The 288,358-nt window shown below is 37.0% G+C and overlaps 2 protein-coding genes and 1 long non-coding RNA gene across 6 annotated transcripts in view; 1 reads left to right on the top strand and 2 right to left on the bottom strand.

The window, feature by feature from the left end:
- Nucleotides 1–10,970, bottom strand: part of LOC127514903 (uncharacterized) — a 12,595-nt gene extending 1,625 nt beyond the window's left edge. Inside the window, exon 1 of the long non-coding RNA XR_007930733.1 lies at nucleotides 10,379–10,970. This is a non-coding gene — a long non-coding RNA (uncharacterized LOC127514903). The remainder of the gene's footprint in view (nucleotides 1–10,378) is intronic.
- A 7,987-nt stretch (nucleotides 10,971–18,957) lies between these two features.
- Nucleotides 18,958–21,125, bottom strand: ugt5g1 (UDP glucuronosyltransferase 5 family, polypeptide G1). Its single transcript, XM_051897141.1, has one exon. The coding sequence runs from the start codon at nucleotides 21,097–21,099 to the stop codon at nucleotides 19,513–19,515; it is 1,587 nt and encodes a 528-aa protein (XP_051753101.1). The 5' UTR covers nucleotides 21,100–21,125; the 3' UTR covers nucleotides 18,958–19,512.
- A 51,433-nt stretch (nucleotides 21,126–72,558) lies between these two features.
- LOC127514601 (cadherin-22) lies at nucleotides 72,559–283,968 on the top strand. 4 transcript variants are annotated; one of them, XM_051897585.1, is made up of 13 exons: nucleotides 72,559–72,767; nucleotides 135,145–135,222; nucleotides 174,773–175,690; nucleotides 186,573–186,867; nucleotides 205,710–205,829; nucleotides 213,175–213,342; nucleotides 220,222–220,409; nucleotides 220,812–221,068; nucleotides 228,556–228,692; nucleotides 237,021–237,142; nucleotides 254,608–254,725; nucleotides 270,917–271,168; nucleotides 281,654–283,968. In XM_051897585.1, the coding sequence occupies exons 3-13, from the start codon at nucleotides 175,463–175,465 to the stop codon at nucleotides 282,163–282,165; spliced, it is 2,397 nt and encodes a 798-aa protein (XP_051753545.1). In that variant the 5' UTR covers nucleotides 72,559–72,767; nucleotides 135,145–135,222; nucleotides 174,773–175,462; the 3' UTR covers nucleotides 282,166–283,968. The 4 variants fall into 4 exon arrangements, with proteins under 4 accessions (XP_051753545.1, XP_051753546.1, XP_051753547.1 ...); XM_051897586.1 differs by lacking the exon at nucleotides 72,559–72,767 and adding an exon at nucleotides 125,835–125,859; XM_051897587.1 differs by lacking the exons at nucleotides 72,559–72,767; nucleotides 135,145–135,222 and having other exon boundaries at nucleotides 169,838–175,690.
- The last annotated feature ends 4,390 nt before the right edge of the window (nucleotides 283,969–288,358 follow it).

Raw genomic sequence — 288,358 nt, 5'->3', positions numbered from 1 at the left:
TCAGTTTTTTAATAATTAATTTTTAAACTAATAAGTTATTTTAAACTATTTTAAATTATTATTATTTTTATTAATTAGTAAAATATTTTAAGAACTCTATAAAATTTAATAATGATTATTTAAATAAATGTTTAAAATAAATTAATTATTAAATTTGATAAGTTTCTCTCTCTCTCTCTCTCTCTCTCTATAATTTTAAAATATATTTTATCCAATTATTATTATTTTTATTATTATATAAAGGCTTTAAAGTGACATTGAATGCAGATTTTTTTTGTATGCAGTTGAGGTCGTGTGGAGGGTAAAAGCTGAGGGACACCAGAGAATGAGAGGAGAGGACAGGCCTTGTTTTAAGTCTGACTCTCAAACTGAAATAAGACAAACGAGGACAAGAGGGTGGAAATCATTGTAATTTATTTTCTTGGGTTTTCTTTCCGCTTTTATTGGATGGCAGATCCAATTAATCCCCAGGGAGAAGCTACGAGAAAAGCTGCCGCCGACACAAAGATGAAGCTGGTTTTACCTCAGATCATGGCAAACTGAAACATTTGTCTCCTGAGCACTCGTCGTCTTCCCTCGCGTGAAACCTCCTCTCTCGTGTTCTTCTGCCGAGCCGGTTTCATCCTGGGCGACAGAATCTGTTTCGACAGATGAAGGCTTTTAAAAGCTGCTGAAAAATGAGTCGCACGGCAGGTGTTTGCTGTTTGTTTTCAATTCCCATTAGTCACTTCAGGTAAGAGTCCTTTCTCCAGTCGGCGTGGAGAGATGGTTGTACCGTGCTGAAAACTTCTGCATCTGATGTGCAACTCAAATAAAGGCGTTTGAAGGATGTTTTCACCAAAAATAGAAAGTAGTTTTGTGCTTTCCTTCAGATCATAGTCACTTTATTTGGAATTAGATAATAGTTGTTAACAAAACGAGATGCCTCTTAATTAAAAAGTACAGTCAAGGACAGTTGCGTACCAATAAATTATATACCTAGAGAGAGTAATATGCTAGCATTCCTGTTTTTTATTTTATTTTATTATTTTTTATTGTTTTATTTTATTTAATTTAATTTTTAATTTAATAGAATTTTTTATTTAATTATTATTAGATTTTTTTTATTTCATTTTAATTGTAATTTATTTTATTTTTATTTCATTTTTAATTGTATTTTATTTTATTTTTATTTCATTTTAATTGTATAGTATTGTATTTTATTTTTATGTAATTTTTAATTTAATTGTATTCTATTTTATTTTTACATTTTTAATTGTATTTTATTTTATTTATTTTTTATTTCATTTTTAATTTAATTGTAATTTAATTGTCATTTTAAATTAATTATTTAATTTTATGTAAAATTATTTTTGTTTATATGTATATTTTTATTTATCTTTATTTTATGTAGACAGGGAATAATATCAATCTATTTCACTTTTAAGTAGAAAAAGAAAAATTAGTCACTAGTAAAAGTTTTGCAATATTTATTTCGTCACAATGCATAGCTATTATTGAATGGTGTTATGTTGTTGGTGTAGCATGTTATGTATTATTTTTATTCATAATTTTAATTTTTTAATATTATATATATGCCTTATCTTGCAGATGGTGTCATCAATATATTTTGGTTTTGTTTCCTCAAAAAAAGAAAGACTTTGAATTTTTAATGATTTTATCTGCTAAAAATATATATTTTAAGAGTACCATAGTATATACAGGTGCTGGTCATATAATTAGAATATCTTCAAAAAGTTCATTTTTTTATTATAAATTATTTTAAAAAATGAAACTTTCATATATTCTAGATTCCCTACATGTAAAGTAAAACATTTCAAAAGTTTTTTTTTTAAATTTTGATGATTAGAGCGTACAGCTCATGAAAATCCAAAATCCAGTATTTCAAAATATTAGAATATTTCCTAAGATCAATCAAAAAATGGATTTGCAAAACAGAAAAGTTCAAGTTCTTTAAAGTATGTTCTTTTGTGCACTCAATACTTGATCGGCAGGACATATTACAGCAAATGACTTGCTCCTAGCACAAATTACTGCATCAGTGAAGTGTGGCATGGAAGTGATCAGCCTGTGGCACTGCTGAGGCACTATTGAGCCTTCAGATCATCTGTATATTGTTGGATCGACTGTTTCTCATCTTTCTCTTGAAAATATCCCATAGATTCAGGTCAGGCATATTGGCTGGCCAATAAAGCACAGTAATATCATGGTCAGCAAACCACTTGGAAGTGGTTTTTGCACTGTGGGCAGGTGCTAAAGTTCTGCTGGAAAAGGAAATCAGCATCTCCATAAAGCTTGTCAGCAGATGGAAGCATAAAGTGCTCCAAAATCTCCTGGAAGATGGCTGCATTGACTTTGCACTTGATAAAACACAATGGACCAACACCAGCAGACGTCACGGCCCCCCCCAAATCATTATTGACTTCAGAAACTTCACACTAGACTTCAAGCAGCTTGGATTCTGTGCCTCTCCAGTCTTCCTTCAGACTCTGGGACCATGATTTCAACATGAAATGCAAAATTTACTTTTATCTGAAAAGAGGACTTTCGACCACTGTTCACTGTCCAGTTCTTTTTCTCCTTAGCCCAGGTAAGATGCTTCTGACGTTGTCTCTGGTTCAGAAGTGGCTTGGTAGTCCTTTTCCTGAAGATGTCTGAGTGTGGTGACTCTTGATGCGCTGACTCCGGCTTCATTCTACTCATTGTGAAGCTCTCCCAAGTGTTTGAATCGGCTTTACTTGACGGTATTCTCAAGCTTGCGGTCATCCCTGTTGCTTGTGCACCTTTGCCTACCCAATTTCTTCCTTCCAGTCAACTTTGCATTTAATATGCTTTGATACATCACTCTGTAAACAGCCACCCCATTCAGTAATGACCTTCTGTGACTTACTCTCTTTGTGGAGGGTGTCAATGATTGTCTCCTGGACCATTGCCAAGTCAGCAGTCTTCCCCATTAGTGTGGTTTCAAAAAACAAAAGATACCCGGATTTTATACTGTAGGGATGGTCATTTAATGAAACTCAAATGTAAATATTCTAATATTTTGAGATACTGGATTTTGGACTTTCATTAGCTGTACGCTCTAATCAACAAATTTACAAAAAAAAACTTTTGAAATGTTTTACTTTACATGTAGGGAATCTAGAATATATGAAAGTTTCATTTTTTAAAATAATTTACAATAAAAAAATTAACTTTTTCACGATATTCTAATTATATGACCAGCACCTGTAGATGACTTCTGCAGACATGGACTAAAACTTCTTAATCTTAATTTCATGGGATCTTTAATTTATTTATTATGTTAATACATTTTATACATTTAATATACATACAAAAATACAATTGACGCAGTATATATTAGACCAGCAACTTCTCTTTCTTTTCAACTTTCAAAATCTTTTCCTTCCTTCCTTCCTCTCTTGATGATGACGGTCATGAAATCCACTATGAAGAAGATATTCTGAAGACGTTGAAGACATGAATACAACATCAGTTGATTTCAGGAGTCATTCACAATGTGAGCAATTCCATCTGTGTCATTCTGACTCTGATTGTGCGACGGGACCCGTAACGGGCCTGAATTGCTCACGGGTTAAAGAGCATCTACATTCTTTTACCGACCTTGAAAATGCTGCTCGTCTGAAGGAAAGGCCAAGAGTCTGTGGAGTTTCTAGTGCTGCTGAGGACCAGCATATGCAGCAAGGTCCAGCTCTAAAGCAACGGTTTACAAAGACAGGATGAGCGCTTTCCATGCTAAACGCCGCCTCCGCTATCTCTGCTTGCGCATCCCAAGGCCAGGCAATGTAGCCTCTGTATTTGTAGTAAGATCAGAACAAAACTCCTGCTGTTCAGAGAGTGCATGCCACTGAATATTGATTATTCGACAGCTTTAAATCAGTGGGACAGAAACGGGTGTGAAGGGATCGCTGGAGAGCCAGGCAAAGGTAGCTACCAAAAAATGCATACGCAAACCCAGTGCTTTTTTCTATGTTTGTGTCTGTAAAAGCATTAAATATTAACAAATGCATTTCCCTCTACATCTTTCTTGTCACAGACTTCATTTGGCACGCTCCTCTAACCTGGGCCAGGCTAGGCTAAACTGTGTCTAGCCGTTGTCTCGCCGGATTTTTGTTGGAAGCAGGAGGGTCTCCGGGTAAACACGCAGCTCTCAGCGTGTCCCGGCGCTTCGCTTTGAAGCTCTGCTGTGTGATGGCTGGCAGGACTACACACGGGCACCAGACAGGAGTTTATGCTAAACGTGTTTTCCAGCGTAAAATCACTTTGTAGTAGTTGCTGCTGCTGCTTCCCTTGAGTCGAGGTGCGTTTGAGAGCAAATGCTAATGGAAAGTAAGTGATGCAGTAAGTTAGTTGGTTATGTCTCATATAAACATGGATGCAACAAAGAGCATGTTTAAGAGATGTTGCACATCATCTGACTGTTGTATTTTTCTCTTTCAATTAGTTTATTGAAATCAAGTCTAAAATCATCAGAGATGTGGATTGGCGGACAATACACATTGTCTAATAAAGATGCCATTATATTTTTGGCTCTTTGACAGATTGCTTTTGTTGCACCTTAGTAAGTCGCTTTGGATAAAAGCATCAGCTAAATGCAAAAAAGTAAGCCCTCTAGCACAGTCAATGTACACTTTTAAAGGGCACCTATTATGCCTCTTTTCACAAGATGTAATATAAGTCTCTGGTGTCTCCAGAATGTGTCTGTGAGGTTTCAGCTCAAAATACCCCACAGATCATTTATTACAGCTTGTCAAATTTGCCCCTATTTGGGTGTGAGCAAAAACACACCGTTTTTGTGTGTGTCCCTTTAAATGCAAATGAGCATGCTTTTTTCTAGGAGAGGGCGGAGCTTTAACAGCTCGCGCTTCGGTTGGTCAACAACAACAAAGCTGGAGAATCTCACGCAGCCAAAATGAGGATCGTCAGTAACGGTGTTCAGCCTTACATTGTTCAAACAATTTTAAAATGTAAATATAAAGTCAAAGTTATAATAATCAAGACATCATAATGATAATTATGGTAATGATAAAAGCATGGTCGTCTTCCTGTCTGTTTAATCTAATATTACGTGTATAAATTTATGAGTATGAAACTGTTTTTGACATCTGTAGCAAGTGTTTTTTGGATTTGTGCAATAATGGATTTGTCTTAAAATGCCTGTAACCACCATGACTGCTTTACGCTGAATGCATCGAATGGCTCAAAAAATAAAAGTTAATTGCTTCGGCACATTTGTCACACAGCTGCATGTTCACTGTGCCGATAGACATGTTCCCATATGACCTCTGCGCTTGAGTGGAGTGGGGGCATCCGGAAAAGCATTTCTCAGAACTTCTAGATATATTCTGTAAAACATCGATATAGTGCTGAAAAATGCAGTGTTTGAAACGTGCACTTCAGGAGTCTGGTGTTGATCAGCAGCCTTAAATTGAGAATGGAAAGGTTTTCAGAGGGAAGAGTGAAGCTTAATTGAACTGTTTGAAACCCACACGCCTGGGACTGACAGCGAAGGATGAGAGAAGGTCTGAGAAGTGGATGGGAAAATGGAATACTTCATTAAAAAGAGTTCCTAGGTGACTTTCTGTACTTCCTGTAAAAAAAAGTGCAGAACTGAGGCTGGAAATGTATTTTACACAAATTCACAGTCAATCATTGTTTTGCATAGTAGAGTGGGAAAATAAGATTATAAGCAGATTATAAAAAGATTATAAGTCAAGATGTGTGACGCTTAAGTATAAGTTCAGGGGTGTGTGTAACGGCCGTAGGCGTGTAAACCTTACTCCCTTGATCTCAAGAGGCGCTCTAGTGGCTGACGCTAAAAGCTGCAGTTTTCAGCCTCCTTGTTAGCGTGCCTGCCTCCCACGCCAGAGACCCGGGTTCGAAGCCCGCATAGAGTGGGGCAAGAGCGCCCAACTCCCATACCGGTGGACCCGGGGTTCGAGTCCCACTTAGAGCGGGCGGTTCGAACAGGAGGGGTTACATTGGTGCCATGATCCAGATGGTTTAGGTTTAGGGGTGTGAGTGTAACGGACATAGGCTAGTAAGAGCTGTGCATTTAAATCTCACTCCCCTGATCTCAAGAGGTGCTCTAGCGACTCCTGTCATTAGCCTCCTTGTGAGAGCGCCTGACTCCCATGCTGGCGGACCTGGGTTTCAGTCCTGCTTAGAGTGGGCGGTTCGAACAGGAGGGGTTTCATTGGTGCCATGACCCGAATGGGAGTGAGGTTTAAGGGGGTGAGTGTAACGGACATAGGCTAGTGAGAGCTGTGCGTTTAAACCTCACTCCCCTGATCTCAAGAGGCGCTCTAGCGACTGATGCTAGAGACTGTTGTCTTTAGCCTCCTTGTTAGAGCACCCGACTCCCATGCCTGCAGTGGGCGGTTTGAACAGGAGGGGTTACATTGGTGCCGTGACCTGGAGGGAGGTTTAGGGGGGTGAGTAATGTTTTTTGGATCATTTTGGTTTTCAGTGGCATTGCATATGTTGTAATTTTTGTTTTTCTTTGTTTCATTTTTTACATCACACAAATTCAGATTTTCCCACTTGTAATTCTGACATTCCCACATGACTTGAAGGCAACATCGTCACAGTTAGAAATGGTGCTTTGCATTATGGGACACAGAACAAAAAGTGAAAAAAAGTGTTATTTTTGTCATTTTGGCAAATATAGAAGGTCTAGTCTGTGTGAACATAAAATGCATATTTTCTGCTGCACAAATGTAAACATGAGTAGGGACATAGCTATTCTGAACAGTGCTTCTATATTTCTTGTTCGTTCGTTAGTTAGTTCGCTCGTTCGTTCATTCATTCATTCAGTCATTCATTCATTCATTCATTCATTCATTCATTGTGTTTTATTGTTTTCCAATTTTGTTTATTGTTTTGTTCTTGTTTGTTCTTTTTTTTGTTTTTGTTTTAATCTTTATCATTTATAATCATTTTGTTTATTTTCATTTGTTGTTCCCTCTTTTGTTTGTTTTTTTTCCACAAATTTGTTTGTTTTATTTTTGTTCACTCATTTCTTTCTTTCTTTCTTTCTTTCTTTCTTTCTTTCTCTCTCTGTCTCTCTCTCTCTCAGGGTTGATAAGGTATGTCTGATGGCCCGAGGGCCCGTCGGGTCCCTGTCGTGGCTGATAAAGGCTCCAGCGGGCTGCAGGCGTCCACAGATTTCACACGCAGAACTTCCCTCATTCAGCACAGATTACAGCACTATCCCCATGTCCAGGGAAGAGAAAGATTACAGCCATGTGGGAATCCAAGTGAGATTACAGTTCATTTCCAGACAGGTGAAAATGGGTTTATGTTTAGAGAGAGACAGGAAACAATTGACTTCTTCAGTTCCTCTTGTGTGAAACAGCTCCATTAGAGATGTAAGCCTCTATGAAATGCTAATTTACAGCATCTCTCTTTAATTTGTTTCCGAGAATCAAGATGCTTTCTGAATATCTGGGCAGCCTGAAAATATTTGAGCAAACGGATGTGTTTGATTTACTTAAAGTTCACAAATCTGATTGAAAATGTACTTGGTTTAATTCGGTTATGTTTGCAAGGAGCATTTGCTCAAGAGGCCAGCGCTGCATGTAACTCCGATTATAAATTCAAACGAAGTCGAGGGACAAACATTCAATCTTGCGTTCGTCTCTGTTTAAAGTGGGTGTCAGGATCAACTCGTGTCAGTTTGTGACATCTTATGATTTTCTTTTCTTTTGTACATTGTTAGTCCCTGCAGAAAGATGCACTGTTTACTCTGTACACAAATGTATTCATGTCTACAGCGCAGACATAATAACTGGATTTTCTGCAGTAAATGTGATTGGTGGTTGCCTGTGGTTGTCAGGGTGTTGCTAAGGTGTTACTACATTCATTGCATGTTATGCACAACTTTAATAGTTTGAATGTCAGTTATCACAGTTTTTAATTAATTATGATAAATACATTATATTATAATTAGGGGTTCAAGCACATAGTGTTTGAATTAATTATAATTTTTATTCACTCTTGCTCATGGGCACCAAAATGTTTGAACGTTTTAACTAAAATGGCTATAACTCGTGAACAGAATGAAATATTTTCACCAAACTCAGAACACCTGTGTATGGGCTCAATCTTTGGTCACAGTAAAAAAAATATCATGGCGATTGGCCACATGGTGGCACTATAACAACTATAACTACGCAACCGTTAGTTCAATTGACTTGAAAATTGGCATGCAGTTTCTTGGTCAAAAGAGTCATGATTGTCTATAAGGGCATTGGCATATCTCAAAAAGCATGGCCGCCATTGGCCAATGAATTTTGAGCACCTATTAGACAAGGTTAACGGAGGCCAATTGGAACGAAACTCGGTGGACATGTTCAGCATGTCCTAGAGCAGTGGTTCCCAATCCTGGTTCTGGAGGCACCCCAACACTGCACATTTTGCATGTCTCCTTTCTCTGACACACCCTTTTCACACTTTTTGGAGTCTCTACTAATGAGCTGATGACCTGGATCAGGTGTGTTTGATTAAGGAGACATGCAAAATATGCAGTGATGGGGTGCCTCCAGGAACAGGATTGGGAACCACTGTCCTAGAGGTTTGTGAGAATTTTGAAAGAAATCAGCCACTAGGTGGTGCTAACGAGTTTTACGCCTCTGTAATCACATGGTATTTCATGCTTACACAAAATATTCATATCATTTTTTAGAGCTCTTCATACTGAACAAATTTGCCTCAAGAACCAATGCTGTCAATCCAAATCGTTCATTAAATATTCGCGATTATGTAAAAAATCTACTTTTGCAAACTAGTCCTAGGTTTTTTGCTCAATCAGAATAAAACCAATGCAGTATAATTCTCTGGACTCTCTAGGTCAATAATTATCAAAAAAAGTTTAACTTTACCCTTTGGGTAGCTATGACAGGGTAATTTAGAAAAGGGGCTTGGCCAAGAAAGTCTATAACTCCTAAATGAAAACTCGTAACTTCACGAAAATAGGTAAGCACATGCAGCATATGACTCTGAAGAAGCATGCCAACTTTTATGGAGATAGGACCATATATGGTGCTATAACTGGTAAAAAGCTTTAAAACCATATATTTCCTATGGTAAACTGCCTGTATTGGCTGTAAATGGTCTTTTCCATCTATGATTGAGATGGTTAAAGGCTTGCTCATGTGCTTAAAGGCCTCATATATTAATGTTATACATAATTCATTGACAGTGACACGCCTCAGACTCAACTAAAAAATCCACTAATTATATATGAAAGATAATGCATAGCTATTCATGCATCATGCATAGCTATTTTTCATCATCAGTACACAGAATGTGTACTAATATTGTACTGTCAACATTAACAATTATCAGTTATCACAATTTCTAATTCATTAAAGTCGATCAGAATTGAGTACTCTGGCAGAGCATGCAATACTATTATTTATAATTGTGCATCCAACCATGATAAACTAGAGTGCATGAAATTATTCTTAGAATTGGTGAGTGAATTTCATCTATGAAACTGCAGCTGAGCTCTGTGGAGAAGAGGGCAGCGTCCGAGAGTCAAGAGCCAGAGATTGAGCTATCTGACATGATCAAAACAGGCTGAGAGGTGAAGCTTAAGTGCTCAGAAACAGATGAGAAAGAAAAAGAGAGAAATGCCACGGTCAATTGAGTTACATTTTTTTGTTCTCAATGCAGTGAGAGAGGTTTGGTGCAAACGCTGCAGTCCGTTTTTGGATTCTGTTTTATACTTTTATATTGTCTCTCCTCTAAAATGAATGAATAATACACAGAAGTGCATGAAAAAAGAATGAGAAAACTCTCGTGAAACTCAAGTGCAATCTTCCATCCGCTGCCTCGTCGAACAGCCGGCACGTCAACACATGTTCGCCTGCGACGCGCGCTCGGATGTCATCGACCCTTGTGTGTTTTGCTGGACAGCTAAAATGGATGTGAAAATGAATGGTTGCTGCGTTGGTGAAATGCGCTCCTTCCTTGTCATCCATGTAGATTGTGCGGTTTGTTCTTGTCAAAACTCTCAACCAAACCTGGAATTAAGAGACGATCCACAGAGCATCACTCATATCGCTGCTGTGGTTCTTGGAGATTGGCACACAACTGCAAACCTTAAAAGCTGAAATAGGTGTTTTTACTTGAGAGAGAGAGACACTTTGGGAAGTCAGGAAGAGATCACACTGAATGTTTTGTGGCTTTTAGTTCAAGTCTGTAGTTTTCAGACAATAGTGTATTGCTAAAAGTTGACAAAATAACTTTTATCAGATAGCCTACATACTGTACATTTATTTAAAATGTATATTCTTTCTCTTACATGTATGGCAAAAGGCAACAAATATTGATGACATCATCTTGCACTCACTCATTTTGTCCAATCAGATGTTGTGTAGAAGGAGAATATCGCCGCCCCCTCCACTGATAAGATCTTTTTCCTGTTTCAAAAGAAAATATGACAACAACAACACGGTGCTCTTAAATCTATTTCATAGGGTCCGGACTTTCTGCTTATTTTTCTTTCTTCAGGTCTACTTATAATCTTAGTTAAGGTTTCTTGCACCAAAATTGTAATTGTTTTTTTTTTTAATGAACCTTTTCCACACACTCTCTGATTGATTTAGCTGTTGTTGTTTTTTTTTTTTGCTACCATACCTTTAGGACTTCTATGTAAATTCTCTTGGTTATTATGGACTAACCTTTATTTGAAAAGAGCAACAGCGTTTAGTTATCGGTTTTAGGTGTTTTTATCAAGTCCTCCTTCCTTCAATAACAGCCTCTTTTAGTGTGTTTATTGTGTTCAAAGCGTTATGCCAATTTATTGTTGATGATGCCAAGTGCTATTGCTTGTTTTTAGGTTAGTTTAAGTTTACTCTGTTGTCATGACATTTGGATATGTGGTTGAATAGATGCAAGAAAGTAAAGACCAGTTATAATACATTATGCAAATATATGCACAAAACCACACCAGTTGCAGTCAGTTGTTTTTTAGTGTTATTTATACTATTTTGATATAGCTATTTATTCATAGAGCATTGTTTTATACATATAATTTCAGTTTTCAAAAAAATGCTGGGTTAAAAACAACCCAAGTTGGGTTGAAAATGGACAAACCCAGCGGTTGGGTGAAATGTTTGCCCAACATGCTGGGTAGTTTTATTTAACTCAACTATTGTTTAAAAATGACTATATGTCTGACTTAAAATGAACCCAAAATAGGTTACCAGAGGCAACAATAATAATCAAAAGGTCAACATATAAGCAATTTAATAATGTTTATTGTTTAATTATTATTCATTAAACTTATTAATAAATGTTCATTTATTAAACATATCAATATATATTCAATTCCAACATACTTTGGCAAACTTTGACTTTAAGCAAGCAATATAGTAATTTTTAAACAATAGTTGAGTTAAATAAAACTACCCAGCAGGTTGGGCAAACATTTAACCCAACCACTGGGTTAAAACAACCCCAATTGCTGGGTTTGTCCATTTTTAACCCAACATTTTTTAGAGTGTAGTTTAATTTGTTGCTATTTTGTTATGTGCTTTATTAAATATTACTATTTATGTTTAATTTATTTAAGTTTTTATTTATTTCAGTCAACAAAAATGAAAAAAGTTTAGGTAACACTTTACAATAAGGTCCTATTAGTTAACATGCATTAACATTAACTAACAATGGTCAATACGTTTGTTACAGTATAATCTTGGTCATCGTTAGTTAATAAAAATAACTGTTAGTTCATCTCAGCTCAGGTCCATTAAAAAAGATGCAACTTTTGACTTTAATAATGTATTAGTAAATGTTGAAACTAACATTAATTAAGATTAATAAATGTTTTAGAAGTATTTTTATTGTTAATTCATGATAACTAAAGTATTTAACTAATGCTGACAAATGAAACTTTATTGTAAAGTGTTATTTTTATATTTTTAGTTAACAATAATAAGCCTGATTGCAGTTCAGTATGTCAGTGTGACAATGCGGACAGTTAGATTTTGAATTGTGAGCATTTAAAAAACTTAAATTAGTGGGTTTTTCACCTTTTAATGTTCAGTTTCTGAAAACACATGTGAAGACTGAAGTTTAACATGTTAAGAATGAACCTTATTCATAATGTTTGAGTATATGTTGATGTATCCGAGCAGAAAATATTATCTTTACTGTAAATCATGCATTAAACCATTATTTCAAAGCAGCAAGGAAAATGTCATTTTGCACGATAATGACCTCTTTAATGTAAATGCATACGTAATATGTGTTAGTGCACCTGAGACAAACAGATGGACGGCCCACGCACATTCTGGAGACTCATTTGAACTACAATGTGCTTTCTAGCTGATGATAACCAGTTATTATCAGTGTGGTAGGACATCCTTCATAGCCTCAACCCGAGCACTTACACACAGCATAATGACATTTTGTTGAGATTTTGTATGTGGCCAGAAGTGCACATGCCTCTCTGACAGAAACGATCAGGCCCCATTGACAGGGTACCAGCATAAAGCTCTCCACTGACAGGAATCTATAAAAGGTTTTAATGTCACGGGCCGTGATTGCCACCACTTTCATCTCCATTTGGCCCAATCACAGCAGCTCGCATGGGCTGATGGACTTGACAGACGGGGATAGGACAGTAAAAGACACGTGCGCACACCAACCCGCTGGTAATGGCTGCTCACCCTTAGATGGATATTTCTTATCAATACTAATTGCATCGAAGTGACAAAGATAATTGTCCTGTTCTCTGACTCATCCTGCATTTTCTGGCCACAATAATGGGAGAAACTGATTGAGAACAGGTGGAAAAAAGCCAGTAGATGATGCTGTCAGGGTTTTTTCTTTCTTTTTATATATATAAATGCAAATCTAACAGCAAATCAAGTCAAACAATGTTAGACAGGTTGACATTGCTTAAGTTGATTTTCTCAGTTATTATTGTTAACTAAAAAGTAAAACTGAACTAAATCTGAAACAAATATAAATGTAACCTGATATATACGTATATATACGTATATATATATATATATATACGTATATATATATATATATATACAATTTTTTTTTTTACATTTTTTTTTTTTTTGATGATTCTTCTCATGAAACCTATCAAAACACCACACTCTAAAAATTACTGGGTTAAAAACAACACAAGTTGGGTTGAAATTGGACAAACCCAGTGATTGGGTTGTTTTAACCTGGCGGTTGGGTTAAATGTTTGCCCAACCTGCTGGGTAGTTTTATTTAACTCAACTATAGTTTAAAAATTACTGTATTGCTTGCTTAAAATGAACCCAAAGTATGTTGGAAATTAAGATTTATTACCATGTTTAATGAATAATAATTAAGCAATAAATATTTATTAAATTGCTTATTAATAAATGTTCACCTTTTGATTATTATTGTTGCCTCTAGTAATTATGTGTCTGATTTTTAATTTCCAACCTATTTTGGGTTCATTTTAAGTCAGCCATATAGTAATTTTTAAACAATAGTTGAGTTAAATAAAACTGACCAGCATGTTGGGCAAACATTTAACCCAACCGCTGGGTTTGTCCATTTTCAACCCAACTTGGGTTGTTTTTATCCCAACATTTTTTAGAGTGCAATTTTTGAATCTGAACAGGATGTGAATAAGATTTCAGACAGGAATATCAACCTAAATATTGTCTTTTTCTCATGCAAAACACATCATATAACTTCAGAAGTCTTGAAATATAGTGCACAAGTCATGTGTATGACTTTTATAAGTGCTTTATGATGCTTTTTTTGTTCTTTTTGTAGATACACAGACCTGCTCACCCTTTGAACTGATATTACATGGAAAAGTGCTTCGAAAGAGTCTCTTTTGCATTCACCCCAAAAAATATAACAACATACGCATGTGGAACGACATGAGGGTGAGTAAATAACAAAGTTTTTAGTTTTATGTAATCTTTTTCTTTAACTGTATGTGTGTGAGTGTGTGTCCTAATGAAGATGTGTATTACGTGTCTCACTCTGATTTATGATCAAAGCGATGAATCGGCTGTCTGTGGACTTTAGAAGTGAGAAATTATTCAGCTCTACAAATGAGCCATAAGAGACATGCATGTATTTAAATATAAATTCAAATATATGGCACTGAGACGGTGATATATCCCTCTTCACACTTATCAAAAGCCAGCCAAATGTTTTTATGGATGTTTTGCACATGCATAAAACCAATTATTTTTTGCTTAGATGATAACTTGAATTGCATCATTAAAAGAATGCTGATTAGATAAAACAACAACCTTGAGCTTGTTTAATTGCTTTTTTGTTCTTGAAGCACACGCAATTCATATGCCGAAAAGCGTTTCACTGCAGATCTTTGAAGTGCATTTTGTACACGATTTTCCCACCTATGCCAATATGTGAACGCTTTAGATTGAAGGCTGTAAGATTAAAGGTTTTTACTCTCAGAATATTACAGTGGGGTATATTATCGGTTTGTCAATATTTTAAGGGCCCACCGTCATGTCATCCATAGCGGCCTGCAGAATATCTGAACACATCTGAGGAATTCTTAATACACCTCCGAATTCGCCATTCGTCCTTATCACGTACTTCTGCTTTTTCGTTATCATTTAAATTATGCATGTCTACAGCCGCCGCAGACAGCTCTAAACTGTGTTTTCCGTAAAACCCGAATACTTTTAATGAAAAATATATCTTGACCCTTACTTTTTCATATCCCAAAAATGAAGTGGAAATATAAGGGCACATGGTCTGGTCCAGCTAATGTAATTGATGTATTTTGGAACATGGTAGCTGATGATTAGCTGGTTAACCATCTTCTAAAAAACAGCTCGCCTACTTTGAGCTTGTATGACCAGCTGTTAAATGGTTTATTGCAGGTCCAAGATGGTCTAATAATGATGGGCTACTTCCAGGTTTTCTATTAGGGATGTTCGGGAAACTAAAATAGAAAACCATGATTTTAAATTGTAATAATATTTTCACAATTTTTGTGACTTTCCAAGTCATCTCAATGGCAAAAAGTGTCCCAATCACCCTGAATTCACCCTATATATACTACACACACACACAGGTTTGTTTTGCTATCAAAGTGAGAACATTTTATAGGCGTAATTCTATCCCCCACACTACCCCACCCCTAAACCTACCCATTGCATTTTTACATCTTTAATAAAACATTGTTTAGCATGTTTTTAATATTTTAAATATGAGGACTCATGAAATGTCCTCATATTTCATGTTTACGTCGTAATACCAGTGTAATACCCATGTCATTATACAAATTTGTGTCCTCATAAATCACACACACACACGCACACACACCTACACACAATGTCCTTTTCCCAGTGGAAGGATAAAGTGAGGCGACAGAATTTGATGTGGTCAGGCAGCATTTTCCTCACCTAAAAGCCCATGATGTCAACAGCACCTGCTCTTTTCTCACAGAAAGAAAACATCTCTTTCAACACACGTCCATTAGAGCAGTGGCCATGCAGATCAACCGAAAACCGAAAACATAATGAGTGTAGTTTATGAAAGGTGGTACAATTAGCACCAGAAAAACTCATTACGGCTGACTATTAAGTGTTCTGGGTCTGTTTCTGTGATGCTCAAAATATCGTTCTGACATTCACAGAATGACAGAATATTTTTTCCCAGAGTAATCAAAGATTCCAGGTATTCTTTTGAGAGAGGATTTGTTATTACAGCAATTTGTTTGGCACAATGTGTTTAGTTACTTTATGGTTATACACGTGTGTGTGTGTGTGTGTGTGTGTGTGTTATATTATTTTATTTCTATCATGACTCTCTGAAGATTTTTAACATGGTAATGTATATGACAATGTATGTATTTGGTCTTGGTGGATTAGATATGCTACGCTGCTGCTGCTGAATTGCTGCTACTGTTGATTATTGCTGTTGTTGTAGATTTTTTCTGTTTCTACCGCTGAGCAAGTACAGGAACTTGCTACTGCCAATACATACGGTGATACGCTGCTGTGAGTATGTAAGACATACTGCTGCTGCACAAATAACATATATCAATTACTCATAGCAGATCTATACAGGTGGAGCTGGGGAAGGTGGAGGGTTTTTAGACTCTGAAAGCATGCTGCAACTGCTATAGTGAATGATAACCAGCCATTTAAATGTTGAGCAGCAATCTCATTGGCTGCAGATGCGACATGAACCAATCAGCTTGTGCCAAGTAGTTAACGCCGTAAATCTCATCAGCTTGCATTAAGGTCCCATCAGCCTGTGCCATCTAGAGTTTCATGACAGAACTAGACATTGATTAAATTATTACAATTTAAAGGGGTCGTTGATTATGATTTCACTTTTTTAACTTTAGTTAGTGTGTAATGTTGCTGTTTGAGCATAAACAACATCTGCAAAGTTACGACGCTCAAAGTTCAATGCAAAGGGAGAATTCGCTGTTTAAGGACTACAACAAATGGCTGGTAGGGACTACAATGAGCTTCTTCCCGAGTTGGTGACATCACTAACCCTAAAATTTACATAAACCCCGCCCCCAAGAACACACAACAAATGGGGGTGAGGCCATGTTGGGCTGCTTTAAAGAAGAGGAAGAGTTGTTGTAGTAGAGTGTTGTTGACATGCCATCATTTTACACTGGACTGCTTCACAAACGAGGGTCAATTCAACACAAAAGATTAACATGACGGCACATGCTAGTCGATGAGTTGAATCAACTCCACAGCAACTACATAAATTTATCCACTAACCATTCAGAAACGTCCAGTTTCATTCTAAAAGTTGTAACTTCTTCCTGAGTCTCTCCATCAGTGTCGACTCCGGTTTGAACAATGTAAATCTGAACACTGTTACTGACAATCCTCATTTTGGCTGCGTGAGATTCTCCAGCTTTGTTGTTGTTGAGCATCTGAAGCTCGAGCTGTTAAAGCTCCGCCCTCTTCTGGAAAGGGGGCGGGAGCAGCAGCTCATTTGCATTTAAAGGGACACACATAAAAACGGCGTGTTTTTGCTCACACCCAAATAGGGGCAAATTTGACAAGCTATAATAACTGATCTGTGGGGTATTTTGAGCTGAAACTTCACAGACACATTCTGGGGACACCAGAGACTTATATTACATCTTGTGAATTGGGGCATAATATAGGGCCCCTTTAAAAAACTAAGTGAATATATAGTAAAATGTAATTTATTTCTGTGATCAAAGCTGAATTTTCACTTCAGACATCAGTGTCACATGATCCTTCAGAAATCATTCTAATATGCTGCTCAAGAAACATTTCTTATTAAAATATTTCTATTTCCAATAAATGCATTTTGAACTTTCCATTCATCAAAGAATCCTGAAAACGGTTAGCGCAAATAAATTAGGCAGCGCAACTGTTTTCAACATTTATAATAATAAGAATCATTTCTTATTCATACTTTCCAAACCCCCGATTGTTAGCTTGACATAATGCATTTGGCGCAGGACCCCCTTGTCTCCTCTCTCTTCAGGAAGCAATGATGCCGTATCACCTTGAGACTCGTTTACAATTCAGACTCTTGACCAATTTTACAGCTCCACCATTTGTCCTGCCATCCACACGTGTGATCGTTTCCTTCGTTCGTTTTCTCTGCTGTAATCTCTCATCCTCACGGCTCTCTGGAGAGAGGTAAGCAAGCAGGTTGAACTTTAGCATGCAAAGCGCGGCCTCTCCCTGATGTATATTCACCACGCCAGTTTAACCAATCAGTTCCAGCGGGCCCGATAAGAGGAGCTGCATCAGTGTGTCGAATACGGTACATCCTCAAATGAATTTGTTATTCACTGATAACCCCCCTTAGGCTTGTTCCTCCCTCACATCTACCGTGCAATATGAAAATATAAATTAGTTCTGCACCACTGACATCATTGCTGTGCCTTTTCTTTTAGAGTGGTCGAGTCGAACGTCGCTACCTGCCTCAGAAGACGCGATACAAAAGACGACCGGAGTATTGTCCTCTGATGGCTCTGTTATCCAATCGGGAGCAGGCGCAAGGTTGCAGTAACTAATGCTTGCAGTAAACATGGCGAGCGCATGCATTGTCAGGCTCTATAAATTGTCTGTTCTGGGTTGATTAAGAGTGCATATGGAGCGTAACTTCCAGGCCAGACCATCTGCTGCAGGTTAGTGAGGTTTTTAAAGCTTTATGGATGTAAAAAGCTCCATGTTTGGTTAGAGCAAACTTTTTCTTGCTCAGGGGTTGATCTACTGAAGCACTTTGTTATGTTTCATTTAAGCATCAACCTTGTGGAGTTGCAGCTGCAGCTGTTTTGAAGATGTAAAACAGACACAAACGAGTCATAGAGAATAGAGTTATATTTGGAAAGCAGCTCAGATCATTTGGCTTTGGGAGAATATGATGATTGATTTGGTATCTTGGCAAGTCTGAGATATTTAGATCTCTTTTAAAGCCCTAGAGGAGATAAATGAGATTATATTTTCTCAAGAGATTCCATTAGTATTCTCATTTCCTTGGTATGAAGATCTAATTTGTGAGATTTCTTTCCTATACGACGAAGAATGCACCTGTTGTATTTCTGTTCAGTCCAAGAAAACCATGTTCATCTCATAATCAACACAGTAGGCCAAGAAGGTCAAAGCATCTGCAGAAACTGTACTATATTACACATATTTGTGGCAACGTAGTTTCACTACACTCTAAAAATGTTGGGTTAAAAATGGACAAACCCAGCAATTGTGTTGTTTTAACCCAGCAGTTGGGTTAAATGTTTGCCCAACCTGCTGGGCAGTTTTATTTAACTCAGCTATTGTTTAAAAATTACTGTATGGCTTAAAATGTACCCAAAATAGGTTGGAAATTAAAAATCAGACACTATTACTAGAGGCAACTATAATAATAATCAAAAGGCGAACATTTATTAATGAACAATTTAATAAATGTTTATTGTTTAATTATTATTCATTAAACATATTAATAAATGTTCATTTCCATCATACTTTGGGTTTATTTTAAGCAAGCAATACAGTCATTTTTAAACAATAGTTGAGTTAAATAAAACTACCCAGCATGTTGTGTAAACATGTGGTAAATGAATGAGAGCAGGAAAGAATTCATGACCTGAGATAAGACCTGAAACTGAAACAAGCAAAGAAGTTGCCTATTAAACCTTTAATGATGATTTAAAACACATTCACATTGGGAGAGGGAACAACATCAAGGCTGAACTGGGAACAAATCTCGTTGGCTCCTTTATAGGCACTAGATAACGTATTGAGGATTCTAATCCACAATTAGAATAGCATAGTTCATATGGTTTGCAAGAATTTTGTGCACAAAAAATACAAAGATTATTCCATTTACACGAGTTTTTGAGCAGTCACAACCATGAAGTCAGAACTATACTGGGTTGGGTAGGAAAAAGATTTTTGCAAACTGCATGACATATTTAATTTAGTTTCACCCAGTTTTGCAATAAGTACATATAAAATAAGTGCATATCAAAAGCTCAGTTCAGTCCACCTTCCTCTTTTTTATTGACTTCCTGCAACACAAAAGCTTGCAGATATATACTGAGGTCAAAAGAGCAATTGCAGTGAATGGCAGTAGAAATGCCAACACATCTAGGTTGTGGTAAGAGTACCAAGGCAAATTAATAGCCTCTGAGCGAAGATGAGCTGCTCCTCTGTGTCTCATGACATATTCAATCCAAAAAGTGGCACTATCGAGAGGAGACAAGGGCCGATCGCGATGCAGCTCTGACAGTTTGCGGATGCTGCTTCGGTACAGCGTGTTCTCAAGGATGTCTTTGAGGGCTTCAAGGAATTCTTGCGACGTAAGTGTTGCGACTTGAAGCACTCGAGCTGCACTTCGAACCTGCAGGCACAGAATGTTGTCAAACTGGTCAAAGAGGAGCGGCAAAGCCAAGACAGGGACTCCGTGGTAAATAGCTTCATAGATACCATTGCTGCCCCCATGAGATACAAACACGCGAGTCTTTGGATGGCCCAGGAGATCATTCTGAGGAAACCACTCTAGAAGTAAAGTGTTGTTTCCTAGGGTCAAGGGTCGTTCGCCGTGGTACCTCCACACGACTTTCTGAGGGATCTCAGCAAAGGCAGTAGCAATGGCCTCCGTGATCGCTGTAGGGAGAGCACCGACCACAGCTCCCAAGGACATGATGACTACTCCATGCTCTCCAGAGCTCTGCATAAACTCTTCCAGTTCCACAGGAAGTGCTTGAGCCGGCTGACATTGAAAGCCGCCAATGTAGATCACGTTAGGCATGGTGGGTCGTGGAAACTCAAAAACAAAGTCCACTCTCATCAACCAAATGTCAGCAGATTGCTGCATTGACAGAAGATCAGCGCCAGGCGGGAAGTGACGCTCAAGCAGTTCACTATAAATGGGCACGATGATGTATTGCTCTTGGAGTATGCTGAACAGATACCATAGGAAATTTTCCATCCGTTGCAGGAAGCGCATTTGGTCATGGAGCAATGAATTATACATTGGGACATGGGATGGAGGTGATGGAGCAATTTGCATGTGAGCATCCCCTGCATTTAGGAATCGTACATTGTAAACCATGGGAAGGTGGAGGAAATTAGCTAACAGGACTCCGGCTGGGAATGCTGGGTCTGTTAGAAGCAGGTCAAACTTAGCCTCTCGCAAGTGTTCGACAAGTGCTGCGTCGTCCAGAATGGCAGAAATCATTCGAAGCGCTCTGTTGTGAAATACCTTTAGTATGTTGGCAATATCTTTCAGCTGTTCAAAGAAACGAAAGAAGGGCAACATCCTTTGTAGGGCTAGCGACCTCTCTATCATCATCTTAAAGTAGTCAGGGCTGATGTCTTTGGTCTCCATTGGGTTGACAGTGATAGTGCTGTAGAGGAAAGAATTCTCCTGGATGTACCAACTTTTAGACGAACGCACCACAGTAAGGTTATGGCCGTGGGTGTGGAGATTTCTCAGAATGACTTGCATGTTCACCCAGTGACTACCATCCTCAGGCAACACCAGGATATTTCCACCATGACAGCAGCACAACACAAAGAGTAGACAAGTCAGTGCAGATAGTTGTTTGGACCTCAAATCCATCTTTTAGAAAGCTGTAAATACACAAAGAGTGAGAGAGTACAAGATGTTTACAATTTTACAGCCAGTGTATTTTCTTTGAAAATCAGTATTTAGACATTTCACATATACAATAGACATTGTTATGATAGCACATACTGTATCTTCGAAATGGAAATAAACAGAACATTTGTGGGAGACAGAAGTTGAATATGAATCTGTTCTCTTGGAGGCATTTTTGGATTTGTGCCAGCTACTTTTTACATATAACACAACATTATATAAGCTATATACATAAAATAAATGAAGGCTAGACTACATTTTGGGGCACAATTTGAGCATTTTTATGCAATCCAGACCAACATTTACTTTACATAAGAAATGTTTCATGCAGTGTTGTAGTCAAGACCAGCTCATTCGAGTCTGAGTCAAGACAGAGTTCAGAGAGGTTGTGGTCTAAGACAGGTCTTTAAGAATATGTAAAATGATTGGTGGAAACAATAAAATTGGCACCTGCTGCGTTTGCACTAACGTTAGTCTCAAGTCATGCGCAGTCGTGCACAAGAAAATCACCAATCATTGGACGTGTCAATCAAACATCAATTTACAGAAATAATACCCTACAGTAATAATCATGAAATATTTTAAATGGGACTTGAGTAGACTAGGGAATGAGTCCGATTACTAATATGTTTGAGTATGAGTCAATTCCGAGTCAAAATGCACAAGCCTGGTCTCATTGTTAATACATAGGTATTAATACGTAACTTTCAAAGACACAAAAGTACATTTTTGTACGTTTAGAAAGGTGCTAAAACGTACAATATTGACGTAATTATGGCACTAAAACGTAACGTATTACAGCGAAAAAAAACGTAAAATATTTACGAATCTTATCATGTCTTAAAGATATATGTATAATTTCCCTTTTATCGTTTTGTAGATAAATGTAAGATCCCTAAACCCCATCCCGAACCTAAAAACCTACCCATTTTATACAGAATGTTAAAAGAATAAAACATAATGGGCAGAAATGTGTAGGAAAATTACAATTTTAGTAAAAATATAACATTAAAACAATATTTTGAGCCACTAATCCTACACCTACCCCTAAACCTACCCATAGCCATTTCTTTAAACTACCTACTAATATAAATAAAAGAGTGACAGACAAACAAGCGTAATCACAATAATTTTTTTTTTTTGCGAAAATGTCAAAAGTGGTACCAAAAGTAGTTCAAATGATGATGAGTTCCAGTCACAGTCCTCTCTGGCGGTAATAGTTTTTATAGGGTACAGAGCAGAATTTAACTTATTAATCCATGAAAATATGATGAATCCGGCTTCTCTCCGTGAAGGCGCGACACTCATTTCAAATGTCAATCCACTGAAACACGGCATGTCGCAATCTGTGACGAAGCAGGTGAGAACCAATGAGCATTTGATATCAGTGCCGTAAACCATGTCGTAACGCTTCTCGAGGGTGGCGCTACTTTCAAATTTGAATCATAACGAGCGCGAGCTTTGACTGTGACGGGCGCTGTTGCTGAGAATCAAAATGAAGATCGATGGATAAAGGGCTGAATTTGGATCTGTTCCTTACAAACATATGGATTCTAAAGATTGGGAGTACAGCGAACAAATAAAATGGATGTGATTTGTGAATTTATGTTGTGCTTTGGTGTATCTTATGGTTGTATTGTCAGTCACTGCATAGGAGAAAACGCCTTCTGTGTCGCACAGCAAACAAACTAAATATTACAAAATGGTTAAACAATTACAGAAAATTTATTCATAAGGTTTTAAATTGTAGTCTTGTTTAACATTATGCAATCCTCCGAAACGAGCAGCACAAGTCACGAACAGAATTGTTATTTCATATTAAGTAGATGAGTAAACTGCTTTCAATAAATTCGACTAAAAACAACATTAAATCATTAAAGCCACGATTTTGATATTAATACATGGGAATTCATATACATTCACACTTTATGTTACATGATTTACGTTTTTATTGCTGTTAATACGTAAGTATTTTTACGTTTTAGTCCTCTAAATACGTCAATGTTGTACGTTTTTGTGTGTATGAAAACGTAAGTAAATGTACGTGTGGTAGAACCACAATTTACGTAAAAATACACACGTATTCTCATGAGATCACGTTGAATGCACACAAGACCAAGACCATTACAAAATGGTCTCGAGACCGAGTCCGAGTCTCAAGTACTACAACACTGGTTTCATGTATGAAACCACATTAAATTGCAACAAATTTGGCCCTGAGCATATAACATATAAATATAACTTTTCAGAATTTGATAATATTTACCATTAAGCATCAGGGATGATTTATGAGGGCACATTAAAAGAAAACAGGTCATTTAAAGGGCATATTGCAGGTTAGAGCTTCAGTGATTCAACGTATAGAAAAATAATGTAGGAACTAGATTTTCTTTAAAATATATAATATAAATACGCTACTTAGGCTTCTGGAATCAATTTTTGTGAGAAAATTTTACTTCCGCATCTGAAAAATGCTAAATCGGAAGTGACGTAACAGGAGGGAGTGCCGTCAATATAGACCTTATGCGCCAGAGAAACAAGCGCGCCGCCATCTTTATAAAATTGTCTTTGAACTTACGTTTTGCGGTAGCTCTGTACATTTCTATGGCATCGCTGTCAAAGAATAATTAGCTCGTTAAGGGGATTTACTTGTTGTACAGTTAATGAAAGTTATCATGAGCATTATAATGTTTAAAGCAGATGTCTTAACAAATGTCAGTAGACCGGGAAGATTTTAAAACGAGCAGTTCATTCATAAATATGTAAGATTGCTGTGGAAATACAAACCGGAAGTCAAAAGGCAATGAGCACAACGCTGAAAAGGGGCGGGGCTGTTAATTCCTGTTCAAACAGTGTGTGGTTATAAATGAATACATTTGTATGTAAACTGAAGGAAGTTATGAATTTTTCATTACAACCATATTAACTGCAGCCCTTACATTGTCTCTGATTGAAATGAGTAGAAATAGACATTTAACTGGCTTAAAATCTTGCTGTACATAAAGCAAGATTGATTTGATATTGTTTCCACGTTAATTCAATGTTAAATAGGTGACATTGATTTTACAACCATGTTGATCTATTTTTCATCGTTGAAATAACATTATTTCAGGGTGCAAACCTGATGAAAAATCAATGTAAAATTCAACGTTGATTCAATGATAATTTGGTTAATGCATTAACATTGATTCAATGTTGATTCAAGGTTGGTCTGCTATCTGGGCTGTCACTGTGCATTTGTAGCTCAAATATCTACAGATGGCCTCACTCTATATTAATCCTTACAAAAAAAAGTCACCAAAAGGCTTTTTAACAAGCTATATTGTGCCATATGCCCATAAATCAAGAATTTTAATATCACCTAACACATTATGAAAACATCTGATTTTTGACACATTAGTACTGATCTTTTGAAGTATTACAAGTATATGTGATGATTCTAAACATTCAGGAAGTTTTACTTTACCTTTTGTATGACTCAGTCAATCCTGTCCAAGCTCTTGTTGTCTGGTGCAAAAACTGCCAAAACAAGCTTTGGATTTCCAAAATTTATAAACACGCATTCAACACAGATATGATCACATTCAGCCACACTGTATATGACATGCAAAAACAGGCAAAAGTCTCTGTTTTTCTTTAAGCCTCTTTCTTATACTGAGATCTAAAGTGGACTTTGGATAATGTCCCCACTGATTCCCTGTTTGTATTCATGTGAATCAATGTACAGCTTTAGGTTGAAAAAAAAAAAAAAAAAAAAAAGGTCTATCAACAATCAGCTCACATATAGTTTTGTTTGCCAACAAACAGCTTGGATCAGTTAATATTTAGGTGAATTGCATTTAAACATTAACCTGTTCTTTGCAAAGCAAAAGGCAGCACATTGAGTTTGTACTTTAGGTTCATGTAATGCAATTAAGATGGGTAATTTTACCTTAAAATGCATTTTAATACATCATAATGCATTTTACATTAAAATCTTTTTATTTAGAATGGTCAATTTGTTTTGCACCATTAATATAATTACCGTAAATACTAATTGCAACCAACACCACTATAATCTTTATCAATTTTAAAAATAATAAATTGTAATGCAAAACAGCAAAATGCATTTTTTCTTGAATATACTACTAATCTTGCTTTCTCTTCAAAGATCCACTTGTGCATTAGAATATTACAATAACTAATAAAATGTTGTTTCAACTTAAACAAGTAAGTTTTTGTGATGCCTTAAAATTTTATGTTTAATCAACTTGGCTTTTTAAGTACATACAACAACAACAAAACAAGAAGCTACATTTTAAGTTGTGATAACTAATTGTAATAATCATTTTATACAGTGTAAAGAAACTTGCAGAGAGAAAATACAGCTGCCACATCCAGACAACAAGCCACCAGAGTGCTGAAAGTATTCAACCTTTAAAATCTACATCCATAGCTGACCATAGTAAGTGATCAAGTGAGCCAATGAGTAAATGAAAGCGACAGCACAAATAAGATGGTAGCCTACTGAAATTTCACTTGAGAGGACAGATTTAACTTAAAGGGTTAGTTCATTAATTGCCAGTAATTACTCATCCTCATGACGTTCCACACCTGTAAAACCTTCGGTTATCTTCGGAAAACAAATTAAGATATTTTTGATGATATCCGAGAGGTATATGACTCGTCCATAGACAGCAATATAACCACCAATTTTAAGGTCCAGAAAGGTACTAAAGACATCGTTAAACAGTTGACGTGACTGCAGTGGTTCAACCTTATTTTATGAAGCGACAGAGAATACTTTTTGTGCGCAAAAACAAAACAAAAATTAAGACTTATTTTCGCATGGTTCCTTGAACAATACTGTTATGACCTCAAAACTCTTTTAGTATAGTGCATGATTCGTAAACTAATACACTTTAAGGTTTGCATCATGTAACCTAGGTTACTATAGCCCATGTCAAACCTATAAAAAAGGAGAAAGAAATTTAAAATGCACACGTAAACAATTTTATTGATTTATTTTAATGTTTAAAGAATTAAATATTGTTGAAGAAATATAGAAAATGTCACAAATTGAAAAAATAATTTAATTAAACAATTAAGAATAGCTCCGCCCTTAGTGTGTTGCGTCATCTCTTGCGCTGAGTAGAGGTGAACAGTCTCTCTTTTTCCATTTTTTTCATCTTGGAGTTGCGTATCTGTGTTTTTCAACTGAACACTGAAACAGGACACTGAACTGAGCTAAACTCCTGTTTAAAGCCATGGCTAGCGATCTCTGGAAGACATGCCGTTAGTTCCTGAATGTCCTGTTCTTCTTTAGAGTAATTTGTGGACTAAAGGTGTACAGAGCGCCCTCCGGCTGCAAGTATGAATTGAAAACAGTATCCAGCGCTCACAGTGATAACAATAAATATTGAATAAATAGTATAGAAAATTGACATAAACATATGAGAATCCATCAATATTTCTCCAAATGTGCATGCTTTTAAGCTAAAAGACTATATGAAATGCCATAGAGGTAACATGAATGTTCAGACGCTTTGCATCACAGAAATACATTATATTTTAAAGTATATAATAGAATACCATTATTTTAAATTGTAATAATATTTCACAGTATTGCTGTTTTTTCTGTATGTTTGATATACACCATGATGAGCTTGAGACATGATCACAGAGGGTTTTTTCACAGCCTACCTGACTGAAAGGCCTCATTAATATGCAGCTCATTAGAGGTTCTTTATGCGATTCTTTTGTCTTCTCAGGTGTAAATCACCCATTATTCATGATGATTCACGCCTCCACGCATACTGTTTCTTGACAAAAAGTGTCTTACAAAAACTAAATCAATATATTGTTATAAATGAACGAGTATGCAGGATAATTTTTACATCATTTTGAAGCAAAAACTCTAGTCTACGACCTCCAGTACCCAGAAGTCTTGTGAACACAGATTTAATATATATTTTTTGGCTTTATTTCAGTGACTTAAGTTTTTTGTTTTTTCAATAACCACGCATAAACGTTATTCCTTCAAAAACACAAACATGTACATACATGTTCCTCACATATTATGGTAGCCTAGTTTGTGCTGAATACAGTGTAATGACACTTTTTCCATTAATATGTTTATGAACAACTGAAAAAAGCACAAATGTCAGGGCATGTCAAACTTCTCCAGGGCCCGAAAATCCTCAGACCCCAGAGGGTTAATTTGCTTGAGTCATTTCCTTCAAAGACAATTAATTGAAAAGGACTCTGATTCTGTGTCATCGGACATTTTTCTTGAACATTGTCCCATTTGCTGTTATTTATATATATATTTTTTTTTTCTTTTTTTTTAATTTGAAATTGTTCTGAAAAGAAAACACAAGGGTTATTGAATTGGTTACCATTTTATATGGGGAAAAAGAAAAGGTTGTTTAAAGGTATATAGCTAACCAAACTGATTAGAAATTAAACTGAGTAAATTAGAAAATACTAAAGCTAATTAAAGAATAACAGACTAATTAAATAACTAAACAACTATACTATAATAAAATAAAATAATATAATAATATATATAAATATTATTATATAAATAAGTACAGAATTAAATAACACACAAAGAGTCATTATAGTAGTAAAAAGCTTTATTTGAAGAGTTAAACAAAAAGGGTTCTTTTATGAATTGTATTGTTGTTTTTTCTGTTTTATTTTTTTTTGCTGTCATTTTGGGGTTTTTCCAGTTGTTGGTTTTTTGCCCAACAAAACAATTTAAGACAAGAAATACAAAAGAAAAAAATACTTACCTTTTCAATTATAATTCTGTCTTCTGTCATTATTTCCCTTGTCTTGCTGCAACGCTGGCTCAAGAGCGAACATAGACTTCTGATCTGGTCCAAACATTAGAAAGTGGTTTATGTATATTGTAGGTCACGTGTGCTACAATCACATAACCAGCTCCATGTGTGTGGCTTAGTAAACTTGCTCGGTAGCCCAGCTGGTACAGCACTGCACTTGTAACGAGAGTCCCGATAAAAGAGCTCAAAGAGTAGAAGCAAGCTAAAATGGCATTTTGCTTCAGTAAGTGTGTTTTTATCTCACATTTGCTTTTGTTAACACTATCTGTCAGGTTTAGTGTAGGTGGTACATTATTTTCAAATGCAATACTGCATTAACCTTTCAGCGCCATTCACCAGACATTTCATTTCTGAGCTGCTGCAATACAACAACCAGCTTAAAGGGAGGGGGGGGATCACACACAGTTTCTGCCAATTTCATGTTAATCTTGAGTACATATAGAGTAACAATGCATCCTTCATATCTCTGAAAAGTCTTTAGTTTTGTCATATTTATAAAAGATAGGTACACTAAACCGAGTCTTTCCGAAAAAAGCTGAGATCCTGGAGGCGTGTCTGCCGTCAGTGCTGTGGGCGGAGCTAAAGAGTCACGAGCGTGCGCAGCTTTCGTGTAGAGATCGTCTGCTAGCTGCGACATCATTATAAATAAAAAGGGAACAAAAATGTTCATGCTGTTTACATTATATGCACTTGCGCGCCGATTGCCTGATCGCATCTGATGCAGCTTTACTCACCACCCGCGATCTGCAAATCCAGCGTCGAACTGGGACTTGTTTACAAAGTATTCGTCACCGAAATCCCGGGAACAAACAAACATACATGCACAACTCCGTTGCTGCCCCGGAAAAACAAACTTCATCCACTGTTCCCTTAATGCTGGGTTCTTTGGGAAGCTGAAAAAGGTCATCTTTCCCTCACAACCAAAAACACACTCCTTTGGTGACAGGAGCTGCATCTCATTTCGGAGGCTGCGTCCTCCGGAGGTCGCATTTGAAGGCTGCATACGTCATCAAAGATGTCATATTTAAGAAAAGTAACCGTAATAAAATTGACTGATATTCATTGTGAGGTGTAAAATACTGTAATTTCTTTCTTACATTGCAATCTAACGGTTATTTTTCCTAAATGAGACTTCCTCGATGATGTATGCAGCCTTCAAAAGGTGCAGCTCCTGAATTAGGACACAGCCATTGTTGAAAAATCTCTCGGCTTCCGTATCCTGAACGAAGCACGTTGATGGGCGTGCTCTTGCTCTGGGTGATGTGTGTGCGCACGCTTATCAGGGAGAAGTGCCTATACAAGGAATTCTGCTCGTGTTTTGAAACTTTGGCCATGTTTAACATGAGAATGCAACTCTTTAACAGTGTAAATAAGTCAGAATGCATGAAATAGCATTACACGCCCCCTTTAATAAAACACTGCCAGATTCACGTTCATCCGTTTCAAATAAAACTCATTCACTGGACATTTCACTTTGAAAGTGTTGTGAAATGTTCAAGAGACAATGTAATATAGTGGCCAAAAATAAATGATAACTTGGTGTTTGAACTTTTACATGATTCAGATAACTCGTTTTCTACTTCCATTGTAAGAAAAACTTTATGCATACTGATTGATAAGTGAATTGCCATTTTTAAGCTTTGAATTGTCATATTTTTCAGTGAACAATTTTGAGAGAAAAGTTTATTTTACGTTGAATATTCTGCCCTGTTCAGTCATTGTGTTTCAGCTGAATCTCTCATGCCGTTTCAAAGAATGAATATAGAGGTGAAGGACATCACCATGCCAGTGTTGTACAAAGAGATTTAGCTGAAAGATATCTTTTGTGTGTAACTTTATATAGAGCTCCACATTCACAAGAATGAAGTCTTCATTTTATTGATGTCTCACTTCTGGTAGTGCAGTAAGACTTCTGCCCCACAGACTCACATTTATAAAAATAAATAAGAAGGAAATCTCAAATTCAAGGTGAGAAATATACTTTCTTTTGACCAATGAATTTCCGTGACTACTTCTGTTATTCTGGAAGTATAGCCTCTTTTATAGCAACTAGAAAAATCTATATTCGCATTAACTTTTTATGTTAACTTTTCATGACTTTTCCAGACCAAAAACTGAATCTCTTGCTTTACTCATTATTTGATCAGACTACAACAAGTTTAGACATTTTTACATGAAATTAGATACAATTCATTAAAATTAAATGCATAACTAGCTATTATTATGTTTACATTTCCAGGATGATACTGGATGCAACATGTGACAGGCAAGTAAAACCTATACTAGTCGCTTATACTTATATTTTTTAATGGCTAAAGATAAGTGTGCAGTAACCTGTTTTTCTTCCCCTGTTGTGTTTTTAAAACAAATGCTGTTATTAGTGGAGTGTTGTGTTGAGCTGAATTCATCGTATATCTGCATCCTCACCAATCGCTTTTGCAAATCAAGAATGCATGGGGTCCCTCAGACAGAAAGACTATAAGAGATGAATAATTGAGAGCCTGATGCTGGAATGAAGGCGCACATTAAACATCGGCCCACTGGAATCGACTGGCCCTGACGTGCCGTAAGCTACAGGCCTAATGTAAATAATTAGATCTTTCCCCAACACTCCGATAATGAGTCCTATAAAATGGGCAATGGCCTGCATGTGTATTTAAGACTGGCTATAAAATCAGTGTGAAAGAGGCATCGGGGGCCCTACTGCGACTCGTGTGGGAGAATGTGTAGTGTGATGCTTTGAAACTGTGGAGTTATTCATAATTTAGAGTACTTAAGCTACAGACAAGATGCTCAACAGTAAAAGAAGTTGCACTACAAAATACTAGCTAACTTTATTAAAGCTGTTTAAGGGGAGCATATCTTTTTTTGTGGGCTGATTTTATTTTTATGATTAGAGCAGTATTAAAGGGGTCCTTGATTATGATTTCACTTTTCTAACTTTAGTTAGTGTGTAATGTTGCTGTTTGAGCATAAACAACATCTGCAAAGTTACAACGCTCAGTTCAATGCAACACTTGCTCAATACTTCCGCCTACATCACGCGTGACCTTTCCAATGTGATTGCGTAATGCGTGGCACATCGCAGAGCAGTGCACGATGGGCATTTGTGGTTACAAATAATATATAAATACATAAATAATAAAAAAGTAAATAAAAAAACTAATCCTTAAAGGACTACAACAAATGGCTGGTAGGGACTACAACGAGCTTCTTCACAGGTTAGTGACATCACAAACCCCAAAATTTAGATAAACCCCGCCCCCGAAAACACACAACAAAGGGGAGCGAGGCCATGTTGGGCTGCTTTAGAGAAGAGGAAGAGTTGTTGTAGTAGAGTGTTGTTACCATGCCGTCATTTTACACTGGACTGCTTCACAAACGAGGGTCAATTCAACGCTGGATTTGCACAAAAGATTAACATGACGGCACATGCTAGTCAATGAGCTGAATCAACTCCACAGCAACTACATAAATTTATCCACTAACCATTCAGAAACGTCCAGTTTCATTCTAAAAGTTGTAACTTCTTCCTGAGTCTCTCCATCAGTGTCGACTCCGGTTTGAACACCATTACTGACAATCCTCATTTTGGCTGCGTGAGATTCTCCAGCTTTGTTGTTGTTGAGCAACCGAAGCACGAGCTGTTAAAGCTCCATCCTCTTCTGGAAAGGGGGCCGGGAGCAGCAGCTCATTTGCATTTAAATGGACACACACAAAAACAGCGTGTTTTTGCTCACACCCAAATAGAGGCAAATTTGACAAGCTATAATAAATGATCCGTGGGGTATTTTGAGTTGAAACTTCACAGACACATTCTGGGGACACAAATATAGTTAAAGAGTAGAATTGTAGGAATATGTTTCAGTAATGATGAACTTTGCAACATGAATCAACACTGAAATGACATTTGTCTTTTTAGAGCTGTTTTACAGATGAAACTGTATTTGTTTCATAACTAAAAAAACATTGCAAAATGTCTCAGGTTACGTATGTAACCATGGTTCCCTGAGAACAGGAAACGAGACTCTGCGTTTGAAACGCTATGGGGAACGTCACATGTGAACCGATGTCTGAAAGCCAAGTATCAAATCTCTCCAATCCTATTGGCTGGCGACAGCCTATGACGTCATCATAGCGCGACCCGGAAGTATATAAGGAGCGCCTAGAGAATCAGTCAGTATCTTATCGTCTGAGGGACTGTTCAGCAGGCAGCCCCGGAGCATGGCAAGGAAACGCAGAGTCTCGTTCCCTGTTCTCAGGGAACCATGGTTACATACATAACCTGAGACGTTCCCTTTCGAAGGGAACTCTACTCTGCATTTGAAACCCTATGGGGAACGATGTACCCACGCCACCATGCTTGAGGGGAGTGCATGCCACAATGGCTAGACGAACGTAAAAGCAGTTTTAAAAGAAACGCCAGAGCAACTCACCCTTGGGTCGCACAAAGGCTGTCAGTGACAGCATTCCCTACGGCCAACAGCCCAAGCTAAACCTCAAAGAGGCCTTCCGCAGAAAGCCTACCAAGGCTGCTCCAAGGCTTCTGGGACCAAATCTTCCGAAGAAAGAAGGTCCCTTTAAGGGAATGTGGCCAGGGATCCGAAAAGGAACCCCAGCCAGCCACTAGAAGGGGGACATAGTCACCCCCAAATGCCACCAGGGAGGCCAACCTGGTCTGAAAAAAAAAACCTAGTCTCTGGCTAGCAACCTGTCTGTATACAACGCATTCTTCAGAGAAGACAGCAAGTAAGAGCGACTGCAGAAAGGCAGTAAGCAACTCAAACCCGAGCGTAGAGACGGGCAACCCAGAGAGCAGAACAAGGTGGAGCTCACTGATGTCGATGAATACGAGCCGAATACGGGTTCTTCCATGCCTTCTCGATCTCAACATGAAGATCGGGAAGGAACGGAAGGCTCGTGGGAGCTGTTAGCTGCAGGGCAATGGCCGGAAAGGAACCGCTCGTCAAGCCGTCCGCGTGCGGTTTCTTTCCTAACGCGCTCCCAAGGCAGCTGCAGCCTGCCAGAAGCGCGCTTCATAACCTCCAGCAGCTCAGCATACGCAGGGCAGGGAGGCTTAGAAGAACCAGCAGGCTCACCTGATTGTTCTTCAACCACCATCTCCTGCTCTCTGGGGCTATCAGCCAAAAGAGCACTCACTGCTGGATCCGATGACGTCAAAGAAAGGACGTCATCGTCATCCAGCAGCTCATCCCCACCAGCCGCTGGGGGCTGAGAAAGATTAACGCCTCTCTCAAACTCCTCAGCGAGCTCCACCTGCAAGCCCCATGATTTCAGCCGCCGCTCTGCCTCAGGGCGAGCGGGGCCAGAACCACCAGGCACAGATGCCGCCGCCCCTTCCCTTGAAAAGAGTTACAGGCGGGAACGGAGCGTCTTCATGGGAAAACGCTCACAGTTAACACAGACAGCACCCTCAAGCACTGTCTGTGCGTGCTCTTCGCTAAGACAGAAAACGCACAGGTGAGAGATTTGATACTTGGCTTTCAGACATCGGTTCACGTGTGACGTTCCCCATAGCGTTTCAAACGCAGAGTAGAGTTCCCTTTGAAAGGGAACTACTGTGAAGCTGCTTTGAAACAATCTGTATTGTATAATGTGCTATTTAAATAAATGTGAGTTGTCTTACTGCTATTAAATCAGATCAGGTATGCATTTTCATTGTAAGTATGGACACTTTAGTAAGCATATACATAGGGCTGATTGGGACACTTTTTGCCATTGAGGTGACTGGGAAAAAGTGTCCCAATCAACCTGAATTCACCCTATAGTTTTAGTTTTAAGCTCTGTTTAAACAGTAATTAAAGCTTTAATGTTCTGACCTTTGCTCTCTTGCTTATTTCAATCATGCAGTGAGAACTGTAGATGTGCTCATCTGCAATGCAAAAGTTTATAGCTTTTATGAATCGTAACATAGTGTCTCTTTTTATAATTATCAGGTTGCATCACACTGCATAATATTGCATTTTTGGAGCTTGATAGATGTGGCCTACTTGCCTGTTTCTTCAAAAAAATCCTCCTTTTGAAGAAATATACAAACCCGATTCCAAAAAAGTTAGGACCACTGTACAAATTGTGAATAAAAAAGAAATGCAATGATGTGGAAGTTTCAAATTTCAATATTTTATTCAGAATACAACATAGATGACATCAAATGTTTAAACTGAGAAAATGTATCATTTTAAGGGAAAAATAAGTTGATTTAAAATTTCATGGCATCAACACATCTCAAAAAAGTTGGGACAAGGCAATGTTTACCACTGTGTGGCATCCCCTCTTCTTTTTATAACAGTCTGCAAACGTCTGGGGACTGAGGAGACAAGTTGCTCAAGTTTAGGAATAGGAATGTTGTCCCATTCTTGTCTAATACAGGCTTCTAGTTGCTCAACTGTCTTAGGTCTTCTTTGTCGCATCTTCCTCTTTATGATGCGCCAAATGTTTTCTATGGGTGAAAGATCTGGACTGCAGGCTGGCCATTTCAGTACCCGGATCCTTCTTCTACGCAGCCATGATGTTGTAATTGATGCAGTATGTGGTCTGGCATTGTCATGATGGAAAATGCAAGGTCTTCCCAGAAAGAGACGACGTCTGGATGGGAGCATATGTTGTTCTAGAACTTGGATATACCTTTCAGCATTGATGGTGCCTTTCCAGATGTGTAAGCTGCCCATGCCACACGCACTCATGCAACCCCATACCATCAGAGATGCAGGCTTCTGAACTGAGCACTGATAACAACTTGGGTTGTCCTTGTCCTCTTTAGTCCGGATGACATGGCGTCCCAGTTTTCCAAAAAGAACTTCAAATTTTGATTCGTCTGACCACAGAACAGTTTTCCACTTTGCCACAGTCCATTTTAAATGAGCCTTGGCCAGGAGAAAACGTCTGCGCTTCTGGATCATGTTTAGATATGGCTTCTTTTTTGAGTTTTAAAAAAAGAAGCCATATCTTTTTAGCTGGCAACGGCGAATTGTGGATTGTGTTCACCGACAATGTTTTCTGGAAGTATTCCTGAGCCCATGTTGTGATTTCCATTACAGTAGAATTCCTGTATGTGATGCAGTGCCGTCTAAGGGCCCGAAGATCACGGGCATCCAGTATGGTTTTCCGGCCTTGACCCTTACGCACAGAGATTGTTCCAGATTCTCTGAATCTTTGGATGATATTATGAGCGAAAATGAGCCAATATTTGGCATGACATTTCAAAATGTCTCACTTTCAACATTTGATATATTCTATTGTGAATAAAATATAAGTTTATGAGATTTGTAAATTATTGCATTCCTTTTTTATTCACAATTTGTACAGTGTCCCAACTTTTTTGGAATTGGGTTTGTAAGAGCGTACAGGTTTGGGACAACATGAGGTTGAGTAATTATTGACAGAATTATCATTTGCTTGAGGGTTTAACTATTGCTTCAATACATTTATGCCTTCCGTCAGAGATTGAAGTGCATGATAGTTGAGGATGGAAAGTTTTTTTTTTCTGTTAAAAGTACACCGTTCTTCCACGTGTCAGCAGAACCTTTAAGGAAGCAAATTGGCTCAGGCTTGCTCAGCTCATTTATGTTCAGAGTATTTGCATAAATCTCACCGTATCGACAGGAGAACGGTTTTAATTTTAAAAGCATCGCTCAACTCACCTCATAAGACATCCAAGCTTTCATAAAAAAGTCATGAGTTATAAGACCAAAAAATAAGGCAATGCTAACAAGCTAACACGTTTCATAAAAGAACATGAGCCATTAGAGCAACGTCAAACCCTGTCAGATAGAGACAAAGCTGCGGGTCAGACCCGTCTTTGTTAGTTCGGCTGAAAGTGGGTTGTAGGAAAGACTGGCACGGCAACAGAAGCTAATTAATGCCGAGGGTGAGAATAAACGTCGCTCTGTCCACACTTTCAAAAGGAGCTGTTAGCGGCCTTTAGATCGCCTTTCAATTACAACATTACAATAATTGAAAATAATTGTGATCATCATTAGTGGAGAAACTCAACAATAGGGCTTTTTTAGGGTTTAATTGTTCTTTTGGTGGTGGAAAGGTCATCCTTAGACTCCCTCAACCTAACTTCACGCTTTCACTGAGAAATGAATATGTCAGATTACAGAGATTAAAGCGTTTAGGAAGGACGAGTTGTAGATTACGGCCAGCCAAGCATCTTCAGTCACTTCTATTTGGATTAGAGGCCAGACAATTTAGTGAGAAAGAGAAATGGGTTTTCCGCTTAGACGTGGTTTGGTGACGACCTTGAGGTTTTTGCACTCCAGGCTGCACATTTGCAGTTTTCACAAAAACAGACGCTTCAACAATACAGTCATACTTTTTGTTCCACTTCTGGATTTTGTGCAAAAATATCAAAGAGATGACTTCTGTCACTGTATAACAGGCAGAAAAAACATGCATTTATCTCATGCTCCACAAATCTTTTTATTCCGAACGTCTCTGATCTTCTAATTTGCATAAACAGAATGAAACGAAACAACCTTAAATAACCTTCAAGAAGCTCTAGATGAAACTTGTTGTTGTCAGACGTGTGACTAGTCATGCGATCCCTCTAAAGGAGTAATGCCACATTTGAAGAGGTGCATCTCTTTGAAATATTGCACTGCTTTTGAAACGCACAGCCTCGTGTATTAGTGTCCTGCTTCACGCTGAGAGGAACAAATTCATTTTCACAAGGTGTCCTTCTGCAGGTGTTCTTCATGTACCAGAGGACGTTTATCCACAGAAATCTGTACTTTTTAATTGGGTAATTATTACAAATATTATGGGTCAGTCTGGGTCATTTTTCACCAAATCAATAGACAAAAGTTAGGTTGCATACTCATACAAAATATTATGCCTATTTATCATTTAGAGTTTTTTAAAAACTTTTTTTTTTTTTTTTTTTTTTTTTTACATTGACATGAGCACAACATCACAGCAGTAGCCTGATAAAAAATATATAAAATCTAATAATTATAACTAAAATATACCTATGGAAGAGGATTAGGGCCAAGTAATAATAAAAAAAATATAACCATCTCGAGTTTAAAGTCATTATGATGCGAGATTAAAACCTTTAAATTTTGAGAAAAAAAGTCGAAATACAATGTTGAGAATAAAATCATTACATTTCTAGAATAAAGTCATTGTGTTTAGAGAAAAAACTTAAAATATAGCTTGACTAAGTGTTCAGTTTCTGTCATGTCCTCTATCAGTATGCAATGAACACTGATCGAATGCGTTTATTCTCGACATTTTTTTTTATCAACTTTTTGTTCTCGAAACAACTTTATTCTCAACATTTTATTTAAACTTTTTTTCTCTAAATTTAACAATTTTTTTTCTTGAAACACGACTTTATTCTAAAAACTTTAGTGAGTTTATTCTCAACATTTTATTTTGACTTTTTGTTCTTGAAATTTAATGATTTTTTTTTTCTCAAACGACTTTATTCTCAATTTAGTGAGTTTATTCTTAACATTTAATTTTAAAAAATGTTCTCGAAATTTAATGTTTTTTTTTCGAAACACGACTTTATTTTCTAAATTTAACAATTTTATTCTTATAATTGTATTCCGACTTTTTCTCTCAAAATTTAACGAGTTTTTTTTCGAAACACAATGACTTTATTTTCGAAATGTAATGATTTTATTCTTAGCATTGCATTTCGACTTTTCTTTCGAAATTTAACGAGTTTTTTCTCGAAACACAATGACTTTAATTTTTTAATTTAGCGAGTTTCTCAACATTTTATTTCAACATTTTTTCTTGAAATTTAACAATTTTTTTTCTCGAAACACAATGACTTTATTCTTAAAATTAATGAGTTTATTCTCAACATTTTATTTCGACTTTTTCTCTCGAAATGTAACAAGTTTTTTCTTGACACACGACTTTATTCTCGAAATTTATGATTTTATTCTCTACATTGTATTTCGACAGTTTTTTTTCTCGAAATTTAATGAGCTTGTTCTTGCATTACAATGACTTTAATATCGAGATGGTTTTGTTTTTGATTATTGGTTGGCCCTCTTCCATATAAACCTTTTCTATTGTAAAGTACAGATTGTAAAAACACGTTTTTTTTTGTTTGCATATTGTGAGGTAACTTTCATGACAAATAAATGTTTGTTCTGTGCTAATTTATGCTGATTATAATAGGGGAAAAAGTAATAACTGTATTATATCAGTAGTGAATTTCATTACTGTCTTAGAAGTATTGAGAATTTTTATTTATCTATTTATGTCCTTAAAAGAGATTTTTGGGCTTGAATGTACTTAATCATTATTGAAATAATACAAAAAGGCTTAATTTTCTTAGACAAAATATGCTTACACTGTTTTTTTTCCCCCTTTGTTTTCATGGATAAAATGTGACCCAGCAGCACCTGAGCCGAGGGAAATATTGATAGTCATTTATGAAGAGGTGTGAGAGTGCTGTATATTTAAAGGCATTAATTGAGCATCTTTCTTCGAGCAGCCTGATGGATGCTGTAGCCCGTGGCCACATCCAGCACCATCTTGAATAATTCATCCACTGCCTTTCCACATTATTTGCTGAAGGTCCCAGTGCTACACCAGTTCTCCACCTCCCACCTTGTTCTCTTTGAGCTGAGCTAATTATTCAGCGTTTCTGAGTGTTGCAGGGAGGAGAAAAACAGTCCTTTTGAATCAGTGACACTGAGAGCTTAATTAAAAGTAGGCATGAAGTGTGTGTCGCGCTTTTATTGTTGGGTTAATGTCACTACAGAGCGACCTAAACTTCAGCACACTTACTGTTATATCATGCTTGTGCTTGTGCACGTTTCAGGGCTCTCAGTATGCCTTAAAATGATTATATATTTTAAGGCATATTTATATAAAGAGAGGGCTGCCAATGCAATTAAAAATTAAATATTTAAAGAAACGTTTTAATAGCTTTATAAATATTTTTTTTTTCTTGTTTTCCTGTAAAAAAAAAATATTTAAAAAAATCCCTAAAACAAGTTAAATTTGAGACACAAAATTGCATGAGATATCAGAGAATATATCTTGAATTATGCTGACATTTCTGGCATTACATTTCTTTGTCTGGCATTTAACTTGTTTGCTCAGCTTCCATTGTAAGTACATTACTGTGAATCTGATTTCTGTTCTTTAATTGCAAACCAAGTGACAAGACTGAAATGATAAATAGCTAAAGATATCTATGTTTGCTTGTGCATCTGTTTTCATGTGTCGGATCCACACAGACAGATGAAGAGGCGGAAGAGTTTTCAAGGCCCTGCGGGTTCAGTGTTTCATTGACGTGTGAACATTGAGTCTAGTCGTCGGTGTCGAGATTATTTTTTTATCTTCATCTGCATGATATGGTGAGCGATTGTGTGATCTCTATTGTTATTAATTTAACAGCTGCATGTAAATTTTCCTGCGCTGACAGTCTGAAAGTTATGGCTGTAATACATCAGGACAGAAATGATTAAATTGATGATATTACGTACGGCAGAGAGATGAGTTCAGATCGCTCAGGCCCTGTGGCTGAATGACATGAAGCTTTTCAAATATAAACCAATTGTTTTCACAAATGACTGATCAGTTTAATCTGCACACATTTTAATATTTTCATCATGATGCAGTGAAAATGGAAAATTGTTTTACACAGTAAGTGCAATTTAAAATTATTACAGTAATACAAAATAGTGTATAATTATAGCAATTTGGAGTCAGAAAGAGATGAATACTTTTATTGAGCAAGGACATATTAAATTCATCAAAAGTGAAAGTAAAGATAAAAATAAATAAATGATGTTCTTTTGAACTTTCAATTCATCAAAGAATCCTGAAAAATAAAATGTATCTCAGTTTCCACAAAAATACGAAACTGATTTCAACATTGATAATAATCATAAATGTTTCTTGAGCAGCAAATCAGCATATCAGAATGATTTCTGAAGGATCATGTGACACTGAAGACTGGAGTAATGATGCTGAAAATTCAGCTTTGATCACAGAAATAAATTACAGTTTACAATATAAGTAACACTTTATTTCGATAGTCCACTTTAGACATTCTACAAACTATAAGTAACTTTGCAACTACATGTCAACTAGCAGTCAATAGTAGACAACTGTCTGCTTAAAGGGGATCTATAATGCCCCTTTCACAAGATGTGATATAAGTCTCTGGTGTCTCCAGAATGTGTCTGTGAAGTTTCAGCTCAAAATACCCCACAGATCATTTATTATAGCTTGTCAAATTTGCCCCTATTTGGGTGTGAGCAAAAACATGCCGTTTTTGTGTGTGTCCCTTTAAATGCAAATGAGCTGCTGCTCCCGGCCCCCTTTCCAGAAGAGGGTGGAGCTTTAACAGCTCACTCTTCGGTTGCTCAACAACAACAAAGCTGGAGAATCTCACGCAGCCAAAATGAGGATTGTCAGTAACGGTGTTCAGCCTTACATTGTTCAAACCGGAGTCGACACTGATGGAGAGACTCAGGAAGAAGTTACAACTTTTAAAATGAAACTGGACGTTTCTGAATGGTTAGTGGATAAATTTATGTAGTTGCTGTGGAGTTGATTCAACTAATCGACTACCATGTGCCGTCATGTTAATCTTTTGTGCAAATCTTTTGTGCAAATCCAGTGTAGAATTGACCCTCGTTTGTGAAGCAGTCCGGCGTAAAATGGCGGCATGACAACAACACTCTACTACAACAGCTCTTCCTCTTCTCTAAAGCAGCCCAACATGGCCTCACCCCCTTTGTTGTGTGTTCTCAGGGGCGGGGTTTATGTAAATTTTAGGGTTAGTGATGTCACCAACCCAGGAAGATGCTTGTTGTAGTCCCTACCAGCCGTTTGTTGTAGTCCTTAAACAGAGAATTCTTTGAATTCTCTTTGCATTGAACTTTGAGCATTGTAACTTTGCAGATGTTGTTTATGATCAAACAGCAACATTACACACTAACTAAAGTTAAAAAAGTGAAATCATAATCAAGGACCCCTTTAATGCAGATTTTTGGTAGACTAACAGTGCTTGTGTATTGCGAGTGACAGGACGGGTCTTGTTGTCGAACAGAGACAGAATGAAGCACCAGTGGTTTATTAGAGCTGCCAGTGCGCAAGAATAAATGTCGTTACTGTGAACTGAAAAGCACAGAATTGCAGTATTTTGTACCAGTCAGAAGACCCACTTCAGCCCACATTGATACTCTCTCTGTGTGTTTGTGTATATATATTATGAGAAGAGGAAATCAAAGCAGACGAGAGAGGTGTTAGCGCATTTGTCTTGGTCTGTTGTGCTGCGTAAGGCAGTTTTCTCTCCAGACTAAATGAAGACAAAGATTCATTCAGTCTGTCAACAATCAAACCATTCACTCTCACTAAGCCTGTGTCCGCTCAGAGCTCTAACTAGTGCACTTCAATTCATCACTGAACATTTTCCCCTATAGAGAGCGCAGCAGTCGAGTTCTGGAAGAAAAAAAATCCCATTCATTTTCTCCATAGAGAAATTGATTTTTAACGATAACATATAAACCTTTCAAAAGAGACCTGCCATGAGCTTTGAGGTTGAGATCTTTTCAACTTCATTTGTAAAAATCATGTTTAATACTGTAGTTGAATTCTCACTGAAGCACAGATTAAATTGAGGCCAGTCACTCCTATAAAATGTGGATGATAAAATGGAAGTACTTTTATATATGCATATACAGTATCTAAATATTTTTCAACTTAAAATATATTGGTTTTAACTCATAAACAATGAGTATAGGTCTATAGTTTTATAATATACTGTCATTTTTGATTACATCATTTGCAATGCTTTATATGATTTCAGTTTATTTCCTCATAAATGCATGAATTATTGTACCTTTATCGTTTATAGGTTTTCATTATAAAAGGTTTTCATTCAGGTTTCTTCCCTTTTTGTATTCAAATCAAAGTTTATTATATTATTAAATAGGATATTATCTGTCATGGCTCTGAACTTGGCATTGGATAGTCATGGAAAAATAGTTGAAATTTCCCAGAAATAGGTGGGGAAAATATTGTAGAAAAGACAATTATTTGATATTTTAATAAGAGGAATGCAAAATCATTCAAGATATTACAATGAATTTAAAAATTTATTATTTATACCTGTAGGACTCTTTTAATTATTTGGATATATAATATAATATAATATAATATAATATAATATAATATAATATAAATTTTAATTTAATTTACTGTAAAAGCATAGGAAAAATGCCAGTTTATCATTGTTTTTGTCAACTTTTATTTTGTTTTGGACTACAAATGTATTGTAACTGTATCTGTATAATATCATAATATATAATATAATGTAATATAATATAATATAATGTTTAACTGATTGTAAAAGCATAGGAAAAATGCATGTACAGTAACCAGCCAATTAACCATCATTTTTGTCAGCTTTTATTTTGTTTTGCAGTGTGAATCAGATGGTCCATGGAGGTTCGATGGTTTCAAGCTCAGAAGAAACGTTACATAGGACCATGGAAGTTGTAATATAAAATACGATTTGAGGAAACCAGTTGGAGTCATGGATGTATTTGTAAACTCCAGGTATTTTGCACACACTAGTGCTCAAATGTAAACATGCCATTATTTGCCTGCTGTATTGCATTGGGGTGCAGGTTGAGTATGAGCATGATAAATATGATTTTATAGGTTGCATTTAGCGATGGCACAGCACGCAGCAACTTACAGTACGAATACAGCCTCCGATCATTTATCAAAGATAATGGGTCATAGTTTACCTCTTGACACGCCACATACATCATGAAGTCTGACGCAGGCCTGCTACAGCTACTACAATAGATTATGCGATGTCAAACGCTGTTTCAGACGCCCATGTTTTGGTTTAGTCTGGTTTAGATTGTGGTAAGGTAACACCATAATGCATAAAGACTTTTCAGTGCTCATATGTTTTGCAGTGTGAATGCAGGTATGTGAATATGACTAGGTAAGCTTGATTGTCAATTCATTGCACTGCATTTTCAGCCACAAGAGGCGCTATAGCAGCATTAGTGTAAAATGTCTTCTCGTAGTTAAAATGAGTTAATCTGCTCACATGTTTTTGCTAGTTGCCTAAATGCATGGAGTATGTTTCTGACCTTAATGCCAATGTAGTAGAGCCCATTTTCAGTTTCAGTTCACCTCCCAGGTGTCCATATTTGATTCTCGTCCTTCATCTTCATTCTAGATGAAGATTACATGCTTAATTAATGCCTAATTAGTCTGCGGCTTCCCGCTGATGGCAGAGCGTCAGACATAGAGAGATGACCTTTAGCCCTGCATGGCTCCCCGTAGGTCATAATGACTTCAGTGCTTATGAGTCCAGCTCACAAACATCTTCATTAATGACTGAGGGTCATGGATTAATCAGAATTCATGTTCCTGCTGCCATGTTTTCCAATTTCAGATACCAATTTGGACAGATTACATCAACCTGGTCTCATTTTGAACTCAGTTATGAGGGTGACTCATAAACAATGTTTTTCGTATATATCATAACATTTTTTGGGACCCCTCCCACCCTGGACGCCATTACTTTGAATTGCTGCTCTCGGGCAGACGCTACAGGACGGTAAAATCATCAACAAACAGACTCAAAAATATTTTTTATCCAAGAGCCGTATTTGCATTAATGCTACTAAGTCTTGAATTTACATATGCAATATGACAAAATAAGTAGAATGTTTGTCCTGACTTTATTTCTCTATCTTAGTCTTCATTAGTTTTGTTTATTATTTATTAAGATGGGAATGTTATTATATCTATTGTTGTGTTTTTTTGCATTTGAGTGGTAATGCACCAGTAGCATTATTAATTTCATTGTATACAATGACAATAAAGGCATTCAATATTCAGTGTTCACTAAAACTAAAACCATTAAACGTGTTTTTTTTTTTTTTTTTTGTTAACTGAAATAAAGCCGAAATTTAAGTAATTGATATATTTTTAATTTAGCTTAATTGTAACAAAGCTGAAATATAAATAAAATATGAATTTTAGATTAAAAACTAATACTGAAATAAAAATGCTAGCACTTTACAATCAGGTCCCAACGCTTTTGATTTTAATAATGTATTTGTAAATGTTGAAATTATATAACCTAAGATTAATAACTAAGATTAATAACTAATGTGACAATGTTAACAAATTGAACCTCATTGTAAAATGTTATCATAAAAATAAAGCAAATTAGAAATATGTTAAAAAATAATAATAAAAATGACAAGCACAAATATGAGAATAAAAGGTGCTTCAAAATATTAATACATACTATAATCATTAATGAACAATATTTTTTACACTTTTTTATTGTGCCTCTTTAATTACTTTTTCTCAATTTATAAGTGTTGTAATTTTCATTTTTTGAGTATCCCTCTTTAATGCATTTATAAAAAGTGTTAAATAATATATATTGCTAATATATCTCATACGCATATAGCATGAGACTTCGTTGGATTACAGTATAAATGTGTCTTGTTCTGTTGGATATGCTATCAAAGCAGCACTGGATAAACGTACAAATTACATTTGCACTCCGTGTAATAACATGAGCAGCTGATGTCAATAGAAGAGATGTGATAACATGATAGAAAGTCAATGCCATCCACAATCCTAAAGGATTCAATTCTCTCCTCTTTTCTAAGGGAGTCATTATAAGCCAGAATCATTTATTGGGATTGTAGGTAATGGATGTGAGACAGGCTTGAAGCATTGACATGTTCAGAAGAGCAACTTCATTTCTGCTGTATGCAAACTGTGCACATTATGCAATACCTAATACATTTATTAAAAACCACAAAGTCCTTGATTTGACCCTCCATGTCCAGTGTTACATATGAAGTAATTAGGAGCCAAGCACCGAAGGTTAGTGATAGGTGATGGCATTGTATCCGTTTGCGTTCTTCCGCTCTGGGAGTCTATGGCAGCCCATAGAACCGCTTCCGGGAAAGTTATGAAATTTGGCACACTAATAGAGAACAGTCCCAACATTAACTACAGCAAATTTGGTGTCTCTAGATCAAACTCTCTAGCGCCACCACATGTCCAAAATTTCACTCATGTTTACGCTAATAACTTTTGAAACATAAGGGTTAGAAACAAAATTACCCAGCCAAAAAACATACTCTTTCGAATTCCTCCAAGACGGTTGCTCCAATTTTCATGAAAATCAAATCAGATCATCTTCAGACTATGGTGGCAAAAATTTACCAAAAGCTTTTTGATAAACCCGACCATTCTTGAATAATGCACAAACAAATTCAAAGAAGAGCATGCTAAACTGGACGCGAGGCTGTATCTCCATAACGCTTTAGCATATTCTGACCAAACTTGGTACATGTCATCATAAGCATGACCTGAGGCCATATGCTGCATACAGCACCACCTTCTGGATCGGAGATAGCAAAAATGGCTATTTTTGCTTATAACTTCCGAACGGTTTGGCCAAAAATTAGATTGTTAGAGTCATAATATCTAATTTTACCATATCAGCCATTTTAGGTGTCAGCCATTTTGCATTTTGTAGCAAAATGCTTTATTTTTTGAACGCATTAGCGCATCATTAGAGACAAAACAAATAAACAAATATTCATATGCTCATAACTTTTGGTGTGGTTGCCTTATTTTCACGGGAGTCATCTCCTTAGATTCCTTGTTGAGTCCAACGATACCTAACATGCTAGGTTTCACCTTATGGTTTGTGCACGGTTGCGATTTAGCATTAAAACAATGTTTGCGAATATCTTCGATACCGTTAGTCCGATCGAGGCGAAACCACTGTAGGAAATTCGGAAACATAGAACGTTGGTAATACGTGATGGCCCAAATGCCAAAATTTTGATAGTAAGTGGCAAAAAATGCAATCAAAGTCATGAATGGGTCATTTTTTTATGTACTCATTCATATATATGTCGTAAACTCGTAAACGAAATGAGATATTTCACCAAATTTGACACTTATTTAAGGGCACACTCTGAGGATATATAAAAAAAGTGGTGAGATTACACCTGTTGGTGGCGCTATAACTGAACAAAATATTAAATTGCCACTATAAAGTATATGAAATAAAATGCTATATTTTACTGATGAATTTACTTTTTGCTTGCTTCTTTGTGCTTGGCTCCTTAATGGCTGCTTGCAGCTATATATACAATTGTGATTTTTAAATCTTGATGATTGATCAAAATGCCAAAAGTTTATTCATTTTAATGCACAGTTGAATGAAAAATGCAAAATAATTTATTATTATACTATTAACATTTATTTACTTGCATTTGTTGAATTGAACATGCAGCACAATGAGGTCATGTGACAAGTTTGAAAAGTTTATCTAAAAGTTTATTGCATTATGTGATTTTTAGAAAATAATAAAAAGCATACAGTACTCTTAGAAGTTTTCTTCTAATCTTATTTTCTTTGTTCTGCATGTGGAGAGTGGGTAAACTGAGAATATTCCTGACACGCATGCAGTGGACCATAAATGTTTAATTCTAAATCCAGTGCATAATGCAGCAACTATAGTGGAGAGCTCAGGGCTTTATTTTCCTGTTTCCAGCAAATGATTGTAACTTGGACTTCACAGTTCGACACTCCCATTTTTTTTCCCTCGACATCATTGACATCTTCAATCATGGTAAAGGAGAGCTGTGACCGATGCAGTCACAGTGAGGTGACATTTCTTTGGAGTTTTGAAAAGCATTGACTGCCGGCTGTGCTGGATGATTCAACGGTGACAGAATACAGAACAGCTGACGGCCCGAAATGAAACGCCGGCACAATGAGAGACAACATTGGCTGTAATAATTACTTTGGTTGTTCGGCATCACAGCAAAACGAAAACAACCTTGAATAATAATTATTTATTTTACATAATGTCTGTGATTTTCACAAACACTTAATTAAAAATGTGCCTCTGTGTTTTAGTACTAAATGAAAGGCCTGTTATCATTTACTCGCCCTCCTGTTGTTCCAAACCTGTGTGACTTTGTACTCTAACACAAAAGTAATGTGCAAATTAGTCTTTTCCAAGTGACCAGGGGTGCATAGCGATGCTTCAGATGATTCATTTGAGCCAAGCTTGAATATGTGGAATAGAGAATGAGATTTCACATAAAGCTTTTATACAACACTCTTAAAGGGGACCGATTATGCCCCTTTTACAAGATGTAATATAAGTCTCTGGTGTCCCCAGAATGTGTCTGTGTTTCTGCTCCCCACAGATCATTTTTTATAGCTTGTCAAATTTGCCCCTAATTGGGTGTGAGCAAAAACAAGCCATTTTTGTGTGTGTCCCTTTAAATGCAAATGAGCTGCTGCTCCCGGCTCCCTACCAGAGGAGGGTGGAGCTTTAACAGCTCATGCTTCGGTTGCTCAACAACAACAAAGCTGGAGAATCTCACGCAGCCAAAATGAGGATTGTCAGTAACAGTGTTCAGCCTTACATTGTTCAAACCGGAGTCGACACTGATGGAGAGACTCAGGAAGAAGTTACAACTTTTAGAATGAAACTGGACGTTTCTGAATGGTTAGTGGATAAATTTGTGTAGTTGCTGTGGAGCTGATTCAACTCATTGACTAGCATGTGCCGTCATGTTAATCTTTTGTGCAAATCCAGCGTTGAATTGACCCTCGTTTGTGAAGCAGTCCAGCGTAAAATGACGGCATGTCAACAACACTCTACTACAACAACTCTTCCTCTTCTCTAAAGCAGCCCAACATGGCCTCACCCCCTTTGTTTTGTGTTCTCAGGGGCGGGTTTATGTAAATTTTGGGGTTTGTGATGTCACTAACCTGGGAAGAAGCTCGTTGTAGTCCCTACCAGCCTTTTGTTGTAGTCCTTAAACAGTGATTTCTGTAAAAGAAAATATCTCCCTTTGCATTGAACTTTGAGTGTCGTAACTTTGCAGATGTTGTTTATGCTCAAACAGCAACATTACACACTAACTAAAGTTAAAAAAGTTAAATCATAATCAACCACCCCTTTAAAAATAAAGGTTCTTTATTTACATTGATGGTTCCATGAAGAAATCATGGAACCTTTACGTTCCACAAAAGGCTCTTAGTGGAAAAGGTTCTTTAGGTTTTTCAAATGTTCTTCAGTCTAAGACAAAAATCGTTATTTTAAGAACGGTTCTTTGTAGAATCCAAAATGGTTCTTCTGTGGCATCACTATGAAAAAAAACAAAAAAAAAACCCTTTTGGAACCTTTAGTGAAAATATGGCCTACTTTTATTTTTGTGTTTTCAACATCAAAGAGTTGCAATGCATCGGTGAGTCAGAGTTGTCCCGCACTTAAACCAATGCATCACGATTCTATCTCATAGAATGAATCTTTTAACTTTAGTATTAATAAATTCTGATTTTTGAAAAGCATATGCAAGACAAACCATCTGCAACGGCATTTACACAACAAAAGGTGTGTTTACGTCGATTGCTCACACATGAGACCCTTCAGATATGTTCAGATAATAGCCAAGGACAACAAGACAGAATATGCTTTATTTAACATCTTAATGAAAAGCAACCGATGAGTCCATGACCTGACATTTAAATAAAACACATTTACACAGGAATCATGATGGCAGAATTGAGATTTTAACATTTTAATTAGTAGATTATTATTCTAAATTGAATCTAATCTTGAGGTGCCTAATGATTTCCAGCCCTTGGTCACCGTCTGCTTCCAAAAGCAGCATGAATCTTTAGTAAAACATCTATGTTTGTGTTCCACATAAGAAGAAGTGTTGCACAGGTTTGGAACGACATGAGGGTGAGTAAATGATTCATTTTTTTTGGTGAATATTCCTGTAAGGGAGACAAGTTACTGCAATATTCAGAAGACTAGAGCAGTATGGAGTTATACTAAAACCCTTTTAGCTCAGCAGTGTTCATCTCAATGTGCTTTGGAATAGTAATTGCAGCCAATTAAATTAATTTAACACAACTGACAGCAGACACATGCTGAATCTGTTCTTTGAGAAGAAAAATGAATGTTTTGATAGTAATAGGACTGAAAAGTTCACCCAGGAGTTCATGCAGTCCTTATTTACATATGATTTGTTTTTCGTCTGTGAAAACATAAAATATTTGTGCAAAGATGTGACACATCATAGGACTTATATCTTATGTAAATGTCACTCATCATATTGTTGTGTTTCATATGTAGTAGAGAAAGACAGTGACCTGCACGTATTCATTAGACACATGTTGAAGAGGCTGATGTCAAATGATGCTGTATGCCATCATTTACTTATATAGCTGAGGTTGGAAAGGTCAAAAAAGAACAAAAAAATGACCACAATAAGAGAAGACCACGAGACTCCTACACTAGACACATTTAATTTGTAAAGCTTCTATGTAGAGTCTGAAGTCACAAAAGTTTGCTCCTGTTGGGTGAAACGTGTATATTAGTGCTGTCAAATCGATTAATCGCATCTGACATAAAAGTTTGTATATATGCATATATGTGTATGTGTGTGTGTGTGTGTATATATATATATATATATATATATATGTGTATTGATTTTTTGATAAATATCGATACTGAAACATCTGAAATGCTTCCAGTTCTCATTTTCCACAGAATAGATACACAATACCAGCTGCTCTTTCTCTCTCTCATCTCTCCAACAGTGAGTTGACACATAAACCCGTCTCGTTTAATTTGCTACAGATGAATATTGATGTTACAGGGCTTGAATTTTCTGCGTGGGATTGCACATATTGCACATAATCACAATATGCGCACACATAAAGCCGCCTCTCAGTATGAAATTGAGCTCTTTTTCGCTGCTTATTGCACTTAAACAGTCAAATACACACAAAATAATGTCAAAAAATTGTCAAAATAATGTAAAAAAAAAAATTGGCGAGTATTCATGTAAACACAGTCAGTTATGTTGGAAGTGAAAAAAAAACAGTTGTGAAAGAAAACGCATGTGTAACAGTATAATGGATCCGTGCGTCAGGTCTTAAAGTGACAGCCGCCTAATATTCCTGCTGCCAAATTATATAAGATAATAATAAAAATATCTATATGGCAGTTTTTCCCCATGGTAACAATGTCAAAATTATGACCAGTGAAAATGCTGAGGGGCAAGTAAAGTATACACACACACGCATACAGTATATTAAATATTTACAAACTTTAACATATGTTAGATGCGATTTATGAACACACAGATAGTGAAATTAAGTCACAGCACACACTATATGTTGTTAGGTAAAGACGATAAAGATTTTTATGTGCACTTTGACATAAAACTGTTTTTTTTTTTTTTTTTACTTTTAAAGATAAAATAGGAGGCTTTTACAGCCAGAAAACTAGAAACCAGACTAGAACCACCTTAGCAACACCCTGGCAACCACAGCAGCCTAACTTTGCATCTTGAAGTTTTGGTGGAAAAGGACATTTTGACTGTCGTGGCTTCTCGGTGCCTCGTTATGTGTGGTGTTTTTTTTTTTTTTTTTTTTTTTGTATTTTAACTTTGGAAATGTACTTTCAACATGCACAACCCTGTTATGTTGCTTGTCATTCAAACTGTATTCGCCTGGGTTGTGAATGCCCTTATGTATGGCATGAATCAAATTAAATTGCATTCATTGGGAATTCCACAATCCCTCCCCTTCAGTCTTATTATCAGAGTCTTGTGGAAAATTGGAGAGTGAAACAAAATTAAATCTTTGTATTAAATCAGCTGCTTTGCACGCCACTCAATCGATACGCGCTCCTCTCTATCTGTTCCAGATGAATGCACAGGCTAGTGGCAAACTATTAGGTTATTACAAAAGCAAATTTGTCAGCAGAATTAATTTTCTTCAAAAATATGTCTTGCTATAAAGGAGTATATGCGCTCTTGAATTCGCCTCATACTGTCATCACGGCACATGTGTCTCTCTGTGTGGAAGCGTTTCACATATGCAGCTCAGCTCACTTCATGAATGTCAGGCAATATTAACCGTGGTATTAAGTGTGATTAGAGAAAATGAGTAACTACTGTAGATAAGCACATTTTTTTGAAGGTGCTGTGTGCAAAACTCAGAGCCACAATGTTTGGGTGGTTGCACTGGATGTTCAAACCAACCTAATCTGGCCAGACTGGGACACCAGCAAATTATTTTAGGCTGGTTTAAGCCCATTGTATCGTCCACAGACAGACAAAATTGTAACTACTATAGCTTTGTAAAGTAACAGCACACCTCTCTGCAACAAGGCACATGATTTGAGGAATCATTTATGTTTGTAGCACAAACAAGTTAAAGGGATAGTTCACCCAAAAATGAAAATTAGCCCAAGCTTTACTCACCCTCAAGCCATCCAAGGTGTAAATGACTTTCTTCTTTCAGACGAATATATGTCGGAGATGAACGTTTTTAATGTTATTTTAATGTTATTTTAAAAATGTGAAGTGAAGCGATGAGTTTTTAAAAGAAAAAATATCCATATTTAAAACTTTATAAAGTAAAACAACTAGTTCTCGGCACACAATACTTTCATTCAGCAAGGACATAATGAAAGTTTTTAATGTTAAAAAAGATATATATTTCAAATAAATGCTGAATATGACAAAATATGAAGCAACAAAAACTGTTTTCAACAAAAGAATATTTCTTGAGCAGTAAATCATCATATTAGAATGATTTCTGAAGGATCATGTGACACTGAAGACTGTAACGATGCTGAAAATTCAGCTTTACATCACAGGAATAAATTATATTTTACTATATATTCACATAGAAAACAGCTGTTTTGAATTGTAAAAATATTTCACAGTTTTTACTGTATGTTTGATCATATAAAAGCAGCTTTGGTGGGCAGAAGAGACTCTTTGAATGGTAGTGTATATACAGTTTTTATGGCACTTTCACAATTAAATACATTTTTTTTAAAAGCAAAATCTTTGTCAATGGTCCCTTACCCAGCATGTCTAATAATAAAAAGAAGTCTTTTAAAGTTAAAATAAACAGCTTTTATCATTTAGTTTGGTCTTCATTTATCTTTTTTGTCACACACGTTCACTCTGTGGAGGATTTTTTTTATTGCTGGATGGATAAAACCATTTTATATTGACTAAACGACAAAGTAAAAAGTCTTTCATGAGGATGAACTACAGTTATTCTACATGGACAACATTGTTCAAGAGCTGCGCACTGTAGTTGAGAAACCTTGAACATCTCTGTTCTTGTCACAGAAACAGCTGTGTTTGACGCCCTAGACAACACTTCAAATCCCAATGCATGTATAACTGATTCTTTTTACTCTCATTCCCAGTACATGCATACAAATTAGAGCTTTATTGCCATATATCTTGCAGAGTACAGAAAGATCAATGAACAGCAGTTTTGTTTCTGTAGAAAAGAGTAAACAGTTCTTTGGAATATGATGCACACTTAACAAAAGAACGTCTCCCATGAATGCTGAGGATTAAACGGAATTTACTTAGTTGATAATCTTCATGTTTTGGTTAAATTTAATAAGAAATGTTTGAGTTTGTATTGATTGCAGACTTTTGCATCTTTTTTCTTGTATAGGAGAAACATTTGAGATGTTAAAGAGATCTTGCTTGTGTTATTCCACTGTTGATTTCTGTTGTTTCAAGGCTTCTGATTCAGGGATTCACGTTGAAGTGCAGAACAAGTACTTCGGTGTCCTAAACCTCAGCTGTGCAATCAAACACAGACGAGAGTGAGGACAGAATGGTCAGTATTTTATCGTAGATTATGTCAGTCACACACACACACACACACACACACACACACACACACACACACACACACACACACATACATACATACATATATATATATGTCATTCAAAAGTTTGGAGTCGGCAAGATATTTTAATGTTTTTGAAAGAAGTCTCTTCTGCTCACCAAGGCTGCATTTATTTGATAAAAATATTGTAAAATATTAGTAATGTTGTGAAATATTATTAGTTATTTTTGCTGCTTAATGTTTTTAAACTTAAGTATGAATTTTTTTTCTTAAAAATAAAGATGAATACTTTCACTCAGCAAAGACAAAATGGCAGTAAGAATGACATTAAAGACGTTTTTAACGTTAAAAAGATTTCTATTTCAAATAAATGTGGAATATGACAATATGAAGCAGCACAACTGTTTTCAACATTAATAATAATAATCATAAATGTTTCTTGAGCAGCAAATAATCATATTAGAATGATTTCTGAAGGATCATGTGACACTGAAGACTGGAGTAATGATGCTGAAAATTCAGCTTTGATCACAGGAATAAATTACAGTTTACTATATATTCGCATAAAAAAATAATTTTGAATTGCAATAATATTTCACAGTTTTTGCTGTGTTTGTGTTCAAATAAATGCAGCCTTGTGAGCAGAAGAGGTAGTGTATATACAGTTTTTGTGGCACTTTCACAATGAAATATGAAGTTGATTATGAAAAGGACAAACTATTAGTCAAGGAATTTAATTATACACTTATTATTATTTAGAATATTTCTTGCATTAACAATATGTGTACTTGCTTAAAAATTTCAGTAACAAAAAAATAAATAAAATGTTCAGAATTGCATGCTAACATACTGCATATATCTTTTTCAGTATGCATAAAAAATCCAGATGATAAAATCTGATAAAATGTGAAGTATACCACAATACAATGTGCTTGACTTGATCTTTTATTTCCAGTTGTGTCAAATGAATCAAAAGTAAATACAGCCACGAGTTTGAACATCTTTTTTGACTTTTGATCAGATTGCTAATATGTAAGTGTAGGTAGTATGTATGTTTACTCTGCAGTATTCAATAAGTAGTACACCAGTATTGCACTGCAAACAGATTTTTTTTCTTGTGGCTTTACACTCTCTTTCTCTGTTCACAATCATGTGAATCATTCTTTCTCATCAGAACGAGCAGCTACAGGATCTAATGCTCATATTTGCATGAATTGATTCTGCTTGAAATTGACAGAATGGCAAATACTGAAAAACTACAGCTACAGAAGAAATGGCCTCATCCGTCTTGAAGAAGAATGATATTGCAAGGCACAGATTAATTTTGTGATATAAATCAAATTTTTTAGTTAGTTGATTAATTGGCTTGTATGGTATAATTTTTCTGAGACCCAAAACAACAATAATTGACTTGAAAATGAAGAATTGGGAGCAAGATACTTGGTACACCTTCAGACGCCACATTTGCTCTTTTTGTTGCATTTTTTTGTTACTTTTGCAGACATCACAATAAAAATGTTACTTGTATTTGTTCGCTGAAGTCAGAATGTGTGAATGTCACTGCTTTCTAAAAAATGCTGGGTTAAAAACAACCCAAGTTGGGTTAAAAATGGACAAACCGAGCGTTTGGGTTAAATGTTTGCCCAACGTACTGGGTAGTTTTATTTAACTCAAATATTGTTTAAAAATTACTGTATTGCTTGCTTAAAATGAACCTAAAATATGTTGGATTAAATAAAGAATAGTTGGGTTAAATAAAACTACCCAGCACGTTGGGCAAACATTTAACCCAACTGCTGGGTTAGTACATTTTCAACCCAACTTGGGTTGTTTTTAACCCAGCATTTTTTAAATGAAAAATGAAATGGCTCATTCTAAGGTAATAAAAACATAACGATTCATTATGTAAGGCCTTTATACACTACTCAAAACATAGGTATGTAATATTATATTGCATTTCTGTCAGTAGATCCTCCTAAATTTTACACATTGCACCCTTAAGCAAGCAATATACTAATTTTTAAACAATAGTTAAGTTAAATAAAACTACCCAGCAGGTTGGGCAAACATTTAACCCAATCGCTGAGTTTGTCCATTTTTAACACAACTTGGGTTAATCGAATATCATCGTGTCATTTATTTTAAACAAAGATGGATAGAAAAAGAGAAACGCTTGTTCAGTTTGGAATTAGAAACAGTATATACACTGCTGGGTTAAAAACAACCCAAGTTGGGTTGGAAATGGACAAACCCAATGATTGGGTTGTTTTAACCCAGCGGTTGGGTTAAATGTTTGTCCAACCTGCTGGGTAGTTTTATTTAACTCAACTATTGTTTAAAAATTACTGTATTGCTTGCTTAAAATGAGCCCAAAATAGGTTGGATTAAATAAAGAATAGTTGGATTAACCCAACCGCTGGGTTAGTACATTTTCAACCCAACTTGGGTTGTTTTTAACCCAGTTTTTAGAGTGTAGTGTTCAAATGAAGTTGTCAGATCACCTTGACACCATTGCAAAATAGCTGATCACAGTTTATTTGATATTTTGTTATATCAAGGTGACTAGTTGTGCTGACCAGAACCAGTCCAGATCTCATCTAACTATTGTTCATTATTCTGCACAGACTTTTGAAGACTGCGATCCTGATGGTGTTCAGAATGAAGGAAGGTTCTGCATGTCTGTCATGAATGAAGGCTGCTGGGAAGACGAACGGGCTAGTCTCTTAATGAAAACGCGATTTTCATACTCAGTGTAAAAGAGTCAAATCATCGGGGACATTATTAATTTCTCCTGAATTTTGTGGATAGTGGGAGTATTGCTCCGAGCTCTGCGTCTAGATAAGCCTCTTAGGTTTGACTCATCCAACTGCTGGAATAAAATCCAGACACTCTGTGAAGTGGAGAAACATTCAGTAAGTAATTTTAGATTCCTCTCTTATTCAGTACCAAAAGCAGTGAATGAGCATGACTTTTTTTTTGCTCTCTGATCTGTTGTATCAACTACATGCTTTTTGGACACAGGATGATTATAGCGTCTATCAGCAATGGGATAACTGGACCATTCTGACCAGACAAAATCTGTCCTCCTGATATTAAACAACATCATCCAGTGAGTTCAACCAGCAGGAATCATGATGCAGTGTCGTACCTTTGGCCTACGGTAATAATGTGCACAGCATCACTTAGTTTCAACATTTGACTGATAGAAAGCAAAAATGCAAGAATTCAGCTGGTTTTAAAAGAAAAGCAAGGTGTAAAATTATATTAAACAACATAAAACATTTGAGTACAAAGAGTGATGGCTGTAAAGTGGAACAAAACAAGATCGCTAACCATTATATACGTCTGATTTTTCTCAAAATGATGTGTGGATTGATATAATTATATTCTATTCTGTTTTGCTCTCATGCTACCATTCAAAAGTTCAGGGTAAGACTTAAAAAAAGAACTTATTCAGCTGCAACACATCAAATTTATCCAAAGTGACCATATTTATAATGTTACTAAAGGTTTTTCTTCAAATAAATGCTGTTCTTTTGAACTTTTCTGGAAAATGTATCATGGTTTCTACAAAACTATGAAGCAGCACAACTGTTTTTAACATTGATAATAATCAGAAATGTTTCTTGAGCAGCAAATCAGCATATTAGAAGGATTTCTGAAGGATTTGAAATATATTCAAATAGAAAACATTTATTTTAAATTTTAATATTTCACAATATTACAATTTCCACTGTATTTTCAATCAAATAAATGCAGCCTTGGTGAACAGAAGAAGCTTCTTTCAGAAACTGAAATCTTACCAACCCCAAACTTTTGAACATGTGTGTATTTAAATAACAGCTTACTTTAAGATGTTTATTTATTTATTTATTTTTAAATATATAGGTTTTAAACCATACATATACACAGTTGTGGCAATACTACTAACACATGTGTAAAATTCTTTTGCTAGTCTAAAATAGTCCACTGCAAAGTCAAAGTTTTTCCTAAAATGGATGTCCATTGAAAATTGCATTATTTGTTTATTTATTTATTATACTGTAGAAGTCTGACAGCTGGATGGTCCACTGTTGAACATTCGGAGGTGACGTGCTTTGTTGCATCTTCTAGCTGTCATGTCAATCTCCTCCAGTGCAGACATGGTGGAAGTTAAAGTGTGTAAATAACTTTCTCGTTTCCCAGTTTAATTTGCAGAGTCACTGTAACTAAAACAACTGAACATTGAACACCCCAAAATATGTAACACATGTGACTCATGGTGCTTTCAAAACATTGATCTGTATGTTGGAGCATCAAAACCAGCCCGACACAACAACATTAGCTCAACCAATGATGTTTAGGGCATTTGATGACCAGTGGCTGATTGGAAATGGTCATTATTTTTGCAATTCCATTTGAATGTGTTATTGCAAGACACTTAATTGCATGTTATTTGGGATTAAATGGAATTTTATTATAGTTTAAGTTTATATTGATATTGAAAGCTGACCATTAGAAAGCTTTCTGACCCACTTAAGTTGGACTTTATGTGTAATTTCATAATTGCATGTCTTGTCTTGGAAATATAGTTGAAATGTTCTGCCAAATGTACACTCTAAAAAATGCTGGGTTAAAAACAACCCAAGTTGGGTTGAAAATGGACAAACTCGGTGATTGGGTTGTTTTAACCCAGCGGTTGGGTAAAATGTTTGCCCAACGTGCTGGGTAGTTTTATTGAACTCAACTATTGTTTGAAAATTACTGTATTTCTTGCTTAAAATGAACCCAAAATATGTTGGAAATTAACATTTAGTAATGTTTAATAAATGAACATTTATTAACAAGTTTAATGAATAACACTTAAACAATAAACATTTATTAAATTGCTTATTAATAAATGTTCACCTTTTGATTATTATTGTTGCCTCTAGTAATTATGTGTCTGATTTTTAATTTCCAACATATTTTGGGTTCATTTTAATCCAGCCATATAGTCATTTTTAAACAATAGTTGAGTTAAATAAAACTGACCAGCACGTTGGGCAAACATTTAACCCAACCACTGGGTTAAAACAACACAATCACTGGGTTTGTCCATATTCAACCCAACTTTGGTTGTTTTTAACCCAGCATTTTTTAGAGTATACTGACAAGCATTAATGGTAAACTAAAATATGCTTAAATGTCATTTCTATTGAAACTTGTATGCCATGCAATGACAAAGTTGCAATTTAGTACATTTCAAATATATTTGACACATAACACAAGTGTTCCTAGTGGCATATAGAGTAATTACACACTTAACCTTTAATTAATTCTGTTTAGAACAGGTTTAAAACAGGTCTGGCCTTATTGTGTGTGTGTGTGTGTGTGTGTGTGTGTGTGTGTGTGTCTACACTCCCCTCCAAACACAATCTGTTCTGTTTATTTCAAGCTGACTTTCAAATGTCCCGGTATCAAGCGCATCAAACACATGCTGCTGGCTGTATGGACGTTAACTACATCTGTTCAAAATTATTTCTCATACACGCCATAAAAATGCTGCATTAAGAAAAAACAGTCTCGCACAATCCATTACGCTTCCAAGGCTGTGCTTCTCCCGGGACGGCCCGCACACATGCTGTTGCTTCGATAAAAGACAACAGGCTTTTTTTAAACTCTCCCCTTCCATCGTTCAGTCTCTCTCTATCTTTTACTGTAGATGTTACACCTGTCTTACAGAGAGACGGCCGGTGTGAAGGCAGGACTCTGAGCACAGAATGACCCCAAATACAAAACCACCTCAATACTCCACTGAGACTTCTCCATCCTCAGCAAGACGTGAGTGGAGTCAAAGGTTTGCAAAAACCTGAGACTTCAATCGAAACTCCTACTGTTTTGCTAACTGTACTTAGTATGAATGAACTGCTGCAGGAGAAAAACTAGATTCTGAAGAAATTCACTAGGGTATTGTAGGTGGTTTCTGGGACATTTCTAGGATGTTGTGGGTGGTTGCCATGCGGTTGCTGGGTGGTTTCTTTCTGGTCCAGGTCAAAAGTCTCTGTGATCTTCTGGTTTGTAGATATGGCTCGGCTCCCTCCTTCAGAGTGTGTCTGTGGGATTTTTTCACCTGTTTATCTTCCAGCAGGTTATCATACTTTGGTTTAGCGCAAAGAAATGATGCTTGTCTTAGTGAACACCACTAATCAGTATATAAGTGTAATATTTATACATGCTTTACCCTTATTTATAGATTTATACATGCACGCTTGTGCAGAAGAAATTCTGTTTTACTATACTTTCAAAAAAAAAAAAAAAAAACCATTACAAAAATAATAAACTTTAAAAGTGATGATTATTATATTTTGTATCCTGAAAGAAATACATACAAGACAGCAGTGCTTTTGTTTTATTTATTTATTTATTTTTGTGTGTGTGTGTGGAAAAATTGCACTTGTACTTGCACATTGTATCTGCTATTCCAATATTTTAGTGTAGCATGCAAGTGCATTCATTTAGTGAAAACTAATCCCGCGGGAAAAGGAAAACTGTTCTGCCAGAAAATGTAGCATTTAAAACTTCTGCTCGTCTGGAATAAATCAATGTAATCTGTTCTTTATCATGTTACTGTGGAGAAAAAAAAATCCATATAATGATTTAGGATTCTGTCAAGCCGTCCTGCACATCCTTGATTTGTACGTTCATACATGAGTCTCATGAGGTGTGTATAATACGCAGCTGACTGACTTCTTGGACCGCGGCGTGACTCCAGGGTCAAACAGGTGAATGTGTGTTTGACCTGCAGCGATGTCAAGCGCTTCAACACCGTTGGGCTGATCACTTTGAGCTAAATTTGAACTATAAATGCAATACAGTGGTAATACTTTTAAAGGGATGGTGAATGTTGTGGGTTATTTGTTAAGAATATTATTTGTTGCACACTGAGCCCTGGTCTCACATAGCCAGATCTATGTAGTCTATAGTCTCAAATATACTTTATAATCAAACTATCATAACAGTGTAATTTTAATGACCTCATCTGTTGACATGATGCCGGTGAATCGCAGAGCTGATGCTAACATATCAGATGCTTTCTGAACTGCTGTTTTCCACTGCTGTCAATTAGTTGTGTTTATTTTGTTATTGAGAGGAAAGAGCGCAGCACATATTTACATATTCATCTAAGCAGCGTGGACTGCGTTGGGATGTTTGAGTGCGAGCTCGAGTAATAAATTGCTGCCTGCAGTTCACTTAACGACCAGCGGCGGCGCTAATAACAAGTGTTTCTGTTTCTGAATTCTACATATAGCCCCTTTAAATAATTGATACCATAATAGACCAGGGTGGAAGAAACTTTTGGGAATAATCATTTGTAAAGTACTGATTATTTCAGAAATATAACTAAATATAAATAGTAGGGGTGTAACGGTACACAAACATCATGGTTTGGTATGAAGTCACGGTAAAATTGCTTCTTTTTTCCTCTTTTTTTATTAAACAGTGGTTTATTCAACAAATTGTGTCTCTCTCTTTAAATAAATTCAATTATAATTAACATTTTCTTAAGGATAAAAAAAGCTAATGCTGTAAACTGTACAGGGAGCCCTTTCTTGCATATTATTAATAAAGGTTATAAATAACAACAGAGCCCCAAATATTAAATTTAGTTGCTATTTATTTTTAGATATAATAATCGATGCTCAAATAAATTGCACACGTTTTGCATTAACTTTTAAATCTAATTATAAAATTATTTTTCACTACTCCAATTCAGTTTTGAAATATAATCATTTACACAGTTACTGTCATAACTTGTTTTCACGACAAATTTATTTAAACATATATTAAATAATTAAGACATTACTAACAGGCAAAGTAAATATAATGAATATATAAGCTAATATAGTGGATATATTTAGTGCAACGCTCCCTCTAGAGTTCATTTCTCTAGTGAACTAACATGCTGTGGACACTAAATGACTTGCCTGAGGTAAATGTAATGCTACGTGAGATATACTAAAGCTGTTTTATTGATGTCTTTCCGTGGTTGAAACACTGGTTGAGAGATTACACATAAGCACATCTATGCATAAATCATCTGTTCTTCTTCTTTTGCACTTTTTCCTGTTGTGGCTGTTATCAAACAGTGTTGCATTACCACGTGCACCCCCTTCTGGCCCCTTTGGTTCGGGACAAATACATATACCGTTACACCCCTAATAAACAGCATTTCTGTAGCTCAAACCGTAGAGAATGGCGCTTGCCATGGTCATGGGTTCGATTCCCAGCGAATGCATGAAGTTAATAGAATGTAAACCTCGAATGCAATGCAGGTTGCTTTGGATAAATGCGCATAAATGTAAATGTAAATCAGAAATCAAAGAAGGATCATATTTAGTCTATTTAAGTGTCTCAGACAAAACTTTGAACATCTTTCAAAGATTTGATCTCTCTAATCTGGCATTTTGAGCAAATTCATTGACTTGTTATTGTGTTGATTCCCTTGTTTCCAGGCGGATGGTGCCATCAATATGTTTATAGTCATTAGAGCACTTTGGTTTAGAAACAAACAACTGTGCGCAATGAAAATGACTTGCAGTTGTTGATACAACAGTTCTTTTGCCCGATTCATTTGTGCTACTTAATGTAGCGGTTTAAGAGGGCAGTTTGCTGATTTGCATGCCGAGCAGTCGCTAGTTTTTAAAAAGCTTAATTATGCAGCAATTAGCATCTGTGCTATTTTTCATTGTGCTTACATGCAACATTTGAAACGTCTCTTTAGTTTAAAGCGTTTGGTTGATTACCTTTGCTCGGTTTATCCCCTAAAGAAACCAATTCATTGCATTAATAACTGATAATGATGAAGGTTTATTCCAGAGCACACACTCCCCATCAATGTTCTCAATAGGTACAATGTACAATAGCTGTCAGACTATTAAATAGCAATTAAGCATCGACACAAGGAGGTAAACACACTCCATGCATAACCTGCATTAACCATTGATGCTTTTGACAGGGATATTGTAGTTGCGGCTGTGTTTTGACTCCAGACTCATGCGGTCCACTGAAGCTCATGCATTCTAAGAGAGGCTCGACTGGAATAACACTGCAAACAGCTGCCCACAGCACCTAAGAAATGGATGATATATATAACAGCAATATTGGTTTTGCCATGCACATCCTCTCCATATGAGCGCACGTGATTATCTTTGTATCCGTGCACGAGTTCTACTTCCTCTCACATTCGTCTACCTTTGTCGGGGGTGAAAAGTTGTTACATTTAAGTAATCTGAAAAGCACGGGAAATTGCTTTTTGTGTGCGGCCGCAAATGTGCATGCTATAATGCAATGGCCTTCTAATGTTATGTGACTAAAAGAACTTTCCACTGGAAATAACTGAATCGCATAGCCTGTACAGTGTCTCCTGAAGATTAATGCGGTAAATAAGTAGGCCTATTTTTAGATGCTGGATTGTTAGAAAATGACTCATTGCCTTTCCTAGATCTAATTCGCTGTATTATTAAAACAGAAAAAAAAAGATCTAGTCTAGTTCTTCAGCACTGGCATGTTTTCTCGCTCTGCTTGTGTGGTCTGCATTGGATGCAATGTCCAAAACTTGTTAATGGGCAATATTTGCTGCCTGTAGCATAATTTTCTCGAACTATATAAATGCACGTATATAAATCCCTTTACATAAATTGTTACTTTGGATTGAATTTGACAATGTGCCATGTTCAATTCAATGCAACAACATAAGAAAACATTTGTAATTTGCACAGATTTGTTCTGGTTTAAAGTCTATTGTGAGATATCTGACAGCTACAGGTCATTGTGTCTGCACAATCACTAAAGCCATACTGTATGTATTACTTTTACAATATTTAGGGTATTGTGCATCATTCCTGACCCTGACTGCATGATGTGGTTCCTTTTTAGGACAACTCTTGAGAGAGTTGGAGCATTTTAGAGGTGATAAAATCGAATTTATGGAGATCATCAGCTCAGTGGAATCATGCAAGCCCCTCCTCTCTGGACCAGAGCTGTCGTGTCAGTGTGGATGCTGTGGGGAAAGACGAGAGATAGACAGGCTTTTTAATGTTTGAGATACACTCAAACAGATCCTGAACAACGATAGAGGAGGAACTTCCTGTCTGTGTCCGTCAAACTGCAGATAACTCTTGACAAGCCTCCGGCTTGCATTGTTAGAGAGTATTGTCTTTCTCTCTCACACACACACACACACACACACACACACACACACACACACACACACACACACACACACACACACACACACACATTCTTTTGCTCAGCATGTGTTGTTCTTGAGTTTTATTATATTGAATCATGCAAAGGTTTCACTACTGCTTAAAGTCAACATGAAACAATTTACTGTTTTCAATTTGACATATTTCTAAGTGATAAGATGTACAGTACAGCAAGAAAAAGTTAAGGTTGTACTTGACTTTATACATTGGGAATAAGCGGATTGTGATAAGTGGTGCGATCTGTTGCGTAATATTATTGGGGAAACTTTGTGTACTGATGAATCTTGCAGAGCAAGACCAGGAATAATGTTACGCAAGTGATTTCATGTTGACTTTTTTGGGGGTTATTCAACAGTACTCTCCCCTGACAACTCTTCATTTCTGACTTTCTCATTTTTTCTTTCTCTCTCTTTTAAATTTAGAGAAGGATTTATCTTGGCCAGCTGCGCCAGAAAACAACATTATTGAAAGATTTCCAGAGGGCAACATTAACCCAAATATTGAGGTAACGTACTGATTGCCAAAACATTATGTTGATGTAGTAAAACCTTACAGCTTTTGATGACTTTTGGTGAGTGAACAAAAAGAGAAGCAACCACTATATCAGAGTGCTCTCAGTGGTGATATTGTTATTTTTATGCTAAATAACAATATCACCTTCACACTTCAACTTTATGCCATATATTCAGTCCTAAATCTCGAGATAAGGCGGTCACTAATGTCAAAGCAGCAGAAACTGATTTCACCAAGTGCATCATGTTCCTGGATCAACATCTTTGTTGATCCTGGAACAACATTCCAATCAACCAATCAGATTTGAGGGATAAGTTTACAGTTTGTGTTTAGGTATGCAACCAAGATTAGGTGCTTCTACATCAGTGTTATTCACCATTTCCCTCTGATTTTAGGGATAACTTATGGGTATTTTCGGACAGGAATATTGTTCCAGGATCACCAAAATACGTTGACACAGGAACACGTTGAACTCGGTAAAATCAGGACTTATCTATAATATAAAGGGTACAAGCACTTTAAAAGAATTTCCCATCACATATAAACACTGATTCCTAAAATACTAAATAGGCATCTTCTTAATCTATTTCTTTTTCTCCATATTCTGACTGTTGTTTTGACTGTAACAGGTTACAATTACAGAAACAGGTTTTGTAGAATGTGGCACTGTAAATGAGAAACTTTAAACAAAATAAAATGTGCAAATTTACTTCTGTTTTTACATAATCAAGCTTTGATTTGCTTTAGGTAAGCCTGGGGTAAGTCAACATGAACAGATGGAGATGTTTGATCGCATACAAGTGTTTCTTGTGACTATATTAATGTACGTGTTTCATATTTATATGAGTTTTCCCGGATAAATTGATGCAGTCTGTATGTTGTTTGTGAAACAGTTCTCTAGTTAATAATGGACTAATTATGATGTATTCTGTAATGAACTGGAAAATGTCAACTTTGAGGAGATGCACCCATTTTCAGGGACTCAGAGTGTGTGTTTGTGTTAGTTGATGGTGGAATAAATTTGAAGTTTGCACAATCCTTGCTTCAATTAATCTATGACAGGACAGACAGAGTAAATACAGGCAACTCAGTGGAAAAGATCCACATTCAGAATTTGACAGCACTAGTGCATACTAATGGGATAATCACTTATGCTAACAAAGAAAATTACACAGAAATCACTGTCCTTTAGTCTGACAATGGCACCGATATGAATCTTTTTACCCTAGGGTGTTTTGTATTTCATTTTGAACCCAAATTCTGGGTTATAATGAAATATTCGCACATTAGTTAGCATCATTATTATACATGTGTGTACATTCTATGTCAGACTGCAAACAGTAATAGTGCCACAGTGTCAACCTACCAATGTCTTACTTTTAATTGTCTCTCCATGCCAAGCCGGTACAAGAAAGTGTTTTACAATCGAAAAAAATGACACACTTCACCTTTAATAATATAACACGCAGTCAACATGGACATCACGCATATATTTGATTATAAAATAGGCCATAAAGTTAGCAGTCATTCAGCTAACAACAATATGTTCTAAGAATGTTTTGCTAATGTTCCCATTAAGTTATGAAAACATTGTTTCTGAATGTTCTCTGAATGTTCAAAACATCCAGTTATTTAAAAAAATATTTTAAAAACTTTTTTTTTCTTGGTTGTACATTTAGGAAACAATCTATTTTTTTTATTTTATTTTTTTATCATTCTTCAAACATTATAGGAATGTTACATTTGAAACAAGTAGTAACATTAAAAAAATGTTAGACAAACATCTAAAAAAAAAAAAAAAAAAAAAAAACCCTCTGGTAAGAGTTGTGCATGTAAACCTCACTCCTCTGATCTCAAGAGGCGCTCTAGTGACTGAAGCTACAGACCGCAGTCTTTAGCCTCCTTGTTAGAGTGCCTGCCTCCCATGCCGGAGACCCGGGTTCGAGTCCCACTTATAGCAGGCGGTTTGAACAGGAGGGGTTACACATGAACGATGTATAAATAATGTGTTTTTGAGAACCTTATTATACTACGGGGCTGTTGAATGCTCAAATCTAATTGGTTGATAAACGTTGGTGTGCAATTATTTTCAGGGAAAAGCACAGCTAAAGTAGTTCCAGGTAGGTCTTGAATGCATTACAGTTCCATATCACTTCGCTAAATGATTTCAGTTATTTCCAAAGGTCCTTACAGCCTACAACAGCAAAAGAAACAAAACCCACAACGACACTGACTGAGCAAATAAATATACTAAACAGTAAGATAAAAATGACAAATTATTGTAATGGTTTTTGCCACAAAAATATGTTTCATTATGTCCTGAAAGCGCATATTCTCTTCCGCTCTCTCTCACTCAAGCGCACACACACAGTATGGACACACACTCGCACAGAAACGTGTTGTCCACGCTGCTCTGACAAATAAACAGTAATAGTAGTTTAGCAACTTAAAAGCTACATGACATTTCTCACCAGCGAGGTAATAACTGTGTGGTTCTTGAGATAGATAAACTTACAGTTTCGCTTTTTGTAGAGACACTACTGCCGTGAGAGACGCACAGACTCAGGTAGGCTAATTCACATGTGCTTATTCCCTCTCTCTCTCTCTCAACTGCGTTAATAACTGTATTAGTCTGCTATCAATGGCTCAAGTCTCCGTTACTAGTTCTGAAATGACGTTTTGGAATTAGCAACGGAGGCTTGGGATGAGATCCGTAAGAAATTAGTCCCACACACAAGAGTGTTTTAAGGACAAAAACCCAACAAATGTCTTCAAATACAACATCTGAATAGTGTTGTGAGGTGTGGTATCCGTAGTATAAGCAGAATAATTGACTCCGGACCATTGAATTATTTGAAAATAATGCACACCCGAGGTGTAACGGCCACTCCACTTCGCATCGGGGCTGCATTACCACCGATTTTTAACAGCCCAGGCTAATTGGAAAAATGTGCCTGTGGGGACGTGACTGTTTGGAAATTATATTATGTTGCGTATTGCACGTTTCACAACACTTTTAAAGTGAAATGTCCAGTGAGTGGCAGCGAAACAGTGTTCAGTTTTATCCAAAACAAATAATCAGGAATCTGGCAATGTTTTATTACATTGGTTGTTGTATGTATCAATCGCCATTGAAAACAACGTCACCTACACTGTTTTGCTGCCACCAATGTTCATTTCAGTTGGCAGTGAATTGTATGTATGGGTAAGTTTTTAGATCAAAGCATGTTTTTTTTCATTGAGCCTAAGTTAATTTTTAATGTTTCATGATTTTTAATGTGCAAGATGACAGGTCTGTTTATATGAACATTCTGCGATGATGTGCCATTTCCAGTGTCAATGAAGAGTGATGCGAGAGATCTGCTTGAGCTGCAAGAAATGAAGCACAAAATCTTCACTGCATTCTGTCCTTGGGCAGGTGGGTGGTTTTTACACTTATTAATAATTTTGGTATTTTAAAAATTGAAAAGGCATTCGTTTCACTGTGTTTTCAGGGTCTCTGATGTGGCTGGTTGATTGAACCTCAGTCGTGCACAAGAACCTTTTAGCACCATCCAGTCCCAGATCACCGCGGCCACTTTGTTTCCATCAGTCCAGACCTGTCGTTTCATGTCGCTGCTGACTTTGAGGATGGCACGTCAATGACTAACACCATTTCTACAAGATGTTGAGGGATTTTCCATATTTCTCTCTCCTTTTGTTCAGACTTTGTAAAGGCAAAGCTGCACTCTATGGAGAGACATTTTTTTTTATCTTCTCCTTTTCACAGTTTCTCTTAGAAAGAGAATGTAAATTCAGTTTCTGTCACAGACGCTGGTTTTGCATTAGGAAGCATTGTTGGGGAAGCTACTTTGAAACTGTTTATCAAGCTACTTATAATTTAAAAAAGTTAAACTGCAGTCAAGGTACTCTTTAGTAAAAGTAGTTACTCTGACTAACTACACTCAATAAGAGAACAATATTTTTAGGGGTTCAAGCACATAGTGCTGAAACTCTATTGTAATTGTTAACATTTCCAAGGATCAGCATTCTTCCCTAAAAGTGATCAGGCAGACCAAACCGTAAATTGTGGAGATTTGAAATTTTGAGGGCTGGTAGTACTCACACCCCCTAAAACATCACCAAGGCTCACCCCGATCAGCCTGACGCGGGCGCTACAGCGGTCAAAAGTACAATATCGCTTATAACTCCTGAACAGTTAGGCGTCGGCTCAAGGATTTGCTCGTCATTCAAAATTTTCGGGTATTTTGGATTTTTTGACAAGCCTACTTTTGTGAACTAGTCCTAGGTTTTGGCCCGATCAGAACCAAACCAGTGCTGCAAGATTCTCTGGAGTCTGATTGTCAATAATTATAAAAAAAAAAGAGTTTGAGTCATGGTCTCTAAGGGCCTCCAAAACGTTCGAAGTGGGTGGAGCCAATTTACTAAAATGGCTATAACTCATGAATGAATGAAATATTTTCACCAAATGTGGCACACTTATGTAAGAGCTCATTCCATGGTTGCGTGAAAAAGGACGCGGTGACTGGCCACTTGGTGGTGCTATAACAGGAAAAAAACATGAAAATAGCTATAATTACTTCACCGTTAGTCCGATTAGCTTGAAAATTGGCATGCAGTGTCTTTGTCCAAGGTGCCATGACTGAGGACATTGGCGCCTCTCAAAAAACATGTCCGTCATCGGCCAATGAAGTTTGAGCAGCTATCAGACAAGATCAACGTAGGTCGATCAGAACAAAATTCACGGCCCCAGAAGCCTGTGAGACATTTGAAAGAAATTGGCGCCTTTGCATTTTTCAGAACTCCTCATTCTGAGCAACTTTGCCTCTAGGTCCGCCGATGTCCATTGAATCGTTTGTTAAATATTGGAGATTATTTCAAAAACCATCTTTGCCGAACTAGTCCTAGGTTTTTGGCGCAACCTTGATAACTGTTAAAAAGCTTTATAGACCATAAATTTCCTATGTTAAATTGCCTGTATTTGCTGTAAAATGGTCTTTTCCATCTATGATCGTAATGGTTACAGGCTTGCTAATTAAAATATTATACCTTTTTACGCATGTGCTTAAATGCCTTTAAAGCGCTTGAACCCCGATAATTGCTATATTTTATAAATGTATTTACTGTTTAATCTGCAATATATCTGACACAAAATTAGGGTGACCGCATTTAACTGATCTTTTAATTAATTACAATAAATATAATACTTATTATATATATAATAATTTAGTATACAGTTTTTATAGTATAGTACTATACTGTAATACTATAGTTTTAGTTAACAATAATTTAGTTAACTGGAAAAAAGTATAGTTTAATACTGGAAAAATGGCTGAATTTTAAATTGCTGTTAGGCAACTGAAATAGTTAGTCAGGAGCATCTCTATTTTAGTTAGTCATTCCCCAACACTGTTACACACATGCACATTTCTGGTGGAGTAAATCCAAAGTACAAACAGAATTAGACCATTGCTAAAGCATTTGTTTAGCCTTTTGCAGTGGTCTGTTTATTGACCGCATGATAAACGTATCTCTGATCACTACGAGAGTTATTTGTTTTCCTCTGCTGGTCAGGTTTGAAAGATTACGGACTCCACGCCTAGTACATCCTGCAAACAAAAATATATACATGTAATATTCAGAAGCTATTTCTATAGTCAGCGTTTCCCAAGACAAGATATTTAAGGCTTCAGAGAGAGGGAGGGATGAAATATGACAAGCAAATTCATGCGAGACAATGATGGATGAACCGCATCCGTAAGTCAAGGTATGTTATGGGTAAAACAGGGCTGTAACTTACTTGTAACGTTCAGAGATGGAGAGAGAGTGAGAAAGATGCTCTAGCACCACCAATCTGCGGTTAAGAGATTTTTACATTAGATTAGAATTAGATTCATACTCTTCTCCAGATACAGAGGGCATGTAAGGGAGACCAGGGCTAGTTGTCACACAGTAACTGTGAGGTTTTGAGTAAGAAATACATTTTGAACAATGTTGCTGATTTATTAATGCTGAAAATTGTGTCATTATTTACTCACCTTCATGTTGTTCCAAAACTGTAGGCTGTTATTTTTCCCCTGCAAAACACAAAAGGAGAAAATTTTGAATGACAGCTCTCCTTCTATACATGTTAAATTATAGTGACCATGTATTTTAAGCTCCAAACAGTATTAAAAATGGTCCAAATAACTCTCAAGCTGAATTCCAAGTCATGCAATGGCTTTGAGTGAGGAATAGACTGAAATTTAAATTGTTATTTGCTTAAAATCTGTTGTAATTTTTTTGTTCTTTTGCATATTCAAACTTTTCAACAAAAGGATTGAATTTGATGTAAAACATTATTGGTTCTAGATCCTGAATTTTTAGTTTTGGATGAACTATTCCCTTTATATGACAGAACTGAAGAAATGATTGGCCTTAGTATCAGAAGCACGAAACCTTCACTGGTTCTGTTGCATTCGACTACACCGAGGAACATTGTGTGAGATAAAATCTCGAGGGTGTTGTTGGTTTTTCTCGCTGTGACGTACAGAAAGTATTTCACCTTTCACTCAGTGCCTGCCTCTGCGGGTTCACCGCTAGGTGAGATATTGATCAAGACCTCCTCAGCTGGGTACTTAACCCCCGACACACGGTAAATGATGCCACTATCTGCTGGCCTTGTTATGCTGTGTTGCTCGTGTCGGGGGAAAAAGGAAATCTGCCGTCGCGTCTGTGATATCCTTCCCCCATCCACAGTCTTTCTGGTTCTCTTTTATGTAACCTCCATCAGTAAAAATAAAGGTTCTTCATCACCTGTTCTTTGCATCACCTTTGGTTCAACAAGGAACTGCTTCTTGGCAGTACAGGGTTTTTGAAATGCAAATTATAAAGTGCAATAGGACAGCAAATATAGGCTTTTCACCTTTTAAAAGATGCTTCCCATATTTATTTTGCCATTTAGGCTATTTCTGTATTTATTTATTTCCATCTATCCTAACTACACTGTAAAAAACGATTTTTCAAAGATTACTGGAGTATGTTTTACAAGAAATCTATCAGAATATTTCCTTAAAATTTGCATGTTTAATTCAATTGCCTTTTCTTTGTAATTATTTGTGAAATTTAGAGCACAATGTCATGAAAGTGCATATCAATAACACGATTTTCTGTTTTGTGTGCTATATATACGCAAAAATTACCATTGGCGTACGATACGCACTTTTTGCGTGCATACGATATGCAATTTGTTGGTGTGCACATGTAACCCCTCACCCAGGTCCTACTGTACTTGCCCTGCTCTGCGTGGGCATTGAACCTGGGTCTCCGGCGTGGGAGTCAGATGCTCTAACAAGGAGGCTAAAGGCTGGAACCTCTAGCATCACTCACTAGAGCTTCTCTTGAGATCAGAGGAGTGAGGTTTACTCGCACAGTGACTACTAGCTGGCCTCCTTTACACTCACCCCCCTAAACCTCACTAACATCCGGGTCACGGCACCAATGTAACCCCTCACCCAGGTCCTACTTGCCCCGCTCTGCGTGGGCATTGAACCTGGGTCTCCAGCGTGGGAGTCGGACGCTCTAACATGAAGGCTAAAGGCTGCAACCTCTAGTATTAGTCGCTAGAGCATTTCTTGAGATCAGAGGAGTGAGGTTTACTCGTACAGCGCAGCGACTACTAGCTGGCCTCCGTTACACATATGATACGCACTTTCGGCATACATATAATACGGGGCGTATTATATGTATGCCAAAAGTGCGTATCATATGTGTAACGGAGGCCAGCTAGTAGTCGCTGTATGAGTAAACCTCACTCCTCTGATACCCCATACCACTAATCCTACCCATTACGTATCATATGCACACAAAAAGTAATTTCAGCGTATAAATAATAGCATGCCAAATACAAACATAAACTCGTACTTACGCAGTACTAGGAGATCGTAGCAATTTCTGAGTGAAGTTCTTGCAATACCATTTTTTTTATGTGTATGCATGATTAGGCTACATTAGTAATATGTAATTTGTATTCAGCATTATTTTTTTCCTGCTGTCGACCATTTTCAAAACAGAGGTTGAGAACCATCAAACTTAAGCCATTTGTTAGTGAATAATCCCATTAGGAAAATTAATATAGGCTATGGTAAATTTATTTACACCATAATGCCAGAAACAAGATTCTCTTTAATTTTCCATAGATGATATGGAAAGTAACGCCCATCTCTCCTGTATTGGTCACGTTGCACGTCCGCCATATTGGATTATATTGCAAACCTAATTTTTCTATGTCCTCCTGCAGCATTCATCAAATCTCCACCAAAGTTGGGTCAGATCACCTTCAGAGCATGCTAGCCAAAAAAATCATTTTAATAGTCCAGACCGTTCACATGTTACACATTTATAATTCCATAAATAGATGCCAACAGGAACCAGCTGTCTGCGTCTTTGCAATGCTTGTAATGACAGAACTTTATATGATAATGAATCCGGAACAGCATACTACATTACTCTTACTACTTTTACAATATCTTTCTATTGCAGAAGTAGTACGCTAGTATATGAAATATCATGTGTCGTCGTTATAATGCCATAACAATAACCCAGTATCAATTTAGTGACAGCACCACCTAATGGTCAAAAGTTCGGTAAGGAATTGAATTGCAAGTAATTCCATTTACACTTTTTTAAATGCTTTCCCCAATTAAGTTTACTTATGTCTTTTAGTGCTATAATCGGTTGTGCATAATGATTAGTGTATTAGGCTAATATGTTTTAATACCACTGTTCTTGGATGTTTTTTGTATGCATTTTGTTATTGTAATATCAGAAAAGAAATGCATAGTGGCCAGAATCAGAAGAGCTTTACTTACGTTTTTTTCTGATTTACAGGAGCACTTACTGTACTCATGTACAAGAAGATGCATCTTGACAGCATCATAAACAGAGAAAAACATAAAAGAAGGTATGTGCAAGGAAAAATGAACGAGGTCCGTTTTATGCAAGAAAGGTGAATGAAACATATCTGTCATAACGCACGCACAGAGGGTTAACACAAGCGTGCAAACAGCAGTATGTGAACTCTCAGTCCTGCTCTTATTCAGTCAGTTCTGCTCATCGCCGCATGAGGCTGCGCGCTGCTGTCAGACGCGCGCGCTGGAGACAGAAGAGACTCTCATCACGCGCGCCGGCGGAGAGGAGCGCAGGCATCGCAGCGCATCGCATCGCGTCTGTCCCCAGCGCTCACACCGAGCCGCATTGAGGATCGTACCGTTATAGAGGAGCAGCACGAAATACGCGGAACACAGTGCGTAAAATCCACAGCCAAGGCTTCATTGTGACTGCGCTTCAGGTAAAGCTCCTCTCCATAAACTTATGCTTTTACAGGGACTTAAAGCCGCTGCATGTGTCCAACTCTCGGATTCTTATGTAGAACATCTATTGAGATGTATAACACGGCTGGAGATTTGTATATAAGGCAGATAATGTCATATATAGGAGGGTTGCGCGCAACTTGTTGCCGGTAGTTTGTGTCTGAATCAATAAGACGTTTTATCTTTAATGCGTCTTTTGTTTCCGGAATTATCGATATGTGTATTTGCCAGAATGAAAAGTTGAAAAGAGTTGCCTATATATTGTTTAGACACCGGCTGAGATGATCATCTATTGTTCATTATCAAAATCTGCTTATATATAGAGACCGAAATGATTGTTTATGGCAGCGATTTTTTTGGATTAGTTTGGCAGAACATGTTGTCTATCTGTCAACTTGGTGGTATTTTCCAACATATATAGGCTTTACATAGGCTACTGTATACAAATGCAGTTAATATATAGGGTGAATACACAATTTTTTGTATGAACATACAAATTTATCATTTTTAGTAACAAAACAATATAGACATGATCCCATTATCCCATTTTACCTGTATTCACTGTTTGTGTCTGAAATGAGTTTCTGGGTTTCTTTTGCATTGATCGATGCGTATTTTAAAGGTTACAGTGACCATGGATTGTATTTTTCCACCACTGTAACTCATAATTTAGTATCAGGTCAGTATTAAAAAATGAGCAGTGTGTTGTAGAAATATCAATTGAACTTGAGTGACCGGAGGCTTAGCTCCTTAGTGTGCTACTGGAGCGATCACCTATTGATCAGAAACTAAACCTGCTCAATTAGACTGGAAATTATTGATTATTGGTTCGGTAGATCAGTTAGAGTATTGTCAATAACATTTTGTCTGAAGGTGCTACAGTTCTCAACTTTGCAATATTAACCAGCATGATGTGCATATTCTGAAATATGACATTTCTGTGCATATTTTATGTTTTTTAACACTGTAACTCGTCTAACTAACACTTCATCGTTTAAACCGAGGAATGTTTTCTATAATAGTCAAGTGATGGTCTCATGCTTGACTAAATGCAAGTTGACTGCGTAGAGGATGAAGGAAGCATCTTTAATGTTTAGAAACTCTCCAAAAATAACATTTTGGCTCTATGATTATGACCAAAACAGTATTTTGATGTAGCATGCCCTTTGATTATCTGAATTATGTCATGCTTTGTTTGTTATTGTAGAGAATTTAGGAAAACACTCCTTTCTATTTATATTTAGTCAGTAATTAACTTTCTTCATGTCTGCATTGGATAATGCATGCGTGCATATGATATGCTTTAGAGATCTAATGCATAGAATGGTTAATTGTTAATTTTGCCATAGATAGGGGTGACCCTCTTTAGTGATCATTATTCGGTAGATGTATTAGTTTTAATTTGTGCTTGCAAAGTGAATGGTCTTATACAGTAAGTAAAGAAACGGCACTATTAGTTGAGCAGACTATCTCTGCATCCATGATTGATTTTCTATGCATTTGGATTGCTTAAACCCATTCACGTTTACACGTTTATCTTGTAGTTTCCAGTAAGAGCAAGGCAGCTTTGACCGCGTGATACTTATCCACGTCGATAAGAGCGAGCACACGCCTTCATGTCTTCTTCGTGTGTGGGAAAAACTCAGTTTAGCATGGGAGGCAGTGTGTGAAAGCGTGTTGACAGAGTTTCGTGAGCCGGTGGCTGTTTGCCCCTTGTTGTGTGTCGACATGATCTCGGTTTAATCCTCAAGCGCCTTGGCTCTGTTCTCACTGATTGTTGTCATTTACCCAGCTCCCCATTGGGCCCCTTGGAGCCCGCATTGGAACTCGATATCCAATCAGTGATTTAGATTATCCAATTAGGCGACTGATGTATGTCCTTAAAGCGTCGCACCCTCGGATTATCCGCCGCTAATGAAACCTGAGTTGCGTCAGCGCATTCCAGCTTGCATGTAATTATCGCATTAATTTTTAATGCCAGCCTGCAATTATAAACAGAGTGATGTGAATTATCGGCTGCTTTCACTCTATGGCCGTATTTATGAGTGTCATTGCATTCCCATGCATTTGCTGAGTGCTATTGACAGTTATGTTGATATGCGATATAATGCGCCGCATTGCCGCCCATAATGCGACTGCAGAGGCCTGTCAGCAGTGCTCCTGTCCACATACAAGAACATACATGCTGCAAACTCACATAAACTAATGTGTTATAGATTCGTCTTGATTTATGTCTCGTGACTGGCCGTGTTGCCTTCGGGTCCTCAGACTCAGGGCTCGGACACGCGGCCCTCTTTGATAGATCGTGTGGAAGAAGCGATGTGCCACGGACAACATTGATTACCTTTTACTGAGTCGGAGTATAAACCTTAGCGCAGCGGGACTGCGAGGGTGGGGGAAGTTGATGTATGTTGCCTGAGGGGCGGTAGAGATGACAGATATGGGTTACAAATGAGAGAGGTTTTATGACTCCTGGAAGGAGGACCATCAGGCCCGTTTAATTGATCTCGGTCTGGCAGTGGAGTTCAGGGAGCGCCGCTGCAGTTTTGCACCTGCTTTAGGTGCCTCTGCCGCAGACCTTTGCTTAAATTATCTGCTGTGTTACGGTCCCACACCTGCTCCGAGATCCGGTTTATGCCAAAGGAACACGACCCCCCGCGTTTCCGGCCTCGCCGTCTTCCTGACTGTGTGGGCTTTTCACCCAGTTGCCCGTGAAACAACGGCTGCTTTCTCACTGTTGCTGTAAAGCAGAGTGGGCGACGTGAATGTGGTGAAGTTTCACAGAATAGTTTGCTTAACATTTAGCACTGACAACAGCTTCATCTTCTTGTAAAGGTAAACACATTAAAAGCTTAATTGAATCTTTATGTATTTGTAGCTTATAGTCAACAAGGCTTCAGCAAAATGTACAGTATTTCTATTGTAGGGACTCTTTGAACATAGAGAGGACGGAGTCCAAAAATGTCTGAGGTCACCTTAAAAATCTGGGATCTGTTTATTCATTTAAAATAATCAAAGATTTATGATTCTAAAATAAATATATACAAATTTATATTACACTGTGATTTTGTTTTGCCTTCAAATAATTACAAAGAAACGGCTAGTAACATTGAATTAAACTTGAAATTTTGATGTAGAAAGACACTTTCTCCAATGATCCTTGTTTTGTTTACAAATAATTTTTTACAGTGTATAAGTTTATCCTGCTTCATCTGCATACTGTATACTGCATCTTCTTGAAAAATGTGAACTATATTATCGCCCAGCTCTAATCTGCTAAATGCAACTATAAGGCATGAAGATACTACGACATATTAAAACATTTAAATAAACTTAAAAATTATTTTGCAATGCATATATATATTAGCGATGTAATGATACCCTCACGTCACGATTCGATACATATCACGATACTGAACTCACAATACAATATTATTGCAAAACTTTAAGACATATGGTAAAAGGTTAACAAAAAATAAACTGTTGATTAAAATGCTGAATTTGGTGTTACATTGGGGGTGGAAATGAAGAGACTTGGTGCTGGTAACCCAATGCACAAGACAATGTTGATACCAGAATAAAAATATTCATGATTCTGAAGCTAAAAAAATACAGAAAAATATGAATATGCTTGCACCCTGTCATTGACTAGATATTTTTAAAAAATAATGTAAGCCACTTTTTACTGGTAACACAAGACATTTGGCATTATCAGCATTACTGTTCATTATATTCAACATTATATAGTAGTTTAATGTAGAACTGACACTAAAACTCTGTAAACTTGATTTTTTTCTCACAGTAATTTTTATTTTGGGTGAACTATACACAATACATATTGTTGCATTTTTGTATTGCGATATATTGTGACACGATATATTGTTACACCCCTAATATAATAATTTATTCAGACACCTTGAACATTTATTTCATTCATTATTACAGTTTATTCACTATATTTTAAAAAATGATAATAAAATATGACAAGATCTCAGAGTTAAACTGTGTCAAAAAAAATATTCTTAATTATGTCAGATAATGGTCAGGTCAAGGTGTCTGAATAATTTCTGGTCCCGAATTTTTATCAATTTTACTGGTAGTCCACTGTATGAAGAATGTTTGGGTATAATATGTCACAGTTTACTTTATTTTGCTATCCTCACTTACAGAAATGAACTCCTGAACCCACTAGTAAAAAATCTAGTGTCTGAATAATTTTTGGTTTGACTTTATATATCTACACACACATATATATTTATTTTTATTTATAATAAAAAGCAAGATAACTGACTTTTATATGTGCTGTTATGTATTTACTGAACAAGAACAACATCAGAAGTGTGTATTTTAGCGAGACCATTGGAGTCTTCTTTGATTACTTCTGTAATGTGACATAATTCAGAGTGAAACAAGATGTTTTATGAGAAAACTATGGCTTGATTTTATACATTGAGAATTGATTGCATTTGAAAAGTGTGAGTTCCATATTAGAATGTAGCGAGACCTGAATGTTCTATCTGACCGTTTGTTAACATCATCCAATAACACTGTGTGGCCATAGTGACATCAGCAGACAAGGAAAGTAGCTTTAAATGCAGAGCAAGTTATGATGTTTTTGCACACATTAGCACAGGAATGTTGATTTGCTTTTAAATCTCGTTTTTCATTCAGTTCACCCTCATTCTGTTATCTACAACGCTGTATACCTTTGAAATAAAGAGTGTATTATTAGAATGAACACAGCTTTACTTTGTACCGAGTTTGCCTCTGTCATTATTCTCTGGATGCTACCCGTGCCTCATTTGTGAAGCATGCAAACAGCAGTGGAATAAAATGAAAAGTCTGTTTTTTTTTCAGGTAACAGTGATTACATGCAGGTCAAGTGGCTTTTTCAAGTGCGTTTTTTGGAGCATCACAACAATAATTCAATAATTACTGTCATTACTCTGTCAGGCTGTATTACTGTTATTCAAAGCGGTACCCTTGAGAATGAGTCTTTATTTGAATACGAACCAAATAAAATGATTCTGCCATGCAACAGAGCACCAAAAACATTGTGCATGCTTAATTATTCATGTTTTGCATGTAGCGGTAGAAGAAGCGCACGGTGAAATCTTTTAAGACCTCTGTGAGAGGTACTACTTTTAGCTTGTAGTGTAGGAAGTGTTGAGCTTATGGCACTCGTAATTCTGATTTACTTTGATTAACAAAACACTAAGTCACTTCACACGCTTTCTCTGAGCGGATATCTATCTGAAAAAAACAGGTATAAATCCCTCCGAAACGCTTTTGAGTGTAAACTCAAACAAGTGTAAATGCATCTGATTGTTGAAGCTACATATGTAAAATTTACTCTGCTAAAAATGGTGAAAAAATAAACGCGTGAGAGCGTGATATATTGCAGATATTTGCCACAGATATGGCCCATTGCATTTGATAACGCCTTTTTCACATTGTAGTGTGGACTATTTGAATAAAGGTATTTGAAAACAATGTAGCATGTTTAGTCATGTGATGCATACTACCCATTAATATTCATGTTTATACCGGTATTGTGCCTGTTATGTATGGAAGCTTGTTTCAGTTTATATAAACTCGAAATTGCATCTTATAAAGTCAGAATTGCAAGATATAGACTCGCAATTAGGGCTGTGCGAAATGGACAAAAAAACCTATCATGATGTCTTTGATCAATATTGTGATTTCGATTTTAATCACAATTTTGACACATGCTTTATATTCATAAACGCATTCAGTGTGGATTTGAAACATATTTCCAAAGAAAACTAATTAGAGCTTTATCAAAAAGCTCTCTCTAGTCTCTAGAACAGACATATGGCAAAACAAATATTAATGTGGGTAATCAAACCATCAAAACAATAAAAAACAACCCAGACTAAAGTCTCTCAAATAACTAAAATTAGAACAGTGGCGGAAACTAGGAAACTAAGGTTTTTTTTGCTAAGAAAACCAGCATGTCCACCATTTCTGGTTTCAAGCATGAACGCTGACTATAAATGACTATAAATAATTAGAAAGGTCTAAGGATTTATTATAAAATATTATATTATTATGACAAAATCTGTGACAATAATTTCTTTATTTTTTGTCAGGAGGTATGCAAAATAATAAATGGAGTCCATGTATTTAATATGAAATATGTCTCTTGCATCCACTGTGGAAAAAACAAAAACAAAAACTGTACACTTCTGTACACTGAACAAAAACATATTCATTATACGTTTCCCTCAAAGTTCTTTAGAGAGATGAATTATTTTTCCTGTTTTTACCCAGAATAGGATTGAGTGAGTTTTACTTGGTGCTAAACATGTTTCATACTAGACACCGGAGGGCGCCCTTGAGCAGATACTCCAAATATGTATCGTAGAAGTACCGCAATATAACCAGAGATTGTATATTATAGGGAGATGAGAGGGTCTGTATCTCTTACCATTGGAGAAATCGTAACGGCTAACTTAATCACGTGCGGCACCTCTCAGCCTATTCAAAAATTCAAAACTCCACTTGCCTTCCAGTGGCTTTGATATAACGCACGTCGTTCCAGGAAATCCCCTACGGACATCATACTACAGCTGTGACTAAATAAAAAGAAGATAGAAACACTTTGATTGATTAAACATGAATGTAATCAACAGTCGACTACAAAAATACATGGTTTATTTGTGTTCTTCAAGCCTTCTTAGCCTCCATTTCATAATAATAAAAGTGTATTTATAATGCAGTGTTAATCAAAATGCTATTTCAAACACTTGACTGACGTTATGAAGTGAGTTTGGAGTAAAAACACGTCATTAAATGTTGTCTTTTGTTGGACAAGAAGTTCATAAACGCTTCTCATGTTTGGAAAGGCTTTTTCAAATGCAGTGCTTTCAGATGGAGTGTCATTTACTACTGATCACAGAGCAGCTCTTCACTAACATGCTGTGTACATATTTATATAAGTAAAAATCGGAAAAAATCACAGCCTTTGCAATGTCATAATCGCACTAAGCCAAATCACGATTTTGATTCAATTTCAGTTAATCGCTCAGCCCTACTCGCAATTCTGACTTGTTTTCTCAGAATTGTGTTTATATCTCACAATTCTGACTTTATAACATGCAATTGTGAGATATAAAGTCAGAATTGCGAGATATAAACACCCAATTTTTACATTTTTTCTCGCAATTGCGAGTTTATATCACACAATTCTGACTATATATCATGCAATTCTGACTATAACTCGCAATTGTGTTTATATTCTAAGAAAAAAGTCATAATTGTGAGATATAAACTCGCAATTGGAAGAAAAATGTGAGAATTGTGAGATAAAAAGTCACAATTAACTTTTTAATTTTTATTTCATTGTGGAAACAAGCTTCCATAGTTATGTGCTATTCACTTTCACACAGTTGCTAAAATATGTTACTTTGCACACTCTTCATATCACAGTCCTGCAAAGTTGACAGAAAATTTACTCGCATTTGCAAAGCATGAGGGCAGTTGCGTTTTAGACCAAACATATAATGGTAAGTGAGTGCAACCTGGATGCAAATAAAATGATCCTGCCAGAAGAAATGCGTAATAATTTGTTCCGTCTTTTATGAGGGTTTATGCTTGCATAGTACGGTGAATGTAGCGTTCTCCAACGTTTCAGTGTGAACGAAAAACTTTTGGAAAACGCTTGAAAATGCTAGTGTAGACGGAGAGGGTTTTTGAAATGAAAACGTCATTGAATGTAGAAATGATCGTACCAGTGCTGATGACGCTCTCTCTCCTATTGCGGTCTTTGATCTTGAAATTAGCTGATGATAAATAAAATGCAGTGCATATCTGTTACTTTCATCAACGTAAATTTGCATATAGCGCGGGAAATGAAGATCGGATTTATATTCCTTTTGCCGAGACACATTTATGTGGCCAAGTGTAAATGGAACAGTTTTAACAAATCAGATCCATGAAGTGGATGAAGGGAGCAGATGTAAATAGGCCCTAAGATGCAAAACCATTAGGCTAATGAGGGCCCAAGCGCCGATGGTGTGAGGACCCTATTGGAATTGCTCAGTCAATTATGCTTCTCCGAAATTAATCGCATTTTTGAGGGCCTAAACGTGCTCGATAACTCATGAAACTTTGCACACGCGTCAGAAGTGGTGAAAAATTACGTCTGATATGTGTTTCAGAATTAGGTGTTGCAAAATGGCTCGATAGCACCACCTATAAAATTTTAATTAAGCACCCTTCGCGCTACGTTTCACGTACAAGTATGAAATTCGGTAGACAGATGTAACAGCCCAATACCTACAAAAAAGTCCTTGGGTGCAAAATCTGAAAACCCAACAGGAAGTGAGACATTATGAATTTTCTCTGCAAAATGTTTGCAGTTTTTGCCATTTCCAGACGTTGTACTTTAACAAACTCCTCCTAGAGATTTTATCAGATAAACATCATATTTGGTCAGTCTAATCTAAAGGCCTTTGCGATGTTAAATTGTGAAGATCTTGAGTTTTCGTTTTCGCCTGACAAAGTTTGATGTTTCGCCATGAAACAGGAAGTTGTTGTAACTCAGGCATACAATGTCCGATCTGCCCCAAACTTCACATGTTTTATTAGAGTCCTGGCCTGAAGACATCTGCATGGCAATATTCAGTTACAGTCATAGCGCCACCTGCAGGCAACAGGAAATGACAAGTTTACACTGTGATTAACTCCTCATAGAGATTTAACCAGATCAACATCATATTTGGTCAGTCTAATCCTAAGGCCTTAGCGATGTTAAATTGTAAGGATCTTGAGTTTTCGTTTTCGCCTGACAAAGTCTGATGTTTCGCCATGAAAGAGGATGCTGTTGTAACTCAGGCATACAGTGTCCGATCTGCTCCAAACTTCACGTTTGATAATAGTCCTGGCCTGAAGACATCTACATGGCAATATTCAGTTACAGTAAAAGCGCCACCTGTTGGCAGCAGGAAGTGTGGCACTTTAAAATGACTCTGCCAGAATTCTCCTGTATTTACTTGCCTACATGCATGTCATTTTCCTAAGGCCAACGGGTGGTGGTGAGCCTGGGTGTGAGGGCCCTTTCATCGCTGCTTGCAGCTTTAATTCATAAATGTTATTGTGCAGACAGTTGCAAATGAGTCAGTCATGTGACTCTCTGTACAGACTGTAGTTTTTTAAATTCACATAAATGTATCAATGTCTCTTTTCATTCCAGTTGTTGCTGATATTATATTTTCTGATGATAAATGTTGCATGACACATTGACATAAAAAAAGACAAAACAGAAGCATTTTCCTGAATTTTGGATCCCACTATACACAATCGATCATCATAAAGAGACGTGAAAGTGAAATTTGGCGGTTTTGACTGGCAGGAGAATTCATGAAAATAAACAAATGTGAAATTGACTCCCTCTTCACAGTTTCAGAGAGCAGTTCTCTTTTTTTCCTCAATGTTGGTCATCCAGTAGGATGTTACCATGGTAATTTAGCTTGGCTGGATGAGTTGGCATTTGTCAGAGGAGACGGCAATAAATACATGTTAGGATGTCTCACACGGGCTTCTTTTATGAGTTGCATCAGACATGGATGTGTTTTTCTGGAGAAAGAGAGCTGCTCTGCTTTGTTGCTCTGTCAATGGTCCGTACGTCGCCCGCAGTGCTTCCTGGCAGACGCACAAACAATATATATATAAATAAGTATATTAACGATAATTAATTTTCATGGCATTCAGTAGAAAGCAGTAGATTTTCGATGGTAATTAACCAGCACTAAACAGGCTGTCTGTAATTGTTCCCCGAAGACATTTTGGTTGCTCAAAGGTTGCTCTTTCATTGCTCAGTTCTTAGTTTAAGCATCCTAAAATTCTGTAGAAGAAGAAATAAAAAAAAGATGCAGATATAGAGTATTGGTCTTGGGAGAATTTGTTGAGTTCATATTGAGACTTCTGCATGTGTTTTTCTGAGAAACACAGTTTGAAACATTGAGATCTTTTCTGAAACTCTAGAGGAGATGTTATATTTCTGGGCTCTTTTTCACAGACAATCCTCTGAGAAGCAGGAGACTTCAGAAAAACGCTCCATTTGCTCTTCATTTAATCTCAGCGCTGTCTAAGAAATATGTCAAGTCAAATTTATTTCTATGGTGCTTTTCACAAAACACATCGTTTCAATGCAGCTTTACAGATAAATGTTTATAATGTCATTAAAGGGGACCTATAATGCCCCTTTTACAAGATGTGATATAAGTCTCTGGTGTTGCCAGAATGTGTCTGTGAAGTTTCAGCTCAAAATACCCCACAGATCATTTATTATAGCTTGGCAAATTTGCCCCTATTTGGTTGTGAGCAAAAACACGCCGTTTTTGTGTGTGTCCCTTTAAATGCAAATGAGCTGCTGCTCCCGGCCCCCTTTCCACAAGAGGGCGGAGCTTTAACAGCTGGAGAATCTCACGCAGCCTTACATTGTTCAAACCGGAGTCGACACTGATGGAGAGACTCGGGAAGAAGTTACAACTTTTAGAATGCAATTGGATGTATCTTATTTATATAAGATATAAAAGAGATCTCCTTTCAGAAGTTAACATGAAATCAAAAGTCTTGCTGTCTAAAAAACATAGTAAAATGGGTTGTGGATGTCATTTCATGTTGACTTGCATTTCGTAATTTCTCATCTCAGGTCTTTTTCTCTCTCTCGGTTTCGTCTCTTTCCTCTTAAAAACTTTCACACACCATCTGGTCTTAAATTTTAAAACTGCAGAACTATGTAGGTTTCCATTCCTCTGTGGTCACTTCAGGGCTGAAGCTACAGGCTTTTCTCTGATAACCCATCTGCATTGGTGCTGCATGTGTTCAGACTCTGCCTAGTAATGTTCGGAGGCCTCCAGCCTGTTCCCAGTCTAGGACTGGATGGTCTGTAACTCTCCAAAATGGTCACGATCCAGCCTAAACTTCTCCCTCGACCGGCCAAACTGCAACCCACGCAGTTTCTCAGAGGCATAACCCACTGATAGGATGAACTCTCCATCGTCACTTCGCTCACGGTAGCCATCAAAGTAAGCCCTCAATTGCAAACGTCTCCCTGAAAATGATTCATCTTGTTGAGTTATTGCCCGTTGTTCACCTCTATCTTTCGAGAGCGCGGCAGTATTACTGGAGCCATTCATATTTGATTATGGCTATTGTGGACGGCCCCGGCGCAGCTTGTGGAATTCCAATCTCTGGGAATGCATGTTGACTTTGTGAGTGAGCGGCCGGTTGGTCAAGCTGGCGACCCTACATCACAGATTTGACACGAGCCCTGCCATCTCATGCAAGCTTTGATCAGATCCGCTGATGCACCTTTTTGGTCCCGATCGTACGCCCACCAGCGGATCCAGGACGAGGGCGCTCCTCAAAGGAAATCACGCACGGAATACTGTTTTTATTCGGTGATGGTGTGTGAAATAATGATGGTATTACTCATGATATGAGTCAGCCTTTCAAATTTAATCTAATTTTTTTGCACCCAAAAACTAGACCTCAATAATGGAGAGAGACTTGAAAACTGATTTTAAAAAATTATGTCTGTTCTCTGTATAGAATATATATATATATATATATATATATATATATATATATATATATATATATATACACATTTCTAAAAAAAAAGTATAGTACAGTTTTTTTGGGAAGTTGTAGTTTTGGAGTTTTTTCCTGTACAAAAAACAAAAACAAAACAAAACTGTGGTAACTTGGTAAATAGTAGATAAATAAATATTATGTTATAAATATTAGTTTTTTTTTTTATGATTTAACTGTATTTACTATATATTTACAGTCATAACTGTAGTTATGAAGTAGTTATGATTTACTTTCCTATTTATTCTCTAAATACAACATGAATTATGAAACTAATTAGGAAAGTACATTTTTAACTGGATCATATTTTGCCCCCACATATTTTATGTTTTGCATAAGATTTCGCATATATTATATTATATTATATTATATTATATTATATTATATTCTTTATCATTAAATATTTTAATTATTTAACTTTCATTATATGTATAATTCAAAAAACAACTAAACAAACAAACAAACAAACAAACAAATAAATAAATAAATTCTTCTCATTAATGTAATACAAATCAATTGTATTTTCTGGACACAAAGTTTGTCTTTATGAATTAATTAATATTTATTATTTTGTATGTAAAGTCTTATTGTGAACATTACTCCAAAGCTTGTCTCCATGATCGTTCATGCATTAATTCCTAATGGATAAAATCAGTCAAATTTTTTTTCTTATTGAAAATACTTTAAAAAAAAAGTGACATTACAGAAATAGAGTTGTGATTGCCATTGCATGTTTATTTAGCATTGATCAGTCACGCCATGACATTCATCCACAGAACCAATGGCGCTTCATCCATATGATTTTACTGCAGTAAAACAGTTTTTTTTTTTTTTTATTGCAGATATATTGAGATTTTCCATGCCGTTTCAGTGACAGTGCAGTTTATCTCTGACCTTGTGTGTGTGTGTGTGTGTGTGTGTGTGATAGACTGAACCAGAATGATGGTGGCATGAAAGAAAGAAAGAGAAAAAGAGAGCTTGCCTGCTGTCAGTCTGCATGACTCCAGTGGCTGATGGTCTACAGCTCAGGTGGGAGTGAAACAGGAAGTTAAAAGCTCGACTAAATCACACAAACTGCTCTGCAAAGGGTGATAGTAGAAGCTTCACCAATGAGATCTCTTTGATATGTTGATTGTTTCTCCCAGACATTCATTTGATGAAACGGAAAGCACATGGAGATTTCTCCTGCTCCTCAGACGTTTTTCCTGAAAAATGTGTCTGTATTAATGATGCACCAAAATTTTGAAACATCAATTTTGGTTTTGGTTAAAATAGTTTTGGAGGGCTGAAACCATCGACTGAACATGCTAAAATAAACCACCAAAATAAAAAAAAATGCCAAAATTAAACTTTGGTTTAACTTGAAGAAATTATGACAGAAATATATTACTATTATATAAATGTATTTTTTTTTTTTTTTTATAAATTGGGGAAAAAAAGTCGATTTTGGTTTTCTGCCAAGTTCATCCTGAATTTTCGGTTTCGGTCCAGAATTTTCATTTCGTTGCATTACTATTCTGTATGATCTTATATCACATTTAAATCAGCATTACATCAGCCTCTCTAGTGTCATTGGAAAACTCATATCAGTGGTCCACTAAACTAAGAACTCCATTACGACTCGTGAGCTATGAAAGAGCAATATCATTTTCCTCAGGGAGCTGTGCTGAGGTCGCTTAGTCTCTCGTCTCATAGTTAATAAGATAAGATAAAGACACGAGAGCACTGAATCTAGATCAGCATGTTCTAGCCTTGAAATCAGTAATGATATACATTCATATAGAAACACACTCAGATTGATAATGCATAGTATATAAATATGTTTCCTATTCGCTAGAGCATCTGCACTTTTGTTAAAATGTAAATTAGTGACAGCACAAAAGCTGATCCATGCAGCATGTATAGAGCTGTTTATGAGTGCATATGGACGCATGCATTACAATAGCATGCAGATGAATGTTTCAGCCTGTTATTATGTGCTTTGGATTGTATCAGATTATGCCACATGTGTATGTGATAATAACATGAATATATTGTGTTTTTATAGAAAGGATATAGCATTCATTATAGTGTGGGAGACGCTCGATGGGGTTTAAGTATGAATGCTTACGTAAAAACATTTGTAAATATGGCAGCTGTTTCAGCATGTACGCCTCGACAATCGAACATCCAAATTTTAATCATCTCTGGATTTGTGTCTCACTGTGTCCTGAAGTGTATGTGCTCTGAATTTCCTTCTTGCTGTAAGACTATGTTTAGTTTTGTGTGCGTATCTGTCTGTCTAGGGCTGCGTTCACACAGTAAAAGAAAAAAGTGGCCAGTTCTGTTTCTATGCTCAAATACATTTTTTTTTTATTTTTATTTTTTTGGTTTTGGTGCAGACTATATATATTGTTATATAATTGTTAATTGTTTTAATGTTATATAATAAAATATGACAAGATCTCAGAGTTAAACTGTGTCAGAAAAAAATAATCTTAATTATGTCAGATAACACTTAAGCAAAACATGGTCAGGTCAAAGTGTTTGAATAATCTTTGGTTCCAAATTTTTATTAATTTTACTGGTAGTCCACTGTATGAAGAATTTTTGTGTATAATATGTCACAGTTTACTTTATTTTGCTATCCTCACTTACAGAAATGAACTATAGTGTCCTGAACCCACTAGTAAAAATATATCAAAAATATCAAAAATGTCTGAATAATTTTTGGTTTGACTGTGTGTGTATATATATATATATATATATATATATATATATATATATATATTATTTTTATTTTTTGTATATCTGCACCAAAAAAACAAACATTTTTTTTTAATTTATTGCCACAATATTTCATGCATATTAAATGCTTGAGTGCTTAAGTATATAATTTACCAGAACAAACTGAAATAAGCATTGCTGTTTAATTTAACTTAATTACTTATTTTTTTACATAAGTCTTTTGTGCCACAAGTTATTTTTGGGCATTAAATGTTCTTTGAAGAACCCCAGGGAACCTTAATAAATGGTTTTTCCAAGATTGAGTGGCGTGAGCTTGTGTTTCTGTGTGTTTGCTGTAGAATCAGCATACCTGTGAGCCGTATAGACGTATAAACTCCCTTTTTCATTGTGAATAAGTTATGATATGACCATCTGTTTCTACTGTCACACTGTTGCAAGCGCACACGTTTAATCTGAGGATACAGTGGGATTTGATCCAATGATGCATATCTTGGAGAGATTAGGGGTGGGACGAGCCGCTGGGCTTTTGCATGCGTTTCCCTGTTGTTTTACTGCTGTAATGGGCTTTGTAAGTTAATACCCGAGAGACACGACAATTCGTCTGAGCCGGTCTCGGACTGCCCCAGTTCTCCGCGCTCTCCCGTCTTCATTAAAACCCAAGGATGGGAGATTTTCCACAGAGTGACAATAATCACTATGGCTCAGCTCTTATTCTGATGTGATGGCAGTTGTTGTTGTGTGCTGCGCAGTGAATATGAGAGATCCTTCTTGACACATTGCGGCGGGTCACTGGCATTGCCTTGGCATCATTTGTGCGGTTTTGAGATGGTCAGACAGTCCTCATTTGATGCAGAGGACGTCAACAAAAGAGTCGCGGTGGAACAGTGCCTTTTCACGCTCTAATTTTGGCCAGATGCGAGTCCGCTGCGTCCAAAGCCGTGACCTTTCTGTCGGTCATGGGTGAATAGTTTGGAGGCAAATGGAACGCTGGTCATTTCTGCTTAATGAACATGTCAGGCGTTGGACGTGAAATGTAGATTGCCAGGGGTAAATCTGATCTAAGCTCCACACAGGCTAATACACATCGTGACGGTGCACTCTCAGTTATTTTTAACAGTGGTGTGTTTTAATTATGTCTGTGCATGCATGCTAGTTATCACAACTAATTGACATGCTTTTCCCTCCTTTCCTTGTTTTATGGTAATTTCATGTCTTGGTAATTTACCTTAATTGCTTAAGTGTATATCTGAAGATTGTTTTCAATTGAAATAATATATTAGCATTATTATAAAACAGATTATTTATTAATTATTAGAATTATTGTATTACAGAAAACACTGTGATATTATCAGATGTGATGCTCATGGTACTGAATGATTATTTTATTCATATAACACAGTGTTTACATGGTACTCCAAGCTACTGCAGAGAATACCATGGTGTTACTGTGCTATATTTCCAACAATACAGAATCTCACAAAGAAATATCTGGATCATATTTCACAATCACATTACTAGGGGCCAAGTACCGAAGGTGTGTAGGCATCTATTGTATCTGTTGGCATTCTTCTTCTTCTTCTTCTTCCGCTCTGGGAGTCTATGGCAGCCCATAGAACTACTTGCGGGAAAGTTATGAAATTTGGCACACTGATAGAGGACAGTTAAACACTCCAATTTTGGAGTCTCTGAATCAATGCCTCTCCTCCTAGGCCATTGTTCCGATTTTCATGAAAACTGAACCTGATCATCTTCAGACCATGTCGACAAAAAGTTGTGGAATTCAAGTTGATTTGTCGAACCGTTTTCGAAAAACGTGCGAACAAATTTTACGTAGCACTTGCGAAAATTGATGTAAGGCTGTATCTCCTCAACATTTCATCGTATTCAGACAAAACTTGGTCCATGTCATCACTAGCATGACCTGAGGTCACATGCTGTGTTTTGGCGCAGCGCGACCTACTGGTCCGGAGAAATGAAAAAATGCTGAATGGTTTGTTCAAAAATCATAGTGGTCTTGTTAGATTTGGGGCGTCATGCCAAGTCGAATTATATCCAACTTTCCCATATCGGCCATTTTGTGCATCGGCCAATTTGAATTTTGTAGTAAAATGCTGTATTTTACGAACGCATGAATGTATCATTACAAAACTCGGTAATGACATGATGCCCTGAAGGAGTCTGAGAAGTTTCGGACCAGCGCCACCTAATGGTGAAATTATTTACATTCTTAAATCTTTGGATGTGGTTGGCTTATTTTCACAGGAGTGATCTCCTTGGATTCCTAAATCCTTGCTGAGTCCAAAGATACCAAACATGCTAGGTTTTGCCTTATGGCTAGTGCAAAGCTGTGATTTCGCGATTAAACAACATTCGCAAATATCTTAGAAACTGATCGAGACGAAACCATCATAGGAAAATCGGAAATATAGGTTGTTGACCATAAACTAATGGCCAAATGTCAAAATTCTGATAGTAAGTGGCAAAAAATGCAATCAAATCAGGTGTGGGTAATTTTCTTTATGTGTTCATACATATAAATGTCTATAACTCTTAAACGAAATGAGATATTTTCACCAAATTTGACATTTTGTATGGGGGCACTCTGAGGACACACAAAAAAGTGGTGGGTCTGCACCACTTGGTGGTGCTATAATTAAACAAAACATGAAATTGACTCTAACTACAGTACTGTTGGTCTGATGGACTTCAAAATTGGCATGCAGTGTCTTCGTCTCAGTTGCTATCATAGTCCATTATGACATTGTTGGTCTGCTGCTGGCTTCCTTGTATGCTTCCGTTGGGCTTGACCCCTTAATTGCTGCTTGCAGCTATATTTATTTATTATAATTAGCAGATTTTATTTTGTTTTATATCCTAAATTTGTAATTATTTTACTTAAACTTTTTTTCCAATGACAATACCATGGTGCTATTTTAGTGTTTACCACACTTATTTAGCTTTGTAGAGAATGACTGAACACAGCTGAACTGAAATATAAAACATCGTAACTTTGTTAAAGTCACTTTCCAGTCACCTCTAAAATACATCAGATAAAGACTGTTAGAACAAACCTTCATCTGCAATCTGAACCCTCATCACACATATAGATGGATTTCTGATTTAATTTTTCCCTTTGGTTACAGCAATCAACCCAAATGATTCCTACTCGAAATGAAAATGACATTTGAGAGAGACACATACGAGCCTCCTGTAATTGGTTCAGGCGGCTATTTTACAAGGCGCAGATTTAAATGACATAATTCCCCGTGTGATGATAAGAGCTGTGGGTTTAATTATGGCTTTATCTTACGAGGTACAGTGTCACGTCATCGCCTAGGTTTGTTTACTGCTGGTGATTTACTACTAAAGGCGGCCTGTTACGTGCTGATAAACCACTCATTACACACAAGGTCTCAAACATGGATGAACGATATCAACACCTGGAGTGGAAAAGGTGGCGTCTTACTCAGCCTTTCAACTCAGATCTGTCAGACGCTTATGGTTACGCAGCAATTTGTCTTTACTTAATTATTTATCCCTTGCATTTCTTTACTTGTAGATGAAAGGCTTGCATACGAAGCTTGTGTTGTGACGTGTGGCATCTGGAAACTCGAGCATTATTGCGATTAGTTTCCGTTTGTTCTTGTCGTGCTGATTGTTGTGATGTTGCTGAGATGCGTGGGGGTGGATGATCTCTGAAACAAATAAAAATGATGTTCTGAGGGGAACAGTAATTTAATTTAATTATTTAATCGTGGGGCGTGTAATGTCCCACTTATCATGGTGGGTCAACAGTCCTTCATGTTGAATGGACTGCCAGATGACGTTCTCTCTCTCGACCCTGAGCAGTGTTGGCGTTTAACTAACTAAGTAACTGATAGTGGCGCTACTAGCTGACATGAACTAAACAAAACATTCCAAACCCTCATGGTGAAGCTGCATTTTATAACTTTGTAATGGTATTTCTGGTTGTATTAGTTGTATTTAGTGTTTATTAGTTTAATGTTTATATATATATATATATACACTACCATTCTTTCACCGTTTTTGAAAGAAGCCTAATCTGCTCACCGAGGCTACATTTATTTGATCAAGAATACAGAAAAAATTTGAAATATTATTACAATTTAAAATGGTTACAATTTAAAATAATTACATGTTAAAATGTAATTTATTTTGTTGATGCAAAGCTGAATTTTCAGCATCATTACTCCAGTCTTCAGTGTCACATGATCCTTCAGAAATCATTCTAATATGATGATTTGCTGCTCAAGAAACATTTCTGATTATTATCATTGTTGAAAACAGTCGTGCTGCTTCATATTTTTGTGGAAACTGCGATCCATGTTTTTCAGGAAATTTTGAAAGTTTTAAAGAACAGTATTTATTTGAAATAGAAATCTTTTGTAACATTGTAAATGTGTTTACTGTCACTTTTGATCAATTTAATATCGCCAAGTTTCTCCAAAAAAACTTGACCTTAAACCATTTAACAATAACAAAAAAAACAAAACAAAAAAAACATCACCGCCCCTCCCCTTCATGTAATTGACTGTAATATAACTATTTGAAATTGTGAGTACCTTGTAATTCATGTATTTTCCCAACACTGCTTGGGGAATATTATATACCGGGCAGGATGTGGACGTACCATCCTGTCACCGGCCCTCATCCAGCCTCACAACAGGAGTGTGTGTCCAACAGGAGCACATGATAACACTGCTGGCAGCCCATGAGGAGCCGCACCTGCTGCGTATTGCATCTCGTCTCTGCTGCCATAAATCCACTATTGCGTCACTCCAGCGCTGAATCCGTATCCCTAGTGCTGCACGAATCGTCTGTGTGCTCCTGGAACGCTACAACGCTGCCAAACCGCCACATAATTGATTTGTATCTGGCCTCGTGCCTGTGGACGCACCATGTCTTTGGTGACCACCAAAGCCATTCATCGTTTCATTTGTATTTTCTTGTGCATAAAAGCTTCTCTGATACACTTCACTATTAATCCCACTGTTTCTGTTTGATTTCCTCCAGATTAAGACCTCTGACATCTAAAGGCAATAAAAAAAACACAGGTGTCTTCAGACAAAGGTGTTTCTGAATAACATTTTCTTGATGCAACAAAATTCTGTTGTTTTTACAAAATAAAATGGACAGCTGTGGTTGCCAGAATAATTCTGTAAAAAATACAGTAAAAATGCAAACATATTTACAGAACAACCTGTAAATTTTACAATTTAAACTGTAATTAACACACACACAAAAAAAAAAAAAAAAAAAAAAAAAAAAAAAAAAAATATATATATATATATATATATATAGTCAAACCAAAAACATTTTTGATATATTTTTACTAGTGGGTTCAGGACACTATAGTTCATTTATGTAAGTGAGGATAGCAAAATAAAGTGAACTGTGACATATTATACCAAAAAATTCTTCATACAGTGGACTACCAGTAAAATTGATAAAAAATTTAAAACCAAAAATTATTCAGACACTTTGACCTGACCATGTTTTGCTTAAGTGTTATCTGACATAATTAAGATGATTTTTTTCTGACACAGTTTAACTCTGAGATCTTGTCATATTTTATTACCATTTTTTTTAAACTATAGTGAATAAACTGTATTAATGAATGAAATGTTCAAGGTGTCTCAATAAATTTTGGTTTGACTGTATATATATATATATAGATATATATATATATATAAACCTAAAATTATAAACATTAAAATATAAATTATAAATGGTTAAAAATGAAAATTCTGTTAAATTATAAATTAAAAAATACATTTATATATAAATAAATTATATTTAAAAATGTTTTGTATAAATACATTTATTTTTAAATATATTTTTACATTTTAATAGCCTAATTCAAAGTTAAGAATATTCATTTTTTTTGGACACACACACAATATTCTTAAATAAACCTGTTTAAGATGATATTTGGTGAATATTAGGAGTATAATTTTTGCAGTCTGCTGTTGCTCTCAGTAAATCTGTGTTCAGCTCGTTTTGGCCGTCATATGCAGCATGTTTTATTGATACCTACAGTATTTGTCACTGTGAAGGTGTTAAACAACCCACCTGCCCGTCTGGACTCGTCTAACAGCTCACTGTCTGCGCTTTACAGAAGGACCTTGTTTTGAATAGATTTTGAGACAGTCTTAGATCCCACAGATACCCTTAACAAAAGAACAAAAGTACTGTGATCTGGCAAAGCTTTATGGCACATTCTGCTGTTAAGCTGCTTGTTGTTTCATGTGCAAAATTTAATGCAGCAAATTAGAAACCCCATGACATAAGAATTGGAGTTTTTTTGGCTTTAGCTTTGAGTTCATCTATTCTGCAAGTGTGCTCCTAAACTTTGAGAATATAGCAAGTAGAAAATCATGGCTTTGGTTATGCTATTGCTCATACTTTATTTCCTTTCTCAAGCATCAATTGATTAAAAAGTGACTACAGTTTATTTTATAAGTGTACGTCTTTTTTCCGTAGTACAAGCTGGCATGTGTGACATGTTTTGAAAGGTGTTTAATAGCCATTTAAATAGCAACGCAGGAAAGGAAACGGTGTTCGTCAAGCTGATTCATGTGAGAGGAGTGAGGGAAGCTTTCATAGAATGTATTGTATATTTTATCTTATTGCAGGGGCGCAGCCATCATTTCAAAAGTGAGGGGGACAGAAATGTATAAATACACTGCTAAACAATAAACAATATCTAATATTTGTCCCTGTATTTTATAGCAATTTTATGATTGGTTTATGTACTACAAACACTTGTGCATTAAGTCCTTATGAATTTTATACAATGTAAAAAAAGATCAGAGAATAAGGCAGAACATACAGTACCTATAAAAGGTTTGGAAACATTACAATTGTACAATTGAAATATGTCTTTTCTGCTCACCAAGGCTGGATTTATTTAATCAAAAAAATGCAGTAAAAACAGTAATATTGTGAAATAGTGTTACAGTTTAAAATAGCTGTTTACTATGTGAATATATTGTAAAATTTACAATATATGTGATCAAAGCTGAATTTTCAGCATCATTACTCCAGTCTTCAGTGTCACATGATCCTTCAGAAATCATTCTAATATGATGATTTGCTGCTCAAGAAACATTTCTGATTATTATAAATGTTGAAAACAGTTGTGCTGCTTCATATTTTTGTGGAAACCATGATACAATTCAAACATTTGTGGTAAGATTAAAAAGAGAGAAATTAATACTTTTATTCATCAAGGATGCATTAAATTTATCAAAAGTGACATTGAGAATAAATGCAAATAAATGATGTTGATTGAACTTTCTATTCATCAAAGAATCCAGAAAAAATAAATGTATGATGGTATCCACAATAATTTTAAGCGAACTGTTTTCAACATTGATAATAATCATAAATGTTTCTTGAGCAGCAAATTATTTCTGAAGGATCATGTGACACTGAAGACTGGAGTAATGATGCTGAAAATTCAGCTTTGATCACAGGATATAAATTACATTTTAAAATATATATTCACATAGAAAACAGCTATTTTAATTTGTAATAATATTTAGCAGTATTACTGTTTTTACTGTATTTTTTGATTAAATAAATGTAGCCTTGGCAAGCATAGAGGCTTCTTTCAAAAACATTAAAAATGTTGTCAATTAGCACTGCATTATTCATATTTATTGTCAATAAATACCTTGAGATGGCTTGAAAAGCACTCATAATAATCCATATCTTGTCGCATTCGCGAATAGTGGAATTACTTCTACAAAACCGTTTTGGACTTTCTGCAAAAGAGCGCCCTCCGGCTTCCAGTATGAATGAAACATAATTTACACGAGAGTGAGCGCTCTATAATGTTTAGATCGCCTTATTTTAGTTAAGAATAAAATGGCAGGTCATGCATAGACTATCGTGCCCGAAAAAAGTGCGGGGGATGAATTTACATTTTATTAAAAGTGTGGGGGACACTTTTATCTTCATGCCGTTGCATTAATATTTTCAGCATAATTGCTGCCGCGGTTGGTCCGAGCAGGTTTTCTGAAGTCATACGGCCAATAGCGTTGTATATCTGAAGAGGCATTATTCCTTCATAAACCAGAGAAAGAATGAAGTTTGGATATCACACAGCCTTAGGAGCGGATAAAACACAATCCCACTAATAAACTCCTAAAGCGCATCAATAATAAACAGAATAAAACTAGAGTCAAATGAGAAAATACTCAAGGTAGAGAAACAGAGCTGAATAAAGCTATTCAGTCAACATGAACACTTGAGAAAGAAGCAACTTCTTAAAGTGTAATTGTTAACGTTTTGAGGTTTTCAAACTCATCAATAGTCTTGCAGTCCACAAGTTGCAAATGAAAAGAAGCTTGTTTTTCATAGGGTGCTTTTTCATAGTTCAGGAGTTCTCAGTTATACTTTGTCTCAGATGTCTCATTTGTGATTTTCTTTTCTTTCTGGTTTGTATAAGAAAATAGAAAATAGTTGTTTGTGTTGCTGATAAACTTTAGCATCCGTCATGCATGTGCTAAAACAGATGAAATTCTCTGCCTGATGAAGATGACAGTAATTCAAAAATATGTCGCTCCCAACTATCACTTTTGTGCAAATGTTTTAACTCATCATTATTTGCTCTGAAATCCTCAGCAGAAGTGAGCAAATGAGCAGTGAGCTTTGTAAGTCTTCTGAAAGTCTGGGAGTGCTGCCATGCGCCCGTGGATGTAAACTTGCTGCACATCCAGCACGCCGTCCTCTTTTTTTCCCCAACCGTTCCCTCGCTGCATCCTAAATGAATTCAGTGTCGGCGAGCGATAGCGTCTTCCTCTATGGCTCCTGTGAGAGCGGGGCATGGAGGAACTGCTAACAAGGACGGTCTGACCACAAAGAGCGCCACACTCATCACAGAGATCTCTGTGTGCTGGAGAAAGAGAGGCTTTGTTGTGCTGCTTTACAGATAGGCGGCCGTATTATAACTTGGGAAGCACACAATGCCACGGCTCGCTTCAGTCGTTCTAGTGACTTTCCCGTTGTTGTTGCGTGAGATGGAATTTTCCACATAGTATAATAAAGTTTGTGTTAATCACTGTGTTCAGTTTCAAGTATTCATAAGTACATTTCATCTATCTATCTATCTATCTATCTATCTATCTATCTGTCTGTCTGTCTGTCTGTCTGTCTGTCTATCGCTCATCTATCTGTCTGTCTGTCGTTCTTTCATTCTTTCGTTCTATCTATCTATCTATCTGTCTGTCTATCGTTCTTTCGTTCTGTCGTTCTGTCGTTCTATCACTCATCTGTCTGTCTGTCTGTCGTTCTTAAGTTCTGCCGCTCATCTATCTGTTTTTCTGTCGTTCTTTTGTTCTGTCTATCTATCTTTCTGTCTGTGTGTCTGTCTGTTTATCATTCTTTTGTTCTATCGCTCTATCATTCTATCTATCTATCTATCTATCTATCTATCTATCTATCTATTTATCTATCTGTTTGTCTGTCTGTCTAGCGTTCTTTCATTCTATCTATCTATCTATCTATCTATCTATCTATTTATCTATCTGTTTGTCTGTCTGTCTAGTGTTCTTTCATTCTATCTATCTATCTATATCTATCTATCTATCTATCTATCTGTCTGTCTGTCTATCATTCTTTTGTTCTATCGCTCATCTATCTGTCTGTCTGTCTGTCTGTCTGTCATTCTTTCATTCTTTCATTCTTTCGTTCTATCTATCTATCTATCTATCTATCTGTTTGTCTGTCTGTCTAGCGTTCTTTCATTCTATCTATCTATCTATCTATCTATCTATCTGTCTGTCTGTCTGTCTGTCTGTCTGTCTGTCTATCTGTCTATCTGTCTGTCTGTCTAGCGTTCTTTCATTCTATCATTCTATCGCTCATCTATCTATCTATCTATCTATCTATCTATCTATCTATCTGTTTGTCTGTCTGTCTATCGTTATTTCATTCTATCTATCTATCTGTCTCTCTATCTATCTATCTATCTATCTATCTATCTATCTATCTATCTATCTATCGTTCATTCTATCGTTCTATCTATCGTTCTATCTATCATTCTATCTATCTAATCTTGCTCAAAATTTTGGGGTTTTTAAGTTTTTGAAAGAAGTCTCTTATGCTCACCCAGTAAAAATGGTAATATTGTGAAATGTTATTACAATTTAAAATAACTGTTTTCTACTTTAATATATTTTAAAAATGTATTTTTTTCCTTTTGATTCTCATCAAAGGATTCTTTGATGAAAGTTCAAAAGGAACAGCATTTATTTCAAATAGAAATCTTTACTGTCACTTTTGATCAATTTAATGAATTCTTGCCAAATAAAAGTATTCATTCCTTTAAAAAAAAAACAACCCCAAACTTTTGAATGATTATATAGTCAATATCCTACAAATAATGACTTTATCAGGTTTTAAACTTTTTCCTTTCATTTCCAGTAAACATATCTTAAAAGAAGATACATTTACCAGAGAAGCAAGTTATTGATAAAGTCTTGTTTTCTTGTTTTTGCCAGTGCAGTAAAATCATTTTAAAGGTACTTTCTCTGAAAAAAGTCTCAAGTCATGTTGCTTCTAAAGTAAATCGATTGTGTTCCAAGAATTTTTAGATATTTTAACTGGAAAATGAGAAAAATGCTAAGATTTTCTGAAGTGTATCTGCTGTAGATGATAACAGTCTTTTGTCAATGGGAAAACAACATGATACGCCACCCCGCCACTGATCTGGGCATTTGTTCATTTTTGCGAGGTTCTCACTAGTCTAAATAGCCTAGCCAGACTACTATTGGCTTCAAAGCCTTCTTTCGGCGGTCTGGTGCAACCGCTGGTGCTTGAAGTGTTGATCAAAGACGTCCCAAGGAAAGAAGTGCAGACACATTCAACTCCACCTGTTTTCACCCAGTAGTCTATTTGAACCAATTACACTGAAAGTTTTTATCCTGAACTGCCTGAAGAGACACAATTGACACTTCTGAAGCCATCAAAACGTCTCCTCCAGTTTCTGTCTCTTTACCATCCACTCAGACCTTTGTCTCTTCTGAAAACAACCTGAATGCATGGGATGTTCTGTCTTAGTATGCAATTTCAGCCCAGTTAGCTAATGGCGTTTCCTGTCGAGTCGGCCAGCTCTATGAATCAGAGGCTGTTAATAGCCCATCGGTAATGCGGCTCACGCTGAGCTGGGCTGCGCTGGTCCCCGGGGGCTCTGGCTCTATGGCAGATCCATTATTCATGGTTCAACCTGGGCTGCTGGGAGCCAGTGACACCTGAAGCAGCACAATCACTCAGGGGTTTGAGGGAGATGCCCCTGCCAGGGCTGGAGGGCTGGAGGTCAGTCCACCCCGAAGACCCGCAAACCGCAGGTTGTGCCAAAGCTATTCCCACTACTCAATAGACAGATAAGGGAACATGAAAGCGCAGATGCCCTGTGAGTTTGGGGGCAGGGCATGTGCTTATGTACTGCTCAAATACTGACAGTGTTTAGGGTCCAGGCGCGTAGCAATCACTTTATTTACATTTCTACATTTGCCCTATTACTTCAGTTTTGCAGTCTCGATATATATTAAATGCTTTCTTCGTATAGGTTGATTTATCAATCTGGATAGTATTTGGGCATTTTGAGATTATTGGTATTGGTAAATAATCCATACATTCTCTGTTTTTCCTTTTGTATTTTGAGTAATAATTGTGGAAAATAAGTTTTCATTAAATTCATCATGTTTATGTATCTTAATTATGTGTGTGCATTAAATGTTATTATATTATATTATATTATATTATATTATATTTCGTGCTGGGCAAACAATTAATCGCATCCAAAATAAAAGTTTGTGTTTACATAATATATATGTGTGTGTGCATAATTATTATGTATACATATATATATATATATATATATATATGTATACTTAAGAAATTATATTTGTTATATTTATAAAATATTTGTGTATAATATAAGTTATATAAATATATGTACGGTATTTACATGCAAATATTTCTTAAATATATACATGTATGTGTGTGTATTTAAATATACAAAATAAGTATACACAGCACACACACTCATATATTATGTAAACACAAACTTTTATTTTTGATGCAATTAATCGCGATTAATCGTTTGCCCAGCATTATATTATATTATTTTATATTACATTATACAAAAAGTTTTTCATTGACATTTGAGGTTGATGTTAGGACATATATTAAATATAATATATATATATATTACCTGTGATGGGGTATTTGCAGATTTTGAGTTTTAGGTGAATCACTATTAAATGTTGACTTCTAATATGCCGATTTGCTGCTCAAGAAACATAATCAGTGTTGAAAACAGTTATGCTGCTTCATATTGTTGTGGAAACTGTGATACTTTTTATTTTTCAGGATTCTTTGATGAATAGAAATTTTTTGTAACAATATAAATGTCTTTACTGCCACTTTTAATCAATTGAATGCATCCTTGCTGAATAATAGTATTATATATAAGTTATATTAGTATTATTATATTACATGTATGTTGGGGTATTTGCAGGGTTCCAGTTTTACATGAAGCACCATTAAAAGTTGATTTGATCTGGTTTATTTGGCTGCAGTTTCTTCGGCCCACAGCGAGGGGTTATTATAGGACCCCTCATTTGTCACCACGATGCTGGAATTTAGGGCCAAATTTAATTTCTTTTAAGAGCAACATTTGTCAGCAAGGATGTTGTTCATTAACAGCACCTGCAAGTTTCAAATTGGAGTACAATTATGTTGAAAGCACGCAAGACTTATGTGTAAGTGTTCCTTAAGGTATTTAATGAGTTTTGGCCAGGTCTTCGCTCATGTAAATCTTAGTCTCACAGAGGAGGGTTACTCTTTCTTAGCTCAGGAGACTTAATGGTGTTCTCAATTATTTGTATTTGAAATATCGACTTTGTCTCATGTGTTTAGACTAAAAATAGACTCAAATGAGTCAATGGTTGTCATACAGCAAGAGTATTGAAAATGAATGTGCATAGCAGCTCAGATTATTTGATGTTAGGAGAACATGATGAGAAATGTTTGAGTTAATATTTGAGATCTCTGACTTTTGCTGAGCACAGTTTGAGACTTTTTTGAGATCTCTTCTGAAACTCTGGTGAGACAATCTGAGATGCTCCATTCAATCTCGCTGCTAGTAGGAACAATATATATTAGTGTGGGTTTAGGTGTGGTTGTAGTTTGGGATTTGAAATCATTCAGCTAAATCTGCATTAAGAATCAATATAACTCTTGAATTTGTGCAAACTAAACCAGAAATACAAGTCGTGACACTAAATCAACATGATCATTGCATTTTTATCTCTACCCTGTTGAAAAATCCAGCATAAACCAGCATGGATTCCAATGCTGAGATATGAAAACCAACAAAAATGCCTAATAAAAGCATAATCATAAGCAGTTTGTTCAATAACAGGGGTTATGAGAAGATCTCAGTTAATAACTTGATAATGAAAGTTCAAAAATGAAAGTTGCTGTTTTTAAAGACTTTCATACTTATTTGGGAACTCACAAAATCCAACTGTCAGTCACTGTTTCCAAAGAGCGCACATAGTAAAAGGTCATTGTAGTCAGGAGCATGAAATATTGTTGACAATAGTGATAGCATGCACTTTCAACAATTGCTGAAAGAGAATTAATTCAACCAAAGTCAATGACCAAGCACTGAACACCGATCACCATAATGGTGATTTCAATCAGACTTTAACAACATTTGTACATGTACCATATGAAAAATAAAGCCAAACTGAATATGGTAATGCAGTTTTTGGAGATGTTTAATCATTCTCTGGAGAGATATTGATTTTATTTACAGTTGACTGTGTGGCTGTAAGTCAGTTGTAGTTCTTGTGTTTCTGCTCGTCTTTTCTCTTTTTTCTGTTCTTGTTGTTCCTCTTATCTTCAGTGATTCTGCTTGTTAACCGCAGGTGTCATCACTAATGCTCAATCATCACTTGTAGAGTGAATGTACTTTATTTCACTAACACTGTTTCATTGTTACTTTTACTATCTATAGATTGGGACCATATACAAACTGAGCAGTATTTGTTTAACACTGATAATTTTAATGTGTACCAGTAAACATATAACCGGCAACATGCATTTTTCTGTATTAAATAATTTATTAAATTAATTTGGAAAATTGTTATGGTCTGTAACAACGAACACAATGTGATATGTAACACAGAAATGGAAGTTTTGCTGTGGTCTTGCTGGCATAATATACCTTATGCTGATGACCAGCAATGCAGGATTTTTCTGCAGTGTTCTTATAATTAATTTGTTCTTTCCTGTCCGAAAGGCTTGTGTCATTTCATTTTTGCCTCCGCCTCTGTGGCGTTAACAGCACTAGCTCCAAGTATATAATGGTTTATAATAGCAGCCCTTACATTTGTTCGTCTGTTCAGTGCTTGTATATTCAACAGGTTCTTCTGGGTTTTGCCGTATATAGATCCGTGCATATTTCCCAGCTCCCACATTATTAATGCATCTCCCCAGTGAAGTCATAACAAATAATAAATCACACTAGGGACCAACACCTTTCACATTAAGTTCATGTTCTGTTTCACTGAGCTGGAAAGAAGGCAAACGAAAGAAGAGAGAAATACACGAACAAACGTTCTCATATCTCTGAGATCAATCCGCTGCTGTGACTTTCACCCATCCTAGTCATTATCCTATTTATGGATATAATGGGCTGAGTAAGTGTGATTATTTTAGTGTGCGACCTTCCCGACACCAGCATCTTAACAAGCTTTTTTACACCCAGAGTATTCAAATGGGCGTCTGCAGTAAATGCTAGTTGTGGAAATGTAAATCTCTCTCCGTCTCCTGCTATTTTCCCTGTTATTGTTTTTTGGTTATTTATTCGTAAGAATGAGAATGCAAGATATATGTGTGTTTGACAGTGTATTTAAGAACACCCTGGGGTTTGATTTAATGGCTGCTGCCTGACAACCAGAAAAGTTTGAGGTCACTATGATTTTTTTAATGATTTTGAAAGAAGTTTCATATGCTCACCAAGGATTTATTTGATCAAAAATGCTGTAAAAATTGTGAAATGTTATTACAATATAAAAAAGCTATTTTCTAAGTGAATGTAGAGTAAACTGTAATTTATTCCTGTGATCAAACCTGAATTTTCAGCATCATTACTCCAGTCTTCAGTGTCACATGATCCTTCAGAAATCATTCTGATATGCTCATTTGCTGCTCAAGAAACATTTCTTAGTCATGTGTTCAAACCATCAACCCTACGTATTGAACTTCAGCATAATTTGAGCAATCATAGAGAATCACCCTGACAACCATGCACAGGTCACAGGCTTTTGTTACATATTGCATACTGACTGTACTTGAACTTGAACATATTCTACATTTAGTTGCATGGAATGGAGAAAATAGTTTGTACATGCTCCGTTTAGTACTGTATGTAGAAATAGTACAGGCCTAAAATATTTTGCTAACATTCCCATTAAGCAATGAAAACATTATTTCTGAATGTTCTATGAAGGTTCAAAACATTCAAGTTCAAACTTTAAGGGAACATTCCATTTTATCATTTTGCAAACATTATGGGAATGTTACATTTGAATGTCCTCTAAACATTCTGAAACAAGCAGTAACGTTTAAAGAACGTTAGACAAAAGTCCAACTAAAACGTTTCAGAAAAAAGTTGCATGAGCAAAGTATAAATTATGTTTTTGTGCTAAAATTTTGAGAACATTATTGAAGACATTTTTTATGTTGTATGGGAATTTTTATGATAAATCATAAACCTACCCATCACAGAAAACTTTATGCATGTTTAACCTTTTTTAAAACATAATTTAGTATGATTTATATGCTGTTTTCCTTATGGTGACAAACATTTTGTCCCCATAACTTAGGGGTTCACACACACACACACACACACACACACACACACACACACACACACACGTATAACAATATTTTACTGAGATCTTTATAAGCAAAGCCAGCAGACTGAAATATCTCTGAGGAAACATAAGTTGCATAAGATCATCAAAAGTTTATCAAATGGCACATTTGAAAACTGTAAACCCTGTTGTAAAACATCAGGGTTCATAGCCTACAGAAAACCACAGAGAAATCTTACACACCTGATCTGCTCATCACGCCATCTTCATCTCAACGCTCTGCATTTCCAGCTTCTTTGTAGTGTCAGACTGCCAGAAAATTGCTCTGAGACTATTTGAGGGAGTTTTTTACTTGATGCTGTAAATTGCTTTAATAGCAGAAGCTGACATGCATAATTTGTTATTTTCCTCCCTTAATTCTTGGCAAAATGGAGTCTATCAGCATTAGACCCCGGAGACGCTGGATTCCTCACCCTTTTCAGGCGAAATTAAGCTGAGAAGATATTGCTATATTTCTGCATACATTCAGATTAAGTTACAGCTCTGTATGTTTATAGAGAACAGCTCCATATGTCTAAGCGTCGCCGCATGGATGTAGCTTTAATAGCAGGACTCAAACTGTAAAAGATGTGATGCTTGTGCCTTTTCTCATACTTTAAGTTTAAAATATTGCTTTTTCCCATAGATTCCCAGTGCATTTCTCTGCCTGATGCCCTCGTTGCATAATGTTCGATTCTATGCATGTGTTAAAATGCATATCTTGTGAAGAGCTACGTTCAGTGGCAGCTGCGATGGTGTCAGCGCTGAATAAAATGCCAGAACTAATATTAGTTAAGGACTAGTTTTGTGCGTTCAAAGTCAGAGGTGGTTGAATACGTGCTACTGTTTGCTTATGCAATGTTAGCATTTGTTCTGCAGGTGCATGAACATTTAACCATTTTGATAAACATGTTCTATTTGCATGCAATAAAGGAACATTGGACTTATTGATGTAGTATGTGCTTAAAAGTGCATGTTTTCCTCAGGTACCACCATGACACTCCCAAACAGAAAACGCTAACTATATGTGTCTGGAACATAGAACTAGTTTCTTTCTGGACTAAGCTAGTCTTTTGTTGGTTGACCAGCTGCCATGCTACAAAAACCAACATGACAACCTGACGCTGTGTCCTAACCAGACACAACACAACGCAACGCCACGACGCGCGATAAAAGGTATCTTTTCCATGTTAATCAGAGTTTTTGTCCTAACTAGCCGCGGCGGTGACATGTGATGATTCTATTTTAGAAACGGTTTCTATTTTTCTGCGACATCACGGCCGGAACAACAACACAAAGTATGGCAATGATAATCTCAGGTGATGTTTATGTGCTTTATTTAATGTTAAAAGTGTCTAATGTGAGTTTGAATATCATTTTGTGTGTCTTTTATAGCTGTACTGAAAGCAACAGTGGACAATTCACCTCAGATCTTCAAAATGAATGAAAAGAAACAAGAATGTTCAAACTGTCCACTCATTGTGAACAGAAAAGCGTATTCAATGACAAAAATTGTTTCCGTAAATCAGTATGTATCTTTAACAATGTTAAAATGGTGTAATATTCATGAATTTAATTATGTACTTATCCATTTCGTTGTGAGTGCCGATGTGGTGAGAAATCGAGTCCCCCCAGGAATCAGGTCTCCTTTAGGACCCCGAATGATCGCATTGGTTCAACTGACCTTTAATGGCTAGTATTTTTAGCGCCTGATTATAATTCCTGCAAAATCACATTATGATTTATATAGTTTGAAATGTATTATATTGACTATTAATGTCTTTTAAATTACATGGTTCATATACAAGTATAAAACTGAAGCTATAGGTTGTGAAATAGCCCGCCCACCCGGCTGTGATTTTTGATTGACATTATCACGTCTCAAAGTCGCTTCGCGTCTGGTGTGGACAGACTAATTGTTTGTCGCTGGAATCACATGGCGTCTGGTTAGGACACGTGTAAAGCTCTGCAGCGAGTGCACATTTCCAAGAAGGAAATTCTGAGATGAATATCCATGGTAGTTCAAGCTGGGCATTGCTGCTTTGTTATAGGCTTTGGAGCTGGTTGACTAAGGCAATCTTGCTGGTTAAGCTAATTAAGAAGCTTGAAGCTGATGCTAGTATGGTGCTCAGCTATGCTAGTCTTTTCACCAGAGACGGCAAAAGAAGCCCAATTTGTTCCAAGCGAACTCTAACAAGTCGCTAAATAAGAACAGTCACAGGTTTATTTCTGCTTTAGTTCTCATTAATAATTCCTCATTACTGTGTTAGCTGGAGTTAGAGATGGTATGCATTCACTTAATTGCAGAGAGAAGTCTGTAGTTCAGGGACGTGGGCTAATTTGTGTTAGATGATGCCGCTGGTTAAACGGCTTGTCGCTCATGAGCTTGTGGTGCACATCAATCAAGCTAAATGCTGCTTTGTTTGACCGACAAAATCACTTCTTGGCTATATTTTGTTCTTAGATCACCTTCAACTTGTGCACTCGCTACTACCCTCGCCACAGATTAATGTGTTTGACAAGCCACTGAGCAAGAAAATGCATTAATTGCTACTCAAAGCAGAGAGCTATCTTGGGAGCTCTTGTTCAGAAAATTAAGCATTTTTCCTTTCCTTTTTTTCCTCTCGAAGACACCATGTGCTGCTGAACACAGCCGGGGTTGGCAGTGCTGGATCAGAAAGCACGGTTTTTGGGGGGACTTTGCGGATCGGCGCACATGGCCTCTGCTCAGAAAGCAACAGCGATTTGATGAAGGCCTAATCAGCGAAATGGCATGATGATTCAGCTTGCTGTGGCAGCCGTACAAAGCCGCTCTGCCTAAATCTGAATTCTTGTTCCACATGATGAGCGTTCACGTTCGTTTCTATCCTCATTGCATTATGATCCTGGCGGTCTGGACTCATGTCTTTTACAATTTGCTTTCCAAGTTGAACAGGAAATCCTGATGTCTACAAAGAACAAGGGCTATTTTTTACAACTCGTAAATGTTGCAGCTCTTGATCGTGCATTGATTTCAGTCGACAGAACTGTTAAGAAAAACTCAATGAACCTTTTGATCTGCACTGTACTTTGCTCGCTAGTGTAAATACCTGCTGCATGCTCTCTGGGGAGCTTGAAGTTTTATGAAATTACATTAATTTCTTTTTCTTTTATTGTTCTACTGAGCTAAAAAGAAAAAGAAAGACGGACCTTTTTAAATTCCAAGAAAAATACTCTATGCAAAGCACCTGAATGCAAATGCTACTTGCTACGCTGACTCAATGTAGTTCATTGTTGCATTATGAAATGTGTCAGAGCATAATTTATAATGCAAACAAAAGTATGCATATCATTTTCAGCATTGCCACAAGGGGTGCTATAGAGGACATTTGCATGCACTGACTCATTTTATGATCACTTTAATCTTTTGGATAAATATGTCATAATTGAGAAACAGGATATCAGATGGTAATATTGGTACCATTATGCCATCATGGCAAAATATGTAGTATTACAAAAATACATACATGGTACTTTTTTTAGTGTGCCAATATTTTGGTTTTATTGTAACTGGTCATTTATTTTGGCTATTTAAAACATGAGCATGGCTTTCCCATCAAATAATTACATTATTGAGGCATAAGTATTGATTATCAATACCCAATACCAGCTGTAATTGTAGTTAAAGAGATAAATAGTACATCAGATGAAAGTCTCCTGGATGGTTCGTTGTCATTTCTGCCTTTCAAAGTCTTTCTGAAGATGCATATCCATTTGGCCATGAGGGCAAATATCAATCTCTGAGTGTAATTACAGGGGGCAGAGCCAATAGAGAAGGGGATTATGGGAGATGAATGGAAGAAGTCTATGATATTAACTCTACTTTGAGTTTGCCGTGCCAGGTAGGGGACATGCAATTTCTGCTTTTCTGATTGATAATTTAAAAAGCGGACTCAAAGTAAACAGGCGCTGTGATGGCGTCTGCCCTCCGTTCGTAGGTGTCGGGGGGGCGGCGGTGTTAATGAATGCATGGTCAGGTCTGGTTGTGTTAATTGCTGAGTGATGGGAAAGAGAGAGAGTCTATGGAGAGCGCGATCGATACGAACGAGGCCTGTTGTTACTGGTCTGTCAAGAGTGGATAACTGGGCAATTTCTCCGCCGTGTTTAGGGAGAGTGTGTGTATGTGTGTGTTTGTGCAGGTGGGCACGTGCACTGCATGGACATTCGCTCGGTGGAAGTCAAATGTGCATACTGATCCATGTGTGCAGGAGGAAATGCACACAAGTGTCCGTCTATGTGCATAGAGTAAGATGTCTAAAGTACCTGTACTTTGGGACCAAGCTGATGTTCTATTGATACTAAAAAATTGATAGTAATGAGTACTGATTTGATTCGATAACCAAAAATATTGGTGCACGTCTGTGTGATAATCTCCAAGAAGCTCAAGAAGAGGCCGTTTTCTGATTGTCTTTTTTTTTTTTATAGAGTTGACCAGCAGATCTTGTATTCCAAACCTGTATACATTTCTTTGTTCTGCTGAACACAAAGGAAGATATTTTGAAGAATATTGACCAAACAATTGTGGAGCAGAACTATAAAGTATAAAGAACTTTAAAGGGACAGAACTATCATTTTAAAGCCTTTATTAAAGGTATTTATAATGTGCATTATAATGCATTATATATTTTCATAAATAATTGTAACCAAAGTTAAAATGCATTATAATAATTGCAAATTCCTTGTTGCATCTGAAATTGGTTGTTTGTCATGTGTACTTTCTAGAGGTGTATTTAATTAATAGATAAGTATTGCATTATAACTGTAGTTACAATTATTCATGAGTCCATACAATGCATTATAAGTTGCATTACAAGGCATAATTAATGCATTAAAATACTTTTTAATACTTTAAATGCTTTTTAATACTCTTTAATGACAGGAGAGTTCAGGTTAGAGGCAAGCAGAGCAGATGACAGTACTTGAAAGGTGATTGCGTGTTGTGGTTTAAAGTGTGTATGTGATATGACGAGTGTGTGTTTGTACGTATGAACCCAAGACAGGTTGCAGCTGACAGCTAAAAACAAAACAGGTCACCTCTCACGGGAAACAAATCCTCCGTGGAGACACTTCAGCCCTGCGGTGCGAAACGCGCTTTAATGAATTCATTCAAAATGTTTATAGCGAAACATCTGACGCCGTAAACTAGATCTCATTTCAGCCCGAAACAAACCAGTTTTGTCTGGGCTAACTTTCTAACGCTACTGCAATGAAAATACATCTCAGAGATCTAATTACTTTAAGAAATAACCTTTATTAATTCATCTCTAGTGCATTTGCCACCTTTCTCTTATATTGTACCATTTTAAAGTGGCAAAAGGCCACTCGAATAAAAGGCTGAAAATGTCATAGTGTCCTTGTAGATTTTCTTTATGATAGCAGTCGTGTCGCCATCTAACTCTGATGGATTGCTTTAGTAAATGCTAAAACCTGTGTGCACCTTATGTTTCCAAAAAATGTTCAAAAGTATGATGTTATCATATATGTGCCACAGCTACATTGATAAAATGTTATGTTTATCATGATTACATCTAAACTTAGTCTGTTTGCACGCTGCAGTGAATTCTGGCCAAGAAGCACCATCTGACCGCCATGTAAAGCAACCGTTACGTTGTTCTTCTTCATTCAAAGATTTGATACTACTAACCTGGATAACTTTGTCAAGTGAAGTCACCTTTATTTCTATAGTGCTTTATACAACAAGTCAAGTCAAGTCACCTTTTATCACCCTTATCCTAATGATATCTCCCAAGTGAAAAGCAACGGTCCTAGTACTGAGCCTTGTGGTACTCCATACTGAATTTGTGATTGGTATGCCATCTCTTTGTTTGCAGATACAAACTGATAATGGTCAGATAACTATGATTTAAACTATGCCAATGCACTATCATCCGATAGTGTCAGTGCAGTCAAATCGATGATATTACTTGGTAACTATATAAAATGTCTCAGTAACTAGTTATTCCTCAGAAGTGTTAATTTTTTTCAGTCATGTGGGTTCTAAGCATTTTTTTTCCAGCTGGGAACTCAATATTCACTGTAAAAACCAATAAGTCTCAGTCCTGTGGAGATTTAGATCTTCACACTTTAGTCTAGAAACTTTCCATCTAGAAAGTTTGCTTTCAAGATCCAGCATTTCTCCTCAACAGCAGTCGGCTAAATGGACAAAACCCGTCACCGTCCCGGCTTTTTTTGTTTTTATAGATCCCGGGGTCTCGTCTCGGCTAATGGCTGCTGTCGTCCGTTGCACCTTAGTATGTACGATCGAATGACTTAAAAGGATCTAAAATAAATATATGTCCTGTTGATTCGTTGAAAGGCAAGAGACCCCCTTGATCTGGTGCCGTTTGTCTGCCAGGGGATGTTGAAGCACAGAACTGATGTCCTTGGATTGATTTGAGAGATGGAGTCAAAATATGTACGACGCAATCGAATTGATCTTTATAACAGGGTTTCAGAAAGTGGTGACTGCTGTCATTAGCTGAAAATGGATCCTGTGGCGTGCGGGGGTTTGCGACTCTGGCAGGTTGTAATTTGTGCGCATTTTCATATTCATTTTATTTTACTGTCATTTCCTGTTAAAATGCAGGAGTAAATAGAAACAAGGTTGAAAGTTCTTGCATGAGGCATTGCAAAAAAAGCAAACAAACCCCATATTCTAGGCGATGGAATAAAAATGTCACTTTCGAAAAGGCAAAATGAATCAAATGATCTCACCACATACCACCGACTGTCATTCGTAGCTTTTATTGGCTGCTGTCTCTGAAAAGCAAGTGGTAAACACTCCATCAGAGGAAGTGCACAATGAGAGGAGTGAAACATGATTAACAAATATCTCTCTCAACGCTTGCTGCTGCAAAGAGAGATTTTGTCTCATAAGCCCTTCAATCATTTCCTAAAAAAACAGAATAATATTTGTTTCTCTCTTCGGCTGATTTCACCACTGTGCATAAGATGGAACTTGTAATATTAGTGGCAGCAACCTCTCAGAGGAAACATTTCATTGCTCAGAGTTTGTTCTTTCATACCTCAGTAGACGTAATGTAGTGTAGTTCTCAGTAATGCTTCATTTAAAAAAATCTACTTGTTTCTCTTAAAAGTGCATTGGAGGGGAATTTTCAGCATCCTAATCAATGGTGATAAGCTCTTGCATGTTCATTTAGGTTTTTGTCATAACCAGCCAAGAATGTGCAATGAACATCAGGACATTTTGTTGGTCACTTAATTTCTAATTCTATTGCGGTCACTATTGATGCACTTTCCAAAATTATCCGATTATAAGCCTTTCAAAACATGCACAATACATTTTGATGTTGTTTTCTCGTACTTTTAAATGGTTTTTGATGGTGAATGCATTCACTCGAATTTGGCTATTTCTGTCAAAATATACAGCTTAAAACAGCATGTGATTTTCTGGTCTGCATGGTTTAACAGGTCTACATAATACCTCAGACTGTTTTTTGCTGTTTGTTTGGATGCACAACATCAGTATCAGTAAAAAAAATATATAGTGTTTTCTTCTTCCTCTGAAAATATGATATTTATTTAGCTATTCTAGCTCACTTTAAACTAAAGGTTCTTTATTGACATCGATGGTTCCATGAAGAACCTTTAAAGGCCAATTCACACCGCACAGACAAACAAGTTTTCACCCGAGTGAACATGTTCAATCAGCGTTTCTCAGAGTCTGTTAGGGCAGTGTGAACATGATGGTTATTTTTCTTAAAATTCTAAATCCAACTGCCAACTTGTTTGTTGGTGTTTGTTGGCAATTATCTGTGCGGTGTGAACTAGCCTTAACATCCATTGCTGAACCAAAAATGGCTCTTCTATGGCATCGCTGCTGCAAAAACCCTTTTGGAACCTTTATTTTTAAAGGCACAATATGTAATTTTCCCCACTAGGGGTCGCTTATTCAAAACAAAGGCGTAGCTTGATGACGTCTTGAATTTGCGGAATCATGGGAGGTGTTGTCTTCACATCTACAGCCGGTGGAAAAGAATCTGACGAGACTCGGGCAGAAATCATATTCATGAATAAGCTAATGTATTAAAGATTTACTAACATTACTGTAGTATGAAGTACGGTGTGTCTGAAAGCTGTTGGAGTGGAACGAGGCCGCTGGAGCGATTGCTAATGAGAGACAAGCGCAGCGGAACTTTATTATGTCGCAGACGAGCGCTTTCGCTTCTTCCAGTCAAGCGTATGTGGGGTAATGCAGCGCTGTTTTATCATATTAGATTAATTTGTGTGTTAAAAGTTGTTATAATGCTACTCTGTGCATTCGCTCAGCGGCTGCTATGAGACATTTGTTGCACACTGCTGTAAGCTAGATCGATATTAGGCATGATAAAACATGGTACTGGCGGTAAATCAAGAAAGCAAGATTTAAACAATAAGACTTACTGTGTTGAGCTATACAACGATTAGTTTTCTGTCAATGAATGTATCCAAACAGTTGCTCACCTGTCTAATAAAACACATAATATATTAAAGCATCTTTAGTGTTTCCATGGTTTCTACAAAATAAAACCAAAAAATCGAGGGTAATGCGGGTATGATGTCATTGGTTTAAAATTTCTCTGGATTTAAACATTCTTGGAAACATTTGGGATAATGTAAGTACACAATTCAACAAAATATATTACATTGTTCTAGTGGTTTTTGGATATTTTAATCCACAAATCTTACATATTGTGCCTTTAAGTGTATGCATGATGATAAAGTTAGTTTTTTTTTTGTTTGTTGTCGTTTTTTCCCTGCTTAAATGCATAGATATTAATGTAAATGCTCTCCGTGACTTGTCTAAATAGATTTGTGACCTGTTCATTTTTGGGTTGTGACCCACTTGTCTAATCAAAACATGTTAGAGACTGCTGGGGTATTTTGAGAAACATCTTGGATATTAAAGAGAGACTGCATCCGTGATTTTTCTTCCCTACAGATTCTTTTAGCTCTGTCTCGACTTCCTCAATGTTTTAAACCTCTCAAATAAGAGTGAAGTAAAACTGCACTCAAAGCCTCGCTGATCAGGTCAGAGGTGTAATAAAGAGAGCAGCTCTGTGAAACCTTCAGCTAGTGATGCAATGCAACTGTGGTGCTCTGCGTTAACTAGCACTATGTGTTTGAGACAGAACAGGTAACTAATCACTAATTGGCTATATTAGTTAATGCATTAATTAATTGTGATAATTATTTTAAAAATAACACAATGAAACTCTATGCAATTAATCATGCCCACTGAGAAGCACGTAGATAGGGAATTTTCCTAGAACAGGTCTTTTCCTGTTATGTGGCCAGAATGAATTGTAGTGAATTATTCAGTTATAATTGTATAATTCAGTTTGGTGATGCTAGTGATGCAGAAACATACTTCACATATTTAATTAAAGGGATAGTTCACCCAAATATGAAAATTCATGTCATTCCAAACATGTATATAATGACACAAAGGTGAATAAATGATGAGAGAATTTTAATTTTTGGGTGAACTATCTCATGAATTTCACAAGTTAACTTCAGCAGTTGTACATAAGACAAAGTATTATTTTCTCAATTGCATAAACCATCATATTTTCATTAAATAAGCAGCACAAAACAGAAAGCATACAAACACAGACGTCTGCTGTGAATCTGTGCACCGGCCTTTATGCACCATTGCATCTTCCCATAATGACCAAATAGTCCACAAAGCACAGAAGAGCCTCACCAAATGAGAAATCAATAATGTCAATAAGAACGCATTAAGATGGGCAGCCGCTCTTGAGTATCCAATCCTAGCCGTGGTCATTCCTCCATTTCTTATCCCAAAATGTTTTTTTAAAAATATGTCTGCACCATTAGTGCTATTTCTAGGGAGTGACTCTTGATGATTCCGTGTCAGGATCTCATCAAACATCGCAGCGATCTCTCAACAGCTGTGGTGAGTGTTTGTGCTGCAAATGTGGACGTCGAGCCTTTGTTGTGTTCTGCCTCATTTATTGCAGACCAGTGACAAAGATTCCCCATAACTGTGATCCACTTCAGCACAACACTCACTAACAAACACAAACACACAGTTGTTTTAGATCTGGCTATTGCTTCTGGAAAGATTAGTACGACTTAAGTGTTAGTTCACCCCAAAAATGAAGGTATTGTCATCATTTACCCATCATTTAATGTTAATACAGTAAAAACTGTAATATTGTGAAATATCATTGCAATTTGAACAGGACGCATCAAAACTAACCTTCGTTTATGCTTCCATTTACTCTTCCATTTGTCCTCTTGTGCATGGAGTACATCAGGAACTGAATGCACATCTGTATACTGTATCAGTGTAGACAGCATCAGTGATTATAATGGCTTTTATTTGCTTTTGACACGATGCTCACATCCAGTGTAGGCAAATGTCAGCCGTTACACGACTAAACGCCAATGTGCGGAGCCTGTGATGTATAACTATTCGTCGAGGCGGGCATATGCAAATGTATTTTCCCGTGTGACATCACAGATCCCGCAATATCCAAACGACCCATTTCTGGAGCTTGATTAAATAAATACTGTTTATAATGAGGAGGATGTTTTAAGCTCTGAAACTTGAAGGTTGTTTTAATGGTACAAAGACTTATTATATATCGAGGCAAATATAACTTCTCATGTCATGATCCCTTTAAACACTGAACAAAAAAATTATGTGAAGAGATGTTATGCAAAGACATGGAAAAAAGTGAGTATATGAAGACCTTATCATCTCTGACTGAACTATTCCTTTAAATCTACATGTCGAACAAGCCTATTGGTGGTGGGAAACCAACATAAACACTGCCTGCACAAACTTTGCACTACTATAAGCTTTGTGAGAACTTGGGTGATAAATATTACCAACCAAACAGCATCTGATCAACTTAAACAAGTCTAAGTGAGCCTCGCAGCAGATATAAATTGCCAGGAGATGGGATGTTGAAAACACGCAGCGCAATTCACCGTCAATATGTGCCAAATTGTCGGCTTACTGATGTTTTCTGTGTAACACAATATTCTACACACTCCTGCAGCCGTTATAACAGCTGTGTGACGGCATAAGACCTTGAGCTGTAAAAGCAAACTCAGCCAGCCCAGCTCAGAAATTCATTTGCAAATTTCTCTGACAGTATGAAAGGGCAAGTCTATTCAGTCTGACAAGGCAGGGAAAACGGCTGTAAAGAAGCGTGTCGTGTGTTCCGTCCGTGCAATCCAAACTTTTATTGACAAACCGGACAGCATGCTATAGGTTTAACGAGTGCACTGACAGACTTGGAGGAAAAAACTGATATCCACCCGAGGCCATTCAAAGGTCCAGGCGCTTTCGCACCAACAAAGTGAGATTGACGAATTTAATCACTGAATTCAGCTGTGAGCCAGAATGAGCCTTTCTAGTCACAAGACCTGCCTCTTATCATGAGACGGGACGCTGAGACATTTCTGCACCACTCGTGAGGTGTCACCAGACGACAATTAGCCTATTGGGGCTAAAGCTGGCTGCTGTTCTAGCGCTATTAGCATCAGCATGCATGGCTTGCCTCCTGGGATTGAAGCGTAAAAAAACACATATCCATAATCACATCTGCATAACTGCATCATTTATTCTGCTTGAGCTCGAACATTTCTGACTTATGGTTTCATGCATTTAAACAGAGTTTGAGTGAATTACCCAAGACAAGCGTATTAGCAAGTGTGTGCACAGAAAGTGTTCAATTAGCTGAAATGCTTAATGCAATGCCAACATTGCAGGTTTTTTTTCTTTTTCCTATCGAAAAAGCACCAGAAGCTGCAGCTGTGAATGATATAAATGAGATTTCAGACATTTATGGTGTAACAAATGCTGTTCTTTTGAACTTTCTGTTCATCAAAGAATCCTGAAACAAGATGTATCTCGGTTTCCACAAAAATATGAAACTGTTTTTAACTGTTAATAATCAGAAATGTTTCTCGAGCAGCAAATCATCATATTAGAATGATTTCTGAAGGGTCATGTGCACTGAAGACTGGAGTAATAATGCTGAAAATTCAGCTTTGATCACAGGAATAAATTATATTTCAACATATATTCATATAGAAAACAGCTATTTTAAATTGTAAAAATATTTAACAATTTTTACTGAATTTTTTTATAAAATAAATGCAGCCTTGGAGAGAAGAAGAGACTTCTTTCAAAAACAAAAAATCTAACCGACTCCAAGCTTTCAACTAGTGTACATGCTGAAATATATAAGAAAAGACCTCACATGCACAAAGAAAAAGACTGGCTTCTTTCAGCTCATCATTTTTGGGCATTTCGAAATTCATGAGAGAAGAGACAGAGAGAAGCAGTTTGTCATGGCAACCAGAGACATTGCAGCTACAATAAAAGTATCAGCAAATCTTTCAATAAAAAAGAAACTGGTTTCAGTCCAGCAAACCATAGCAGAGATGCAAACTAGAAAAGACGGACAATATTTAATTTCATTTAAATTACATTGGGAAGGGACGGGTCATACCTCTTGAAAATGGACAAATGCTATGGAGCTAGAAATATGACAAAACTGTTTGAATTTGAATTGTGTAAATTTAAATTATAGACAAGTGTCATTTAACAGAATTGAATATTAAGTGCTGTTTTATATGTTTTAGAATTTGAATTTGATTTTTTTAAACTCGAATCCTGGTCATTTGATATTTAACAAAATTGAACATTTTTATGGCATTATTTTCTATAAACAGCATTTTTTTTTCCCTGAATTCTTACCTTTTATCACGTGTTAGGACAGGGTGTATCTTTTCCATGTTAATCTGAGTTTTTGTCCTAACCAGCCACGACGGTGACACGCAACGATTCTATTTTAGAAACGGTTTCTATTTCTCCATTACGTCACGGCTGGAACAACAACACAAAGTATGGCAATGATAATATCAGGTACTGTTTATGTGCTTTATTTAATGTTAAAAGTGTCTAATGTGAGTTTGAATATTGTTCTATGTTCCCAGCTTTTTAGCTGTAAGGAAAACAACACTGGCTAATTCACCTCAGATCTTGAAAATAAATAAATGGGTACAAGAACATTCAAATTGTCAACTCAGTGCAAACAAACAAGTGTATTCTATGACAAAGGTTGGTTCAGTCACTCCGAATGTACTTTAAATAATGTTTAAATGGTGTAATATTTATGAATTTTACTATGTACTTGCCCATTTCATTGTGTCTGCTGTGCTCTTGCACACTCTCTTCTGATTGGCTGTGGTTTTTGATTGATTTTATCGCTTCTCATTGTCACGTCGCGTCTAGACAGTCAAATTGCTCGTCGCTGGAATCTTATCGCATCGCGTCCGGTTAGGACACGGTAATAGACTGCAAAAATGCACCAAATTCAATATTCTAAAATTCAAAACGCGGAAATTCAGATTGTACTGAAAGTATGTCAGAGGTCCAACTTCCGGGTTCCACAGGGAAGAGTAGAGGTTCTCGGAAAAGTTGAATGCTGCATTTTGGCCAGTTAAATCTAATATAAATATATTAGGCTAATTATATAGTTATGTGTGACTGTTATGCATGCTAATCACTTCCATACTTAATATACTTTATACAAATGTCTCACATGCTGAGAAGTATTGCTACTAGTAATTGACCAAAATGCGACATTCGACTTTTCCAAGAACCTCTACTCTGTGGAACCCGAAGTTGGCCCTTTTGACCTACTTTCAGTATGATCTGAATTTATGCATTTTGAATTTTAGAATATTGAATTTGGTGTTTCGAATTTGTTCTTCTTGAAAACTTGAAGCTGTATTTTTAATAGGTGGTTATTTGCAGTCTAAGAATCTAGAAAAAAGAAAAAGAAAAAAAAAATACACTGTTTGAAAATACATAAATTATGCCGTAAAACTTTTCAGTTTTGTTAAAAATCAAATGTCCAGGATTCGAGTTTAAAAAAAAAAAAAATCTAATTCAAAACTATATAAAATGGCACTTAATATTCAATTCAGGTAAATGACACTTGTTTGTAATTTAAATTTACACGATTCAAATTCAAAATCATTTTGTCATATTTCTAGCTCCATACAAATGCCATTGGTTCTCACATATGTCATGGTCTAAAATGCTTTGCAGGAATTAGAGATGAGATTTGTGAGCCAGTCACGTAGGATTTTCAATGAATAACAACTTGTATTCATGAACGTAAACATCTGTGCATTAGGCCTTGTGGTGTAAAAGCAACAAATACTATCAGCTCTCATCTCACAAATAATACGTAAACATTTGAAAGCTTTTTTAGCCTAGTTCATGTGATGCTGAGGCATCTGAGGACTAGGAAACTGTGTCAGCTCTCCAACGCAAAAGTGGCTCATCCAGCAATAGCCTTTCTTCACAACCAACCCGGTGCTATTGTCATGCTGGTGAAATAGAACTTAAATCAAACCCTCAGAGAACACCTTTCATGTTTTTGCAGTAATGCCGGGCGATATCTCTTGTGACTCTAGTCACGTGTGGAAATACAACAGGCTTTCCTCAGACCAAAATGTTTTTGACACGAATGCAGTTTAGCTTGGCAAATGATAATTGCTCAGTACATAACCTTAGGGCCATTGATCGCTTTGGCTCATTATATCTAACGTTCTCAGAATAGTAAGTGCACCTCCCGTGCTCTGCTGCGCCTTTACGCTGCAGTATTGAATCATTTCATTAGTTTGGGAGGTAACAGTATGGAATTCTACCTCGACCACTTGCCTAACAAATTAGATTTAATGAACAAATGTTCTGAAAAGAGCTCCTCTGAGAGTCGAGGCAAAGACTGTATCACAGAATTCGCTGATTTTCATACACTACAAAACCACCATTGTAGTGTGAAATGCTGTTATGCTGAGAGTCACAGAGGTTACACTTTATTTTGATGGTCCACTTCAGACATTCTACTAACTATAAGCAACTTTGCAACTACATGCCAACTAGCAGTCATTAGAGTATTAGTAGACTGTTAGGTAGTTGAAATGTTACTTATAGTAAGTAGAATGTTTGTTGATGGAGCATCAAAATAAAGTGTTAGCAGATATTAAACAGACAGTCTACTAACCGGAGCAGTAGGCAGCCATTTTGTTTTGCTGTGGCGCCCGGGGTGTGATTGGGGTTTCGGTGTCTTGCTCAAGAGCACCTCAGTATTTGAGAATCAAACCTGCAACCTTCGGGTTACCAGTCTGACTCTCTGACCATTAGACCATGACTGCCCACAAATTAGAAATGTAAGATTTCTACTGGTGTCATGGATCTTGTCAGAGAATTATATGTTTGTTCGGAGCATTTGACTGCAGATTGTTTTATTTGATTTAATGATTTATTTATTTATTTATCAATTCTTGTTTAATGCAATGCATAAATTTTTTCATTTAGCAGATGCTTTTATTCAAAGTGACTTAGATATGAGGAACATCACAAGCAGTTTATCATAAGAGTGAACAATATTTATCGTACACAATGAATCAATTAACTTGTTAGGTACTTTTACGGTGATGCAGCAAATTTTGTTCATGTTTTAGTCACAGTAATGTCAGTTTTCCTAACACAACGCTTTTTAAAAGACTTGAAATATATTTTTTAGATTACTGTTGTGGTGCTTTTATTGTGTTTTTTTATCCTTATTGGCGCTTGTCAGAGATTATTACAAATGTATAAGCATTTTTCAAAATGTCTGCATTTACAGCATGCATATGGCTTTGAAAAGATATGAAGGAGAGTAAATAATCTTTATTTCTGGGTGAGCTATTCCTTTAATAGGCGAAGCAGGAAAAGTAAGACTAGATATCTGATATAAAATTTTACTTTGCACGTGAGCTGAAGCATCTTTTATTGCAGGTCCAAACTAGCAGAGAAAGATCTTCAAATCACGCTTTCTCATTTAAATTTCATTTCTCTCCCTTGTTCCATGAGCTCCTATCTTTAAACCAATCTCCTTATGTAAATTGGATCTGATCTAATATATATAAAAAGAGAGACCAGCAGAGTACAGTACCCTCTCATTTACTGTTATTCTTATGGCACGGCTCTTCTCTGGAACATTCTCTCTACGTCCATGTAGCCACATTCATCTTTTACCCGTTGTCGTCTTTCTGCTCTTGCTCGATCCGCCGCCGCCATCTTCTGAAAGGTATTCAGGGAATTTGTTTTCTTTTTTCCCCACATTCACCATCGCATTTCTTTCTTTTGGTAAATAATGCTATTTCATCCCGCCGACTGTAAGAAAGCACTTCATAATAATCACACTATGTTTGAAGTTGGAAAGTTTGGATTCTCTTGGCCTTTCACATCCCTTTGGTGTTCTCTGCTAATATAGCGCACGCAAAATGTGTTTTTGCTTCTCGGGTTTTACGCTACAGCACTCTGTGTGTTTCTGTAGTGTATTTCGCCTAAAGTGACATTGTGAAAGGACAAGTATTGCTAAGTAAGAGCACTGAATAAAAGCTGATTGATAGGCTTTAGTTTTCAAAGCTGACTTTTGAAGTGCCGTACACTGGAGAATGAATTTCTGGGGGTTTGAAGAAAAAGTGTGGAGGTCTTTGTTGAAGGACTTCTGTGGAAGTCTCAGAAACATATCTATTTATTTAATATTTTCTATTAAAACTGTCAAAGTCAGAGGAGCTACTGTGAAATGCATTCAGTAGTCTTAATCTGACCAGCCTGTATGTTCAATTAAGACATAATATAATACTGCAACTGTTAAGGGAAAGGGATACTTAAATTAAAATATTCATGTATTAACCTTAAAGAGCCTGAAGATTACAAAACCATTATAAAGATAAATTGAAACCCGAGTTCAATTGCCCAAATAAATTGGTTGTTTTGGAGGCGTTCGCTACGTTCTGTCTCTAAACAATTTAGCCTGTAATCTAAAACTGATTAGTTTTATCAGTAGCTTTTGCAGTATTGTGAATGTTTCTGTACACTGTAATCCCTAACGCTCAAAATACTTAATTGGTTTGAGTAGGACAAACTTAAATTGAACAAATTAGTTGAGTTAAATTAACTGTTGAGTATTTAGAACTTTGTTTTTCTTTTGAGTTCACAGCACTGATATATTTCATATCAGATAATTACATGTTATATAACGTTTTTTTTGTGCAAGATTAATGGTAAGGGAGATTTAGTAGTGATTAATGTTTTGTTATGCTAATTTAGAAAAGTTTCTGTTAATGTGGGTTTTTGGAGAGTTACCATCATGGTGACAAGTGGCGCATGCTGCTTAGTTTGAGAGCAGGTAAGTTACGTGTTTTAAGCTGCTGTACTCATTCAGTAAGTGCTATACCATGTTATTGTTAACATGTTAACAAATTAGCAAGTTAGCAATTTCTGAATTTTCTTATTAGGATTTACAGTGCAGTAAATAACTTATTTGATTTGCAAGAACTCGAAACAAAAAAGTTAATTAACTAAATATGTTATGTTAATTGCTGTCAAAATGTATGAGTTAGCTAACTCAGTACTTCCAGTTAGGAGCAATTAACATGCATGAGTACTGCAAACTCAGAATTTGATAGTTCTGCTTACTTAAAATTGTGAAAATCATAACTCAAAAAACGGATGTAACTGATTACCTCAATTTTTTTTGAGTTAGCCCAACTTATTCAGTTTTACAGTGTATTATTGGTGCTTTCAGACAAAACTAAAGTACACTCAAACCTCCAGCTCTGGTCAAATAAAGCGATACATCACGAGAGCTGTATTTTACACTGATTTTACTGTTTTACAGTTCTAAACATGCACTGTAAAAAAGAATTGTTGGTTTAACTTAAAAAAGTAAGTTACCTGGTTGCCTTAAAATTTTGAGTTCATTTAAATTAAAAATTTGAGTTACTACAATGAAGATGATATATAAATATTATGTTATCTAAACCACATTAATTGTTGAAGTTGATTTGACAGAAGAAAAAATGTTGTGATGACAGATCATGAAAATAATTATTTTACAGTGTGACACTTATCGGAGTGCCTCAGAACCCTTTTAATTGTGATAAAGAAATCGATGGTAACGACAATAATGTGATTAATAGATGGCAAAGTTTAATAAATACATTTGTTTATTTATACATAAAGTTAGTACAGTATATGTGTAATATTCTGTATAATATGCATGTGACTTATTATCTGCATTACTTTGGCAGAAGATGTATTTATTTATAATTAATAATAATAATAATAATAATAATAATAATAATTAATAATTTTATTATTTATTATTTTTATACACATGCATATGATTAATGAGCTGCATAATTTTGGCACAAGTTTGTTTGTTTATTTATTTAATAATAATAATAATGTTGACGACAATGATGATAACATCTAATTAATAATAATTCATAATACTACAATTCTTATTTTTTTCTTTGTATACACATGCATATGATTAATGATCTGCAAAACTTTGACACAAATTTTTTGATTTATTAATAATAATAATAATAATAATAATAATAACAATAATAATATTAATAATAATTCATTTTTTAGACGGTTAATGGTCTGCATTACTTTGGCACAAATGTAGTTTAGTTTTGATTTATTTATTTCTTTAATAATAATAATAATAATAATAATAATAATGATATTTTATTTTTTAAATATTTTTAAAAATAATTTAACTAAAAAAATATATTATTTATAATAACCTTATTTTCAATTTTATTTTAAAATAAATAAATAAATAAACTGTTTTATTTTATAATCAATTTAAAAATAAGAATTTTAACTTTATTGAACATTGGTGTCATTTAGCATATTTCTGTCATATTACTATGGTAAATCTGTGATAAAACCTGTTTGTAAGGCCCTGTTAATAGTTAAAGTCTAAAACAATTGAAACGGCAAAACCATAGAGACAACCAGAAAATAAGAACAAGGAATATTCAGGAGTCAGTTGCCATGAGCGACCCCTCCACCAGCCTTCAGAGACACAGACAGACTGAATGTGAAATGCAGGGAAGATGGACGGCTAAAAAGAAGAGCCTTTGAGACATAGAGAAGGGAGCGGGAGTATTGTTTGGGTGTGTGTGTGTGAGTAAAGCTCAAGAAGGCCTCGGCCGAAGGGCTGGATGGTGAGTGTTTATCCCTCGCTGCAGCCGCTTTCTGAAGCATCACCTCAGGAAGAGACATTAAAGCGCCGCAACTCCACGCTGATCTCCTAGTACACATGCGCACACACACGCACTCGCACACACACCGCGGGGTCGGTGCACGGATGCTATCGTCTACGAGCAGACAATCCTGCCCTCCGGTTCTTCAGTTACAGCTCTGATTAAGAGATTAAATCACTTCTAAATCTGTGCTTTATTGTGCCAAAGCACATCTTTCTCAACCTCTCTAACGGTTGGCCAGGAGTTTGCCCTCTTTTCCTGAGCCGCCCTGATTTCTGCAGCTTTGCATAGAAAATCTGTTTACATGGTGCCGCTACACCACTTTTCTTTAATTTTGTCTGTGAATCAAAAAAGTTTGGACTAAAAATTCTGGTGTTCCAATTCCAGATGCTGTCAGTTTATCCATTTTGAAGAATATACACCCTCTTTACCATATAATGAAGCTCTGAAAACTACATCTGAAGCCATTAGATCCAAAGTACTGGACGTCACATAGCTCTCACATGTCATTCACAATCCTGGTATGATTCATTTATAGAGTAAGGACCTGTAAATAATTAAAATATTGTTTTCTACATGGAGGCATAGAAGTTAGAAGTAAATCCTTAGGCTCTGTGTGCGTCTGTACGCGTCTGTTAAACAGTCAGATGCTGCACACTAAAAAATGCTGGGTTAAAAACAACCCAAGTTGGGTTGAAAATGGACAAACCAAGCGATTGGGTTGTTTTAACCCAGCGGTTGGGTTAAATGTTTGCCCAACCTGCTGGTCAGTTTTATTTAACTCAACTATTGCTTAAAAATGACTATATGGCTGACTTAAAATGAACCCAAAATATGTTGGAAATGAAAAATCAGACACATAATTACTAGAGGCAACAATAATAATCAAAAGGTGAACATTTATTAATAAGCAATTTAATAATGTTTATTGTTTGATTATTATTCAATAAACTTGTTAATAAATGTTAAGTTATTAAATATTAATAAATGTTCATTTCCAGCATACTTTGGGTTCATTTTAAGCAAGCAACACGGTCATTTTTAAACAATAGCAAACATTTAACCCAACCGCTGGTTTAAAACAACCCAATTTCTGGGTTAAAACAATCCATTCGCTGGGTTAAAACAAACTGTTCGCTATGTTATAACAACCCATTTGCTGGGTTAAAACAACCCATTCACTGGGTTAAATCAACCTAATCACTGGGTTAAAGCAACCCAATTTCTGGGTTAAAACAACCCATTCGCTTTCTTTCCAACTTTCTAACGCACGTTTGCTGAGGTTTTTCATCTCCTCATTAAATCCACCACATGAATTTGTTCACTGATCACAACCCAAGCTATAATGTGTAAAAAACGCATTAAATGTGCTTCATACTTTTGGTTTGCTTCAAACCAAACCCACTGCCTTTACTTGTTTACACTGGAAAATTACGTAAAACTTCTCAGTTTTATTTGATGCTTATTAGAGAAAGTAACAGCGCAGATATGAAACTCTCTCATTCTCTAATGCTGAGCGTTTTGGGAAAATCGCTAGTGAATCTTGTCTGTAGTCTGTTACTGATGTCTCTGAAATGGAACGGGATGCTAAGTCAGCAAAGAGGAGGCTTGCAGCACAATACTTACTGACACTTACCTGTAGAAAAGCTTGCAAATCACTTTCAAAGCACACACACACACACACACACACACACATTTGTATGATCTGTGTGCATTTGGATAAGAACAAACTGTGTGAAACAGCCCTTGCAGCTCATTTCACCTCCATAAATGTGATGCATTTTTAGAGTGAAATGAGTAATAATATTAGGCAAGACTTTATTATAATAATTGGAAATTGATTTGATAGTGAAAATTGGCCGTTCTACTTCAAAAAAAAAGACCTGAATGTTATTTGCTGTTTGGCTATTGCTTGTTATTGTGCAATGGACCAAATAAAGGTCTAGGTTCTGTCAATGGAAAAGGAAAGAGGTAGAGCACGTAATTTATATCTTAAAGAAACATTACTAGCACATTTCATTTTCTTTATAATAGCATGCAGTGATGAATCATTCACAATAAGAGCAGAAACGTGCTTTAGAAGTAAATAGGGCCATTAATGATTTCATGCTGACTTAAACTGTGAATGTTGTTCCTCACTTTTTTATTGCCTTTGTCATTTCACAAGTGTGTCCTTTTCACAGATTTCTGGTTTCTTCACTCCAGTGACGTGTTGCTCATGTAAATAGCTAGCATTACATGCATCAGAAGGTTATTTGTTTCCCTTTCTGAATGCCAGATATGCATGGAATTGAAAAACTCACGCACGATGCAGAATGCTGATTCCTTTCTTTCCCAAATAATCAGACCTCATAAGTGATGCACATTTTCTTTTCTGTAGCTCATTAAACGACTCACAGCTTACAAAACATGCAATAAGACACTTGAGGCTGTGTGTTTTTTAGTGCATAACCATGGTGAGATGGGTAACACATTACAATAAGGTCCTATTAGTTAAATTCAGTTAATGCGTTAACTAATATTAAATGCCCCTTTTATGCTTTTTTTGTGAATGTAAAAGGTCTGCAAAATAGTGCAGAGTAGAGTAGACCTGACTGGGCCATCTGACCAATCAGAGCAGAGCAGGCTCTCAGAAAGAGAGACTGAATCTTTGATTGAACTGTGTCAGACACTGAGAGAAAAGAGATGATGCTAAAATGTAAATTATGAGAAAATTGAAGTGTTTTTGACCTTGAATGCATGTAAACATACTGTAGGAGACTCCAAAACAAATTAATGAGCCATTAAAACAGCATAACAGGGGCACTTTAGCCAACAGTATTTTGTTACAGTATTTATTAATCATTGTTAACATTAGTTATTGAAAATACAACTGCTCATTGTGTATTAGTAAATGTTGGAATTAACATTAACTGAGATTGATAAATGATAAAAGTATTGTTCATTATTAGTTCATACTTAACTAATGACACCTTACTATAAAGTATTGCATGCAACCTGTTGTAATTCTAGTAGTATTTCTATAAAAAGCATAAATATACATCCCAGTCAGAAGTATCTGTTTCATACAAGTGCATTATTAATTTCAGGTAGTTGCAAATCCCATCTGACTTGCAAACTTTGACTGGGTTCGCTCGATGCTCGCTGCACAACTACAAAAAATAATTGTTCTGTTACAGTTTTACAGTGACACGAGTTCACAGAAAGTTAGATGTAATGGGAGAAATGTGTAGGAGAGGCCGTATCTCTGGGCTTTTTCTCAGACTTTACTGGCTCTTGGTATTTTAGCAGAGCGCCGGCACCTCTGTCTCCATGACGACTTTGCGGAAGGCACTTGCTGGATCTGGCCTTGCTATTACAGCTAACACAATAGCCCATTAGAGAGCGGCTGATCGTGTGCGCGCGTGTGTGTGCGCGCGCGTGTGTGTGTGTGTGTGTGTGTGTGAGACTGTTCTAGCAGCAGGGATCGCTGATATTTATTCAGGATGGATAGCAGGTTGGGCGTGGCTATTTTCATAAATGCTTTGTTAGTTAAATACCAGCTGGAACTAGATTTGCATTTCTTGTAGGAAGCAGCAGTGCATTCAAGGCAGCAAAAGGAAAGTTTTAGGTAAGTTGAGGCTTTTAGCTTTGAAATTTCACATCAGACTCCTGATGTGACACAATATTCTTTTTACGTCGATTATTGATGAATAATGACTTAGGTTTCGGTCTCACACAAGCCTTGGAATATAGTGCATGACAAAAGTTATTTGTTTTTATATTTTTTAATCTTGGTCACTAAATCCTTGTTGTTCAGAAAATATCAGCGAGAACAATCTTCTGTGTTTGATAAAAGAAAGTAAGTCACACAGGTTTAGAATGACATGAGGGGAGTAAATGCTGACAGTAAGTTTGAATAGAGTCTGTACAGAATATTCAGTTGTTCAGGCTGGATTTTGTGCAGAAACTTTTGTAGAAGAAGAACAGAATATTTGGAGAATATCAATAAAGTGCTTTATCTGCTGCTTCTGGTGTTTGTTTAGGAATTACAGCATCTGTAGTGTTTCCTCCATATCACTTCACTGTTACTGGGTGGTCAAACTGAACTTAATAGTTGTTGTTGATGTGTAAATGTGGGCGGACTTATGTTAATGTGCTCACCTAGGATTGTCACGATTTACTTACCACTTTGTGGTTGGTAAGATTTTTAAAGGGGACCTATAATGGCCCTTTCACAAGATGTAATGTAAGTCTCTGGTGTCTCCAGAATGTGTCTGTGAAATTTCAGCTCAAAATACCCCACAGATCATTTATTATAGCTTGTCAAATTTGCCCCTATTTGGGTGTGAGCAAAAACACGCCGTTTTTGTGTGTGTCCCTTTAAATGCAAATGAGCTGCTGCTCCCGGCCCCCTTTCCAGAAGAGGGAGGAGCTTAAACAGCTCGCACTTTGGTTTCTCAACAACAACAAAGCTGGAGAATCTCACGCAGCCAAAATGACGACAGTGTTCAGCCTTACATTGTTCAAACCGGAGTCGACACTGATGGAGAGACTCAGGAAGAAGTTACAACTTTTAGACGTTTCTGAATGGTTAGTGGATAAATGTATGTAGTTGCTGTGGAGTTGATTCAACTCATCGACTAGCATGTGCCGTCATGTTAATCTTTTGTGTAAATCCAGCGTTGAATTGACCCTCGTTTGTGAAGCAGTCCGGCGTAAAATGACGGCATGTCAACACCACTCTACTACAACAACCCTTCCTCTTCTCTAAAGCAGCCCAACATGGCCCCGCCCCCTTTGTTGCGTGTTCTCGTGGGCAGGGTTTATGTAAATTTTAGGGTTTGTGATGTCACCAACACAGGAAGAAGCTTGTTGTAGTACCAGCCATTTGTTGTAGTCCTTAAAAAAACGTATTTGATTAAAAATACAGTAAAAACAGTGAAATATTATCACCATTTAAAATCTATGTGAATTTATAGTAAAATGTAATTTATATCCTGTGATCAAAGCTGAATTTTCAGCATCATTTCTCCAGTCTTCAGTGTCACATGATCCTTCAGAAATCATTCTGATATGCTGATTTGCTGCTCAAGAAACATTTCTGATTATTATTATTAATGATGAAAACAGTTGAACGGATTTTTTGATAAATAGAAAGTTCAAAAGAATAGCATTTATTTGCAAGAGAAACTTTTGATCAATTTAATTCTGGATATAAGTATTAACTTCTTTTCACTGAGCCCAAATTTTTGAATGGTAAAGAATGAAAATTGAAAATAATGCCAAAAATGAAAATGTCATTTATTACTCACCCTCATGCCGTTCCACACCCGTAAGACCTTCATTCATCTTCGGAACGCAAATTAAGATATTTTTGTTGAAATCCGATGGCTCAGTGAGGCCTCCAGTTCATGTGAGTACAGTGGTTCAGTATTGATATTATAAAGCAACGAGAATATTTTTGGTGCGCCAAAAAAACAAAAACAAAATAACGACTTATATAGTGATGGCCGATTTCAAAACACTGCTTCATGAAGCTTCGGAGTGTTATGAATCAGCGTGTCGAATCAGCGGTTCGGAGTGCCAAGGTCACGTGATTTCAGCAGTTTGGCGGTTTGACACGCGATCCGAATCATGATTTGACACGCTGATTCATAACGCTCCGAAGCTTCATGAAGCAGTGTTTTGAAATCGGCCATCACTATATAAGTCGTTATTTTGTTTTTTTGGCGCACCAAAAATATTCTCGTTGCTTTATAATATTAATATTGAACCACTGTACTCACATGAACTGATTTAAATATGTTTTTAGTACATTAATGGATCTTGAGAGAGGAAATGTCATTGCTGGCTATGCAGGCCTCACTGAGCCATCGGATTTCATCAAAAATATCTTAATTTGTGTTCCGAAGATTAACGAAGGTCTTACGGGTGTGGAACGGCATGAGGGTGAGTAATAAATTACTTTATTTTCATTTTTGGGTGAACTAACCCTTTAATTGAAAAAGTTCAATTTTCATGTAAATGTTAACTAATTAAACATGGCCTTTTCTCATGACTCATTTCTTGATGAGTAAACATTGCTTCAGGTTTTTAAAATAATTAGGTAAACAATTACTCCCAAAGAACAATTAAATAGATTAAAAGCAGTGAGTGATTTTCTCTTTTGTTTTTTTTGTCACTATTGTTGTTTAAGCACTTAATAGACAGCATTACGCTGTTGACATCACAGTGACATCACAAAGATTTCAGAATGATACTTAGTATGTTTCATAGTACGTCGATCTCTTGTATTTCAGAAGGTTATGGAAAATGAGATTGTTCATAATGTCAGTGACTCCTCTAGCTGCGCTGGTTTATATATTCAGGATGGTTAAGAGGTGGGGCGGGGGATATTTTTGTAAGTGCTTCGTCAGGACAAAGTTAGCGTGATTAGGCTGTAGTTAAAACATAATTAAAAGCGCTTAAACAGAGGCAGAACGGTCCCAGAGGAGGCGGAGAGGACCTCAGGGGGAACAGCGAGATAGTGATTAAATGAAGTCTGTGGGTTATCGAATCCGCCGGGGTGAACAAAGCGATACAGCTTCTCTTCTAGTCTGTCTCTCTCTCGCTCTTTGCTTCGCTCTGACAGCAAAATATATGTAATGACTGTGTTTTTTTAACCCACTTTAGTTCCCCCCGATTCTCTTCAAAAGACTGACATGGGTGTGCGAGGAGATTTCTGTCATTTATCAGCGTGAGGGAGTGAGCGAGAGAGGCCAGCCTGCCATTTTCTCTCCCTTCCATTAACAAATTACCTCCCCTCCCTACGCTGCGATTAGATGTACATCCCGAAAATTAATTTGCCTCTTAGTAAGAAAACAATTAAGTAGACTCTATTGTGAGACCCTGAATGTGTGTGTGTGTGTGTGTGTGTGTGTGCGTGTGTGCGTGTGTTTTCCAGGGCCTTAGAGGATGAGAAATAGGAGTGAGTCACTCTGGAGTCTGATGAATGTAGGATGTGTTCGCTTGTGAAGGAAGTAAGAAGAATGGCCGTTCGCACGGATAACGCATGTAGTGCATGTGAATGATCTTATACGACAGAGCGGCGAGGACGACACTCATTTCACAGCTAATTAGGCCCATTTTGATACATATGTATGAAAATGTAGATGCATTATTCTTGTATTATGATAACGCTTATCATGTATCATGCTAACTGAACGAATACCTGGATTTTGTTTCAGGGTGGATATTTTCGGCTCTAAAAATCGGATTGAAGCTGCTTTAAACAGTGTTGAATTACTTTGAGCTACTTTTAAACTTCCCAAATTTCTTGCTACTCATAATTTATATAATCATTTGATTGAATCAGTAAATCAGATGATTGAATTGGTGAATCACATGATTGAATCAATGAATCAGATGATTGAATTGGTAAATCAAATGATTAAATCGATGAATCAAATTTTTTTAATCGTTTGAATCAAATTATTTGACTCTAAATTATTTGATTAATTATTAATTATTTTGGCTCTAAATTAAATTATTTGCTTAAACATTTGCAAAACACACGACAACATTACTAAAGCTTTAACTAAAATTAACAGAACATTTTAGATAAAAAATAATAATTTATAATATTTATAAAAAGTATATAAGCATCTTAACAATACTAAAATAAAATTGGCACTACATGAGTTTGTTTTAGTGTAAATTTGCATCCACAACACAAAAAAACAGCAATATAGCTGGTTTACAAATAGCTGAATTTTTGTCAACGGGTAGTAAAGTGCTGCTGCTTGGAATTAGTTACTCCCCAATTGCTTGTAAAATAGAAAATGATGATCAAATAATGTGGAAAAGTGTTATGTTTAGGCATATATCCAGATGTGTGCTGTATTCAGGTGTCTGGATTGCAGTCTTCAGATCGTAGTTCATAAGCGACCTGCAGGGATTTGGATGGGGAATTGCGCTGTGCAAATTACACGTAGGACAGATTGTGTGAGTGAATTTGTGCCATCTTTTTATTTCCATAATTCCTTTAGTGATTGGGGTGGTAAAACAACACACTGCGCGTGCAAATGAACTGCACTATCGACGAGCTGAATCCCCCCTCAAGTGGGCAGCTGCTATTCAGAGGTGGATTGTGGGGGAAGGAGAAGATTACCGCTCCGAAATCCCATCGCCGGTGCCAAATGAAGTCAAGGGTTTGCCACACAGTAAATTTTGCTGACTCTTAGGGATTACAGATTTTAGCAGGTCCTAATGCGTCTGCTGGTGAGACGTGGCCCACCCAGCGCTCGCAGGCGATGTGTGTGTTCATTTGCTTTCACCATCTGTCAGTTTGTTGTAATTGATGGCGCATCATAATCTGATGCACGGAAGGTATTTATCTAATGTTTATTAATTTGTGCTCAGCTAATGTAACCTAATCAGGTGGTGTAGGACGGCACACACATGATGAGGAAAGTATGTTGATGTGAGAATGAAGTGGATGTATTCAGCTTTTTATTTATAGGCCGTTGGTGTATCAAACATGTTACTTACAGTGATTCCTCAGTCCTGGATCAACGTTCTTATCAGATATTAGGGTTAAGCTTCTGGCCGAGGTTGGGAGCTTAAACAACGTTATTATCATTAGTCTTTGATTTTAAGAGTAGTAAGTGGTTAGAAATCGATTGCAATGGTTAGATTGATGGTTCTTTGACAGCAAATGTTGTCAAACATAAGTGATTTTGGTAAGTTGTCTTAGTTCACTTCAGAATTCAAATTTCCTGATAATTCACTCACCCCCATGTCATCCAAGATGTTCATGTCTTTCTTTCTTCATTCGGAAACAAATTAAGGTTTCTGGGGAAAACTTTCCAGGATTTTTCTCCATATAGTGGACTTCACTGGGGTTCAACGGGTTGAAGGTCCAAATGTCAGTTTCAGTGCAGCTTCAAAGAGCTCTACACGATCCCAGACGAGGAATACGCGTCTTATCTAGAGAAACGATCTGTCATTTTCTAAAAAAAAAAAATAAATAAATTATATACTTTTTAACCACAAATTCTCATCTTGCACTGCTCTGCAATGCACCACGCATTACGTAATCACGTTGGAAAGGTCAGGTGTGACGTTGTACTTCCGCCAACGTCACGCGTGACCTTTCCAACATGATTATGTAATGCGTGGCGCATCGCAGAGCAGTGCAAGACGAGCATTTGTGGTTAAAAAGTATATAATTTATTTATTTTTTTTTTTTAGAAAATGACAGATCGTTTCTCTGGCAGATGGTTTCTCTAGATAAGATTCTTATTCCTCGTCTGGGATCGTGTAGAGCTCTTTGAAGCTGCACTGAAACTGACATTTGGACCTTCAATCCGTTGATCCCCAGTGAAGTCCACTATATGGAGAAAAATCCTGGAATGTTTTCCCCAAAAACCTTCATTTCTTTTTGACTGAAGAAAGAAAAACATAAACATCTTGGATGACATGGGGGTGAGTGAATTATCAGGAAATCTGAATTCTGAACTAGTCCTTTAAGTAACAATGCAGGTATAACAACAGTCTTTGCATCATACTTTCATTTATAGTTGGCTAGTTATTAAATGGACAGTGCATTCGGATTATGCAATCGGATTGAATTTAATTCGGACTGATGGAAATCTATGCATGTAAACAGCTAGAGCTGCACAAACATACAGGTTAGAGATCCGTGTGCTTCCATGCAATATGCAAATAGAGAAGTTCATTTAAAAGGAACAAGTGAGATTTACTTGTGAAAGTAATCTTTAATCAAGTAATTGAATAAGAAAATAAAATGTATTACTAAGTAATTGCAAAGACAGTTTCGAAACATAGTAAACAACACAATTCAGAATGTCTGAATGCAATCAAAGTTGTTACTACAGTATGTATGTCTCACTATTAATTAAATGCACACAAACTCATAATATACATTCTGGTTTTTTTTGTGTTTTTCTTAGCATTCTGCTACACTTCCTTCCCTGCATGCAATTATGGTGAACATACCTGCTTGATTTGTTCTTGACATGCAAATTTTGGGTGGATATTGCATGTAAATTTTTTGTTATAATCATTATGCAGTGGACTTGAAAAACATGCAGTACTCTGTTCATTCCCTGCTCCTGTATTCCACACATGTACGTCTATGCTCTATAGAATTAGAATGCTGTCAAAGTCTATTAACTCACATGTAATTGTACCTTTAGGCCTCACAAAAATACCTTTTACATTAATGGGAGTTTTCGTCCACACAGCAATCTTTTTCTTGTACTGTGGAGCCAAAGGGGTTTCAACAGCATTGCTATTTTTACCACAGTCTCAGTGGTGTGTGTTATTGTTTGTATATGTTTAATTATATAAAGATTCCCTCATTTATTGACTTATAACCGATTTAGCAATTCAAAAGTAGTATGAGATTGAATTAAAGGATGCGAGATTTGTTGCAAAAACTCATCAGTGATGCCAAAAGTAACTTAAATAACACTTAAAAATGAATGAAATGTCTGAAATGTCATTGCATCAGATGATAAAATATGTCATTTCTAGTAAAGTAACCACTAAAAATCACTAGTTGATTGATGACTTTGAGCAAAAATGCTAAAGAAAAGCAAAGCTCGCAAAAAGATAAAAAATCCTGCAGCATTTGTTTGATATTCTGTTATCGAATTCAATAATGTTCAGACATTTTTAAGTATGTCTTAAGTGTCCAAGTGCATTTGGGGCTGCTGTACCTGATGATGAACATTTGTAAGCAGGAACTATGTTGGTAAACTCAAGTTCAGCCTTGAAGCTAAGTGGCTTTTAGTTTGATACTTATAGAGAGTCTTTAGTGTCTTACGTGTTGCGGTTGCTGATTTAGATCTTTTCACATCAGCAATGGAATTTACCACTATAATTACACCATCTAAAGCTTTTTGACAAGATGCCCAGAAATAAAAATCTGCACAGTGCAATAAAACAAGAAGTGTGTGGTAGTTTCCCATTCAAGCATGATTTTTAAGGAGGAGTCCTGACAACCGAAGGACCCCTATACAGTCCACTCGGGAATCCAATCGCAGGGCTAACTGGGGCAGAATGCTTGTAAAGTGGTTTTGAAAAACTGCTGCTCAGTGCCTGTTGCACAAAGACAAACAATGCAGAGCTTCTGGATTCGATATTAGATATATAACAGAGTGCTTTGTAATATGAAAGTCAAGTATTCTGCATCAAATCAAGTTTGATTACATACTAGATTCTGTGCATATTAAAAAGATGCAATATTGTTTTTCCTTAATAAGGAATGAATATGTAGAATTGTGTTATAAAGTCAGAATTGCAAGTTATAAAGTCAGATTTGCGAGTTATAAAGTCAGAATTGTGAGATATAAAGTCAGAATTGCAAGATAAAAACAAAATTGCTTGATATAAGGTCAGAATTGCTAGATTTAAACTTGCAATTGCAAGTTATAAAGTCAGAATTGCGAGTTATAAAGTCAGAATTGTGTGATATAAAGTCAGAATTTTGGGTTATAAAGTCAGAATTGTGAGATATAAAGTCAGAATTGCGAGATAAAAACAAAATTGCGTGATATAAGGTCAGAATTGCTAGATTTAAACTTGCAATTGCGAGTTATAAAGTCAGAATTGCGAGTTATAAAGTCAGAATTGTGTGATATAAAGTCAGAATTTTGAGTTATAAAGTCAGAATTGTGAGATATAAAGTCCGAATTGCGAGTTATAAAGTCAGAATTTTGAGTTATAAAGTCAGAATTGTGTGATATAAAGTCAGAATTTTGAGTTATAAAGTCAGAATTGCGAGTTATAAAGTCAGAATTGTGTGATATAAAGTCAGAATTTTGAGTTATAAAGTCAGAATTGTGAGATATAAAGTCAGAATTTTGAGTTATAAAGTCAGAATTGTGTGATATAAAGTCAGAATTTTGAGTTATAAAGTCAGAATTGTGAGATATAAAGTCAGAATTTTGAGTTATAAAGTCAGAATTGCGAGATAAAAACAAAATTGCGTGATATAAGGTCAGAATTGCTAGATTTAAACTTGCAATTGCCAGTTATAAAGTCAGAATTGTGTGATATAAAGTCAGAATTGTGAGTTATAAAGTCAGAATTGTGTGATATAAAGTCAGAATTGTGAGTTATGAAGTCAGAATTGTGAGATAAAAACACAATTGCGAGTTATAAAATCTGAATTTTGAGTTATAAAGTCAGAATTGCATGATATAAAGTCAGAATTGCTAGTTATAAAGTCAGAATTGTGAGTTATGAAGTCAGAATTGTGAGATATAAAGTCAGAATTGTGAGATATAAAGTCAGAATTGTGAGAAAAAAGTCTACTATATTGCAACTATATCTCTGAATTCTGACTTTATAACTCGCAATTGCAAGTTTAAATCTTGCAATTCTGAGAAAAAAAGTCAGAACTGTATGATGCAAACTCGCAATTGTGAGAAAAAAAGTCTGAATTGTGAGATAAAAAGATGCAATTTCCTTTTTTTTTTTTTTTTTTTTATTTAGTGGCGGAAACAAGCTTTCATAGTAATGTGTTTCTTTACTAGTTACTTGAAAAAAGTAATCTGATTACTTGTAATTCGTTACACCAACACTGGTGTTAGTGGTGTTGACTGATGAATTTGCACATTGTTTGTCTTAAAGTGTATGTAAAACAGCACACAGACATATAAACCACATTAAAAACTTGATTTTTACCACAGGGGGTCTTTAAAGTATTTAAATGTAGCCACATTTTTCAATCTCCACAAAAAATAAAGTAATCTGTATTAATCATGTGCTATTTTTAAGTATACTATCATCTTCAGAAGACTCTGAAATATAGTGTGCAACTCATATATAGACTAAATACTTTTTACTATATATCTATACTGTTTTTTTTTTTCTTATTTCTGTTTTTGTTTTCTTTTTCAAGATTGACTGTAAACCATCATTGTATGGAAAAGAGCTGCATGAAGATTCTGCACCTGTTCCAGTGAAAAACAGCATGAGGGTGAGTAAATACATTACAATAGCTTTCACATTGGCACATTCATAAAGGGGGCAGCAGATTGGGCTGCTGTTTGTGAATGTGCCAGTGTGGGAGTTTGTTTGTCTTTGTAACTGCATTGAGACTTCTGTCTTAGTAAAAAGACACTGCAAGGTGAGAAGCTCTATAGATCGCCTTGATGTGAGTTGCAGTGCGCAGTGGAAGCCTTGTCACTCTTTTTTCCACCCTGAATACTTTGTTTTGCACGCCCTCTAACTCGAGGACATCAGCACGAGTGTGACTCTCAGGCGGTCTGAGAGTGATTGCAGTACTGTTGCAGTGTTTATAGACTTCATTTTCCTCATGGAGCATATAATGGTCCACAATCACATTTTACAAACAAATATGTAACACAGTATGTCATTGAACAGTGTTGTCAGTCCATATGGATAATATGATTGCATTTGTAGTCCTGAAGCCTTCCTTCCTTCCTTCCTTCCTTCCTTCCTTTTCCTTTCCTTTCCTTTCCTTTCCTTTCCTTTCCTTTCCTTTCCTTTCCTTTCCTTTCCTTTCCTTTCCTTGCGTTATAAAGTCAGAATTGCATGTTATAAAAACGCAAATGCATGTTATAAAGTCAGAACTCACAATTCTGGCTTTATAACTCACAATTGTGTGCGACTAAATAAAAAATAAAAAAAGGTAATTGTGACTTTTTATCTCACAATTCTGACTTCTTTTCTTTTTTTTTTTTTAGTGGTGGAAACAAGCTTCCATACAAATCTCATGTTGTAAACAGAACAGTCAGAATTGTGTGATATAAAGTCAGAATTGCGTTATAAAGTCAGAATTGTGAGATATAAAAATGCAATTGCGTGTTATAAAGTCAGAACTCACAATTCTGACTTTATAACTCGCAATTGTGTGCGACTAAATAAAAAAATAAAAAAGGTAATTGTGATTCTTTTTTCAGAATTGTAAGATAAAAAGTTGCAATTACCTTTTTTTTAATATTTTTTATTTAGTGGTGGAAACAAGCTTCCATACAAATCTCAAGTTGTAAACAGTGAGAAATATTAGTTAAGAATAAAAAACATACAAAAAAAATAAAAATAAACCCACCATGAAACTAGTTAGTTTCAGACACTGTAACTATTCTAATATATTTTTATCACTGTAAACTGTGGTTAATGGTGTATAAAGGGCTTTTCATAGTTTCTATAACGATTGGCGGAAGTACCCGCTTTTTGGCGCCGCAGGAACTGGGAGCAGTTTTAGTTATAGGAATGCCTTTTGAGGGAACTAAATGATCTCTTCAGAGTAGGGTCTAACCCAGAACATTAGGAACTACCAGTGATGTAAGTGTACATTGATTGGCAGAACGCATGCCATATGAAACACCTGCACCTGCCATGTTTAAAAAGCCTTTTAAACACACAGTTTACATATACTTACTCCACAAACTAACTCCACAAACATAGAAAACAGCGATAGATGGGTCAAAGTCTAGGCACTTTTCAACCCTTTACGCTACAGAGTTATTGGCGCTGTTGAATGCTATGCAGTCAGCCATCTTACGTCACTTCAGAGGTCGAACGCAACCAGGAAAATGGCCCTTGGGTAACATTTAGCCCTGGTGGCTAGTTCCTATAACTGAGTTCCTATAACTACCCAATCCGAAACCCCCTATAGTTTGCTTTTGGAGGATTCAAAGGAACATTTTGACTGAATCCCAGTTGGCATTACCCACATGACTCGGTTATCTGTTCTTACAGTATGTGAGATTAGGATTAGTCTGTCCCAAATCTGAGTGTGTTGAAGGTGCCTGGACTAGTAGAATTTTGAGGTATAAATCCATGCAAGCTGTTTGGGTTACTTTGAGAAATTACCCACAATGCTTTGTGCTACAGAAGAGGGGTAGTTTGTGTTGGTTTCTAGCTATATCAAATAAAAGGGGTTGCTTATACAGTAGATACAGTTTTATGATGGAATATGCAATACTCAAAACTATGTGCTTTCCCATCATCAGTGAAGTATAGTAGTTTTAGTGCATAGTAAAATGCATGATTTCAGGACATATTTTCCATTGAATCCGTCATGATGTAATATCTGGCTCTAGAAGCCACTCTGCTCTAGAGTATTGATTTTCTAACACATTCGCAGCCTTTTGTTTTCTCTCACCTTTCTGATATTGATGGCCGTGGCTGTGTCTATATTTCAAGAGGTTTCAAAGGGCCACGTGAGACAGCGCTGAATAAACCAAACATTTTTGCAGGATTTATTTACCAGTGTTTGGAGAGAAATACAGACGTCCGATTTGGGAAAACCTCAAGGTGAAAGTAAGTTAGTGTTCATGATTCTTCTGCACTTGTTTATGAGTGCTGGAAAACACTGTTGCTGTGGAGTATTTCCCAGCCGATTTCCTTTCAAGCCAGTTTGTCTTGCCCAGTTGTGGCTGTGAATTACATTTCAGACAGTGTTAATTCTTGCAGGCACCTTTTCAGAGCATTGAAATTTGCCAGGGATCTGGAGACAGCAAAGGGACTTTTAATGAACAGCTTTTATTGATCAGTGGACAAAACAGCTGTTAATTACACCAGAGCAGGCGTTTCATTGCTGCTATGAAATAGGGCCATCATGTGCCAGTCTAAAACCTCCTGAAAAATGGAGCAGGTTTGATGGAGTTTTTGAGAATTGGCTTTGAATTCCAAGATTTAGAATTTAAATTGAATTGCCATTCAGGATGTTGAGTTGGAATAAAGGAAGGTCAGTTAAATCAGCAATTTTCAGACAAGTTTGCTTTAGGATTTTACATTGCATATAGTTTTATTCATGGTGCATGGTCCATGTTTACATATGATGAATTTGTCCAGCTTTATCTATCTATCTATCTATCTATCTATTAGGGCTGTCAAGCGATTAAAAATTTTACATGATGTGGCGATTAATTAATCTAATTAATCGCAAATTAATTGCACAATATATTTGGCTATGAAATTACTACCACAAGATAAAGTCAATATTGTGTAAAGCATCAAATAGCATCAAATCATACTTTTTTATATTTATTTAATTATTATATTATGAAAAATACATTAATATACATATAAATGAAATATACATTTATGTACACCAAAAACAACATCAAATATTTCTTAATTGGTATCTAATTTTGTCTTGTTTTCCAGTAAAATTTCATAAAAAGCCTTAAAACAAGAAAAAATCTACTGTACTTGAGAATTCATAGAATATATAGAATAGAATATATCTTTAAGAATAGAATATATCTTTAATATTTTTTCCCCCTAATCCATCTGCAATTGAATAAAAAAAAGTTTAGTGAGATTTATTTTTAAAATAATAATAAAAAAAAAATGTATAAAAGTTTTAACACCCAATTTTAATGCTCGAGTAAATACTGTATATCTTGTTTTAAAGATGTTTAGATATTTTTTACTTGAAAACAAGACAAAATGTATTTTAAATTTCTATAATATTTAAGACTCAATATTAAAGTAATCTAATATTTGTATTATGGCAATACCGTATCGCATATGCTTTGCGTATGGTAAAGTTTATGAGTAATTCATACTGAAAATTAAATGTAGTATGTGTAACTATAAAAAAAAAACAGCAGCTACATGAGTTCTTTTCAATCCAATTTAATTCTGCTTCCTTAAATGTAAATGACTGCTTCCTGTTTTACACTTTAATTCAAATTCAGGAACTGAACTGGAATTTAGAAGAACTGAATGGAGCACAACTCTTTGTCTTCTATTTCCCATGTTGCTTCCTCATTCTCTTTTTTCCCGTCTTTTTTTCTTGTGACTTGTTGGTTTATGACGCGTCTAAATGAAGGCGATGAATGTTGCTAACGAGCCGCAGGTCTGGCGGAACACACTGACCGCAGCAGGGGGTCTGCGGCACATCTGGAGATGCAGCGCTCTGATTTATGTTATCTGGTGTTTGCCTTTAATTTGTGATTGTCATTCATCTGTCTGCGGAGCGGCTTACGGCCTCCACAGCTGACTCAGCGGGGATGAATCTGTCTCGCTCACACGCCAGCAGACAGACAAGCGTTTCTCTTTATTTACTTTTGATGCTTCACACTTCCAGACCGTCAGTACGCTGCAGCTGAGAGGACGATAACAGTGATTAAATGTAATCAAAATGGCACTTGAACGCTGAGTCGGTTCCTTTCGGACATCTGTAAACTCACAGGGATCTTGATGGAAATGCAAGGATGATTTGAAGCTTGAACTGCCGGCCGTATTAATCTCACATGCACGAGAATGATGGAAACAGCCAATATGCAATGCGTCATCCGCCGTGCAGCTAAAATTTATATTCATCCCAAACTCGCCCGTTCTGAAACATCTCTAGCGTTTGTCGCGTAACGGATCAAACCCTACTGAGTGTTAATGGCCCGGAAGAATATTGGTTTTTACACTTTTATGCGGCGCGTCAAGCGTATCGTACATCACTGTGCTGAAATTTATATCAACAATAAAGAGGAGATGTGTGCCTAACAAATGATAGAAGCCACTCTTGAGGAGATTTGTGTGAAACGCCTCAGGGCAGCTGTCGTCTCCAAATGGAGCAAAGTTCTTTAGACGTGATGTGTGATGAACATCTCAGATCTAGTCATTTTACTGATTTATGGAGGGCATAATCGTCTGTTATGTGTGATTTTGTAGATGTATTTATTTAGTTTTGTATGATTTGATCATATCACTGTGACAGTGGAAGGATGAATCCATCAAAACTGATGTGGAAGTGATTTGAGAGCTTATGTCTATGCAGGCTAAAAAAAATTTTATTCGGCAAAGATGCATGAAATTATCCAAAAGTGACACTAAAGACATTTATAATGTTACAAAATATTTCTATTTCAGATAAGTGTTGTTCCTGAAAAACAAAAATATGAAGCAGCACAACTGTTTTCAACATTGATAATAATCATAAATGTTTCTTGAGCAGCAAATCATCATATTAGAATGATTTCTGAAGGGTCATGTGACACTGAAGACTGGAGTAATGATGCTGAAAATTCAGCTTTGATCACAGGAATAAATTACATTTTACTATATATTCACATAGAAAACAGTTCTTTTGAATTGAAATAATATTTCACAATTTTTACTGTATTTTTGATCAAATAAATGCAGCCTTTATGTGAGCAGAAGAGACAAACTAAACTGAACTAAACTATCTATTAGATTACTGTACGTTAATCCGTCACAATAGTATCCAAAGATAACCAAGGTTTTGTGAAAACTATAGGCAAAAATTAACCAATTATTGTTGGTGGTGCCCGGGAAAACAGCACTATGGTGAAGATTTTGAGATCTCTGATGGCTAGTGTTGGCACTGTTTTCAAGAAAGGACTAAAGTAAGGCAGAGGCTATTTGCAGTAAGTGAAAATAGCAGTATTTTCTTTGTACTAAGTGTAAATAGTTGTTAGACGCTATTTATGCTTGGTGCAAATAGTGGCGGATACTATTTTCTCCTCAGTGTGTTGTAGTATAAAACAGTATGCAATAATAACAACATATTGAGTGTAAATGATTAGTACCATATTTATTAAAATCAGTAAATGGATGCTGCCTTATTGGGACAATAACGCCATCCCTACACCTACTCCTAACCCTACACTCTGGGTATGCTGGGTTAAAAATAACCCAAGTTGGGTTGTAAATGGACAAACCCAGCGATTGGGTTGTTTTAGCCCAGCAGTTGGGTTAAATGTTTGGCCTACATGCTGGGTAGTTTTACTTAACCCAACTATTGTTTAAAAATGACTATATGGCTGATTAAAATGAACCCAAAATAGAAATTAAAAATCAGACACATAATTACTAGAGGCAACAATAATAATCAAAAGGTGAACAACCCATTTGCTGTGTTTGTCCATTTTCAACCCAACTTGGGTTGTTTTTAACCCAGCATTTTTAAAGTGTACTATTAACTCTTTCCCTGCCATTGATAGAATTTTCTGGCAATCCATGTTTTCTGAAATAGTATAGAATCTCCGGATGAAAAAAACAAGTGAAGAAGAAGCAGAAACAGTTGCTTACACACTTGTAACACAATCATTAGACATTTAACAGCATATACATCAAAACTGCCTTACAGAATGAAATGGTGAGGACTGTGAAGTTTTGGGTGTTGATGAAAGCGATCTACTCTGTTTTAATCATCGTTCTGAATATGATCCCAATGTAGTCTTTGATGTTGCTTTTTTATGAAACTTACTTACATTCAAGTGTTGATAAAAAAGAATGCATAAAGCTAGAATTAATAGAGGCTCTGTTCCTTCTTTTGATATATTGCATGTTCAGATATTCATACAACAAAACATTCTGGGTGCTATAAAAGTTTTGTGAAAATGATCAAAAATGCTGCAGCTGGCAACTTTCCTTGGCGGTAAAAGAGTTAAATAAATGTTAGACACTTTATTTCCACCTTTTTTCAAATATTTTCTTCATTTTTATTTAAAATAAACGCCTTTCCGATCTGATTTGCGATGGGAAATGCGAGAAGAATTAGTTGGGAAAAAGGTGGATTCAAACTCGGGTTGATCGCATCAAAAGTAACCGCACCTGCCTTACTCTCCACATCACTGCTCCTGTTATCAGTGGGATTTCTTTTGTAATTTTGTCTGGCCGAATCAGACATTGACAAACTCTTAAATAGTGTAAATAACCTTTGTCAACAAGGCAGCCTATTTGCACTTAGTGTAAATAGACATGCAGATAAAGTAAAGTTATTATCCCAGTTGCTTTTTTAAACAAGAAACGTGCACTTTTCTATTTATTTATTTGCTAACCAGTGCAACTGATATATGCATGTGTGTAAAGTCTACAAGCATTGCAGGAGTTGTAGTATGTGTAGACCTTGTGTGTGCATGAGAATTAAACAAAAATCTATGGATAGATTCATATTATATTCAGTCATTGTTGACTTATCTGCCCTTCTGCCTTTAATTCATGACATTCCAGTCATTGCATCACACGTGTTAGCTTGCTTACTGATAAAATGCATGTTGCATTATGTATGTTAGACAGTAAAGTACGAGTGTGCTGAGTAAACAGCAATCAAACAAGCTGCTTCTGTATTCTGCATCTTTCAAACACATGATAACATCCGCAATAACTGAGGCTTTTTGCAATGCCCCGAAATGAGTTTAAAAACGCCCACTGAGACGCTTTATATTTTATTGGTGCACTGAAAAATGTTGCTAGTGTGGCGTTTCCCAACATGCTCCTTCATCAAATGATACAGCAACAGTAATATAGTCAAGACAGCGTTTGTCTAATGCTTTTGTCAATTACACAATTTCATCTTGGAAAGCTTGTTCTTCTGACTGTGCACTAATGAAAATAATCTGTCAAGCTTTCATCCTAAAGGTTAGATTTGGGACTAACCCCAGGTGCTGCGGCTAAAATGATCCCAATTCTTCATCCTGTGTTAGTATCTAATCTGAGGAAGGCCTCATTAGCCGCCTCATGTTTACCCTCACATTTCCAGAGGAATCAGAAGACATTAGCAGAGACAGTCCCTGTGCTAAGAGTAATTACCAGGCCTACAACACACACCTGTAATTCCTGTCGTCCGCTGCCAAGTGCCGTTTTGTGTATTCACATCACATCTCTTACAATCTGCCAGACTCGCCTTCGCAGCAGAAATACGCCAGGACTAAACTGCATCCGTTTAAAATGTACCAGAACTATCGTGTGCTGCTTTAGCCTGAGGGATTATTCTAGGACTTTCTAAGCAACACAGCAGAGAAGGGGACAGAATAGGGTCTGTTTTTCCTTTCAATAAGTGATCAGAGGAAGGACGTGCTTAACCTTCAGAAAATATCTGGAGGTCAAGCTGAAAACTGTATGAACAGTTTTATTTTACATGTATGTTATCCACCTTATTTTTTAATTCTTTCCCCGCCAGCATTTAAAGAAAAAAATTGTCAGCCAGTTCCAGTATTTTTGATAATTTTTTACAAAATTTAATTAATTTAATTTAATTTTTTTTTATTTTTTTTTTATTCAAGCTTCATGCATTCTTTTTTATCAACACAAAAGCAAAATATTGAACAAAAAGCTGAGAAAATCGTGTTTTTGTCAAAGATTTCATCCAGATTGGATTCAGAACGATGATCAAAACGTAGACCGTGTGGATCGATTCCATCAACACCCCCAAAGTTTCACAGTCTTCACCTCTTCATGTGTTTTACATTTCATTCGCTAACATTAGGCAGTTTTGATTCATATGCTGTTTAATGTTTAATGATCGCATTAGCTTACATATGCGCAAGCAATGCTTCTATCGCTGTTTCCGCTTCTTCACTTTCTTTTGGATCTAGAGATTCTGTCCTTTTTCAGAAGATGCGTAATAGCGCCCCCTACGTCCCCTTACAGAAGATGCATAATCACGCCCCTTTATCCCCTTCAGAAGATGAGTAATAGCACCCCCTACCATCCCCTTCAGAAGATGTGCAATAGCGCCCCCTTCAGAAGATGCATAATAGTGCCCCCTAGCACCCACTAAACATGGATTGCTGGAAAATTCTGTCAACGGCGGGGAAGAGTTAATGTAAGAGCTGTTGTAAATTGAATGTGTCTGGCTTCCGTCGTCATCCATTTCAAGTTATTTTTATCTGTGCAAAACAGCTTACTTCCACTTTGAAAAAGAAGGTGGATATAAGTGTTGCAGTTTTTGTAATCCTGTTACCTAGATTTGGGACATGTCTGAATACAGGTTAAGACCCTGAATTGTGGGATTTTTAACATTTATTTTGTAAAAGTAACATACTTAAAAATAAGAATAAAAACTGAGAAACAAAATTCATCAAATTAAAAAAATAAATACAATAAAAGAAAATGGCAGAATGGGTAACAGGGTTACAGATTGGGCCTAAATTAACTTCCCATTCAGTAGGGACTCACTATTTTGGGTCCATATTTTGGTTGAAATGTATTTTGATTTATTTATTCATTTATGTACACTTTATTTTGATAGTACACTTCAGACATTCTACTAACTATAAGTAACTTTGCAACTACATTTCAACTAACTCTCATTAGAGTATTAGTAGACAGGTTCGGTTTTGTTGACGTAGTTGCAAAATTACTTAGTTTGTAGAATGTCTAAAGTGGACCATTTAAATAAAGCGTTACTTTATTCATTTATTTAATAAGTAAGTAAGTAATGGGACATTTCTGTTTCTGGAAAGTGCTAAACCTTCTCAATTAGGTTCTCTCTCACAGAAATATAAAAATTCAGTTTAGGTAATGTACAATTTTTTCTGTGAGAGAAAAAAGAAACATTTAAGTGATAATGTTTTGAGAAAGGTGTTTATTATTTTAGGTCATGTTAAGTGGACCTGCAGTAAGAGCATTTTAATAACGTGCCAGGTAAAACACTAGATAAACTCTATGCGTGGCATAATGTCATTTCACACAACAAATCATTTAAAATCTCACCTAAAAAAAAAAAAAAAAAATAGCTCAAATGTGGAGTTGGTATTTTTGTGAGAGCACTTCTGTGAATTCTCCCTTAAAGCATGTTTGCTATTTGAGCTGTAAAGTTCTCTGGAAGTACTGTAGGTGGATGAACTGCTGGTTAAATGTCATTCCTGCGGGTGGATTTTTCTGGTTGTGAAAAGCAGTTCTCTTGTATTCTTATGCATATGCAAAAGTTACAGTGTTTATTGGCTTTTCATGGTCACGGCAGGAGTTCAAGTACTGAAAATTGCACAGACAAGGTCAGTAAATGACTTATAATACTAGTCCCATGTTAACGTCTAAAAGTCAGTGTGTATCATAATGTTTGTGGGCGCATTTTTCCTTTGGAATTTGAATTGACATTATGCCACAAATATTGTAAATATGACTCAAATATAGTTAATGCAAAAAATAACCACCATAGGCATTGAGGGGGGGCAAGTCCCACCAATAATTGGAAATGGCCAAATTGTCCCCCCCCAATATTTGATATTTCTTAATGCTGCTCTCCATTACGCACCGCTCTGTTTGTTGTTTCAACAGCACTTGTCAATGTCAAAATGATGGCCAATCAGATCAAAGAAGGCGGGGCTTACTATTCACTGAAGATGAGTGTGAATTCCAACGCGACTCTTTTAGTTTTTACAGTGAAAGAGTGTGTGCGTGGTAAAATATAAGTAGCTAAACATTTAATATTTGACAAATGTCTTACGATGGATATGTTTAACGACCCACAGTAACATACAGTGATGCAAACTACTCAACTTTTTTTTTATGGAATTTCTCCATTTTTAATTAAAAATAGGCTATCATTTAAATGATGTCATGTGACAAGACAAGAGACTTTTTTTTTATTTTTTATATATTAGACATACAAATGAATGTGTGCATATTTTAAATAAACACAACTACCACAACTATAGACTATAATTAGACCTTCTTTATATGTATATATATATAATCTCAGTATTTAATCTTTTTCATGTTGTTTTAATTTGGAATTCTGTCATTTTCCCTATAGAACCCAAAAGGACACTTTTGATGAATATTCTGACAAATGACAGCTTAAAAAATACCATAAAAAGTATGAGTAACAGACCAAAATAAAGCCTGTCATTATATGGAAAAAATCTGCAAAAAGATTCCCCTGAATATCTTGATTTGTGTTTAACACAGAAGAAAGTTTTTTGAAACCACACGAGGATGAGTTAATGATAACAGAACGATCTTTTTTGGAAAAGTTATTCCTTTAAAAAATGATGTTGTTTGCAGCCAAGCTAAAGGGATTTTTAACACACTTTAAAGCATGTGGCCATTATAAATAAGACATGAAAAGAGTGACTTTTTTTAATTTAAAGGACTAAGGAAGTCTTGTTTGCTTTGGTGTGTAAGTTCAGCGGTGCTCGGGCAGGCGCTCTAATGAGAGCAGCAGTCGAGAACACACTGCTCTCATTGCAGCATGATAAATGGTCAGCGCTGCAGTGCTGTGTATGTGAGCGCATGTAAACCAATATCCTCCTGCCTCTCTCTCTCTCTCTCTCTCTCTCTCTCTCTCTGCCTCCCCAGTGGGGACTCTGCTGCAGGTTTAGACACATCATTACAAACAATGATTTGTTTTATTTTGCAGCGTGTGATCTAGTGCTGCCTTGCATCTGGTGCCGTGTTGTATCCACATCGGCGCGCTCAGATCTATGGAATATTCACTCCGGAACAAACAGGAGCCACAGAACTGGGAAGTATTGCGCTATTATGGCAGCGACAGCACAGCATGACACTATTATTTGAGCATTTAACATAAACATTTTATGCTACAATGCAGAAATCATCAGTGCTTCTCAACTGGTTTTGCTTCAACACAGTGCCAAAAATATTTACTGCACAAAAGAATACAATAACAATAACATCCTCAAAATATAAATATTACTATTATTTATTATTATTGTTTATGAATTTGAGCCAAATTACTGTAAAGTTTCATTGGACACCATTGACATCAACTACTAAAGATATGGGTCAGTATGTGTTTTTCTTCAGTAAAACTTTAGTTTAGGGTCCAATTCTCACTAGTTGCTTATTAGCATGCATATTACCATGATATTGATTGTTTATTAGTACTTATAAAACACATATTAATGCCTTATTCAGCATGATTCTAAATCCCTTAACCCTAAACTTAACAACTACCTCACTAACTATTAATAAGCAGTATTAGGAGTTTATTGAGGCAAAAGTCGTAGTTAATAGTTAGTTAATAGTGAAAAGTGGACCTTAAACTAACTATTTATTAGTACTTATTACATATTAATGCCTTATTCTGCATGACCTTATTCTACATTCTTAATCCTACCCAATACCTAAACTTAACAACTACCTTACTAACTATTAATAAGCAGTAAATTAGGAGTTTATTGAGGGAAAAGTTGTAGTTTATATGTGTTCCCTATGCTAAAGTGTTACCTATTTTAGTAGTTGCATTCAGTGTTATTTTAGTATTACTTATATATTATTATTAATATTTTCAATTAGTGTTTATTTTATATTTTCATACTTAGTTTTAATTTTAGTTTTAAAGTTTTAATAATTAGCCATTTTTGATGTGCTTTATTTTGTAGTTTTTAGTTTTTTTAAAAAAAATATTATTTTTGATGTAATTATATTTATTTTTATATTTATTTATTTTTTTCCTTAAAATATTATAATAAAAAAATATTATTTTTTAATCTAATCTAATGTATATGTATGTTAGATAAAAAAATAATATATATATTAAACAAACAAACAAACAAACAAACAAAAAAAACAAACAAAAAAAAACTAAATAAATGTTCCTTTGGAAACTAGGTGGAAAAACACAAATTTGAAGTATTACATACTAAACCAACCAACCAACCAACCAACCAACCAGAAATAAATAAATGAATGAATGAATGAATGAATGAATGAAAGCAATTTTTAATATTTTAGTTAACAATAACAACACTTGTTGCATTTTATTATTTGCATTTAGCATTGGATCACAACCCGCCAGTTGAGAACGATGACTGTAAATAACATAAATCTTTAAAGCAGCAGGTTTACATGAACATAACAGCTGCTTTGTTGACAAGACTGAAGTGTTTCCTAGAGTCTATAGTCATATCGGGTTGGGTTATCGGTAGGGTTGATTTTATGTTGTTAAGATATTCAAACTTGACCAGTGTGCAATTCACCACATTAGCACAGCAATTCCCTGCCGAAACATCCCGTGTATGATGATAGCTGAGTTTTCAAACATGTTAAGCTGGTTCAGGCTACTAGATGATCTTGAACCAGGAACAAACCAGCTACTGGTTCTGTTACTGTGTTTTGGAATATAAAATGGTCATGAGAAGCTAGTATGTTCCAAAAACCAGTTTGACCTTCTTAAGCACATCAGTTACTGTTTCAAGATGGTCTAACAAGCTGGATTTTCCAGTATTCTAGTCTTTCATCTGGTGTTGTGTTGATATTCTGGTAAAATATTCAAGGCACAGCGGCGTTATCATGAATCAACGTCTTGTGTTTTCTTAAAGGCAAGAATGAGATATGAAAAGAGACTTTCAATCTTTGAACCTGTAGTTTTTATTAACCGTGATTTCTAGCTGGGGAAATAGAACTATTAGCATTCATGAAATGATAAGAAATGAAATAACCGGGCTGCATAAAAGTAACGCTGAATGCATAGACATGTCCACTTGCATTATTTCAGCATCATTCAAAGTTTATGCACAAATTTCCTCAGCGGTTGTTGAACAAATCTGACGTCCGTGCAGAAGAAAAGGTGAGTGTAGATATTGCTAATCTGTAGCTTTTAGTTCCCACCACGTTATCTTTAAGGCCCTGTTAATTGTTTGTGCTCAGCAATCTAACACACTCGTTAATGCGATCAGATGCGAGATTGTAATACGCTGCTGAGCGCTTGTCGGTACGTGCCCGTGAAAGCACGGTGAGACCGGCCAGCGTAAATTAAATTAGGGCCCTTGCGATATTTCCGAACGTGCTCATTGGCTGTGGCTTTTGTTGTGTTGTGTCTGACCTTGACCTAGCGAAGATTAATGTAACAAGACAGGGTGGCGGTAACAGCGGCTTGTTCTCATGCGGCACACAGACTGTGTACACACACAAATCAGTGTGTAATGGACAAGGCAGAGGCGTCATAGCTGTGGAAAAGCACCTTTCGGGTTGCTGTTAGCGCATGTGGGGTTTATGGGCCTTGAAGGCACAGGTTCTGACCACTGAAACTAGTCAATGGCTAGTGGACCAACACATATACAGCCAAGCAGTAAAGCTTTATAGCTTTAAGCTTTGCTGATTTTGGCCATATGCTTTAGAGTCTTGACACTTTGAGGGCTGGTAGTACTCACACCGTCTACAACGTCACCAAGGCTTGCCCCGATCGGCCTGATGGGGGCGCTACAGCGGTCAAAAGTAATACCTGGAATTTTTGGGGATTTTTTGAAGAACCTACTTTTGCAAACTAGTCCTAGGTTTTTGACCCGATCTGAACCAAACCAGTGAAGCGACATTCTCTGGAGTCTGATTGTCAATAGGTATCAAAAAAGTTTAAATTCCTATTCATGGTCTCTAAGGGCCGCCAAAACGTTCGATGTGGGTGGAGCCACTTTTACTAAATTGGCTATAACTCGTGAACGGAATGAGATATTTTCACCAAACTTGGCACACTTATGTAAGAGCTTATTCAGTGGGCACGTGAAAAAGGACGTGGCGACTGGCCACTTGGTGGTGCTATAACAGAAAAAAAAAACATGAAAATGGCTATAACTACTTCACCGTTAGTCCAATTGACTTGAAAATTGTCATGCAGTTTAGCAAAAGTGCCCTCAGACTAGTAAAATTGGTCTTGTCTCCCTACTTCTTTTCGTGCTCGTATATCGGTGATTAAAATGAATGTTCTTTCACGCATTTGTTTCTTTTCATCTATGATTCCTCTTTCTCCACCTGCTGGCTACTGGAACAAACTTGATGCATGTGTCTCTCGTTATATATGGGATGAGAAACATCCTCGAATCAAGCTGACTACCTTACAGCGTTGCAGATTAAATGGTGGTCTGTCTTTCCCAAATTTTAGACCGTACGCTCAAGCCTTTACCCTCCGTCCTTTATCAGTCTGGTTTAAACCTGATGCTTCTGTGTCATGGAGAGCAATTGAGGAATCTATAGTTTATCCCTATGAACTGAAGCATCTTGTTTTTTCAGGGGTTCCACTGAGGCAGTGTAAATCTCGGTTTGGTCCTATTGTAACTCATCTCCTCTCTATATAGAAGGAAGTCGGAAAGCAAACACAACAAGTTGCAATCTAGCGTAGGCATTCGCCCATTTTCCATAATAATAATAATCTTTTGTCAGGCAATGCCCCATTTCACTGCCCGCGGTGGACTCACAACAAAGTAAACACTTTACTTGGGACTCTCATTTACCTATTCACCCTTTGCACAAACTAATCGTTCCTTCTGAGAAATCTCCCTCTTCTGTTTCAGTTATTTATCTGTCTCTTCTTGAGCATTCATACAAACCCTTATCTACAACTGTTTGGGCCAAGGATCTTAAGGAGGATGTGCATGTTTTATTTTCAGATAAGGTATGGGGGATGTTTAAGCTGTCTTCAAAGATCCCCAATCATCAAATGATACACTGGGAATTGCTACATAGGGTTTACTTGACTCCTATGAAGCGTTTCTACATGAATCTATCCTCCTCTCCTAAGTGTAATCTCTGTTTTCAAGGATCTCTAGGCACATACTTGCACTTCTTTTGGGATTGTCCCTCTCTCTCACCTTTTTGGACCCAGCTCTCACAGGAATCTGTTGGGCACTGATATATGTTTGACTCCACGCCTTTTTTTTTTTTTTTTTTTGAATGAGTTTGGGGACCTTGAATTATCTACTCAACAAAGATGTTTACTGTTAGCCGCTCTCACAGCAGAAAAAAAGATGTTAGTCAACCGTTGGAATCCTCCTCACACAATGGACAGACGAACGTAGACAGTGTCTTTGTTGGACATTATTTCAATGGAGCTCTCAACTTCTCATATGCATGGGTCCAATGTTGAGACTGTGAATTTATGGCACGCTGCTTTTGATATTGTCTCAACTTTCTTAACATCTTTGTAAATCTGTTTTTTTAATTTTAATTTTAATTTTATTATTATTATTTTTTAATTTAATTTAATTTAATTTAATTTAATTTAATTTAATTTAATTAATTAAAGGGTTAGTTCACCCAAAAATGAAAATTCTGTCATTTATTACTCACCCTCATGCCGTTCCACACCCGTAAGACCTTCGTTAATTTTTGGAACACAAATTGAGATATTTTTGTTGAAATCTGATGGCTCTGTGACGCCTGCATAGCCAGCAATGACATTTCCTCTCTTAAGATCCATAAAGGTACTAAAAACATATTTAAATCAGTTCATGTCAGTGCAGCGGTTCAATATTAATATTATAAAGCGATGAATCATGATTCGATACGCTGATTCATAACGCTCCGAAGCTTCATGAAGCAGTGTTTTGAAATCGGCCATCACTAAATAAGTCGTTATTTTGTTTTTTTTTGGCGCACCAAAAATATTCTCGTCACTTTATAATATTAATATTGAACCACTGTACTCACATGAACTGATTTAAATATGTTTTTAGTACATTAATGGATCTTGAGAGAGGAAATGTCATTGCTGGCTATGGAGGCCTCACTGAGCCATCGGATTTCAACAAAAATATCTCAATTTGCGTTCCGAAGATTAGTGAGTAATAAATGACATTATTTTCATTTTTGGGTGAACTAACCCTTTACTTTATTTTGTCTTCCTTCTGTGTTTGTATTATATTTCTATTTTCTTGAAGTCTACCAGGGTTGGGATGGTTTGGGGTAGGATCTAGATTTGTATAATTGTATTCTTGAATTTCTTTACTTTTAAAAGAAAAAGAGAAAAAAAACAACTCAGTAAACAGTTGTTAACAAAAAAGAAAATTGTCATGCAGTGTCTTCGTCCAAGGTGCCACGACTGTGTATGAGGACATTGATGTATCTAAAAAAACATGTCCGCCATCGGCCAATGAAGTTTGAGCAGCTAAGGTTAACGAAGGCCGATCGGAACGAAACTCGCTGGGCCTGTTTGACTCATGGCCCTAGAGGCATGTGAGAAATTAGAAAGAAATCAGCCACCGGGGGCCGCCTTTGCATTTTTTAATGTGCGTACACCCACAACATTCGTACCACATGGTAGAACTCCTCATTCTGAGCAACTTTGCCTCTAAGACCGCCGCTGTCCGTTGAATCATTCGTCAAATATTGGAGATTATTAAAAAAAAAACAACTTTGGCGAACTAGTCCTAGGTTTTTGCCTCAACCTCGATATCTTTTTATTGTTATTATCTTAATGGTCTTTAATATATATATATATATATATATATATTCTTTGGTTTTTGGGATGAAATATGACCTTGAAAGGTTTAAACTGCTTGAATGTCAAATGGCATTTTGTCCCTAAAATTCTCTTTATTAGTTTTTTAGTTTTAGATTTTATTTTTACATTAAACAACTTTCTTTCTTTCTTTCTTTCTTTCTTTCTTTCTTTCTTTCTTTCGAACTTTCTTTTTTCGAACTTTCTTTCTTTCTTTCGAATGGTTTTAATGGTCCTTAAAATATAATCCAATATGACCTGGTCATGTTTTGATGGATTTTGTGACATTCAGGTATTTTTAAACTGACTTAAAGCAGCTAATTAAAGAGTTCTGTCTGAATGTGAGAATTCTGAATGTGAATTCTGTTTGCTTGTCAATTATGAATCAGTATATCTTTCTATCCATTACAAAAAGTACTGTGCCTCTGTCCTATCTGGTATTTGTTAATTGCCATTATGAAAGCAGCTTTGCTTTGCTGAGACATCTTGATAAGCCTTGTCTTCATCTAACAGTAAGTGTTTGAATAGCAGCGGTACTGTAGCTTGCATGGCTTTGCCAGTCTTATTTTTATTTTCCATTGTCTCTGTTTCAACCTCTCCTGAGTTACAATTACAGCATCTGCTCTAGTTCCAGTTTTGCCTGATGCTTCTCCCCAAACTTGGGGAGGATGAGGCTTTCTCAGTTATTTCCATAGTAGCCTGTAAGGGCCCTTCATAGCCTGACCTTTACTTCAGCCCTCCTGTGACCCCCATCAGTTCCCTGCTTTCTCATATTCCTGCTTCTAGACTCCACCGGTTTGATTGACATCTGAACAAGCCCAGATGGGAAGACAGTTGCTTAGTTGGGAGAAATTTGAGGACTTTTGGACAGCTGTGAGCAAATGAAGCAGGTAGTAAATGGTGGTTTAAAAGGTGGTCATGTTCAGTTTATTAAACTGTTGTTTGCCAGGCTAGTCTACTTGAGGGAAATTGCAAACCATTTTGTTTACATCATGTGATCATGTGATGTATTTCCAAGTGAAAAAAGAATATTGAATCAGAAAGAAATATGTGATGGGACTTGGCTCTATCCATCCATCCATCCATCCATCCATCCGTTATTTTAGTATCAAGAACTTTTTTTTTTAATTTTTTTTTTTTTTTTATAATTAACTATAATAACCCTGTTATGCATTTGGCATACACTTTTATCCAAAGCGACTCATGTTTCATTAAGAAATGCCTTTTATCAGTTCATGCATTCCCTGGGAATCAAACCCATGCCCTTGTCTTTGGTAATGGCATGCTCTACTTTTTGAGCTATTGTCATTATATTGCCCTCTGCTCTCTAGATCACTACAATGCCAATTGATTTTCCAGTAAAATCAGAGAATAAGATCAAATCAGGAAGTTTATTTTGTTGTTGGTAGAAATTCCCTCTCTCTGCATTCAGTCTTCAGTCTCATTCTTGCTCTTTCCAGTCTCTCTGTGGGTCTACTATACACTCTCTGGCAGAGAATTTGTTATATTTTTAAAGCTGCTATATCCCTCCATCTTCTCTCTGACATCACTAACTGCTCAACAAAGGACCTAATGAAGCAGAGGAGAAGGAATATTTGCCTAGTAATTAAGAAGAATGAAAAGAGGCGACACAGAGGTTGTCACGTGCCCTGTAATTGTCCTTTACTCTATGAGGTCCACTTTAAAGTTCTTTTCTCCTTTTCACCCACTTCTTGCCCCATTACTTCATGCATGTAATTAATGTGAGCCTCGGAGACGAGCGCCGCTGTGAATGCCAAGTTGCTGCTGCGGCCACTCTTTTTGCTGTCAAAGATAAGACTGTTTGTTAGCACTTTTCGTAAACGCCTTTCCACAGGCTTTGCAACAAACTACAATAGCTGCCATTTTGATGGAATTTGTTACATGTTTGTTTGGGTTGAGCGGCAGATGAAAGGTTCATTAGTGACAAAGGGACGTGTGACCCTTCGTATTAAATTAATTATTTTTAGAAGAGCCTATTCAGAGTGTAATTCCATCAGATAGCTGTTGAGATGTTGAGAAATATCGCTCTATTCAAATGGCAACAAATTACTTTGTTTTGGACAACAATGCCCTGTATTATTTTTTTTCCCAAAAGAGAAGCTGTTTTTAATGGTTCCCAAAGAAAGGCAAGCCTTTGTCAGCTTGTGATTATTATTTGCAATCGGTCTCCAAAAAGCATTTCTTTTTCATGCTTTCAGTTTGTACATCCAAATGTCAGCATGAAATTGACCCTTTTAATGTTCTTTTTGGTGTGTTATTGTTATTCCAAGTTAAAAAGGTATTTTTTGTCTTAACAATCTTTCATCAATAATTAATAATTGCTTCTGCCTCTGAAACTATTGTTCTTTCCATATGGTCACAAATACCTGATTCTGGTATGTAAATCAATCCCTGATTGATAAAATAAAGCAATACATGATTTTTCTTTACATTTGATATCATGTTCTCCTTAATGTAAAATGTGTTTCAAATGTTGATTCATATTGACTTTAATTAATAGTTATTATTTACAGACACATCCAAACCAGTGCTATTTTAGTATAATTGAGATACTATTATTTTGAATTAGTTTTTATTTGTTTACTATGTTTAAAATGCAATGTTAGTTAAAGTTTTAGTAAGTTTTATACTATTGCGGAAGTTAGAGATCCGTGCGTGTTAGATATAAGTATATATATATATATAATGTAATAATGATTGGTGAAAAATGACTGTGAAAATAGCACTGTGAACTAACATGAACAAACAATGAACATTTGCATATTTATTAAATAACATTAACAAAGGTGAATAAATGCTGTACAACTGTATTGGTCATAGTTAGTTCATGTTAACTAATGCATTATTAACTAGTTTTAACAATGAGAACTTATTGTAAAGTAATACATATAATAATTCTATGAACCTTTTAGAATGACTCAAATGAATCAGAGTTCATTGAAACGGACAGCTTGAACTGATTCACAGAAATGATTCAAACTCTAACATGATTTTTGCAACTAAAGTTTAAATCAGAACTGAACAATGTCAGTCTCAACGCTTGTCATACTCGAAAGACGCAAAAGTAATCTCATTACATGCTCTACAGGAAAATGATTGGCCAAATTATAAATGAAAATAGTTTTAAAATCATTGCAGTACTGATGGATAAAATCATATGATGTTGCTTAATCTGTCAGCAAAATCATCACAGATATATTGTGAATATTGTAGATGTATCACTCTTTCCCCTTCATTCTAGCGACCTCTGAAAGCGAACAGGATCCAATGCTCTGCAGAATCACCAACAGAGACACATGAACGCATCCCATGCTGCACCAGTCCATCTCAGCATGTAGTTCGCACACACAGCGACACACAAACCGCGCTACACACTTCAGCTCTCCAAATCACAGTCCTGAACATTGAGAGCCGCGCGACCCGCTGCTACAATGACAGAGTAATCTCCGCACACAGTAGCACCTCCGCGTCGAGTGTGCCGGGCTGCTATTACTTTGACCACTGTCATTAGACCTGTACGGTACTATTATTACCTTCATAAACAGCATTAAAGCCACACAGGCATCATTAGGCCACCCTCTGTGTGCTCGAATGGCCCCTCCAGAGCAGAAGATTTGAATTCTGCCAGAGCCTGATATCGTGAGCGATGTGCTGTTGGGAAATCACGTTAGCGGCTTGCGTCGGGTCGCGATGTGCTTTCATTTGCAAGAAAATGAGAATGGAATGAAATGCATGTTGCTCACCAGAAAACATTATTCAGTTTACACTGAAACGCTTGATACGGTGTCACGTTTGCATCATGTGCTTGGTTGTTCTGATCAGGGGTCAACTGACAAACTTATGTTAACAAATACAACTTTTATTGATGTATTAGTAAATGTAAAAATTAACATTCACTAAGATTAATAAAGAAGTATTGTTCATTGATAATGATAACTAATGAAACCTTATTGTAAAGTGTTACCAATGTTTTGTTATTTTGAAATATACAGCTCATTATTAAAGTTGCGATTAAATGGAAGTAGTGGCTGTGAAATGGATTATTGGAAGCAATGAAGGGCGGGAACTTGGTTCTATGCATCGGTTGTTGATTGGATGTTGAGATGTGGGCGTGGCACTCAAAAGCCTGAACGCAGGCTTGTAGAGACGGGGTTTAAGTGAACTAAATGATTGGTGAAATCCAGTATACATCACCAGAGAGAGAAGCCTGTCATTTTCACTGGAAAGTTAAACATTTTGATGGAAAAAATTACGAGGTCATTAATAAAAAGAAACATACATGAATGAATCATTAGTGTCCTTAATATGCCTTTTCGATTACCTTTCATGTAGTAACAAGGCCATAACCATGTCTTGAACATTGAGGGGGACTAATTTTATTTATGTATTTATTTTTTTTTATTATTATTTTATAAAGCGTAAAGAAACAGAACATTGAAGGAAATTCTAGGGCTAATTCTAGTTGGGAAATAATCATTTTGGAACTATTTGCAAATAATATTTACATTAATTTGCATTAAAATATGCACACATACTTTTATTTATTAAAAAGTGGGTGGGACAGGAGTGTGTGTGTGTGTGTGTGTGTGTGTGTGTGTGTGTGCGTGTGCGTGTGTGTTGGGGGGGGGGGGGGGGGGGGTTGGGGGGGGGTTGCTAATACAATGCTATATATCAGATATGTACGATAACAATTGTAGAAAAAATAACATTTTGATGTCCAGAAATCAATTTCAAAAGTACATTGAGAACTCATGTTTAATATGAGTTTCATTCTTACCTCTGTTATATCTGTAATAGAGTATATTGGTAGACCTGAGATTCTTCATGTCAGTTAAAAAATACATAGATCCCCAATTAGATCCGAAAGATTGCTCATCTGTCTGAAGACTGTGCAAGAGCCAAAAGAGTACTTAAACCTTGCCTACTTTGATTTGATTGGCTATCTCAATCATTTTGACATTGATGAGCACTGTTGGAAGACCAGACTATAAATGTAACTTTTAAAACTTTTTGTCATCCTAACAACATACAGAGTTCTACGTAATGAAACACCTCAACAGATAGAAACTGTTCACACTGGAAGAGACAAAGCAACCATTGCAAATCCATTTGTTCTTCATATCAGAAATAGCGTGAGCGCTTGAAGTACGCCAGAAATAGAACTGGTGCCTCATTTATAAAACTATAGATTTCATTCTAAAAGTGTACATATTCAATAAAGCTAGATTTTGCATCCTAAATGTGTATATCAAATGTAAAACAGAGTTTGAAATCATTCTGTTTACTTTATTACATTTCTCACACCAGGAAAAAAAAAGTTTGTACACGTGGTTTAGAGTTTCCATACGTTGCGCACATATTTACGGCATGTTTATTTTCTATAAATCCCGATATGTGCATGGAAAATTGCGTACACATATTTCTATGCCCATTTTGTGCATATGCAGTGGTTATAAATGAGGCCCCAGGGTATCAGTTTACTGTCGGAAATTTGTGTCATGTTGCGCCACATCCAGTGTAGACAGCATCACTGATTATAATGGGTTCTGTTTGCTTTTGTCGCGTCACGCCGCTCGCGCCTGCTGTAGACACTGTGTCTGTCTATCAATAATTCCAGTTTTAATGCATTAACCTATGTAGGTTTGTAACAAATTGATATGGTAAAATCGAAGCCACATTCGTAACACTGTGTATCAGTGCTGAGGAAGATCCGGAGCTGAAATTCAGATATGGTAATGAACATTTTGTTTCCGACACGTGCTGTATGTGGTCGACCAATCACAGTAGACTGAACCATCTGACCATTCAGAGCATAGTAGGCTCTTGGAAAGGAGGGGTTTAGAGAGACTGAGGGCCCTATTTTAATGATCTAAGTGCATGGTCTGAAGCGCATGGTGCAGGTGCACTTAGGTGTCTGAATCCACTTTTGTTAGTTTAACGACGGAAAAAAAAAGGTTGGTCCAAAACGGTTGTACCTAGTCTCTTTATGAGTCATAGGTGTGTTTTGGGCATAACGTGCAATAATCCAATCAGAGTCTCATCTCTCATTTTAAAAGCCAGGTGCGCTAGCAACATGGTGGATTGCTATTTACATGGTGGAGTATAGACACCCTCAACCTGACGAGTCAGTTTAAATAATGTGTGTATTGCCATGATTGGTCAAATAATTAGCCAATTTCATTCGTCATTACTGCAAATTGGTAATTCTGATACATGCAATGACTATCCATTATGACATGTAGGCATTTTTATCTTTATGTACACAATAATAATCTTTTACATTGTAATCCTTTTATTTTTAATATTTGGCATGTTTGTGTGCTGCTGCAAGTCTCTGTGTGTGTAACAAGCAGAGTGTACGTGCGTTGTGCACCTGCCTATAAATAAATAATAAAAAATAAAAAAATAAAATAAAATACTGCACCATTGACTTCAGAGCAGGTTTGGTCAATGGCGCAGTCATTTTCAGTTGCCTCAAAATAGCAACACGCCAACAATGCACCTGACCACACCTCGTTTTCAGACCAGCATGCCCATGGGCGAACAGATGACCGCGAGTGCGTTTGCTATTTAAACAACGTAGTGCTGGACGTGAAAATGATAACTGCGTTGGGCTAAAATTAGCAAAAAACACTTGCGTCGCGCATGTCGTCCCATTGCGCCGGGTGTATGATAGAGCCCTCCATCTTCAAACGAATTGTTTTCAGACACTGAGAAATGAGCTTATGCTGTGATGTATATTATGAGAAAATGAGTGTTTTTTGACCTTGGATGCATGAAATCTTATTGTAGGAGACTTGCAAAACAAAATTAGGAATTTAAGATCTATAACATGCATTTTTTAAAATATAAATTAGTAAAAATGTGCCACTGAAAATGCAACTTGAATGTCAAATGGTAAATCGTAGGTAAATAGGTAAGATAAATATGTATGCATATGAATTAAATAAGTTTTTATATACATTTAGTGCAAATTGTTTTTTTCTTTTGCTCTATTTTACATCTTGCATTAATCTAATTGGCATTAATCATGTTGCTTTTGTCCCTACTTCCTTATTCTGTATCATCCACTTTGGTGGTGTGCAGATAAACGTTGCTACTGTGACGGATCTCTTGTGAGACTGTGTGCTGGTTGCAGATGTTGCAGGTCTGTCTTTATGTGTTCGGTGGGCACACGGGTCAATAAGACATCTAGTCTGTTCTTCTTCACTGGTGTTGCAGGTCAGGTGGGACGGCTGCCGGGTAATGGTAGATTTCTCCTCTCGCCGTAATCTACACAGCAGGGACCATGAGCTTAACAGAGTCTCACTCTCCCATCCTATGTTTCAATTCAGCTGCCGTATTTCACAGTGTTATTCACATGAACAAATATTGCCACGCCAAGTGTTCAGCGATGTCAGATACCTCACATGCACAAGACCGCAGGACCTGCATGTTGTATTATGTTTCTATGCGTATGTAATACCATAAATGCATATCTGATCGCTATACCATGGTACTAGTGACTAGTTTAAAGTTTCCAAAATCAAAGCTCCTAAAACAACCGGATAGTGTGCCATTAGCATTCTGTGTGGACGAGGTTTTAGTTCTTCTGGGTAGAACAGAACAAGGACTCATTGTGTATTCAGGACAGAGTTAGTCTTTTATAGTGCTGTAGAATATGCTGAAATTTGCCCCATATTTTCTGTTTGTTGGGGGTGTTTTTGAATGGGTGGTTTTGCTCGTAAATTTGCTTTAGAGATATTTATCAGCTCCGCTCCTAATTTATGGGATTGTTTGCGCAGTCATAGCCCGCTGAGAAAGTCAGCAAGGATAAAAAGGCGGCTGTGTGTGTTATTTAGACAAATAGATTGTGTATCTAGAGCAAGACACACATAGAAATCACATTCATTTGTATTCAAACACCCCAGTCAAAACTGAAAAACGACCATCAATTATTCGTTATGCATAATGTATTGTAGTGCACTTGTTGTGTTGTCGAGCACGATGCAATGGTCTTGCCTATCTGTTGTGTTTTCTGGTATTTTATGCCACCCAGTTTTTCTCTCTTATCGTAATTTATTTTGCCGCGGTGCTGTTGTTAAATAGTTGACGAAAAATACCTTTGGGAAGTTGACATCCTGCTGTTTGACATCTTTAAACAGCATTTTGCTAGTGCTTTTATAATTATTATGCATGCAACTCATTTTACAGTAAATAAAAAGCTGCATGGAACATTTCCGAAATTCATTTCTCACACCACAGGACCATTTAAAATGAGCGTGAAGGCAAAAGGGTGATTAAAGAAAAGATGATTTTATGCATTCAACCTTAAATCTTGCTGTTGATAAAATAAATGTTCATTAGTGCATTATACATCAACTAGATTTAGTTGTAGTGCATGCAGATGTTTACACAACTGTGTCATCATTCAGTTGCTGTATTTTTATTAATAAGTATCCGCAACCCCATCAAACAGGCTGTTTGCACATTATGCATGAGCAATTTTATGAAAAATGAATAAGTGAATGTTGCTTGTCTTTTGATGATGGGTAAAGGGGTCTTGCTCTTTCAGCAATTTCCATGAGCTCTCTAATACGGCACCAAACGCCAATTTTCCCCCTTCTCCGGCCGATGTCCTTGTTACATATTTATAAATTTTTCTCTGTCAATAGGCTACATATTTTGTGCCTGCAGCGAAGAAAACCTGACTAGATTTATTAGCCAATATTGTAATGACGACAAGAGTAATGGGCATGTCAATCATCGCCGGAGAATAAGGGTGAATGAAGTGCTTTTCATTCAGACAAAATATTCAGGCTACATGTGAGCAGATACGACGTTTAGAGGTCAGTTAGTCAGCTGAAGATCACAAACAAAACCAAAAACTCAAAAACATGTCTGTCACATTAGATAATGTGTATATGTATTAATCAGCATAAATGACAGGCAGTAATATATTTAAATATTAATTGGTTTGAGTAGGGTAAACTTAAACAAATTAGTTCAATCAAATGAACTTTTATGAATATTTAGAACTTTCTTTTAATTTTGAGTTGACAAAACTGACACATTTTAAGTAAACTAAACTGTTTAATTGTTTTGAGTTTTATGAACTTGTTTCTTTTAATTTAGACAAACTTAAATTTAACTGGAACTGGGCTGGGATTTCTATTTCCCAGCATGCTTTGCCATGACACTCGAAAGGGAGAGTAAATGCTAAAATTAAGTGTTATATAAGGGTTTTTTTTTTTTTTTTTTGTGCACGATTAAGGTTAAGTGGAAGATTAATAGTGTTTAATGTTTTGTCATGCTAATTTAGAAGAGTTTCTGTTATGTGGGTTTTTTGGGGGTTACCATCATGGTGACCAGTGGAGCATGAGCTTGGTTTGAGACAGATATAGACTATGTTAAATGCTTTGTATTGCCATACTCTTTCAGCTATTGCTATGCTATGCTAATGCTATCAAAACATTGTTATCAAAACCAATTAGCCCGTTAACATTTACTGAATTATCTAGTTAAGTTAAGTTTCCATTACTAAAAATATTTTAAGTTGAGATTACACAATATTTTAAGTTAAATATATGAATTAGCTTACTCAAATATTTCAAGTTAAGAGCAATTAAAATGTATGAGTACAAAAATAATGTATGAGCCAGCTCTGCTTACTAAAACTTTGAATTTCTTAACTAAAAAATTTTGATGCAACTGATTACCTCAATTTTTTTTTATATATATATATATATATATATATATTTTTTAAACCATGATACATTGTTTTCAGGATTATTTGATGAATAGAAGAACAGCATTTATTTGAAATAGAAATCTTTTTTTAACATTATTAATGTCTTTACTGTCACTTTTGAGCATTTTAATGCATCCCTGCTACATAAAAGTTTTAATTTCTTTAAAAATAAGATCTTGCTGACCCTAAACTTTTGAATGGGTAGTGTATGAATATTGCATTATGGTAATGAGAATAGGCTCGGGATGTGCTTAACAATCATGCAATAAATGTCACAATGGCAAAAATCTCCTTAATATGATCCTTAATATAGGCTTTTTACTTTGCAGTGAAGTATGACTGGCATATGAGTTTTCGTGAGATTCACCCAAGCACACCACGGCCATGTTTTAGATTTGTCATCGCATTGAAAGGTCATGAAAATGACAAATGCACAATTGGCCAGATGTTTGGCGTGCACTCGACTGATGCTGCCGTTTATAGTGTGGAAGATGCGTTTGGCTCCCCTGCCATCTGCACTGTTTTTTTTCCAATTTCAGCAGGCAGCCCTGGAGACGTGGAAGCTAAAGACTCCAATCTACATGATGCTTCCCATTACTCTGCGGCACTAAAAGTCAGAGTAGGCTGACATTGTGCCCTGAGTGCTTGCTTGAGATGGAGGTGTGATAATGACTTTTCTGAGATTTTTGGACTTGTATAATACAATATCTGAACATTTTTTGCTGCTCTCCTGTTTCTCGAGGGATTGTGTTGGGTTTCAGAGGTTGCCAGTTATCTCTGTGTATTCCCAGAAGCCTTGTGAGAGATGGGCCGGGCCTGTCAAAATATATGCTTAGTGTCTGATAGTGTTTGATGGGAACTAAATATCAGCTAGGGACTCTTTAGTGCTCACTAGCTGTTGATTTGTATAACGACAACTGTGGCGAACAGAGAGAAGTGCTTTGGAGAGACCGTCATGTGACTTTTCAGGAGGGGAGTGGTTTATAATAACAGCAACTTTTCACTATTCAATCAAGTCCAGATGCATTAAATCATGTCCCGCCTGATTCAATATATTTATATCCCTGACATTGTTAACTATCAACCAGAAAGACTTTTTGTTTAAACACACATATTTCAGAAGCCTTTGTGTTCAACTCATGGACAGTGATGGTAAAATCACTGTATTGTTGTCCGGGTTTGTGCATCATTCAGAATTATCTGAGAAAATGTTTACTTTTGCATTTGAAGTGAATTTGAATGAAGTAAGTAATAAATTCAATAAGTATAGCAATAAGTATAACAATATTAGTTAGTCTGGACAAACTTTGAATGTTGAAAGTTTACAGATAAAATTATATACTAAGAACTTTTTATTGCAATAACAGTATTTATTAATATAATGAATTAGGTTTTGTATATTTTCAGGTGATGTTTTAGCAATTTTGTTATGTGCTTTTGTCAGTTGTATTTTTTTATTATTTAAAAAAAAAATCTATATTGCTTTAATCAATGCTTATTTCAGTGTTAGTTTTAGTCATTTTAGTACTTCAGCTTATTTTGACTAGATAACAACTCCAAAGTTTTTTACGTTTAGGTTTATATATATATACTGAAAGCAGATTAATACTTATTAAAGTTACAAAAGTTATTCAGTCAAGAGCAATGAGTGGTTGTTGTTTGTCTTTTGTTGTTTAATTAACATTAAAAACACGTTAAAAACTCACTTTAAGAGCTAATGCATGGATCCAATATACTGTTACACATGTGTTTTATTTCTCAACTGTTTATGTTCAGTTAAGACATGACTATGTTTACAAGGATACTTGCCAAGGTGGGCATTTAACATAATTTTATTTGAATATGTCTGTTCAAGCGCAAGAATACATGAAAGAGAGTTCAATACGTAATTGCATGCAGTCTGAGACGTGGATTTTTTGGGCATTTGAACGTTAGAAAACTTCAACAGTAACATATAGAGTTCCCTTTCGTGTGTTCATTTTAGGCCCTGTATATATGCACAAAACCTTGTTGATGGCAATACTGATGGCAGTCCTTATCCAGATGATCTTTTCATTCCCTCAGCAATTTTTTTTTTTTTTTTTACTTGGCCACATCAGTCTCAGTCAGCTCTTGAGGTCACAGGACAGTGGATTTCCACTGTTTGCCGGGGCATTTCTTTGCCTGTCTGACTTATTTTTCCCAGTGTGTGGAAAACAAGTCAAGCTGCATCCCTAAGCCCCTAATTTAAGCCAGGTGCGTTTGTCCGGTCCGAGGTTATTTTCCCCTTACCTGGTCCAGATGCAGTCAGTTGATCAGCTAAAGGTGAGAGGAGTCAGACTAAGAGCTCAGGCCTCGCTGACCGCAGCTTGGCCTAATGGGAATCTTATGGCTGGCTGCTCCTCTCAGCAGGGATACACAGGTCCACAATGAGATGTTCCAGCTGTGCGGCTGACATGTAGAAAATGAACCGCATTGTGGAAGAGATGCGGTCTCGCCCTCTCCAAAGACTGGCACATGGAGATTGATGATGAAGTGGTCAAATAAGGTGTCGCCTTCCCTCTCTCCTCAGCGTTGCGTGTGTTGACAGTAGCTCACGACTGGATTGTTTATGCACAGTGCAGCCTGTGCATTTTGAATAGCTCAGATTTAGCCGCTGTAAAGGATCAACACAATAGGCTTTCGCTGGCTTATTTATTCCGCTACAAAAGGTCCTGTTTCGCTGAATAAGTTTCTGCTTTATCAAGCCTGCAGTTTTCATTTGGACGCTTTCGGGACACTATACATCACAGCGAAATCTCATTCAGCGCTGCAATTTAGACGTTCGTCCCATTCTTTGGAATCAATACTCGAGACGCACTGATTTGAGCATGCAGTTCTCTTCAGGCTTTGAAATTTTAACGCATTAACAATGTCCTAAACGTTGTACTCTGTGGCGTTCATGCTGATGCATCAACATGACAACAGCGTCTTAACGATTCACCAGAAGTGTGCTATAGTCAATCTAAAATTTGCATTTTCTTTCGGTCAATATTCAAGGCAATCACTAGACATGCTTCACATTTGTTCTGAGTGTATTGGGAACAGCTGGAGATGTATATGAAGTGGCTGAGTGTGTTTCAAACCAAATTAAATTGCTTTCTTCTTGTCTGTGCGCTCTTATCAGGATTTCTGTTGATATGTCAGAGACACGCGGTTAAGCGTTCCAACACAAGCTGACAGTAAAGCGTGGAGGGGACGGAAACACCCTGTCAAGGGCAGAGTGAGACCCTAACACTAACTGTGAATGCTGTCGCTAGTGTTGATACTGTGATCTGTTGGTGGACGTCTGTTGTCCGTCTGATGGCTAATTAAAGCCGCATAAGCCCCTGCTGAGATCGCTAAGGTCTGGTCATTTGTCATTTGAAATGTCCTTTAAATTTAGTCAGTATTTTGTCATTTGTATCACAATGAATCTGTTTTTCCCTCTTGTCTTTGTTTTCGTAATTTTGTTGACGATATTATCACAGGTTGCATGTGATTTCGGGTGCCACTGAGATGAATGTCATTGCTTTGTATAGCGCTTTTCACAATGCACATTGCTTTTCAAAGCAGCTATACAGAAAATCTCAATGTCAGTGTTTAATATCTTCATGCCTTATAGTCATATTTAGCAGATCTGGCCGATAATATAGTTTACATTTTGCATCGATACAAACAATCAAGGAGTTGAGATTTGCTATAACCTTACCTGAGTAAATTGCATATATGTGGATAACATTGGATATAATATATATTCAACATTATATATAGAGCTTTGCGATAATAACATTTACATTTTGCTATGATATGATATTTTCCGACCACATTGGCAGATATATTGTTCTTGTTTTAAGCATAAACTCACTTAATTTTTCATCTTAAGTCATTTTGCTTCTCAAATAAATGTATCTTGAGTTAAAAATGTTTAGATATTTGTACTGGAAAACAAGACAAAAATACTGAAGAAGAAAATCATTTTTCTGCAGTTTGTATGCAGGTAAAGTTGGATAACTATCCAACTTTTAATATATCTCTGGACAATAATATAGTTTGCATTTTTCGGTGATATAACAATCAAGTAGTTGAGATTTGCTATATAGTACATATATTCCTCTGCAAGTATTCTAGATCTCCTTCTTCTCAGCAACATGTGATTTGGTGTAGTTACGTCATGTACCAGCAGGAGTTAACTGCTGAAGCCAACCAACCAAACTCTGACCCTTGTTTGGCACTAGCAAAGCCGAGGCCCCTGCCCCCGGTGAGGGCCTCAAGGAGCTCGAGGACTGCTGTCAGCTGGCTGACCACCTCCTCATGCCTTTGCCAGAGGCCTCGATCTCGTCCTCTCTCTGCCCACCCTCCACCGATGATCATTGGTCAGCGCCAGGGCTTCCACTCCTGCCAGTCACCCGTGAGACGAGCGACTGAGTAATTGCGCAGCTGGCAGGGTGAAAAGCCTGCAGAGAGAGACGGACAGACATGGAGAAAATAATAGGGTGAAAGAGATGCGGACAGAATAGAAGAATCTAAAGTGAATACACTCTTAACAAAAGGTTCTGAAAAGGAATTTTCTCAGCAATTTCATATAAAGGCCCATTCACACCTAGGACGATAACTAAGGATAACTATAAAGTTTTAATATTCATTCTAATTCTATGAGAATAGGGAAGTCTAAACTACAGTTATAAAGACAACGACACTGAAGAACTATATCATTAGAATCACCCTCTGAACAATTTTTTTCAGCTGATGAACGATAGAAACATTGACAGCCAATCCGAATCCACCCGACTTTAGAGAGCTTGAGCATTTAAAGGGGTGGTTGATTATGATTTGACTTTTTTAACTTTAGTTAGTGTGTAATGTTGCTGTTTGAGCATAAACAACATCTGCAAAGTTACGACACTCAAAGTTCAATGCAAAGAGAGATATTTTCTTTTACAGAAATCGCTTTTTAAGGACTACAACAAATGGCTGGTAGGGACTACAATGAGCTTCTTCCTGGGTTAGTGACATCACAAACCCCAAAATGTATATAAACCCCGCCCCCGAGAACACACAACAAAGGGGGTGAGGCCATGTTGGGCTGCTTTAGAGAAGAGGAAGAGTTGTTGTAGTAGAGTGTTGTTGACATGCCGTCATTTTACGCCGGACTGCTTCACAAACGAGGGTCAATTCAACGCTGGATTTGCACAAAAGATTAACATGACGGCACATGCTAGTCGATGAGTTAAATCAACTCCACAGCAACTACATAAATTTATCCACTAACCATTCAGAAACGTCTAAAAGTTGTAACTTCTTCCTGAGTCTCTCCATCAGTGTCGACTCTGGATTGAACAATGTAAGGATGAACACTGTTACTGACAATCCTCATTTTGGCTGCGTGAGATTTTCCAGCTTTGCTGTTGTTGAGCAACCGAAGCATGAGCTGTTAAAGCTCCGCCCTCTTCTGGAAAGGGGGCCGGGAGCAGCAGCTCATTTGCATTTAAAGGGACACACACAAAAACGGTGTGTTTTTGCTCACACCCAAATAGGGGCAAATTTGACAAGCTATAATAAATGATCTGTGGGGTATTTTGAGCTGAAACTTCACAGACACATTCTGGGGACACCAGAGACTTACAGTATATTACATCTTGTGAAAAGGGGAATAATAGGTCCTCTTTAAGAACCATTTGGAAAACTTTCAGTAAAAGAATTATTATTATTATTATTTTTTTCCTTAGGGTACGTCTAATCCAGATACATTTGAAAATGATGTTTTTATCTCACAAAGTTCTCCATCCAAACTACTGCTCTCAAGCATTTTCCAAAAGTTTCTCGTCCACACAGAATCGCCGGAAAGCATTTAAATCATCTCACGGCGCATATGTAAAACATAAAAAAGCTCACTGAAATGATATCGAGAGGCCATGCATAATACATTTCTCACAGTATTCTTCTGGCATGATCATTTTATTAGCAAAATATCTCACCGCTTACTGGTTTGTATGGCCTCAAATGTAAATTTTCATCCTGTTTTGTGCACAACAGCAATTTTAGGTTATATGAAGATTGTAAAAAGTAACATTTATTTTAACAACACTAATGGAGGGCACAACAATGCTGGTGTAGCAATAGATATCTATGGGTACAGTATGTGTCACATGACTAAACATGCATCATCGTTTACAAATACCTAGTTTTCACACTACAAATTTTTCCACTTGGGAGAATGTCTTCAAAAAGCTCAGTTTTTGCAGGAAAAAACAACATTGTCTCAGTGTGGAAGGAAGGACGAAACAGAGAAAAAGATGCATTTTCAAATGTGTCCATATATTATTGTAGATGCAGCCATTACAACATTTTTGGTTCCCCAAAGAACTTTTTAGTGAATTATAATCTAAAGAACCTTTTGTGCAATCGAAAGGTTCCATGAATATTATTCATGTAACTATAGATGTCAATAAAGAACCTTTATTTTGTGTATAGAGTGTAAGAACCAATTTTGGTTCCCCAAAGAACTTTTCAGTAAACAGTTCTTAAAAGAAAAAAAAAAATTCTTAGTTTGAAGAACATTTTAATAATCTTTTCCACCACAAAGCACCTGGAATGGTTTCATGGGTGTTACAGGTTGTTCATGGAACCACTGATGCCAATAAAGAAACTTTATTTTTATGAGTGCTGAAGAAGGACTTTGTGAAGAGTCTGTAGGAAATAGTTGTACAGGGAGGGAGGGAAAAAGAGAGGATGTGGGAGGAGGCAGCAAACTACAATTAATGTAATTAGCCATGCGGCTTTTCTAAGGCTGTGACAATATATGTCTCCTCTCATTACCTCCTGTAAGCAAACACGGGGCTTAATGAGAGGCAGCATACGGTACGGCACCATTTACTCTTGATGCTCAATCCATTACAGCTGCCGTGGACTGCCAATCGAGTCCACTTTCACCCCCTCCGCTCCGGCCCTCGAACACGCTCCACTCCACTTTGCCAAGGAAACCGCGTGTCTTGGACAGGGGCTACTTCTAACCGGATCTCCATTCCAGGGCATAATAGCTGGTCTCTAGAGCTCAGAGTCGCAGCCAAATGGAAGAGTGAAGCGACACTAGAGGTATTGAGGCTTGTCCAGGTGTTTGTGAGTGCTGCTAATTGATGCCGCATTCCCAAATATTTGGGTTTATGTGTGTCGCATGATTAACTCGTATGCGCCGCTAATACTGAGTCATTTTTTGAGGAGCAGCTGTATTTGAGAGAAAACGTTGGGAATTTATTTATGGATCTTTTAATGTAAACATACAGTACATAATCATTTATATAGCTGCCAGCTGTCATGTTAGTTGCCATGTTTTTTTTTTTTTTTAACAGGTAATTAAAACTAATGATGCTTAATTTACGAACAAATACCCTGTGCAATATTTGGTAATTATTTAAAAATCTATTAAATTGTTATTAATTTTAATTTCATTTGGTGTAACTATTATATATATATATATATATATTAATAATAATAAACCAGTATAATTTTTATAATATTATTTGTAGACCAGTATAATTATATAATAGTATTATAATAATAATATGTATTATTATTATACTATTTTATATAATTATACTGGTCTAAGTATTATAAATATATAATTATAGTATTGAATTAAATAATTATTACAATTATTTAACTTTGAAATAGTGATAAACTATTGTGTAAATATATATAAAAAGCATGTTTATGATGACTGCAATATATAATATATATATATATATTTTTTTTTTTATTATTATTATTTTTTTTTTTACTATTTTTACTGTTGTTTTTAACAACAACAACATCAATAATAATAATTAATAATACTTATTTAGTGCAATAAAATAATTGTATTAAAAATGCTAAAAATAATAATGTTTGTTTAAATTGATCAACTTTAACTTTAAATTTCATAAACAGTAATAAACTGTGGTGTAAATATTTAGTTCACTCCAAAATACCATGTTTAATGCTGAGTGAACGTATTACAAACCAAGTGCTGGTCATGGGTTAATGTTAACCAAAAGTCGAATATCTCTGTTTACTCATTATTATAGGATGTTGTTGATGGTGATTTTAAAATCATGTCATAACTTTGCTAACCTTCACTCAGAAATACACCATATTACTGAAGTGAAGTCTTGAATGGCAATTTGCTGTTGACTTTAAAGCCTGTGTTTTGTTTCATTGCACATATTATAGTAGTGCTGGTTACTTTTTCTTAATCAGCCGTCATTATTATATGTCAAAGTCATTTCTACATGATTTTCAATGAGTAAATGTCGGATTGCAATAGTCAAGGTGTGGGGATTTGACTCCGGCTGCTGGGTTCATTTAAATGACCACAGTCATTAGAAGTCCATGTGGTTTGGCTTTGATGAGAGCTTTCATGCGTTGATACATGCTTGGGGGAGTGCTTGGCAAACGTATAATCGGATGACACATCAAAACATCGCACAGCCGGAGAAGAGGGCCAGCTCAGCTTATTAACCTCAGGCTATTAGTTTCCAAATACTGTTTTTCTTTTTAAAATCCTCCCAGATTTTAATCAGTCTGATGTTTTGGATCTTTTCTCATTTGAACTGTTTTGACAAAGACGGTCCGTTTCTGACATGCGGCTCTTCCAAAGTTGGAAGCAAAACATATATAAGAGTGCTTTTAACCCCTCTCCTCACAAGCGCTGTGGTTGTTTGTGCAGGAGTGGCTAATAGGCAGTCAGTGACTCCCATTAAAGGGATGGATGTCGTGCAGGTGAAAAGGAGATTGTCGGAAGAGAGAGGGAGAGCGTCTCTTTCTCGCACTCTGGCCTGAAGCCCATCACTCGGCGGTGATCGGTCTCCTCTCTGGCTCCGGTTGCCGGCTGTCACGGCCTCTGCTCTCTGGATGGCGTCTGATGAGAAGTAGCAGCCATGTTTTATAATCAATCCACGACCTAATAGGTCACGAATGAGCGCGTCCGGCTTGCCAATAGCGTTTTGGGTGGTAGCGGAGGCATTACGACTGTATCAGAAAGGCCTGTTTTGCTGGGTTTTGCACGACCAGCCTTTCCACAGAAACTTGCTAATTGACATTGTTCTACTTAGCCAAGAGAATGGCCAACCCCAAAGAGCCAGATCCTTTTAGTCAATTCATTTACGCTCCATACCACATCTTAATAAGGGCCGAATCATCATGAAAATTTCAAGAGTGCGCAATGAGAGGCTAACTAGGATGGTTTGAGGGGAAATTTAACTAGCTTTTGCTTTTCCCCCCCTGTTAACTGCCAAAGGGTTGAGCAAAACTACTTCAGAGGAGTGCATGCACCCAGAGAAAATATTTGATACAAATGGTTTATAATTTATCATATGTACTTGGTCTGGCCTTTCTGCAGGAAACTCTAGATAGTCAAAAATGAACTAATCTTGACTTGCCCTAAATAGTTTTTCTTTGAGGTAAAAGGAAATAAACAACATTACTTTGAAGTTTCCTCTTAAGAACATTTCACGCTAATTTGAAACAAAAAAAAAAATATTACATTTGATCAACGCAATGTAAAAGCAGGCTGTTTGATGCTTTTGATTGTCTGGTTCTTTTGATTGGCATATTTGTGAGCTTGTGGTTTGAAGTCATAATAATAGAGTTTTTTAGGAACTTTCTGATGTTTTCTATTTCTAATCAGCCATACATGCTCAAAACAGTGTACATATTTTAAGGATCAGTTGTTTTTACTGAACTTCATTTTTCTTCATCCTGTGTGTTTAGATGCAAAGTGTGACCCGAATCACCGCTTGACCTGATATGCTAGTTGAAGCGTAGCTAAATGTCACACATGTCACAGCCCCTTAGCATCAAAAAATAACTAACAGTAAGTGCAGAAAACCTTTTGTCAACGTTTGCTTTGGTAAATAAAAATATCCCCATTAAAAAAGCTAAATTGCATAAGCTAAAAAGTCCATACTGCAGGTGGCTAATAAGCTCAATAAGCTACCCTGGTGAAAACGGCCTGTGTTTATCTTTAGGAAATGCATCAAAGCAAAAGTCGGGGTTTCACTATTTACCATCTGCTAAAATGCTAGTGTGGGTACTGTGCAATAAGATTGCAATAGTTTGGATCCTATTACTGTGTAAATTGCATGTGGTATTTTTAGCGTAATAAATGGTTTCTGGACATGGTCTCTGTCAATACTCTCAGTTTGCACTAAAAGAAGATCACCAGGCCTAACTGTCTTCCTAAAGACTGATAATGAGGTGATTTTATCACTCAGACATAAAAACATACAACATGTGCTAATTTTATTAGGTTCTCAAGACATCTTTGTGTTTATGTCCTGTTTTTCACCATTTATGTTCAATGCATGTTGCGTGCAAATCTTTGATCAAACTGCGTTTATGTTTTAGGAAATGCACTAGGCATGATTACTGTGCAATAAGATTACAATAGGTTACTGTGTGTTATTACTGTGTGAATTGCACGTGGTATTTTTAGCGTAATAAAAGGTTTCTGGATATTCTCCGCTTTGCCTGTCTCCCTCGATACTCTTGGTTTGCACTAACAAAAAGATCACCAGGCCTAATGGTCTTCCTAAAGGCTGATAATTTGGTGATTTTATCACTCAGACATAAAAACACGTATGTGATACAGTATGTGATAATTTTACAAGGTTCTCAAAACAACTTAGGGCCCTAGTTTAACGATCTAAGCTCATGGTCTGAAGCTCATGGCGCAGGTGCACTTAGGGCGTGTCTGAATCCACTTTTGCTAGTTTAACGACGGAAAAAATGGTCCAAAAGGATTGTACCTAGTCTCTTAATGAGTCATGGGTGTGTTTTGGGCGTAACGTGCAATAAACCAATCAGAGTGTCATATCCCATTCCTTTTAAAAGCCAGGTGCGCTTGCGCCATGGTGGATTGCTATTTACATGGAGGAATATAGACACCCTCAACCTGACGAATCGGTTTAAATACATGTGTGTTCTGCCACGATTGGTCAAATAATTAGCCGATTTCATTCGTCATTACTGCAAATAGGTACATGCAATGACTATCCATTATGACATGTAGGCATTTTTATCTTCATGTACACAATAATAATACTTACATTGTAATCCTTTTATTTTTAATATTTGTCATGTAACAAGCAGAGTGTAAGTGCGTTGTACACCCGTCTATAGGCGTATATAACTAACGCGCCCTTTAAATAAGAAAGAAAATAAATAAATACTGTGCCATTGACTTTAGAGCAGGTTTTTGTTGGTTAAATGCGCAGTCGTTTTCAGTTGTCTCAAAATAGCAACATGCCAACAATGCGCCTGAACACACCTCGTTTTCAGACAAGCACGCCCATGGGCGAACAGATGGCCGCGAGTGCGTTTGCTATTTAAACAACATGGGTGTTGGACGTGAAAATGATATCTGCGTCGGGCTGACACTAGCATAAAACACGTATCGTGCCTGGCGTCACATTGTGCCGAGTGTATGATTGGGTTCTAAGTCCTGTTTTTCACCATTTATGCTCACAGTGTTAATGCATGGTGTTCATGCAAAGCTTTATTCAAACCGCCTGTGTTTATCTTCAGGAAATGCACTAGGCATGATCAAAGCAAACGCCGTGGTTTCACTATTTACCATCTGCTAAAATGCTGGTGTGGGTACTGTGCAATAAGATTGCAATAGATTGGATCCTATTAGTGTGTAAGTTGCATGTGGTATTTTTAGCATGATAATGAAAGCATTCAAATGGCTTCACCAGGCCTAACTGTCTTCCTAAAGGCTGATAATGAGGTGATTGTATCACTCAGACATAAAATATGCTGTACATGTGCTAATTTTAGCAGGTTCTCAAGACATCTTTGTGTTTATGTCCTGTTTTTCAGCATTTATGTTCACAGTGTTAATGCATATTGCTGTCAGTTGTTCATGCAACTCTTTATTCCCTTTTCCTGACCGCTAGTGTTTAATTTTTCACCCTCTTTAGAAGGTCGTTTCTGTTTCAAGATGTTTCAGTAAGGACGTCTTAGCTAGACGACGCAAACTGCACGTTGGCCTTCCTCCAGACATGAACCAGCGGCAACCGTCTGCCAAAGGTTAAACAACCAATATCCTGAAGGGCCTTTCTTGGCCCACGCTCGTCCGCAGGAGCTGTAATCTTTTAGCCTTGAGGTTGTGACATTTCAGCCATGCTAAATGTTGTTGTTTTTCTCTTATTCTGAAAGCCTCGAAGACCATTAATCATTTCCTCTGCCCAACGGCGCTTTGGCTGATGCACAAAAGGGCCATAGCTTATCTTCACCTTCTTGACCAGTGTTTGTTTTAAGCATTAGGGTTGCCGCTCTAATGGATTGAATTAATTGATTAATACTTTTATCCAATTAGTGCTCCCTCATGCAATTAATCAGATAGCCCCCAGTGTAAGGCGCCTGCCGTGGGCCGCAGCTTGGCAGACAGATGCTTTGGGCTCAGGTTCATGATATATAAACCTCCCTTTTTCCTTTTCCAACCACACCTGGCTCCCTAACACAGAAGACATTGCTCTTGGGCTTAACACATTATCCAGATTCTTGCTGAGTACAAAGTTTCTGCCTTCAGAAATGCTTTTCAGGTAGATCACCTAAATGAAGGTCTGTTTTCTTGCTGCGGTTCTGTTGAATCCGAGAGAAAGTCAAAGAGTTTAGTTCTGCAACCACTTTAAAGTCATTTTGTGTGTCGGAGAGGACTGCGAATTCACTGTGGCATGTATTGAATTATGTATTTGTTTAACAAGAATGAGAACGCCATAACAAGAAGCCAAGAATCGATACAGTTTGTTTCACTATTGATTATTGCAACTGGGAAAAGCTGCATAGCCATTTAAATATGCTATTTTGCTTCTCTAATCAATTACCTTTGCTCTGTTACAGGTGATCAGTTGCTGAGGTCGACATGAACGCATCAATGTCAAACTCTCAAACCTGCAACCCCTGGATCTCGGCATCTAGATTGTGATAATGATGCCTCCGACTTTAAGTAACGTCTTGCACCATGACATTTGAGGATTGCTTTTTTGTCTTTTTTGGATGTGAAGTGTTCATACATGAAAATGAAAAGGTATAGAGGAAATTGTTGGATTACACCCTTTTTGTTAATGCCGCTAGCCTGGAGTGTTAATTAATTTCCGGACTCACAATGGGATTGCCAAGACTGAACCAGAAAATCTTTTTTTTTGACATGCCAGTAGCTTTTAGTTTGCAGTAGCTGTTCAGCTGTTCAACAGAAATTAGACTTCAATGGCTTTGTGATTGGTACCCCGTCATTGAGAAACCCAACACAGATTTTGAATCGGAGGAGCTATAGCTGTGTATCACCGAGACTGCCTCATCTTCTCAAGAAAGATTCCTCTTAAATGCCCTCTTGAGGACCTAGTGGCCTCTCCGATTGGAAAAAATGACCAGAAACCTATTGGATTTGTAGTTTCAGCGAGCAGCGGCGAACTCTTGTTTACCTTCCTCAACTCCAGAGTCAAGGAGCTTTTCTCAAGTAATCAGGCGGTTGAGAAGAAAAGAACGATTTTCTAACTTTTGCCCCATGTAGAGACAAGAAAGTTTTCAAGCATGGCTCCCCACTGGAGAGGAGGAGCTCAGGTTTTGGCAGTGACTCTGGGAATTTTGCAGTGCTGTGGATGGCTGTCCGGTCAGACCATAAGGACTAGTGTTGGGATGATGAAAAGAGGTTCTGAGCAATGGTCGATGTCTCATGAAAGGGTGAAGAGGGGATGGGTTTGGAATCAGTTCTTCGTTGTGGAGGAATACACCGGGACAGAGCCGCTTTATGTCGGAAAGGTAGGACTGCCGCATGTTTGTCATGTACGTGTTTTTGGTTGCACTCTTCCTGCTTATTTTTCTATGCAAGGGAAAATCTATTGCAAGCCAAGAGAGATGCATGTGCTGTGCATTTAAATGAGGCAATTCTCAAATGCTTTAAGTGTGCGGATAGTGTCAGGCTAGTTGACTAGGACAGATCAAGCACAAGTTTGGCTGTAAAAGCTTGAATTTCTTATAGATCTATGTGGGCCAAACTAAAACAGGTTCTCTTAAGATCTTGTTATCAGCTCGGTGGAATACGGCTGTGTTAGCAATGCTTAATAAGAATCTCTAACAACAATGAAAAAGTTATTTGGTGTGCAAGTTTGTTTTTAAGTAGTGCATGGCTGGGCAATACTTAATTAAATTAATTAAAAATGTGTATATATATATATATATATATATATATATATTAGCTGTATTGCCAGGCCGTAGTGTGGTGTAGAGATATAGGCGACTTGTGCAGCAGTAATTAAGAGATTGTGAGTCTGTGCCAGGAAAAGAGGAGCTGATGTCTAAATGGGAGCCATAAAGGATGATATGGGAAATGGAAGGGGTATTCTGGAGAGAGATGATTTTATTAATAAAATTACCCAGAGTTACTGCTCCCTGTGAAGTCAGGCCATGAGCCGAGACTATTAATAGGGGCTGCTGGTGTTGTCTGTCTATTGCTCACCGTATCAAAGACTTTAATTAGGGTGATATAGAATTAAATATGACCAACGTGCCTTTTATCGTAACGGTCATTTAAAACAATCCCTTTTGCACTGCCCTGTGATTAATCTGCTAATGATCATTTTTCTAAATGCTGCATTGGCAGCTCTCTTCAATACATTTTTAAATTATAAAATTATGTGTCTATATTACGTGGCAAAACTACAAATATCTGTATGCCACATAATGTGCCTTGAGTCTGTAGTCTAATAACATTTAATGAACTGTAGATGTGAAGGCTCCTTCAAAAAATCTTCGCTACAAATCTTTTGAACAATACTGCACATTCATATGGACCTATTCACATTTTTTCCCATTGTGTAGTGTAATTTGGCACATCAAACACAAAAACTCACATTATGGGTTTCCGTTTCATGTTGAGTGTCGTCAAAAAGTTTGAACATTAGTGACTTTTGAAAATGAGCCCTGCCAAAGTGACCTGTTAGATGAATAGAGACGTTTTTCCTTATTTCTTTGTCTTTTATCACATGGATTTTGCATGAGGTGCTAAACCTTTGTTCCTGCTAAAGTGGCTTTGGAATCTCTTTCATTCTTTTAATTCAATAACTTTAATTGCAGCAATTAACTTTAAGCTCAATAATGCTTCATTATGACACCAGTCTTTTCTTCAGCAGATGTCTTGTGTTTTTTTGTAAGAATGTCTTCAGAAGTGTTCCAGGAATACTGCACTTGAATTCACAAAAGCCTCCGGTGACCTTATGCTATTTACATTAGACTTTCAAACCGCATTGACTCAAAAGGCCTGTCGGAGAAACACGAACATTGTGAAGGTTAATTCTACGCATCAGTCCCTTTTCTGCAAAGAGCTCTAAGAGAGAGTGAAAGTTGCAATATTTCGTGTCGAAAAGGCCACTGCACCATTCCCCCCCTTCTAACGCTAAGCCTTGAAGTCCAGACGTATGTAAACCTCAAGTCGATAAATATTAGAAGTCTCTTTGCAGGGAAAGGCAGCAGGGCAGCAAAAATGAACAGTGGAAAGAGAGTTTTTACACGGCGAACGCAGACAAGAACATCCCGCCATATGGGCAGCGCAGCAAAGTGGAAAGATTTCCACTGCGCTTTGAAAGTCTGCCAGCCTCTTCCTTCAGACAAGCGGCGAACATTGATTGATAGGATTTGAACGTGTAGCGCTGAGACTCTGAACAGACGGCGGCGTTCGTAACATGCATGCCAAGGATGTCTGAACGTGTTCAAATAATTTCCTGCAGGCTTGGGCGAACCGTTCAAACGTTCATGCAGGATTGCTTTTTGTCTTTTGAGTTTGAAAGGAAGGTGGAATGTATTTATTTAAAGCCAGCATATATTTATTTAACAATTAGGGCTGGGAATGGGTTTTATTCAGTATTGCATTTTCCCCCCACTTTCCCATCATCGTTCCATGCATTGCTTATTGAATGTGAGTATCAGGTTAAATCTGCGTCCTACTTTGAATGTTTTATTTTTGTAGTCTCTATTTCATATCCTTTCTTCCTCTTAAAGGATTAGTTCACTTCAGAATTAAAATTTCCTGATAATTCACTCACCCCCATGTCATCCAAGATGTTTATGACTGTCTTTCTTCAGTCGAAAAGAAATGAAGGTTTTTGAGGAAAACATTCTAGGATTTTTCTCCATATAGTGGACTTCACTGGGGTTCAACGGGTTGAAGGTCCAAATGTCAGTTTCAGTGCAGCTTCAAAGAGCTCTACACGATCCCAGATGTGGAATAAGGGTCTTATTTAGAGAAACGATTTGCCATTTAAAAAAAAAAAAAAAAAAAATATATATATATATATATATGACATAGGCGGAAGTACCGCCATAAGGGCGAAGAACTCCATAAGCTTATCTTAGCTTATAAGACCCTTATTCCTTGTCTGGGATCATGTAGAGCTCTTTGAAGCTGCACTGAAACTGACATTTGGACCTTCAACCCGTTGAACCCCAGTGAAGTCCACTATATGGAGAAAAATCCTAGAATGTTTTCCTCAAAAACCTTCATTTCTTTTCGACTGAAGAAAGAAAGACATAAACATCTTGGATGACATGGAGGAGAGTAAATTATCAGGAAATGTGAATTCTGAAATGAACTAATCCTTTAAGCGTCTCTGTCTGACAGGCCCAAACTCCTGTATCACAATGTTCATGCAAAATCTCTTTATCCATGAATCGTAATAGTTTAAATGTCAGGGGTGTTCGCAGAATGTGCATGTTGATTGCAGTCTGAAGCTTTATGAATCCATTATTAATGTTTTGATCTTTCGCTTGAGAATGAGTTTGGTGTAGCTAATGAATTTTAACAAAACAAAGGGCTTGTGTTTGCTGATGAGGTTTGTGCTGTCATGACCCGATGTGCAGATGTCTAGGCTGAAGTCTTCGTTGAGAATGTCACACGTTTTTGTTTTGCGTTTCGAGCTGAAATGAAAATTGTCAAATTATCCTGCCCTTAAAAAATAAATTCATCAAAGCCACATTGGAAGTTCTCAGTGATTGTTAATGGCATAAAATGTGGTGTTGATAATGAGATTTTCATAGTTATCCTTTTTACAATAAATACAAAACTTCTGACATAATGTTTCCAGTGTTTTTACAAACTAGCGTTCAAAAGTTTGGGGTCAGTGAGTGACAGTAAAGACATTTATAATGTTACAAAAGATTCTATTTCAAATAAATGCTGTTCTTTTGAACATTCTATTCATCAAATAATCCTGAAAAAAAAAACACATTTTTTTCAATATTGATAATAATCATAAATGTTTCTTGAGCAGCAAATCAGCATATTAGATGATTTCTGAAGGATCATGTGACACTAAAGACTGGAGTAATGATGCTGAAAATTCAGCTTTGAGAACAGAAATAAATTTACTTTACTATATATTCATATAAAAAAAAAAACAGCTATTTTAAATTGTAATAATATTTCACAATATTACTGTTTTTACTGTATTTTTGATCAAATAAATTCACTCTATATGAGCAGAAGAGACTTCTTTCAAAAACAGTAAAACATCTTACCAACCCCACACTTTTGAAAGGTAGAGTATTTATGAAATGTTCATGCTAAATAAAATGTGTAGAGCTCAGTGCAACCCAAGATGCATTAAAAACATATTTCAGCACAATAGTAGTCCTAGTTTGACTTTCTGACCCGCGTGCCTCATTTATTCACACTTCTGGCGTGTCGCTGTTGTCACTGCAGTAGTTTTTTTTTGCCTCGGCGCTCATCAGAGGTGAGATATTTGGAGTGTCGGCTAGCCTCCTTCACTGCGACTAGCAGTTAACAGGTTTGCTTTGTTAGTGTTCTGACCCGAGAGGTGGCAGGTCGCCACAGCCTGGAGCTCAACTGCTCCATCAGCCACTTCATGGAAGTGACACCACTAAAATACCAATTCAGTCTCTTAACTGTTTGTCCATGGTAGTCTTTTAGTTGGATGTTTTTTTAGTCTTTTCCTGATCTAAATTCTTTACCCAGTTCAAATTGGCAGAGTCTTACTGGTGGCTGGAGGACTACAATGTGAGATTTGACTTTAGGGGCCCTATCATAGACCCATCACAATGCAACACCAGGTGTGATGCAAGTGTTTTTTGCTAGTTTCAGCCTAACACAGTTAGCATTTTCAAATCCAGCGCCCTATAGGCGGGTGCACAACGCACGTACACTCTGCTTATTACACACAGGGATGCGCAGCAGCACACAAACATGCCAAATGTTGAAAATAAAAGGATTACAATGTAAAATAGTGTACATAAAGATAAAAATGCCTACATGTCATAATGGATAGTCACTGCATGTATCAGAATGACCTATTTTGCAGTAATGACGAATGAAATTGGTGAATTATTTGACCAATCGTGGCAACACACACATGTATTTAAACTGACTCGTCAGGTTGAGGGTGTCTATATTCTGCCATGTAAATAGCAATCCACCATGGTGCAAGCGCACCTGGCTTTTAAAGGAACACTCCACTTTTTTTGAAAATAGGCTCATTTTCCAACTCCCCTAGAGTTAAACAGTTGAATTTTACCGTTTTTGAATCCATTCAGCCGATCTCTGGGTCTGGCGGTAGCACTTTTAGCATAGCTTAGCATAGTTCATTGAATCTGATTAGACCTTTAGCATCTCGCTCAAAAATGACCAAAGAGTTTCGATATTTTTCCTATTTAAAACTAGTTACATCGTGTACTAAGACCGACGGAAAATGAAAAGTTGCAATTTTCTAGGCCGATATGGCTAGGAACTATACTGTCATTCCGGCGTAATAATCAAGGAACTTTGCTGCCGTACCATGGGTGCAGCAGGCGCAATGATATCACGCAGCGCCTGTGACCCCCTGCTTGCACAGGGAGCGTGCCTTGCAACCGTGGAGATATTTGTGAGAGACGCTGCGTAATATCATTGCGCCTGCTGCAGCCATGGTACGGCAGCAAAGTTCCTTGATTATTACGCCGGAATGACAGTATAGTTCCTAGCCATATCGGCTTAGAAAATCACAACTTTTCATTTTCCGTCGGTCTTAGTACACGATGTAACTACAGAACAGTCAAGTTTTAAATAGGAAAAATATCGAAACTCTTTGGTTTCATGTCAGCGAGATGCTAACGGTCTAATCAGATTCAATGAACTATGCTAAGCTATGCTAAAAGTGCTACCGCCAGACCCAGAGATCGGCTGAATGGATTCAAAAACGGTAAAATTCAACTGTTTAACTCTAGGGGAGTTGGAAAATGAGCCTATTTTCAAAAAAAGTGGAGTGTCCCTTTAAAGGGAATGGTGGATGACTCTCTAATTGGTTTATTGCACATTACGCCCAAAACACACCCATGGCTCATTAAGAGACTAGGTACAACCCTTTTGGACCATGCGCCTGGCGCACTGACCATTTTTTCCGTTGTTAAACTAGCAAAAGTGAATTCAGACATGGCCTAAGTGCACCTGCGCCATGAGCTTCAGACCATCGTTAAAATAGGGCCCAAGGGTTAGTTCACCCAAAAATGAAAATACTGTCATTAATTACCCACCCTCGTGTCGTTCCACCTCCGTAAGACCTTCGTTCATCTTTGGAACACAAATTAAGATATTTTTAATAAAATCTGAGAGATATTAGTCCCTCCATAGAGACCGCAGAAAGGTAGTAAAGACATCATTAAGTAATCCATTTGACTTCAGTGGTTTAACCTCAATTTTATGAAGCGACACAAGTGCCTTGTTTGTGCAAAAAAACATAATTTACCACTTTATTTACAAAATAATGTTATCCAAAGCGTGTTCATGCAACAATGTCAGCACTCACGTGAACACAAAACGCATGCGTCGTGATGCTCTTGAGAACTCGCGTTGCAGATCAATATTTTCATAAATAAAGTGGTAAATTGTGTTTTTTTTGCACAATCAAAGCACTCGCATTGCTTCATAAAATTAAGGTTAAACCACTGGAGTCACATGGATTACTTTAATGATGTCTTCACTACCTTTCTGGAGCTTGAAAGTAGTAGTTGTGTTGGATCTCTATGAAGGGACAGAAACCTCTCAAATGTCATTAAAATGTCTTAATTTGTGTTCCGAAGATGAACGAAGATCTTATGGTTGTGGAACGACATGAGGGTGGGTAATTACTGACAGAATTTTCATTTTTGTGTGAACTAACCCTACACTGTATCATATTTAATGCATAAATTTCTAAGCCCTCTAAAAGATCAACATGATCAGAGCTGCTGAAAAACCTGTTGCACACAATCTACTACAGTCCTTCTCCCATCTGATTGATAGTTTTTACTTTTTTTAGTATAATTGTACAAACGTCCACCTTCAGCTCGTGCTTCACGTGTCTTTTTGCTGTCAAATCTTTACTGATTTTAAAAAAGTAAACACAATTATATTGTTATATTGGTAATATTTTAAGATGAAGATTTACTGGACTGAATCAACTTAGGTTACTTAACTATCCAAACATAATTATTTTAGTTAAATCATGTTTAAATGTTAGTCTCAAATATGATCATCAGGCTTTTTAGGAAGGGTCTCTCAATCATCATCATATGTTTTAAAACTACAGGGCTTTGATCATAAAAACTAAGCATTTAAATATCATCTAAGTAAGACATTATTGGAAGATGTAGAGCGACGAATGATATTTATATGCAATTTATTTACAGTAAGTATCTGCTATACTGTTATAAAGATCACTGAATTACAATGCAAGCTTACAAGCTCAGAATTTAATACTTTTTGTCCCTATATAATATCATCTGCACCAAATTGCATATTTTTTGCTCAGTTTGTGCCTTTGAATAACATTAAGGTGATTTTCCTCCTCAAGTTTGATCTTTATATTCTAATTATATCGTACTATATGAGCCATGAAAACTAGATGTGTGAGATGTTCCCTATGTAGTGCACATATCTGAGTTAGAAAGTGCCTGTGTAGACAGTCGACAGCAAAGAAGCTCACCAGAGCTGTAGTGTATTTATCCTAAGGTATCTAAAAATTTCCTCAGATTTTCATCCTACTTGGCGGTCTTGCTGAGGCTCAAGGGCTGCAAAGTGATGTTATTTAGATTAAGCCTCTCGTTAGTGAGTAAATGAAGTCAGAATAATCAAATATTGTGAAATGCCACGGATAAAAGAGTTGATAGAGACAAAATATTTTAGCCAGCAAGGATAAGACCTCTGCACGACCTTTGATTTGACGTCTCATGCCCCGGTCGCACCATTTACCGTGGTGTGATGTGAACGTACAGTACTTCACCGCCCGGGGCAAGGAGACAGTCAGTCTGAGCGCAGATTAAGAACCGCTTCACGTCTGCCATCAGCCAATAACGTTGTTTGTCAGGTAAAAGATGCATTTCACTCTTGCTGTGGCATGTTTATTCTGCTTTCTCATTTCATTTGGCAAAGCAGCAGAGTCAGAGAAAATCCAGGACACTCAGCAGTTCTGCCTTTTAAATGCTTATTTTTCTGTTCATAATTGGGGGAACAGATGTGATGTTGATCATATGATCTCCATATGCGCTAATGCACACAAAAGACTCCAGGAGCGTCGTTGTGTTTCTGTTCTTTGATCAAACACTCCCTGGGAACAGACAGGGAGAAATATTTTTTATCCTCTAGCTCTCGAGATATTGCCCGGCTTTCTTTATCTTCCTGTTAGAGAGTTTTTTTATTACTGCTGAAATATTGATACGCTAAAAAAGGGGATCGTTTCAATGAGGGAGGATTTGAAATGAGGATAGAGGGTGGAAAAGAATGCAATATTGTAGGCCCGCTTGCGTTATTCCCATGTTTTACGACAAATACCTAATGAAAATCCCCACGGGGGTGATAGAAGCTGCTATTTAATTAAGACTTTATAAAATATTTAACAGGCCGATGATGGAGAGGGTGATTTCGCTCTGTCCACTGCTGTTTAGAGGATTTTGCCAGGCTACAGAGGCACATTATAATGGGAAACAGGCAGAGACTGAAGCTAAAGAAAACCCAAAATGATCCGGTCGACGGAGCATTACAACACTGCAGCAGAGCTGCTACTTCTGCATCTCAATAGATCACCGCAAACTTTTAGCATCAATCTCCATACTGAAAAATACAGCATAATCTACTACATGCCTTCTGTCATCTGATTTATAGATTATACTTTTTAGCAAGTAAATAAGCCTTTTAGTATAATTGTACAAATGTCCTCCTTCAGCTTGTACTTCACGTGTCTTTTTGCTGTGAATATTTACTGATTTTTATCAAGTAAACTTAAGAATAACTTTTATGTTGTTAGTAATATTTCAAGATGAACACTTACTAGACTGAAGCAACTTTATCCATACATCTTTTTTTTTTTTTTTTTTTTTTTTTTAAGTATTAAATATGATCATCAGGCTTTTGAGGAAGGTTTATTTGTTCATCTCTCAATCATCATTGTATTGCATTGCATTATATGTTTAGAAACTACAGAGCTTTGATTATAAAGCTAAGTATTTAAATATCATCTTACTATGACATTGCTGGCAGATATTGATATTTACGTGCATTTTATGTAAGTAGTTTGCTATACTATTATAAAGACCTCACTGATTTACATTACAAACATCAGTTTCATCTTATTTTTAGGCTGTATGAATATCATCATCTGCACTAAATAAAACACCTGAGACCAGCCTGAGATTTTTTGCTGGGTTGATCTGGATTAGCAGGTCTGACCAGTTGGCAAGTGCATAGAACCTCCCTGAAAATCCTAAGAAATGTAGAATTGATTTCTTGTTTCTTTGTTTTGTTTGTTGAACCCCATAATGGCTCCAAACTGCATTTCCAGGCCGGAGTTTAGAAATGCGTCTCCCTTTAAATATAATGAGCCTCCGGCTGGCTGTATCTCTAAAAAGTGCCTCCTCCCCAAAGCAGCGATTCTTGAACTGACTGCCATCATTACTGATCCATAGATGAATGGAAAAGATTGTTATAGTCTCCAAAAAGTCATTGCTTGGGTGAAATACGCTTAAGCAACTCCAAACAAACTTAGATGCCGTTAAACCGTAAACTGAACCACAAAATTAGCCAGTTAAAGTGGTGTTCGCAAGCCATTTCACTTCTGTAATGTGATATATTTTAGTGTGAAATAGGATGTTTAATAGGGAAAAAATGCAAGGACGGACTTTTTGCATCACAAGTTTGCTTGTCTTGTTGTCTTGTTTTTCTCTCTTTTCAGACAAGTTCAATGTTTACCTTAACAAACTTTGCTTTTCTATTTAAAAATTATAATATATATATATATATATATATATATATATTATAATGTGTGTGTGTGTGTGTGTATTTATTCTGGCATGATTTTATAACATCATATATCAACATAGTGCAAAATGGTATTAAAATTATGTGTAGAAGTCATTGCTTTGATATGAGAAAGAATGTCCAGAAAAATTAATTTCATTGACGTCATTCGGAGTAGCCAATATAAAGGGACCATTTTGGATCAAGTCATGTGGTCAATATCATGAGACAGGATGTGACATCATTCAGACACCTGCAAAGGACCACATGGTCGTGAAGCAAAGTAACTAAAATTCATGTTTTCACTTGCTTATACGCATGTCCCGAAACATCAGGTCATTCGGTACAACTGCTATAAAACATGGAAAATGTTGTAATATTTTAAAAACTTGTACTAAATATAAAATGTTTAATTTTCATTTTGCTAGCTAGGTAGATATCAGCTTGTTAGCATTGTTTGAAAATATCATCATTCGGTATAACCAAAAGTGTCATTCGGTAAAACCGAAATTTTGGTTAAACCGAATGACTTTTTTGGTGACAAATTTTGTCCATCTTGTAAAAAATTACAAAAGCAGTGTTAATTGATGATAAAAACCATATAATCACGTTGTTAACACTTAATAAAACTTCAAAATGAATTATATCTCCATTAGTTTTTTTTTTTTTTACACTTTTAAGAACCTTATTCATCAATGACCCATATATGAAATAAATGTCATTCTCATTGGGTTCTGAATGCTGCACAACCCTGATGCGCTCTGATGAATCACCAGGAACACACTGTAAGACAAGCAGGAACATGCATTAAGACGGTAAATAAGGGTATTTGTTTTTTGACTTTTTAAGAATTTTTTAGGACTATCTGTCCCCAGATTATTTTGTAGATGATGAAATGCATTTGGTCAGACCTTGTAGTCAACATCCGGTATGTCTTCCGTACATTGGTTGCCATAGTAATGACTCAATGTGATGCCAAGAGGCTTCTACAGCTACTAGAGGAGCTGTCAGTGTGGAAAGAGACGATGGAAAACTGGGAATTTTGCCTTTCAACATGGCAACTCACCATATTGCTGAACTCATGAGGCAGATCAGACAACATTAGTGATGATAAATAACTGTATTTTACACATGGATATGCTGTGTTCTCAAACCATTCAGTCCTTCAGTTAGCATTTTAAATTTTATTTCAAACAATATGGAAATGTGTGCTTGTAAATATGAAGTCAGCCTGTCTGCACATGAGAATCTGAATCACAGTTGAGACATTCAGAATTCCTGAATTTGAGTTGAATTTGCCAATTGAAATGCCATTTCAGCGTTCCAGATAGTTACCTTGAACAACACCACTCCAAACTCAGTGTGTGTCCTCTGTGCTTTAATCGACAGATCCATTCAGACTCTGATGAAGGGGACGGATCTATTAAGTACACTATCTCTGGAGAGGGAGCAGGGACTATATTCATCATAGACGAGGTCACCGGTGACATTCACGCCACGGAGAGATTAGACCGCGAGGAGAAGACCTTCTACACCTTGAGAGCTCAAGCGCGAGACCGTCTGACTGACGCACCGCTTGAACCCGAGTCAGAGTTTGTCATCAAAGTCCAGGACATCAACGACAGCGAGCCCAAGTTTCTAGAAGGTCCCTACATCGGGAGTGTGGCAGAACTCTCTCCTATTGGTAAGATGCATTTCACACTGTATTTATATACTGAACTGATGCTTTTTAAATACTGGTATTTGTATATTGTAAATACCAGTTGTGTACACTGTTGGTCAAACATTACGCTTTGTCTCACCCAGGCTGAATTTATTTGATCAAAAATACAGTAAAAATTGTGAAATATTATTTCAATTCAAAATCATTTTTTTATGCAAATATACAGGTGCTGGTCATATAATTAGAATATCATCAAAAAGTTGATTTATTTCACTAATTCCATTCAAAAAGTGAAACTTATATATTATATTCATTCATTACACACAGACTGATACATTTCAAATGTTTATTTCTTTTAATTTTGATGATTATAACTGACAACTAAGGAAAATCCCAAATGCAGTATCTCAGAAAATTAGAATATTACTTAAGACCAATACAAAGAAAGGATTTTTAGAAATCTTGGCCAACTGAAAAGTATGAACATGAAAAGTATGAGCATGTACAGCACTCAATACTTAGTTGGGGCTCCTTTTGCCTGAATTACTGCAGCAATGCGGCGTGGCATGGAGTTGATCAGTCTGTGGCACTGCTCAGGTGTTATAAGAGCCCAGGTTGCTCTGATAGTGGCCTTCAGCTCTTCTGCATTGATGGGTCTGGCATATCGCATCTTCCTCTTCATAATACCCCATAGATTTTCTATGGGGTTAAGGTCAGGCGAGTTTGCTGGCCAATTAAGAACAGGGATACCATGGTCCTTAAACCAGGTACTGGTAGCTTTGGCACTGTGTGCAGGTGCCAAGTCCTGTTGGAAAATGAAATCTGCATCTCCATAAAGTTGGTCAGCAGCAGGAAGCATGAAGTGCTCTAAAACTTCCTGGTATACGGCTGCGTTGACCTTGGACCTCAGAAAACACAGTGGACCAACACCAGAAGATGACATGGCACCCCAAAACATCACTGACTGTGGAAACTTTACACTGGACCTCAAGCAACGTGGATTGTGTGCCTCTCCTCTCTTCGTCCAGACTCTGGGACCCTGATTTCCAAAGGAAATGCAAAATTTACTTTCATCAGAGAACATAACTTTGGACAACTCAGCAGCAGTCCAGTCCTTTTTGTCTTTAGCCCAGGCGAGACGCTTCTGACGCTGTCTGTTGTTCTAGAGTGGCTTGACACAAGGAATGCGACAGCTGAAACCCATGTCTTGCATACGTCTGTGCATAGTGGTTCTTGAAGCACTGACTCCAACTGCAGTCCACTCTTTGTGAATCTCCCCCACATTTTTGAATGGGTTTTGTTTCAAAATCCTCTCCAGGGTGCGGTTATCCCTATTGCTTGTACACTTTTTTCTACCACATCTTTTCCTTCCCTTCAACTCTCTATTAATGTGCTTGGACACAGAGCTCTGTGAACAGCCAGCCTCTTTTGCAATGACCTTTTGTGTCTTGCCCTCCTTGTGCAAGGTGTCAATGGTCGTCTTTTGGACAACTGTCAAGTCAGCAGTCTTCCCCATGATTGTGTAGCCTACAGAACTAGACTGAGAGACCATTTAAAGGCCTTTGCAGGTGTTTTGAGTTAATTAGCTGATTAGAGTGTGGCACCAGGTGTCTTCAATATTGAACCTTTTCACAATATTCTAATTTTCTGAGATACTGAATTTGGGATTTTCCTTAGTTGTCAGTTATAATCATCAAAATTAAAAGAAATAAACATTTGAAATATATCAGTCTGTGTGTAATGAATGAATATAATATACAAGTTTCACTTTTTGAATGGAATTAGTGAAATAAATCAACTTTTTGATGATATTCTAATTATATGACCAGCACCTGTATAGTAAAATGTAATTTATTCCTGTGATCAAAGCTGAATTTTCAGCATCATTACTCCAGTCGTCAGTGTCACATGATCCTTCAGAAATCATTCTAATATGATGATTTGCTGCTCAAGAAACATTTATGATTATTATCAATGTTGAAAACAGTTGTGCTGCTTCATATGTTTGTGGAAACCATGATACATTTTATTTCAGGATTCTTTGATGAATAGAAAGTTTAAAAAAAACAGCATTTATTTAAAATAGAAATCTTTTGTGACATTATAAACATCTTAACTGTCACTTTTGATCAATTGAATGCATCCTAATTATTTTAATTTCTAAGTTAAAGTTTTAGTAATTTTGTTGTGTGTTTCTGTCATGTTTGTACTTGTTTCTGTATAGTTAAGTTTTAGTTTTTAGCTAATTTTGTTTTAGTTATTTTAGTACTTTAACTGAATGATATTGAGAAATGCTGCCTTGTTAACTAGCTGAAATAAAATAATTTTTATATATATAAAATCATTTAAGTTCATTTTTTTTCCTCATTAATGTACACACAGCACCCCATATTGACAGAAAAACACAGAATTGTTGACATTTTTGCAGATTTATTAAAAAAGAAAAACTGAAATATCACATGGTCCTAAGTATTCAGACCCTTTGCTCAGTATTTAGTAGAAGCACCCTTTTGATCTAATACAGCCATGAGTCTTTTTGGGAAAGATGCAACAAGTTTTTCACACCTGGATTTGGGGATCCTCTGCCATTCCTCCTTGCAGATCCTCTCCAGTTCTGTCAGGTTGGATGGTAAATGTTGGTGGACAGCCATTTTTAGGTCTCTCCAGAGATGCTCAATTGGGTTTAAGTCAGGGCTCTGGCTGGGCCATTCAAGAACAGTCACGGAGTTGTTGTGAAGCCACTCCTTCGTTATTTTAGCTGTGTGCTTAGGGTCATTGTCTTGTTGGAAGGTAAACCTTCGGCCCAGTCTGAGGTCCTGAGCACTCTGGAGAAGGTTTTCGTCCAGGATACCCTGTACTTGGCCGCATTCATCTTTCCCTCGATTGCAACCAGTCGTCCTGTCCCTGCAGCTGAAAAACACCCCCACAGCATGATGCTGCCACCACCATGCTTCACTGTTGGGACTGTATTGGACAGGTGATGAGCAGTGCCTGGTTTCCTCCACACATACCGCTTAGAATTAAGGCCAAAAAGTTCTATCTTGGTCTCATCAGACCAGAGAATCTTATTTCTCACCATCTTGGAGTCCTCCATGCGGGCTTTCATGTGTCTTGCACTGAGGAGAGGCTTCCGTCGGGCCACTCTGCCATAAAGCCCCGACTGGTGGAGGGCTGCAGTGATGGTTGACTTTCTACAACTTTCTCCCATCTCCCGACTGCATCTCTGGAGCTCAGCCACAGTGATCTTTGGGTTCTTCTTTACCTCTCTCACCAAGGCTCTTCTCCCCCGATAGCTCAGTTTGGCCGGACGGCCAGCTCTAGGAAGGGTTCTGGTCGTTCCAAAACGTCTTCCATTTAAGGATTATGGAGGCCACTGTGCTCTTAGGAACCTTAAGTGCAGCAGAAATTTTTTTGTAACCTTGGCCAGATCTGTGCCTTGCCACAATTCTGTCTCTGAGCTCTTCAGGCAGTTCCTTTGACCTCATGATTCTCATTGGCTCTGACATGCACTGTGAGCTGTAAGGTCTTATATAGACAGGTGTGTGGCTTTCCTAATCAAGTCCAATCAGTATAATCAAACACAGCTGGACTCAAATGAAGGTGTAGAACCATCTCAAGGATGATCAGAAGAAATGGACAGCACCTGAGTTAAATATATGAGTGTCACAGCAAAGGGTCTGAATACTTAGGACCATGTGATATTTCAGTTTTTCTTTTTTAATAAATCTGCAAAAATGTCAACAATTCTGTGTATATATATATATATATATATATATATATATATATATATATGATTTCAGATCACTTCAGGGTTCAGATTACAACTCATAATGCAGTTTTGCATTAATGCAAGTATGTTTTGCATCTTTTGTGTTGTTGCACAAGGCCCAGTAGAGAACAGTTTTCTCTTTCAGCTCAATTACTGTCACAGCGGAGCAACAATTTGAACAGAATCTTGCTGCGCAATTTAAAGTCGACATGATCATTAATGATAGTCAATTCTTGTTTTTGCATTGTGGGTATCCTAGTCTACTGTACCAAAAGTACCATGTTAGTACCAATGGAAGTACCATATAAATGTAAAAGTACCACGGAATTGCTAGAAACTGCCGTACATGATCTGGCACAGTATTTTGTGTTATTTCCAGTGTGTTGGTGTGTTTTTTGTCAGCTGCACCTCAAACAAAGCCCTTGTGTGTGTGTGTGTTTACGGATATAAAAGATTTTTAAATGCAGGTTACAATAATGTAATCACTGCAGCGCTGCACGGCTGTGAACTTCCTGATTGAAATTAATTCCTGCTTCCTCAGCACATCGGTGGCTGCGACTCGCTGCTTATTGACAAAGAAGAGAGTAAGAGAGAGAGAGAGAGAGAGAGAGAGAGAGAGAGAAATATGAGAGAGTCCTTCATTCCCTGTAGGCTTCTCCACCTTTCAGTCAAATTATACATTAAAGAAGTGTGGACTTCATGTTTTATACATTGAACAGCAGCGAGTGTAATGAAATAACGGCTCTGCTTAGTCAAGCATTTCCTGTTTGTTTTCTGCTTATGTTTGTGGTCCTGTACAGAACTGCCACTAATGGGCTTATTGTTAGAGCCTCAGGAATAAGGGCAGTGTTACTCGGACAAACTCGACAGCCCATTTTCATTGAGGTGCATGAAAAAAATAGTTCATAATAAGTTACAAAGAGATTATATAAATATTTATTTATTGCACTTTCAAATATGCTCACATCTTTCAAAGCTATGACAAATAATATAAAATAGATAAATACAGAGTTTCCCCTTTGAAAAGTAACATTTTAAACATATCTCAATGAACACAAACACAATTTCCAAAATGTTGACAACACTAAGTTTTATATAGCATCTGTTTAACTTATAACATGAAAGTAAGGTTAATAATAACTTAGAGAACAAAATTTTCAGTTTTACTCAAATTAGGGTGATGCAAAAATGAGTACACCCCACTGAAAGTTTCTGGAGCAAAGCTAAATTTTAGACTACAAATGTCTAATTTAACAAGAATTCAACCACAGGTGAGTGTAATTATTCATTACACATGTGTCCAGCAGACAGTTGACTATAAAAGGGTGTTAAAACCCCTTCCCATTTCATGCTGTCAGCAATGGCACCACATGGAAGAGAAATGTCACAAGACCTGAGAAAGAAAATCATTTCTTTACACCAGAAAGGTGAAGGCTACAAGAAGATCAGCAAAGCTTTACTTATCAGTCAGAATACTGTAGCAAAAGTGGTACAAACATTTAAAAAAGATCTCACAGAGACGTCCAGGTCGTCCACGGAAGTTAACACCTCGACAGGAGCGTCTTCTGATGAGAAGGGTTGAAGAAAATCGGCATGCAAGTTCAGTAGAAGTAGAAAGCCAAACTGGGGTGACTATTTCTCGTGACACAATACGGCGTACACTGCAGAGGAATGGCATGCATGGGTGCCATCCATGAAAGAAGCCTCTCCTAAAGCCCAGGCACAAAAAAGCCCGCCTAGAGTTTGCCAGGGCCCATGCTGACAAAGATGAAGACTACTGGGACTCTATACTCTGGAGTGATGAGACCAAGATAAATGTTTTTGGAACTGATGGCGTCGCAAAGGTGAGGAATACAAAGAAAAACGCATGGTGCCTACAGTGAAACATGGTGGTGGCAGTGTCCTCATGTGGGGCTGCATGAGTGCTGCTGGTGTCGGGGAGCTGCATTTCATTGATGGCATCATGAATTCACAGATGTACTGCTCTATACTGAAAGAGAAGATGCTACCATCACTCCGTGCCCTTGATCGTCGTACACTTTTCCAACATGACAATGATCCTAAACACACATCTAAGGCCACTGTTGGATTTCTGAAGAAGAACAGGGTGAAAGTGATTCAGTGGCTCCTGATCTGAACCCGATCGAACACCTATGGGGAATTCTGAAGAGACAAGTTGAGCATCACTCTCCATCCAGCATCCAGTCTCTAACAGAGCTCATTCTTGAAGAATGGAAAAAGATAGATGTTGCAAAATGTCGCCAACTTGTTCATTCCATGCCTAGTCGACTTGGTGTTGTCATTAAAAATCATGGAGGCCATACAAAGTACTAGATGTAGTAGTTTTTGTTGTGGGGTGTACTCATTTTTGCATCACCCTAATTTGAGTGAAACTGAAAAATGTGTAATCTAAGATATATTATTAACCATACTTTCATGTTAGAAGCTAAACAGATGTTATATTAAACTTAGTCTTGTCAACATTTTGGAAAACTGTTTTTGTGTTCATTGAGATATTGTTTAAAATGTTACTTTTCAAAGGGGTGTACTCATTTACACTGAGCACTGTATATAATGTACTGTATATAAAATGACTCATTCAGTATATATATATAAAATATATATATATACTGTAGTAATAATAATTATAATGTATATAAAAATGATAATAAATGATAATAAAATATAGTAGATAATATACATAAAATGTAAATAAATTAATTAATTAATTGATTAATTTAATAAACAGTATAATAAACAATTTATACATACTGTAGGCACTATATATATATATATATAGTAAATATAAAGATATAACTATATATATATATAATCATGATGATAATGATATTAATATTAATACTAATAATAATGTATAAAAAATAACTCATCCATAATAAACAAATAAATAAAATACAGTCAATTTATACATACTGTAGGCATAATATATTTACGCCTGCAAAACTAATTTTAAAATTGTTAATCAGACAAGTGTGTGCAAACTTTTAATTAGTTGTATTCATGTTCATTAACAGCATGTATTGTATTGTGTGATTGTTAGGCCTGGCTCATGGTTCATAATAAACTCCACTGCTCCCCTTGATCTGACATGAAGGGCTTCGCTAATTTTCCAGCCACAAAGCTTTAAGTGACCAGCTAACGGGTGGTCGTAAGTAATGGGGCTAATTGTCACGCAGCAGACAGAGCTAATTTAACGACATGTTGCGCGTAGTCGCTTTCCAGCAAACTCGCCCCGTAGATGTGTGAACAACTGATCTAATAAGCTCGAGTGCGATCTTACCAGTCCGGCAGAGAGAATTCAGCAATAATCATAAAAAAAGTAATCACGGACAAGCCCCAGGCATATTCATTTTCACTTACCGCTTTTGTCATTTTCTGCCTCTCTTTCTTCCTCTCTTTCTCTCTCCAGTGGCTTCGCTGAAATGCATGGCCTTTAGCATGCTGTCGAAGCCAAGTTGCATTTGTTTGCATATTATTCACACACTATAGATGCTTCGTGTTGGCTAACCCAGCGATGAGCCGGTAGAGAGGGACAAAACACTCTCTCTCTCTCACTGCCTGCTGATCACATTAGCCTCAAATCACTAGAGGATGTTGATCTTTTGTCCGTGTTTGTTTGTTTTTCCAAAAACAAATTTTACATTGGTTTATGAACTATGCATTCTGCGCTTATGTTTGCTTAAAGGATGCTTTTTCTCTGCTTAAAAGGATAATGTTGCTTAAATGTTATTTTTACATGTGGCAGTAAGTCTCATTCATTCATGATTCCTACTAATAAAACATCACTACTGATATTACACATACTTAAGATGTGTCATCATGTAGAGACTATATATGGCACAGTATACAAAAATAGTATGTGAATTAAAACTGATAATAATTGGAAATGTTTCTTGAACAGCAAATCAGCATATCAGAATGATTTCTGAAGGGTCATGTGACACTGAAGACTGAAGTAATGATGCTGAAAATTCAGCTTTGATCACAGGAATAAATTACACTTTAACATATATTCACATAGAAAACAGCTATTTTGAATTGTAAAAATATTTCACATTTTTGACTGTATTTTTGATAAAATAAATGTAGCATATTAGAATGATTTCTGAAGGATCATGTGACACTGAAAACTGGAGTAATGATGCTGAAAATTCAGCTTTGATCACAGGAATAAATTACACTTTAACATATATTCAAATAGAAAACAGTTATTTTGAATTTTAATAATATTTCACATTTTTTTACTGTATTTTTGATCAAATAAATACAGCCTTGGTGAGCAGAAGAGACTTAAAAAATAAAAATAAAAAATCTTTAAAATGATCCCAAACTCAACAAGACAATATTTTGTTTTTTAAGCAGCTCACGATGTCTGTAATTTTGCAAAGTCTGACTCTTGTTTGTTTTGAGTAAAGCTAACTGTGAATAATTAAACCAAATGCATCTCTTCCCTTTCTCGAGTTGTGAGAGCCAAAGTAACGCTTTAAATATTTAAGCTTCAGCAATGCTTTGCCCACGGTTTCAAAACTCCTCAGATGCATGCAAAAATAATATGATGCTTGTACGGTTTGTGCAACAGATGTCTTACTATAGTTTTAGAGGGAATGTTCAAAACCCCTTTGAATGATTCACCAATATGGTTTCTGCCAGTGTCAGATAATAGACACACAAAGCTGGCGGCACCATCATATTCAAAAGAGATTTACATTTCCAGAAGGAAATAACAGCAGTCGCAAGGCAGCAGAAGAACAGTGTCAAAGTTTTGGGGAACTTTTAGGCTTTAGTTCTGCATCAGTGCTGCTTTGTAATTATCCCGAATGACATGAAAATCCTTACCTGTGATTGAAGGAACATGTGTGCGACATATAGTCTTGTTGTACCGTGACAGGCCGCCCGATCTCTGGGTAAAATGCCTCCATGTGACAAAAGTGCTGCGTGATAGATGGTTGTGGTGGAAAGATTTGATTGATGCGCTGGACCACTGATGGAAAGGTTATGTCACTGGGTTTGAACTGCGGCATTTTGACGTCCGAGCTGATTTGATCTGCGCTGACTGACACTGCTCATCATCTCTAGAGGAGCCATGGCATCTAATGCACAAAAACACATCGAGGTATTCTAAAATGCATTACGAAGGGGATAGTTCAAGTCAATATGTTTATATTGCATACTAGTTTTGATCCGATTACATAATTTTGCAATGCATCATGAGAGGAGTAGTTGATTTCAAATTAAAGTCATGGTTTGTGATCCATCTCAGAGCTGGTTTGATTTTGGATGAAGGTTTTGAATTCTTTAATAATGAATCCCTATGGAGAAAATGAATGGGAAATTAGTTCCAGAACCAAGGCCGCTGTAAATGCGGACGCTCAACTTTTTATTAAAGTACTAGAGACTTGAAAAAGCATAGCGTGTGTAAAGGATTCGCTGATGGATATCAGAAGAAGATATGCCAGATATTAGGTATTTCATGGCTGCAAGCGCTTTATGCACATTGTCACATTCAGAGAAGGAGATATGGGGCGTTCTGGTCTATTTTAAACAGATTGATTTTAAATATTCAAAATGAAAATGATTCTGCTTTTACTCAGTGTTAAATTGAATAAAATGGGATTAATATCTAATCCCCCTCTGCTCGTGTTTAGTGTGCTTAGATTTTGAGATTTGCTGCGGTCGGATGATTTCAGCACTGCCTCAGTCCATCTGCAGTCTGGTGGCTTTTGATGTCATAAACTTCTGCTTTTTGATGTCTACTTAAAGGGATAGTTCACACCAAAATTAAAATTCTGTCATCATTTACTCCCCCTTAAGTTGTTCCAAACCTGTATGAGTTTCTTTCTTCTGTTGGACACAAAAGAAGATATTTTGAAGAACGTTGGTAACCAAACAGTTGACGATAGCCATTGACTTCCATAGTAGGGGAAAAAAATACTCTGGAAGTCAATGGCTTCCATCAACTGTCTGATGACAGAATTTAAATTTTTGGGTGAACTATCCCTTTAAAGGGGACATATAATGCCCCTTTTCCCAAGATGTAATATAAGTCTCTGGTGTCGAAGAATGTGTCTGTGAAGTTTCAGCTCAAAATACCCCACAGATAATTTATTATAGCTTGTCAAATTTGCCCCTATTTGGGTGTGAGCAAAAACACGCCGTTTTTGTGTGTGTCCCTTTAAATGCAAATGAGCTGCTGCTCCCGGCCCCCTTTCCAGAAGAGGGCGGAGCTTTAACAGCTTGTGCTTCGGTTGCTCAACAACAACAAAGCTGGAGAATCTCACGCAGCCAAAATGAGGATTGTCAGTAACGTGTTCAGCCTTACATTGTTCAAACCGGAGTCGGACACTGATGGAGAGACTCAGGAAGAAGTTACAACTTTTAGAATGAAACTGGATGTTTCTGAATGGTTAGTGGTTACATTTATGTAGTTGCCTAAATAGTGTTCTGTGCTCGTCTGTGCAGCCAATGACAGAACAGTTATCATGCTTTGCTCGAACTTTTGCCATGACGTTAGGACTGGTTCACCATTGTCGCTTGCGAAAACAAAATGGCGGTGCATGGGTGGAAACATGCAGATTAAGGGGCAGTAATATTAAAATAAGATCCCCTTCCTACGTCACTAGGTGAGTGGTCATTTTTTTCACATGTGTGCAGAGAAAGGATTACAAAAACAAAGTTATTGGGTTGTCCTTTTTCACATTTTCTTGGTTGGTAGATGCACCAGGGACCTGATTATAGCACTTAAACACGTAAAAAGTCTGATTTTCATGATAAATATTTTAATCCCATTAGTTTTTTTTTTTTTTTTTTTACAAAAAAAAAAATAAAGTTGTATCTTGCACTCACTCTTACGGCAGCATTTACTGAATAAAATGCTCTCAGTGCAAGTCTGGAGCACGACAGCAATAATGATAGTTGCAAGAATATGCAAAGTTGTCCTATAAAACATCCTCGATGGGGACTGTTTAAGTACGTCTTTGTCAAAGTGGATGAAAAATATCCCATGTAAATCCTTACGGGACTTCCTTGAGGATCACAGTTGCGGGCCATTGACTTTTATGACACAACATTACCCACCTCTTTATATTTTTTCAGCCTTTAGTCAAATCTAAGCTCGTGTTCTTTATTTTTAGTTGGGCGAATGAAAAGTAAATCAAGTGTTGAGATGTTGAGAGGAATAACTTTTCATGTGAAAACACTTTGGCTTTTATGGGAGCACTAAACGATTCATAATGCGGAGTGATTTGGGGGCGTTGGGTGCGAACGACTCTGACAGGGTTAAATAGAGGAGAAAGTGAGCGCGCCGGGCCGACTGCTTTAGCGCCGCAGCACAAATCTCCTTTACGACCGCAGCTCTTAAATAGCTGTCAGTCTCTCGTCTTGCATGAGCTAACCTCTTCTGGCCATCTGCTCCTTACGGCAGCCTTCTTCTTCACCCGGGTGCCGCGGCTGGCAGCTTCAAACAGACTTTGTTGACACCGTTAAGTGGGTCATTCCTGTTATGCAGTGCCTTTTGAACTCTATAGCATTTATGAATATGCGTGTGTTGTCATTTAAGGAAGTATTTCTAAAAAAAAATTCCCTGGTCATGCACGGAAACTTCAACTTTACTAATTATAACTTTGCTAATTACTCGCACGATGACAAGAGCTAAAGATAGGCATTGCTCAGTGAGGGATCAACAGTTAGATCACATGAGGATGTCAAGTTGACTTTCATATTTTATTAATGAAGTATTATACTGATTTCTGTCATTTTATCGAACAGGACGGAAGGTTTTAGAGAGACAGAAATCCATTGATGCTTACTAATGTTTGTGCTGTTGACTTCACACAGAAATTATGTCACTTCCTGGGAGGATGATGCCATCAATGAACTGGCTAAAAGGATTTTACAACAGTAATTAAAACAAATATATTCAAATTCAGTAAAAATATTTTATTTTATATTTACGTAAAGTCACTGTAATTCTCAGTCTCTTATGACTTATTGCTTATTTTCTTTATTGAAATAGTTATGGAAAACATGACAATAATTTTTAATTAAAACCAACATACTAATACATGACGTGACGGGTCATTTATTTATTTTTTTGTCCAAAGGCCTTAATAATAATAAAAAACAAAGATATGACATCCAAAGTATGTAAAGTAGTACAACTAGATCTCTTTTATTGAATCCAAAAGGTTTTAATTATATTTTGCTACATATAAAGGTATTTTAAAGATTTTGAAGTGTCAAAAGGCCAATACAGCCATTTCATTTGTGATTAAAATATCTTAAAATGTAATAAATGTATATATATATTTTTTTTTTATTCTGGCATGATTTTATAACATCATATATCAGTATAGTGCAAAATGGTAATAAAATTATATGTAGAAGTCATTGCTTTGTGATGAGAAAGAATGTCCGGAAAAAGGAATTTCATTGATGTTTCATTTGGAGTAACCAATATAAAGGGACCATTTTGGATCAAGTCATGTGGTCAGTATCATGTGACAGGATGTGACATCATTCAGACACCTGCAAAGGACAACATGGTCATGAAGCAAAGTAACTAACTCTCTTTTAACTATTTGAAAAATGTATGTTTTCACTTGTTTATACACGTCCCGAAACATCAGGTCATTTGTTACAACTGCTATAAACATGTTGCAATATTTTAAAAACTTGTACTAAATATAAAATGTTTGATTGTCCTTTTGCTAGGTAGCTAGATATCACTCTGTTAGCATTGTTTAAAAATATTGTCATTCGGTAAAACCTAAATTTTGGTTAAACTGAATGACTTTTTTGGTGACAAATTTTATAAAAAATGACAAAAGCAGTGTTAATTGATTATAAAAACCACATAATCTCATTGTTAACACTTAAAGCTTCAAATGAATTATATCTCCATGATGTTTTTTTTAATGACCCACATACTAATTAAATACTCTATTGACAAATGGGTGATGAATGTGCTTAACTGAAAATGCACTCATGAAAATAATGGAAATTAGAAAATTAAGACTATTAAGATTGTCTTGCGTCATGCAAAATATTTAACTTTTTTTTTTTATTTGACTTTTGGAGCACAATATTACCCAGATTTGATTGACAAAAATAATGGGATATTTGTTAAAAAAATGTGGTTTTCATTCCAAACTAAATAACACAAGTTTAATATTTTATCCAATATATTAAGATGTATATGACTGGTACATGCACATGTATTCAGTAGCAGGGATGACTCAAGTGCATTTATGCATAAATCTTTCTGGCAGCGAGGGACAAGGAGGCAGTAGCTCTAAAAATGCATTCTTCCATAAGGCCGGCTCATTAAATTTAATTTTACTTTAGAGGTTCATGTCCTCTCATATCTTTGCGTATGCATTTTTCATTGGCTATTTACAGTGCTTTTGGTATGGCAGAGCGCTCATGCTTTTAATCTAAACAGCTTCCTTTGGCTCTATGAACAGCTCTTCATCTCAAACCTTTGGGGTTGTAGATTTTCAAACAGATGACATCCGATCACAGATCACCTAGCGGGTTAATCTCACGCCAACCCTGAGATAAGTCTCTCGACCAGAGGCGTCCAGTCTGGGTATCATATGGAGAGCTTCCACATCAGCTTATTGTTTGATCTATATTTTATGATTGTGCCAATCTAGGCTTGTGTGTGTGGAGACGCTACCAGAGGAAAACAAACCGCCCCGGCCTGCCCTACACAAGCCCTGCTTAATCCACAAACACACACCTCGTGTCGCTCTGTAAATATTAGCAAGAGGTGCAGGATGCTGCGGGTGAAGGGGCACGTCTGCTGAACTCTGGTGCTGTATGTGTGATTACTTCCCAGGGCTGCGCGCTTTCCTTCCCATAGAAACACTCGTCTGGTCAAGGAGTGAATCACGCTGGGAAATGTCTGGGTCAGATTTCATTGCAGTACTTCATGTAAAGTCACTGCAATGCACAGATTGTCGTGGCTTATTGCTTCATCTTCCGTATTGTAATACAGTCGCAAAAAAACATCCTGCCCAGACTCAGTGTTTTGTTTGTTGTTTTTAATTAAAACCAGCATACTAATTAAATCTGCTACTGACAATTGACTGATTAATGTGCTTAATTGTCATGAAAATATCACAAAAGCAAAACTTGTTTTTAAGACCAATATATATATATATATATATATATATATATATATATATATATGCAACATATATCACATTTTTTATTTACATTTTGAAGCAAAATAAGACCTTGACATTTCTCAAAAGCCTTTTACTCATATTTAATGTTTCATTTCATTTTTTTATTTTACTGTATAGGTAGAAATTGCAGTTTTTGCAGTAGAGAGCTGTAAATATTCATGACTATATAACTGTTTTAGTTTAGCATATAATAAAGACTTTATTTTAGACACAGGCACATCACAGGAATTAGTTCAATGCTAATTATTAATAAAACTTAATAGCATTTCTTTATGAATACAGCTATATCAGATATAGATATAGTTGTATTCGTAAAGAAATGCTAAAAAGGATTTTGCTCATCATTTTGCCGAATGATCTCTTGTGTCTAGTTATTTTTCTTCTGAGCAAAGACAGAGAAACCTTTGAACGAAAGCGTCTTCCTGTGATGTTACCGCATCTGTAACTGATCGCACAGCATAATCTGTTGCTAAAACTCTACAGCATTTTGCATGTATTTTTAACTCTTTTTTTCTCTCATACATTTGTTCGGCTATTTTAGAAGAACAGTATAAAAAGAAACCAAAATAAATAATAAATAAAGGTTGCACATATTGAATTCCCAGCCCACTCTTGCAGAATGCTGCAGCTATATTGTGTGTGTGTGTGTGTGTGTGTGTGTGTGTGTGTGTGTCAGACACGGGTTATAACTGTGAAGAGCTGGATCAAGGCCTGCAAACATGCACTTTTTTCCCCCCTTCCATCTACTTCTGGAGCAATATTTGCACTTGGTAGAATACACAGAGAACTCAAACACATTACTATTACACTCCAGATCAGCCTTTTTCTTATCTCAGAGTCAGGCCTGAACCCTTTAATATTTTGGAAATAAACCCTTACAAAAAAGTGCAGTACCATGGTATTGGATGGTAATGTTATACTTTATACAATGTCATAGAATAACTAGTTTTGGTTCCCTAAAGAAGCTTTGGTGACACTTTACTTAAAGCCCTTATGTATAATGCATTATAAAGGTATTCATAATGTACATTATAATGCATTATATCTTTTCATAAATAATTGTAACCAAAGTTAAAATGCATTAAAATATAGTAGTTAACATTTGAAGTGGATCAAAAAAGTTCATCAAAGTTGTCCTAAGCAGTAGGTTTTAGGACAACTGTTTTGATCCACTTCAAATGTTGACTACTATATTTGCAAATTCCTTGTTACATCTGAAGTTTATGGAAGCTTGTTTCTGCCACTGAATAAAAAATAAAAAAGATAATTGCAACTTTTTATCTCACAATTCTGACTTCTTTTCTTGCAATTCTGACTTCTTTTCTTGCAATTCTGACTTCTTTTCTTAGAATTGTGAGATATTAAGTCGCAATCGCAAATTATAAAGTCCAACTTTTTTTCTCAGAATTGCAAGTTTCACAATTCTGACTTTATATTTATATCTTGAAATTCTGACTTTATAACACTTTATAACCAAAGCTTTTCTCCTTAAAACTGCAGTTTACCAAAGACAAAAACACAGTTTGAACACGCCACCGGTTTCCTACCATCACAAACACGTGACCAATCCCGTCAACGAGAGGGTGGGGCTTTTCTCCACTGTCTTTCTATTATGTCAAAGCGTATGTGATTTATATGATTCAAAGCGTTTCTGCAGATGGTGATTTTTAGAAGGCAGCTGTCTGACATGAATGGGAAAATGCTTTGTGTAACATTAGCAACACATTATTAGCTGTTTAATAACGTAGTCAAGCCAAAGGCTAATCATATCAATTACCGTTATGTGTCTGACATTGTAGAGAGCGATACATAAAACACATTACCATTCTGATACATCGACTTGTATATGAGCCTGTATAATTCACTCCTCCTCTTCTTCTTCTGAATCAGTTTCTGGTTCAAACATATATGGCTGAATTAAACCAATATTTCCACTTGCCATTGTGTAGCGTTTACTACAGTTGACCAAGTGGATCAGGTAATATGAGCTGCTGTGATTGAGTGGAGGCGGAGACTAATTTGCATATTCATGTATCCGCATATACTAAATGAACCAAGGGTGTCGAGTTACATTCAATCTATTGTAAGGCATGAAGAAATTATTTTCACAGGGGAAAAAAACCTAAAATGTTTAAATGGATCAATGTGATGATCAAAGATGAGTTTTAAGGGACTGCAAGAGGATTTACTAAAGGTTCTTCATGGGACCATTAATGCCAGTAAAGAACCTTTATTTTTTAGAGTTCATATTAAAATCAAATGAACACCATATCATGCACACTTTTGTTAATGCATCAAGGTTGACTGCTTTTTTTTTTTTCTCCAGCTGATGGTGGTAAATAGTTTCCAGTTCATGTTAAGCCTAATTGTGTATGTCTCAAACTTCTCAAGTGTGTTTTTCTTTTATGCATTCCCAGGAGCCACTGCAGGATGCATAAACCAAGATCTAATGACCTCTTAGTGAATCCGAGGCTGTGCATTAATAAGAGACTATGTTAGTGCCTCCTCTTCCTGTTTGAGTGTAAACACAATAAAATAACATTTGCATTTATATAGTTTTTCACTAGTGGCATTACTAGACTCAGGGAGGGCCGTCGGACAGCTTCATGCTGATTATTACCTGTGGAAAATTAAGATAAGTAAGTAATCCCATGAAAGGAAATGGCCTTTGCATCTCAACTCCCAGTTAACAAGAGACATGCTATCTTATAGTTACATTTTTTAATGCAGTGCAGACAGTTTTCAAAGTTATCCTAGAGCAGAGTAGGCGTCTGTGATCTTTTGAAGATTGCTATGAAAGCTTGTTTTTTTTTTTTTTCTGAAAATGGTTGGCAGTTATTTGTTGTACTGAATGGCGATATGCAAAGTCTGTTTTCTTGATATACCAGCAAATCTTCCTTTGCCTTCGCAGCCCCATTAGGCAAAATAGAGCACTATAAACAAAACTAAACTTGAAAGAGTGGCCGCACACAGAAAATGGCAAATGTATAAGAATACCCTGCGAGTCTTTTTCCCAAGCGTTTGATGTTCGCTTCTGTTCACGCCACAGCTCAGACCACGAAACCGATGGAAGGTTAGAGAAAGTGTAAAGCAATCAGACAGATACCGATCGGGGTGTTTGGCTTTGGCGAAAGTGGTTAGCTTTAATGATAAAACATTGTCCTTTTCTGTAAGCCCTCATGGGAGGCGGTTTTGTGACTGAAGACAAACAAGATTCTGACACTTCCCGTTAATTAACCTAATTAGCATAGGCCTATTATGTGGCCGGACAGTATCGTGACAGGCCTCCGTGAAAGACTGCAACGATGACCTTTTGCGGACACCGCCAGCTGTCACCAATTACCTGCAGACCGATCGGCCTGAATAAAAGCACTCGAGTTGTCCTTGAGCGCCGTTTCTTCGCTACATACACAGTCACTGTTTCTCTTAAAGGAATAATTCAAAAGAAAATGTATATTCTGTCATCTTTTACTCACCTTGATGTTTCAGACCTGTGTTGCAACCAGTATGTAAAGCATCTTAAAGGGCTTGTGACATGAGAATTAAAATTTGCCTTGATCTTTTGACATATAAGAGATCTTTAAAGGGGTGGTTGATTATGATTTCACTTTTTTAACTTTAGTTAGTGTGTAATGTTGCCGTTTGAGCATAAACAACATCTGCAAAGTTACAACACTCAAAGTTCAATGCAAAGGGAGATATTTTCTGTTACAGAAATCACTTTTTAAGGACTACAACAAACGGCTGGCAGGGACTACAACGAGCTTCTTCCTGGGTTGGTGACATCACTAACTCTAAAATTTACGTAAACCCTGCCCCGGGGAACACAACAAAGGGGGCGAGGCCATGTTGGGCTGCTTTAGAGAAGAGGAAAAGGGTCAATTCAACACAAAAGATTAACATGACGGCACATGCTAGTCGATGAGTTGAATCAACTCCACAGCAACTACATAAATTTATCCACTAACCATTCAGAAACGTCCAGTTTCATTCTAAAAGTTGTAACTTCTTCCTGAGTCTCTCCATCAGTGTCCGACTCTGGTTTAAACAATGTAAGGCTGAACACCGTTACTGACAATCCTCATTTTGGCTGCGTGAGATTCATCAGCTTTGTTGTTGTTGAGCAACCGAAGCGTGAGCTGTTAAAGCTCCGCCTTCTTCTGGAAAGGGGGCCGGGAGCAGCAGCTCATTTGCATTTAAAGGGACACACACAAAAAACATCCAGTTTAAACAGCTCTTTTTTTTAAAAGTCATTATTCACTGATGATGTTCCTCTCTATGAAACTCTGATTTCGTCCAAATCTTATTTTCTTCCACATTCAGATTTTTTCAGGGAATACCAACTAGATTTCAGTCTGTTCCTCACACACAGGTATCATCTCCCTTCAGAAGACTTCCATGGTACTTTTATGTCTTTTTTGGAGCTCAACAGACCTGGTCACTATGAGCTATTGATGTATAGAAAAGCGCTTTGTAGAGATTCCTCCAAAATTCTCCTTCTGTGTTCCGCTGAAGAGAGAGAAATGTACAGGTTTGGAATGACATTAGGCTAAAAACTCCTCCTTTAGACTCTGTGTACCTTATCTTTTCCCGTCTTCATTCACCAGGCTTTTCTTGCGAGAAGCTTGCATTCCCCCCTCAGGAATAAGGTCCATTAAACTTTATAGGCTGCAGGCTTTGCTTTAGTTAAAATGTGTGACTAAATGTAAATATGTGCTTTGTATCGGGAGCCAGAGGGCTGTTGAGATGCACACAATTGCCTCAGAAAATGCATTTAAAATATCATCTAAATGATCTGGAAACGCTTACAACTTGATGTCTATATGAAACGTTGTCAGTCTAAGCCTCAATCTAATGTAAAACAATTGATGTGTTGAATACAGGTACATCAGTGATGAAGGTTATGGCCTCAGACGCTGATGACCCGACTTATGGAAGCAGCGCTCGGATAGTTTACAGCGTTCTGGACGGAGAGAGATTCTTTACAGTTGACCGACAAACCGGTAAGCGCATAAATTAGTTCTCTACATGATAATTTCTTATTGAAAGAGCATATATAATAATGTCGAAAGCCTTTTGCATGTTATCCACAAATTGGATGCTACTTTTAATTGGTGCATTTGCATGCAAACATCATGGTGACAAGTTTTACACGATGGCTTCCTCTCACTTTGTTCAGTAACTGTAAAATACAGCTTTTCAGTTGACAACTATTTTAGGGTTAAGTCATTGTAGTGATTTAGCCATTGATTTTAAGCCACCAGACTCCAGTCATTCTAGTAGAAATAGTTTATTGGTGCTTGTTTCTTTTTATAGACTGCACTGTAGTTTAGTGTTGGTTATTTTCTAAGATGTTTGTAAGTGCACCAGCACTGAGGTTTACCACAAAGAGTGTTGTTGTTGGAGTGAAATTTTGTTGTTATCAGTAATACAGAGTGCAACACTTGGGTTCTGAAAGTAAAAATCACATTTTAGAGAAATTGATTTTTAGCATTGATGTATTAAACGAGTGACATCTGCAAGTCGGTTTGAATATATATATATATATATATATATTATTAATACAAACTGACGAATAGCTAAAATTCTCGCGAAGAGCTACTACAATCTGGAAGACAGATCCAAGTCTTTTTTCAAGAATTGGCTTAATCCTTTTGTAAAAAGAAGAAAACTCTAATATGTTGCATGAAAAAGTATGGGAACCACTTGCAGAAACTGTGAAAATGTGAATAATTTTAAGAGAGATCATACAAAATGCATGTTATTTTTTATTTAGTACTGTCCTGAGTAAGATATTTTACATAAAAGATGTTTACATTTAGTCCATAAGACAAAAACATAGCTGAATTATTAAAATAACCTCATTCAAAAGTTTGTGAACCATTGATTCTTAATACTGTGTGTGGTTATCGATGTCCATGTTTTTTTTTATGTTTTGTGATGGTTGTTCATGAGTCCCTTGTTTGTCCTGAGCAGTTAAACTGAGCTCTGTTCTTCAGAAAAATCCTCCAGCTCCTGCAGATTCTTCCGTTTTCAATAATTTTTTGCATATTTAAACCCTTTACAGCAGTGACTGAATGATTTTGAGATCCATCTTTTCACACTGAGGACAACTGAGGGACTCAAACACAACTATTAAAAAAGGTTCAAACATTCACTGATGCTCCAGAAGGAAACACGATGCTTTAAGACCCGAGGGGTGAAAACTTTTTGAATTTGAAGATCAAGGCAAGGCAAGGCAATTTTATTTGTATAGCACATTTCATACACAATGGTATTTTAGTGCTTTACATAAAGAGGAAACGAATAAAAATGGAATGCATAAGAAATAAAAAATAACAGTAAAAACAGAGAAGGTAAATTGTACTTAATTTGTCTTCTGGGAAACATGTTGCTTCTTCTGTTGCTTCCTAAGGGCAGTACTAAATGAAATATATATATATATCAACAAAATAAGAAAAAATTGGACATCTTCATCCTGTTCAAAAGTTTTCACCCCTCGGGTCTTAAAGCATCGTGTTTCCTTCTGGAGCATCAGTGAATGTTTGAACCTTTTTTAATAGTTGTGTTTGAGTCCCTCAGTTGTCCTCAGTGTGAAAAGATGGATCTCAAAATCATTCAGTCACTGCTGGAAAGAGTTTAAATATGCAAAAGATCCTTGAAAAGTGAAGAATCTGCAGGACCTGGAGGATTTTTCTGAAGAACAGAGCTCAGTTTAACTACTCAGAGCAAACAAGGGACTCATGACAAAACCATCACAAAACAAAACAAAAAAACTGCCGTAGATCATCCAGGTAACCACACACAGTATTAAGAATCAAGGGTTCACACACTTTTGAACTGGGTTATTTTAATAAATTCAGCTTTTTTTTTTTTTTTTTTTTTGTCTTGTGGACTATATATAAACATCTTTTGTGTAAAATATCTTACTCAGGACAGTACTAAATAAAAAAATAACATGCATTTTGCATGATCTCGCTTATTTTGTTAAAATTGTTCACATTTTCACAGATTCTGCAAGTGGTTCCCATACTTTTTCATGCAACTGTACACTACTGTTCAAAAGTTTGGAGTCAGTAAGATTTAATGTTTTTGAAAGTCTCTTATGCTCGCCTGCATTTATTTGATCAAAAATACAGTAAAAAATAGTAATATTGTGAAATATGATATAATATATATGTATAATATATATATGTATAATATAGTTATTGTCAGAGTTATCATTATAGTTATCGTTCTTGGTGTGAATGGCCTTTATTTATAAATGAGTGTGTTTTGAATGCTATGAAACATATTTGCAGTATTAAACAATTATGAAGAGTATCATCAAAATGTTGTTCTGCTGGCATGAGGTTTCAGTTTAGCTCTGCAGCAGTGTAAGTAAACATGAACTGGCCGCCTTCAGACGGAAGCGTCATAACTGGAATCTCCCGGGAATATCTCAGCTTTTGTTGCCTGCGCACATCCCCCGGGGAACTAGCACTAAACTTTTAATGATTTCTTTTTCGGGCCGGCGGGCACGAGACCTGAGAGCACCGGATGATAAATGGCTTGGCTTGTGCCACGTTAGCCGCTGGACTTTTTGCACGCTCCTTCCTTCTGATCTGAGAACAGTTAGATGAGCTGGAAGTAGATGAGCTGCGTGTTTTGCTCGTGACCTCGTATGTTTCTCTGAACCTCCAATAAAACAGCATTAATCCCTGGATGGGCTTTTAGTCTTTCACACGGGATAAATAAAAAGGCTAGTTGAGGAGTTTGATATTAATATCAGTTTATTAGACCCAGTGTGTTAGTGGCTTGCGTTTGAACTAAGGGTTCTCATTTCGTGTTCTCCAAACCGTTTGATGATATTCTCATTTGCTTTTGCAATTTTCTCAAGTGAGAGGAGCTTTTCAACCTTTTGCTGCCCTGAAATGACCAGAATATGGAAAAGATTCCTACACTAAGAATTTACTTTTCACTCAGAAATCACTAGGAAATTGTGCAAATAATAAAAAAGAAATGGCATGAAACGCATTGAATTAAATGTGAAATTTTGAAGTAGAAAGACTGAAATATATAGAGAAAGAAACAGTTATTAAGGTGATCTCACTTGTGTCCATCCCGCTCGATGTCTGACCGTAATCTACCCAGGAACTCCATGTTTCCTTCAAAAGTCTCTCAGGTGGAGTGCTTTGGATCGGCACAACTTCAGACTGTACTTGTAATGGATCTGACCTCAGGTCAGCAGCTTTCTGTGGTTGAAGAGAGAGAGAGGGTGAATTGTGGCTTCCTCTGTGCTCTGGACACTTAAAAGCAGCACACGTATCTTTAGCAGCAAGCTCTTTGCACAGATGTATTCTGCCACACAAACATTGCCGATGGCTACCGGTTCCTCACTGGGAATGCAGAGTTTCACCGTGGTGTGACTACAGAAGAGAGAGCAAAAGAAATGCAGATAGAAACAAAGAACAGAAAGAAACTGACATCGACAGCCAGGCGAGTGATTGTTTGTTGCACAAACCCACAAGGAATGCCATGGTTTATGTTTTTGTTTTTTCCCCAAGTAGGTTTTTGACTACAGAAGCACGGTGCATTTTATTATTTTATGTTCAGAATGTTTCAGAATAGTGCTGTTTGGAGCGTGAAAACATGTTCGGGTCACATTTCATCCCAAATTCTTGTAATGTGTCTGAAAATCTTACATATTAAATATTGTATATATATTATGTATAAATAATATTTATATGTGGATTATATTTTATGTATTATCATTATTATTATTATTTACAATAACGACAATATGATTTTTTGCATTACAGTAATGACAGTTTGTGGAGAAATAATTGGCTTAAATATGATATAATGTCACAATGCAAAAACAAAAACAAAAAATCCCCAATATAATATAATATATCATAAAACAATATAATATAATATTACCGTTATGCATAAATAACATTTATTGTTAGATTATATTAAATTATATTATTGTTATTATAATAATATTATAGTTGTTGTTTTTTACAGTAATGAAAATGTTTTTTTTTTTTTTTGTTTTTTTTTTTGAAAATTATTTGGCTTAATTAATGATGAAAATAATGTCACAATGCAAAAAAAAAAAATATAAAACAAACATAAAAAAAATCCCTAATGGTCTTTTTTTTTTGACAGTTTGTAGTTTGTAGAGAAATAATTGGCTTAATTGTGATGAAAATAAAATCACAGTACACACACACACACACACACACACACACACACACACACACACATAATGGTCCTAAAAATACACTTTATTCTATTTTTTTTTTTTTTTTTTATTGCAAAACATACTGTAATATAATATGCAGTTTATTATATTATATTATATTATATTATATTATATTATATTATATTATATTATCGAACCAGACCATGATCTTTACAGGTTTTGTGAGAGTCACTCGTTATCACAGGTATCACATTGATGAATGCTTTCAAATGAATGCAAAACCAAGATGTTTTCAAAGCCGTATATCATTCAAAGTCTGTAAACCACTTTCTTTTCCTTTCCACTGGTCCTGGATTCAAGATATTTCGGGATTGAAATAAAGACAATGGCACTGTGTTACCCTGAAGGACTGCAATTATCCTTTGTTGCCATGGCACTGGTTAGACACAGGCATGGAAATTATGAGAATGGTAAAGAACACACGCCAGCCTGACACTCCTGCTGTGTTGGCCGTTTATTCATTTCAAATCGTAGAAAAATCAAAATTTGCCTTTTTTTTTTTCCCCCCCAAGAATGGTGGCAAAAGATAAGCACAAGCATCACAACCTGTTGCGTATAACCTTTCCCTGCGCTCTCTCTTCTGTCCTGATGTCACGGGAGCGCCACTGGATGCAGCCGATTTGACACGAAATGTGACAAGCCACTAAAAATCTCTGTCACTCAAACGGCAGGATACAGTTGCAGATGTTACAGTAGCGATGAGTGAAGGATTTCATCAGCCAGTATCTTACATCTACATTAGAGACCCAAAGAAATTACAATCAAAGCTTTGAGATTTTATTCCATGTCTGTCAGTTGCACTGTCGTGTCAGAGCTGACAAAATGAAGGAATGTAACTGTTGATAAGAGTAGCTTGTTATATCTGCACTAATCTATAATCATTTACACAGAAACACCAGCTTCATGCCGGTTAGAAATGCAGTCCGATGACCATTATTTTATTTTAGTTTTTTGTTTTGTTTTTTGGTTACTATTGTTTTAATTTATTTATTTTGTCCTAATCTGTGTGAACACTTCATATTGTCAGACAGTTGTCTCTTTATAGGATATTTTTAATCTCATTTAGCTACAAATATCATTTATTACTAGCATTTATTATTGGCTTTTTATATTTTAAGTTTGCATTTTAATTTTAGTTTGTTTTAGAAATTTTGTTGTCCTTTTGTCATTTTTATTAGATTTTTAAATATATTTCTATTTAGCTTTATTTTTATTTCAGTTGTTTTAGTCATTTTAGTACTTCAATTTAAGCTTATTTTATTTCAGTTAGCTGTTAAGGCAACTTTTCTAATTTGTGTTATTTTAGTGTTATTTTTTATTAGCCTACTATTATAGCATTTATTAATATTTTGAATTAGCTTTTTATATTTTCAGTTTTTATTTCAATTTTCATTTCAGCTTTAGTAATTTTATGCACTTAGTTTTTGAACATTTCTATTGAGCTTTAATTTATTTTTATTTCAGTTTTAGTTATTTTTGTACTTTAACTTGTTTTAAGTTAGTCACCAAGGCTACATTTCTAATTTTCGCTATTTAAAAGTTTGTTTTACAGATAATACTCATATTTTATTTTATTTTATTTCAGCTTTATTTCACTTATCAAATACTATTTTTACTAGTTGCTAATGGTTTATTTATGATTTGCAGATGAATTTGCACTAATTGTACTATTGCACTATTGTGTATATATATATATATATATATATATATACACACACACTCTAAAAAAAAAAAAAAAAAAGCTGGGTTAAAACAACCCAAGCTGGGTTGAACATGGATAAACCCAGCAGTTGGGTTAAATATTTGCCCAACATGCTGGGTAGCTTTATTTAACTCAACTATTGTTTAAAAATTACTGTATTGCTTTCTTAAAATGAACCTAAAGTATGTTGAAAAATAACATTTATTAATATGTTTAATAAATGACCATTTATTAATAAGTTTAATGAATAATAATCAAACAATAAACATTTATTAAATTGCTTATTAATAAATGTTCACCTTTTGATTATTATTGCTGCCTCTAGTAATTATGTGTCTGATTTTTAATTTCCAACATATTTTGGGTTCATTTTAAGTCAGACATATAGTCATTTTAAACAATAGTTGATTTAAATAAAACTGACCAGCAGGTTGGTCAAACATTTAACCCAACCCACCTAATCGCTGAGTTTGTCCATTTTCAACCCAACTTGGGTTGTTTTAACCCAGCATTTTTTTTGTATACTGATCAGAACTTGTTTTTCCTCAAGTCGTTCCACATCCGTAAGACCTTCGTTCATCTTCAGAACACAAATTAAGATATTTTTGATGAAATCCGAGAGGTATATGACTCGTCCATAGACAGCAATATAATCAACATTTTCAAGGTCCAGAAAGGTACTAAAGACATCGTTAAAACAGTCACATGACTGCAGTGGTTCAACCTTAATGTTATGAAGAGACGAGAATACTTTTTGTGCGCAAAAACAAAACAAAAATAATGACTTTATTCAACAATCTCTTCTCTTCTGTGTCATTCTCATGCGTTGTTTACGTCCAGCACCTCCAGGTTCTACGTCAGAACGGTGGCTCAGTATTGGCCGGCTCCTGCGTCAGCATCACACGCATGCGTCGTGCTGATCACGTGATCAGCTTTGGCCAACACTGAGCCAGCATTCGGATGTAAACACGGAAGCCTTCACTGTGTTACTGCGTCAGCTGCGTAAGGATAATGACAGGGAAGAGAAGAGAATGTTGAATAAAGTCATTATTTTTGTTTTATTTTTGCGTACAGAAAGTATTCTCGTCTCTTCATAACATTAAGGTTGTTTTAACAATGTCTTTAGTACCTTTCTGGACCTTGAAAGTGTTGATTATATTGCTGTCTATGGACAAGTCATATACCTCTCGGATTTCATCAAAAATATCTTAATTTGTGTTCTGAAGATGAACGAAGGTCTTACAGGTGTGGAACGACATGAGGATGAGTAATTAATGACAGAATTTTCATTTTTGGGCTAACTAACCCTTTAAGCATGTAATGTTGCTCGCGTGACCTTTTAACACGCATCAATCCTCCCTCTATCTCTCTCTCTTCTTCTTTACTCTGGCTTCAGGAGTGATCCGGACAGCCGTGGCGGATCTCGATCGGGAGACGCAAGACCGTTATGAGCTGGTTGTCAAGGCAACGGATATGGCAGGCCAAATGGGTGGTCTCTCTGGTTCGACCACGGTGACCATAGTGATCACGGATGTTAATGACAACCCTCCACGATTCCCTCAAAGTGAGTATGCATTATGTCGCACGTCAGTCAACCGCATGCCGTCAGCCGTGTCCTTTGGGTTGAGTTTGTGTCTCTCAGCACAGCCGTCTATCAGATTTTATGATGGCTGTGAGGAAAATGGCCTTGGAAATTTAAAATTGTGATTTCCAGACCTACACAAAAGGTTGATAAAATGAGTAACACTTTACAATAAGGTCTTATTTGTTAACATTAGTTAATGTATTAGCAAACATAAATGAACAATGAACAATATATGATTAAAACATTTATGAATCTTTTGTTAGTAAAAATATAATTGTTAATGTTAGTTCACAGAACTAATGCATAAATTAGCTTTTGATTAAAAAAATGCATTATGGAATGTTGAAACATTGACTAATAGTTTTTTTTTCATCTTAAGAATTTCAACTTTAAACATTTTATTTATTTATTTAACCAATCAGACTTGGCATGAGTGTCAGTTTATCCATAAACCTGTTGCACACATTATGTAGAAGAAAAGTAGAGTTCTGATACAGCAACCTTGGAGAAATTCTTGTAATTATTCATACTTTAAATGATTTGTTTAAGTGTTTTGGATAGCTCAAAAGATTGTAAATTCCAGATGGTCAAATATGTATATTTTGCATTGACATTCTGTAGTGCTGAAACAGCACATCATCGCTTTGGCTCACTCCAGGGCGACTGATGCAGTGGAATCATTTGAACAGCTTCAGCTATAAACTAATAAAGCACAGATTGTGTCCCTGCGAAGAGAGAATGCAGCGTGTGCACCAGACACAAATTGAAAATCTAAACAATTGAAACAAACGAAAAGACTTTAATACTGCAGAAGTGGTGCAGGTTGTGAGACGGATGTTGCTGCACAGGGATCATTCTCAGAACTTTGGCAAACGTTCTGGCAAGGTTGTTTTAAAGTTATGAACAAACCTTCTTCCAGTAACATTAGTAAACTCTAAAAAAAAAATGCTAGGTTAAAACAACCCAGTCACTGGGTCCATTTTTAACCCAGCATGCTTTTAATGAAACTATAATGCAATTAAAGTGCTGTCAAGTTCTGATCAGTATACAAAAAATGCTGGGTTAAAAACAACCCAAGTTGGGTTAAAAATGGACAAACCCAGTGATTGGGTTGTTTTAACCCAATGGTTGGGTTAAATGTTTGACCAACCTGCTGGGTAGTTTTATTTAACTCAACTATTGTTTAAAAATGACTATATGACTGGCTTAAAATGAACCCAAAATAGGTCAGAAATTAAAAATCAGACTCATAATTACTAGAGGAAACAATAATAATCAAAAGGTGAACATTTATTAATAAGCAATTTAATGAATATTTATTGTTTAATTATTATTCATTAAACATATTAATAAATGTTCATTTCCAACATACTTTGGGTTCATTTCAAGCAAGTAATACAGTCATTTTTAAACAATAGTTGAGTTAAATAAAACTACTAAGCAGGTTAGGCAAACATTTAACCCAACTGCTGGGTTAAAACAATCGCTGGGTTTGTCTATTTTAAACCCAACTTGGGTTGTTTTTAACCCAGCATTTTTTAGAGTGTAAAATGTTTGATAAAAGTTCAAAAAGTCTTTAATAACATTCCATAAAAATGCATTTTTATTTTTTAAGCATTAACATTTTTTTCTGAAAAGTTTTAGTTGGACAATTTGTCTAACACTTTTTTTACTAAACTTTAAACGTTTAAAAATTAACGTTCCCATAGTATTTGTAAAATGATAATATGGAACTTTTGCTTAATGTTAATGTTAGTGTTCTGCTAACCTTTGCATAAACAACAACAACAACAAAAAAAACATTTTCAAAAAATTTGAAAAACTAGATGTTTTGAACCTTCTGAGAACATTCAGAAATAACGTTTAATAACTTAATGGGAACATTATCACAACATTCTTAGAACATATTTTTGTTAGCTGAATCTATTCTAGCAAAAAGTTAGTGTTTTTACAGTCTCATGCAATTAATATATATCTAATACTAATATTCTTTATTGATAAGTCTGATGTTTATGTAAGGGATAATCCAGGGCTAGCTAAGCATGAAAAAATTTTAATGCACGACATGGATGCGAAGAACCTCCCATCGCAAATCGAAGTGCATTCAAATAATTTAATGCACAGCTAGCCGTGGATTATCCTGCTTATACCATGGTCATTTGACAGCATTGACAAATTAAAGCTGTTATTGATGTTTGCAGAACAATATTTGACCAGAAGGGTAAAAATATAATGCAGTGATTCAGTAGCGAAGCTATTTTATTTATAAAAGTGGTGAGGCAGCGTTAATAAAAAGTTTCTGTGCTCCTAAATGTCTCTGTGTGCAGCGCTTCAATGAAAACAGCACATTAATATACTGTAGAACGGTGATTGAAGTTACTTGGAACTACATGTGCATTAAACAGTTTTATTACAGCCAATCAGATTTGAGTATTCAGACAGACTATGGTATAAGTGGCTTTAAAGGAGTTGTTCACCCTAGAATGAAAGTTCTGTTATCATTTGCTCTCCCTCATGCCATATGACTTTCTTTCTTCAGGCAAAAAAAAGGAGATATTTTGAAGATGCTGGTCGTGTTTTTCGTGCAATTACAATGAATGACACTGAAGCTTTCAAGCTTTGGAACAAAAGCACTATAAAAGTATCATAAATACATATACAAAAAATGTATCCATATGACAGACCCGTTATTGATTGATAATCTTCCTCTCTAATAAACTGATTCATTGAGTCAGTGAAATGAAATAAAGAACTGGATCAGTCTGAATCATGAACAAATGATTTAGGCTGGTTATGTGAACTGGATCTATTGATTCAAAAGAAAAGCTCCGACTCAAATGAACAATTTGTTCACAATCAGACATGAATGTACCATGACTAGCTACGGCAATGAATAACACACAAAGCAAGACTTGAAATATAGTGTATGACTGCTATTTTGACACTGTTATTGTGCTGTTATTGTGCTGTAACAGTCCCAGTTTCTATTTACTCTATATTGAAAAGAGTCGCCAAGAGCATCTTCGTGTGGATAAATGATTGATAACAGAAGTTTTGAAGTTATTATTCCTTCAAATGACCAACTCTGATTGAAAACGAATGGCTTCTTTGTTGCTACAAATGGCTGTCAGTGTGAACGCCACTAAAGCTCTGCTGTCATTTCTGAAGGTCTATCAAACGTCCCGTCAGTCAGAGCTTGTCAGTCGTATGTGTTCGGTCATAACCATTCAAGCCCCAGTTGAAATCTTGCACCCTTGGAGCCCAAAATGATTCCACTTGCTGAAAGAACCTTTTTTGGCAGGGATTTTCTATTGATTAGAAATATAGCTTGTTGATTTTAGGTAGATCTTATCTGTGTGCTGTACTATCTAGGCTGTTATATTTTAAAATATATTTATAACTGAATATACACTACCATTCAAAAGTTTGGGGTTGGCAAGATTTTTTTTTATGTTTTTGAAAGAAGTTTCTTCTGCTCTCCGAGGGTGCTTTTCTTTAATAAAAAAATACAGTAAAAACAGTAATATTGTGAAATATTATTACAACTCAAAATAACTGATTTCTATGTGAATATACTGTAAAATGTAATTTATTCCTGTGATCAAAGCTGAATTTTCAGTATCATTACTCCAGTCTTCAGGTCACATGATCCTTTAGAAATCATTCTAATATGATGATTTCATGCATTTCTTATTATCATCAATGTTGAAAACCATTTTTTATACACTATTAGTATATTTATTATTATTTCCAGGATCCTTTGATGAATAGAAAGTTCAAAACAACAGCATTTATTTGAAAAAGAAATCTTTTCTAACATCATAAATGTCTTTAGTGTCACTTTTGATCAGTTTAATCCATCCTTGCTGAATAAAAGTATTAATTTCATAAAAAATAATTGCTTATGTTAGTTAGACTAAATCTAAACGTTTAGGCTTCAATGGCCATTAGGGTGAGTAAATTATAGTAAAATTTTCATTTTGGGGTGAACTATACCTTTAATGGTTGTTGTTGTTGTTGTTGATGATGTTGTTGTTTGTTTGTTTGTTTGTTTGTTTTTAATCAATATGAAAATATGACTTTTTTAATGAAATGATACTCTAATTAAGAAACTAAGACTGCCAGTAGGTGGCGGTAAAAGTCATTGAGTCATTCATTTATTCGATTCATTCAGAAAAATTGCTTATGTTAGTTAGACTAAATCTAATCATACTAAACCTATGTAGAATTTTGTGCTCCCAGTGTTGCATTATCATAATGCCTGACTTTCTTAAATTATAAAAAAAATATGAATCATATAATGTTACATTCTCAAAGGATATATGTATGTTTATTATTATTTTCAGGCATAACAATTGACAGATACTATGTTCTAGTCGATGTACATGTACATGTGCATGTATATGTACTGTATGTTGTGTGGCTCTGAATAGAGCGGACTGTAATACACATCAGAGGCTCAGACAAATAAAAAGCACTTTGACTCATTGCTCACATCAGAGCCGACCATGTGGGCAACGCTTTAATACATTTCATGTCTGGAAGCGAGACTGTATGTGTGTGTATGTGTTTGCAGCCGCACCGTATAAAGAGCAATGAAACACATTCGGGTATTATTTCCCCTTTTCTGCTGTTCTTCCGCTCTCCCTTTCCATTTTCTCCAGAGGAAAAGCAGCATTAGCTTTATTACAGCAAAGAGACTCGCTGTAATGCTGTCTCACATGCCCTGATGTCTGTTTTTCTCCATATCTCGATGACTCGCGCCTCTTTTTTTCCCCTCTCATTCTCCACAAAAGCCTCATTTATGCCAGTTTTGCTGTAGCATCTAATTCATTAAGCTGCTTTTTGTATTGTGCGACAAACTGAAATCTTTATACTCTGCTATGACACATACTGCACTCAAACATATTACTGTACATTATGTAAGGCCACAATGCTTATTAAAGTGAGGTTTGACATTGTGTTGTGTTCTTGGAAATGTTGAAACAGCTTCAGAGTAAATACAGCACAACAGTCGGCTTCAGGATGTGAACAGAACATTCATTTACTCCATAGAGAAATCGATTCTTAATGATTACATATACATCTTTGTTGACGGACGGAGCGGATGATAAAATATTTATATTTCAAATAAATGTTGTTCTTTTGAACTTTCTTTTGATCAAAGTATCCTGAAACAAAAATATCACAGTTTCCACAAAAATATGAAGCAGCACAACTTTTTTCAGCATTGATAATAATGTTTCTTGAGCAGCAAATAATCATATTAAAATGATTTCTGAAGGATCATGTGACACTGAAGACTGGAGTAATGATGCTGAAAATTCAGCTTTGATCACATGAATAAATTACAGTTTACTTTATATTCACATAGAAAACATTTATTTTAAATTGTAATAATATTTCACAATATTACTGTTTTTACTGCATTTTTGATCAAATAAATGCAGCCTTGGTGAGCAGAAGAGTTATTTTGCTATGCACCGTGCATAAAATGGAAATTATTAAATAGACTTTTTTTTTTTCTTCTGTTCATTTAGTGAAAAATGGTGCAAAAAACATTAACTAGATTTTTACTGTTGTTGAAGAAAATCCCCTTTTTAATTCATTCAGATCATATACATACATACTTAGAAATTGAATAGTGCCGAAATACATTAAGTAGGGCTGTCAGGTAATTACAAATTTTAACCTAATTATTTACATCATGTGGTGATTAATTATTTGCAAATTTAAAATAATAATAATAATAATAATAATCATATTTGGCTGAGAAATTACCCCCAAAAGATCATTTAAAGTCATTATTGTGTTAAATGAGATAAACATAAAATAGACATTAAAAAGTAGCTTTAAAACATATATTTGATTTGATTCAACATATTACACATAAACTTTTAGGCTTCAATGGCCATGAGGGTGAGTAAATGATTTCATTTTGGGGTGAACTATACCTTTAATGTTTTTTGTTGTTGTTGTTGTTGTTGTTTGTTTTTTTAATCAATATGCAAATATGACTTTTTTAATGAAATGATACTCTAAGTAAGAAACTAAGACTGCCAGTAGGTGACGGTAAAAGTCATTGAGTCATTCATTCATTCGATTCGTTCAAAATCAGGAATGAAGTAAATGTCTCTCTTTATGAATGGGTCATTGAATCATTTGTTCACACTGGATTCATTCAGATCAGAAACTAAACACTGCTGTGTTTTGCTTGGCGATGCACAACAGTTCTGCTCTGGCTTTACAGGTAGCCAAATATTTTCCTTGGCAAAATTGAGCAAAAGCAGACAATACTGCGTCTAAAATATAACACAATATTAAATTCTTATTTATTGAACTGTTGTATAAAATCTATATCACATTTGCACTTGTGCTATTCGGGACAAAAACAGCACTCGTGTAATATTGCGCTTGTTACTCGTGTGATAACTATATCATGATATAAATATGAGACTAAAACTCATACAGGGGCATTTTTGCCCCGATATCTTGAATTTTAGGGGCATGATAACTGTATTCTATAGGCTCCATCATGCAGTGAGTTTTTGCCCTGCATCATATTCATCATCATTCAATTGTATGAAATGACAGATGCCCTGCGTAGGTCTGGGCCAGGGCAGGTGTGTTTAATGTGTTAATAATTATAACACATTATTTTTTACCCCATAACTAATTAATTAAATTAATGCATTAAATCATCAGCCCTAATGTTAAGTATTTTTATTATTATATTTTATTATATAAATATTATCAAAAGTTTTTTTTTTTTTTTCTGCAATTCCCAGCCCTGATATGCATACATTCTCCCCATGAATGGAACAGATATGAAAGTTATGCCCTCTCTTTCCCTCACAGAGATGTATCAGTTTTCGGTCTCTGAGGGTGCAGCCGTTGGGACGCCGATTGGCCGGGTGATCGCAACAGATGCAGACATGGGCGAGAATACGGATATGAGTTACCTGATCAAAGACGAGGAGGGGGGAGAGCTGTTCAGAGTCTCAACCGATGGAGACACACAAGAGGCTGTCATCACCATCAAAAAGGTAGATGGAAAACCTCTCAGTCCTGCCATTTCACGCTCTGAAGGTCGTCCTGCCCTTCACATCGTGTGTGTGTGTGTGTGTGGCTTCTGCTGCTGTTCAGTGCAACTAGTGTTTTATAACATCAAGCGGTGACTCAACACAGCACCAGAATTGTTTACTGTACTTGAAATATTACTAACAATATCAAAGTTATTCTTAAGTTTACTTTATAAAAATCAGTAAAGATTTTAAAGCAGGAAGACACGTGAAGCACGAGCTAAAGGTGGACATTTGTACAAAACTAAAAGGCTTTTTACTTGCTAAAAGAGTCTAAACTATCAATCTGACGACAGAAGGACTGCAGTCGTACAACAGGTTCTTCATCCTTTCTAGAGGAGTTTCTAATTGTCTCTTTCTTTTCAGCCTCTAGACTTTGAGAACAAACACACACATAATGTGGTCGTAGAGGCTGTTAACAAACACGTGGACCCTCGTTTCGTGGATCTCGGGTCTTTCCGGGACCAAACCATTGTGAGGGTCAGTGTGTCAGATGTGGATGAGCCTCCCATCTTCATCCCTCTGACTGGCACCATCATGGAGGTTCAGGAAGATGCTCGGTTGGGTGCGCTGGTTGGAATTGTGACTGCAAAAGATCCGGATATGGATAACGTCCCCGTCAGGTACGGTGTGGCCCGTAAATAAGCCCTACATCTGAATTTACACATTTAGGGTAAGGTTTCATTTGGAAATTTGTCACGTTAAGGAATTAAAATGGGTTACGAATGCTTTATGTTGACTTTAACACTGTGATTGTGATGGGGGTGTTGTTTATTAACGTACAAATCACGTTAAGAAACACTGCAGAACTTTAAGCCTGAAATATTTAGTAGTAATTTGCCCAGACATTTTTAGAAAAATTGTTGCATGGGCAAAACTTTGTTGCACAACTCCACAGCTATAGATCTTACAGGGGTTTTGAATTTAAATACATCATTAAGCTTGGCAGCCACAATGCTTTATCAGCTATTTTATCACAATGCACAACTTCAGTGACTGTGAGCCTCAATGAGATAAAGTGAAATGGCAAAACAGTTTGTTTATGTGTGTTTTTGTGTGCGTGTGTGTGTGTGTGTGTGTGTGTGTTTACACCCTGGCCACAGTCCACTTCTTCTTAGTTTAGACAAGGATCAATTTCCTTCATTGAGGAGCCTATTACTGGAGATATACCGAGTCATGGAAGCGTGACAAAGTGTGGCTCTTGGAATGTGCTGGCCAGAGGCTTTTCCTATTATGCTATGGGCACCTTGGCACGCACAGTTATCAACCTGCCATCCTTCTTTACAAACACACACGCGCGGTCCAGAAAAGCTTCTTTACCTTGAGGCCTTGGAAAGCATGTCAAATGTCTGCTCAATCGCAAAAACTTTCAGTCGGCTGTTGTGTAGTCTTGCGTTTCCAGACCTATGACTCGAGGCATAAAGTCTGGTCCACACTGCAGCTTATTCTGGCCGAGAACCACACACTTATGCGGGAAAAGACAGTGTGACTGGCGTGTGATCGGCCAAAGTTTGTTTGTTTTTATATGCCTTTAAGGGGCAGGTTTATCTGGAATCTGGAATGGGGAAAACAACTTTTTTAGAAATGGAGTACAGAAAAATTGTGAAAATAGGGATGTATAATATATCGTTTTCATATCAGATATCAGATGATACAATTTAGCGAGCACAATTTAGCAAATCAAGGGAAGGAAATAGTAAATCATGCACACAATTTAGCAAATCAAAGGAACGAAATAGTAAATCGTGCGCACGATTTAGCAAATCAAGGGAATGAAATAGTAAATCGTGAGCACGATTTAGCAAATCGAAGGAACAAAATAGTAAATCGTGCGCACAATTTAGCAAATCGAGGGAACGAAATAGTAAACCGTGAGCACGATTTAGCAAATCGAAGGAACAAAATAGTAAATCGTGCGCACAATTTAGCAAATCGAGGGAATGAAATAGTAAATCGTGAGCACGATTTAGCAAATCAAAGGAACAAAATAGTAAATCATGTGCATGATTTAGCAAATTAAGGGAACGAATTAGTAAATCATGAGCATGATTTAGCAAATCGAGGGAACGAAATAGTAAATCATGCGCACGATTTAGCAAATCGAGGGAATGAAACAGTAAATTGTGAGCACGATTTAGCAAATCGAGGGAACGAAACAGTAAATCATGAGCACGATTTAGCAAATCGAGGGAACGAAATAGTAAATCATGCGCACGATTTAGCAAATCGAGGGAACGAAATAGTAAATCATGTGCATGATTTAGCAAATCAAGGGAACGAAATAGTAAATCATGCGCAACAATTTAGCAAATCAAGGGAATGAAATAGTAAACCGTGAGCACGATTTAGCAAATCAAAGGAACAAAATAGTAAATCGTGCGCACAATTTAGCAAATCGAGGGAACGAAATAGTAAACCGTGAGCACGATTTAGCAAATGAAAGGAACAAAATAGAAAATCGTGCGCAACGTTTAGCAAATCAAGGGACTGAAATAGTAAACCGTGAGCACGATTTAGCAAATGAAAGGAACAAAATAGAAAATCGTGCGCAACGATTTAGCAAATCAAGGGAATGAAACAGTAAATTGTGAGCACGATTTAGCATATCGAGGGAACAAAACAGTAAATCATGAGCACGATTTAGCAAATCGAGGGAACGAAATAGTAAATCATGCACACGATTTAGCAAATCGAGGGAACGAAATAGTAAACCGTGAGCACGATTTAGCAAATGAAAGGAACAAAATAGAAAATCGTGCGCAACGTTTAGCAAATCAAGGGAATGAAATAGTAAATCGTGAGCACGATTTAGCAAATCAAGGGAACTAAATAGTAAATCATGTGCATGATTTAGCAAATCAAGGGAACGAAATAGTAAATCATGAGCATGATTTAGCAAATCGAGGGAACGAAATAGTAAATCATGCGCACGATTTAGCAAATCGAGGGAACGAAACAGTAAATCATGAGCACGATTTAGCAAATCGAGGGAACGAAATAGTAAATCGTGAGCACAATTTAGCAAATTGAGGGAACGAAATAGTAAATCATGAGCACGATTTAACAAATCAAGGGAGCGAAATAGTAAATTGTGAGCACAATTTAGCAAATCGAGGGAACAAAATAGTAAATCACACGCATGATTTAGCAAATCGAGGGAACGAAATAGTAAATCGTATGCATGATTTAGCAAATCAAGGGAACTAAATAGTAAATCATGAGCACGATTTAGCAAATCGAGGGAACAAAATAGTATACCGTGAGCACAATTTAGCAAATCAAAGGAACAAAATAGTAAATCGTGCGCAACGATTTAGCAAATCAAGGGAACGAAATAGTAAATTGTGAGCACAATTTAGCAAATCAAGGGAACGAAATAGTAAATCATGCGCACGATTTAGCAAATCGAGGGAATGAAATAGTAAATCGTGAGCACGATTTAGCAAATCGAGGGCAGGAAATAGTAAATTTTGCGCGCGATTTAGCAAATCGAATGAACAAAATAGTAAATCGTCAGTACAATTTAGCAAATCAAGGGAACGAAATAGTAGATTGTATGCACGATTTAGCAAATTACAATTTCTACATTTTTGAGCATACACTTTCTAAAATTTTATTTTTCTTTTTAATATTTGATGACACTCACCTGTTAATCTGTGGCAATGATCATTTTCTTCCAGGTGGACTGATAAAGAACCCTGTGTGCTGTTAATTCTGGAACTTACATAAAACCAGTCAATCAAATTAGCGCTCATTTCTATTTTTGTGTATCCATCAGATGGTCAGTGAACGCACTGCAGGTGGTCAGTGGGCATGCCATCTGAATTGCCATTATCAAAGATGCCTGCCCTGCATTTTGGTCATGCAATTGGACATCCTGATAGAGCTCTTTATTCTCCAGAGCCATCAGCCCACAGAAATATGATTTACTCATTGCTGCAGCTCAAAGGTGACGCACAAGGGAAGTAAAAGGCTTTGGCTGGCCGTATAGTCTCTCTGGCACACATACACATAGCCTTTGCAAATTACCTCCATTAAAAATGCATGAGGCTGCGCTCAAAGTGCTCCAGGTGTTATAAAGCAGAGCGCAGTGGAAAGCAACTCGGCTGGTTGGCTGGCACACATCTGTGTATGGCATGGAGCCCATGCCCATCGGTACCACTTTAATCATCTCCATTGGACTCGGCTAGCAAACAGGGGCTTTGCCCAGAGCCCCCATCACTCTCTCTTGTGCCTGAACCACCCAATACCAGCGGGACGCAGGGTGGGCTGAGCCCTCAGAGAGCACTATACCTGCTGGAAAAACACGCTCCTGCTATTTGGACAGGAAATATTTGTTTGTTTTCCTTTGGCTGTGGCTTTTTATGAGCTCCAAGAGGGACATTGATACTTCACTGGAAAAAAAAAAAAAAAAAAAAAAAAAAAGATTTTCATCTTGTTTTCTAGTAAAAGATCTAAGCATTCTTAAATCAAGATACTAGTGAGTTTATGCTTAAAACTTAAAATAGCTGTTTTGATTTTTCTTACACCATTGGCAGATATCTTTTCTTGTCATTTTCCTACTTAAGTAAATGTATCTTGATTTAAGTATTTTTTAGTTATTTGTAGAGGAAAACAAACAAGACAAAAAAATTAAGTATTGCAGTGTGATACATTAATTGTGGTACATTTATATCCCTATTTTGCCTTCCTCAGTATTTTTGTCTTGTTTCACAGTACAAATATCTAAACATTCTTAAATCAAGATACATTTACTGTGCTTGAGAAGCAAAATTACTTAAGATAGAGAAAATATCTGCCTATTGGGGTCAGAAAAATATAATAATTCAACTTAACTTAAAGAGAAAACAAGATAATTTTTCAGACCCCACTGGCAGATTTTTTTTCTTGTTTGACACTGCATACTAACCAGATGTGATGCAACACGTGACACGTGATAAGGTATATTTTACATGAGTTTTTGTTTATGAATGAATATTTATGAATTTAAATTTATATGTAATATTTATGAATTCATCAATTTTGTTGTGAGTGCAGTGCGTTTGCAAAGAGCCCACATGCTCTTCTGATTGGCTGTGATTTTGCATTGATTTGTTTGTGAGTGCAGTGCGTTTAAAGATAGACTCCGCCCCCATATGCTCTTTTGATTGGCTGAGATTTTGGATTGATTTGGTTGCGAGTGCAGTGCTCTTGTAGAGAGACTCCGCCCACATGCTCTTCTGATTGGCTGTGATTTTGGATTGATTTGGTTGTGAGTGCAGTGCACTTGCAGAGAGACTCCACCCACACGCTCTTCTGATTAGCTGTGATTTGTTACTGATTTTGTTGCGTCTCTTAGTGGCGTCACATCTGGTGTGGACAGACAAATTGCTTGTCGCTGGAATCTTATTGCATCGCATCCTGTTAGGTGTTAAGAGTAAGGTCGCTTAAATTTGATACGTTTTTTTCAGAAAACAAGACAATATCTTAAGTCAAATCTCGATTTAAGGATGTTTTAGATATTTGTACTGGAAAACAAGACAAAAATACTGAAGAAGAAATTCTGTTTTTGCAGTGTTTCAAAATTTTTGGGTGACATTGATTTTGAGGACAAGGTGTGGTATTAGTTTTCAAACAGACATATTATTTCCATGCTGGCAGGAGCATCAGACTAAATAATGTTTCAGTAAGCATTTGTTTTTGCTTATTTGTACTTGAAGAATGTTTTTGAATGCAGCCGTATGCATAAGCTGAACAACTCAAGGACTTTTTTTAAATCAACCAGCACTGGACTTGTGCTTCCATGACAATTAAAAGTCAATAAGAATAATGTAGTTGAAAAATCTTTTCCACGGACTAAATTCAGACTCTTCTCCACCTCGACTTTAATAGGTTATTTTCTGCCATCTCCCTTTGGGCACTTTAACTTTTTCCAAAGAACCGCCTTAACCTATTGGCACAGAGTAATAAGCACAAGGTAAAATAAGAAGTGAATTAATTTGTATAAATTTGTATTCCATATAAAGTCTAAAACTGCAGAAGCTGACATTAAACCCCCAAGGATCTTAAAAATGAAGTGAGCACAGCGAGTCAGAGGGAAAAATTACAAAAACCTCATTGAGATTTGTCGCCTCATCGTTCTGTCAGTGGTGTTTGTATTCCAGATGGAATGAAAATATGGGATGGTTTATCAAACCACTGTATGAAATATTAATCATTTGTTTGGAGGGGGCAATTGAAGTACTGACTCTAGTTTGTCCTCACAATTCATAAGTAGACGTTAACACAATTGGTGTCATCTTCTAAATTATGATGAATACAAAGTCATTTTTATCTTGAATTAAGTTTGTGCACTCATAGAGAATAAGCCAGACGCTCTGTCAGTTGATCTATTTGTCACAGGGTCATGCAAAATTCAGAATTAAAGAATCCATCCATCCGTCCTCCCATCTGTCCGTCTCCTATCCATCTCTCCATCCGTCCGTCCGTCCATCTATCTACTATCTATCCATCCATGCATCCGTCTGTCTACAGTGCTATCCATCCATCCATCCATGTATCTGTCTGTCTACTATACATCCATCATCCGTCCATACATCCATCCATCTGTCTACAATCCATCCATCCATCCATCCATCATCTGTTTACTATCCATCCATCCATTCATCCATCCGTCTGTCTGTCTACTATCCATCCATCCATCCAAGTATCCGTCTGTCTATTATACATCCATCATCCGTCCATCCGTCTGTCTACCATCCATCCATCCATCCATCCATCCGTCTGTCTACTATCCATCATCCATCCTTGTATCCGTCTGTCCACTATTCATCCATCCATCCATCCATCTGTCTGTCTGTCTTCTATCCATCCATCCATCCATCCATCCATGTATCCGTCTGTCTACTATACATCCATCATCTGCCCATCTGTCCGTCTGTCTACAATCCATCCATCCGTCCATCCATCCGTCCGTCTGTCTACCATCCATCCATCCATCCATCCATCCATCCATCCATTATCCATCCATCCATCCATCCATCCATCCATCCATCCATCCATCTATTCATCTGTCCATCCGTCCATCCGTCCGCACGTCCATCTAATCTATCTATCTGGGTTATTATTGATAACTACAACTAAAACCATAAAAAAAAAAAAAAAACATTTTTATTACTTAAAATAAAATAATCATTAACTGAAATAAAATAACATATATCAAGTTAAAGTTATTTTATTTCAGCTAGTTTTCAAGGAAACCTTTCTTGTTGTTTAGTTTACTAAAATAACTAAAATGAAATAAACTAAAACTTAATGAAAAACCAATTTAATTTTCTTTTTCTTTAATGTTATCTATATAATAAAAAATTACAATCATATGACCTCCATACAGTTGCAATTATGCATCCTGTGTGTCATATCAGCTCAAATTCACTTCAAATTCAGAAACTGAATTGGAATCTAAAATGCATTATTAATTCAAGTTCATTCTCTGTGTTGTCACAAGGGCTTCTAAAGTGAACATTAGCACCAACTGTCTTTTTTGATCAATATTCTCTTTCAGGTCGACAGCTATTTTGGCAGAGCAACAGTTTGAAGAGTATCTTGCTGTTCAAGTCCCAGTGAAACTGTTGACATTTTTATAGCAGCTACCTGAATAATAACATATTTGGTTAAATGGCATTTGAACATTTGGAGAGAAGTGTGTGGGTGACATGGTTCAAGGACCCGTTTTGTAACATCTTTTAATTGTAGTGTGTAATTATGTATGATGTAAAAGCGAACGGTGACAGTTGCTGTCAGACATCAAAGGACATAAAAGCAAAGTATCCAAATAGACCTTTACACTATTAATCACTCACAAACCATGACATTTGTGTGCAATTTCCTCTTTTCCCTGGTATTCTTCTTCTATGGTGTTGAGTTTGTTGCATTTTTAGCGGTATGCCAACAAAGTTCTCAGTTGTATTGGGGTGGAAGTCCAGATTTTCAGCTTAAAGTTTGGTCTGTTCATTTTCATGTCCTTTCTAGTGCTTGACAGCCCCAGTCCATTTGGAGTATTGAAAAGAAAAAGATTTTGATTGGATGATAGAACTTTCTCTTTAAACCAGTATTTGTCCTTTATGCCCAGGTTCTCTATAGACCGGAGCACAGACCAGGAGCAGATCTTTAACATCGATCCTGTAACAGGTGCTATCACTCTGGGAAAGATCCTGGACCGCGAGACTGCCGGCTGGCACAACATCACGGTTACAGCAGTGGAAGCAGGTACACTTCACTTCATCAATCACAAATTACTTTCAGTCCTCTATGAAGTGGCCTAAATTCTGTGTACCTCATTCAGAGAAATAATTCCCTTTAGAGTCAAAACAGAGGGATGGCTTTCAGTCTAATATGGTGTTTGCTCAATATGGTCTCAGCTAACAGGGAACGTTCTCAGAACTTTAGCTAACGTTCTGGCAAGGTTCTCTCAAAGTTATGAACAAACGTTCTTCCAGTAACTTTAATAGAATGTTTATTCAAAGTTGTCTGGTCTGATAATAATGTTTTGAAAACATTAGCAGAAATACATTTTTTATACAGAATGCTTTAGTTAGACATTTATCTAACATTTTTTTTTAAATGTTACTATTTGTTTCAGAATGTTCATGGTCAACATTCAAAATGTAACATTCCTATAAAGTTTGAAGAATGATAAAATGGAATGTTTCGCATAACCAAGATAAAACATTTAAAAAGCTGGACGTTTTGAACGTTCTGAGAACATTTTCATAACTTAATGGGAACATTAGCAACATGTTCTTAGAACATTTTATTGTTAGCTGGGATGCTGTAGCAATGCTGAGGTAAAGAAAGTAAATTGGGGGCGGGGCTAAGCAGTTATTGTGTTCATAGAGAACAGTACATAACATAGGGTGACCATATGTGCCATTTTCCCAGGACACGTCCTGTCCAGGATTTCTAAATTGCCTAAAATGGCTTGAGCCCATGCCTCTTTAATCTTCAAAGTGATCATATCGATGTGCCCCTGGAACGCGATTTCTACATGGAGGTCTGTGCAAGCCACTGTTCTTATTGACGGTCTTCATGCAATGCATTAAAATGTTGTCGTATTTGCAATGCTTTGGCCGTTCTCTGTAGATCCAGCCTTCTCGCAAGCCACGATTGGTCGATTATGTATAATGCACGCTATTGGTCAAATTATTTTTCAGTCATTACCTTCCGCAAATATGAAAACAAAAACAAAACTGGGACATTTTATGCAACTTAGAAATCCTGGACAGGACGCGTCCTGGGAAAATGGCACATATGGTCACCCTAACATAACATAACCCCAGTGATTCACTTTGTTTTTGCATGACAGATTGATGTAGAAATCAAAACTTTAAGAAACTGTGCAATGGTTTATTGTCTGATGGTCTGAATGTCACTGCATTAGATAACATGCAGTCAGATAAAATATAATATATGATATAATGCAAGTGTCATTTATTGCAAATAATGATGCACAAATGCACTTTTAAGCACAAATACAGACACTTGACATAGTGCAACGGCGTTTACGCATTTGTAAATGTCCAAATATGTTTTGTGGCCGCTATATATGTCTTGCTGAAAATGTCTCTGTATTCTTTTCTTATCTAGATCTGTTAGCTAAGCTTGGGTTATGTGACCCGTGCCTCTTTTCTGAACATTAACCCTCATATTTTAACATTCAGATCCCATTTTTTGAGTCTTAAAACAATTTGTTTGCTTCAAGACATATGGTTGCCCTGTCAGTTGTGTCACATCTTGGGCTTTAGTCGAAATTTGTCACAGTAAAGTTGAGAGAAAGCTCTTCAATCCCAATCTTAGACACAAATACCAGGGTTTTGCTGCTAAATAAAATCCTTTTATGCAGAAAAAGTACCATTATCAAAGTCAATAGCTTAATCAAAATTCCCAGCGAATTTCATCCTGTGCTTGTTCACTGCAAAATACATGGAATCAGAGTCAGTGGGCAATGAGGCATTGAGTGGCCAGTTTGGAAACGCTTTTTATAATTCTCTCGTACGTTCGTATTTTAAAATTTCACACTCCACTCAAGAACGTAATGAGTGTTCATTGAAGAGTTACGTTTGCAGATCGATGTGTGGAGAGTGTTTCATGCGCCGTTGCTGGAGATATTAGTAAATATTATATTTCAGACAAAATCTGGGAAGACCTTGCGGCTCTGTCATGCGCAGAAACGGCAGTTCAATATGCCTCAGTTGGCTGGGAATAAATACAATTTCAATCTTTTCAAGGCCGTCGGTTTAGTCCTACTAAAGCAGGCGTAGCAAATGCAGCTGCCTGCCATCCGAACACACGTGCGCTGCACTTACGCGGTAAAAGTTGACTTGAGGAGATGAAATTTTCTTTCCTGTCCAGAGGGAGTTATCAGGTCCTTTTCTTTCCGAAGTCTTGGCACGATGCTTCCAGACTGGAGTTTTACTGTCAGAAAGTCTGGCAGACCGCTCGCTCGCCACAGAATCCTATCTGCTGGAGAAGAGTGACATATAATTTCTGTGCATTTGATAGGGTGTATGATATCAAACTGCAGACAGGGTTTCTCTCTCTCTCGCTTACTCTCTTCGTCTTTTTCAGGTGATAAATAGAGGAAAAACCATCATGTCTTGCCCTTAGGGTAAAGAGATACTATGAACACAGTTGTGTCTTTATCTCGACAGAAAGGACATTTGGTGTGGAGACTGAAAAATAACTGCACTGCACTCACCCTGGATTTTTAACAATTTCAGTGCTCCTGTTCTCAAATTTGCCCTTTTCAACCATTAGAAATACAGAGAGGTTTATTTGTAACTAAAAATGACACTTCTGTAATCACAGCCAACCTTGTTGCTTTCATTTTTAATGCATCCACCACAGCACACAGCAGTAGCTTCAGTTGAGTTCACTGCTTCTCAAGTGGCTTTGCTTCAGATTTTGCATTGGACATCAGTGGCAGTACAATACAAACGTAATTGATGATTTTCGGTTTTAATGCGTTCACGCTCTCAGTAATACACTACTAAAATACCATAAAGTTGGATTTGGTGAGCAGCATTTGACATCAAGGGCAAAATTAAGTTTATTTTTCTCACACCATTGGCAACTTGTGTTAAGCATGAAACTTTAATCATAAATATTATGTTAGATTTATGATTAAAACAAAAAATCCAATAGGGTTAGAATGATCTTAAAGGGGTCCTTGATTATGATTTCACTTTTTTAACTTCAGTTAGTGTGTAATGTTGCTGTTTGAGCATAAACAACATCTGCAAAGTTACAACGCTCAAAGTTCAATGCAAAGGGAGATATTTTCTTTTACAGAAATCTCTTTTTAAGGACTACAACAAACGGCTGGTAGGGACTACGGCGAGCTTCTTCCTGGGTTGGTGACATCACTAACCCTAAAATTTACATAAACCCTGCTCCCAAGAACACGCAACAAAGGGGGCGGGGCCATGTTGGGCTGCTTTAGAGAAGAGGAAGAGTTGTTGTAGTACAGTGTTGTTATCATGCCGTCATTTTACGCTGGACTGCTTCACAAATGAAGGTCAATTCAACGGTGGATTTGCACAAAAGATTAACATGACGACACATACTAGTCGATGAGTTGAATCAACTCCTCAGCAACTACATAAATTTATCCACTAACCATTCAGAAACGTCTAAAAGTTGTAACTTCTTCCTGAGTCTCTCCATCAGTGTTCAACTCCGGTTTGAACAACGTAAGGCTGAACACCGTTACTGACAATCCTTATTTTGGCTGCGTGAGATTCTCCAGCTTTGTTGTTGTTGAGAAACCGAAGCACAAGCTGTTAAAGCTCCGCCCTCTTCTGGAAAGGGGGACGGGAGCAGCAGCTCATTTGCATTTAAAGGGACACACACAAAAATTGCATGTTTTTGCTCACACCCAAATAGGGGCGAATTTGACAAGCTATAATAAATAATCTGTGGGGTATTTTGAGATGAAACTCAAAATGCCAAAAATCTTTTAATTTTTGAACAATTCATCTCGGATTTTTAATATGAAATCTTTTCTCTTTTCAACATACAGTGCATTCAGGTTTAATGTGTACAGTTCTTGTAAGGAAAGAAACTGGCGAGGATTGTTTTATTATTGAGGAGTCAGATAAAGTTCAACAACATGATTCACGCATTTCATCTGCAGAGATGACCTGAGTTCAGAGATGTTTATTGCATCTGACATCCATTGTCTGAAGGGCCATGACGCACTGAAAATAAAGCAGCAGTGATTTTACTATTAAAGTTAAATTTAGCCACTATTTTAAATGTCTCAAGCTCGTCCAGACTAAAAATTCACTCATTGCTTTTATGCCAAATTGTTGCTCTTGGATGTGCCTCTCATGTCTTCTGGCGTGGGTTGAGGACAGAGATATTGTTTTGTCAATTTGCACAACATTTGAAGCTCATTAGGCACGGTTAGTGCAACCGGGAGAGCTGATAAAACCAGACGAGCTTAATTTCATATTTAGGCCATAGGTCTGCAGTCTTTGTCAGTTATACTAATTCAGTGCCAACTAACACGCAGGGAAGGTTGCGTCTGCTGCGCGTCGACTCCCGCTGGAGCTGATATGAGTCAGAAATGCACCAAAGGCAATGTGAACTTTTTTCTTTATTTTCTTCTGTTTGTTTGTTTTTTTTGGAGACAAAACATTCGGCTGGATATGAATCATGAAAAAGATTGTTTAGACTTTACTTCAGTATGTTTTCTTACAATGAATTTGCAGAAAATCAGATGTAGGATCTTGTTCACACAGTGCCATTTTGAACATGTAATTAAAAAAAAAAAAAAATAAATATGAATTTGCTCTCATTTCAACTGTCTATTATGAAAGACTAAGAGGATAGAGAGTTTTCATTCAGTTTAGTATTTTATCTATTACTGTATATTTAGACTTATGTGCAATAACCCTCCACACTACCAAGTTAAAGAGGATCTATTATGCCTCAAGTCTTGATTTTGTTTTTGGGCTCTTTTTGAATAGGTTTTCATGCTCCATGTTCCAAAAACACCATATTTTTCATATATTCTCCATTGTTGCAGCTCCTTTCTTCCCAGTCTGTCAGTAACACTCTTGGGTGCATTTCCTGTACAACGATGTAACTCGTTGCTTCACTACTATAGTACGATGCATCGTTGAACAAATCAGCTAGCTAGTTATGACTCAACCAGGCCCCACCCCTTTATTTTGCATATGCCTGGGCGGGAATTATTTAAATGAGTAATATTGTGTCATGTTCGTTCCTGGAAGAAAACAGTGCATTAACACAGAAATTAATCAGCAAATAAATGTTGTGCATCTTTATCTGATATTAAAAATCTATTATCATGTTGTCGTTTGTGATTTGCTATTACTGACAATCAGTGCTTATTGTCGTGCCATCTACATGTTTGAGACAAAGATTGTTGAAATGTATGATCCCCCTCCTGTCCTTTTGGATTTACCATACTGCCATACCCCATAAGACTTCATTTCTTTGTAACTCGCGTGCCAAGCTCCGTCGACATGCTTTCACACAGGATTGAGGAGCAGGTTTTGTAATATAGTTCTTGACTGGCAATATGTCATGAAGATATGTGGCCGTCCAACATCTGCTGGGCCGGTAGCAGAAGCCCTGCATCTTGTAATCTGCTCAAATCCCTTCTCTTCATATCTCAGACACACATCGGTAGCTCAATTTAGATCTGATGTGTGCTCTACAAGCACAGAGAAAGTATTACTAGATTTAGGGGAATAATACGCTTGAAATCAGTTCCTCACTTGATCAGCGCTTTGTGTTCCATTGTCTTCATGGTGTATTTGGGTGATTCTCATGAAAATATGTCCAATTCTAACCCAAAATCAAAAATGTTTTACAATAAAATTACAGAGCCCCGCACATGACACGCAGGAAAAAAAATAGTAGGCTAAATTGTGCGCAAGATTTACTAATTCGTTCCCTAGATTCACTAAACCGTGCGCAGGATTTAGCAAATCGAGGGATGAATTAGTAAATTGAGGGAATGAATTAGGAAATTGTGCGCACGATTTACTTTTTTTTTCTTGCATGTCATGTGCGGAGCTCCATAAAATGGCTGTTTTTACTTGACTTTTTATTTAAATCAGTGAAATGTCAGGCAATATAGTAAATAGTATATCACGATGCATACTTTGCAATTTACATAGTTAAATTATTTGTTTGTTTGTTTGTTCGTTCATGTTATTTTTTGATCATTTGTTTGTTGTTCCTGCATTAGATATACTGTGTAATATTATTATTATTATTATTATTATTATTATTATAAAATAAATGATCTTTTCTTTCTTTTGATTTTGAGGTGAATTTACTGACTTCCAAAAATGTATTCAGTTTACAAATGTGTTCATGTTTTATAATGCATAGTCAAAGTTTGGAAAAACAAGACAATGAAACAAAATATTTAAATTAGCATAGACCTAATTTACATATTTACATGTGTGGACTACTGTACATCCCCATAAATAAACACAAGCATTACAGCGGTGTTAATTAAAAAAGGTAATTATGTCTCGTTACAATGAAAACGGTGGCCCTCTCCATGGCCTGCTGTGTTGGTGAGAAGCGTCTCTTATGGAAATTAAAACATTTCTAATGAAATAATGAAGCATAGAAATTAGCTAAGGATCAGTCGCCCTCAACACAGAGAGCTTTTTTTAATTACTAGATAATTTCACTTATATGAACTAATTATGTACACATTTCCCAATAATATTTCCATTTTATTGTAGCTTAATTAGGCCATGATCAAAATGATATTGCAACCCAATATTGAGTCCATTTATCTGTGTTTATATCATTATGCCAGCCCCAAACGGTGTGCTCTTATCATTAAAATCTTCTGCGTATGGTGCTGTTTGTCTTCATTTTGAAATTGACTTGCTAATTGAAAAGTTTCTTTAAAAATGTTGCAGAAGAATTAGCTTCCTGATGAATTCACTGCTGGCAGAGTATCATTACTGTAGAAGTGCCTTTAGACACAAACTGTGATGGCAGTACAGTAGTTTGCAATACTTCAAGTGTTTCTTTTTGTATATTTGCCTGTGTTACAGACTTAATAACCCTGCATAATTTGCACTCTGTGTGTTGTGCTGGTCAGTGATATACAGAGTATGACTTTTAGTTTTACTTTCCTTAAGAAATGCATTCAAAATACTGCTCTAGTGTTTCAGATTTTTGGGTGTTATTTGAGAGCAGTGGTGGTTTTGCTTTGCTCTGAATCTCACAGATCTGGCCATTGTAAACTCTGCCATTGTCATGACAACTGGTTCATGTGTCTCAAATGTAACATTCTGTGTGTGATACATTGTTGCCTGTAATTGTGATTCCATTGTAACTGATGCCACATTCTTTTCCCGGGGGTGTTATTGGGTATTTTTTTTATTATTGTTATTTTATTAAAATGAATTAAATAATGAAAAGATTAAAAGGGATTTGGGAATAACGAAAAATAAATAAGAACACAAAAATAGTCCCAAGTCTATTGTAGTTATTAATAAATGTATATATATATTCTTATTTGTATGTCTAATATGTCAAAAAACACAAAACTTTTCTTGTCTTGCCACATTCAGTTATGAATTATAATAATCATATCATATTAATCAAATAATAGCATGTTTTCAATTCAAAATGGCGAATTACCATAAAAAATGTTGAGTAGTTCACATCACTGGATATTACTGTCGGTTGCTGAATCATAAAAAAGTCGTCATATATTAAATGTTTAGCTACTTACTCGTCACGTACTCTTTCACTGCTAAAATGAAAACGTTGTGTTGGAATTTGCACTCATCTCCTGTGAACAGTAAGCCCCGCCTTCTTTGATTTGATTGGCCAGCTCACTCATTCTGACAGTGATGAGAGCTGTTAGACCACTGAGGCAGACCAGCTTATAAAATGCAAATTTTAAAACTTTTTTTGTCATCCTAACAACAAACAGAATGGAAAATATAAATATTGGGACTTGTCCTCATCAATGTCTATGGTGGTTACGGCCCTGATGGATTTAGATTCAGTTGATTCATTTTGTTTTCATTCATTTTTCATTTGAATTTTAATGAATTAACCCTAGGGTTCTATATAGGGTAACTAATCAAACTTTTTTTTTTTTTTTTTTTTTTTTTTCTAAGAGTGTAGCTTAAATGTCAGTGTACCCAAACTATAGTACACTGGGAGGGTAAGCACTTGTCCATAGGGGGAGGAAACCTGACAGATGGGAAAATGTGTTGGAAAATATAGTATATAGTATACTGTGTGTGTGTGTGTGTGTGTGTAATCCCTTATTAGTGATATATATATATATATATATATATATATATATATATATATTTTATGCTTTTGACAGATGCTTTTATCTGAAGTGACTTTTTCGGACTATAATCGTGTGTTTCCTAGAAATTGAAGCTGTCATCACGTCATTCTAGTTGACCTACATGAATGTAATATTGTTATGTTACTTTTAAAAACTTTTAGAACTGCATATGACTTCTGGTTTATTATGATGACTGTTTAATCTCCGTCTCCCTTCAGATAACCAGTCCATGGCGTCTCAGACGGCGGTGAGCATCCGCATCCTGGACGTGAACGACAACCCTCCCGAACTCGCGACTCCTTACGAAGCTTCAATCTGCGAGGATGCCAAACCTGGCCAGGTGAGATAACGTCTCTATATTTTGCACATTGAGAAGTCACATCAGTCTAATCAGGAATCACGCTCGCCAGACCCGCCTCGCTATGATCGCATCAGCGTTTGAAAGCGAGATCCGTTGTTCCGCACATAAAAATCATACGCTGTCGATTTACTCGGATGATATCTGAGGTCAGATGACACTGACTTAGTTGTTCCCAATGGCTTCTTGCGTTGATAAAGCTGTCAGCTGAGATTGGTACCTGGAAGGAAAAAATTGTCATTTCCATGAAAAGCATATGTAATCTGACATTGGACGCATCACGCAGCTCCTCTCAGACAGCTGGGCTCGCCGTTAATACATATATCAATAGCAGAGCGCTTCGGGAACATCAGGTGTGCGGCATGATGAAGTGGTGAGATTCTAATTGCATTGTGGGAATGCCGCACTCAGCATGGCCTCCCTGATTCTGTTTGACGGCAGTTTACAACGACTAACAAGATTTGTTTTCTGAAGCTCAATATCTTGTCTGATCTCGCTGGGCTAATGCAGTTTGGCTCAACTCACCAATCTCCCCTAAAAAGTGAAACATCTGAGAGATGCTACGTGAACTCCGCTGACCTCACAAGACCTCCGAACCTGGACAGAAACATTGGAGTCGTGGCAGAACAATCAGTGAGTGTCAGATTTAGTACGGAGCCAATCGCTTTCCCGTTTTTGTCAAAATAGTTTCATTATTGCTTTGCTCCTACTTTGGACCTTTTTCAATTGGAAAGAATGATCCATGTGACATTTCGTCCCAAAGGCAATTTATAAACTAGTTGTGAAAAAAAGTGTGCGATGTCAAGCCAGTGGTGCAGCAAACTCACCTGCAGCGCTGTGTAGCGACTTGTTGCTCTTGTTTACACATGGAATAAAAGAACACATGTTCAGCCCAAAAATGAAACTTCTGTCATCATTTATTTACCTTCATGCTGTTTCAGACCCACATGACTTACTGTCTTTTGTGGAGCACAAAAAGTGAATTTCTGCAGAATAAAAAAGCTCTGTTCCCAAAGCTGCTTTACTGTCTAAATTGGCAGCTAAATTTTAAGACAAATATTACAACCTATGAAACTTGACAATATTTGTTTCATCATTTATAAAATTTTACAACATTAAACACTGTTATTTTCCTGTTTATCACTGTGAAGCTGCTTTGAATCCGTATTGCATAAAGTGCTATATAAATAAAGCTGATCTGACTGCTCTGAAGAAGACATAGAATCAGTATTTCGTACGTAACGTATTTCAGTACGTTATTTTGCTTTATATTGTTGCTATGAAAACAGAACCTCTGCATGTCTTTATCTGTGAGCTAGAACGCTACTATTAATCATTAGCAGAATAATCCAGGTACTTGACATTGAGCAGGTGCTGCATTTGACTGTAGTTTACGGCACATATTTTTATTCAAGTTATGATGAGACAATCAACATTTGCTTTTGAATGGCGATAGTCACAATGTGAGCTAATTGATGTATATGCAAAACAGAATCAAGCTATAGAATGCAAGCAAATTAATTAAAGGGGAAAAAGGGTATATATATATATATATATATATATATATATATATATATATTTATTTATATTTATTTATATGTATATAGTTCAGTCATGAAACTCTAGAGGGCGTGTTTTATCTCCCAATTCTAACATTTTTTCCTCACAACTGCGAGTTAAAAAGTCAGAATTAAGTTATATAAAGTCAGAATTGTGTCTTATAAAGTCAGAAATAAAGTCAAAATATCACTCTATTCTGTCTTTATAACTTGCAATTCTGATTTTATAACATGCAATTCTGACTTTATAACTCAATTCTGACTGTATAACATGCAATTCTGACTTTATAAGACGCAATTCTGACTTTATAACTCGCAACTCTGACTTTATAACATGCAATTCTGACTTTATAACTCAATTCTGACTTTATATCATGCAATTCTGACTTTATAACTCAATTCTGACTTTATATCTCGCAATTCTGACTTTATAACTCAATTCTGACTTTATATCTCGCAATTCTGACTTTATAACATGCAATTCTGACTTTATAACTCGCAATTCTGATTTTATAACATGCAATTCTGACTTTATAACACGCAATTCTGACTTTATAAGACGCAATTCTGACTTTATAACTCAATTCTGACTTTATAACTCAATTCTGACTTTATATCATGCAATTCTGACTTTATGACTCGCAATTCTGACTTTATAACTCGCAATTCTGATTTTATAAGACGCAATTCTGACTTTATAACTCAATTCTGACTTTATATCATGCAATTCTGACTTTATGACTCGCAATTCTGACTTTATAACACGCAATTCTGACTTTATAAGACGCAATTCTGACTTTATATCTCACAATTCTGACTTTATAACTCGCAATTCTGACTTTATATCTCACAATTCTGACTTTATAACTCGCAATTCTGACTTTATAACTCAATTCTGACTTTATAACTCAATTCTGACTTTATATCATGCAATTCTGACTTTATAACTCGCAATTCTGACTTTATGACTCGCAATTCTGACTTTATAACTCGCAATTCTGATTTTATAACTCGCAATTCTGATTTTATAACTCGCAATTCTGACTTTATAACTCAATTCTGACTTTATAACTCAATTCTGACTTTATATCTCGCAATTCTGACTTTATAACTCGCAACTCTGACTTTGTAACATGCAATTCTGACTTTATAACTCGCAATTCTGACTTTATAACATGCAATTCTGACTTTATAACTCGCAATTCTGACTTTATAACTCGCAACTCTAACTTTGTAACATGCAATTCTGACTTTATAACTCACAATTCTGATTTTATAACATGCAATTCTGACTTTATATCATGCAATTCTGACTTTATAACTCGCAATTCTGATTTTATAACATGCAATTCTGACTTTATAACTCGCAATTCTGACTTTATAACTCGCAATTCTGATTTTATAACATGCAATTCTGACTTTGTATCATGCAATTCTGACTTTATAACTCGCAATTCTGATTTTATAACATGCAATTCTGACTTTATAACTCGCAATTCTGATTTTATAACATGCAATTCTGACTTTATAACATGCAATTCTGATTTTATAACATGCAATTCTGACTTTATAACTCGCAATTCTGATTTTATAACTCAATTCTGACTTTATAACTCAATTCTGACTTTATATCATGCAATTCTAACTTTATAAGACGCAATTCTGACTTTATAACTCGCAATTCTGACTTTATAAGACGCAATTCTGACTTTATAACTCGCAACTCTGACTTTATAACATGCAATTCTGACTTTATAACTCACAATTCTGACTTCATATCATGCAATTCTGACTTTATAACTCGCAATTGTGAGTTTATATCTCGCAATTCTGAGAAAAAAGTCAGAATTGTGAGATAAAAAGTCGCAATTACTTTTTTTTTATTTAATGGTGGAAATAAGCTTACATACTAAGTAGAGTTGTCAGGAATTATTTTTTTTTTTTCTTTGAGAAATATATACTGTATTTATTTGGATTGGTTTTTTTCTTAAATTATGACATCATTGTCATGACAATTATGTGCTTTGTCGCCCCAATTCTCATTTTTCAAGGTCAAGTCAGTTGCTGGTCGCCACATGTGCAGCGCCCCCTTTCTGAGCGGAATTATTAGAATTTGTCTTTAAGTTGTTGTTTGTCCTGAAAGCTCTGTTTATTTGTTGATCCAGTGCAATTGAACATCCCTCCCCCCCCTTTTGAGCATCCGTGAAATGTACAGAACAACAAAAGGTTGTTTGCTTTTGGAGATGTCATGGGAAATTGTGTGCACTCCCTCTTTCTGCGTGGCTCTACTTGAGAGCTTCACTCGACAATAGAGCGGCTGAACGAGGGCTGTTATTGTGGGATTAAAGATTCTTAGAGATTTTTTGTTGTTGTAAAGAACTAGTAACCTTTGCATAACATTTTTTGGATGTGTAAGAAAGGCCTTTGTATTCTACCATTTTCATCCTTGGAAAAAGAAAGGAATGAATGTTCCTTTCTTTTTTTTGAGTTATAATATATTTTATTTTATTCTCAGGTGTGCAGAAGTGCTGTTTTCTCTCTCTCTCTCTCTTAGTTAAATTTTGAAGTACCATTTTACATTTTATTTTGTGTGATTATTTTAAGCATTAATACTTAATTTTAATTATTTCAATTAAAACACATTTTATGTAGGAAACGAATCTTGAGCAATGGAAATGTGCTGCTTACAAGCATTCGGTCCTTGTGATGCACAGATGAAAGATAGTTGTTCCAACAAGTACATAATTGTGATTAATTGAATTCTCCAGTGAATCATTATATTAACTACCATTTCTTTTCTGCATAAAACCCCAGAGATAAAGGTTCATTTATTCATGTGAATATGAATGACAGCTGTGAAAATGAAGACTAAAGAGCCTTTCAAAGACATAAAGTACAACTACACAGTGACACTACACATTTTTTAACCCCTTATGTACGTATATACATGTTTTTATCATTGTATGTATGTTTGTTTATTTATTTGAATAACATAAATCAATGAATCATGCACAAGAATGGATAAAAGTTCTGCCATATTTTACTCGCTCTCATGTTGTTTCAAACCCGAATGACTTTATCTATTTTGCAGAGCACAAAAGGTGATATTTTGAGGGATGTTGCAGTGTTTTTTTCCATTCAATGAAAGTCAGTGGGGTCCAATGTTGTTTTTGTTTAATTATGAACAAAAAACAGTTGAAACATCCTTCAAAATATGTTCTTTTTTGTTCCACGTAAGAAAGCAAGTCAAACAGGTTTAAAATGGCGTGAGGGTGAATAAATGATGACAGAATTTTCATTTTAGGGTGAACTATCCCTTTAAGAAAGAACGTCCAGTCGATTTCAGATGTCATGTTGACTTTATATGGAAACTACATCAAATCACACATCTAGAAATTGTTCTTGGAAAGCACTAGAACTAGAAGGAAATTGTGAGAGAAGCCACATTTTCAGAAGTAATTACTTTTTAAGGTAAAGTAAAATTTTACCTGAAAAAAAGGGTGGCACAAATCAATGTGTTTTTTGTTGTCAGAAGAGCCAGAAGTAGAGGTTTTTTAGTGATAACTCAAAGCGATGTGGGTGGTGCCCATATCTCAACAATCACCATGCGTTCTGTGATATAGCGTCACGCTGTGGAGCTGCTTTTCATCTGGGCAACTCAGTGGACAGAACAAAGACTGAGCGCTACACAATACCAGTATATACTGAGTCGAGTAGAAAAAGCGTATAACAGCTCGGGAGACATTTCATCATTCAGCAGGACAATTTCAAACCGAAGGGCCGTGGTACCCGCTGTTTCTGAAGCGCATTTAAGGTGAAAAATTGCAAGCATGTCCGTCCCCCAAATACAGCGGTAAAGTGTAATCCGGTGAAGTCTTAACATAATAAATTTCTCTCATTAAGCGCAGGACTCTTTGGAAGCCCCCTGCTGTAGCTTCAGCAATGCAGCTTTTGTAATAGCTTTACGATAACCTGTAGCATGTTTACGTGATTTGTAGCCCATCACCCCGGGGTCCCCCATTGCGTTGTGTCGAATAAATTGGCTTAGGTGAGTAAGAGACGCCCGCGGAGCAAGACGCTGAGGTTTGTGCGTTCAAACTTTGCACACGCTCTTGCTCTGTGATTAATCACTTTGGTGATTGGGGTGGAAATTAGTCCTGTGGAGGAACACGCAATTAGAGTCATTTATCTCTCACCTGCGATTGGCGCTTTGTAGAAGATACACAAACCTCGGCCTACACGTAAACACTATCGCGCGGATCCTTCAGCGATGAGACGTTTTTACATGCATCATTTTTACACACGCCTGAGTCACGAGAGGGAACTTCTTTATGTTCTTGCATTTTGAATAAATCTGCCACCGTGATAGCTGGTTTGTTTCTTTCAACAGGCTGGTTGAGTCTGTGTTGAGCTGGTCGGGATTCTCAAACAAACAGTTTTTGCACTTTTCAGTGGATTCAGCTTCAGATTGGCTTACTAGTTGGGAACAGTTACTAGTTGTCTCTGCAAATAAAGCTGATTTTACATTTATTTGTTTAGCAGATGCTTTTATCCAAAGCGACTTACAAATGAGGAATACAGCAAGAGATGACACCCTTCATGTTTAAATATGTATAATAATTAGTAGACTGTACATACTACATACTCAAGTTAGTCTAAAAAGTTTTTTTTTTTTTTTTTTTTTCCCTCAAGCACTTTCTGTTATGGTACTTATTGAGGATTGCAGTGTTGAATTGAAGAATTGGCTCTCTTTTCATTAATTCATTAGTGTGAATTTGAATTGGTCTCAACACACAAGAAGTTGGATTGGAATTTAAATAGGAAGGACAGATTTATTTATTTTTTTTATGATGATGATGATGCATTCTGGGAAATTATGTGTTCATCCACCATGTTCAATAAAGCTTAATTTATGATGAAGTATATAAACTAATATGCATATTTGATATAATGAAATACATGATCTAAATACAAATAGGTTGCATTTCAAACATTTTTCATTAATGTTAATTCTACACTCTAAAAAATGCTGGGTTAAAAACAACCCAAGCGATTGGGATGTTTTAACCCAGAGAATGGGTTATTTTAACCCAACGATTTAACCCAGGGATTGGGTTGTTTTAACCCAGAGATTAGGTTGTTTTAACCCAGTGATTGGGTTGTTTTAACCTAGCGATTGGGTTAAATGTTTGACCCAACCTGCTGGGCAGTATTATTTAACCCAACTATTGTTTAAAAAATGACTATATGTCTGGCTTAAAATGCCCAAAATACGTTGGAAATTAAAAATCAGACACATAATTATTAGAGGCAACAATAATAATCAAAAAGGTGAACATTTATTAATAAGCAATTTAATACATGTTTATTGTTTAACTAACAATAAAAAAAAATACTTGTTGATGTTAGTTGGTGTTAATTTCAACATTTACTAACACATTATTAATATCAAAAGTTGTATCTGTATTATTTAATGGACCTGAGCAAACATGAACTAACAATTAACAGTTGTATTTTAATAACTAACGTTAACAAAGATTAATAAATACTGTAACAAATGTATTGATGATTGTTAGTTAATATTAGCTTATGCATTAACCAACATTAAATAATAGAAACTTATTGTAAAATGTTGCAGAGAAAAATAACTTTTATCTATACATTTCACAATTATAGCATACAACTTTTTTTTTTTTTTTTACTCTTAAAGATAGTTGATATTTAACTAGGTTATGCAGAAGACAGTTTGGATTGCACAAGACAAACTTCAGTAGATTGTGCTTTGAAAATCACCTACTGTATAGAAATTCCTTACAAAACAAAAGTCTTTGTATAATTTGCAAACCGGATCATATTCATATGCCCTCTTGTGCTATTCAGAAACTTCATATTTTACATTATGTTGTGCTCTACTGCTAGCCCAATTATCAAGCTTTGTTCGTGTGCCATACCAGCGTCGCCTTTTTCTCTGCTCTAGCGCTCGCTAGCGTCACCGCTTGCGTTTCTGATAGAACAACAGTGAAATCAGATTAGCTTAAGCCGCTAAATGCATGGAGTTTGATCCCATTTGAAGGATGACAACACAGCGTATTTGTTTGTGTGTAAAAGGTGAATAAATCAGACAGAGGGAGAGAAAGAGGGCTAGAGACATGAAAAAGGACTTAGCCGATCGCTCATAAGCAGCTTTGGCTCAGAGGGCACGACTCCCTTCCAGCGATGTGACACCATTGTTAGACATGGAAGGAGAAAGTGTTTATGAGCTCACGCGGATTTAAGTGTCAGGTAGATGTGTCGGGCCGCGGTGTCCAAAAGAAGCTCGTGCTAAAAAAACCCACACACATTAGTATTGCTATGGTATTGTCAAAAAATGCATGATTACCATTGTACCATATCTAAAATATCAGTAAAGCTTTGCAATAAGGTCTCATTTGTTACCATTAGTTAATGCATTAACTGACATAAACTTAGATTGAGCAATATATTTTTGAAAAGTATTTATTAATGCTGGTCAATGCTATAATAGCAATACAGTTATTTATTGGTTGTTTGTTCATGTCAACTAATTAACTAATGCTAAACAGATGTGACTTTTGATGTGCATGCACCATTGCACTATTGTGTATTTTTTAATGCATGTACTATGGTACTGTTCTGTATTTTTAGGGCATGTAGCCTACTATGATACTATGCTGTATTTTTAGGGCATTTACCATGGTACTATCATGTATTTTTAGGACATGTACCATTGTACTATCATGTATTTTAGGGCATGTACCATGGTACTACTGTGCTGCATTCTTAGGGCATGTACCACCATGGTACTATGCTGTATTTTTAGGGCATGTACCATGGTACTACTGTGCTGCATTCTTAGGGCATGTACCACCATGGTACTATGCTGTATTTTTAGGGCATGTACAACCATGGTACTATGCTGTATTTTTAGGGCATGTACCATGGTACTACTATACTGTATTTTTAGGGCATGTACCACCATGGTACTATGCTGTATTTTTAGGGCATGTACCATGGTACTACTATACTGTATTTTTAGGGCATGTACCACCATGGTACTACGCTGTATTTTTAGGGCATGTACCACCATGGTACTACTATACTGTATTTTTAGGGCATGTACACCATGGTACTATGTTGTATTTTTAGGGTATGTACCATCGTACTACTATACTATATTTTTAGGGCATGTACAACCATGGTACTATGCTGTATTTTTAGGGCATGTACAACCATGGTACTATGCTGTATTTTTAGGGCATGTACCATGGTACTACTATACTGTATTTTTAGGGCATGTACCACCATGGTACTATGCTGTATTTTTAGGGCATGTACTATGGTACTACTATACTGTATTTTTAGGGCATGTACCACCATGGTATTATGCTGTATTTTTAGGGCATGTACCACCATGGTACTACTATACTGTATTTTTAGGGCATGTACCACCATGGTACTATGTTGTATTTTTAGGGTATGTACCATCGTACTACTATACTATATTTTTAGGGCATGTACAACCATGGTACTATGCTGTATTTTTAGGGCATGTACAACCATGGTACTATGCTGTATTTTTAGGGCATGTACCATGGTACTACTATACTGTATTTTTAGGGCATGTACCACCATGGTACTACTATACTGTATTTTTAGAGCATGTACCATGGTACTACTATGCTGTATTTTTAAGGGATGTACAACCATGGTACTATGCTGTATTTTTAGGGCATGTACCATGGTACTACTATGCTGTATTTTTAAGGGATGTACAACCATGGTACTATGCTGTATTTTTAGGGCATGTACCATGGTACTACTATGCTGTATTTTTAAGGGATGTACAACCATGGTACTATGCTGTATTTTTAGGGCATGTACCATGGTACTACTATACTGTATTTTTAGGGCATGTACAACCATAGTACTATGCTGTACTTTTAGGGCATGTACCATGGTACTACTATACTGTATTTTTAGGGCATGTACAACCATGGTACTATGCTGTATTGTTAGGGCATGTACCATGGTACTACTATGCTGTATTTTTAAGGGATGTACAATCATGGTACTATCGTGTGTTTTTAGGACATGCATCACTGTACTAACATGTCGTTTTAGGGCATGTACCCTGGGTTCTATAGTGTATTTTTAAGACATTTACCATGGTACTGTTGTGCATTTTTAGGACATTTATCATGGTACGGTCATGTATTTTTAGGACATTTATCATGGTTCTCTCATGTATTTTTAAGACATTTACCATGGTACTATGCTGTATTTTGAGGGCATGTACAGCTGTATTTTTTATTAAGCAATCTTAACAAAGAATAATAAATGCTGCATTGCTCATTGTTAGTTAATGCATTGGCTTATTGAAAACTGTTACCAGTGTTTTTTCCACCTAAATTCACATTTCTGCCACAAAAAGTGATGTGTTTACCCTCGATTACCTTAGATGGCTTTACAAAAGACACAAATGAACAAAGAGACATTTGAAGTTCCCTTCTCGAGGTCTCTGATTCACGCTGTGTCCCATTCATGATCTGGTTCATTATCTGACATCATCTACATGCCTGACCCTTGTTCAGATTGACATGTGAAGCAGTCTGAGCGTGTGGCATTCCACTCGTAACCCTGTGGTATTTGAGCGCGCGGGCCTGATCGGATGAGAAGAGACAGATATCATATAGTGTCGCATGTGCAGGGAAAGGCCGGGTGGAAAGGCAAATACTAAGAACGGCCCGGGGACGAGAGGCCTGTCAACTCCACACAAGACATCAAACGGCAATGAGCGGCTCTCCGTGACAGATCACAAGGGTCTGGTCCTCCCGCGGGACAGTCCCAGCTAGATGACTAATGTTTGAAGGAAAAAGTACACTCGCGCTCTCATGCACACGCAGACGGCCATGGAAATGGATTGGATCCTGCTCATATGGTGACACATGCACTGTATAGTGTTCAATCCACTCCTACAGCCAAGAATGAAAATGTTCCCACCCTCATTTCATTAAAAATACATACAGTAGTGGCCAAAAGTGATGTCTGGAGGGCATATTAGTTTTTAATGACACTACAAGTTCGATTGAACCATCAAAATATGAGGAAAATGTTTTATATTGTTTAAATATGAGGGAAGAACAAAACACTAAACTTGGTTGAGGTATTTATCTGACAAAATTATGTATCAGTTTCTAACTATTTATCAGTAACTAACAAAACTTTGCCACTTTTAAAAAGTAAGGAATACATTTTCAATGTATTATTTCAAAAGTAAAAAAAATATAAATAAATAAATCATGTTTTAAATTCACATATAAATAGATATATTTGCAGTGTCCTCCGAGGAGGCATATGAAATGTGAATTGAAGAGTATCTGAAAGGTCAGCTGTGATAATGAGGGATATTTATGCGTGAAGGAGGCAAATTACACTTATTCTCCCTTTTGCATTTTGGATGGTAGTAAATGGTGCGTTGTCATTTGAATATCAATTCTGATTTAATAGTAATGAGAGGAGCCTGTGTGCGGTGAGCCTGTTCTGGCGTTCATGTAGTGAATCCACATCTGAGTTGTGTCCATTAGTAAATAGAACAGTATTTAATTTTTATTGCTTTAGTTAGTGTTTATTTTAAATATATATTTTATTTGCCTCCTCAAAGGAACTGCTGCTGCATATGTTTAACTGTTTGTTTAATTCATGTTTAAAAATGTAGTTAAACGTAACAATAAAATTATTTTAAATGCAACTTTTATAGGATTTGTATTGCATAGCTCTTTTATTGCATTTTTAGAATGCATTTGTTAATTAATTGATAATTGATGTCTTTATTTTGTTCTTAGGTGGCACTGAGGGACTCAAATCTTTTTTTTTTTTTTGAATCAGTTTAATGAAATGAATCATGTGAATGAACTGATTCTCTAAAATGAATCAGATTCCGCAACACTGGATAGAGAGAAACGAGGGCATGTTTATAAGCTTGTTTCTGCCACTAAATAAAAATAAAATAAAAAGGTAATTGCACAAATTGCACAAATCGCAATTTGTGACATTTAAGCTCGCAATTGCATCTTATAAAGTCAATATTGCAACATATTAACTCACAATTCTGACTTTTTTTCTTAGAATTGTTTATATCTTGCAATTCTGACATTATAACATGCAATTGTGAGTTTATATCATGCAAATCTGACTTTATAACTTGCAATTCAGACTTCATAACACAATTCAGACTTCATAACTCGCAATTCTGACTTTATATCTCGCATATCTGAGAAAAATAGTCAGAATCGTGAGATAAAAAGTTGCAGTTACCTTTTTTATTTTTCATGGCGGACACACGTTTAACACTTTCTGATCAGTGATTTTCCATGCTATCTTTTGTGATGACATGGATTTTTACTGGAAATTATTTTACACTGATTGCACTCATTAAGATCAATTTCTAGCCAATTAAATATTTTGAAGCAGAGCATACAGTAATTAGAGGATTCTTTATTTACTATGTATTTGTCCGTGAGATGTTAAATATTTTATTAATTTCTTTGACTTTTCCTGGCCCAGAAATCACAACTTGATATTTCCAGGTTTTCCAAGCACTGTGTAAACCCTGGTTTAATTATCGCCTCCACTAACTACTTACAATTAGTTACTCTCCTCATTGCTGGTGGATATTTCACGCAAATTTAAACTTACGGAATTAAAACTCTTGAACTTCTCCCTTCCATCTCAGAGGTCAACATCCTCCTCCTCTGTGTGAAGGAGGAAGACTTTCACAGAGGACCTTTGGTCCTCCAAGACTCTGGAGAATGTGCAAGACTTTTGGGAGACTCTTGGCTTCTCACTTTCCAAGCCTCGTGCAGCTTAAGAGGTCATGAGGGGGCTGTTGGATGGAAATCTAATTAGATGATTTTGCTTGAGGGAGCTGTGTTTGCCACTCAATAAACTCCCACACAGTGGTTCTCTCTTACAATCTTTCCCTCCTTCACATTATTTTTCTCTCCGTCTATCTTTTTTCAGAAGTCCCTGTTTCTCTCTCTGTTTTTCCATCCCACCCCTTTCTCTCCAGAAACCCCCTCAGGCATTCATTTTGCCCTCAAAATTGGAAATATCATATATGACCTTTTGTTGTTTCTGTCCTTGGCATCGCAATTAACGTTTGTTAAGAAAACAGTGTTCAATGCATTCATTTATTCTTTTTCATAGAGTTTCTTTTCTCATTTACCCTTGTTTACTTCATTTTTTTTTTACCAGCCCAACAATAGCTCATTAAACAAATGAGGGTCACAAAATAGGAGGAATGGGATTGTTCCAATTAACAACTCTGGTTCCTTAAAGCCAACATGAAGAATTGACTCTGTTTAATTTCTTAAAGGAGTAGTTTACCAAAAATGTTGTCATCATTTACTCACCTTCACGTTGTTCCAATGAGTTTCTTTCTTCTGTTGAAAGCATAAGAAGATATTTTGAAGAATGTTGGTAACCAGACAGTTGACGGCAGCCATTGACTTCCTTTTTTTTTTTTTTTTTTACTACTTTGGAAGTTGATGGCTGCCGTCAACTGTCTGGTTACCAACATTCTTCAAAATATCTTCTTTTGTGTTTAGCAGAAGAAAGAAACTCATACAGGTTTGCAGCAACATAAGGGTGAGTAAATGATGAACTATCAGTGAACTATCCCTTTAATGCATATTCCTGGTGTTATTGTGAATGATTCATCAGTGCGCAATATTCTAAAGAAAAACATTTTTGTCTTCATCTTTCTTCAACATAAATGTAAAACTTGCTCTGCTCTGAAATTGCTTTCCTTTTCAGCTTCCCACTTATTTTTCATCCACCAGACCGTCCTATATTTTTGAATCAATTAATGATTCTTTTTGAAATTATGAGAAAGCAAGACGACTCCAGTGACTGTTTCAGCGAGTAATTTGTTACGCTCTCTTAAGTATGAAACCAATTTCTGAATATATGTTCAATTAGCCACTTTGCATTTTGATCATACAGATTACTTTATTTAGATACTATTATAGCATTTATTAAGATTAATAAATGTATGTTATATTTATATTCATTTTATTTTTACCCATTTTACCCATCTTGGAAGACATTTAAACTGGATCTTTTTATGATCAGATATCTATCCGATAAAAAAAATGTTTAAAAAAATGCATGAATTTTGCATGAGTGTAAATATTTTAAATATTAAATATTCTATTTTCTCTGATTCTTAGAAAAGAGCCGGTTCATAAGAGTCACTTGTTCAGTAGTGGTGCATCAGTGAAGTAATGGTTTGAGAAGTGTTAACAGATCCAAACACCATGAAAATAATAAAAGCACCGCTTCCCAGTTCCCAACCTTACAAAGTTGCGGTCAGCATTTCATCCATAGCACTAGCGTAAACCGATGCAGTAGATGAGGGATGTTTGGAAGGAGGCACTCAGCGGGAATTCAGCAAAACTTCTCTTTCAAGCTGGGAAGAGGCCAATAAACAAACATCTTAAAAATATAACATCTGTTTCGTTTACTCCCCCTCTTCAGTCATGTTGCTGGAGTTTGTGTAACGCTCTTTATGCAGTTTTCTGTACCCCAGACAAAGTCACTGGAGTACGGCATGTTGATTAAAGGGTTTTAAACGCGACCTGCCGTTGCTGTAGCGTATGCATTATCAGCCGCAGACAGAAGTGGAGCGCTGCGAATAATGATGGGAAGAATTGGCTAGAGTTTAGTTTAAAGCTGCTGTGGATGAAATCAAACATAAACATTATCAGCTGCAAGTACTCCCAGACTTATGAAATATGCTTTGGCGTTTCAACACCTGGAGTTTTACTCTGGTATCAAGAACATTTGTAATTTCCAGAGTCCTGGTGGTTTAATTATGTTCCAAATGAATGTCTATGCTGGTCACAGCTGGTTAGTTTTGATGTTGGACCACTGTACTTTAATTGTTCATTTGTCCCTCCATGAAAGTTAGTTGTTTTATCATTGGCGGCACTTTACAATAAGGGTGAAGATGTTGCAGTGGTGAAATGCATTAGCTATCATCGAACAGAAGAAGTAATGTTATAACTTTTACTGTTAAAAAAGGAATTAATATATGTGGATATTATTTTTAATCAAGATTGATGCGTGATGTAAAAGTGTTTTTCATTCACTGTAAAAAATATTTTCACGATTTCAACTTTTTTTTCTTCAGCTAACATACTAATTTAAGTTTCTATTGATTAAACTAATCTCTTTGTGGTTCAAAATTTTCTAATTTGTTCAAACTTGTGGTTCAAAATTGTAAGGCATCCAGGTTTCTTACTTTGAAGTTATATATAATTTTTTTTACAGTTTTTTCCCTTTTAACTTCAAAGAAAGAAACCTGGATGCCTTAAAATTTTGTACCACAAATAAATAGTAAATTTATTTATGAATGGATGGATGGATGGATGGATGGATGAACGGACGCACAGACGGATGGATGGATGGATGGATGGATGGATGGATGGACGGATGGACGGATGGACGGAGGGATGGATGGATGGATGGATGGATGGATGGATGGATGGACGTATGTACGGAGGACGGACGGATGGATGGGTGGATGGATGGATGGATGGATGGATGGATGGATGGATGGATGGATGGATGGACAAATGGGTGGACGGACGGACGGACAGACGGATGGATGGATGGATGGATGGATGGATGGATGGATGGATGTACGGAGGACGGACGGATGGATGGATGGGTGGATGGATGGATGGATGGCATCTAGACATGACCCAGATTGGACTCCTAAGCATGCAGACAGTTCACACAGCCACTGTTTTGACAGAAAATACATTTTTAAGATATAGCCGAAGGTTGCATGTGTTCAGCGCTAAGGAACAAGAAGCAAGATTTCACACAAGGCTTCTTTACCTTAACTTACTCTTGTAATGATTGGCAAGCCTGCCTGCAGCTCACAGCCTGCGATAACAGTACTGAGTGCACAGCCGTGAATGAATGTTAACACTGAGGTCTGTTTCTTTGCCAGAATATGTTTCCATGTGAGTGTGACTGACAGTCAGAGGGCTTCAAACCAGCATGAGTAAATGTGCAGTCCAATTCTTCTATTAGATGGATATCAGCACCTCAGGGCAGAAACATACCGTAAATAACATATTTAAAAAGTGTGTACGTTGGTTACTGCAGTGGTAAATAACATCAGTATGTGATAGTTTCTTTCAAATCTGTGATTTTTAAAATGACATGTGCAAGCTGTTATTTTTAATTATTCATTTATTATTATATATTTATTCATAGCTTGACTGCAATGCAAGTCGCTTTAGATAAATGTATCTGCCAAATGTGTAAAAGTGAATATTATGTATTGATGCCAAAAGTCATGATTTCAAAAATGCAGAATTAAGACTTAAATTTCATAAATTATCATGGAATATAGTGCACAACTGCAAATATGGACTGCTTTTTTTGTCAGTTTTGGAGCTTGAAAGCTATGGTAAGTATGAAAAAGTGTTGCACAAAAAATAACAGCTTACAGGTTTGAAATGACAAGCGAGTGAGCGAATAATGACAGAATGTTCAGTTTTAGGTGAACTATTTCTTTAAAATCTTCAGCGAATTGTTGGTTTCTCGTCCCGGGAGCGCTGCACGCTGACTGCGTCCTCGAGGATTGAGGCTTAAAGACAAGCACTTTGCCACTCTTGGAAACTCCAGCTTTAATCATTTTGAAGGGAAAACATCAGTGTTCGTGTGTGGTCTCCTTTGAGTATACTACAAGCATTTGTCCTTGCTTTCACTTTCCGTGTGTATGTGCGCGTGTTTCCTTTTCATTTTCCAATCCGAGGAAGCGTGAGTGTTCCTTTCTGACTTCATTTGTACTTTAGGGAGCAGGGAAAGACTTCGCAAAAAGAATTTTAATTTACATTTTTTTCCCCCCTCTCTCCTCTAATTACACTTTTGGATTTCCTATCACCTCCCTAAAAATTGACATAAATGCCGTGCGAGCCTTTTGATGACCGTGTAATGAGAAATGAGCAACGAGAGAACATGGGAATTTTAGCGGGATTGTCTGAAGTGCCGCCCACTCCCTCTCTTTCCCGCACCTCTGTTTCTTCCGCCCTCCTAAATGCTTCCATCTGTTGTCTCACAAACCGGCTAATGTAGTAACTGGGCCCGATGCCTCTCACAAGTACACCCACTCTCACTGCGACAACTTCTACTTCGACTTGCACTTCAGATTTATCACAGAAACTGTAATTCGAAAGCCTAATAGGCCAAGAGCTCAGTGTAGTTTTAGCATAATATGACAAAAAAGGGCATTTTTGTTGTTACATTTTTGTAAGAAAAGATGTCTGCAGCTCCTGCACAGTACATTGTACTTACTATGTAAGTGCATAGTAGTTAAGCCCACCTAGTATAAAGTGGGACCCAAACTTCCCTTCAAATTGCCATAAGCATGTTGAACATGAATTGTGTTTGTACCTTTTGTGACAACACCAGCTGCATGAACCTGTCGATGTAGATATGCACGCTTTCGTTTGTCACCGGTATCATCTCAACTTGTGGATGTACTCTAGACTAACACAGCGTTGGACTTGCCAGAAATGGCAAAGACTGCTGAAACTGCACAGTCTACAGTGAGTCATCTACATCAGGTAAATATTGACTTGTCGGCTACTTTTCTGGAGGAGTAGTCGACTAGTAAATATGAATAGTCATGCAATCTCATCTACGCTCCTTCAAGGTGCATTTGTGGGGTTTTATGATCCAGCAGGATCTAATCACTTAGTAAAGTAACAACACATGTGGTTTTAGGGATCATGCATGTATGCTGTTGGACGACGCACACACTGAGGTTTATCTTTCTGTCTCTCTCTGCAGCTCATTCACACCATTAGTGTGGTGGACAGGGATGAACCGCAGTCTGGACATCGATTCTACTTCACGCTGGCACCCGAGGCCTCCAACAACCGCCACTTTACACTATGGGACATCAAGGGTGAGAGACCGGATCTTTACCTTTTTATTATACATTTTGGATGCTTTGGAAAGTTTTCTTTTACGTGCATGAATATTGATTTTATCTATTGCATTTACATTAACGTTTGGAATAATTACTCCAGTCTTCAGTGTCACATGATCTTTCAGAAATCATTCTAATATGCTGATTTGATGATTATTAATAATGGTCATTATTATCAGTGTTGAAAACTGATTTGTTAGGATTTTTTGATGTCTTCGATGAAATCATTTATTTGAAATACAATCTTTTGTAACTTAGATATAAATAGCTATATTTACTGTCACATTCATTTAATTTAATACATCCTTGCTGAATAAAAGTAGTTATTTATTTATTTATTACCCCAAACTTACACCAAAATATGAAGAAGTACAACTGTTTTCAACATTAATGATAATCAGAAATGTTTCCTGAGCAGCAAATCATCATATTAGAATGATTTCTGAAGGATCATGTGACACTGAAGACTGGAGTAATGATGCTGGAAATTCAGATTTGATCACAGGAATAAATTATATTTTACTTTATATTCATATAGAAAACAGCTATTTTAAATTGTAAAAACATTTCACAATTTTGACTGTTTTTTTTTTTTTTTTTTTTTAATCAAATAAAAGCAGCCTTGGTGCATGAGCACAAGAGAAAAAAGTGTATTATCTATTGCATTTAGGCAAAAAGGTTCCACAAAGCAGTCAATGGGTGCATAATCACATTTACAGATAAAATCAGAAAAGGTGCAGGTTAATATATATATATATATATATACCAGTATGCCATTACCAGTATGCCATATATATATATATATATATATATATATATATATATATAGTCAAACCAAAAATTATGCATAATCAAATTTACAGATAAAATCAGAAAAGGTGCAGGTTAATATATATATATATATACAGTGGGTACGGAAAGTATTCAGACCCCCTTAAATTTTTCACTCTTTGTTATATTGCAGCCATTTGCTAAAATCATTTAAGTTCATTTTTTTTCCTCATTAATGTACACACAGCACCCCATATTGACAGAAAAACACAGAATTGTTGACATTTTTGCAGATTTATTAAAAAAGAAAAACTGAAATATCACATGGTCCTAAGTATTCAGACCCTTTGCTCAGTATTTAGTAGAAGCACCCTTTTGATCTAATACAGCCATGAGTCTTTTTGGGAAAGATGCAACAAGTTTTTCACACCTGGATTTGGGGATCCTCTGCCATTCCTCCTTGCAGATCCTCTCCAGTTCTGTCAGGTTGGATGATAAACATTGGTGGACAGCCATTTTTAGGTCTCTCCAGAGATGCTCAATTGGGTTTAAGCCAGGGCTCTGGCTGGGCCATTCAAGAACAGTCACGGAGTTGTTGTGAAGCCACTCCTTCGTTATTTTAGCTGTGTGCTTAGGGTCATTGTCTTGTTGGAAGGTAAACCTTCGGCCCAGTCTGAGGTCCTGAGCACTCTGGAGAAGGTTTTCGTCCAGGATATCCCTGTACTTGGCCGCATTCATCTTTCCCTCGATTGCAACCAGTCGTCCTGTCCCTGCAGCTGAAAAACACCCCCACAGCATGATGCTGCCACCACCATGCTTCACTGTTGGGACTGTATTGGACAGGTGATGAGCAGTGCCTGGTTTTCTCCACACATACCGCTTAGAATTAAGGCCAAAAAGTTCTATCTTGGTCTCATCAGACCAGAGAATCTTATTTCTCACCATCTTAGCAAACTCCATGCAGGCTTTCATGTGTCTTGCACTGAGGAGAGGCTTCCGTTGGGCCACTCTGCCATAAAGCCCCGACTGGTGGAGGGCTGTAGTGATGTTTGACTTTCTACAACTTTCTCCCATCTCCCGACTGCATCTCTGGAGCTCAGCCACAGTGATTTTTGGGTTCTTTTTTACCTCTCTCACCAAGGCTCTTCTCCCCCGATAGCTCAGTTTGGCCGGACGGCCAGCTCTAGGAAGGGTTCTGGTCGTCCCAAATGTCTTCCATTTAAGGATTATGGAGGCCACTGTGCTCTTAGGAAGCTTAAGTGCAGCATAAATTTTTTTGTAACCTTGGCCAGATCTGCACCTTGCCACAATTCTGTTTCTGAGCTCTTCAGGCAGTTCCTTTGACCTCATGATTCTCATTTGCTCTGACATGCACTGTGAGCTGTAAGGTCTTGTATAGACAGGTCTGTGGCTTTCCTAATCAAGACCAATCAGTATAATCAAACACAGCTGGACTCAAATGAAGGTGTAGAACCATCTCAAGGATGATCAGAAGAAATGGACAGCACCTGAGTTAAATATATGAGTGTCACAGCAAAGGGTCTGAATACTTAGGACCATGTGATATTTTAGTTTTTCTTTTTTAATAAATCTGCAAAAATGTCAACAATTCTGTGTTTTTCTGTCAATATGGGGTGCTGTGTGTACATTAATGAGGAAAAAAAATGAACTTAAATGATTTTAGCAAATGGCTGCAATATAACAAAAAGTGAAAAATTTAAGGGGGTCTGAATACTTTCCGTACCCACTGTATATATATATATATATATATATATATATATATAGTCAAACCAAAAATTATTCAGACATTTTTTTATATTTTTACATTTTCACTAGTGGGTGCAGGACACTATTGTTCATTAATGTAAGTGAGGATAGCAAAATAAAGTAAATTGTGACATATTATACCCAAAAATTCTTCATACAGTGGACTACCAGTATGCCAGTGGGTCAATATATCCTGTCAATCAAAAGAGAGCTGGGAAAAGCACTGAATTTGTGCTTTGTGTAAAAAAAATGCTAAGAAACGTCTCGGTTACGTATGTAACCCTCGTTCCCTGAAGGAGGGAACGGAGACGTACGTCAGTAGTGACCGACGAATTGGGATATCGCTAGAGAGCCCTATCAGCTTCGAGTGAACTACAACAGGCCAATGGAGTTGGCGTGCGATATTTGCATAATGCGCACCGCCCCCGCCAGGTGGTATAAATAGAGGAGCAGATGCAATCGCACTCTGTTTTTCGCTGAGGAGACAATCTAGTCCGCACTACAGCGAGGGTACAGCAACTGTGGCGACGGGACGTACGTCTCCGTTCCCTCCTTCAGGGAACGAGGGTTACATACGTAACCGAGACGTTCCCTTTCAGTCGGTCACGTTCGACGTACGTCAGTAGTGACCGACGAATTGGGATCCCAAATAAAGCGCCACAGTATGAACCCCTTCCAGTGCCCAGCGCAAGCTCTAGCCACCCGGCGCACCAGTGGGACGGGGAAGGGGGCGAGCTTACGCCGAGAGAGTCTACTGCTGTTCCGATATACCCACTAAGTAAACTAGACTACACTGGGGAAGCGAACCCGTAGGGGACGCTGCGGAGACCACTACCCACCTGTAGGGGAGGAATTTACGTGGAGAGTACACATATGGACTGGCCGTGGGCAGTACGCATATGGAGTCCCTGGGATGGCTCCACCTGGGTAGGGGGAGACTCATCTGACAGGTGACAGCAGAGCTGGCTCTGCTAGGGAAAGACACGGGCTCGCCGTAGGGAGTTGACCGTGGACAAATACACACATGGGACCGCTCACGTGGAGGGGTCACGACATGTGGAACCCAGCCAAACGTCAACGTCGGTGACGGAGGTTTGGCCTGGCATCAGACACTCCGCAATGTCCGAGCCGAAGGGGGAGGCGGAGGAACTCGACAGGGTTCGCCAAGCGGGGAACTCGACTGGAGTAAAAAGGATGCACGTATCCGGCCCAGGGGGCGGGAGTGGCATTGCAAGCCGACACTAGAACGGGCTCTTCGCGTCTACCGGCTGGTGGAAGCGAGTACACGGGAAGATACCGGTTCTACACGAAGGCTATAGAATCTAGCGAACGTGTTAGGTGTCGCCCAGCCCGCAGCTCTACAGATATCTGTCAGCGAGGCGCCGTGCGCCAGCGCCCAGGAAGAGGCCACTCCTCTGGTGGAGTGGACTCTCAACCTGAACGGGCAAGGCACGCCCTGGGACTCGTACGCCAGGGCGATGGCGTCCACTATCCAGTGGGCCATCCTCTGCTTGGAGACAGCCTTTCCCTTCTGCTGGCCTCCGTAACAGACAAAGAGCTGATCTGAGGTCCTGAAGCTTCGCGTTCTGTCCACGTACAGGCGCAGCGCGCGGACGGGACAGAGCAAAGCTAGGGCTGGGTCTGCCTCCTCCGAAGGCAGCGCTTGCAGGTTCACTACCTGGTCTCGAAAGGGAGTGGTAGGAACCTTGGGCACATATCCAGGCCGGGGTCTCAGGATAACGTGAGAGTCACCGGGCCCGAATTCCAGGCACGATTCGTCAACCGAAAATGCGTGCAGGTCCCCTACCCTCTTGAGCGAGGCCAATGCAACCAGGAGGACGGTCTTTAGGGACAGTACTTTTAACTCGACTGATTGCAAAGGCTCGAAGGGACGACCCCGGAGAGATGTAAGAACCAGGGTCAGATCCCAAGAGGGTACAGAGGGGGGCTGGGGAGGATTCAGTCTCCTCGCCCCCCTCAAGAACCTGACGATCAGATCGTGCTTCCCTAGCGATTTACCATCAACTGCATAGTGATGTGCGGCGATAGCGGCAACATACACCTTGAGGGTGGAGGGAGACAGCCTTCGCTCCAGGCCCTCTTGCAGAAAGGAAAGCACGGTTCTGACCGAACATGATCGGGGGTCCTCTCGCTCTGGTTGAGAGGAACACCATTCGACGAATAGGTTCCACTTCAGCGCATAGAGGTTCCTCGTAGAAGGAGCTCTAGCGGAAGTGATGGTGTCTGCGACCGCTTGCGGGAGATCACTCAGAACCTCCGCGTCCCGTCCAGGGACCACACATGGAGTTTCCACAGGTCGGGACGCGGGTGCCAGAGGGTGCCCCGTCTCTGAGTCAGGAGGTCCTTCCTCAGAGGAATGGGCCAGGGAGGTGCTGTCGCGAGGAGCGTGAGGTCCGAGAACCAGGTCCGAGTGGGCCAATATGGAGCCACTAACAAGACCTGCTCCTCGTCCTCCCTGACTTTGCACAGGAGCTGTGCGAGAAGGCTCACTGGGGGAAACGCATATTTGCGTAGGCCCCGGGGCCAGCTGATTGCCAGGGCATCCGTGCCGAGCGTGCCGCCGGTCAGGGAATAGAACAACTGGCAGTGGGCAGTCTCCGGGGAGGCGAACAGATCTATCTGTGCCTCGCCGAAGCGCTGCCAGATCAGCTGGACCACCTGGGGATGGAGCCGCCATTCGCCCGGAAGCGGAGGCTGCCGTGAGAGCTCGTCGGCTGCACGGTTGAGCACGCCTGGGACGTGAATGGCACGAAGCGACCTCAGATGCTTCTGACTCCATAGCAAGAGATGGCGGGCGAGTTGCGACATACGGCGGGAGCGTAGACCACCCTGATGGTTGATGTACGCAACGGCCGCAGTGCTGTCCGAGCGGACCAGTACGTGCTTGTCTGTCAACAGCTCCTGGAAGCGGCCCAGTGCAAGACGTACTGCTAGCAACTCGAGGCAATTGATATGCCAATGCAGTTGGGGCCCCGTCCACAGACCCGACGCTGCATGCCCGTTGTACGTGGCCCCCCACCCTGTGGCAGAGGCATCTGTGTGGACCACAGCATGCCTGGACACTTGTTCGAGGGGAACTCCAGCCCGCAGGAACTAAGGGTCCGACCACTTGGTGAGGGTGCGACGGCAGTTCGGTGTCACGGGAACACGGAACGTACCGCGCTGCCACGCCCATCTCGGGATCCGGCCGCGGAGCCAGTGTTGAAGCGGCCTCATATGAAGCAATCCGAGCGGCGTGACTGCGGCTGCGGATGCCATATGCCCCAGGAGCCTCTGAAAGAGTTTCAGTGGGGCCGCTGTCCTGCGCTTGAGCGTACTCAGGCAGGTCAACACTGACTGGACGCGCTCCTCGGTGAGGCGCGCAGTCCGGGCGACCGAATCCAGTTCCATACCGAGATAAGAGATCCTCTGCCCGGGGGAGAGTTTGCTCTTGTCCCAGTTGACCCGAAGACCCAACCGACTGAGGTGAGCTAACACCATGTCCCTGTGTTCGCACAACTGCTCCCGCGAGCTGGCCAGGATGAGCCAGTCGTCGAGGTAGTTGAGGATGCGAACGCCCTGTTCCTTGAGCGGAACAATGGCCGCCTCCGCAACCTTCGTGAAGACGCGGGGCGACAGGGCCAGCCCGAAGGGTAGGACTTTGTACTGATATGCCCGACCCTCGAACGCAAACCGTAGGAAGGGTCTGTGACGAGGCAGAATCGAGACATGAAAGTACGCGTCCTTCAGGTCGATCGCTGCAAACCAATCCTGGGGACGGACGCATTCGAAAATGCGCTTCTGCGTAAGCATCTTGAACGGCAGCCTGTGAAGGGACCGGTTCAGGACACGCAGATCCAGGATTGGCCGTAGCCCACCGCCCTTCTTTGGTACAATGAAGTAGGGGCTGTAGAACCCTGACTTCATATCGGCTGGAGGGACCGGCTCGATTGCATCCTTCGCCAGGAGGACAGCAATCTCCGCCCGGAGAACAGGTGCATTGTCCAGGGACACCTGAGTGTAGTGGACACCCCTGAAGACCGGGGGACGCCGGGCGAACTGAATCGCATAGCCGAGTCTGATAGTGCGAATGAGCCAGCGGGACGGGCTGGGGAGCGCTATCCAGGCTTCCAGACACCGAGCCAGCGGGACCAAAGGCACCACAGACGCACCGGGGGTGGGGCAGCGAAGCAGAGTGCTGGAACCCGACTCGGACGGCGCAGCGGCCCGAAGTGGGGTCAGACTCTGCGAGGTGACAGTGTGAATGGGAGACGGCTGGGGGGCGGCCTCGACCATCACACTGGGACCTGCTGGCGAAGTGAGAGTGGGCTGCGAGTGGCAAGGCGGAGCCTCGCGCGCTGACAGCCACAGTCTCTTGTGACCTGGAGGATTGGGAAACTGCTCTTTTTGTGATGAAGTGGGTACCGCTGGACTCCGGAGAGCCAGCGGCGGGACAGACAATTTCACAAATTCCCCCCGGCCCTCCTCCGGGGGTGGGAGAGACGATGGAGTCCTCTCCCGAAGAGCAGGAACCTTCCCCTCCAGGTCGCCCGTCTCAGGGTCGCGTCTTCCTCGACCTCTTGCCACCTGGCTTGGCCTGAGCGGGCTGGGCGCCGCGTCCGCGACCGGCACCCTGCTGTTTGGCTGGTGTAGGCTGCTGCTTTGCCAACTTAGCAGGGGCGGAGGACGACGCAGGCGGGCGCCCTCGGCGACGAGCGGGCTGAGGCTGTGCTGCCGGCGGCGGGGTGGAGGCAGCAGCGGACCGCCGGGGCAGGACGTGTTTGATAGCCTCAGCCTGCTTCTGGGCGGCAGAGAACTGCTGGGCGAAGCTCTCTACCGCGTCGCCGAAAAGGCCGACCTGTGATATGGGGGAGTCCAGGAACCGATATTTGTCGGTATCCCTCATATCAGCAAGGGTCAGCCAAAGGTGGCGTTGCTGGACCACAAGCGTGGCCATCGCCTGACCAACAGAACGTGCCGTCACCTTAGTCGCCCGGAGGGCGAGGTCCGTGGCGGCACGCAGCTCCCCAAGCAGCTGCTGGTCAAGACCTCCCTGGGGCATTTCCATCAACGCTTTTGCCTGATGAACTTGCAAAAGGGCCATGGCATGCAAGGCAGAGGCAGCCTGTCCGCAGGCTCTGTAAGCTTTCTCTGTCAAGCCTGACGAGAATTTACAGGCCCGGGATGGGAGACGCGGCTCACCGCGCCAGCCAGAGGCCGTTGGACACAGTTGCATCGCAACAGACCTCTCGACTGGGGGAATCCGCGTATATCCCCTAGCCTCCCCGCCATCCAGGTTGGTGAAGGCGGACGAGGGACCAGGTCTCGCACGAACGCTATAGGGCGTCCGCCAGGACCTGGTCACCTCATCATGCACCTCCGGGAAGAATGGCATCGGGGCGGGGCGCTGGGGACCAGCGCGGGCCGCCCCGAGGTACCAATCATCGAGCCGAGAAGGTTCGGGACACGGTGGAGGGTTCCAGACGAGCCCGACCTTCTCGGCAGCCCGGGAAAGCATAGCCGTCAACTCAGGATCAGGCTCGGACAACGCTACGGTCCCGGAGGGAGGTAACGCAGCCGAGTCTTCATCTCCCGAGGACTCTTGCTCACCTTCCGATGCCGCGATCGACATGCAGTCATCCGCCGGTGCTCCGAAAGAAACGGCTGGTCGCTCCGTAGAGGGACCAGCACGCTCAATCGGCAACACCACCGGTTGCAGTGAGGTAGAGGGGACAGGGGCCCGCGGAGCGGTGCTCGGCGGGGAAGCCCTGACCGTGATCCTCAGATCACCCTGCCTACACGCCGGCGCACCGTCACCCCGGCCGAAGCCAGAGAAAACGGCGGCACGGGGCATAGGGGAGGGGACCCCCGCTCCCTGAGAACCAAGGAACGAGAGTCTCGATCTCAACACTGCAATAGTCATGTTCCCACAGTGAGAACATGAACTATCCACAAAAGCTGCTTCAGCGTGCTGAATGCCCAGGCACGTGATGCAGCGATTGTGGCCGTCAGCGGGGACCAATGAACGACCGCATCCAGTAACGCACAGACGAAATGACATCTTGAAAAAGACGCAGGGTTCGTCTGTGAAGCTCTTTTAGGAGGGGAAAAATTCAGCTCTCTTGTGCTGAAGCACACAGGGAGTGTCACGATGTGTTCGGGTACACCACTCCCCGAACACAACGGAGGAACCGGCCCAAATCGCAACAGACCACAATGCTGGGAAATGGAAATTGAGTGCTGTAAAAACAGCAGTTGAGAGCTTTAAGCTCAGGCTCCTCGGAAGCTCGCGACCTCGCTGGAGTGCCGTTGCACCAACACAAGAAAAAGAAATTTTCCTTTTTTTAGCTTGAAGAATTCACTGAAGTCTGAAAGCTGGAAACACACTAGATGGCTCCGAAGCGAAAGACAGAGTGCGATTGCATCTGCTCCTCTATTTATACCACCTGGCGGGGGCGGTGCGCATTATGCAAATATCGCACGCCAACTCCATTGGCCTGTTGTAGTTCACTCGAAGCTGATAGGGCTCTCTAGCGATATCCCAATTCGTCGGTCACTACTGACGTACGTCGAACGTGACCGACTGAAAGGGAACCAGTGTTAATTTCGTTGACGAATAATTTTCGTCATAATTTCTCGACATTTTGACAATTCATTTCGCTCTACAGGCTCGCCCAGCAGCACTTCAGACTGCTTCACAATTAATGAATAGCACACATTTATGCCAAGCGATTGCATATGAGCTAATGTTGATGAATTATGACAATGTTTACTACGTGATGTTTATATGGTAATATGTTTTAGATGGTTGTTAGAATGCATATTTTATCTAAAAACTAAAAATCAAATCTAATCAAAATTTTAAACAAAAACTATAATAGTAGCTCAAATAATAAGTGTGTCAATCCCTGACCAGTACTGAATTGAGCTCTCTTTCGTGTCTTTTTGCACTTGAACGGTCAAAAACCGTCCACTTTGGCGAGTAAAGTACAGACTTAAGTGAACATAAACAGTTTGGAGAATATCAAATGTATATCAGTGTATTGGATCTGTGTATTGTTAGAGAAATGCTTACTTAATGCATTACAATTTAACTAAATTTGATTTTAGTCGACTAAGTCTACTGTAAAATCTAATGATATTCAGTCGACTAAAACTAGACTAAAACTAAAACAATTTCCGATGACGAAAATATGACTAAAACTAAATGGCATTTTAGTCAAAAAACTATGACTAAAACTAAATCAAAATTTGCTGTCAAAATGAACACTGTAAAAAACCAGTTTGATGTTCAATATTAATAGTATTTATATGAATTAATAACATTCAGAAAGTTAAGAAATATTAATTTAATCTTCAGAATTTAGTTAATGTGTTAATATTAATTTGAGTAATGTGTTTGTTTATAACTGATACCAGTTACTCTGAAACAAGATGATGAAAATGGAGAGAATTATTTGCATTTCTTTCAAAAAATAATGATTAATTATTAATTATAATGAAATTATCATTAATTTAAAAGAAGGAATAAAAGGCAGAACCCCCAAACTATCAGTATTGTTATCGGCAGATATCACTCTAAATAATCGTTGCATCTCTAATATATATATATATATATATATACTGTACTATCTTTGTCTCAGTTATGAGTATTGAAGCAGAATTTTAACTCTGGCCCCTGTTGGGTTTTGCAAAGACATTTCACCTTTGACTCCTGTGTGGCCTGATGACCACAGCTCAGGTCTGAGTCTCCTGCAAAGGAGAAATCAATACGAGTGAAACAGTCTTCCCCTTAATCCTCTCGTGTTGGACAGTCTTGAACCGTCTGTCCATCTTCAGGCGAAACAGAAACATCAGATCTGTTTGTTGAGTCTGACGTGCTGTTAGAAAAGAACTTCAAAAACCATCCGACCAGTGAGAGTTTCTACAAAGCATTTTTACACAATCTTTGAGCAAACTTCCCCAAGTGGACACCTTATCTTTTACTCTGCGCTCATGGATAATCAGATGGATACAGTTCCTCCAGGCTGTTTCGGTGTATGACACTCCCTCGACAGGACGCCCGGCTGGCTCTGACCCGCATGAGGTGTCATAAAAGTATGAGCCAAGTTTTTCCGCTCTCCCGAAAAGACCAATATGAGCAGGAAAAAAACCCTTTTGGTGTAAGTCTGACTTGACAAATGCAATCTTTCATAAACGCTCCCGAGAGGTAGGCCGCATTGTCACTTTTATGACATCACCTTCTGTTGTAGCATCTGGTGTTTGTGTTCGGAAACAGAGAATGAGGGGTATTTAATATTTCTGCCCAATTCATATTCATGGGTTTTTTGTTATGTACTGGGAATTCTTTTGTTTTGATTATTTTGACTTTAAGAATTATTATTTAAAGACCCAAAATTGGAGCTTTGTGGCATTTATTCCACATCAAAAGTTGACAAATGTTTAGCAAATAAACATTGAAAATCCTAATTAAATTACACATAAAATGATAGATAGATAGATAGATAGATAGATAGATAGATAGATAGACAGATAGACAGATAGATAGAGTAGGGAGCGCTCTAGAATTATTGAAGCGAATCCATCTGCAAATAATCAGGCATTTTCTTCTTAGATAGCTCTCAAATGTATATTTTTCATTTTTGTTTTTATTCATCATTCTTATATTTGTTGTCTCTCCCCAAACGCCGGCCCCGTCAGGCTGAGCGGGATTGTGTTATTGCCGGCCTCTTTAGAGATGTGTGTAAGTTAATGTGACGCATGGGCAAATCCAGACTGATCTGACAGGATGGAAATGTCAGCTGTGGAGAGCCAGGGAAATGTCAGCGGAGCACGTGAGGGTGGCTGAGGGCCGCACAAACACAAACACATACATGCACGCTTGAGCGGAGAGCCCTGCGCAGGACACGCTCTGCAATACACACACACACACAAACACACACACACTGAGACACACAAACAAACTATAGCTGTTAGAAATGCACTTGTTTACTAAAGCACTGTGAGAATACAAACTGTGCAACTGTGCATTGATATTAAAAGAGTGAATCTCATGAAGAAACATCCAGGTCATATTTCACCCCAAAATCAAGAAAAAAGAACAGAAGTGTAATTTATGGAAGATAATATCAAGCACAAACAGTAGTAGAATAAAAAATACAAAATGAGAAATAAAAACAATTACAAGGCAGTATGCAAATCATTGTGAGCGATAGCATATTAACAATTGCTGAATTAATTGTATTAATAAATCAATATTTTATATATTTGTGAATGTGTTTGTATATATATATATATATATATATATATATTAAAAGTATGAATAATAATATTATTAAGTAATAATAACACTTAATATTAAAACAATTAAATGTCATTGTTAATGAATATTAATTCATTAAAAATAATAGTAATATTAAATAATAGTAATAAATAATTCTCTATAATTAACAAAATTGTGTGTGTGTATGTGTGTGTGTGTGTGTGTGTGTATGTGTGTGTGTTTCTATGTGATTTATCATGTAAAAAAATATTAATATTATTTAATATTGAAATGATTAAATATTATTAATATTAAATACAATAGTAATTAATAATGCTTGATTAACAATAAAATAAATAAAATATTTTTATAATATTTATACATTTTATAGTGTTTTTATGATTATTATTATTACTATTCTTTTCTGTTATGGTAATGGTATTTTTTGGGGAAAATGTGCTTAATTCTCAAAAAAAAAAAAAGGTTAATTAAAGGTGAAGTGTGTGATTTCTGTACTACTAGTGGCATCAAACAGATTTGCAGTCTGTTTAAGTGGTATAACAGAGCATAACAGCATTTCTCTCATTTGATTTCGGGATGAAATATGACCCAGAAACTCTCCTAAAAGGACACCTACACAGGTTTCCCCTCTCAAGCACACTCAAAAGAACACACTTTGTATCCTCCCACGTCCCATATCCCCCATACTTCTGTTTTCATGGACACATTTGTCAACCTGTCAAATTGAATCTGTCACTTTTTTTCTTCGACACCGCAGTGCTGCGTTACCTTCTCCCTCTGTGATCCGACACATGAGGACAAACAGTTTTTTAGGATGTCAAACTTTTTAGCTATCTGTGCTATTGATTCAACTGTCCTTTTACTATAATATTAAATTCATCTCTTACTTTGTGCTTTGAATAGTCACATCTGAGTCCTTCCAGAGAGAGAGAGAGAGCTGTTTGGCACGTTGGGAATTTGATTGACGACTCCAAACAAAACATCTTTTGTTTTTTCATTTTGGACAGCTCGTCTGGAGCCAGTCAAGAGCACGAGGCTGTTTTCTCTCACCAGTGTTTGATTTGTCTTTCCCTCATATGCTACTAACATTTTCCGTGTCCGTTTGCTCCCCAGCTGCCTGTTGGCGTGCTTTTAGTCGAAACAGAACATATAGCGCAGGCAGAGGGCATTGTTCATTGTTACTCTGTTTGTTTGGGGATTTTTTTGGCATCGGCGGTAAGTTTTGTTCTGGTTTGATTTCATTGTTCTCTTTCCATATTCTGTATTCAAAGGAGTTTGACTGTTCTGCCCTCAGTCGGCTGATCCTGTGATACAGAAACGTTACAATATGTTTCCATCTGGCAAATACCGATGCCCAAAACAAGTGTTTGGACTCGTATGAATGTGTGAATGTCATTCATCAGATCAAGTGCCTGTATCTGTGTCTTAAGTGGATTTTCTAATGCTGTGACATTCATGTTTATTTTGGATCGAATGTCCATCCACTTTTTAGGAATGTATTTTATTATGTTATACACTACAGGTCAGAAGTTTGAAATAATTAAGTTTTTTTTTGTTGTTGTTGTTGTATTTGAAAGAAGTCTCTTCTGCTCACCAAAGCTGCATTTATTTGATTAAAAATACAGCAAAATTAGAAAAATTGTGAAATATTATTACAATTTAAAATAAGTCCTTTCTATTGTAATATATGCTAAAATGTAATTTATTCCTGTGATGAAAAGCTGAATTTTCAGCATCATTACTCCAGCTTTCAGTGTCACATGATCGTGAAAATTCAGCTTTGCCATCACAAAAATAAAGTATGTTTTAAAAATATATTCAAATAGACAATCATCTATTCAAATTGTAATAATATTTCACAATATTACTGTATTTGCTATATTTTTGATCAAATAAATGTAGCCTTTGTGAGCTGCAAAAACATTTAAAAACATTAAACAATTCTTAATAATTGCAAACTTTTTGCCCTGTATATGTATCATATTAGTTAAACTCTCCATGGAAATGTAAAGATTATACTGTATTTGGCAAAATCGAATCAATAGGATTTTATTTACATGTTTTCCATTTCCATATGGACATGATGGATTTGAATAAAATCCCATGTTAAGTGAATATACATTTTAAGCTCTTTTCTACAATATTTCATCAGCTAGTTATTGTTGAGTCATTGTGTGCAGTAAAACCTTCTCGATTTGTGAGCAAATCATTCTTTTGAGTCGATGTTTTTTCTGTGTGTCACTCAAACAGGTTCTGAATGACTTGTTTGCGAATTGAATCATTTTAAAAATCCGTATCCAATGTCTGGAAAGGTCATAGCAATTCATCGGTCAAAAAGTGCAGAAACCCTTATAAACGTAAGCACTAAATTTGATTCACAGCTTTTGATGACTCGAAATCAATTATGAAGCTAATCTGAACGCTGATACGAGGTGCTGAACTCAATCAATGGTTTCCTTCTGCGTCCTCTTTTTGTCATTTAGGTGTTTGCCAGAAAGACGCGGCCCAACTAGATTAATATTGAAAGGTCACGGCTCTGTGCTCTTTAATAAATGATTGGTTGATGGATTTGACATAACCCAATCAATGACTGTGTCTCTGTCACATTTTAAAACACATCTCAGTATTTACTTCAGCTCACTGCTGGGTAAACAACTCGGCTGTTGTTCGGTTATGGTAATGTCTCCATTTCTGATGTTTTTAGACTTTAGAAAAGGGAAATGGATTTGTTGCCTTTCTTGATGGAGTTTGCTGTATTTATGAGAATGAGAGTGCCTTTGAGAGAAGATTTACTGATCCATTCAAGTCACAATGTCATAGTGCTTTTACTCAGCAAAAATTCCCCGTCTCTCTCTAACGGATCTGGTAACGCGTGCTGTATTTATCAGTAAGTCGTGCTCTAGCGGTGTAGGTGACAGTGATGTATGTCCTCCATGATGGATGGCTGGTGTGCGTGTATGCAAGTCCATTAGTTGAGTTGTTGTTGTAGTTTTTTCACAGTATTTTGCTGTTTGTCAGTGTTAGTCACATTCATACATCTGGCGTTTCAGCAGCCAGCTGTAAAAGCTTTTGGGCAGTTTTGGAGAACTTTAGACTTGCTGTTTCTTTCTAAATAAAGTTTGCAATGAGTTCAATTTATGGTAGAAAAAAACGACTGACTCGAACGCATTACAAGTAACGCATTACAACTTGAGTTATGTAATCAGATTACTCTTCTTAAGTAACTAATAAAGTAACACATTACTTTTTCAATTTACAACAAAATATCTACGTTACTTTTAAAATAAGTTACTTTTTCACATTTATTGACTGACAGCTCTCCTGTCCCGGTGTTGTGTGCGCTGTGTGAACATGCATTTACTCATCTCACTTGCACAAAAACATTCAGTATTCCTCAAAATGAATAAAAACAGTGAAATGCAATCCCAGAATTTTATGCAAACCTGTAATAATTAACTATATTAAATTACACAAATATACTTTATTTATATTTAATTTCACTTTATTAACCAATGACCTTCAATGATCCAATTAAACCATACTAATAAGCAAAAATGACTTTAGATTAGATTTAGAAATAAGAGTGTTGAACTTCTTTTTCCTGTATCCTATTAGGCTAAAGTTTTTTTTTTTTTATTATATATAAGTCTCTTCTGCTCACCAAGGCTGCATTTTTTTTTTTTTTTTTTTTTAATTGAAAATTTAGTAATGTGAAATATGTGAACTATTATTAGTATTTTTAAAAAAAACTATTTTCTGTCAAGGTGAAGCTGAAAAATAAAAAGTTTTAAAAAAGCAGCATTTATTTGAAATAAATGTTCTTGTGACAATGTAAATGTCTTTACTGACATATATAACCAATTTAACGTGTCCTTGCTGAAAAGTATTTCTTGCTTTCTTTTCTTTTTCATTTTCTAAACATACCGACCCGATATTCTGAACTTCTAAATATACTAAAAATAAATTATATTGCTTTTATTGTGTCTCTTTACATTCTTTACATTTCAGCCTTAAAAGTTTGTGGGTTTTCTTTACAGTAGTTGACTAATTGGTCTAAATTAAAAGTCTTGTATAATTATGTTGGTTTCAGGATCACCTGACCCCAGTCAAAAACAAGTTTATATGAATTTCAGTACCATGATATATTCCCACAGTATATGCCATCATTTGTAAATATTCAGTTCTTGCGCTACCATTGTAAAGTGATGGTATAGTACAGATTTTTTTTTGTATTTTTTCACTTATTTTCAGTAATAATAAAATAATGCAGATTTTTAATAAAATGTATGAATAAAAATTGCCAGAAGTAACATTCTGTCTGTTCTCTCCTCTCACTGACTCTGTAGACAACACAGCTGGCATTAGGACGCAGCGGTCTGGATTCAACCGTCAGGAGCAGAACGTGTACCTGTTGCCCATTCTGGTGGTGGACAGCGGCCCTCCGGCCCTCAGCAGCACGGGCACGCTCACCATCCACGTGTGCGGCTGTGACACGGACGGAGCCATTCAGTCCTGCAATGCCACAGCCTACGTCATGTCCGCTGCGCTCAGCCCCGGCGCTCTCATCGCACTGCTGGTGTGCATCCTCATTCTCATAGGTAAAACCTTTCACTTGAGGAACTTTTTCATTTATTTACAACTTAATGAATGAATGAATAAATTATCATGATAGATTATCATGACAGAACATGCTAATCGATGACTTGGAAGATAGTTAACTCCACATCAACTACACAAATTCATCAAGTAACCATTCAGAAACCTCCTGCTGCATTATACATGTTGTCACTTCTTCTCCAGTCTCTCGACTCTGATAAGGCTGAACACCGCTACTGACAGTTTCTGACATTTTCAGTGCATGAGATTGTCCTGTTTTGTTGTTGCCGGTATGCTGGAGCATGAGCTCTTTAAGCTCCGCCCTCTTCTCGAAAGGGGGCCGGAAGCACTAGTTCATTTGCATTTAAAGGGACACACACAAAAATGGTGCATTTTTGCTCACCCCCAAAAAGTGGCAATTTTAACATGCTATAAAAAATTATCTGTGGAGTATTTTGAGCTAAAGCGTTACACACACACACACACACACACACACACACACTCTGGGGACATCAGAGACTTATTTTACATCTTGTAAAAAGAGGCATAATAGGTCCCCTTTAAGTAAAGCATGTATTTTAGTGTTGCACAGATTGTCCTTTTGAGCTTGGACTACTTTTCTAGGTACTTGTTAAGCATTACTGGTGTAATTCCTCTGGGTGGAGTTTGTTGAATGTAAACAGTGTGTTACAGATAGTTACATCACATCCTCACATGGATACCACGCAAAAGTAATTAGGTTTTGTTTCTGTTTTTTTGCTGGTTGCGAGATGAAAAACTTTGACAGGCCGAGTTGATATGTGATTCTACCACCCCAGTCTCATGCTGTATGCATGTAATATTATGTTACGGTTATAGCCTTGAAACAGTGTGACAGATTTGACAGCGTATTGAGTACCAACATCATGTAGCTTGACTGGTAGAACATCGCAGAGGTCATGGGTTTGAATCCTTTAGAAAAATGTATATCTTGAATTCGCTGTTCGCTTTAGATAAAAATCCTCTGCCAGATGAATAAATGCAAGAAGTCAAAAGTTTTTACACACTTTATTGACATTTATTGACATATTTACACACTCCTGCATTTATTATTTGTAGTATGCGGTCTATAGATATTAAGTAGTAAATATCCCAAAAGATTTCTTCAGCATTTATATACAGTATGTATGTCATATATATGTGGGTCAGTGATGTGAATAAATGAAAGGTTCAATCATCAATATCATTTCACTTTTAACAAAACACAGATCACCAGGTAGCTGATGGATCTTGAAGATGCAAGTACATTCAATTGTGAATGCGTGTTTGAGCATTAATATCTGCATTTATGGAGCAATTAATAAAACCTTTCATTAGTAGTGTGCATTGAGACCAGCAGGCTATATAATCGAGCAAGCGCTGAACATTTGAGTTGCCTTTGCACACACACACACACACACACACACACACACACACACATCATATTTACCTCCTCGACCGCTGTAACTTTTTTAATGGCCCATCATCATTCTTTAAAACCTTGTTCTTTGGTCTAAATGTGGCAGGAGGCAAAAAACAAAACTAGAATGACATGAAAGCTGATCAATATTTCATTCAACATCCTTTACCCACTGACTGCAGTTGTGCATCCTCTATCAGGCAGAGTATGAAAGCTTTTGTTCATGCAGAGCAAACACACACACACACACACACACACACAATATAGGCCTCTGTGAATGACATCCAGCCTCTCTAGCGGAGGACGGGTGAGTTAAGGGAAGCTTGGGACGGATGCAGCCCTCGCTTGCAAAAGAGCAGCATCAGCACCGCTGTCCCCGCGGATCGCTGAGCTCTTTAAATAGAGCAGCCTTTCCAGACATCCACGGCACTCCAGTTCCCATGTAGAAGAGCCGTTGGACTGCGGTTCTGTTGTCATCGCTGAAAGTTTTATGACTTTCTTCTGGCCTCAGTATATCTGTCTTTATTTCTCTCCTCGCCACTTAGAGCTTTTTCCATCCCTCTTTCTCTTTCTCTCTCTTTCTCTCTCTCTCTCTCTGTCTTCTGCAGTCGCTCATCATGGGAAAGTATGCGACATGAATTGTTCTCAGTCAGCTGAGCATTTTTTTTCCTCCCTGTTGCTCATCTTTCCTGCTGTAAATCATTTATAAGTTGTGTTCGGGTCATCAGAAGCCCATCCTTTCTGTTTAATTAGCCGTGTTTGCTCAGTCAAGCATTACTATCATTATTGCTCATACTTTTAGTTAGGGATTTTTCAAAACCATTAACCATATATTTTAGAGCTTGTTGTAAAATAATAATAAAGTCTTTGAAAGCATTGTTTATGCTTTTTCTTCCCTCCAGCTCATCCATGGAATGAATGAACGAACGAATGAATTAATTAATTAAATACTTGATTCAAAAGGTAGTCCAAAGGTAGGGAGTGTGCTGAAAGTTAGTGTTTGTGCCAAAAGTTAGGGGTTGTGCCAAAAACATAGGGGGCGTGTAGAAAGGCAGGGGGCATGATGAAAGGTAGGGGGTGTGCTGAAAGGTCAGAGGCTTCCTGAAAGGTAGGGGGCGTGATGAAAGGTAGGAAGTGTGCCAAAAGGTAGGGGTTGTGCTAAAAGGTAGGGGGCGTATTGAAACACAGGAGGCGTCCTTAAAGTTAGGAGGCGTCCTGAAAGGTAGGGAGCGTGATGAAAGGTAGGGGGTGTGCTGAAAGTTTAGGGGGTGTGTCAAAAAGTAGGGGGTGTGCTGAAAGGTAGGAGGCGTCCTGAAAGGTAGGGGGCGTGATGAAAGGTAGGAAGTGTGCCGAAAGGTAGGGGTTGTGCTAAAAGGTAGGGGGCGTATTGAAACATAGGAGGCGTCCTTAAAGTTAGGAGGCGTCCTGAAAGGTAGGGAGCATGATGAAAGGTATGGGTTGTGCCGAAATGTAGGGGGCGTGTCAAAAGGTAGGGGGTGTGCTGAAAGGTAGGGGTTGTGCCGAAAGGTAGGGGGCGTGTCAAAAGGTAGGGGGTGTGCTGAAAGGTAGGAAGTGTGCCGAAAGGTAGGGGTTGTGCTAAAAGGTAGGGGGCGTGTCGAAAGGCAGGGGGCGTGATGAAAGGTAGGAGGCGTCCTGAAAGGTAGGGGGTGTGATGAAAGGTAGGGGTTGTGTCAAAAGGTAGGGGGTGTGCTGAAAGGTAGGGGGTGTGTCAAAAGGTAGGGGACGTGATGAAAGGTAGGGGGTGTGCTGAAAGGTAGGAGGCGTGTCAAAAGGTTGGGGGCAGATAGAAAGATAGGTGCGTGCCGAAAAGTAGGGGGAGTGTTGAACGGTCATCTTGTCATAAGTTTTAATGTGTGAGCGAAGCACCTCAAAATTGATCTCAAATAAATTATTCAATTTAATTGTCATCCCAAAGGATATGATCCTTCTTCTGAAATGAACATCAATTAAAACTGAAGCAGCACAGTGAAGCTGAAAGGCAGAAACGGATGAAAGTTTAATGCTAGTTGTTTGAAACCTTAGATGTTTGAAAGCATAGTTTCTGGCTTCTGATTACATTCAATTAGCACAGCCTCTCTTTTCTCTTTTTTATTTTATTTCATTTATGGAATCAAAATTATGTTTGGAAGTAAAATTCATAGTGGGCTTATGGTTTAAGAGACTATTCTATTCCAGTCATTACTACTCTAGTCAGAATGTCTCCTCTTGTTCTCCCAGGCGTTGAGTGCACAGATCGGATAGATCTCATGACGTTGAAAGGAAGAGGGTGTCCCTCCTGATCACAGCCTTTCCCGAATGCCGCACCCTTCCTATTAGATCAATTTGTGGCATGATAAGGAGGGAATGAAAACAAATTTCTGCCTAATTACCTTCAAACAAACAACCCCTCCATCAGTTCATTCTGAGGGTGACGTGATAAATCCATTTGGGCGCAGCAAGGCATCTGCACACATCCGTCCCAATTACGGCCCATCTGCCATGATGGGAGTCCTGGCCACCCGCCGCCCAAGGGTAAATTAGCCGTCTTGTCAGGTCCGCTTAACCGAACATCTGCACGGCAAGGAGCCGCAACATGTTTCACAAGGGCAGGTACATAATGCGGTTCTTCACCCCATACCATCAGTACGACTGTGAGAGCGTAGGCCGCGATGGGGGTCTGAATTCGTAGCTCATTCCAGATGGAGAAAGTATGGTGGAAAAAAAGTGCTGCGACCTTTTAGTGATTCAATTCTTGCTAATTCTAAACCAGCCTATGTAATCGATGCATGTAATCCCCTAATGTGTCTAAAGACTAGTCTGTATGCATGCATCTCGTGTCGTCTTCGCAGGAATTACCACTTTAATGCTGAGCGTCATTTAGTATGCATCATGCACTGCAAATGCAGTCCGTGTAACTCAATTCACTTTACCTGGCTCGAGGCCATTTAGAGTCCTTGATCATGCCAGAATCGAAGAATAACATGAAGGGAGAGCTTGGTCAAAGACTTATCTCTCCTAGACTTAGGGAAAAATACTGAATCAAAGAGCCAGGGAGCCGTGTGCTTCTGTGAGGAGTCTCACCGTCTGCGGCGTTATTCGCTGTTTTTAGCCATTTGTTGGTCAGTAAACAACTGCAGACCGGTCTATTGTGAGGCAGTTACGCAGATTAATATACCTGCCATCTTTTCTCCTCTGAACATGTTTAGGGTAGATAAACACTGACAGAAAGTGCTGGCTGAAAGAAATAAACAGTAGTAAGTAATAATAACACTTCTCATCGGTCTGTCCTGAGAAATGTGAAAGGGAAGTTATGAAACTCCAGGTGTGGCTACGGCTCGTGAATTGGAAATTGCTGTATTAGATTTATTTGTCATTTCCATTTCCGTGTTGTTCGTTTTCTGCCTTGTTTATATGCCGCTTTGTCAGTTTTCATATGGTTGGAGCTGCTTGCAAAGCTCAGCATTAGACGGATGGTTCACGGCGAGCAAAATTAGCTTCAACTTCACAGCGAGAGCCTTCATAATGCGCTCATACTTTAATACACTTGTGTGTTCCCTTCTACCAGAAAAGCCATCCATAAAACAAGCTTCCTAGTGCGCAGACTGCACTCTAAATATATAAATTTTTTTGTCCTCAAATACATTTTTTGCTTATGTAACTCTCCCCTCTACCTTTTGGAAAGCAATGGACTGTGATTGGCTGAGATCTGAAAGATGCCTGATGATTGACACATGTCAGGTAAAGCATATCCAATAAGATTTCTTAGAATCGGTGGTGGTTGCTAAACAAGGCATTGATATTAATATTGTTATCTATCTATCATTCTATTGTTCTGTCTATCTATTTATCATTCTATCGTTCTGTCATTCTATCTATCTATCTATCTATCTATCGTTCATTTGTTCATTCGTTTGTTCTATCTATCTCTATCTATCTATCTATCTATCTATCGTTTGTTTGTTCATTCGTTTGTTCTATCTATCTATCTATCTATCTATCTATCTATCTATCTATCTATCGTTTGTTTGTTCATTCATTTGTTCTATCTTTCTATCTATCTATCATCGTTCGTTTGTTCATTCATTTGTTCTATCTATCTATCTATCTATCTATCGTTTGTTTGTTTGTTCATTCGTTTGTTCTATCTATCTATCTATCTATCTATCTATCTATCTATCTATCTATCTATCTATCTATCTATCTATCGTTTGTTTGTTCATTCGTTTGTTCTATCTATCTATCTATCTATCTATCTATCTATCTATCTATCTATCTATCTATCTATCTATCTATCTATTGTTCTGTCGTTCTATCTATCGTTCTATCTTTCCTTCTGTGTTTTTTTGTGTGTGTGTGTGTGTGTGTGTGTGTGGGTGTAAATGTCCTGGTTTAAAATGCACACTTTCTTTTCCCTTAAAATAAGGGTGTATTTTACTTTTCTATGTGAACTGACTGATTTTCATCCACAGACTCACAGAGACTCGAGCCAGAAGATCACAGAGACTCGAGGATGGACTCTTTTGACTTGCACCAGTAAATAACTTCCTAGAACACCCTAGCAACCTGTATAGCAACATATAGCAGCACCCAGGCATCATGGCAGGGACTTTTTCAGCTTAATAAAGGGAAAAAAAAAAAAATATATATATATATATATATATATATATGTTTAAGGAAAGTGAGGGTAGTTCTAAAATTTACATTATTTTTAAGGTAACACTTTAGATTAGTGAACACATATTCACTATCAACTAAGAGTTTTCCTTCAATAAACTCCTAATTACTGCTTATTAATAGTAAGTAAGGTAGTTTTAGTTGTTAAGTTTAGGATTAAGGGATATGGTCATGCAGAATAAAACATTAATATGTGCTTTAGGTACTAATAAACAGCCAATATCCTAGTAATGTGCGTTCTAATAAGCAACTAGTTAATACTGAATAGTGTTCCCTAATCTAAAGTGTTACTATTTTTGGGAATATATTTAGAAAAAAAAAGTCTTGGGTTAATTAGAGCAAGAGCTTTTCTAACTCAAAAGAACATTTAAAAGGGACATTAAAGCCTGCATTGAAATGAATGCAAATCTGAGGAATGTTGCATGATTTTTTTGAGCACTTTTAAGAACTTTGTTGCAGTTTTAACTCATAAATGGTTGTCTGAGAGCTTTCATCCTTGTCATTCGTCCTCAAAAGGAAAGATGAAAGAAATCCTTTCCTGACCCCAAACGTTTCGCTCTCAAGATTAGAACGCCAGCCAAGACAATGGCTCTCTTATAACATTAATAATTATGTAAAATGGATAGCCTTTGATCAGACATGTGCCTCCAGAGAAAACATGCTTAATGAAATATTCAGATGATCACTTACTGAATGTGAACTTTGCGTCACAGACATTATATTGAGCTTATGCATCATGATAGTTTGTATCGTTGCAGCTTTGAAATTGAAATTGTTGTTTTGCGACTTTTAGTTACCAACGAGACTGTGATGTAAACTAAACGCTGTTCGAGTTGCAGTTTCCACACATTATTAGTACAGTATTTAATGCTTAAACAATGAAAATGCACGTTTACTGTTTATATTACGTGAGCTGTGTGACAGAGAGCCAAACGATGACAGCAGACTTAATTAAATGTCGATGTACTGTCCAGCAGAAAGCAGACAACAAAATTGAACAGTACACGCTTCATTCCACATCATCATAAAACACAATGATGTTGTGAACATGACACTGCATTAAAACTACAGCATAGCACATTGCACACAAACTTAAGAACATAGTAATAAACATAAATTGATAAATAACAATAATTCTAGCTATTTTTGTTTGCAAATTTAAAAAATTTACATTGAGTTTTAGAAAACCTGTTGCTACAATGTTATGGTGTTCTAGCTGATTGTTTGGATGGTGCTATGTGGTTGCTAGGGTGTTGCTAGGTGGTTTATTACTGTCTGAACTGAAAAGAGTCTGTGATATTCTAATCTCTACAGTTTTTTCTGGTCTGTTGGACCATAAAATCATCTGATTGCTTAGAAAATGAACAACATGATTTGAGGTATAAATTGTGTGTGCATGAAGTTTTTAAAGGGGTCATGAACTGCGTTGTTTTATTGTTTTATAATGTTTCCTGAGGTGCACTTATAATGTTAGTATGCCTTTTGCATCAAAAAATGTCATAATTTAGAAATAAAAGGCATTTTTCCTACCCTGATTTTAGCCCTCCTGTTTGAACGCTCTGTTTTAAGGGGCGTGTCTGCTGTGAGACTTCAGTGTAAACGCCCACTGCTGTGATTGGCTGACATCTTTACATTTGAAATAGCTAACATGATTAACTCAAAAACTTTTAGCATGTTTTTACTATTACAGCTCTCAAGGTTAACTAATCATGAAAAGTGTTGCATTAGATTTAGATCTGGCATTATATTTAGATCGTGGCATGAAAGGTTGCAGTGATGAAGATTGTAGCCGATCACAGACATGAAAGCAGTGATATCGTCACTGCAACTCAATTTCTGCACATTAACAAATGCTTTCATCATAACTAACAGTGCAAACGAGATGTAACTAAGAGATTCGTTGAATAAATCGGGAGTTTTGCCGTAAGTCCAGAACTCAGTCACTGATAAACTCACGTTATTTGATTGACAGCTCCAGCGATTGTAAAGGGAGCGTTCTTTGATCGCTTTCTTTATATAATTTAATCACCATTTAAATAACAGATTATTTTCATCCTACTAAGAGAAACAACGTGAAGCGTCATTACATATCAGATCAGGCATTAGAATTAACACAGTTAACTTACATGTTGTTGCATTACTGTCGAGTCCATATTGTAAAAGTCTGTTTGCAAAGCCTGTGCCGAAATGCAATTGATTTGCCAAAGAATCCACAGTGAAATGTACCGAATACAAATAAGTAAAGCTTAACTGAGACATTCAAATTGATGAAAATAACCATATTCCTAGCATTAGGATCCTTTGAAAGGTATTGTTATTTTTATTCCTGTATCGCTCTTCTCTCCTCTTCAATGGGTCTGGTGTCAATAAAAGCTTTTATCGGACTAACAAGGAAGTTTTCAGTTCTGAAACTTACAGGATATTTTCATAGTTCAATGACCTCTTATATATCAAAAGCTCAAGGAAAAGTTGATTTCTCAATTCGTGACCCCTTTAATACCTTGGGTTTTGGGTTTGTGCATGCAAGCTACTTTTGAACAGTCTCACAATCTCAAAACCTCCACAAGCGTAGTAACCTACATTGCTAAATCGCTGCTTTTGTCTCCACTTTTAGGAGACTTAAAACAGATACATGGATGGAATTAGGTCAGACATTTTCTTTCCTAACTTGGTATCCACATTAAATGCATCAATGTTCCCCAAATTGTATTTGGTTGGACTTTTCTATGACCTCAAAGAGCCAGCCATATCTGTGAATGCTGCAGTGAGTTTTGCCGCCGGTTCTGCGTTTATTTAAACAGCACTGACAGATCAAATGTAAGAAAGACTGTATGCAATCACAAACGCAGACGCTAATTAACATAATTCAGCTCAGATTAAGGATTCATTGGTTTATTGAGAGAGATGCCGCTTTTGTTTTCCGACTCATTAATTTATTAAATGATCCATCTCAATTGTTTGCCTTTTCAGTTCATGTTTAATTCCTCATTCATATCTGCACTCCACCTCGCGGCAAAGCTTTGTGAAAGTCTCATTTATTTGTAATCCTTTCTACACTTCTCCTCTCAATCATGTATTGTTAGTAAATGAAGACATTGGGATGGCAGATATATCACTTAATAGCCAGGCTCAAATGCTAATGAATAATGCAATTGATTGATCCTTCACAAACTCCGCCTTAGAATGTTATTGACCAGTCCTGTCTTAGCAGCTGTTGCTGTGTGCAGTATTCTAATCTAATGGGCGGGGCTTAGCAAAGGGTCAGTTGTAATAGAAATTGCTGTGAGATTATTTTATCAAGTGTTGTTCTTGTGATGCACTAGTTGAAGTGCTACAGAAAGGACAAGTCTCTCATTAAAATTAAGATGTGCTTTGTAATAAGTTCCCTAGCTGTGATGCGATGCCAGGATCTGTTTGTTAATATCCTCGTCGTGTTGTGGTGTGATCCACTGAGAGAAGTCGACTTCTGCTGTACAAGCGGCTCAGTTGTTTACTGAAGAGTCAATTTGAGGTTAATGGATTTTCCTTTTCCTGTTTGAGACAATTTGGCTTTCTAATAAGCAATTTTCTTGGAAACTGTGATGCTTGACACATGTGTAGGCTTTGCGTATGTTAAATAAACTGTATTAATATGTTATAATTTATCATGAAAAGTGATGTTGAGACATGTTAACAAAGCTCACCTTTAATGTTATGTTCTTTAAATGAGAGCCAAAGGTTAATTTAGTTAACTTTCCTCACTGCTGTTGTCAAGATTTGCATTGTGAGGTTAATGTCATGAAGTGATTATTGCAAATCATTTTATTTCCACAATGTTTCCTCTTTTTTTGTTGTTTTTAAAAGAAGTCTCTTTTGCTCAATTAATTTGATCAAAAAAACAGTAAATATTGTGAAATATTATTACAATTTAAAACAGCTGTTTTCTATGTGAATATATAGTAAAATGTAATTTATTCCTGTGATCAAAGCTGAATTTTCAGCATCATTACTCCAGTCTTCAGTGTCACATGATCCTTCAGAAATCATTCTGATATGATGATTTGCTGCTCAAGAAACATTTATGATTATTATCAATGTTGAAAACAGTTGTGCTGCTTTATATGAAAATGTTTTTGTCCAAAAATTTGAACAATAATGTATATATTTTTTTTTTAATTAATTACTCCTCATTACTTCTGAAAGTTCACAATGTTTTCGAAGGTAAATTCCAATAAATTCTCTTTTTCAACTTTAATAGTACAAAGAACTTTTATATTTCAAAAGATCAAAAAAAAAAAAAAAAAAAAAAATGTGATTCTTCATAACACGAGGTCCATTCTAATCTCATGTTAACATCTGTCGAATAAAGTGTCTCTCTTGTTTGTCTCTGTTGTAGTCCTGGTGCTGCTGATCTTGACCCTCAAGCGTCACAGGAAGGGCCAGCGCATGTCTGAAGACGAGGAGGACATGCGCGACAACGTCATCAAATACAACGACGAGGGCGGCGGTGAGCAAGACACCCAGGCGTACGACATGAGCGCCCTGCGCAGCCTCTACGATTTTCCAGAAGTCAAAAGCTCAGATTCAGGCCCGGACCTGCGCTCCGTCCCTCAGTGGATCCAAAACAGAGTGGTAGGAGACGGCGGGCCGGCTGACTTCTCGGTTTTCAAAGGCTACATACGCAAGAAGGTCGAGCAGGCGGACGCGGACTTAACGGTGCCGCCTTACGACTCGTTCCAGACTTACGCTTTCGAGGGCAGCAGCTCGCCGGCTCTCTCGCTAAGCTCCATCCGTACGTTGTCCACCACATCAGAGCAGGACTTTTCATACCTCAGCGATTGGGGACCACGCTTCAGGCAGCTGGCTGGATACTACGCCCCAGCCCAAGCTGAAGAAGAGGGGTCCTAGCACGCTCTCGGAGGCCCTTACATCCTGGTCCTGGAGTCATTTTTTCTCCCTGCCGCTTTTGCCCACAGTTCCGCAGTGACGCTTTTTTTGGTTCCCAGTCAGTCCAGAGAGTTTTAATGTCACCCGTTACACTTTGCAAAGTGACTTCTTGTCTTGTGGAAAAGTTCAGGACAAATATTGAAGGAGAAGAGCAGTAAGCCGGGTGCTGGGCAAACCTCCAACATCTTCTCACCTGTCAGCGAGAGCAAGAAGAAGCGGGGCCGTGCCATATGCACTACACAAGACACTCATTGTTTCAGTTTTTTTTGTGATTTCTTTGCCCATCTGTGGAAATAAGGACTTTAACTCACTGGGATCTGGACGAAGACAATGGAAATGTCTTTTTAAATACCAACATTTAAAAAACCTTAAATAAATATGTATTTATTTAAAGAAAAACGAACAAACAAAAAAAGTAAAACAATATTTATGTATTTATTGCTTTCTATTTATTTATTTATTCATCCTGGCAATGGACTGAAATACAAAAAATGGACATAATTTTTGAAGAATATTGAAGTTGTCAGGATGACGGACAAAGACTGAATAACCTGTGGGTAAAAAAAGACAAGGTTGACCGAAAAAAAAAAAAAAAAAGAGTTGGGGTGGGATTGTTGAAGGGAGTTTGCAAACTATCAGCAACAGTAAATCAGTCTTGAAAATATTTGTATTTATTTTTTAGAAACTCTTTTTGTAAAATACGAACCGTTTCAGGTGGAGAAAAGTAACGGCTGTGATGGGGTGAATCTCACGAAAACATGTCCAGGTCATGCTTCATCTAAATCAAGAGAATAAAATAAGAAAATACATTTTGTGTAAAGATAATGAAGTCTGTTTTGAGGATTTGAGGTTTGTGACATTGTGTTTATGGAAATCAAGCACATTTTCCCTGAAAAATCTAATACCTTTTTCAATTTACACACTTTAAAAAATAATTGTTGGTTTAACTTAAAAAAGTAAGTTACCTGGTTGCCTTAAAATTTTGAGTTCATTGAAATTAAAAATTTGAGTTAATACAATGAAGGCGATTGGTTTAATCAACAGAAACTCAAAATATTATGTTATCTGAACCACATTAATTGATTTGACAAAAGAAAAACTGTGATAACAAATCATGAAAATATTTTTTTTTACAGTGCAGAGTTTATTGCATTAATGAGAATTTGGGGAAAATGTGCTTAATTGTCACAAAAATAATGTCACTATATAAATAGGCTTCATTTACTTTCTGCAAAATATAACTAAATATTTCTTTCTTTGATTCTGAAGTGAAATAATTCCTCGACAGGTTTCGTGAGCATTGGTTTTGTCTTGTCATACATTTTGTGTGTTGTGTTGCTTTTTGACTAATTATCCAGATCCCTTGTTGTGGAAGTTGCGTTTGGCATTGAATCTTTCCTGTGGAGGCAGTTTTCAAGTGGAAATTTCAAAGACAACATGGCACAATACACGACAAGAAACAAAAGAAGCCATCCGACAGGTTCTTTATCAATTATTTTTCAGATATCCCAAGATATACATGTTCATTGATGATTTGTATGTGTGCCAACAAGACGTTTCCAGATTGCTTTTCTTGGGTGATTCGATTGTTTTTTGCTCATTCTGTGTTGGGTTGAGGCTGATGAACTAGAGCGATTGCATCGAGTCGGGGTGCAGCGGTCGTGTTTTCCCCCAAACCAGCACCCTTAAATGTCCACCCAGAAATGCAGATGTATGGCTGAAAATACAACTGAAATCATCAATAAATATTTACGGTTTTTCAAGAATTTTCGAATGATGAGTTTTTGGGCAACAAAAGAGTGCATATTGTACAGCCAAGACAGTATGTGTATGTGTGTATGTGTGTGTGTGTGTGTGTGTGTGTGTGTGTGTGTATTTTTTTTATATATATACAGGTGCTGGTCATATAATTAGAATATCATCAAAAAGTTGATTTATTTCACTAATTCCATTCAAAAAGTGAAACTTGTATATTATATTCATTCATTACACACAGACTGATATATTTCAAATGTTTATTTCTTTTAATTTTGATGATTATAACTGACAACTAAGGAAAATCCCAAATTCAGTATCTCAGAAAATTAGAATATTGTGAAAAGGTTCAATATTGAAGACACCTGGTGCCACACTCTAATCAGCTAATTAACTCAAAACACCTGCAAAGGCCTTTAAATGGTCTCTCATTCTAGTTCTGTAGGCTACACAATCATGGGGAAGACTGCTGACTTGACAGTTGTCCAAAAGATGACCATTGACACCTTGCACAAGGAGGGCAAGACACAAAAGGTCATTGCAAAAGAGGCTGGCTGTTCACAGAGCTCTGTGTCCAAGCACATTAATAGAGAGGCGAAGGGAAGGAAAAGATGTGGTAGAAAAAAGTGTACAAGCAATAGGGATAACCGCACCCTGGAGAGGATTGTGAAACAAAACCCATTCAAAAATGTGGGGGAGATTCACAAAGAGTGGACTGCAGCTGGAGTCAGTGCTTCAAGAACCACTACACACAGACGTATGCAAGACATGGGTTTCAGCTGTCACATTCCTTGTGTCAAGCCACTCTTGAACAACAGACAGCGTCAGAAGCGTCTCGCCTGGGCTAAAGACAAAAAGGACTGGACTGCTGCTGAGTGGTCCAAAGTTATGTTCTCTGATGAAAGTAAATTTTGCATTTCTTTTGGAAATCAGGGTCCCAGAGTCTGGAGGAAGAGAGGAGAGGCACACAATCCACGTTGCTTGAGGTCCAGTGTAAAGTTTCCACAGTCAGTGATGGTTTGGGGTGCCATGTCATCTGCTGGTGTTGGTTCACTGTGTTTTCTGAGGTCCAAGGTCAACGCAGCCGTATACCAGGAAGTTTTAGAGCACTTCATGCTTCCTGCTGCTGACCAACTTTATGGAGATGCAGATTTCATTTTCCAACAGGACTTGGCACCTGCACACAGTGCCAAAGCTACCAGTACCTGGTTTAAGGACCATGGTATCCCTGTTCTTAATTGGCCAGCAAACTCGCCTGACCTTAACCCCATAGAAAATCTATGGGGTATTATGAAGAGGAAGATGCGATATGCCAGACCCAACAATGCAGAAGAGCTGAAGGCCGCTATCAGAGCAACCTGGGCTCTTATAACACCTGAGCAGTGCCACAGACTGATCGACTCCATGCCACGCCGCATTGCTGCAGTAATTCAGGCAAAAGGAGCCCCAACTAAGTATTGAGTGCTGTACATGCTCATACTTTTCATGTTCATACTTTTCAGTTGGCCAAGATTTCTAAAAATCCTTTCTTTGTATTGGTCTTAAGTAATATTCTAATTTTCTGAGATACTGAATTAGGGATTTTCCTTAGTTGTCAGTTATAATCATCAAAATTAAAAGAAATAAACATTTGAAATATATCAGTCTGTGTGTAATGAATGAATATAATATACAAGTTTCACTTTTTGAATGGAATTAGTGAAATAAATCAACTTTTTGATGATATTCTAATTATATGACCAGCACCTGTGTATATATATATATATATAAAATCAGACACATAATTACTAGAGGTTACAATAATAATCAAAATGTGAACAATTAAGCAGCAATTTTATAAATGTTTATTGTTTAATTACTATTCATTAAACTTATTAATAAATGTTCATTTATTAAATATAGTAATAAATATTATTTTCCAACATATTTTGGGTTTATTTTAAGCAAGCAATACAGTAATTTTTAAACAATAGTTGAGTTAAATAAAACTACCCAGCAGGTTGGTCAAACATTTAACCCAATCGCTGGGTTAAAACAACCCAAAAGCTGGATTTTTTAGAGTGTATATACTGTATGTACCAAATTCAAAATAATATTATTAAATACTTTATTTGTACAGCAAATAATACTAGAATAACACTGCTATAAAATATCAGCTATAAAATGAAAATGATTATTGGCAAATTGATATCACTGCAATGACTGCATTATATACATTAAATACTAAATACTCGCCACTTTAGCCTATAGAAGCCATTTTTTCCTGTTTTTTTTTTTGTTTTTGTTTTTTAATACTGCATTCAAATTTACTGTATTTTCTGGTTATATTCTAATAAAGAGAAAAAATATTACATATGGTCAGTATACTATTGCTAAAACAACATCTAATGGTGGCCTAAGACTTTTGCACAGTACTGTGTGTGTGTGTGTGTGTGTGTGTGTGTGTGTGTGTGTGTGTGTATATATATATATATATATATATGTTTTTTTTTTTTGTTTTTTTTTTTTGCTTTACAGTAATGAGAATTTTGGGAGAAAATCTTAATTGCCATGACTATATTGTCAATTTTATATAAATGCAAAACAGACCTTAAAATCATGTAAATATCTTGATGCAAAATTAATTTTTTCCCCTCTGATTTTGAAGAGAAATATGACCCAGGAAGAGGTTTTATCAGGAAAAGGAAGTGCAGCGCGGCCAATAAACCCATAAACCGATGCTGATGTTGAATACAGGGATGTCGCTTTAACACACAATGTAGCAGCAGATGTTCTCATTTTACTTGAGCTTGTTTTTGCTCTCAGCCGTGGCTGCGTTTGATGGATGAGCTCTTATGGCAGTGTATAAACCTACACACGTCAGCGGCCACCCAGAGCAAGTCCAGACAGACGTTTCAAAACACAGTGTTCGCGCAGAATCAGAATAGTTCAAACACATCAAAACAGCCCACAATTAAAGAAAAAGCACAAGGCTAATGCAGGCTGAAGATGGAATCGTACCGTAGATGATTCATCCAATCTTCTCATGTTTTATTAAAAGGTAACAGGGAAATGACAGAATGGAATTACGTGTTCTTTGACCCTGATCTTCATTGACAGTCGTCCATGCGGGATCATTACGTTGTTAAAGGAATGCTGAAGCCCCAGAGCCATAATGAAATCCTCATCAAGCAAATGTCACGGAGAGGCAGCCGCTGACTAATGCAATGACAGACGTGCAAAAGAACAAGAGTTTGTATCGCTCGGAGGCAACGTGTGTGTGTATGTGTTTGTCCCTGTTTTGTCCTCATTTTTAATTTAAAAGCACACAGACTCATTCCTCTGTCAACATTCCTTGGAGAACATTCCAACATTCCAAATATTCTGTAGCATCATATTTTGAATGAATGAACCCCTCATGTTAATTTGATGCAGTCATTGTAGTGATATCAATTTATAATTGTTACTTTATATCAATGTCATTCTAGTATTATTTGCTGTATATACTAATATAGTGTTTATTCATATTTTGGATTTGGTATGTACAGTATATATATATATATATATATATATATATATATATATATATATTTAATTTTTTTTTTTTTAGATTAAACGGATTAAATGTTTAATAACATATTAATAAATGTTACTTTCCAACATATTTTGGACACATTTTAAGCCAGCCATATAGTCATTTTTAAACAGTAGTTGGGTTAAATAAAACTGCCCAGCACGTTGGGCAAACATTGCTGGGTTTGTCCATTTTTAACCCAGCTTGGGTTGTTTTTATCCCAGAATTTATTAGATTGTACACTGTGCAAGACTTGTGATGATTAACATCACTGTACCCCTTGATAAAATCAACCAGACCGATTTCTATAATTGATTGTGCATTGAGACACAAATCGAATCTATCTGCAAATATTGACGTTAATGTGACAGAGTAGAACATCACTCAGTGAAAACAAACCGGAATGATTGTCTCTGGAACAAACACGGCTATCTGTGTTTCAGATCAAGAATACCAATATGATCTGGAGTAGAAACCAGCGTTCTGTGTTTTCATTCTTCATGAGAGAAACTCTCAACATTTGTTTACTCGATCAGGATTTGTTTGCGAACAATTATCAGCTTACATATTTGTTGCGTCTCTCTGATGGAAGAACGCAGGATTCTGTTGACATGATAATGTTGGACTTCAATACTGTTGGACTTCAATAAGAGAAAGATGTCTGGTCTAAACTTACACACTCATTTCAATCATCACAGGTAACCTGTAATTTAATAGGTCTTATTATTCAAGTCTAAAATCTGATTGTTTGAAGATAGATGATATTCACAGACTTTTATATTAAAGTTGCATATAAATCATTAGCTATGAACTACATAATTTGGCAGAATAGTTGTTTAGTGTGAT

This window comes from Ctenopharyngodon idella, chromosome 6 (assembly GCF_019924925.1).
Source record: "Ctenopharyngodon idella isolate HZGC_01 chromosome 6, HZGC01, whole genome shotgun sequence".
NCBI lineage: Eukaryota > Metazoa > Chordata > Actinopteri > Cypriniformes > Xenocyprididae > Ctenopharyngodon > Ctenopharyngodon idella.
This window is presented reverse-complemented; position numbering and strand designations above follow the sequence as displayed.

Bases quoted from the DNA above. Each gene is read 5' to 3' on its own strand.
- ugt5g1 (XM_051897141.1), bottom strand. From the start codon at position 21,099: ATGGATTTGAGGTCCAAACAACTATCTGCACTGACTTGTCTACTCTTT.
- LOC127514601 (XM_051897585.1), top strand. From the start codon at position 175,463: ATGGCTCCCCACTGGAGAGGAGGAGCTCAGGTTTTGGCAGTGACTCTG. The intron at 237,143-254,607 runs GTGAGATAACGT...CTCTCTCTGCAG, and splicing joins AGGATGCCAAACCTGGCCAG to CTCATTCACACCATTAGTGT. The intron at 254,726-270,916 runs GTGAGAGACCGG...CTGACTCTGTAG, and splicing joins TACACTATGGGACATCAAGG to ACAACACAGCTGGCATTAGG.